Below are 288358 nucleotides of genomic sequence, written 5' to 3' on the forward strand. Positions count from 1 at the left end.
CACCTGCTCCACCCTGTGCTCCAATGATATAATCAAGATAACAATTTTTTTCTGAACAACCTCAATAAATTAGTTGTCATACACGATTAAAAGTGATAAAGATGAGTTTGAGAGAAAAATGGACGTAAAATCAAATATTATTATTATTATGATGATGATGATGATGATGATGATGATGATATTCGGTTTCACGTCCATTTTACATGCTGGTATGTGTTGGATGTTTTTAAGAAATTGACTTCCAAACTAAGCTAACTCTGGCTAAATCTTTATTTATCCATCTTTCACTTTATTTTTATCACTTCTGCCTATTTTCCATTATTTTGTCTTTTAATTCTCACATTCCACAAGTGATGTTTCTGACAAAGGGGGAAGAATTGCTGTTTTTATTGTTGGATAATTTTTGATCTTGAAGTACTTTTTTTTTAGCGCCTGACATCAAGTGGCTTCGTGCATTGCCTGGGAGGATTTCCATTTAAGAAAATAAAATAAAAATCCCCCAAATCAATTCTTTGAATTTGGCCATGCCAACAAAGTCTACTGTTCTGAACAGATCTTTCTGTACTGTACAGATTTAATTTTTCTCTGAAGTCTCCAAGACTCACATGATACATCCATCGTATCATTTTCATATCTTTTCCCTACATGCAACACATATCCTCAACCCTGTCTGGCCAGGTTTCAGGTCCATACATCATTACAGTGTGTACACATGCCTGATAGACTCTTTCCTCAGTCGAAAGAGATAACGCACTGTCTAGGAAAAATAACACAATCATTTTATTGGTCACCCGACAAAAGGAGAGTGGACCTGTAAATTCACCCTTGTCCATTCGTCTGTTCATCTGTCATAACTACACCTTGGAATTTTTAAAATTTGGCACAAAAATTAAACAGGATATGAGTAAAAAAGTAACAGGACAAATTTTCCGGGGAAACTCCAATTGTACCCCCTAGACATGCCTTTCGGATTAAAATGGCTAAAATTGACACTTTTGTGCTTATTAAAAAAAATTGATGCCTGAAATTTTTAGAAAACTTTCTGAAAAGTTGTAACTAACTGATTTCTATATAATTTTGTTTGTCTATACTTCACGATAACTCTTGGGTGTGCCCCAGGGGCTCTTTTAGGGCTCATAAAAACACTTCATTTTTGGGACTATTTTACCATATTTGTCAAAATTTTCTGTATATGTCTATTTAGCAGTTTTGCATGGTGCTGAACTCAAATTTAAATATGTTAAGCCCTTGTGGAACCCTCTACCTGCTGACTGTTTTCCTCCTACTTACAGCCTTGTTTTTTTTTTGTAACTAAGGTCAATAGGCATCTGCTGTCTTTGTGATAATAATCTTTCACTAGCTGGAAATTCCACAGGGGACACATTCAGATGTAATATATTGATGTTGGCATTTTCCCTTATATTAAAAGGACTTTTGGGGGCTAAATGGGGGAGGGCAAATGCTGAACCTCGTTCACTGTGAACTCACGGGGGACTATGCATGATTCACTTGTTTTTTTTTTTTTAGATTTATTGATCAAACTTGAATCAGTTTGTCTTTATGACTTGTTCTGTCGATGTCACTTGATGAAAGTTGTTAGTCTCAGTCTCTTTTATAAATATTATTATGTCATATGTTCTTCAGAATTATCTGATCTATTCCCTGCTTTCGTTATTCGATTCATTGGTCTAATGATCTCCATTAACTCACTGTTTGTGAGCTTTCCTATCCCAGTAGCTTCTTTACAAGAACTGCAATCTTGTGGAACTCTCTACCTGCTGACTGTTTTCCTCCTACCTACAGCCTTGCGTTTTTTTTTTTTTTTAAACTAAAGTCAATAGGCATCTGCTGTCTTTGTGATAATAATCTTTCACTAGCAGGGCCTGTGGAAATTCCACAGGTGTCTCATTCATATGTAATATATTGATGATGGCATTCTGTAGATGTTCAGTGTAAATGGAAACGCTCTGATATTATTGTAGATTTTTTTGTTAAAACTGCAAAAGTATTTCTCTAAGCTAGCATGAATGCCTGGCAAAGCTCGGCTGTAAAGTACATTAAATATGATATTTTAATTCTTGCAGATTTCTTATATATTATTTTAGAGTTAATGTTCTATCGATTTTCATATATTATAAAGTTGTAATTTCAATATATATATATATATATATATATATATATATATATATATATATATATACTTGGGTGCATTAGCTTGAATCGAAACTGAAGTAAAAACTTATGAAAATAAAAAATATATATATTTATATATAACTTGAGTTCCTTCAGGCATAATTGAAACCAGCATTTATGAAGAATTCTTGATAAAATTATAAAAAAAAAAAGTAGATGACTTCATGGCCATCAGCTATAATTGAAACCGACACCAAAACTTATGAAGAATTCTTGGTAAAATTATTTATGACAAGAAATGGAAGTACATAACAATTAAACGACCCCAATGTAGCATTACACAGAAACTAACACACACGTTATCGTATTAATATATAGATTATTAGCTCCTTACATGAAGTGGCTTTATGCCTTGTCTTGAGTAATTTCCATAAAAAAGGAAGACTTGCATTTGGTTTTGATAACACCCTTGAGGTAGCCTCAAAATTGACCACGGCCTTTGTTAATCCTCAGCTCATCCTTTGTATTGCGGCTGAATCTGTGGATATCTAGTTCCACCATGCCCTACGCAAAGAAGTCAAGGAAGTTGTAGTCAAGAAGGCACTGGGAGACTTGATGTCCGGTAAAGTGTAGTCAACAAATTTATGTGACAGCCGAGGAGTGATGGTTGTCAAGTCTTTTATGACACAGACTCATAACCTGGGTGTTCAAAGTTCGAATACAATTCGTTCCACAAAAATCACTAACACTTAGGATGTTGACACACTGTTATGGAATAGGTAGAACAGAATAAGTTATCTATCTATCGATCTAGATATGTGTCCATCTATCTAACTGGAGACAAGAGATGGATATGATCTTTTCATAAAACCTGTCAAAATATAACAAAGCTAGATCATAGACAAGTTTACTGGAAGATCTTATCTTGAAACAAAAAATATTTCTCCTTATCTCTCTGCTCCACGTTCTACATGAACTGCCTTTACAAAGAAAAACATTTAATTTCTCTTCGAATTTTACACAAAAAAAAAAAATTTACTCAGTCAATAAGGATTTATTCGTTTTCAAATGGACACTAAAAAAACATGAGTGTAACACAAAGAAATGGTAAATAAATTTACACTTCCTTTAATGTGCCAAGTCTGAATATTTATTTTTATTAATTTTTCTAAAAAATTATTTTAAGGGAGCTGTCTGTCGTTTTGTCTGGCGAGCAGCTCACTTCAAGTAATCCAATTTACCAAATTCCCACGACTAACAATTACTACGACATGCTCCTCTTGACCACTGTACACTCATTAACCCTTATCCTTGAGTGGCCTACAAGCAGTGGCGATTCCTTTGTAAAAAAAAAAGTTTGACATCTTATTTGTTCTTCTGGCATGGATAAAAAGAAGAAAACTGTATCTTTCCCATAAATATGGAAGTTCAAATGGTCCATAATTATTCTGCAATAAAATGAATGGAAATGTAGTCTTTGTTTTTGAGAAAACAAGACTGATAATGTAAGGTTTAAAAAAAAAAAAAAAAAGAATGCTTAAAATTAGCAATGAAAATTGTGAACAAATATCGTCCACACCCTGTCTGCATCTATTCAGGGGAGACAATTCTACCTAAGAGAGAATACAACAGGTTAAACATAAACAAAACCACCAAGATGCGAATTACATTTTAAATTATTTAAATAATGTAAATAAACATAATAAATAAAATGTTTTTTCATGGAAACAACCGCAGGCATAAATTATTTACTGAAGATATGTATATTGAATCTTAATGATAAAAATACATCAAATATAATCATTGCAGCTTGCAGGATGCATCCATCCTTGAGCATAAAGCCACCATTATTTTTCTCTGTTGACTGAGGTTATTGTCTTGTGCCCTGCAGAATTCTAGAAAGTCCACTCTCCCAGGCCTTGCCTTTCCACACTTTGAAAAGGAGTTAGTTTATTGCTAATCATCTGAGGCGCCCCTACCAAAGAATACAGATGGGGCACTCCAGGTATTTTTTTTTTTTTGCAAGCCAGAATGCTCTTTATTAAGGGCATTGGCATTTCAAATTCAACTTTCCTAACCTTGTGTCACATTTTCCTAGCGTTGGAGGAAAATACACCTCATGTTCAAGGATGTAAATTATATATATATATATATATATATATATATATATATTACAAAATATTAATTAATTTTGACATATGCATTTATAATCTATGACATCTTCACAATAGTATATTGCCTGCTAGTATATTAGGTTTAGAAGACTACTATAGATACAAACGTGCATGAACACTGTTCTCCTTCAACAAGCCTGTCTAATCTTTAATCTATGTCCCTACACAAACTATTAACGACTAACCTGTTTCTCTCCTTCATTCTTACTAACAAAGAAAACCAATAAAGTTGCTTTTAAATTGTTAGAATGAGACTTCTTTTCTTGTCATCCTTTCTAACTAAAAGTTGTATAATTTAAACTCTTTCTGGCGTAACTCAAACGGTAGGGAATATGGCTAGAGCACTAAATGTTTTGGTTTCGATTCTAACTGATGGCACCAAAGTCATTTTTTTTTTTTAATCTTTTGAAATCACTAATATATATTAGGTATAATATAATATTCAATAGAGAATTGGCTTTGTAATAATTAGGGCTATGACAACAGCATATTCTTTTGTTTTTACTCTTGAGTATATATCTGACACAGAATCAACCGAACCACATCACTATATAAAAGCATATAAGATATCAATGGATGCACACTCAAGCACCAAACAATGAAAAGAATATGCTGTTGTCCTAGCCCTAGTAATAAACATAAAATCTGCATGAATTAAAATATATTTAGTCATATTTTATGACTAAGCAAGGCTGGGTGTCATCTGCTAGTTTAAAAATAAAACTACTTGCTCAATTTATACGATATATATTGGAATATGTTCTATATATATTATTATATAGTTTTTTGTTTCGTCACGTCTATCTGCATCATACAGATTTTTATTTTTGTTTTTTAATATAAGGGAGAATTCTGGAAAAGAACTAATTGTTTTATTTTTATAGAAATACACTGAGATTACAAGGGTTTATGACTACTGGCATACCCATGCTCCAAATTGAACTATTTAGAAAATGATAAGCATTGTAGCATTACTTACCCTTCTCAATACATTTACACATACTCACCAGAGGGTATTTCAAATCTGAATTAACTCCCATTTGGTGATATAAAAGGCATCACACAAGAAACTCCCTCTCTTTCTTCCAAGTTTAAGTTTCAATGAACAAACCTCACCAGATTTACTCCCTGATCCAGTCTGGCATTGGATTAGAAACTCACACATACAACATAGGACATGTTTGGTGAAAGAACAACGTAAGTGCCAAAAGTTGAAATTTTGAGATTTTGGTCGCAAAATTTGTAAGATATCAAGAAGAATCTAATCACACAAAAAAAAAAATAAATAAATAAAAAAAAATCGTTGAATTTAAAGTATTTATGTGAAAATAAGAGTTTGAATATTTGATATACATCTGTTGAAATGTCGGTACTTAAAAACCATAGACTTTCTTTAAATTCTCTACCTAATTATGTTTTATTTGTTTTGATTTTTCCAGACTTGCAAATCAATGAGCACTAACATCATTGTTGTTCATTAAAGTTGAACATCTAAAAAATTTAATTTTGTAAGCCCCTTCCGATATGACTGGAAGAAAGAGGACATGAAAGATTGACCCGTAGGAAAACTAACCAGCAAAACAGTGAAGAACAATAGTTCTTCAAAATGACTTGAAAGAAACACAGGCTTGGAAAAGCATGTTCTTGCAAGAAAAGATGTTTTGTACAAATAGGTTGCCCGGAAAAATTTGCATTAATTTTCAAATCATTCTAGAAAATAGGAAATTAAAAAGAACAAAATCATTACAAACACTTAACCTTTTTTTTTTGTGAAAAGTATCAAGTGGTGCTTACGTCGTTCTTCCACCAAATGCGTCATACACACACACACACACTATATATATGATACATTACAAACTCACACATGCATATATATCATTTACAGACTTGATTACACACATTCGGCACTTCTACACTATTGGAACGAAATTTCAGAAATCGTAAAACTGAATTTCACATGAAAATGGTATCTACATATTCCTTGTATTTCTAAGATGATTATATCCAAAAATTACGAAAATCGATAAGGTAGAAAATTATTTATTAAAGAAAATAAAAAATAGAATTTGATGAAAACGATTGTAAGACACAGGAGTGTTTAAAAGTAGGGCAATTTTCTGCTGGATTTAAACAAGATTGCGGCAATTTTTCACTTGCTAACACGCTTAAAGATTTTTTTTGTTTTTTTTAAATAATTCAGTAATATTCAGGTAATTCCAACTGCATAATTTGGAAGCTACCATTGTAACTTATTAGAATTGATAAAAAAAATTAGTTAAAACCATTTTCTTTTTTTATCTGAAAACTCCATTTACCAACTACAAAATCTTGTCCGAATTCTGTAGAAGCACCACACATTCTCATGAGCACAATTTCAGAGTGAGCCTATCATGTTCGCAAAGAATAAATGTTGACTTGCATACTTCATGGTTCTGAAATTGTTATTGTTTTCATTGATAAAAGCTTATATTTGAACATGTGTATGTGAGATGCAGTGCTGTAAAGTGTTCCTATAATTTCCTCTGACTTGTATTTCATGGTAGGGGTGACTCTAAAGAAATGCCATAAATTCTGATGCCAATGAATTGGAATTCAAAGAAATTCATCCCGAATGAGAACTTAGAATCAATTGTAAGTTGAAGATGAAACCAGTAATCATGTTGATCTTTTTCAAATTGAAAGCAATAAAAAAAAAAAAAAGAAAAAAGTTTGTCACATTTCATATGCAGACAATATCAGAAATGTGGGTGATTTTTTTTTATGATGTTGGGTTGAAAAATATCTCCAGCACCAAATATTAATTTACATTTTTTATTTGTCACAATGTTTTAAATATATCCTTTTTTGTTGTTGTTGTTGTTTGATAGAATATGCATTTTAAAATGTGCGTGTATGAAATAAGTCTTTATGTTTTGTAGAAAGTGTGTTTTTCAAAATGTAGGCTTTAAAATATGCAATTTACTTTCAATAAATCTTTCCTTAATTTATTTACATGTTTCAAATAGTTTCCCCACATCTTAATTATATTTAATCTCACATTTCACTTATTGTACTCTTCGGTTTTCTTCAGGTGCCTTTTGTCATAGCAATTTTGAACTGACCTCTTTATTTAATTTATTGGAGTAGACGGTTCTCATTTTGTATGACATGCTTTTTAGCTATCTCCTATCATCTATTTTTCTTTCCTTTACCAAGAACTGAGCTGAACTGACAATTTCTTAACCAATGCCTATATCCACGTGGCTATGTATCAAGCAAGACACATAAGCAGTTTATTTTTATTTAATTTTAGAAAAAATTCACTGATACAAGATATCTGAAAAGTACAAAATGTTCGGTAAGAAAAATCTACCTAAATGAATTAAACAAATGGTTCACTATGAGCATACCAATATAAAACATATTGTGAACATTCTGCTATCCAGTTCAGAGCTATTCTCCTTATAAATCTAACCTTATCATAGCCACTCATGCTTCAGTGACAATATACCATGTCTTTGGATGAACAAAAGTAAAAAAAAAAAAAAAAAAAATTTAAAATAATGAAAATCCCAGAATGTTATGACAAAAAAAAAAAAAAAAAAACACTTGAAGGCTGGAGAGTAAAGCAGCCGAAAACGATCCAAAACATGTAAATAATAATGCATCACCTCAGAAATATAATTAAAAATTTTTTTTTTTTTTTTTTTGCAGAATATGCATTTTAGAATGAGTTGCCACTAAAAATTATAGTTGAAACATGGGTTATCTCCCCTGGATAAAAAGATGCCAAGGTAAAACAGGTTTAAGAATCCTGTAAAAGGTTTGATCTGGATGACGTGCAACATTTTTACAACGAGTATCCTAAGATCGAGTACTGGTAAAATTTACATGAAAATCTGATCACTTGTTTATCACATAAGCAAATAAATAAAACAATCGTTGCTTAAAACAATCTTTGATAAATATGCACTTTAGGGCAATCTTAAAGCATGCAGTTTTAAGAGGCGTTTTTTTTTTTTTTTTTTTTTTTTAATTTGAGCAAACTATTATCATATTCGGTTTTACATGCTGACATATGTTTTATGGCTTAAGAAATTTGACTTCCAAACTAAACTACCTCTGGTCAGGTCTTTATCCCCCCATCTTTTCATAGACCATCCCTTGTGATCTGTCCCAACTACCTCTATGTCTACTAACTCAAGAACTCATTCATTCAACTTGGCCATACTATCAAAGTCTCCTATTCATCACATATCTCCTTATCCTGACCAGATTTCATTTTCTTTTAAATTCATCAGAACCAAGTCTGTTTTTAAACTTCACATTACACATTTATTATATTCTCATATCATTTATCGCCATGCAATAAAAATTTAGTCATTAAAATGTAAAATCTTACTCTCAAACAAATAAAAATAAAGAATTCGTTTTGAGATTTCTTCATTCTGAAAGATCAGTTCCTCATTTTAGCATTTTCATACAAGTAATAACCTGGACAAGGAAAGACAACTGCAAAACTTTTAGCTTGAAAGAATGTTTGACTAACCTTATTTATAAGAAGCATTAATTTTCCCTTACTGTAGCAATATTTAGATGAAGGTGTGTAAAAAAATGTTAAAATGGTATCTTCCACATAATGTTAAAATTAATTGAAGAATGGACAATTCAATCAGAAGTTGAAAATTAAGTCAAGTTTGTAATATGTGTCAGGATATGACATCACAGACAGGAAGTCTAAAATGAAACATGACAAAGACAATCACAAAGGCTTGTTTACCGGTGTATTGAGAGAAGCCTATCACCTATTTTGGAGCTCTGTCTTTGAACAAGAGTAGATAGTCTGGAGGGGCATAGGCCATCTACAAGTTTGTAGATACTTTTGTAGTGACGAGTTCTTTTTTCAGGGTGAGGGTGCTGGCTCCACGCCCAACCTGCCCAGAAGGTACGTACAGTGCCTAGCCTTCCTAAATGGTCACTCATTTGATACTGCCCAGGCTCAACATTGCTTAACTCCAGTGATCTAGCAAAAATCAGCATGTCAACGTGATTGTGCCATACAGAGAATGGATAATGGGAATATATAATTTTTACACTATTGTAAAAAAATAAAACACTGCAGAGGATGTCACCATTGAACAGGAATATTGTTAGCATTTTTTTTTTTTTTTTTTAAATCGTTATTCATTATTACAAATACACAGGCAAAAGAGGACTACGGATGCTGCTGTCATCACAGCCACAGAAGAGGAAAACAAACAATTTTCTGCTGGAAAAACAACACAGCAACGACAGTATTACCACAACTCAGAAACGTCACAATCAACTGAGAAATTTATGACATGTTCACCAGTTGCGTACTACAAAATATTGGTCAGAGATATTTTGTGACTAGCAAAGCAAATGGGAATGCGTCTGCTACTATTGTGACAGCCAGAGACAGGGAAAGTGAACAACTCGTTTCTATTAAAGCACCATGGCAGAGGTATTGAAAATTCCATTAAAAGCTAAAACTTGAGAGTTATAGCTATATATTAGAATATGATGTCACAGGCAAGAAGACTGAAAGAAAACGTGGTGAAAAGGAGAGAAAGGTCTCTCTACTTTGTTTTTTTAAGCTTTATTCACTACTCACATCTTTCTGGAATTGGGCAAAAAGAAGAAGCCCACATAATATGTAAAAAAATAAAACATCAAAAACAATGAGATCATTGAGAAAAGATGCTGTCAGTGTTTCTATTCTATTAGATTATTGAAGCTGCAAGGAGGAAGGAAGACACAGAAACATCAGCTGCGACATCACCACTACAGAAACGAACTGTTATTTCTGTTCATGAATTCAGAAGAGCACATGCTATTAAAGTACTTGTAAAAGGGCACAAAATGACATACATGCTTCCAACTGCCCGAGAAACAACATCCCCCTCCTTCACTGTTGAGGTTCCTAGATGTGTGAATGCCCTTGACTCTAATAAACTTAAACTGCTAGACTTTGGAATTCCCTGTTTCTTGCTTCCCTGGCTGAACTAACCAGCAGAAGTTTAAATGCAATGCGAACATCTTGTTTTTCAACTCTCCACAGTCCCCTCTTAAACATGATTCCAATAGGCTTTGTTTTGGATTAAAAATAAAAATCAAATATTTTTTTCTGCCATTGAAATGAGATTTTATCTTTTTATGACTGGATAAATGTCCAAAGAAATAAATTGGCTATTAAAAATGCATCACAAAAATGTAGTTTTACTGAACCTTTTTGGCAAAGAGAACACCCAAATTTAAAGAGATGAAAAGTTAATATTTGATAAAAAAAAAAAATAAATAAAAAATCTGTTTTTGTCCAGAATTCTCCCTATATTAAAAAACAAAAAGAAAAATCTGTACTTGCGACAAAAGGTAAATATCATATTAAAAAAAAATCACATAAATTGATCAAGTAGTTTTATTTTTATAAAGAAAATAATTTTTCAGCGATTAATGGGAATTCTTAGGTATTAGAATATAAATTTCACAAGTTTGAATTGTTGAGTTTTTTCCCTTTGTTTCTTGAATTGTCATTTTCAAAATGACGAGCAAGACAGTCACTCCTCAATTATTCATAAAATTTTATTTTCTTATTTAACAAGCCGAGCATGCGGTGTCCCCCTCCACAAGTGAATAAGTCTGGAAAGATAATTTCGAGAGAGTGACCAAGATATAGAAGAAGACTGCTATGAAGGTGAAACATACCTTGTGCGAAGCATGTTATGTTAAGAGACTGTTTGTTTTCCTTGGTGCACATTACCATGATATGCTGAATAACGAATTTGAGAATAAGTTATTGAGAAAAGTGTGAATAAACGAAAAGACAAACGATTTGGGGGCAATTTTACCCTTATAAATGCAACCAGAATTATCCCAGAAAATCCGTTCTGGCAAAAATTTACTTTCACCATGACTAATGTTTGTGCAAAATTCCAAAAAATCCAAAGTGTGGATTGAGAAAAGTGTGAACAGATGAACGGAAGTGAATTACTAGGTCCAATCCCTCAATTGTCGAGGGGCCAAAAATAAACTACTGGATCAATTTACGTAATTTTTGGAATGTGATATTTTTGTTTTATCATGTGTTTATATATATATATATATATATGTGTGTGTGTGTATATATATATCTTTCTCAATCATAATTTTTTCTTTATTTTTGCTTTATCTATATACATAAAAGGCAAATGCGGTGCACGCATTTTTGTATGTCCCAAAAAAAACTTTTTGCCGGGTTTCTCAGGGGTGGTTACTAAGTCTGACAACTGTTTATATTCCCCCTAGATCATAATATGTACGATTTGCGAACGCGTGTCATGTCTAGATTTATTTACGTCGATTTTTACAAAATTCTTGCTATTTCAGCCCCTCTTGTGTTCATTCAGTTTTTTCGTATAAAAGCAAAACTAATTTGAAGCTAAGGCATTGTTCCTGCCAATCATGCCAGGAATATCCAGAAAGCAATCAGTTTTTGATCAATGCGGGGGAAACCCCTTACATCAGTCAATTGCTATTCAATTTAGACAATCCTCTTTTTATGGGAAACAAACCAGCCAAAGTTGGGGAAACAAACCCCAAAAAGATTGCCTTGCAGTAAAAATTAACTGCGGTATTTCTATTCGACCTCATTAAAATCGCGCACCTGTCAATTCAATTCTGTTTTTAATACTTAAATAAATTCAAATGTGTTTCAGTTACTCTTCCTTGCTGGCTGAGCGAGTGACGTGTCAGGTTTTTTTCACACTTTATTTTCCATCCTCGCCTCAAGGCTTTGGGTTCGATCCTACCTACCAAAACTTTTTTAAGCCCCCCCCCCCCCGCCTCCCAACACACACACCCCTACAAACACCTGGGCAGCGATTTTTTAAAGTTTTAACATTGTTTTTTTTTATATAATATTTAAACAGGATTATTACTTCGCTTATGCTTTTGTTTTGATTCTCCCCCTCCCCCAACACACACATCACTAAACACCTGAGCAATGCCGAGTACCTCCACTAGTTTAATATAAAAGGAATTATACAAAAGAACAAAAAAACTTTAAATTGTTTTAATTTTTTAAATTTCTTTTTAAAAACTAAAAACAAACAAAAAGAAAAACAAAACATTTCAATATAAATGAAATAAATAAGAATTCAAATGAATGTATTTATCTGAGACTTAATATTCCATGTCTTTCATTTGGACAAAGAGTTTTAGAATTTTTGGAAGTGGCAAAAGTTCCAGACCATTTTCTAATTTCCCAGAATAGTAGAGTTGTACCTCCTCTCTCACTACTTTTCGACACTGTTGTTTCAAAGTTGGTACGACCGGATTCTTTGAGTATATGGAATGCTTTAAATATTCGTAGGATAATGATAGTTTATTTCTTCTATTCAATGGTTCAATGTTTGGAAAAGTGTACATGAAGTTCTGAATTGTCTCGAAGATTTTCCATGGCGTTAACAGACACAACTCGCACACCATTTTGACCAACTGTAAAAAGGAAAGAAACATAGAAATTATGTTAATTTTGTTTGAATTATTTCAAGTACACAGTATAAATATTTGCATATTCTATTAGAAGATTAGACATTTCAGGTCTAGGTAGTATTGCTTTATTGCAGGTCAATATTTTTTTAATTTTGAAATTGCTATGAAATGCAGAGAAGTGAAATTTGGTAGACTAGAAGAGCATAACAAGGTACCTTATTTCCCTGATTTTTGTGGAATTTGAACAAATATTTTGAAAATTATGCTAATTATATATTAAATTCTAATATATAATATCTTTATCTCTACTGGGCTAATCTTTATGAAATTTCACACAAAGATACTCTATGTACCTGGCAGTGTTATTAGATAGGTTTAATATTCAAACAACTTCAATAAGTATCGATAATTGGAATAATCTAATGAAAGAAGAAACAGGCGATTTTGACCAAAGTTAACTTACACAGCCTAATATCACAAGTGCATTTGAGAAGTTTTATTACCACACAAGCTGAAAAGCCCATCATATAAAATCAACAGTAGGTTCTTTGATATTACAGGGATATGTTCGAAATGAATGTTTCCGTTTAAAGAACAATTGCACTATGATACTTGATGTTTTCATTTTTAATTTAAATTCAAGCCATAATCACTGCGGAAGCAGTAAGGCCAGGGATATAAAATCAACAGCAGGTTCTTTGATATGACAGGGGCACATTTAAAATGAATGTTTCTGTTTAAAGCACATGTGAAGCATGATATTTGACTATTGCATTTTAAACTTTAATGCAAGCCATTATGTATAAAAAATAATTTATGGATTTATAGGCATACACACAATGAGATTTTCCCCGGTACTCTTGATGGGTATAGCTTTCATTGATTTTTGTACAGCTTTCTAACCAAAAGCTACATATAAATGTTTGTTTCATGTGTGTTTTTAGAAACCCAAAATTAAATTTCATTCGCATTCATCAATTTTTATATCAAATCTGATCAATCATTGTGTGATATGAGTGTTTATGTAAGATGATTATATCGCTGCGTTTGTCTGCTAGAGTGAGAATAATGTTAACATGGGGTGAATCCAATTTCTATAGTTTTGACTATATTGTGAGAAGAACTCCCATTCCTAAATAGGATGACTTACTTGTTTTGTTTTATGGCATATCAACCCTTTTGGGGTTATTTAAGGCCAAATCCAGTTGTTTTGGAAATAGTATTCATGTTGCATTCAGTTATTTCTTCAAGCTCTTTGTATTTTCAACCGCTAGTTTCTAGTGTTTGGTTTGGTTGTTTTATAGTGGATTTTATTGTTTTTTTTCCTGCCCTGCAGAACATGAATAAGTTTTGCAATGGGAGGGGGACAAAAGGTTACAGTATTAATATTTGGTACATTTCAAATTAGTCAACCAGTCAGGAAGCAGAGGAGATAGAATTGGGAAATGAGGAGACGGGGGGAAAGGTAGGTTGTTTTTGTTTTTGCAGAACATAATTAAGTTTTGCAAAAGGAAGTAGAAAAACAAAGAGCACCAATGTTAGGTGCATTTCATCTCAGGAAACCAATATCTTTAGACAGCCTGATCTGGTAGCACCAGCCTAAATAGTATGAGAGGGAGGTGATATACCAGATGTGCACTGATGGGGTGGAGTGGGGTTTGATGAGTGTTGCCCACCGTTTGTAGTTTCTGGTAAGGTTTCGATTTATGGTTTTTATAGCTTGTAGGCTTCATAAGTGGTGCAAAGGTGACTATGTCATCAGTTGTGTTTGCTGGAGTGATAATGATGTTTAGATTAACACTGGATAAAATAAAATCACTAAGGTAATTATGAAGACAAATAATGACTTTTGTCCAACTTCTAAGTTTAGTAAATAATCTTATGTGGCGTTAAGCATCAAAAGAATCGTTTGTTTCGTTTTTATAAAGTGTCTTATACAGGAAGCCAAACAGAAGAGACGTTGCGAACCTGTCTTTGTTTTATCGTTATTTTCATGGCAGGTGCTCGTCTGAGCTCCAATCTCTCGTCCCCCCTCGCCAATCTTTCAAGAGAAACACCCGTCTGGCTGAAACTACTGTCAATAATTTTCCCCACTCTTTATCTGTGCCTAAATCCAAACGCAGATTCCATGAGCAAAGCTTCTTTCTTAGAACTGCACACCAGTGAACTCTCTGCCGCTTGTCTGTTTCCCACCTGACTACAACTTGGACGTCTTCAAGTCCAACATAAACAAACTCCTGATAAACCGCCCCCTTAAGTAAGACACTATCAAAACCCCCAATACTAATGATTACTACAATACTATCTCATTGATTACTGTACACGCAATAACCCTTATCCCTGAATGGCCTTCGTGCCTTGATAAGTGGTGACCCCCATGTAAAAAAAAAAAAGGAGAAAAGATACATGTTCATAATTGTAAGTTCTTGTAGGTCTTAGATTAAGATATAACAGTGAAAACGAGGTGGATATGAGCAGATGAGAAAGATTTGTGATAGCATTTTGTCAATTTAGTCTTAGTGTTGCCACAACAAAAGTTCTGCCCAAATTTTAGATCCTTGTTGAGACCTTATTGTGCTACAAATGATTTTTTATTTTCTCACATTCTTAAGATTTCTCTATTCGATGAAATTGATATTTTATGACTATGGTTTTATATAAAATCCTTATTTAAAAAGCCATTCTTAAACTGGGGAAAGGGGAGGAGCATTTCAGATTAAAATAGCATGTTGAAAGCCATTTTTAGTCCCCCAGTTTATCGGAGAGGGACCTATGTTTTCAGTGATGTCCGTGCATCTGTGCCTGCATCCGTTAGTCTGTACGATTGCCAGATAACCGTCCATTAGTTTTTCCTGAAATTTTGCCACAAATTGTATTCCATTAAATAGACGTACATAGTAAAAAAAATTTTTTTTTGTGAAAATACCCATTGCATTCCCAGGGACTCAAAAGAGGTCAAAAATGCCCCAAAATGACATGTTTTACCCCATAACTTTTGATACATCCATTAGATTTTTCTGAAACTTGGCCAAAATGTGGAGCCCATTGTTCTTAATATAAATCCAGTATGGGTGACTTATGTTTTTGACTCCTAATGGGGGGTATGACACCAATGATTTTGACGATCGTTTTTATAACCACAAGTTATAATAACCAACCAATGAAAAGTTTCCAACTTTACTATAAAAATTGTTGAATTTTGGATTCAATCAGTTCGCCGTTGTCTACGTCATAAACCTGCATTTGATTCTTCGCTGCCATCTTTGTTACTGGCAATTACTTAACACTCAGGATCGGAACTGCATTTGATTCTTCGCCACCATCTTTGTTGAACATATTGTCTTAACACTTAAACTTCTGGTTCGCATCCATCTGAGACTTTTTTGGAGCTCTTTTTTTTTATATTACTCCAAAACTCGATATTTATGTCTATATAGTGATTTTCCATGGTGCTGAATTCAAATATATGTCTTAAGGCATGAAACGGCACCGTTTGTCCATTTTCACTGGGATTTGGTGTTCCCAGGCACTCAAAAGGGGTCACAAATGCCCCAAAATTGCAAAAAAAATGACACTTTTTACCCCATAACTTTTGCTCCATATATTAGATTTTTCTGAAACTTGGGAAAAATGTGAAGGCAACGTTGACCCTTCACACTTCTCACATTCATTATTTCTTCGCTATTTTTTGTGGTATCATCTCACATGCAGCACCAGAGGGGGACCACGCACTCACGCATGTGCGACTTGTTTTATTTAAAAGTTTTGGATTCAATGAATTTCACACTTTTATTGAACTTTGTCTTTTTCTGACAAGCTGTTTAGATAATCGCTTTAGCATCTCCTAACTGCTTAAATAACTTGTCGGAAGATGCTGATGCAAAGTTGCTGGAGATTGGGTTGTAAATTGGACAAGTACACTAAAATCATAGACACAAAACAACCAAATTTTTATATGTATCCAATCTTTATACGTTTATTTATTGCAGACTATTATCCTCATTTTCTAATCATTGTTTGATGCGGTGAAACAATAACGAAAAGATGAGGATAAAAGTCCACATTAAATAAATGGATAAATGATACAAATTTCTCATCTTAATAAGAATTCCAATTAATTAAATAATATACCATTTGGTACGGACTCGACAATGGAAGATCACATAACACATAAATGTGGTTTTATTATAAGACCAAAAAAATCCAACCTTGATCGCCCTTCGGTGCGGTGGATAGAGATGTTGAATCTCTACAGTTCCAGGTGAGCATTGTCTGAAGATAGCGATTTCAATCTTACCCAAAGCCGCCAGAGGTTTAATTGGCGAGACGACAACAACTATGAAGGCCAGAGGAATAGTTGACCGAAATGTCTCAGTGCAACAACAACGAGAAGATGAAGATAATCATCCGTAATAAATAAATAATACAAATTACTTATCTCAATAAGAATTCTAATTAATTAAATAATAGTATCCAATCATCTCTATAATCTTTTCACTCATAGACATAAAATATCAATTTCATCATTAAAAATGCAAATCAAATAGAGAAATCTTAATGTGAGTAAGAAAATGAAAAATCATTTATCGCAAAATAAGGTCTCAAAAATGATCTAAAATTTGAACGCGGCAACACTAAAACACTAAATTAAAAAAAATGCTATCACAAGAGCACAAATCTTTCTCATCTGCTCATATCCACCTCATTTTCACTATTATCATATCTTAATCTAACACCTACAAGAACCTCCAATTATGAACATGTACCTTCTCACTATTGCAAATGGCTGCCTGACATGCACCAGATAAGATAAAATAAAGCATATTAATTTCATGTCATTTCCAGTCTCACATCCTCTCCCATTTTTGGATAACCTTTGCTGTATATAAGGTTTTGTTTTCTTTTCAATAAAGCCTCTCTATATTAAATGATTAGGACGGTCTGAATTGACCTTAATAACTTAATAATAATATACATTATTTTAATGTGTTCTGTCCTTATTTTTACTAGTCTGTTGCCATGCTTATTCACTATTCAGTGTGTGTGTATATATATAATCATTTATTCATCTTTAATATTAAGATTGAGTTATTTAAAAATAAATCCAGTATCAATTTACTAAATTCCTGTCTTATTCTGAGACTTAATACATTGCTGTGTGAACCTCTTCTCTCACTCCTATTTTATATGGCATCTATCACTCTTGCTTCTGTAATTCTCTCTTTCTGTTTATTAACAGTTGGTCATAGATAAAAAAAAAAAATAGGGAAAAAATAAGATTATAATAGTCCATCTATTAAATAAAGGCCAGTTGTGTGTGTTCTTGATCAGCGTTTCCCTGAATGAATAGCTTCTAAAATTTGGAAAAAAAATTATTTATCCTTTGATTTTAAACTGGTGCATATTTTATTCTGGGTTGTGGGTGGGGTCATTTTTCAACTAATTTAATGTACTAAATGAAAGTAACTGATTTTTTATCAACGAGTTTCTTCCCTTATGCCGACTCATTTATCAAGGAATCTAGTATGTAAAGGAGTTATCTGTGTATATGTCTAGAGAGAGGAATGGGCTGGGCAAACGAGATGGAGGGGAAAATGGGGGAGGCAGAAAAAGAGAAAGATAGAGATATGGATACACAGAGATAGAAAGAAAATATGCCGGATAGCCTTGCTAGTTATAAATAAAAGGGGATATCACCACCAACAATATTATTTATTACTGGTGGAGAAAGAAAGAGAGAGGGATGTATAACAAATAGAAAGAGACCAATTTGGGATTTTGTCTTCATTTTTTCATATTTAACTCAATACTTTTTCCTGATTCAAGCAGTCTAACCAGAGTTCAATGGGTGACTCATCATGTCCAGTTTCGCCAAGTATAATACATACCATTTATTACTATTGAGAAAGAAATTAATAAGAGTATACAATTACAAAAAATGTGAGAAGCTACAAACCTTTCCGTCAGTTTTATGTAATAACAATGTAAAGATGGAACGTTTGCAGTTAGATCCATTAACACTGCTGCCATTACGAAGTAGAGTTTCAATGATATCAAGAGGAGGTTCTCTCGCTCGTACACAGACCATCAGAGGAGTGACCCCATTGTCGTCTGCAATGTCAACATCTGCACCATAACTGAAACAGATAAAAAATGATTGGAAATATTAATTGCAAGATTAAAAGGATAAAATTATGATAGTAAATGATATATAATTAGCTGAAATAACCTTAGTTAAATATGTAACTCAATTAATCAAAAGTTCAAACACAAATACAAAAAAAATTTCTTATTCCATGAAGTTTTAAAAAGTTTTTTTTTCTTCAGAGGAAATAACTAGCAAAATGAAAGTATAAAATTGCTAATTATTTCTTCTGATGAAAAAAGCCTTTTTTGTTTTAACTTTTCAACATTTTATTTTGTCACGCACACACACACACATATATATATATATAAAATGAATAAATGACAAAAGTCTATATTCCAAATTCTATGATGTTGACCATCTTACAAGTTATTCCTTTAATTCAGTTGACACTTACAATTCTTGACAGTATAACATTGAGCTTCTTAAATAAGGATTGGTATATATAAAAAGGAAATATTAGTGAATAAAGAATATTTCCACAGAAATGTGTGTGTGTGTGTATTACTAGAATAGGACACAAAAATTGTTTTGTTTATGGAGTTTTATCCGACTTGGGACGGATATTCTAGTGTATATATATATATATATATATATATATATATATATATATATATATATAAGCCACCTCAATAAAAGGAAAGCATTTTGATTGGGGAAAAATAATTGCATTGCCTTGGCAGTAACGCTGTAATTCTCTACTTTAGGTTGAACACTTTAGATCTAATTATCGGTATGAATTTGTATTAAAATCCTATTTACATGTCTCGGTCGCACTGCTGACCTGCTAGTTAAGGAGTTAATGATGTTGTGTTATAAGTCCCGGGGTTATAAGTTCAAACCTTTTGGTAGGTAGGCCTGTTTGAATCTATATTGATGAGTCTTTAAAAAAAAAAGAAAAAAAAAGCTTTTCTATAGATGGATAAATAACATTAAATCTATATATCTATAAAAATAAGAATGTGTGTGTGTGTATGTATGTGTGAGGACAACTCTCAACCTATATACTCAATTTTTGATCTGCAGACTTGAAATCAGTTGACATTTACAGTTGTTTTCAGGTTTTGATTTCGGTCTCAGCAGTAGTATTTTTTTTTCTTTTTTACTTACAAGTGAACTGTTTAGAAAAAAAACGATCCTCACATGTACATGTCTGTTTCCATTTTTTTTTTTTTTTTTTTTTTTTTTTACTTCATTTCTTAAAAGGAATTTAAGATTACGTTTAATACTGGGCAACTCTGAGTACCTCTACTAGTTAGTATATATAATTTTTTATATTATTTTACTACACATTTGAAGACATGTTTCGATCAGAGCTATAAATAGCCAGATCTCTTTAATTAGTAAGTTATTTTTGTTTTACAGTATATCAACCATTTGAGGGGATTTAATGCCACATCCAATAATTTTGAAAAAGATTTTAGACTTCAAGTATTTTATATCTTCAAATATTTATTCATGATGTTTGGTTTGATTGTTTTATGCCATATCAACCCTGTTTGGGTTATTTAATGTCCAGTAATTTGGAAAATGTTTAAAATTGTTTATATCCTCAAATATTTATTCATGGTGTTTGGTTTATTTGTTTTATAGAAGAAATTTGTTGTTTTTGGAGAACATGACTTTGTTCAGGAAGCCAGTATCTTCATACAGTCTGATTTTGTAGCACCATATGATCTAACATGTATTACCACTCCGGATCTAGTGAGCAATGGTAACAAAAGGGCAACTCTACATCCTCCACAGCCCCCCAATGGGGTCTGACCTCTGAATGTCTTTTAATGTCATACTCAGGAAAAAGATATTTTGGGGCAAAAAATCTTTCAGTACAGCTGCAGAGAATAGAATGAAACAATATTTCTTTCTGTAATTGGACAAGGAAAAATAGGAACACATTTTTTCACTAAAAAAATGAAAAAAAAAAACAAAACAAAAAACGGTCTTGATAGAGTTTTGAAATAGACGTATTATGGGTTTTCTTTGCTTTTTAATTTGAAAAAATATTTCTATTAAAACTGCTCAGTATTGTCAATTATCACGATTATAACATAACCAATGACAATATTTTATTAATTATTTATTTTCATGCAGTTTGACTCACTCTGCCGTGTTATAAAATTCAGTTCATTGTAAAATCAACTATTACTCAAATCTTTAACATGTAGAAAATTGAGGCACTTAAAAATAAGTTATTTAAGAACACACACGCTATCGTATTAATATATAGATTATACGAAAAGTGAGTTAATGGATTTGGTGAGTGTTTAATGAGATTCCAGGCATAATATTCTTTCTTTTTCAGTAGGGGGCGATGATAGTCTGACGTGTTTACTTCCGGTGATGACGTCATTATCATCTGTTAAAAAAGATGCATATAATATATTTATTATTTACTACATTGACATAAGATGCCATATTTCAAAACTCACATGGATGAACTACTGATTCAAAAATAAAAATCAGGTAAATAGATCAGTGCACACTAACTTGGCTTACTTGTAACATTCCAAAAATCACGTAAATATATCAAGTAATCCTTTTCGTCCTTAATGTCCTCATGGCAGTAATTGCAAAAACTCTTTAAGGAGGGGGGGGATTAAAGTCACTGGAATGCCGAGACTGCTAGTACACTCAGAAATTCATACAGTAATGGTTGCCTAATCTCTAACCGTGATAATGTTTTTATGTGTTAATTTCGAAAAGCTGCTAAAACAGTTTATGATTTAAACATTACTTTATTTCATGTATATTTTGAACAGTGGCGTAGGGAATATGAAATCAGTCCCAGAAATGGCTAAAACCATTTACGCATTAAACATTACTTTGTTTCATGTATATTTTTAACAGTGGGATGAGGATATGAAGTCAGTCCCGGAAATGGCTGCAACCATTTACATTTTAGATATTACTTTATTTCATGTATATTTTTAACAGTGGAGTGGCAGACATGAAGTCAGTCCCGGGATTGGATAAGATAAGCGCAAATATATACTAGCAGAATACCTAGTGTCACCAAGGATTGAATGAAATAGGTGGAAAACATAGCAAAATACCCAGCATCGCCCAGGATCAAATGAGATAGGTGGAAGATATGTGCAGAATATGCAGCATCACCCGGGATTGGATAAGATAGGTGGAATACTCAGAATTGATTGATGTGTTTGTAATGAAATAATCAGCCCAAGGAATATATCAAAGTTATTATTTTAGTAAGGTGGGGGGCAATAATGTGGGTTAAAATTATGAAAAATAATTGTCGAAATTAGTAACATATCCAAGAATTATGAAAAATGATGAAATGTGAGTTGATTGAAGGTGTGTTTGTTAGGAAATAATCAGCTCAGACAATACATCAAAGTTATTTTAGTAAGGGAGGCGATAATGTGGGTTAAAACTATAAATGATTGTCGAAATTAGTAACATATCCAAGAATTATGAAAAATTATGAAATGCAAGTTAATTGATTGGTGTGTTTGCAATGAAAATCAGCACAGACAATATATCAAAGCTCTTATTTTAGTAATGTAGGGGGGGGCGATTATCTGGATTTAAATTATGAAAAATGATGGTCGAAATTAGTAAAATATCCAAGAATTATGAAAAATTATGAAATGTGAGTTAATTGATTGGTGTATTTGTAATAAAATAATCAGCCCAGGCAATATATCAAAGTTATTATTTTAGTAAGGAGGGGGGCGATACAGTTTTAACAAAAGGGCTAGAATAATATGATGGTGTCTTTATTCGCCCACAGAATGCCTAGCAGCAATACATTACATATGAAAGATGCTGCTGTGGAATTTCCACAGGTCTCGCTAGTATTATAATAAATATGAAATCTGCATTAATCAAAATATCATATTTAAGTGTATTATACAACCGGACAATACCAGGCGGCCTGTTAGTTTGAAATAAAGTTCACCTTATAAATAAACACTGTCTTTATTTGAACTATATATTAATACGATAGTGTCTATGTTATTTTCTGTGTCACACTTACATCCGGGTCGTTTAATTGTTATGTACCTCCATTTATTGTCATAAATACTTTTACCAAGAATTCTTCATAAGTTTTGGTTTCGGTTTCGATTATAGCTGATGACACTTAAGTCATCTATGTTTTTTATAAATAATTTTATCAAGAATTCTTCATAAGCTTTGGTTTCGGTTATGGCTGAAGGAACTCCAGTTATATATACATATATTTTTTTTCTTAAGTTTTTATTTCGATTTCGATTCAAGCTAACACACCCAAGTCTTATGGATATACAGTGCCATGCAAAAGTATTGGATACATTACATTTTTCTTCATAATTTTAATTAGAGTTCAAGATTTTACCTAAAATTTGGTCAGTATATTCCTATTACTATTCTAAATTATATTTGGAATAGTAACTACAAAATTTATATTTAAGGAAAATTATTACAGAGTTTATATTTAAGGAATTAATTACAAAGTTTATATTTAAGGAAAAATATGAATTACCAAACACAAAAGTATTGGATACACTTTTAAAAAATTCTTTTTCTGAAATAAATTTAAATGACTTTTGCTTAATGTGTTGCAATAATGCAAACGGTTTATCACTGACCAATAAGAGAGCTTTCTCTTAAAATAATTTTATAAAATTCTTTCAGTTTGGGCTCACTCCTTCAAAGTCAACCAGTTCATTGATAAAAATGCCTAAAACTAAAGAGTTGTCAATAGGCATTCGTCCAAAAATCATTGATAAGCACAAAGAAGGAAAAGGGTATCGAATAATATCAAGGGAACTTAATCTACAACTTAGTACAGTTGGAAACGTTATTAGAAAGTTTAAAACCCCTGGTGAAGCTGTTGCAAATCTTCCAAGATGTGGTCGGGCAAAGAAATTAAAAAAAAAAAAAAAAAAAAAAAAAAAACTTTTCTTACTCATGGTGAAATTCAAACCGACCTCAGAGAAGCTGGGATTAATGTGAGCAAAGATACAATCAGTAGACTTCTAAATCGTGCAGGTTTTGTATCAAGGATAGTTCCGTTATTGAATCTCAGATCACATTTGAATTATGTTAAACCATATGGGAATTTTGGAACAAAGTAATCTGGTCAGATGAAACGAAAATCGAAATCTTTGAAAGAAACACAGCAACACATGTATGGCATAAAAATGGCACCACCTATAACAAAAAGAATACCATTCCTACGGTAAAGTTTGGTGGTGGTTCAATTATATGGGGGTGTTTTTCATCCAAAGGTACTGGTGAACTAGAAATTATCAATGGTAGAATGAATGGACGTATGTACAGGGAGATTTTGGAGAAAAATCTCCAGAAATCTGCTGATTTGTTGGAACATAATAGCAATTTTGTGTTTCAGCAGGACAATGATTCCAAGCATACTGCCAAACTAACCAAAGAATGGCTTAGAAATAAAGGAATTTGGCCCAGTCAGTCTCCAGACCTCAACCCAATTGAAAATTTGTGGAAATATTGAAGATCAATGTTCACAAGAGGAATCCACAAAATATTCAACAACTAGAACAGTTCTGCAAAGAAGAATGGGGCAAAATACCTGCATATCTTTGCAAAAACATGTGTGCAACTAAAGAAAGCGATTAGAAGCTGTTGAACGCAATAAAGGCTATGCAACCAAATATTAAATCAATGTATCCAATACTTTTGCGTTAGTTGATTTATATTTTTCCTTTAATATAAACTTTCTAAACTTTAATTTTGTAATTACTACCCCAAATATTATTTAGAATAGTAATAGGAATATACTAACCAAATTTTAGGTAAAATCTTGAACCCTAATTAAAGTTATGAAGAAAAATGTAATGTATCCAATACTTTTGTGTGGTACTGAATATATTTTTGAAATCGCAACTTTATAATATATAAAAATCGATAGAACATTAACTATAATAATATATTTGAAACCTGCAAGAATTGAAATATCATATTTAAGCCTACTTTACGACCGGGCTTTGCTGAGCATTCATGCTAGCTTAGATAAATACTTTTGCAGTTTTAACAAAAGAGCTACAATAATATCAGAGCGTCTCCATTTACACTGAACATCTACAGAATGCCAACATCAATGTATTACATATGAATGACTCCCCTGTGGAATTTCCACAGGTCCTGCTAGTTTAAATGAATATAATATTTGAATAATCTTGTAGAGAAATATTGTATTATTTTAATTTTTAAAAGTTTATCAATTTGGACACATCTATTCCCCTGTTTGTAATTTGTTTAATATAGAGAATCTACATGTCACTTGGAAGCTGGTCAGTCTACTACTATGTGTATATATATATATATATATATATATATATATATATGTCAGGTCATGTCATATGCTACTGGTACCATATAACCCAGTACTACCTGCCTTATGGTTGGGTCACCAGCGACTAAACTGGTTCCCCCCACCAGACTTGTTTGGTGAGGAGGGCGGCTAATCTCCCTGAAGGATTAAAAACAAGACCTTCTAAAGGGCGAATGAACTCTTTTTCTGGGTCAACGGCCAACTAGCACCGTGTATATTTGTGTGTGTATATGTGTATTGGGGTGGAGAGGGCTCCCGTCGTGGTGAAGGTAACCTTTCTAGGAGAAGCAAATCTCTGATTTCAAAAACCATAAAGCGGAAGACCAGTACCCGCATTAAGCTGGTCTGCAGTTTAATTTATTGCTGGCTATCTTGCTCTTGCTTGTTGTTGGATATCAACATTTTGAACCGAGAGAGAGACTTAGCTGTCGTACAAAGCTAAGACTCTGTAACATCATCTTTGTATAGATACTCCCTCAGGTATTTGGGCTCATGGATTTAAAATGTCTGAGGGAGTGGCACTCGTCTGACAAGATGTTGCAATCATATATATATATATATATTTCTTATTATTGTTTCCTATATATAAGTGGAAAATGAAGTCAGAAAAACTATATATTGGTAAATATGGAATGGTTCATTTATTTAATAAGGGTATACAAACATTTAGTAGGGGGATAGAGGGGACTCTTTATACCAATGCTTCTCATCAGAAGAGTAAAGATGCTAGGTAATATAATGGATATGCGATGTCTACCCTGGGATTCATCAGGAATGAAATAAATCAATAAAATTATTGATGTTGTTAGAGGGAATTATATCGAATTCTAAGATAAATGAGGAGCATATTATATAAAGTGTACTGTAAAAAGGTGTATAGGGTTTCTATAAGTCTTAAATAATGTAGGTAGTTTGTTTTAAGGCTCAAGGGGAGGTATAGGAATGGATGAGTGGTAGTTCTATTTTATCCGTATGTAAGATGTATATTCCATATACATATATACACACACACACACACACACACACAGAACAATCATGTTGACAAACCAGTTCCTGTCAGATCACCAAAGTTAAACAATGTTGAGTCTGGTCATAACTAAAATGGGTGACCAATTTAGGAATTCCAGGCGCTGTATGTAGGAGGGCGTAGAAACCTCCCTGGAAGAGGAGCAAATACCTTACGTCCTCTTCTTTCCTAATGGGGATATACATGCGACAGGGGAACCACTTGTGAATTTCATAATCCCATGGAACTTTCTCCTTGAGAGGAAGCCGGTTAAACCCAAATAGTGTAAGTGCTGTTTCTCACACACACGCACACACACATATATATAAAAAAAAGTGAAATGATTTCAGATTACAGATTTTACATTACTGTAAAGTTAAAGACCATATAAATATTAGTATCGCTATTTATAAGACAATCCCAACCAGCTAAAAAAGGACAATATATGAAATAGAGCAATAATAAAAGTAAAAATTTGGAATTAGATTCTGTAAATTTAAAACTTGCAAATTTATTATTTAACAAGGATACAATAAAAAATCTTTAAATCTTTGTATTCCTTGTCAATTATAAATTTGTTGTAAATTTTTAATTTACAAAATCTAATTCCAAATTTTTACTTATATACATAGAAATTTATTTTTAGTTAAAACTAGCTTAGCTTCCCAGCGTTGCCCGGGTGTTTGAAGGTGTGTGTTGAGCAAAGAAAAGTGGTAGTAGGCAGGCAGGCTCGAACCTGTGACGCAACGGCGGAAAAGAAAGTAAAAGAAAATCTGACGTCTTACCCCTACTCCATGGCACGACCAAAAGTTCGAAACATTGAAATTAGTAAAGTCATTCCAACTGATACGATGACTTGCAAAAATGGTAACGCAAAAAAAAAAAAAAAAAAAAAAAAAAAGACCCTGCCGAAAACTAATTTTTCGATATTTGTCGTCCAAAGGGGCGAGCTTCAAACCGATACTGATCACGTAAAAATCAGTTGCCTCTGTCGAAAGTTTTAGGCAGACATACAAACATACATACATACATTTAAACAGATAGGTGGGATTTATATTATAGACTAGTGGGGGGTACCCGGCGTTGCTCAGGTGTTTGGAGGGGTGTTGTTGGGGGGAGGGGGGTACATCAAAACATGGCCGGGTGTTTGGAGGTGTAAAAGAAAAAAAGTTTTAGTAGAAAGGTAGGCTTGAACCCCGAAGCCTTGACGCGAAGGTGGAAACAAAAGGGGGGGAAAAAGCCAGACACCTAACCATCTCGACCACAAGGGGAGAGGAATTGATAAGCTTGTTAAGTTAAGGTTTATAAAGTGAAATGAAATTGACAGGTGCAAGGAAGTTAAGCCACGTGATGTTTAACCTTGAAACATGACGTAAGCAGGCTGTTCAGCAGTTAAGATTTTGTGCGGGACAGCTTTTACTGAACTTTGGGGAACGAAAAGCAGCTCCCCCGTTTATTAGGGGAGTATCTCGAAATGAAAGCAACTGTCTGATATGACAAGCTGACATGGACCAAACATTTACATCGCTTTCTGGAGACCACCGGCCATAGGCCAGGGAGGTGTCTATTCGAATTGCTTTTTTTATACCAAAAAGTAAAAGCAACACGCGGCGATCCAAAAATGTGGAATATTTAGCTTTTCAAAGTCGGGCAAATTAAATAGACAGGCGACCTCTGTTGTTAACTCGTAGATATTATCATTTAAACGTAATATAAAAAGTTTTAAGAAGGAGTGAGCCGACCGAGAAGGCAGACGAAAAAAGCCTTTTGCAGACATACAGAAAAATACACACAAACATGCACATTTTCGCTTTTATATCTATAGAAGAAGATGAGATTAATGATTAAAATAAAGGCTATTCACAGAAGACGGCATGAATAATGATGGATAGCATTACAGTGTTTTTCTATTTATTCTTGTGTTCAGACAAACTATCTATAATAGCAATTTACAAACTCGTCAGTCCTTTAAGAACCATGCAAAGGTGACCTCAGTTATTTTTATTTCGAAAATAGTAGGACCAAACAACTAAATAAAAGATTTGTTATATTTTATGTAAAATGTGAATACATTACAAGAGAAAAGCAAAAAGAATATATCTTTAACAAAGAAAACTTATCAAAATAGCGAGAACTCAACACTTAAGAGGAGCAATTAAAGCAGCAAAATTCCACTCCTTTACTCTTGAAAGTCCCTAGATGCTGGAAAGTCTATTACTCTAATAGTTACATCCCTCGGACTGCTAGACTTTGAAATTCCCTCCCCTGTTTCCTGCTTCTCTGAATGTACTAACCCTCAGAAGTTTAAATGTAATGTGAACTGACATCTCTCTGTTCAACTTCCCATAGTCGCCTGTTAGACATGATCCCAAATAGTAGCCCCTTTACGTTCCAAATGACAACATGCCTTGTTTGAGTTGAAAAAGAATTACTGTATATTTTGGCGTATAAGACGACCATTAAAGTTAAAAAATCATCTTTAAAAACCAATATTTCACAAGTGAAGCATGCATGCCCCTCCCCCATGAGTACACAGTAAATGAGGCATAAAAAAATGATTAAGTTCAGCATTTGTTCCCACCTGCCATTTAGCCCAAAAAGTCCCCAGGCCTTAACATATTTAAATTTGAATTCAGCACCATGCAAAACTGCTAAATAGACATACACAGAAAATTTTGGACAAATATGGTAAAAAGGGTCCCAAAAGTTATTGCAAAGTATAGACAAACAAAATTATATAGAAATCAGTTAGTTACTTTTCAGAAAGTTTTATAAAAATCCAAGGCATCAATTTTTTTTTAATAAGCACAAAAGTGTCAATTTTAGGCATTTTAACCAGAAAGGCACCCCTAGGGAGGCAACCGAAATTTCCCTGGAAAATCTGTTCTGTTACTTTTTTACTCATATCATGTTTAATGTTTGTGCAAAATTTTTTAAAATTCCAAGCGTAGTTATTGAGAAAAGTGCGGACAGACGAAAGGACAAAAGTGAATTTACAGATCCACCTTCCTTTTGTTGAGGGACCAATAAGATACTGGGTGTTGCAATCTCTAGCCTAGGCTAAACAAACATATGCCGAAATATACGGTAAAAAAAAAACAAAAAAAAAAAAACTTTTACTTACTCGAGTAACAATTCCACCATAGTTAATCTTTTGACATTGCAGGCAGTCCAAAGAGCCGTTCTCCGGACAGAATCAATTGCATCTACCCGAGCCCCACCATCCAGCATCTTTCTCACCCCATTAACATAGTTCATCCGAGCTGCCGTCACCAGAAGGGGTTCATGTCTTTTTATCGCAAAGTAATGAATAGCTGAATCAAGGTCTAAAATATGGCTGAATTGCTTGTGAAAGCTCATCATTATATCAAATATGGAAAACTGTCGACTATAAAGCGATACAGCCAATACCTGCATCGCTTTATCTCGTCTCTGAGGATCGGAAGAGAATCTCTCACTGTACAAAATCTCCCGCAACATTTCGCTATCGCCACATGATGCAGCCTGAACCAACTCATAGACAGAGATCCTTGATGTCTTATTGTCAAGTTGCTCCTGCTGATGATAGTGATGGTGATGATAACGTGTAGTTGCCAACGTAGAACTCTTGTCATAAGCATGTTGCTGTTGTTGTGTCGGTGTACGCGTGGACAACAGTTGTCTTTTTCGTGGACAGTTTCTTGAGTAGAGTCTTGCTCTCGGATAGATATGAGAGCACCAAGAACATTTTTGCGGTTGTGGAGTGGTGGTAGTCATACAGCAAGCCATTAGATTTGCTATAGCTGGTTAGAAAGAAGAAAAACTTTATTACATAAATGTTAAACATGTGTTGCTCTTATTAAGTAGACTACAAAGAAGATCCAGCATTAGCAGATATTAAAGAAATATAACACATAACACCTTTTTTATTCTTATTTCTTTTCAGTCTAATATTCTTATTTCTTAACTTTTTATAATACTAGCAGTTCAGCCCGGCTTTGCTTGGGCCCTATGTACTTTTCATAACTTTATGTGCATAGGTATATATTCAAAAGTGTGCATATGTACGGTAATGTCTTTCTATATAATAGGCTTTCTTAACAACAATAGAGAAAAGTTGGTAGAGACCGCAGAGGTCAAATTTTTTTTTAAATTTGACCCCCTTAACATTTGTTTTGGGCTCAAATAAATTCAAATGTTTTACTCATGTTCAGGTAACCTACATCTAAAATTTCAAGTGGTCAGACCCAAAATTGGCGGTGGAGGTTAGTAGAGTCTGCAAAGGTCAATTCTGTCAACTTGGACCTCTTGGAAGCCAAATTTTCGCCCAAAACTGATTAAAAAGCTTGCTGCATGTCTGATTACCCTTTATGTAAAATTTCAAATGTTTAGACCCAAAATTGGCTTAATAGTTTGCTAGAGACTGCAAAGGTCAAATCTTGAACTTTGACCCCTTGGAAGCCAAATTTTCAGCAAATAAAAACGATTAAAAAGCTTGCCCTATGTCTGAATACACTTTATGTAAAATTTCAAATGTTTAGACCAAAAATTGGCTGACTAATTTGGTAGAGACTGCAGAGGTCAAATTTTTTTAACTTTGACCCCAATTTTGACTCCTTAGCATTTATTGTTTTAAGCTCAACTCAAATTATAAAGTTAGATCCATGTCCAAGTAACCTATATCTAAAATTTCAAGTTTTTAGACTCAAAATTGGCGGAGGAGTTTGGTAGGGTTCTTAAAGGTCAAATTGTTGAACGTTGACCCCTTACCAGCCAAATTTCTGGCCGAAAACCCGATTAAAAAGACTTTCCCAAATCTTAATACTCCTTATGTAAAATCTCAAGTCCGTAGACTGAAAATTAAATAAGTAGTTTGGTAGGGAATTGTACACATAGACATGCACACACAATTTCACTTTTATAGGTATATTTTTTAAGTGAGGTCAAGCAATGTATTTATTGTTATTGGTCGTAGGGTAATTAGTGATATTTATTGAAATAATTTTAGGTAAATTTATAGTCTTTAACCACCTCTAGGCACACCCGGCATTTCCCAGGAATAAATAAAGATCTCTGAACACCTTATTTCTATTTCTTTTCTTAATCACTTTGATAAAGTTTTTGTTAATAAAATAAATGAAATATTAGTCAAACGTTTTCGAGTTGAATTTATATTCTATATTTTGCAAATATCCCTTTATATTTGTTTTTCTATGCACACATGTACATATTATACTAAACCTGAGCTAATCAACGTATGTCTCTAAGGTTTTTATCTATATACCTATAAAGTTGAGTTTTTTCCTAGCTCTGACATTGATATTAAAAGTCTACTTTTTCTATTAAAAAATTATTAAAACGAACTTCTTAATATACTCAGTTTTGGATAGGTGAGCGACTTCATGAAGGTTAACTAATTTGCATATTTCTTTGAAAAACGAGCTCTCATTAATTTATTATTTTTGATGGTTTCTTATTAGACGATTTATTTCATCTAACTATTAAGCTTAATTCTTTTTATGCCTAGTTTCTACATAGTGCATAATTGTGTAGAATTTAGAATGAAAACGTTCTAACACATGGACATTTATATATGTACATAAAAGTGACCTTGTGCAAGAAACGTCTCTACCAAACTCCTCTTTGAATATTTGGTCTACAGACTTAAAAGTTGATATATAGGGTATTTGAACCATTGTTTTTAGCTTGTAAAAATAGCTGCTAAGTAGTAAAAATAAAAAAAATAAAAAAAACAGTTAACCATGGCAGCACTAACTTCTGAGCATGTGTACATGTACATTTTTAGCTTGAAGGCGCTTAATTTTTAGCTTTTTTATCCATCTGGCGATAGCTCAAACAGTAACAACAAAAGCTGAACTGCTAAATAACGACTAAGGCTAAATATTTTGGTTTCGATCCTAACTGATGAAACTGAAGTCGTCATTTGTAAAACTTGAAATCATTTCTATATATTTTAAGTACAACATTATAAATAATATAGAGAATTTGTGATAAAATTTTACGACGTGCCTCAGTGTATTATAAACACCTCAACCTCCGCCATGTTAAGAACGGCTTTTGGAATAAACACCCCCCCCCCAACCCATAAAGCCGTTTATAAGATGGGGGGGTTGGGGGGTTATTCTGAAAGCTGTTCTTAACATGGGGTGGTTGGGGGTGGTTATACTACACTGGGGCAGGCCTTAAAATTTACCGAATTTGCTCTATAATAATAAATATGAAATCTGCATAATTTAAAATATATTTAAGCGTATTGTACAACTGGACAATGCCGGGCAGCCTGCTAATATATATTTTTATGGCACAATATGCTAAAATATTATTTCGTTTTAAGATTGAGTTAGGTTTGAAAATAATCCACTTCCATTGTTCTAGTTCATCATAATTAATTCACCAAGTGACCTATATATTATTAAGTATTCAGCATTGAAAATAGCAAAGAAAAATACAAACATCACAAAGAACGTGACAGGAAGTCACATTAACATTTCCATAAAAAAAGCATTTTGTATGAACTATCATAAATAAAAAAAAAACAAACACAAACAAATGAAAAATACTGGAGGTACATAAAACTTTACATATTGAAGTTTTTCAAAATGAAAGGGGCAGTAAAAACTTAATCCAAATTTTATTAAGGCCTCAAAAAGTAAATATTATTAATTAAAAGTTAAAAACAATAAGACAGACTTTTCAGTTTATTCCAAAGTAAAAGCGTTTTTTTATCAGTCGAATAAAACCAGTGAGTATTTAGATTATGAATGAAGTTCTTGTTTTCATAAGCAACATCGTGGAACTTTAACTCAAGGAAGAAAACAGCAATGACACTGGTTTAAGGGATGCTAATAGCAAAGGGAGATAACCACAATCGGTTCAAACCATAAATGTCTATGTGATTGCAGGCGATTTTTCACCAGATACAAAAACTTAAGCTATACTGTAATAGGTGCCAGCAGTCTCTTCAAAATAGACAGTTCATCAGGTTAACAACATTAGTTGAAACCCCTGGGACAATATCACCCCTTGCTAGATGGATTATTACAAGCAAGGCCCTAGGTGAGGTTTATTGATCCTTAATTACTTGTGGCAGAGTCTACCCATGCAAGTAATCAAATGTTTTATTAAATTCTCGCGATTAATATATCAGAAAATGGCAATAAAACATTTTTCTTGCAGTTCAAAAGAAAAAATTTCGCTCTGAACAATGAATCCTCCAAGAAAAAGTCTATTGAAACTGTTTGATATTGAGCCTTCCAAATCAGACCAGAAACATGACGTTCGGGTAGAAAAATAAAAATAAAATCACCGAGCCAATTTCTACGGCTATGTACTTAGAAAACAGGGGCTATTAAACCTGGCATAGTTATGAGACAAGAAGAAACAACCTTAGAAGTTAGTGACCCCAACGATGTTGGGTTAAAAAGAACTGAGAGGGGAAAAAATAGCAAAATACCAAAGTCTTATGTATAAAATGGAAAAAAAACCAACTGGAATCTGAAGATCTCCATCGTTCCAGTAATTATAAGAGCAACCGGACTGATGACAAAGAATTAAAAAAAAACTATGTGGCAAATATACTCTGTGAACCAAGTGCAACAGGTATTCAAAAACCTGCACTTCAAGGCATTGTTAGAATCTTAAAGATCTCTCGGTTGGAATGTATGAGATAGCAGGTGAATGTCTGACATCCAATAGGATTCCCATCTCCAGCTAGAACAAAATAAAATAAATAAAAAAAGATACATTTGCTATGAAGGATTTCATAACCTCTCATCACTTTTAAAACTCAAACCTTTGCATTCATAAATATACCTTTCCATTCATTTTGTTGCTTGTAATCTATCAACACAGCATAATGACGTTGACTCACCGGTTTTTATTAGATCAACAAAGTTAAGCAACGTTGAATCTGGTCGGTCATTTGAGAATACTAGGCACTGTATATAAGAGAACATCGATACCTCTCTGCAAGAACCTCAAAAACCTAACATTGTCATCTCCCTTGATCGAGATATACATGCAACTGGGTAATGCTTGTGAATTTAATATTCCCTTGACACTTCCTCCTATGGAGGAAGCCTATTCTACTTATCTAGGGTGAATGCAGTGTCTGCCTGTCTTTCTTTCAGCCTCCAGTTTACATTTATTTGTTATACATTTTATATATATTTTTTTAAATAAAATTAAAATTTATTTGTAATAATTTTACATTCTTGTTTATGATAAGTGCTTGACCATATTGTAGCTTCTTCATGAGAACAAGATGCCAGTTTTAGTGTCTATACATATGTAATGGGGGGGGGTTCAGTGCTTTAAAAATGCAGTTTTCATAAATAGCCTGGAAATTCCCTGCCATTATTGCACAAGTGAGAGCGCCTCAGACAAGACAAGGAACCAATATTTCTAATCTTGTAGCAACTGCTTAGCAATGAAATGTTATTTGAAAATAAAGCCTCACAGAAAAAAAATAAAATCTCTCATGGAAATGCAAAGATATACCTAAAAAAAAAAAATAAATAAAAAATAAAAAATACAAGATTCTGAAGAAAATATTTATAAAGAAATTTTGATTCTGTACTTACCATTACATTGGGTTGCATTTAATCAGTTCAATGATTCTGAAAAAAAACGAAAAACTTCATAATTATGATTTCTTAGGTTTTTAGTACAAGGTAACCTTTTCCTTCCAAGAAGAAAAAAAACACCTACAGAATAGTTAATAAAATTCACAATTCGCAATCATTGGATTGCGAATTGTGAATTTTATTAACTATTTATTATTTATTGCATCATCTTGGGAGAAACAACATTACCACACATAGTTGGTAGAAATAAACTTCAGTCTATGTCTGACTCGTCCACCAAGTTCTCGTCACAAATGGCCAACAGTTTTTGTTTTATAAATTATATGCTCTAAATGTGCACGTCTGCATTTCTAGCACGTCTGGTGTGGGGGTGGGATTTTGCAGCCTGTCGGGTCTGTTGAGGGTGTTCACGTCGTGGGGGCACAAGTGCTTGCAGTTCGTCAGAGCATTCACCATTATAATACTTGTAGAACAGGCAGAGGGATGCAACGTTTCGTCAATGGGACAGAGGCTGAAGCTTAGATGCCAGTTCAGGACCTATCAGATTAGCGACTCTTTTGAACCTTGTCAAGGAGCGAGAGACTAGTAGCCAATGCACCAGCCCAAATATGACAGTAATAATCCATACATGGGCGAATGGTTGCCTTATAAAGGTACAGGATACTTTCGGGTGTTAGTAGTTTTCTAGCACGGTAGAGAGAGCCCACCTTCCTTGCAGCGGCCCTGGCAATGCCCTCGATGTAATTGCTCCAACTCATGTTTCCTATGAACGTTAGGCCAAGGAGCTTGAAAGACGTACTCTCAGATAAAGAGTTGTTGGCCATTGGTATAGGTGGTAGAAAAGGTTTCTTGTAATTATTGAATGAAACTAGTTTACTCTTGGCGGCATTGAACGTGACCATCCATTTTTGTCCCCATTCCACTACAGATTGGAAGTCATCTTCCAGTGTTTCTGCCATTTCTTTAGATATGTGTTCATTTGTTTTCCTGTCGTGTCTGTTATAGAGTGTGGTGTCATCAGCATATATACCCATATCAGAGGAAATTTTGTCGGGGAGGTCATTTATGAATATCAGGAACAGTAGAGGTCCAAGGATAGACCCCCAGGGCACTCCCGCATTTATATCATATTGTTTAGATGTACGACCGTCGAGGACAACCTGGATTTTTCTCTTATCTAAGAGGGATTTAATTATGTTAAGTATTCTACCAGTGATACCATATGATCTAATCTTCCTGAGGAGACCCTCATGCCATACCCTGTCAAAAGCCTTAGATATATCTAGAGCTACCGCTCTGCCCTCCCCCACTTTGTCCAGTGAATGGTATATACGTTCAGAGATTACAGTTAGGATGTCTGCTGTAGAACGGGCTTGTCTAAATCCATATTGTTTATCAGTCAGAAGCTTAGCATCTGTAAGGTGACGGACTAGAGCATGGTTAATTAAGGTCTCAAATATTTTGGCAAAAAGTGGGAGGAGGCTAATGGGGCGATAATTTAATGGGTCAGTTCTTTCGCCAGAATTCTTGAATACTGGTACCACAGAAGCAGTTTTCCAACAGCCCGGAGAGCAAGATTCATTAAGGCATTTGTTGTAGAGTTTGGAGAGAACTGGAGCTACTTCAGCTGAGCAATTTTTAATAGCACAGCTGGGATGAGATCGGGTCCACATGCTTTAAAGTGTCAAGGTTTTTATGATAGCATGTACTTGAGCAGGGGTGATTTGTAGATCGTCTAGCGTGGCGTCTGTCCGCATAGGAAATTGAGGTAGGGGGTGGTTGGAAGGGTCCAGTGTGGAGTTTGAGGCAAATCGACTGGCAAGCAGGTTAGCCTTTTCAGTTTCTGAGCAAACAACCTCGTGATTGTTGGTTAGTGGGGGAATTGTTGATTGCCCATTATTTACTACACTGTTGTAGATTTTCCAGAAGTCACGAGTTCCTAGTTTTTGTACTTGAATGCATTTTTTAGTGGTTTCCATAAATTCTCTCTTAGCTGTCGCTATTTCTTTCTTAACGTTACTTCTAGCTTCTATGTACTTCTGTCTGTTTGAACTGGACTTATGGCGGTTAAATCTGCGGAATGCATGCTGCCTTTGAGCAATGGCAGTTGCGCAAGTCGAAGTAAACCATTGAGGAGAGTGGGGCTTGCTATAAAATTTCCGCATGGGAACATGCGCTTCGATTGCAGTTTTGGACCATTCAGTGGTCTCGTTTGCACACTGTTCAGCAGGAAGAGAAAAAATATTTCCCCATGGGGCATCTCTGATGGCTTCCCAGTCAGCCTTTTTATAATATCTCATTGTTTTGAGCACTGGCTCTTCAGTTTTGGCTCTAGAGTTTAGGGCGATTTCAACCATTATTACTGCATGATCAGCGTTCCCAAGTGGGCTATCGGCATTCGTTATACAATCATTAGGAACTGTGGTCAAAAACAGATCTAAAAGTGATGCGTGTTGTTCTTCTTGGTCAGGGAAACGGGTTGGAAAAAAACAAATTTGTGATAGGGAGTGAGATATAGAGAAGCTATGAGTTGTGCTGCCTGCTGCATCTGTGTAAGTAGAGAATCCAAGTCAGTTTTTGTGATGGACATTAAAGTCACCAAATACATGTACTTCGGCGCTAGTGTTGATGGAGAGTGCTGTGTCTATGCTGTCAGAGACTTTGTTTATTATGGTGCAGTCTTGGGTCGACGGAGAGCGGTAGAGAAAGTAAAAGTAGCTAATGTTGTGTTGCATGATTAGTCTAAAGCACATAAAGGCTTGATCATCCGATTCTAGGTTTGTTTCTCTAGTCAAGGGAAGGGTATTACGAATGTAAACTCCAAGTCCGTGCATGTGTCTGTCAGAGTCCTTACGGCAGAGTGGGAGATATCCAGGCATGTTAAAGTAGTTAGAGGGGATGGAGGAGTGTAGGTTAGTCTCACTTAGTGCTAAGATATCCGGGGTATTTGTTAGGAGAAATGCTTCAACATCAGCTAAATTAGTTCTAGGCCCACGGATATTTGTGAATGCAAGCCTCAAGGGAGGAGGCATGTTGGATTTGTTTGACCCTTAGCCTGGTTTAAGCTTATTTTTAGATTGTACTTTCATATTTTTTTACGAGTTTTAGTTAGGTAAGGGAGAGCTGAACAGGAGGTTATGCAGAATATCACACATGCATCACAAGTAGACCATCAGCTAACCCTTCTTCAATTAGGACTGTGGCCTCAGGAAAGCCCACCAGGGATGAGTGCAGGGTCCCTTTCCATGCACGACATGGCACTACAAACATCTCGATATTATACAACTGTTGATGGAGCAGCTGCTCTAAGCGCTACCTAAGAGCTAGGGCCCCTGTACTTACAGTCGGAAACAGCAGCCAGTAACTGTCAATCCGGTACCCTCAACCCATCAGAGGAAGGTCAACCCAATCTAATTGCTCAGGCATATGTGGTACTCAAACACTCAAGTGCCCAGTTTTAGGGGTGGGGTGTGTCGGGAGTTGGGAAACGGCGTTCATTGCCCTAGACAAGAAACAAGATCTACCACTAGGTTTTTCTGTCGAATCACTGTGATAGTGTCTCTGCGCCTGACTAATAGGCAAAGAAGGAGTATGGAAGCAAATTAGGTTTGCAGACCGGTAATTTGTTTGAGTCACCAGCTCTAGGAAGGTTGTCATCCGAGACTGAAGAGGCCTCCCTCCCCTTTGGTTTAGTTTCAGAGTTTTCCTTCTCCTAGACGGATGATCTGGGAAGATCTACTGGGTCCGTCAGCACTGAGAGGGGTTGCTCCGTGCCTGGGTTCTAATCCAGGTATTTCTGTGACCCCGCGTGGTTAGTTAATGTTACTGGGTTAGTTTGTAGAGGTTATATATCTGCTGAATAGTTACACTCCTCAAAGTGAATTAGGGGCATTGCTATTTCATTGTTACTGGATGGGGGGGGGGTGAGTAGAGTCTTGCAGTGTAAGCAACTATGATTGTAAGAAGGCTTGTTAGAAAGGAGATAATGTGGTTTGAGGCTTTCCTTTTATATATTTTTTATTTTATCTATGTTGGCTTGGGTCTAGGATAATATTAAAGTGTGAGTAGGTGTTAAGAATTGAACTACGAGTTATGTCCAAACTATATTTTAGATGTAAGGAGGGCTTGAGATGCGAGGGCTTGAGATGCGAGTACGGATACAACTAAGTTTTGAGTCATGTGTAATTAGGTAAATAGATATATGGGCAAGTTTTTAGTAGATGCGAATAAAGTTGAAGGTACAAAGTGTGTTTCTATTGAGGGAAGATAATTTCAGCTTTCAAGTAGGAGTTATGGCCATTTAGCGTAACAAGGAGTATTGGATTCAGTTTTGTATAAATCGTTGCAAAGCTATCTAGGAGACAGTTATGTAATGCAGTGCGCTTTGCTTCCGAGTACATACTTTGGCTGTTAAGTACCTTACTGGAATAGGAATGAACTCCAATGCTTGTCTAAGAGGTAGCATTGTATAGATGTTTAGTGATGACTAAGCAGTTAGCATGTGAGGGTAAAGTGGCTGGGTTAAAGATTCCACTACAAACGCTGTGCAATGTAGGAGTTAAGTGGCGGTTTGGTGGGAGGGAGCAGATTGTTAGCATTCAAGAGACAGGGGTTATTAACTTACAAATAACAGATCTCCATTAGGATTTAGAGTTTCAGGTAAGGTTTTTTTGCGCATGCAGGTTAGACAGAGGTAGTCGTCTTGGAGGTAAAATGTATATTGGGATTTCGTAGCTAGCCGTTAGGTGTTTTTTCCCATTTACAAGAACTAGTTCATGTCGATTCGGAATTCGTATTCTGTATATATAGGCAGAAGGTAAGGCATCCACTCAGGGAAAATAGTCCTAGTATTACAGCTAAGATACTGCATATTTCAGTTACGAATATAGTGAAAATTAAATTGGGGGCACTTATTTTTAATTTTCTAAATTTTAAAATGTTTTATTTATTTATATATATATATATATATATACATATATATATATATACACACATTTTTTTTTTTTTTTGCATCTCACCATGTTAGTTAATTTTAAGTATCGTACTTAATAAAGTTCTTCTGTCATCTAAATAAGCTAATAGGGATCCCTCCCCACTACTACCTCGACATGGTAAAAAGAAAGAAAAGAAATTAGTCAGGAAATTCTTTTAAAATAAGTGAATTAAGAATGGTTAAGATGTGTGAGAAATAAAAATAAAATAAAACTACATAGAATGATATGAGCACAAACGAAAAAAAGAGGGCTAGATTTGATTGAGTAATTGTCTGTATTTTTGAGATGAGGTTTTTTCATTGATTGAGATTGTCGGACTGACTTCCTCATCTTGGTTGTTATTGTCACAACGTTTCGGCCGTTTTGCCCTTCGGCCTTCGTCAGGTGAACCGTTTGTCAGGAGTCTCGAACCCAACCCTTTATTATTATTACGGGGGTACCGTGTTCAGAGTCAAGCTAGGCTTTGATTCTTTGTTTTCAATGTTACTTTTTCACTGCCTTCGTTCAGAATTGAACTCAGCACCTTTGGGTAACTGTAAACTGTGATACAACGTCTAGGACCACTCGGCCATATGTCACTAGGACAATTCTTAGTTGGTTTTTGTTAATGTTAAACCTATGTTGTTATTCAAGGTTTTCTCTCTCTATCAGGTGTCCAAATTGCATTCAGCTCTATGCTTGGTTTGCTCAGTAGGTTGTTATGTCCGAGCATGTGAGCTGTTTCTTTAAGTTTTCTCACTTTCCAGTGGGTCTCTCTATTTATTATTTTTACCTCCTCCATCCAGACATGGTTGGCTATACCCGATTTTTCCGTCTCCCCTTCAGTTACCGCTTTTCGGTGTTCTTCCACCCTTACTTTAAGGGGGCGGCATATTTCACCCTTGTAAACCTTTCTGCAACTGCATGGGATGGAGTATATGCAGCTTTTGGTCATGTTCTCATCCCTGCAAGGCTTCACTCGTACCAGGTGTCGTCTGAGTGTTGACTCGCTTTTGAATACCGTCCTGATGTTGTAGGGGGCACATATTCTCTGAATCTTTTCGGAGATGCCTCGTATGTATGGTAGGCAGACCGTTGGAGGTTTTTGGGTTTCATTCTCCTCTCTTATACTATTAACACGTCTGGTGGATAGTATGCTATCGGGGTAGTTGTTACGACGGAGGGTATTCTTCAACCTGACCATTTCTTGGTGGTATGTAATGGTGTCGCTACTTATTGTCTCTGCTCGATGTTGTAAGCAGCGTGCGATTCCATGTTTGATACTGTATGGGTGATGGGAGTTGAAGTTTAGGTATTGTCCGGTGAAGGTACGCTTGCGATATACGGATGTCTTAAACCCATGCTCTGTGCGTGATATGAGTATATCAAGGAAGGCCAGTTGGTTATCTTTTTCTTTCTCCATTGTGAACTATATCGATGGTCTTATTGAGTTCACATGGTCTACGAGAGCCTGGATGTCTTCCTGATGGGGCCAGAGTATGAAAGTGTCATCAACGTATCTTAGCCACATGGTGGGCATTAAGGGGCTGTTGAATTTCATTATAATAACATAAAACCGTTTTTTTTTTTTAATATCTTATAATAAAAATATAATTTTCATGTAAACTTTAGGCAATGTTTCAATATAAAGAATAAAAAAATGTTTTTATGATTAGATATTGAAAAAAAAAAAAAGCATTTAAAAATTGAAATTTATTTGTATGTAAACTTTTGAAATATATTTCTATTATATAAAACCATTCTGGAAAAAAAAACAATGTAAAAACCAAAAGATATTTGGATTATAACATTTTATTAAAAATCAAACCATTTCAAAGGAAAGACTAGCTGTTTATGTAGTTTTAAAATTAAACTGTATTACAGAATTACATAATTATTAATCAGATGAAACTTTTTCTCAGTATACATCGGAAAGGCTTGGAAAAACTTCCACTAAACAGAAAGCAGAAGTTAAAAAGAACCGACGTAATTTAACATAACCACACTTAGTCTTTATTCCCTTTTTTCTTTTTCGATAATTGGCTTTACAAACTCATTTTTCTCAGGTTTAAACAATTCAACCAATGGTAGTTTCTAGTAGGGCTATGACAAGAGAATATTTGTATCATTGTTTTGACTCTCGAGTATATATCCGACACAGTTAATCAATCGAGAACCACATCACTATCTAAAAACATAAGATATTAACGGATATATACTCGAGAGTCAAAATAATGTAAAGAATATTCTCTTGTTAAAGTCCTAATAATCATACACACAAGTTTGTATAGAACATTTAATTGAATTATTTTTAATGAGAATCTTCTGTTTTCTCAGAGACCTCATAGGATTATTGTGTTTGTAAATCTGACATGTTACAAAAAACACAGAATGTTGAAGTGACCCCCCCCCCTCTGCCCTGCAAAAACAAAAATGCATTTTATTTTTAACGGGTTTCAGTTTGTAAAATAAAGACAAGAAACAAAAAAATGTCACATTTGCTAACCAAACGAGTTAAACCTGTAGTACTAGTTTATTAACGCTAACAGTACAAACACTATTGTTTAAATACTATTATAGGATACCAAGAAATCGATAAGATCAAAGATATACCAAGATTTTAGAGTTCAATGTTATATTAGGTTTAATGTTAATTTTACATGCGTTAGATGGCTTTACGAAATTAACTTACAAACAAACCTATCTCTGGCCAGGTCTTTATTTATCCCACTTCCTCTGAAGTAGATTCTTTCTCCCATATTTCCTTTGCATTTCTGTGACTGAACCTGTTATCTTAACTCTTAAGGGGAATACAAAATAGGATTTGGGTTTACTTTTGACAGCTTTATAACTCTTCCTTATTTTGTATTTTAGTCCTCACATTCCAAGAGTAATATTTCTAAGAAAGGGAGAAGAATTACTATTTTATGGACTGGAGTCTACCCATCTCACACTTATTGTTAACTGGGTTTTGTCATTAAAGTATTATCTTTTTTTTTAAGCTCCTTACATCAAATGGCTTTATGACTGTCTGGAGTGATTCACCTACCTCAAAAAAAAAAAAAAAAAAATGAACTTTCGTCCATTCTTTTAATATGGTCATTCGGTCAAAGTTTGTTTTGTGCACCTCTCTTTATACTGTCCAAATTTAATCTTCCTCTGAGATAAAAAATAAACCTGTGTTTAGGACTCGCATTATACCTCCACTGAATCATTTCTCTCCAGCCAATAAATGTTCTCAGCCCTCACTGGCCAGATTTCACTTCCATGCATCATCACTCTGCATCCATATGCCATAGGTTGACAGTGATAACACTCTGCTGGTTAGTAATAACGCTAGTCTCTCAATTAATAATAATAAAAAAAAATATTGTAACAAACAGAAATGTCTTTTGTGACAAGTAAATTTTCAGCAATTTTCTAAAGGCCAAGAGGAAATTTCGAACCTGAACTATCAAAATGCTTGTATAGCTGTTCGTGTACATCTTTTGCCTTACTGTCACTCTATCTCACCTTTTAGAATGGGTTTTTGTCTAGGCATGCAAATTACTGAGAGTCAAGTGAAGTTGCATCTAAGGACCACCAGTTTACATACTATTTCAAGACTTTCTCGAGAAAGTACAGTGTTGAGACCCTCAACATTCTACCACCAGGTATTTTTTTTTTCTACAACACAATTTCACTCATTACAGAAGCCATGATCAGGATAACTCACTTGCCTCCTGCTAGGGTGTAACCACCACTGACCGATGGTCTGGCTCATCTGCCAACTGCAGGTACTATTTTTTACCATGCTAGTTTGTGCATCCAGAGTGTTGTCCTTCCACATACAGTGGTTGATAGTTCTAAATGGCCACCCATCTGGTATTGACTACATTCAATGTTACTTAACTTCAATGATCTTATAAGAACTGGTGTGACAACATGATTATGCTTATTACAACACCTACAAAAACTCATTCACTGAGCATACGCTTTTGAGCTCTTGCAAATGGATACGCAGCAAGTAACGTATTACAGGCATTTTGGATTAGGTAAAAGGTGAGAATTCATCACGGGCTCACTTTATTGTGTTATTTACATTTACGTTGGATTTTATCAAGATTGTTCTTGTTTACTTCTAATAGAGTAATATAGTAGTAGTGTAGACTATTGGATAAATTCAGAAACAATGGTAAAATATATTTTTGAGTATCTGATGAAATACTGAGAATGGCAAAAATCACTTCACTTATGACGTGCTTTTTATTTTCTTTCACTTTTCACAATGTTTCAATCACTTCTTTTCTTATTCAATTTGGAGAATTGTAGTCGATAGTTTGTAATTTTTATAGGAGTTCAGTCTGTTAGACTTATGTCAACACTGACCAGCATTGGATTTTTTTTTTTAAATGTTACTATATAGAAGGATTGTTAAACTTAGCGTCTCTTGAGTTTGAATTTATGTTATCATGACAATGGTCAACCGACAACAAAATTTGACAGACAATGTACAGTTATTTACAGGTTTGAACGACAATAAAAATTTGACAGACGATATATTGTTATTTAACGGTTTAATTGACAACAGAATTTGACAGATGATTCATTGTTATTCACATGCTTCAAACTGCTAACATAGGCATGGCCAAAACGGAAGGAGGGAGTAAAAGAAAAAAAAATACAGATACTACTACTACTACTACTAATTATTATTATAGCAGCAGCAAATATATCAATTCCTTTAATTAAATCACTTCCCCAAAATGGGATTCTACATTTTTAAATGATTATGTGGTGAAAAGAAATAAAACAATTATTTTCAAATTTCGCATAGGGAAACTGTTTTGCACTTTTAATTATTTTAATTAACGTAAAATAATACTCATTTCCGGTCCATTCTTGTTTAATCGCTCCATAATCGAAAATTGAACAAAATACTCATACAGCATAACATTTTCGATCGATTGTTAACATTTATTTATGTGTTTCTAACAGCGTTTGTTTAATTTTCAATTCTGAGCGGTTATCAATGGTCCTTCTGTTGTTGGGCAGCCATTTTTAAAATTTTAACTCAAAGAGGAGACACTAAGTTTGTTTTGAACGAAAAACATACTTTAAAAGAAGTTTAAACACAAATTTATTCAGGTATGTAGAAGAGTTTTGCCTTTGGTAACATTTATTTGTTGTATATTTGTTTATCATTTCTTTTCTTTTAATTACAGTAATAAATATCCCAATCCCATTCTTCTTTTTGGGGTACATGTATAAGTTTAAATGTAGATATAATTTCCTTTTTAATTAAGAAAATCTTCAGAATGTTTTCGCTTTATGTATCTTATCCAAAATTTTGATAAACTCATTGGAGATTTTCATTTATATTTTTCACTTGCGTCCAAAGAGAAGTGCCATAAAATTTTAATCATTTCGGAAGCAGATGACAGATACCGCCAATGTACGGTTAGTGCCAAGGAAATTTAAAACCCCCAACTAGAGCATTAAAGACCGTTTAATAATCAAGTGAACTCCCTCGGATGGGGGCATATAAACATTTAGCAAATAGATGCGAACAGTTTACAAAGGCAACTGGCAATCTCTCAATAAATGACGAATACATAAAAAAAATTAAACTCCGTGAATCAATGTTAAATCTGTAAATGAGATTTCTGACCCATTCTGCGGCCCTTTTCAGTCTTATATTGTAAATGAACAACTTCCAATAAAAAATAATTTGTGCTAGTTTCATTTTTTTATTGTCCAAAAAACTAAAATAATCGGCTTGGAATCAGAAATTAGGCTATAATTTTTCCAATACCGATTCCAATACCCCCAAAAGTTCTGATTTTTACGATTCCCCGATTCCGATTAATTGTTCCAACACACACACACACATATATATATATATATATATATATATATATATATATATATATATATACACATAGCCCCCACAGTTGTATGCAGTGTCCGTTCACAATAGGGACCTACATTTTGTGTCCTGTCTACACGTATATCGAGTTGACGTGTGCAAAATATAGAATAAACGCCACTGTGGAATGTATCATGTCTGCATCAGTTTAGGCAGAGGAAGAAATATAAAGAAAACGATATTTTATTTCAATATTCTATGGCATGGATGGATTACAATCTCGTGAATAATAAAAACATTTTGGTTAATTTCATTTTATTACAATTTGGATTTTGTCTTTTTTTTTTTGAGGGCAGGGGTTGATAGAGCTTTTCTACAAAAGATTCTCATTTTTTTTATACAAAAATAAATTTAATGCCGACTGAGGTTCGATCACTTTCCAGCCATGTAAAGTCTCATCCCTTTTTTTGAGTGAACTGAATTCACTCACTTATAAATCGACTCTAGGTTACATAAATACAGGAATAACAGGAATTAAAGAATCAAATTTGAGATTTAAATCCCACAAACAAACAGGGTTGCGGAGTCAGAGTCGGAAGGAGTCGGAGGTTTTAGCTGGAGTTGAAGTCGGAGTCGAATTTCTAAAAGTACAAGGAGTCGGAAATTTATCAGACTCCGACTCCTCAAGTCCAATGAATTTATTTTTTTACATGTTTTCCTGTTTGGTTTTTCCATTTTTTTTAATTACATTTTCTAACAAAACAAGGCACATTGCCACTTTGATGTAGGGGGCTGCTATCAGGGATCTAAGTTTCAGGGCTACTATGTAGGGAGTTTAGCAGCAAGATGTCTGTTTACATTACACTTGAACTTCTGCATGTCAGTACAGTTGGGGAAGCAGGAAACCGGGAGAGAATTCCAAAGTCTAGCAGTTCTGGGGAAGAAGCTATTAAAGTAGAAGGCTAGGGATCTCTACTATGTATAGGTGGTACTTTGCTGCTTGTTGGGGGTATTTTCATCGAGGAGGTACAAGAGCTTGTAGTTCGTCAGAGCATCCACCATTAAAATACTTGTAAAACAAGCAGAGGGATGCAAAATTTCATCAATAGAACAGAGGTTGAAGTTTAGATGACACTTTAGGACATATCAGGTTGGCAACTCTCTTTAGAACACTATCCAGAAGCAAGAGACTAGTAGCAGATGCACCAGCCGAAATGTGCAGCAGTACTCGATACATGGGCGAATGGTGGCTTTGTGGAGGTACAGGATACTTTCAGGCGTAAATAACTTTCAAGCACGATAGAGAGAGCCCATTTTCTTCGCAGCAGCCCTGACAATGATCTCAATGTATTTATTTCAACTCATGTTCCCTGTGAACGTTAAGTCAAGGAGTTTGAACGAAGTACTTTCAGGTAATGTATCTTTAGCCATAACTATTGGTGGTTGGTAAGGTTTCATGTAATTATTAAAGGAAACGAGCTTTGTCTTGGCAGCTTTGAACGTTACCATCCATTTCTGACCCCATTCCACTACAGAGTGAAGGTCTTCCTCTAGGGTTTCCGCCATTGCCTTAGATGTGTGCTCATTAGTTTTCCCCACATGCCTGCTATAGAGCGTGATGTCACCAGCAAATATACCCATGTCAGAGACAATTTTATCCAGTAAGGATCGATCCCTGAGGTACACCGGCATTTATATCATATTGTTTGGATGTACGCCCATCGAGGACAACCTGAAGTCTTCTCTCATTTCAGAAGGATTTAATTATGTTAATCATTTGTCCAGTAATATAGATTTTATTTTCATGAGAAGACCATCGTGCCATACCCTGTCAAAAGCCTTAGATATATATAGGACTACTGCCCTCCCCTCCCCTGCCTTATTCAGTGCTTGGTATATAAGTTCAGAGATTGCAGTTAGAATATCTGCAGTAGAACGGGCTTGTCTAAATCCATATTGATGGTCAAATAGAAGTTTAGCAGCTGCAAGGTGGTGGACTAGAGCTTGATTAATTAAAGACTCAAATATTTTTGCGAAAAGCGGGAAGAGATTAATTGGGCAATAATTTAATGGGTCAGTTCGTTCGCCAGAGATTTTGTAAACTGGTACCACAGAAGCAATATTCCAGCTGTCAGGAAAGCAAGATTCAGTAAGACATTTGTTAAAGAGTTTAGAGAGAACTGGAGTAACCTTAGCGGAGCATTTTTTTTTAATAGCACAGCCGGGATGAGATCAGGTCCACATGCTTTTGAGGTGTCTCTGTTTTTATGATATCATGTACTTGAGAAGGGGTGATTTTCAGATCTGGTGTGGTTTCTGTCCACAGAGGAAAATCAGGGAGGGAATGGTTTGCTGGGTCCAAGGTAGAGTTTGAGGGAAAATAACGGGCAAACATGTTAGCTTTCTCAGTTGCTGTGCAAACAACCTCATGATTATTGGATAGTGGGAAAATTATTGATTGCCCATTATTTACTACACTATTGTAGATTTTCCAGAAATCATGAGTTCCTAATTTCTGCGCTTCAATGCATTTCCTAGTGGTTTCAGTATATTCACTCTTAGCTGTTGCTATTTCTTTCTTACAATTACTTCTAGCTTCTATATACTTTGTTTGTACAGGACTTATGCTAGATAAATCTACGGTATGCATGTTGCCTCCGAGCAATGGCAGCTGTGCAAGTAGAAGTAAATCTGTAGGGTGGGGTTTGCTATAGAACTTCCGTGTAGGAACATATGCTTCAATTGCTGCTTTGAACCATTCAGTAGTCTCATTTGCGCACTATTCTGCAGAAAGAGAAAAGATATTTCCCCATGCAATCACTAATGGCATCCCAGTCAGCCTTATTTTAGTACGTCATCGTTTTGAGCAATGGCTCTTCAACTTGGGGTCAAGAGTTTAGTGTGATTCTATCATTATCACAGCATGATCAGCATTCCTAAGTGGGCAATCAGCATTTATTACACAATCCTCAGGATCTCTTGTCAGAAATAGATTCACAAGTGAGGCTTGCTGGTCCTGGCGATCTGGGAGACGGGTTGGGAATGTTACTGTGTCAAGGAATAGGATATAGCAAAGTTATGGATGATGCTACTAGCTGTTTCAGTGAAATAGAAGCCAAGCAAATTTCTGTGGCGGGCGTTAGAGTCACTAAATACATGTATTTTGGCACTAGTGTCAAGGGAGAGTGCTACATCTATGCTGTAAGAGACCTGATTGATTATAGTACAGTCCTGGCTGGAGAGCAATAAAGAAAATACAAGTAGCTAACGCTATGTTGTAAATTTAGTTTAAAGCACATGAAGGCCTGGTCACCCGATTCTAGTTTAGATTCCATAGACATGGGGAGGGTGTTACAAATATAGACTCCAAGTCTGTTCCTGTTAAAGTCCTTACGACAAAGTGTAAGATAACCAGACATGTTAAAGGTTAAAGATGTTAGAGGAGATAGAGAAGTGCAAGTTAAGTTCACTTAGTGCTAAGATATCCGGGGAGTTTGCTAGGAGAAATTATTCTACATCCTCTAAGATAGTTCTAAGTCCTCGGATATGTGTAAATGCAAGCCTCAAGGGACTAGGCGTGAGTGTGTGTCTGGTTTGAATATCTTTTTGGATTGAGCTATCATTTCATTCTATTTAGTAGTTTCAGATCTAGATTGAGGTGCTAGGCAAAACGCATGTGCATAGGCACCATCATGCAACACAAGTTGACCATCAGCTGGCTCATCACCCACAAGAATGTAGTCTCGGGAACGCCCACCAGAGATGAGTGCAGGGTGCCTTTCCATGCGTGACATGGCACTACAAATATCCCGATATTACTCAACTGATGATAACACAGCAGCTCTAAGCGCTATCAAAGGGCTTCTGTACTGTCAGTTGGAAACAGCAACCAGCAACTGTCAAACAAGTACCCTCAAACTTGTCCGACAGGAGTGGCCCAGTCCAATCATGTTAGCATATATGGTAAATAAGCACCCCCAAGATGCCCAGATATAGGAGAAGGGAATAAGGCAAATGTAAGGGATGGCATTCATTGCCCTAGTTAGGAAACAAGGCTAAGCACTGGGCGTCTCTAATGAGTCCTTGTGGCCGCATCTCTGCTCCTGGCTAATAGGCAAAGAAGGAATATGGAGTATAGATAGGCAGAGCCTATCTACTCCTTAAGCAGTTTAGGTTTGCAAACCGGTGATTTGATTAAGTCACCAGCTCTAGGGAGATTGTCGTCCAGGAATGGGGAGGCCTCCCTTCCCTGTTTGGTGCCAAGGCATATGAGGTCAGTGGCACAGGTTTACAAATCGGAGTTTTCCTTATCCTAGATGGATGACCTAACCAGATCTACTGGTCCATCAGCACTGAGAGGGTTTTTCCTGCACCTGGTTGCATGGATAGTGAGGATTGATAGAGTTAGTATCAAAGAATTAGTATCTGCTTTGAAGTTATACTCCTCAGAATAGGATTAAGATTGGTTACGTTTTTAAAGGAGGTATGTATGAGTGTGGGGTGTAGATTAAAGGTGAATATCTATTAGGGTTAAGAAAAGATCAAATGTGGTTTGTGGATTAGTGACTAATTGGAAAATTATAGTATAAGGGTTAGGGTGCATTTCGAAATGTGCTTTAGGTGTTAGTTTTCAAGTAAAAATAATCACCAGTACTTTATCACATCTAATGAAAGAAATATATAGTTCCTAGTTAATATTTGTTATCTATTTTATAGATATTCTTCAGAGTATAAATAAGCTAATGCATCCCTTAGCAATAGAAATCTATAGATGTTTAGTATTTATCGATTTTGAAAAGGTCAGCCTACTAAAGTTTAGGACCGGAAGCTAAATCCTCCTCCCAAGGTACATGCAAAGTATGTGATTTTATATCAGCTTGGAGAGAACAGCAATTGGTTTTTTGTCCAGTTGAAACAGGAGAGATGATATACTTACAAGAATACAGCATTAATATACAATATAGATATACAGGGATTTGGGAGGATTTAAGAGTATAAGGATTTTTAATGTTGCCTTAAGGAGAAGTGCTTCCCAACACCCTGGAAAACCTCATCAGTATGTCCTGTATTTAAGGATTCAGGTGATAAGTTATCTCCCTCTCAGTACAGACCAATAAGTCTCCTGTGTGTCATGAGTAACCTGCTGGAATCCATATTAAATAGAGAAGTAGTCAACCACCTCAGCAAAAATAACCTTCTTAGTGACATGCAATATGGTTTCCGTTCTACTAGATCTACAGCAGATGTACTAACGGTTATATCTCATAGAATTAGTGAATCTCTTGACAAAGGCTTCCTTTCTAGGGCAATTGCTAGACATATCAAAGGCCTTCGATAAGGTATGGCATAAAGGCTTACTTCACAAGATTTCCAGCTACTGCATAACTGGAAATGTTTTCTCAATTATTAAATCATTTCTCTCTGATAGGCTCAACTACTTTAACATTATAGGATACCTCCCTCTTTACCGTAAGGACTCGGATAGATGTATACGCGCACTTAGAGTCCATATTTGTAGCACCCTCCCTTAAACTAGAGAGAAAAATCTTGATGACCAGGCTTTATGTGCTTTCGACTAACATTTCATCACTGCGTTAGTTACTTATATTTTCTCTGTTGTTTTTTCATCAAGTCAGGATTGTACCTTAATCGATCATGTCTTTGATAGTATAGATGCAGCACTCTCCTTGGATAGTAATTCCCAAATACATGCGTTTGGTGACTTTAATGTTCACCATAAAAATTGACTTGGTTTCTCAAGTTACACAGATGCAGCTGGACGCTCCACTAATAGCTTCTCTATAGCCCATTTCCTCACATATTAATGTTTCCAACTGGCCTACCAGATCGTGAACCTCAGCAGGTTTCACTTCTAGACCTATTCCTCACCATAGTACCTGAGGATTGGGTGACTAATGCCCACAGTCCACTTGGAAACGCAGACCACCTCATGGTATCAGTTGACATAACACTTAAATCCCAACTTCAAGGTGAGGAATCATTGCTCAAAACCAAAAGGTACTACAACAGGGCTTACTGAGAAACCAAAAGGTACTACAACAGGGCTTACTGAGAAACCATTAGAGAACACATCTGAGATGTCCCATGGGCCGATATCTTCTCTCTTGAACAGCATGCCAATGAGACAACTGAATAGTGCAAAGCGGAAATAGAAGCACATTTCCACACGGAAGTATTATAGCAAGCCCCACTCACCCCAATGGTTCACTACAGATTGTGCAGCTGCTATGGCACAAAGACAGCATGCATTCCGCCAGTTTGTACGTCATAAGTCAAATACAAATAGGCAAAATTTGTAGATGCTAGAAATCATTGTAAGAGAGAAATAGTGACAGTCAAAAGAAAGAATGCCAAAATAATCAGGGAATGCATAGAATCGCCAAATTTTGTAAAAATCTATACTAGTGTAGTGAATAAAGGACAATCAGTAATTCCTCCACTGAGCAACAACCAGATGGTTGCATGCACGGTAACAGAAAAGGTGGAACTGCTGTCCTGGCAATTGCCTCTAACTCCACCTTAGAGCCAACAAACAACTCCCTCCCAAATTTCCCTATGAGGACTAAAGCCACATTAGATGATGTAAAAATCACCTCTTCTCATGTTTGCGATACATGATACATCCAAGTCCTTTGACAAAGTTTGGCACAGAGGGCTGCTAATGAAAATTAAATCGTACATTATAACTGGACGTATACTAAATATAATTAGATCCATCTTAGACAATAAAAGCACACAGGTTGTCATTGATGGACATACATCCAAGCAGCATAATGTGGGAGTGTCTCAGGGGTCGATCCTTGGACCATTATTATTCCTGATATTCAAAAACGACCACCCTGATAATATTGTGTCCGAGATGGGTATATTTGCTGATGATACAATGCTCTATAACATGCATTAGGGAAGAAAAGATGTAAATAAATCTAAGACAATGGAAAAATCATTAGAAAATGACCTCCAGACCATGGGTGAATGGGGACGCAAACGGATGGTAATATTTAATGCTAGGAAAACTAAGCTGCTCTCCTTTAACAATTACAAGACACCTCTCAAACCACTTATATCGATGAAAAAAAAAAACACCCTACCTGAGAATTCTACCTTCAAACTCCTTTTTACCATATTTTACTTTGTGAGCAATATGAACTGGAACAAATACATAGAGGACATTGCAAAGACTGCTGCAAAGATGGTGGGTTCCCTCTATTGAGCTAAAAGACTACTCACACCTGAAGGTATCCCGTACCTCTACAAGGCCACCATTCTCTCATGCATGGAGTGTTGTTGCCACATCTGCACTGGTGCATCTACCACTAGCCTCTCCATCTTGGCTAGGTTTCAAAAAGAATTGTCAATCTAATCTGTCCCACTTTATCAACTAAGCTCCACTATTGTCCTAGTGTCACAATGTTGCATCTCTGTGCATGTTTTAATGGAATGTGTTCTGATGAACTCCTTGCACTTGTACCCCGTACATATCCCCGACAAACCCGTTCAGCAATAAGATCTCACCCTTTCACTGTTGATGTCCCTAGATGCCAAAAAGCTTTCTATTCTAATAGTTTCTTCCCTTGAACAGCTGGACTTTGGAATTCCCTGTTCCTGGTTGTACTAATATGCAGAAGTTTAAATGTAACATAAACCGACATCTTGCTAATCTTTCCTAGACATGGTCTCAAAAAGTAGCCTTTTTCGTCCAAGTGATGATATGCCTTGTTAGAAGTTAACATTAAATAAATCGAGCTGGTAGAGTATGTATGTGAGTATATTTATCATACAAGTGAATGTTGGACATAAAAAATGATATACATGAAAAGTAATTATAAAATGCTGAATAGGTGTGTGAGGTTGGTATATGGATCTGCAGAATAGATTTCCACAGTTGTCAAGGAGTCGGGAGTCGGAGTCTAAGATATCAAAGGAGTCGGAGTCGGCATTTTAGAAATTCAAGGAGTCGGAGTTGGACTTTCACCATCCGACTCCTCAACCTTGCAAACAAGTCTATAACTATGCAACTTGCATTCGCTCGCCTTATTATGACGAAACTCGTTTTTGTTGTGTAGCATACAACCAGTTGAGGTTAACTTTACGATTACTGTTTCCACTTCAATTCCGGTTGGCCCTGCCCATGTTAAGAATTTTTTTTTTTTTTTTTTTTTTGTTTCTAAATAATAACGTCATTATTTAGAAAAGTCCTTCCCAACATGGAAGTGGGAGGGGTTCCTTTACCTATTCTGTACTTTCACCTAACAAATCAATGAACAAAAGATATTGTAGAAAGTCAATTAAAAACGAAGAAGCAACCGGAGTGAAGTGGAAACAGTAATCATAAAGATAATCCCAATTGAATGTTTATCAATTTTGTTAATAATAATTAACGGGGGGGGGGGTAACATTGACTTTTAACAGTCCCGTGAGAAATTACAATGGCTAAGTAGCTAACAACACTGACAACCTGGATGATTTTATGCAATAAGGCGCTTTGAAATAGTGCCGATTGCTAATATTTTATATTGATCTAAACTTTAAACATTTAGACCATATTCGTTGGCCTTTCGGCTGGGAACAAAGTATATTAGATGTTCTGATGCTACACTTAGTCTATTCTATCCTCGATTAATGAAGGAGAAGTCCTAGACTGAGGCAATATTTATGTTCCAATCTAGATTGTCCATTTTTTGAAGAGCTAGATTTTCCCCTGCATTAAAAATCGATTTGTACCCTCTTGATGTAAAGACAGACCCGACAAGCAGCTAAATCCCACCCTTTCACAGTAGAAATCCCTACATGTAAGAGAGCCTTCTACTCCAGTAGTTTCTTCCCCAGAACTGCTTTTTTCCGGGTTCCTGCTTCCCCAACTGTACTGACATGCAGAAGTTCAAGTGTAACGTGAACCGACATCTTGCTACCCAACTTCTCACATCTGTAGACCTGTAGATTATATCCCTGATAGTAGCCCCCTACATCAAAGTGGCGATGTGCCTTGTTTGGGGTGAAAATGTTATAAAAATAAAAACAAAATTAAAAAAACTTTACCTTTGTGGGAAAGCAAATAATTGAGGACATGTTAACTCAATAGCTGTTTCTTTCTGAAAGCACATGGACGTGGCCGGCTGGGAACGACCTGACTAAGATGTAATTTACATGAAACAGTAGATCTATGTGCGTGTTTATGAAAATATCTAACGGGCAAACTCTTAAACTATTGGTCACATGACACTGAAATTAACAGGGAATAGTAAACGATGGTTTATAACGAGTAAAATCTTTGTTTGGATGGATGAATAATGCGTACAGAAATATTGGCAAGTTGAAATGCAAAATGTTCATTTCTACTTGCAGACATATTTCTATTACCTTTGTGCTTGTGCAAATTCACACATAGCTTAAAGTGACTTAATTTAAAATCTTTCTTATGTATCTGTCGATGTAGGGAACATGGCTGGAGTGCTGTTTTGGTTTGATTCTAACTGATGACACCCAAGTCATTTTTTAAAAATCTTTTGAAAGCAGTACTATATGTTAGGTACAATATAATATTTGATAGAGAATTAGCTGTAATAATAACTGTAACATTGTGCGTATGAGTGTGCAGGAAAATATCAGGATGGCTGTCTTGTAGAAGTAACCGAAAAATGCATATATGCAAATTAGGAAGCGTGTGCTAGAAGAAAAAGGAAAAAAAAAAAGGAGAAAAATGCACCACGTAATCAGAGAAATAAAGTGCTGGTTGAAGAAAACAGACATGTAAAGTCGAGGACAAGAATGGGAAGGAGAAAACCAGACTAGATGGACATGTGGCAGCAAGAGACTTTTTAAGTGGTGTCGAAGCAGGAAATAAATAAAAACTTTTGTAAAAAAAAAAAAAAAAAATGCCGACCCGGATTTTAATTTATTTATTCCCATTTGTTTGTTTGTAACTGCAAGGTTACATAAATACAAAATCTGCATGCATTTAAATATATTGCAGTGTATATTACGACCGGGCAATGGTCGGGCGACCTCCACCCCCACCGCTAGATAAAGTTACTGTTATACGCTAATGCTTCTTTCTAAAGTCTGTACAACACGTAGTCCGATCATATAGCAGAAAGCACTTTCTACTTACAGTAGAACCCTGGGATATGGCATTAACAATTAGTAACAAAATACAGTACCGTATATAATACATGTGTATATAATCAAATAACATTATAAATAACACCGTAAGGCGGGACAAATACCGTAACCTGAAAAAGAAAAGTAGCATAGAACCATCGTACCCCGGGGTTCTATTGCACTTACTTGAAAAACTTCAAAAACATTTTTTAATTTCTGACGGCCACAAGAAAACACTTCCGATATAACCATTTTGTTTGTTTGTTTTTTCAATATAACTGGTTATAACTACCTGGCGTTTCTCGGGACAGAGTGAAATACTTGAAGAAAAATATAGTTACGTTTACATATTTTTTTAAATAGAAGTTTAAAAAAATCATTTTTATTTTCCCTTATGTTATTTTTTATTTCAATAAATAGTCGATTCACAAAAAGAAAAAAATATTCTGTTCATCTCGAATATAGGTTGATGTGGAGCAAAGTGCAATATCTGTTCTGATACTGTTAGAGCGCACCCTTTTGAAGAGCATGTTTCCTCTACCCCTTAAAAACTAACCTTGTAGCTAACTTTGCCCTTATAGGGAGGTAAGAAAATAGCGATTAAAAGTAGACAAAACTTTCTTTGTAACTAAAATATATAGTTTATTGCTAATCACCTGAGGTGGCCCTACCGGGGAATACTGAAGGAATGCTTAGATATTTTTTGTAGGCCTGGGTCCACTTTCTCTAGTGCACCAACTTTGTGGTGACTTCACTTTCCTCATTCTTCAAAGCCAGAAAATTTTGCCATGGACGTGTGAACTCAAAATAATTTCAACCAATGGAAATCTTTCTGAACTTAAAGTAACACCTATTCACGAATGTAGTAAGTCAATACGAACTTAGAAATTCCTAAGAAAATCAGTTGGATAAAAATCCCACGATCTGATGAAAAAGAAAAGGAATAAAAAAAAAAAAATTAAAAAATCTACTCGACACTCCACCCTAGGCAGAGATGGGCAAGACGAAAGGATCCAGTGACTCATATATCAACTGCAACTGGTGCATATCTATATGCACGAACACACACACACACACACACAAAGAACAAAGGTAAATGCTGCCAAATACTCAAATATGCACATATTCACACAATGAACATTTTGATTTGTAGCTATTATTAACTCAACTTATCAAGAGTGTAGGCAGCTGTGTTTTCCGTGCTTTTTTTCCCCGTAATTTAAAGCACCAGTAGGACAGCCAAAGATATTCAGGCAGGCATTTGCCTTTTTGTAAATAATTTGGCTGCTTATGAGGGAATTATTTACTGCTTGCAAATCGATTTTGTCTGCCATTTCACAATAACGCCTCAACGTTTACCTACCTTTAGAGGAATTTTGCAGGGTTGGTGTCATTTCGTTTCGTTCAAAATATTTATTAATTTTTCATTTTTGTATGAAAACGAAATGAAATTTTCGATAGCGTTTCGTTCATTTTGCATCGTACATTTACAAGTATTTAATTACAATCAGAATGTGGCAAAAGGTACCAAGGCTTAACAAAAAAAAAAATAAAAATAAAAGAAAACAAACAAAAAAAACTATGAAACATGAAAAGTTATAATAAAAGTTGCATTTATTAATCAGGTTGAATAATTTAACAAAGTAATTATAAAAAATTTCATAAATCAGTCAAACTATAAATTTTACGTTATAAGAACATTTAATGAGCATTAATTGCAGTTTTTAGGTTGTCCTAATTATGATAAAAAAATGAATGAAACAAAACTTTATTGAAACGAATGAAACACATTCTGTAAAAAGTTTGCTACAAAAAAAACCCTTTTTTTATCTAAACATGTGTAGTTTTAGGAATATCTACATATTTATACGATAAATCTATATATTACTATGATATTACTATGATAATGCTTACATCTTTTTCTTCCGAGTGACTGTCGTTTAATTGTTATGACCTTTCATTTCTTGTAATAAATAATTTTACCAAGAATTCTTCATTAGTTTGGGTTTCGATTAAAGCTGATACACCTAAGTCATATATGGATATATTTTTTTATTTTTGAAACCACAACTTTATAATATATAAAAAATCGATAGAACATTAACTCTATAATAATATACACAAAATCTGCATAAATTAAAACATCATATTTAAGCATACTTTACAACGGGGCTAAGCCGGGCGTCCCTGCTAGCTTAGATAAATATTTTTGCAGTTTTAATAAAAGAGTTACAATAATATCAGGGCGTCGCCATTTATGCTGAACATCCACAGAATGCCAACATATATTGATATTACATATGAAAGAGTCTGCTGTGGAATTTCCACAGGTTCCACTAGTTTTTATTACTGAAAGATAACATTCTTTTCCTGGTATAAAACTGTTTTGTTATAAAATTTCGTATTTCCCAAACTTCTTTTACAAAACTCTGTTCGTGTTTTAGGTAGCACTTGTTGCCTGGTGACTTATTTCAATATTTCATTTATTTTCCATTTGATGCATGTTTCATATATGTCATTAAATTTCGTCTTTAGCTAAAATGCAACTTTAATACCCCAATTTATATTGAATGTTGGTGTGGCTATACACAAAGATGCTCCAAAATGGCCTCTAGCAAGACCAGGGAATTCGTACCACAACTTTTCAAAACCCCACTTGACACTGTGGCTAACCTCTTGGCACAGAGGTAAATAAAAATACCTTAATCTTTAGCAATCAAAGTAAAATTGTTTAACATTCTCAAAAATGGGGATTTTGTTAAAAGAGAAAGATGATAAATTGGCTGGGTTTTATACAACATAATTGTCATTGGGCCATTGTATGCTGAAACTACATATGTTTTGGGAATATATAGAAAATTTCCACTCTGTTATAACCGCTAACTTGGACATTTAGCTCTGTATTAATAAAAAAAAAAAAAATCTTCAATATATTATTATGACACTTGGACATTATTTTGTACAAGCAGGATTCGGGGGAATTCCATTTTTTTTTTCTACATGGAGGTCACCACTTACCAAGGCCCGAAAGCCACTCAGAGATAAGGGTTATTGCGTGTACAGTAATCAATGGGATAGTATCGTAGTAATCGTTAGTATTGGAGATTTGATAAAGTGTCTTACTTAAGGGGGCGGTTTGTCAGGAATTTGTTTATGTTGGACTTGAAGACATCCAAGTTGTATTCAGGTGGGAAACAGGCAAACGGAAGAGAGTTCCACAGCTGTTCACTTCTAAGAAAGAAACTCTGCTCATGGAATCTACATTTGGATTTAGGTACAGATAAAGAGTGGGGAAAATTAATCACAGTGGTTTCAGCCAGACGGGTGTTTTTCATGAAAGATTGGCGAGAGGGGATCAGAGATTGGAGCTCAGATTGTGAGCTTCTTGATTTGGCGTCCTTTGACCTTCTCATATTCTTCTCTGTACGCTCAAAGCTCAAAGACCAGAGGATTGTAACATCAAAACACCGCTCACCTGTGAAAGCGGTCATCAACCTCAGCAGCCGCCAACTGAGTCACTCAGAGGAAGCAGTACTAAATAAAGGTCTCAACTTCGCAACAACAACCAAACGCGTTCCATTCTTAGATATCATAACACACATGGAAGATATAGCCATGAGAATCCCATCAACCCAAGGTGATGAAATAAGATGGAAAGTGAGACAAGTACTCGAGAAAGCCAAGCCTCCTAAATCAAACATCTCTCGGGAAGATAGGCTGGCTATAAGAAACCTACAGGGTGACAGCAGTATAATAATTCTGCCAGCAGACAAAGGCAATGCTACTGTGGTGATGGACATGTCGGAATACTCTGAAAAAATGGCAGGCCTAATCGCAGATGGTAGCTACGGTAAAATAAAGAAGGACCCAACTTTGAAAACTGAAAGAAAGCTGTTACAAATCCTTACGAAAAACAAGGAACACATCGCTCCGATGAGATATAGACAGCTGGTCCAGCATTACAGTAAGCTACCACATATGTACGGTCTCCCCAAGATACACAAAGACGGTATTCCACTCAGACCCATAGTGAGCTGCCGAGGCTCAGCATGCCACCCACTGAGCAGGTACCTTTTGGATATAATAAACCCATTAGCAGGCAAGTCAGCAACACATGTAAAGAATTCTGCCCACTTCACGGAACTGATCAAGGGAGCACCCATCAGTACAAACCAAATGGTAAGCCTAGACGTGGTTAGCCTGTTCACTAAAGTCCCAACTAGTGAAGCACTAGCAGTAATTCAAGACAAACTAGCTGCGGACCTCTCCATAGAAGAGCGCACATGTGTACCATTGTCAAACTTAATGGAAATGCTGACATTCTGCATAGAAACAACCTACTTCAGAATGGGTACTGACCTATATCGACAAGAGGAGGGACTAGCTATGGGCTCGCCATTATCACCAGTGATGGCGAACATATACATGGAATACTTCGAAGACATGGCCTTAGGTTCAGCTCCCTTAAAGCCCACCATGTGGCTAAGATACGTTGATGACACCTTCATACTCTGGCCCCATCAGGAAGACATCCAGGCTCTCCTAGATCATGTGAACTCAATAAGACCATCGATACAGTTCACAATGGAGAAAGAAAAAGATAACCAACTGGCCTTCCTTGATATACTCATATCACGCACAGAGCATGGGTTTAAGACATCCGTATATCGCAAGCCTACCTTCACCGGACAATACCTAAACTTCAACTCCCATCACCCATACAGTATCAAACATGGAATCGCACGCTGCTTACAACATCGAGCAGAGACAATAAGTAGCGACACCATTACATACCACCAAGAAATGGTCAGGTTGAAGAATACCCTCCATCGTAACAACTACCCCGATAGCATACTATCCACCAGACGTGTTAATAGTATAAGAGAGGAGAATGAAACCCAAAAACCTCCAACGGTCTGCCTACCATACATACGAGGCATCTCCGAAAAGATTCAGAGAATATGTGCCCCCTACAACATCAGGACGGTATTCAAAAGCGAGTCAACACTCAGACGACACCTGGTACGAGTGAAGCCCCGCATGGATGAGAACATAACCAAAAACTGCATATACTCCATCCCATGCAGTTGCAGAAAGGTTTACAAGGGTGAAACATGCCGCCCCCTTAAAGTAAGGGTGGAAGAACACCGAAAAGCGGTAACTAAAGGGGAGACGGAAAAATCGGGTATAGCCAACCATGTCTGGATGGAGAGGGGGGATCATCGCCCCCTATGGGATGAAGTAAAAATAATAAACAGAGAAACCCACTGGAAAGTGAGAAAACTTAAAGAAACAGCTCACATGCTCGGACATAACAACCTACTGAGCAAACCAAGCATAGAGCTGAATGCAATTTGGACACCTCTGATAAAGAGAGAAAACCTTGAATAACAACATAGGTTTAACATTAACAAAAACCAACTAAGAATTGTCCTAGTGACATATGGCCGAGCGGTCCTAGACGTTGTATCAAAGTTTACAGTTACCCAAAGGTGCTGAGTTCAATCCTGAACGAAGGCAGTGAAAAAGTAACATTGAAAAAACAGAGAATCAGCAACTATGTCCCAAAGCCTAGCTGGAGTCCGAACACGGTACCCCCGTAATAATAATAAAGGGTTGGGTTCGAGACTCCTAACAAACCGTTCACCTGACGAAGGCCGGAGGGCAAAACGGCCGAAACGTTGTGATAAACAACCAAGATGAGGAAGTCAGTCCGACAATCTCAATCAATGAAAACAACTCATCTCAAAAATACAGACAATTACCAAAAGGACAGGATATTTTTTTTTTTTTTGACAAATATACTATTAACTTTTTTCTTATATTTAAAACGAAAAAAAAAAAAAGTCACCCATGAAAACGCGCATTTTCTAAAGTAAAACTCCTTGAATGAGAAATATATTTAATCAACAAATATATTTTGAGCAAGCTGATATATTTCTGGATACCACAAAAAATTAGTGTTTTGTTCAGAAAAGAAAAGAATATGTAGCAAAAATGAGTTTTCTATTAAAATAGTGTTCATCGTATTTTAAATATAAAACTGGCCCAAAAGAGATTAATTAAGAAGTACTAATGAATAATCAGAAATATTGTGCTACATAGTTCAATACAAATAATAACACATTGTAAAAAACAATTTTTAATTTACTGCATCAGTCGGTCACCTCTTGACAAACAATGTTCTTTTCTTTGTTTTGACCCATTTCTTTCAAATATTCCTTTTTATGTAACATTTTGCCGACTTCTTTCTTTGATCAAGAACTAATACATATCAAAATTACTACAAGTTCCTTTCTTTCTCACACCATAACAACAATGATCGTATATCATTAGAATGATATTCGAAAACGAGGCTACATCAAAAGGAGGCCACTCTCATTCTTGTCTAGAGTTGCCAGATTGGATTTTTTAAGTCAAATTTCGTGAATTTGTCTTTTTTGCAGCAGCAGCTGGACCATCAAAAATTGTATTTGATCTTTTTCAAAGCATAACGTACGGACTAACTAAGGAAAGAACAAGCAGAAGATTATAAAGATTGGATGCATAATTTCTATGATGCTTAATTTGTAAGATTATATAAAGTTATATAAAGTGTGGATTTGTAAAATATTTAAATTTTGTAAAGAAAAATTTTCATTTCTAAAAACAGTCTGAATTTATGTTGAAATAGGTGTGATTGTTTCTCTAACTACCGTATGTATAACGACTTCATTGTTTTTTTTTTTTTTTTTTTTTTTTTTTTTTGTAGCGATTATTTCAGCATATGTAAACGTTTCAAACATAATACCAAATAGATTTCAACTTAAAATGGTTTCTCATTTACTAATCTATAATCTATAAGTGAAAATAGATCTGTGTGTGTCTGTACATTTCCCTACTAAATAACTGTCAATTTTCAGTCTAGAGACTCGAGATTTGACAAAGAGTATTGAGATTTGTGAAAATCTTTTTAATTTGTTTTCGGCCAGAAATTTGGATGTCAAGGGGGTCAAAATTCAACGATTTGACCTTTGAGAACTCTACCAAACTCCTCCGACAATTTTAGGTCTAAACACTTGAAATGTTAAATTTAACTTGGATATGGATCAAACTTTTGAATTTGATTTGAGCCAAAAAAATAAATGTTAAGATGTCAAAATTGGGGTCAAAGTTAAAAAAAATTTTGACGTTTGCGGTCTCTACCAAATTACTCAATTTTACATAAAGGGTATTCAGAGTTAGGGCAAGCTTTTTAATCGGTTTGGGTCGGAAATTTGAGCTGTCGAGGGGTCAAAGTTCAAAAGATTTGACCTTTGCGGTGTCTAGCAAACTATTCAGCCAACTTTGGGTCTAAACGTTTGAAATTTATACATAATTGGTATTCAGACATGCGACAAGCATTTTAATCAGTTTTGGGGCGAAAATTTGGCTGCCAAAAGGTCAAAGTTGAAAGATTACACCTTTGTAGATTCTACTAAATTCCTCTGCCAATTTTGAGTCTAAAGACTTGAAATTTTAAATGTAGGTACCTTGAACATGGATAAAATTTTGTATTATAATTTGAGACCAAAATAATAAATGTTAAGGGGATCAAAATTGGGGTGCAAGTTAAAAAAAAAAAATTGACCTCTGCAGTCTAAGAAATTACTCGAGCAAATTTTGGTCTAAACATTTGAAATCTCACAAAGTGTATTCACACGTCGTGCAAGTTATGAACAGAACATAGGGCCCGAGCAAAGCCGGGGTGAACTGCTAGTAATTAACAAAAACAAGATAAAACAATATTTATTGCCTGTACATAATTTTTCATCGCATTGTGTTCAGGCCACTAAACTGTGGTTTTACCCACTCCAGGCTAGAGTTGGTCAGGGAGTAATGTTAACTAAAGAGTGACTCTACACTTCTTGAAGCTCCCAAATTAAAATCCTTGTATTTATAGTGTCTGGTCACTTGTGAAACACGTGCGGTCGCACTTTTTTTCTTTTTTTTTTTTTTTTAAATAATCCTATTTTGTCAGTCATTGCACAAAGCTAATACTTAGTAGAGATTAGCATAAATTCGATCTATCTACTCTATTGAATACATCATCGACAGCATTGCGTCAGGTTTAGAGATAAAGAAATAACTTGCCTGACCTGCACAGATTCTTGTGTGCTTATTATCACAGTTAAGCATGGTTCTGCCACGACCTTTACTCTTTTCAAAGGCCTCGAAGATAGATTCGAATATAAATGTCCATTCCCTATTTTATCGCGCATTGTGAGACTTTAATCGCGTCACTTCATTGGTTGATTTGAATTAACACATTGTTTTAATTACAGGCTTTCTCATTGGTTGATTTGAATTTTAACCTGCATGAGCAAGTTGAAACTGAAATTATTCAGTCCGAGCAAATGCGTGACGAACTTATTTCTATCTCCTTATTAATTTAAGGGCCTTTTGTCACCCAATTGTCATGGTACTTTAAGACAGTTTAACCTACTAAGGTAGGAGTTTCTTTCTTGGTATAATATTGTCTTTCTAATCGACAGAGAATGTTGATTTATCCAGCCTTTTCTCTTGGAATGTTGATTAAATAGATCCAACTACTTAAAATCTTCACAGAAGATTTCTTACCTACCACTTCTTACGAAGTACCAACTACCAGGTTTGGATGAATAGCAAAATGATGCAACATAATTTTGCAATTGAGAAGTGACTACCAGCTTTAATCAACAAGTATGCTTTTCATAGTAGTGGCTATTTTTCGCTCAGCCAGAGTTCTAAACTATGTGAGAATAAAATTCTCACAGCATTTATGGATATACGAGTATTAAAAACCGATCTTGTGTCTAATTCTACCCTCATGAGCCCTCAGGCTTGTATAAGAGTGGAGTATCTGTTCTGTTCGCTCTTGGGAAATGGGAATCCTCCTGAATACACTTCTCCTTTGATGATATTAGTTTATTTTTGGTCATGACCTGAGGCCCTTTCATCAAGCAATGCGGATAGAAGTTCGATCACTTTCCAGCCATATAAAGCCCTTCCCCTTTCTTGAGTGAACTGAATTCATTCACTTATAAATCGACATACATAAACACAGGAATAACTTGGCCTTGAATTAAAGAATCAAATTTGAGATTTAAATCCAACAAGCAAGTTTATAGCTATGCAACTCGCATTCGCTTGCCTCATTATGACGAAATTCGTTTTTTGTTGTGTAGCCTACAACCAGTCGAGGTTAACTTTACGATTACTGTTTCCATTTCAATTCCGGTTGTCCCTCCCCATGTAAGGAATTTTTTTTTGTTTTATTTTGTTTCTAAATAGTGTCATTATTTAGAAAAATCCTTCTCAACATGGAAGTGGGAGGGGGTGCTTTACCTATTCTGTACTTTCACCTAACAAATCAAACAAAATATATTGTAAAAAATCAATTAAAAACAAAGAAGCAACCGGAAGTGGAAACGGTAATCATAAAGATAATCTCAGTCGAATGCTTACCAATTTAGCTAATAATTAAAAACAGTCCCGTGAGAAATTACAATGGCTAAATGGCTAAGAACACTGATAACCTGGATGTGCCAAGTTCGAATCTAGTTTGTTCCACATAAATACTTTCACTTACGATGTTGGCAACCCTTATGTGGTCCCTGCTGTAAGTACCAGATTTCTTTCTAGAAAAGACTTCAATGCCAGCAACAGAATCATCCAATTCATACAAAATGATAGAACGGCCCTGTTACACCCACTAAACCTGCATAATTTCCATTATTTTATGTATTTTTTAAAACTCACATTCACCCCAAACAAGGCATATCATCGACACGTGGACATAAGGAGCTGCTATTTGGAACCATGCTTAAGGAAGATGAACAAAATGTTGGTTTATGTTACATTTAAACTTCTGCATATTAGTGGAGTTAGGGAAGCAGGTAGGGTTGGTTGGTTGTTTTTGTTTTACAGCATATCAACCCTTTTCGGGTTATTTAATGCTGAATCCAAAGATTTTGAAGAAAAAATTTTTAATAGAATATATTTGTTGTTTTCAAGTCGGTTTCTATTTAACCCATAGTTGGAACCCTAACAGGTACTACCACTCCGGGTTAGAGTGGACCTAGGAGCAATAGTAATTAAAGGGTGGCTCCACACTCCCCAAAGCCCGCAAGCTGGGGCCTCACCACTGGATATAGCTTAAGGTCATATCCAGGATCAGAAGCAGGTAGGGAATTCCAAAGTCCAGCTGTTCAAGGGCAGAAACTATTACAGTAGAAAGCTTTCTGGTATTTAGGGACCTCAACAGTGAAGGGGTGTAATTTTGTTGCTAAACGGATTTGTCAGAGATATGTATGTCGCAGGGGCATTACATTCTCCAGATGGCCCGAAGCCTTACCCATCACTGACATCTCTGCCAAGATGGTCGCTAAAACACTCGTTTCACAATGGATATAAAGATTTGGTGTGCCATAAATGATTACCACCGACAGGAGTAAACAGTTTGATTCCTATCTTTTCGTTGAACTTTCATGTCTTCTTGGATGCAAGCATATACAGACCACACCTTATCATTCATCCTCAAACAGCTTGGTCGAATGCTTCCATTGCTTCTTTAAAGGCACATTCTGATCGTAATAATTGGATGGGATTTCTTTCTCTCATACTCCTCGGTATCAGATATTCTATTAAAATGGACATTGGACTGCCTAGATCGTGTATGGAACACCTCTGACCTTACAAGGACAAATGATTGCACCGACCACCAGTAGAAGCACATTAGACCCGACTAGTTATACATCTCGCTTGAAAAAGTACATGTTGAGACCCGGTTATGTCGAACCAAGGTCCCAAAAAACGATTCATCTTCAGGATTTGCACACATGGACATACGTTTTTGTAAGAAATGATGGAGTGCCTGCAGCCGCCCTACTTCAATCCTTACAAGGTTCTTAAAGAATATCTGAAACAGTTCGTGATAGATAAGAATGGCAGACATAACTTGATCAGCTTTGATGGATTGAAGGCATTTTTCGACAATACAGACTGTAGTACCACAGTGGTACAGACGCAAATCTCGGGAGATTCGTTAACTACAGCCACGCCTAATGATATAGTGCTACCTACTGCTGCAACTTCCAAATTCGGCATAAAGCGTCTACTGTTTTGCTAATTACGCCCAGTGAAATACTTGCAGTATTTGTATTCTTTCATCTTAGATCTACTTCTCATCTATGAAGGAAGTCTTGTAACAACCTCAATGCCCTGGCAGGAACATTTCATAGCAATCACCACTTCAATGCATATGAAGAATGTGTAAGAATACAACATTGTGATGCGACCACCACACACTTCAAATAAAAGGAACTATCTTACACTTCCTCGTGTAGAAATACAGTAAACAGGCTGGAACGTTCGAGAAGGCTTGTATATAAAAATTTGCCCGCAAAAAAAAATCAAATCAGTTTTTCTCTTGATTTCTCAAGAACAGCACATGTTTAGAATAACTCCGTCACTGGAAGACGTTAAAATCCCCGTCCTAAATTTATGTGCCATGCACATGAACTTTAATTCCCATCATGGAAAGTTACATCAAACGAGAATTTAAATCTTCCTTTAAACAATTTTATCTTGATCTTCTGTTCTTATATGAACACACACACACGTTCGCTTACATGATTTACAGACTGTTTTTCTCAGAAAATAGCCACATTAATTTTAAGCCCATGTGTGACACTAATCATAAAAAAAAAAAATAATTTCAAACCTCGTGCTATTCTCACAAAAAACTTCACTTCATTAATCCTTCATCATGAACATTTCACGCCAGAAAACATTTATGTTGGAACAATTTTAACTAATATTCTTAACGCGTAAATAGATGTTTATTTCATGTTAATACTATGATTTCTTGTTCTTTGTCGAGTGTTGTTATTTTCCGAGGTTTATCTTAATTTTTTTATGTCAAGATGTGGATTGGTGAAACCTTTCTATTAATCGGTTAGCCCATTAAATTTACCTTTAATGGTCCTGCGGATACACTCCTACTCTCGACTTCAATAGATTGTGACACATGCAACCACAGTCCTGAGAATTTATAAATCGTGATTATGAATTGGTTATCCTACTGAACCACATTCTTACAAGTGTTCCCACATGTTTTTACATAAACTCTTAATATTTTCCGATCTTACAATATTTCTGTTTTGATGTATTTATTTTAATTTTTAAAATAGAATTAACATTAAAGTGTAATATATGTTTAGATACTATACTTTTTCTGTCCCTGGTCAGTGAATGCTTCTTGATTGCAGCAATTTTTATTTTTTGTCTCAATCTATACAAAGAAAAGAAATAACCTTGTATCTAACTTTGCCCTCGATTAAAATATTTGTCGATTTTACAATATTTTTTTAGTTTCTTTTTCTTTTTTCCTAATAAAAATAGAATTAACAAACGTTAATACTTTATCTCATCAGTCCTCAGTGAAGAGATATCTTTCTAGACTGTGGCAATTTTTATTTTTAAAGATTCTATTTTGAAAAGCAAAAAAAATTTTTTTTTTTTTTTTTTTTTAAATCAAATGATTTTCACTAATGATTTGAGTCACATGAAACAAATCCTTGTGATTAATGGCGAGCAGTAGTGTGCATAAAAGTGATTTTTATTTTTAACAAGGCCCGGAAGCCACTCAGGGATAAGGGTTATTGCATGTACAGTACGTTAGTGTGGAGATTTAATAAAGTGTTTACTTAAGGGGCCGATTCATCACGAATTTGTTTACGTTGGACTTGAAGGCATCCAGGTTGTAGTCAGGTGGGAAGCAGGCAGATGGAACAGAGTTCCACATGCGTGCAGTTCTAAGAAAGAAGCTTTGTTCATGGAATCTACATTTTGTTTTAGGCACAGATAAAGAGTGGGGAAAATTTTTGATAGTGGTTTCAGGAGACGGGTGTTTTTCGTAAAAGATTGGAGAGGGGGGGACCAGAGATTGGAGCTCAGACGAGCAGCTGCCATGGAAATAACGATAAAACAAAGATAGGCTCGCAACGTCTATTCTGTGGGAGAGAGGTTGCAGGGAAGAGAAAAGAGCATCCCCCACTATTTTGTACTCTGTCAAGACAGGATAGGCTGTTTTTAGCAGCTCCTGCCCAGATATGGCAGCAGTATTCCATCCTTGGCTTTTATACAGATAGAGAATTGCATCAGTAGTGAGATATCTTCTGGAGCGGTAGAAGGATCCCATCATCCTCCCAGCGACCTTGGCAACAGACCTTAAGTACGTGTTCCACTTCAGATCAGGAGTAAATGTCAAACCCAAAAGCTTGTCAAAACATGGAGCCTCCTAAAGACAAGAACCATCCATTTCAATTGATGCCAGATGGGGATCAGAGCGTTGATGATGTAAAGATAGGAGCTTGGTTTTAGATGCATTAAAGGTAACCAGCCACGTCTTCTCCCACTAAATCACGCGCTCGAGATCAGAGGAGAGAGAACCAGAGAGAACTTTGTCATTTACAATGTGTTGCCGTAGATGGTCGTGTCATCAGCATAGATGTCAACGAATGATTTAAGTATGTGTTTAGGGAGATCATTGATGTAGATCAGGAAGAGAGTTGGGCCCAAGATGGACCCCTAATGGACTCCAGCATACTCGGTTGCAATTCATATTCGAATAAAGTAAAATAATAAGGTCAATGTGTACTGGCAGTTGTATCGGAATTTTTGACACCCCTTACACGAAACTGCGAATAAAATATAAAAAAACTCGTAATTTCTCTTTTAAAAGTGGGTTGTTTATTTTCTTTATGGATTATACTTCCAAAATAAACTATTAAAGTTGTTTTAAAAGTAATAGAAATTTTTTTTTTTTTTTAAAAAACAGTAATGAATTTTACGAACTCAATATTTTTCAATTTTTAAACTTTAAAAATCTATCAAAATTTTTCTATTGATTCTATTTTTACGATATTTTCAGGGTCAATGTGAAATTTTATGCTCTTTCCAATAAACCGAATATAATATTTTAGACAAACGTTTTTTTTTTTAATTCACGCTCCCCCCCCCCATTTTCAAGTGTCTATTAAAAAGTAGATAATTTACTCAAAGTTTTATATATTACAAATTGAAGAGATAAGGTCAATAAGTAATATATTCAAATTTAAAACAAAAAAAGTAGTGTTTTTTAGAAATTTACCTCTAAAGTTCAAAGTTTAAAACCCTTTTTTTTTTAAACCACGTTCGTTTTTTCTTGTTTTTTTTTTAATGAAACCTTGGTCCTTGCTCCTTTAATTGAAAATAAATTAGGGCTTGAATTACATTTTTTTAGTAGTTATAAGCTTGGAAAGACAGGGTGTCGAATAATTCACGCCTCCCATTTTGAAATGTCTATTAAAAAAAAGTAAATAATTAATTTACTCACCAAAGTGTTATATATCACAAATTGAAGAGAAAAGGTCAATAAATAATATATTCAAATTTAAAACAAAAAAAAAGTAGTGTTTTTTTTAGAAATTTACCTGTAAAGTCCGAAGTTTAAAACCTTTAAAAAAACAAAACAAAAAAAAAAACACTTTTGTTTTTATGCTTTTTTTTATTTTTATTTATTTTTTTTAAATGAAGCCTTGGTCCTTGCTCCTTTAATTGAAAAAAAAAAAGTTAGGGCTTGAATTACATTTTTCGAGGAGTTATAAGCTTGGAAAGACGGGGTGGAATTATTCACTATTTTTCACGAAATTTCTGACACACCTAGTGCAGTGCACTTGCACTGGTTGTCCAACTTCCAAAGGTGTTTATTCCGAAAGCCTTCTTAACATAGGGGGGTTTGGGGGGTTTATTCCGAAGGGCATTTTCTTATTTTCAACCTCCCCGTAATCAACTTCTTAAAGTTTCCCCAGTGTACTTTCACCAATAATAATAATAATACTTATGCAGAAATGGTGCCGTGCTTTTGGGTAAATTTTTACTATAATTGCAACTCAACATTCACCTTTAAATTGACGACTTTTTTTGAAGGTTTTCTAGTTTGCTGAAAACGAATATCACATTCAAATTTAGGGTAGACAAGTAGTTTTTGGATATTAAGACATTTTGTTCCCAATGTATCATTTCATGAATTTCAGTGGTTGTCGCCATTCTTAACCTCGAGAAGTACTCGTTCAGTTGGGGAAAAACATGTTCGCTAGTGAAAAAATAAGGGATTACAGTGGATAATAAAGGTCTTAGTGTCCAAAAAATTGCTAGTCTGCCCTAAATTTAAATGCGATATTCGTTTTCAGCATGCCCCAAAACCTTTGTCATCAATTTAATGATAAATGTTGAGTCTCAGTTAAAGTAAAAAAAATTTTTTTTTTAATTTAGAAACCCATTCTTAACAGAGAGAAGGTTGTTTTAAACGGTTCTGTACTTTCGCTTAACAATTTAATAAACAAAATATCGTAAATTTTAATTTCACTTGAACCTGCTGCTATGGTACCTTCTCTGCATACCAAAATAATAATTCAACGTGTACCATAGTAAGACAAGAAACACACACGGAAACGCGAGATTCTGTCTGATAGTTTTATTGATACAGAGGTTTTGTTTTATTTTAAAGAAAAAAAAAAAAAAGGAGGATAACTTAATTCGTAACCGATGATTTGTTAATTTAATAATGAAACAATTGTTATCTTGAACTTTTCAACTTAAGGGTGGTTTGTTTGGTTGCCATTTAAAAAAATTGAACCAGGTTCATTAATTAACAATTTGTAATTTAGTTAAAATAATGTTGCTTCAATAGCAGTCATCTTAAAGCTGAAAAGTTCAAGATAATCGAAGCAGTTTTGCCAATGTGAAAGTTTGGTTAGCTTTCTTATAAAAATAAATAAATAGAGATCCTATTCTGAACAATAGCTAACCCGTTATATTCATAATATAGGCAATTTTTTTCTTTGTTTTGTTTTTAAAGGATTTTTTTTTCCAAGTTTTAAGGATTAATTCAAATTTTAGGTAAATTTTTAAGAACGGCTTTCGGAATAAACACCCTCCAACCTCGAAAGCCGTTCTTAACGTGGGATGTTGGGAGGGGGGTTATTCCGAAAGCCGTTCTTAATATGGGTGGTTGTGGGGGTGTTTATACTATGCTGGGGCAGGTCGTAAAAAAATACCAAAATTTTGAAGTTACTTGTACAGTGTTTGAACCGACTTTTTTATTTATGCTCTACCATCTACCGTAAACTCACCCTAAGTTTTACGCTTTTAGTTTAACAAAAGTCGGTTTTATTCTAAGAAGCACCGAAGTTTCTTAAACTATAAAATAAAATATTAGTTGTTTTGTTTTTTTTTATTGATGTTTGTGTGTGCGTTTTTCGTCTATACGTAACTTTCATTAAAAAGGAAAAAAAAAAAAAAACACTGAAATAGGTTTTGTTGTTTTACTGAAATCAAAAATAAAATAAAGGAAAAACTAAAACATGGCTATATTTTCATGTAGTTTGCTTTTAAACTACACCAAAACATAGCCATTTACCGGGCAACACCGGAAAAAGACAGCTGGCGTTAAAAATAAATAAGCACGAATTGTTTTCTTTGTCATTTCACTTACAAAAGAAAAAAATAGTCTGTATGCTTTTTTTTTACAGCACGCACTTGTAAAAAAAATTCTCTTGATCAATGAAATGACTGATTAATACATCAAGAAAAAATAAAGAAATAAAGTACATTTACTCTATTTCATTCCTTATTTAAGTAAATAACGAAATAAAACACATATTTACTTACGTTTAAAAAACAACAAAATATCAGGAATATATCCTTGGTGTTCCCGTTTGTTGAGTATTGACAGGTGGTTAGGGGAAGAAGGCCAGGTAAACGGAAACGTCCAGCTGGTTGGTTGGTGCGTGTCATGTGAGAAAAGTCATCGAATACCCAACACAACCTCTGACCTTAGCTACAAGTACGAACACGTTTTTTTTTCTTTCTTGCATTGTTTCAGAAATGCTCGTCTGCGCAGGTGAAAGGTCTCTTTTTTTTAAATAAATGAATAAAAATAAATAAAACAATACAGCTGCCCCCCTCTTTACCTGCCTCCTCACGAGGGCAGAGTTAGTCATAAGGTCTTTTTAAATGTGGGAACGAAAACACATCTCGTAGATTAAAACGAAACTGAATGTTCACAAAAGCTCCCAGATAAGGTAGCGTGTCTGTGTGTTTCTCGCTTAAATACACAACGATTTTTTAAAAAATTTATTATTATTATTATTATTATTATTATTATTATTATTCAATCAAATTTGATAAAAAATTTTGCGAAAGTGTAATATAGTTAATAACGAAAAAAAGAAGGGGGCCAAACATAATTAACAAAAAAGGGGGGGGGACAAATATAGAACAACAAAATTGTTACCAAACGATAAAAAAATAAATTTTTTATCGACCTGCATTGTTGTAAACTTTTGAAACTAAGTTTTATTTCAAAATTGGGCATTTCTAACAATAACCAACAAAATAAAATTGAGGGTAAAAATACATACATTATATATATATATATATATATATATACACAACAAATAAATGGTCATATTTACTTGCCTCCACACGAGGGCAGAGTAAGACACAAGGTCGATTTTTAATGTAGGGAAAATCCAACTCCCCAAAAAGAGGCACTCTGGATAGGAATAAAAATAAAAAATGGTCTCAGTAATGAAGAATTTCTCCTCCACTGACCGAGAACAGAAAAGGTGTAGCAGCATCAAAACAGATACTGTTATCAAAGGCAATATGTTACTCGTTTGATAAGTTTTCTTTTTTTGTTTTAAATTATTTTAAAGCGATTTTTAACTTGAAAACGAAAGTAGTGTCAAGTTTGTTGACTTCAAACGAATAAAAGATGGTGGTTTCCTTACAGCCATGTCGAGCCTCGGTAATCACTCAAAAATCAAAAATTAAACAAATGTAAAAACAGAATGAAGGAAGAAAGCGACCACGTGTCTGTGCGTGTTGTCTTACCTGCTGGGAGGATCACAGGGAGGGCAGAAATTAAAAATGGCGGCTGTGGTTTTTGTAAGATTATTGAGCGATGACGTCAGACCTCACGTGACAGTTTTTCTGGCCGCCGATTGGCTGATGACGAACGTTTGGACAATAAAAGTTCAGAAGATCGATGACAGTGTGTATCAGCTATTTTGGCGAAATGGGGGAAAAAATTGCGGTGTATCAATAGCTCAGCCATGAGGGCAAACAGGACTACGATTGGGGCGCTATTGGAGATGAACGGGTCTGTGATTGAGGACGCATGCTGGTTGCGATCAATGGATGATGCTGCTCACATCAACCTGGCAGAGTTGGATGCGGTAATAAAAGGAATAAACTTGGCACTCCAGTGGAAAGTCAAAGAATTATGCATGCGCACAGATTTCCTGTGCGTATACCACTGGATAGTTGACACACTAACAGGCAAAACGAGAGTGCGCACCAAAGCGGCTACCGAAATGCTAATCAGACGAAGGTTGGAGACAATAAGGAAGTTGGTGGAAGAGTACGACCTATCGGTGAATGCGGTGCTTGTCACTTCAACCTGCAATCTTGCTGATAGACTTACCCGTGTGCCCCAGAGATGGTTCGACGCAATGAAGAAAGGAGCCAAACCAGGGTCTTTATGTGCTGCCTCTGTTGAGGAGACGGATAAAATCAAGAAGGTACACCATGACAGTGGACACCCCGGAGTGAAACGAACATATTATTTCGTACACTTAACCAACCCGTCAGTGTCCAAAAGCAAAGTAGAAGCAGTGGTCAAGGAATGCCAAATATGCCAGTCAATCGATCCTGCTCCCACCAAATGGCAGAAAGGTCAGCTGGAAGTCGACGAGAATTGGAGCCGACTGGGCATGGACATAATCCATTATGGTGGTCAGCACTTCCTCACACTGATCGATTGCGGACCAACGAGGTTTGTGATCTGGCGACTATTAACAAGACAGGACTCGGCTAGTGTCATCCATCAATTAGAGTCCATATTTTATGAGCGGGGGCCACCTGAAGAGATTCTCACTGACAACGACACAGCCTTTTGCAGCGGAGAATTCAGGCGTTTCGTAGACGAGTGGGGGATCTGGCTTAGACACAGATGTGCGTATGTACCGAGTGGCAACGGTATAGCGGAGCGGTGCCACCGATGTGTGAAGAGGATAGCAGCAAGGAAGCAATGTATGATTGCAGAGGCAGCATATAGGTACAATGCAACACCAAAGGATGACGTGACTGCTGAAAGAGCACCTGCTAATGCGATACATTGCTATCGGGTGCGTGTTAAGGGCATTGACGCCTGCCTGCCTAATCAGAAGAGGACGCAAAGACGGTACAAGTTAGGGGACACCATCTGGGTAAGGCCTCCCAATAACCGATGTACGACCAGTTTCAGAAGAGGACAGATCACCGGCATAATTAGTGAACAGGCTGTGCTGGTTGATGGTACTCCACGGCATGTGAGGGATGTCTGGCCCGCCCTTGATACAAACCAAATGGCGAACAGCGAAAGTGATGAATCATCCAATGATGAAATGTGGATCCTACCTATGCCCCATTGCTGTGATGACATGGCTGAGAACCTCAGCACAGATGGCAATACTTCCAGCGCCACTTCTGAGAGCCCCAATGACGATGGAGCCCAGCTTGATGGAAGGACTGCTGGCAACGTTAATGACGACAGGTCTGTTACCCCTTCTGAGAGATCGGATGAAGATGGAGCGCAGCCGGATAGTAGGACTGTGAACACTGATCCAAGTAGCTCTGATGAAGATGAAGAAGTCAGCTAATCCCCCTCCGTAGGAGTGCCTGTAACAAACGACCGCGGCCGCAATGCCGTATGTGTGATCTTGAGACCCGGGGGGGGGGTAAAGTCGAACAGAATGAAGGAAGAAAGTGACCACGTGTCTGCGCGTGTTGTCTTACCTGCTGGGAGGATCACAGGGAGGGCAGAAATTAAAAATGGCGGCTGTGGTTTTTTGTAAGATTATTGAGCAATAACGTCAGGCCTCACGTGACTGTTTTTCTGGCCGCCGATTGGCTGATGACGAATGCTTGGACAATAAAAGGAGTATGTTCAGAAGATCGATGACAGTATGTATCAACTGCATCAGTGTGATTAGAAGTTCGACGTGTGTGTTAATCAACTGCCGTAGTTGCGAAACGAATTCAATACTTGTATAACATTACATTTTCACATGATTACCAACATTTATTGGATGTGTTTCTACAAGTATCTTGTTTAATTTTCGATGTTTGAACAAATATCACGGCTCGACATTGCCATTTTTTTCTTGTTCTAACGCAAGACTTGACACTACTTCAAACAAGCGCTTTAAAATAAGTTAAAACTCAAAAAAAAAAAAAAAGTTTATCCAGCTAAGAAGAACAATTTATCTTGTCCTTGATAACATTTATTTGTTGTGTATTTATTTTTTTCATTCCTTCTTTTGTTTTGTTGGCTATTGTTAAAAATGGCCCCAAATTTGTTTTATTACTTTTTAAGTAACTTTTTTATTTTGAAAATATATGCTTACAGTACCATTAGGCCAAAGTTCAGGGGCGATTTCTAGTCAGATTTCTGTAAGATTTTTTTTTTTATCTTTTAAGTCTGAAATTAACGACTACCTCAAAAAAACAAAAAAAAAAAAAAAACGCTATCTTTTGCTGAAGAAATTGATTAAATAAGAGTAATGAAACAAATTTTGAAATGACAAAACTTACAAAGTTTCAGAAGTTTAAAACTATGTTCAGAGAGCTAGCTTCAGATGCCTCCCCTTCCCATCTCTGAGATTCTGTTCTTTCTCAGTGGCCACCATTCGACACTCAGAAGCTCACACTAGACATTAGATGGCTAGAAAGTATTCACTCAAGAGGACTATCTGAAGACCATCTAGGAACATTGCTTTCTTCAAGTAGGTTGCTCTCAGCATGATTCCTCCATTTAAAAAGACATTTCTTTTATTTGGAATAAAAGAATTTTTGTGCTGCCCAACTCACAATCAAAGATACGTTCAATTTCTTTTGTGTCTCCACTGCCATTTTTTCGTTGGTCTATTTGTAAAGTCTGTCATTTGCAGTGCAATGTATGTTTACAACATATTTTTTTTTTTTCATTGATCATGATCAATTATCCAGGGAGAGGACCTTGTTATGGTTTCTATCAACCCTTCCTATGCCTTACAAACATGACAAATTCAAACGCACATTCTTCAAAACTGTGCATATGCCATGCCCCCAAAACACTGGAAAAATACATGACTACTGCTATTTTTACCCCCTCAGAGAAAAATACAAGATCCATTGTTTTTTCTGACAGTTACCAACACCTACACATAATAGCTTCACAGCATTTTTTCTTTCATTAAAGCAACATACCAGGCTAAGATCTGGCTGAAAATGATCTAAACATGGTTAGCTAACATGCCAGTTATTTTTAACCATAAGTTCAGCTTGTAATTTACCTTCGTTTTAGTTATAGTTTTATTTAGTGGAGATCATCACATGTAATATCCTATCTTACAAATACAGTAGAACCCCGGGAAACGGCATTAAAAATTAGTAACAAAATACAGTACAGTATATAATACACATGTATATAATCAAATAACATTATAAATAACACCGTAAGGCAAGGCAAATACCATAATCAGGGGCTGGAAAAACATTGCATTGCACATCGTAATCTGAAAAAAACGTACCCTAGTGCCACCGTATCCCAGGGTTCAACTGTATGTTCAACCGATTTTCATTAATATTAGCTGAGGTATGGTCCTATGCAGTTTTAGGAGGTCAACCATCCCAGGCTTTATCTTCTTACCCTTTGAGAAGAGGTTTATTGCTAATTGCCTGACACGCTTCTACTAGGGAATTTCACTATTGAAATCCGCTGGCGAGGCAATTTTTACAGACCGGAGTGCTTTTCCTCTAAGCTGCTGGCTTTTCAAAACCCACTTTCCTGACCTTGTGTCACATCTTTACACTGTGGGAGGAAAATAAAAATATCTACCAGCAAGTGGATTGGAAGGTTCCCACCAGCATCTGACTGTGATCAGTTGTTGAGCTCAGTAGAAAACTGCTCTTTTCATGGAAAAACACAGAAACTGACTCGAGTCTGCTTCTCCAGTTAAGTGGATTCTACTCCAGCTCCTTTTGCGGCCCCAGCTCTTCCCAGCAGCTCCTTCTCCAGACAGTACTTGCCCCAACTTCTTTGTTGTTTCTGCTCCATCTCTTTCCACCAGCTTAAAGTCCTGCCCTTTCTGCTTCTTATAGATGTCCTTACTTACCTGTTCCTGTCGATCCAACTTTTGGCCAGATCCACACGTACCAGACCTATCTTAAGCATCTCTTTACATCTCAAGTATATCCACGTCACACCTGTTGTGATGTCACTCCATGCTGTCAAGGTTCCAATGGTGTTCTTCATGTTGATCCACCTTTTCCTGCGAATTTAGAATTCAGTTTTGCCTTTCTTATCACTCCAACTTTACTGCTATCCAGGTTCCAGATATGTTATTCCTGCCCTACCAACCTTTTCTACTTCCAAAGATGTTATTTGTGTCCTTCCAACCTTGCTGCTTCTAGAGATGTCAATCCTATTCCTCCAGTTTTTTCTGCCATTTTCCTTTGTACTAAATACAATCTCTGTTTTACAATTGTTCATCTGCATTCATCCTGTCTTTGTTGCTGTCGCTGTATTTTTGTCTGCGTCTACTTTCATAGTTGTAAGACCAATCAGCCACGTGATTTAGACTCTGCAACAATTTTAACCAAATTATAGTTTTCTGACAATTTGGTCCAATTAATAATTTAATGACTGAACAATACTGTAAAAATTTAATTCAATTTTTAAAATCCTAGTAAAAGAGGACTAGTCCAAGGAAAAAAGGCTTGAGAGTCCATAATATGTAGAATTAATGTCATCTTTGTAGGGAACAGAGAAGAATTATTGGTTAGAAGCAAGCCTGTGTGTCAAATGGAATTGGAAGAAGGTCTAGGTAGCTTGGTCGCTATTTTGGACAGTATAGTCGTTTTGTTTATGCTGATAACTTTTGGCTAACAGTAAGTTTGTTTTGTGTCCCAAGAGAGGAGTTTATTAATTGCACCAAGCAACTTGAGTAAGTTAGGCAGCTGTGCCTTTTCATGGCTAAAAAAAGACAAAAAAACAATGGCGATCCACTCCCTTATCCATTGGGAACCAGCGCTCGGCTAAGATAAGAGATTGTTTCTGATTGGATAAATCAAAATCAAATGTTTGCTCCAATCAGTGCAATGCTCACAAGTCAAGAAGATATTTTAAACATTGTCAATGATAGCTGCTGCTGCTGCTTGTTGACATTGTATGTAATAAGGACTATTGCTACTGCAAATCTGTTCTCAATAGAAAAAAAATTTGTTAAATTCCAATGATCTTTTTTTCATCACTTTGCACATTGCAAGAAAAAAATATCATTTAGTGTTGTTCGTCATGCAATGACATTTTGTACCAAATCATTGTTAGTAATTTTTTTTTTCTCTTTTCCCTGTTTTCCTATTTTTAAAAGACACATTGCCTGTCAATATTGGTCAATTATAAACATCTTTGTGTTTTCCTTTAAATGCAAAATTTAATTTTTAAAAAATCAGAACAAACAAAACTTCCAGTATGTTCAAATTTATTTTAACAAAAAACATTATGATAAAATTCATACGCACAAACTGTGTACTTCGATTTCTGACGATTGTGTAGTAAATATACTTAACAAGAAAAAAGGGTTCATTTCACTACTGTTCTCATTTTCACAACGTTTCGGTCAATGTAAGCTCTGGCCTTCCTCAGGTATATCCTTTCTGGAATGTTTCTGTTGAACTCAGGAATATATACAGAATATAAACTATATACATATAGTAATAATAATTAGTAATAAATAATAATATTTACAATTAGAAATAAAATAGTTTAAGGCTCCCAAAATTCGTACTAGAACTGTCCGCAAGGACCCTGGGTGCAGTGGTTAGAGTATTTGGAAAAATCAATATTCTTCCTGAAGGTTGAAGGTTTAATTCTCAGTGTGGGCGACCAAAAGATACAAATGTAAATTATTTAGGACCTTTATCCAGTCATGGTTAATGGAACAAGAGCATAGTACCCCATGAAATAAATTAAGGGTTCCATTTGAAATTCCATGTAAATTCCCGAGTTCAACAGAAATATTCCTGAATTCAACAAGATACATCTGAAGAAGGTCAGAGTTTACACTGACTGAAAAGTTGTGGAAATGACACTCAAAATGAGAACAGTAGTCTAATGAATCCAAATAATACAAATCACTAATCCTCATCTCAAAAAATTCATAAAAAGAAAAAAGGGTTGAAACAAAAGAACTGTTACTAAATGTAAGAAAATTTACTTTTCTAATTAAGTATATAATTTTAATGTATGTTCATTGATTGTAAGTTTTATTATCTATGCATTTGTTATCGTCACTTTTACTTAGCCAAGCCAATGTGGTTTGTCATGACCACCAATTTTGTGGAAACTTGGTTGCAAATATAAAGCTTAAAAAATAGTAAAATCTTTTTTTAAAAGGGGATTAGTGAAATCATACACCTAAGTCCGAGGGTTCTTGCCAATTGGATTAGTGTAAACTTTTTTATTATTATGTTTTACGCCTGAAATTTAGAGCCAAGTTTCACAAAAATTGACAGCCATGATAAAAAGCATGCTGGCTTGGATAAATATTACAGTTAAGTAGAAAAGTAAATGTTCTTGCACTTAGTAACAGTTATTTGTTTATTTTTTTTCACCTCTTCTTTCTTGTTAACTATACTGCAGAATCACCCAATTCCTTAATTTAAATAAGAACAGAAGGGAATGGTTAATCTAATCTCATAGCAAAGTCACCCTTACAAATTAAATCAATAAAATCTCAAAAGCAAACATTTTCATCATACTAACGCTCAGTTAATCAACTTGTGTTTACATATGCATGTTTTTAGTGGTGCTTCTACACTATTGGGACGAGATTTTGGAAATCGTAATATTAAATTTCATATGAAAACAACAGTATCTACATATTCGGCATATTTTTAAGAAATTACGAAAATTGATAAGGTAGAAAATTTTTTATTAAAGAGAATAGAATTTGAAGAACATGTTCGTGTATGCTTATGTAAGACAGAGGAGTCACAAGGGAGGCAATTCAACAGTTGCAAAAAACTTATATATATGTTATTTTTACGTTATTTAATTTTTAGGAGGACAGTTTTAAACAATTATGAAAACTTAAATCTTAAATGAAAACCAGACTCAGAAACACTTATGTTTATTTTGTTATTTGTTTTGCATTAGTCACATTAAAAATTTAATTACTTCCCTTGTTTATGGTTTCGTTTCGCTTCCTTGTATAAACACAAGAATGCGGCAATTTTTCATCTTCTAACAAGATTAAAGTTGTTTTTTTTTTTTTAATAATTCATTAATATTCAGGTAATTTCGACTGCATAATTTGGAAGCTAACATTGTAACTTATTAGAATTGACAAAAAAATCAATTGAAACCATTGTTTTTTATCTGAAAACTCTATTTATCGACTACAAAATCTTGTCCTAATTCTGATGAAGCACCTTTTTATTTTATATTTAATCACTCATAGAAATTACATATTAAAATATTCCTCTTTTGAGATTGAGTTCTGTTTGAAAAATGTTCCATTTTAATTGTTCTAATCTTGTATATAATAAGAGATGCAATTTTCCCCCTCTGGATCAAACTACCATAGGTTGACAACAACAGATTGGCGCATAAAAAATTATGTTTACACCATTAACCATTATGTTATCTACCTATAGAACGCAATTACATACACATTACTATGTAATATTAAAACATTACATTTATTCCAAGGACTGCCATGATCATCATCGTCCTAACTTACAGAGGAAGTAGCTCAAATTTCACCCACACATTACCAAGTCCTCTTACGACACCATTCTACACCGAGTATTTATACTTTCTTCTACTTTCCTGGGTGTTAGTTGTCATTAACTGACAACAGATTTCCTACATATTCTTAACCCTTACATCCTACACAAATAATGATTTCTCCCACCCATAAATCCGGCCTAGATGATTAGCTGAGAAGTATGCATTCTACAATTCCGCTATTCAGTTATTCCACAACTAAACAAACAGTTATCAATTATAAAACAGGCCGCCATTTTTGTATGTACACAATATTCTTACGTTTTATTTATATGCTTCATGGAATTATTCTGCTTAGAAACTCTTACCTTTTATTGATTATTTCTTAAAATATTACATCCCCCCCACCGCCAAATTTCATTGACGATGCTGTTACATTCATTCTACATTAACATACACCCAAAATCATAAACAGCTATGCAAAACTACCACTGGTTTCAGTTACTCAGAGAGAGAGAGATAAATAAGCCATGTTACAGTATTATTTAGGTCAATGGTGCATTTTAAGTGTTAATTCCAAACTGATTAAAGCGATTATTTCTCATGGCCTATTCAGTATGGTTGTTTAATTTAAATTCGCCCCCTTTACCACTAACCGATCCATGTTCAAACCTTAGTACTGCCAGTAACTTTTTTTTTTTTTTTAACAATTTTTGTTATTTTTTTAGTTTGCTCACCACGGTCCTAGATGCTATTTGCACTTTTTCATAGGGGGGTTGCTTACTTTTTTCACTATTTTTTTGTAAACAATAGTTCTTTCAGAATTATCCAACCATACTATATACTTATGTTTTCTAACATCTGTATATATTGTTTAACATAAAAAACAATGTTTATTATAGAACGAAAATGTCCTGCTTCGGTGTGAGCATATTTTTGGGTAACACCTATGGCCACCCCTTTTGACATAAAAAAATTATATTGGTTAATATTCAAAATACTACGTATTTGCGGAAATTTTTTAAGTGATATTCGTTTCCCCCAGAAAATGTTCAGGTGAAAACCAAATAAAAAATTAGTTTTAAATTATAAAAAAGTTTTTTTAACGTGCTTAAATAACATTATTTTATAAGCAATTCATAACATGAGGAGTGTGTCTTGTAACTATTCTGTGCTTCCACCTCACTATTTAATAAAAAAAGAAAGGTGCTTATGCACTTCAAATCAAATATAACCAAAGGTTTCTATTGTTTAAAATTATACAAAGTCCTATTTATATTGTTTCACAATGTATATATTGTTTAAAATAAATAAATGAGACGTTCTTTGTTTTCCACCTAAACTCCAGTATTGCTGATTTAAACCCATTGGGATATATTGCAGAGAAGTACAAAACAAAAAACAATGCAAAAAAAAAAAATTAATTAATTAATAAATAAAGATTACCAATACTAATGAAGTTTGCTCTTCTATCGACATGACTCATTATTTATATAGAAATATATACACAACAATTTAACTTAATTCATTGTGAATTTATTCAAACGCTCCTTTCGAAAAGAAATATGTAAAGTAAAGTGGTGCTTATGCACTAACGTTACCATGCTAATTTTTTAAATAGTTTTTTACAGGTTAATTTCAAGTTTTACAATAAATAAAATCGCTTGGTGAAAGTACAGAATAGTTACGAAACACCTGGCAGTTCGGTAACATAAGTGCACACAACTTTCCTTACAATTTTAAATCATTGTGAATTTATTTAAACGGTCCTTTATCTCACTAAGTCAATTCACTACCTCCAAAAAATATAATAAAATGATTATATATATTTTTGTAGGGGGGAAAGGAAATTCACAATGATTAAAATTTAATAATGAGAACAAAAATATTTACAGTTGTGTTGTAACTATTCTGTACTTTCACCTAACAATTCAGTAAACACAAATAAATTGTAAAACTTGAATTATTTGTTGTTAAAACTGCACAAATTTATTTACTTATTAAACTCTTTGGGATATGTTGCATAGTAGTCAAAAATAAAAATAAAAAAACAAATAGATGATATATTTTTGTTTATTAAATTGTGAGGTGACAGTACAAATTAGTTACTGCCTGTTTGATAACATAAGTACACACCACTAAAAAGAACATTATCTTTTTTTTTTTAATTACAATGACATTGGCGATTGGTCACCACCACCAACAACAACAACTATATTAATTTTTTCAAGGAGGGGGCATGCTTCTACCGGGCAACGCCGGTTAATGGGTCCTGCTAGTTAACCATAATTTACAATTAACTCACCAAGCGACCAATTCCTTACTATCATTCTCACCCTCTCTCGCTATATTAGTTAAGTTTACCCCCCCCCCTGTTTCGCTCTTATTTTATGTAGTATCTCTTTCTCTTTCATTATTAGCAATAACAGGAAAAATAATAAGATTGAAATAGTCCATCATAAACAAAAGAAAATATCACTTGAGTAGTAATACTATTTAACCCATACCTGTAAAGGGAAAGAGAAAAAAAGGGAGATATACCTAAAAGAAAGATACTAATTTTGTATTTTGCATGACTTTTAGCCTTGGTTAGTAGAGAATCATTAGTAAAAAAATATTTTTATTAAAAATTGCATCCATATTGGCAGACATTGCAATCATATAATGTAAAATATATTTACAAAGAAAAACCAAGAAAAATCTTTTGATTCTTCATTTTTTTTTACAACAATAAAAAATTCATCAAAAGATTAATTTTTCAGTTAAGACTTTTTTTTTAATCATTTTTCTTCATTTGGAGATTCTTCTGTGGGTTTTGATAACTTTTCTGAAACAGAAAATAAAATGAAAAACTTTAGAAGTTTTTATGAATTAAAAATAAAGATGCATAAATTATGTGTCATCTCAGGGAGATTATGAATCTGGCCACACAGTGTAACAATAAGCATCATTATGTTCTGTTTATTTAAATTTTCTTTTTTTAATTAAATTTTACATTTTTGTAATATGTGGGTTTAACTAATAATTAAATGACTGTATGCTATGGGTTTAACTAATAACTACATTACTGTATGTCATGGGTTGATCTAATAATTAAATTACTGTATGTTATGGGTTTAACTAATAATTAAATTACTGTATGTTATGGGTTTAACTAATAATTAAATTACTGTATGTTATGGGTTTACCTAATAATTAAATTACTGTATGTTATGAGTTTAACTAATAATTAAATTCCTGTATGCTATGAGTTTAACTAATAATTTAATTACTGTATGTTGTGGGTTTAACTAATAATTAAATTACTGCATGTTATTGGTTTAACTAATAATTTAATTACTGTATGTTATTGGTTTAACTAATAATTAAATTCCTGTATGTTATGGGTTTAACTAATAATTTAATTACTGTATGTTATGGGTTTAACTAATAATTTAATTACTGTATGTTATGAGTTTAACTAATAATTAAATTACTGTATGTGATGGGTTTAACTAATAATTTAATTACTGTATGTTATGGGTTTAACTAATAATTTAATTACTGTATGTTATGGGTTTAACTAATAATTAAATTCCTGTATGCTATGGTTTTAACTAATAATTTAATTACTGTATGTTATGGGTTTAACTAATAATTAAATTCCTGTATGTTATGGGTTTAACTAATAATTAAATTACTGCATGTTATTGGTTTAACTAATAATTAAATTCCTGTATGTTATGGGTTTAACTAATAATTAAATTACTGTATGTTATTGGTTTAACTAATAATTAAATTACTGTATGTTATTGGTTTAACTAATAATTAAATTACTGTATGTTATTGGTTTAACTAATAATTAAATTACTGTATGTTATTGGTTTAACTAATAATTAAATTACTGTATGTTATTGGTTTAACTAATAATTAAATTACTGCATGTTATTGGTTTAACTAATAATTTAATTACTGTATGTTATGGGTTTAACTAATAATTTAATTACTGTATGTTATAGGTTTAACTAATAATTTAATTACTGTATGCGACTGTGTTATGTTGTGTATATGAATATGATTATGTTCCAAAACGATGCACATGCTGAATAGTGGGGTTTATATTTTATCTGTATATTCATGTATGTGTAAATGCGTGTATGTATATATGTCGTATCATTTAGTTGATCGTCTAGTGTGTATATTTTAACATTTATGCAACAGTTTTAACAAGAAACGATCGACGTGGACGTATCGAAACAGTTGTATACAACAGTTCTTTTAACAGGTGTAAATAAAGACAACACATACCTGGAAATTCACAAACATTTATTTTCATGATTTCGGCTGGCATCTTCAGAGATTACAATGTCTTCACATCTTGAGTGCCTGAGAAAACGCCGCTCCCTGCATCATGGAGAGACCAACTCCCTTTGAGTCATCGGTTCTTTCTGATGTTCAGCTAATGACTCACTAGACTCTCCCCAAATATACATCTCATCATGTATCTAAGACCCCAACCACTAACGTAACATAAATCTGATTATTTGTTTATCCAAACCAAAAATTATGTTTTCCTGTATTTTCTAAAATCACATTCTTATTGTAGTTGTTTATTTTTCCATTTGTTAATCACGTTTTCCCAATCTAATTGTTTATTTTTCTCATCATAATAATCGATTCAATGACCCGCCGTCGCTCAAATCAATTAATGATAATAATAATAATGCTTTGACCCTTGGCTCTACCTGTCACAATTAACACATATACTATGCTATGATCACAGCCAAAGGATCACAACATTACAATGCAATGATTCAATTTAACTTTCAAAATCCTATTAAAAAAGTATGATAATAATTTGGCAGATAAATTATATAACCAATCCTCATCTGAACTTTTCAGATGAGGATTGGTTATTCATCTTATTTGGATTCATCAGAGTACTGTTCTAATTGTGATTGTGATTTTCACAACATTTTTGTGTTTCGGTCGATGTAACCTCCGATTTGAATGGAATTTTAAACAGAACGCTTTATTTACTTCACAGAGATAGCATGCTCTTGTTTCATCAGCCATGACTAGATAGAGGTCCTAAGTAATTCACAATTGTATTTTTCTGTTGTCCTCACTGAGAGAATTAAACCTTCAGGAGATTATCGCTTTTCAATTGATTTTTCAAAGCACTGCATCATGGGTCCTTGCATTAGGAAAATCACACTCAAGATAAGAACAGTAGTCTGATGAATCCAAATAATACGGATAAATTACATTTTGAAAAAAATTAAATCAGAATACATTTTTTTGTTGTTAAGAACATGAACTAATGTTCTCCAAAAATTTGCAAATCAGAATCAAATATTCATTTTGTAATGTCCGAGTTTAGAAAAGAGGGTGCTGTTAATTTCTATCATTTTCACATGAGAAAACTGATCCAACATGGTTTTTGAATGGCTAATTTTATTGAGTTTATCAAAAATTTTGTTGGTTTCATTTTGTTGTTTTCACATGTTTATTCATGCTTGAACATACACACTCTATCATAAGTGTGGGGTAGGTATAAAGCTTGTGTCACGGGGGGAATAACTTAAGTGCACAACTTTCATCTCTTATATATTAACTAGTCTGGGTATCCAGCGTTGCCTGGGTGTTTGGAGGTGTGTGTTGGGGAAAAAAAAAAAAAAAAAAGTGCTAGTAGGCAGGTAGGCTCAAACCCGTGATGTGAAGGCGGAAAAGAAAGTGAAAGAAAACCTGACGTCTTACCGCTACTCCATGACGTGACTGGAAGTTCGGAAGTCATTCCAACCGATACAATGACTTGCAAAAATGGCGCGCAAAAAAAACGACCTACCTTCTAAAAAACTGCCCAGATGAGGGTAAAAGAATTAATGTTTTTATGATATTTGTCGTCTGAAGGGTGAAGCTTAAAAGTGATACCGATCTCGTGAAAATTTGTCGCCGCTGTCGAAAGTTTTAGGCAGACATGGCTTCCTTCAGTCTTAACAGACTATGGATACCCACTGTAAGAGTGCCTGCATGTGAAATTTTTGTGGCAAGAGTTGCGTAATCTCCAACCACATCTCTCCTGAGTTGACACAGGACAACTGGAAACAATGCCAAGATAAGCGGAAAGCATATACAGCACCTAGAATTCCTAAATGGTCACCCATCTGGTACTAGCCAGGCTCAACGTTGCTTAACTTCAGTGATCTGATGAGAAACATTATGTCAATGTGATTATGCCGTATATAGGCAGACATGCAAACATACATACATTTAAACAGACAGATGAGATTTATATAATAGATTCCTGTTGCATCGTGGGTAACCTAGTCAAAAATCAATAAATATTCGCCATCAGCAGTCATTTCATGTAATTCAACACACCTCAGAGTAAATCTAAACTACTGTTCTCATCTTGGATGCTATTCTTACAAAGTTTTGACTTATGTAACCTCCAACCTTCTGCAGGAAAGCCTCGTGGAACTCAGAAACATTTAGATTCAATTCAGGAATTCTGTAGCAATTCAATATGGAAATCCCAAGTTCAACATAAAGATTCTCAAGTTTGCAAAATGCACCTGGTGCGTCTTGTTGAACTCGGAAATTCATACAGAATTCACAAATTCAGCATAAAAAAGATTCCTGGGTTTGATAAGATACACCTGAAGAAAGTCAGAGGTTACATTAGCTGAAACGTTGTGAGAACAACATCCAAGACAAGAACAATAGTCTAAATAATAAATTCACATTTTTTAAAAAATCTTAAGCATCACAATCCCGATATTTAATTAAAAAGTAACACACAAAATTATTTAATTGTTAAATATGCACCTGTAATTTAAAAGAAATAGTTTTCATTTTTATTCCCAACTACGAAAATATTTCTTAATATATTGCGTTTTTGCTTTTTTAAATTATTTTTTTATTATTGCTATTTCTTAATGTATCAGACAACAGCATGTGAATACTTAACAGAAAAAATATTTTTATTGCAAGTAACAAGTTTAAGTTTTCAGCCGATGCTTATGCCTATCTGAATATATTTATGAAACCGGTTGCTATGCTTGAACCAAGGGAAACAATTCATATTATATTTTCGGTGACAAATTTTCAAACCTTAGTTACCTTAGCATATATGTCACCAATGCAGAACATTTCAAGAAAAATATGGGTGCTTATTCAAATTGCCACTTATGGTGGCAATTAAAAATAGAGAAAATACAGAAAAGCCTATATGTCATATTCCAAAAAATACGTAAATTGATCAAGTATTTTTTTTAAACAAAAAAAAATAAAATTTATGATTTTTAGTGATTTTACTACTAAACTGTATTAAACATAAGGCTAATTTTTTACCTTGACACTTTGATTTGAGTTATTTCCCCTTCATTTATTTCATCAGATTTCATCATGCTCAACGAAAATACCACGGCTCGTTTAATCGTAAAATTTGATTTTCTTGAATAAAAAAAGCTATTTGATTAAATTATATAATTTTTGGAATATGACATCTTCGTTCTGTAATAACTATGTACATAATACAGACTTTTTTTCTTTATTTTCTTTACTTTTAATTTTCACCATAAGTGTCAATTTGAATAAGCACCCAAAATATTATTCCTATTTATTTGCCTTCTGACAAGGACAGAACGAGACACAAGATTGGTTTTTAATGTGCTTAAAATCATCTCACCAAATAGAGGCATTCTGGAGTTGAACAAAAATTGAAATTGCTTTAGTCCAGAAGGATTTCTCCTTTACTGATGGAGGACAGAAAAAATATTGTTTTATGAAAATGGCATGAGTTTTTTTTTTTTAAATTAGTAATCGTTGTTTTAGTAAAGCACTACTTTTTGGAAATGTGTGTATGAAGACAGTGAATAGGATACTGCAATGGTGAATTTAATATGAAAATGAGTTAAAAGCGCCTGACATAAATAAACGTCAATTTTAGCAAATGGGACAGTTTAAAATTCAGTTCATTAGAATGCGACAGAGGATTGTGCAACAAAGGAAAGATGAAAAGACTTTTTTGCCTGCCAACTAGTGACAGAAAAGAGACTTAGACTTTGACGACCATTACAGTGTAAGTGTTACATTTAATAGAATATCAATCCAAAGAAAAACATTCATATCTTACAAATATTACATGTTGTGATTATCCAAAAGGCAAAGGAAATTTGTTATGTTCAAGAAAATTATGTTAAGGCCAATTATATATATATATATATATATATATATATATATATATAACTCTTTGTGACTCGTTGAGACAGTATTTGATATAAAATATTTATGAAAATGTTAAATGCAAGTTAATCAATGTTTGCTTTCCTATATACATTAACTAGCCTTGGTGCCCGGCGTTACCCGGGTGTTTAGAGGTGTGTGTTAAGCAAAAAAAAAAAAAAAGTGGTAGTAGGCAGGCAGGCTCGGAAAAGAAAGTGAAAGAAAATCTGACATCTTATCCGATGTCTCCATGACGCGACCATAAGTCAAAAGCGTTGAAATTAACCAAAGTCAATCCAACGGTGACGATGACTTGCTAAAATGTTGGGAAAAAAATCGAGACCTCCTTGTAGAAAATGGCTGAGTTTAGGATGAAGGAATTAATGTTTTTTGGCCAATTTTTCAATATTTGTCGTCCAAGAAATCAAGCTTCAAAATGATACCAATCTTGTCAGAATCTGTCACCTCTGTCGAAAGTTTTTGTGAGACATACAAACAACATACATTTAAACAGACGGGTGAGATTTATATTATAGACTAGCGAGGGGTACCCGGCGTTGCCCGGGTGTTTGGAGGTGTGTGTGGAAACTCCGGGGGTGGGGTGGGGGGTTAAAAAAAAAAGTAAGTATGAGGATCGAACCCGAACCCTTGAGGCAAAGTTGTAAATTAAAGTGTGAAAAAAAAAAAACGTGCGACGTTAACCATTGCCCCACCGCGACATGCTAACGGAAACACGTTTGAATTTATTTAATTACTTGGATTTAGCAGGTGCCCGTTTTAATGAGTTAATGAGGTCAAGTTTGACTGCGGGATTTCATTTACTGCTGAACGCTTCCCCCCCCCCAAGATATTATAGGAAAAAGACTAACCCACATGTGGCGAGTGACAAATGTTGAATATTTATCTTCTCGAAATTGAGCAAATTAAATAGACAGGCGAGCTTCGTTGTTAACTGTGAGATATTACGATTTATATGTGATATAAAAAGTTTTTAAAAGTAGTGAAGCGAGCGACCGCTTCTCTGAAAGAAGCCTTTTGTAGACACACAGAAAAAGTGAACACACATACATACATACATACATACATACATACATACATTTTCACTTTTATATTTATAGATAACACAAAATACATGCCAAAATATATACTTTAGTTTTGGGATTGAGCTATGTTTGAAGAGCAAACATGTTTTAATTACTCTGATTTATAATTAACTGGACAAGTCACTCATCTCTCTGTTTCACAGCTATGTAGTTTTCTTGCCACTGCTTATTCTTTTGTTGATTTAACCACTTATGTCTTGGTGAACATTTGGGGAAAGAGTGACTCTTTTTTTCAACATCATAATCTCTCTCTCTTCTTTACTTATTCATACATAATCTCATTCTTATCACAAAGACTCACAAAATAACAGATAAAGTACAAAGTAATATTCACATCTAAGTGACACTTTATTTAGAGGTTGAAGATTCAATCCAATACTAAAAATACAATTGCTAATTACTCAGAGCTACTGTAACAGAGGGTGGACACACATATGGCAGCTGTATGCAAGTAACTAAGCCACATGCAAGTAGCACAGCAAGGAAAAAGATTATAAAAAGAAGAACGTGCGCAAACCAAAGGTCACATTAGAGACACGTGAGTGACGTCACAGCCGAAATGAGAAGTTACCTGTGACCGGATAAAGAGGAATAAAGGTCTTTTGTTAAAACCTGAAACAACAAGTTGAATTTCTTTCCTCTTCCTTTCTTATATTCCTTGCGATGAAGTCTACGTGTTGGGTCCCTACATATTAACAACTACATTACACTACTACCTGATCATGACTGACATAATGATAGCATGTTACCCCTATGGATTAAATAAAGGGTTCCATTCAAAATTCTATACAAATACCCAAGTTCAACAGAAAGGTTCCCGAGTTTGACAAGATACAGCTGAAAAAGGTTGGAAGTTACATTGACCGAAATGTTGCAGAGAATAACGCTCAAGATGAGAACAGTAGTCCAAATAATACAAATAGACCAATGTTCAACAAAATAAAATAGCTATTCAAAATTATTTATTGATTTTGTAGGAAAGAATGTATCGATGATAAAAATCGAGAATCTAACTAAATTTACTTTATTTTATAGATGAAAGAAAAGATAGAAAATCTTACCTGATGCTGGAGTAATAGCTGTGTGTTTCTCCTCCAATGCCAACCACATATGTTGACAAATTCTTGTGTTGTGCTGTGTTACGTGGTATGCAGACAGGGAACCAATTAAAATTGGTGCCAATAAAAATGCCTTCCTTCCAAATGGTAATTTAGATTTCATCAATTCCTGAGCTATATAGGTTCCAGATGCCACTAAAAGCAAAAATAATCATTTCTACATTAAAACAGTACTAACAACTTTTGCAAGAAGCAATGATTCATTTTGGTTGCATGAACAGAACATAGTGTTTAAACTCACTAAATTTTTTTTAAGTCAATGTCAGTTTAGTAGACTAACTGAAAATTTAATGTATTTCGAGAACAGAAGTTTCAAAAAACGAATTTTTACTTTAGAACAGAATTGGTAAAGTCAGTGTCAGGAATCAACAATTTTTTTGTAGGAGCCAAAGGTTTTTAGCCGACTCCCCATGAACAACTGAAAATTGTAGCTGCACATAATAAAGCATTGAAGGAGTTAATGCTTGGAAGGAAGATATCATGATCTTCTGCTTTTAATAGAAATAATAGTATATTTTTGCATTCAGACAGGTAATGTCTAAAAGGAGGATATCATGATACTCTCCTCCCAGGTTGTTCGGATGATGCACATTTTTGTCACTTCAAAATACACGAGTGCCAAGTGTGTCACAAACGTGGCCACAAAGAAAACTTTTGTCACCCTCCTAATTCTCCTTAGGAAAAGTCACTTGCTAAGCAAAAGTACAAAAAGAAAAACCAGCAACAGAGATCAAACACAGTCTCTGCCTCCATTAAAATTGACTTTAAATCTCACAGGAGATATATCAGTGTCGGATTAAACGAGAGTCCAGTTCAGTTCCGATTCGACACAGCATCAGATATCACTCTCATCTCACAGAAAACATGGACAAAAATTGGCAAACCAAACTTAATAAAAACCAACCATATTGCCAAAAGTGCATCTGGGAATGATATCAAACTGACTGGGGAACTGAGTGCTCTGTTTCCTTCCGAAACAAAGTTTTTACTGGAACTTGCTACGTGACAGACACTGATCTAAACCTGATCGGTTTGGACTGGATTGAGGAACTCGATCTCTTCACTGTTCCATTGGAATATGTTTCAACTCATTTTCCCTGAAGTCAACACAGGACACTGAAAAACATTTTACTCAATACTCAGTGATGTTTTTCAGGAGGATTTGGGATGTTGTACGAAAACGAAAGCCACTCTCAACTTGAAGACGGATAGCAAGCCAGTATTTATGCCTAAACGCCCTGTTTCCTACGCAGCTCTCAACATAGTTGAAAACGAACTGGATCGTCTCCAAAAAGTTGGAGTACTAGAACCGACAAACTATTCCAGATGGGCAGCTCCTATTGTTGTGGTCCGAAAAGCAAACAACAAAGTTCGCATATGTGCAGATTATTCCACAGTTCTGAACAATGCACTGGACTCACACCAATATCCCCTGCCAATACCTGAAGATCTTTTCACCAAGCTCAATGGTGGGATGTGTTTCACAAAAATTGACCTATCGGATGCGTTCTTACAAATTGAAGTTGATGAGGACTCCAAGGAGTTCCTCACAATCAACACTCACAAAAGATTATTCCGGTACAACCGTCTTCCGTTCGGGGTCAAAACTGCTCCATCTATATTCCAGCAGACCATGGATGCGATGCTGACAGGCATAACAGGAGCTACAGCATTTATCGATGACATTATCATCTCTAGCACATCCCAGGATGAACTTCTTCAACGGCTGATTGCAGTACTTGACAGGATCCAACAATACGGTTTCCATATACGAGCTGAAAAATGCCAATTCTACCGGACATCAATAAAGTATCTGGGTTTCATCTTTGACAAAACAGGTCAACGACGCAATCCAGAGAATATTTCAGCCATAAAAAACATGCCAGCTCCAACAGACATCAAAACCCTTTGTTCCTTCCTTGGGTTGGTGAGCTGTTACAGCTCATTTTTGCCGGAGTTACACCACATCCGAACTCCTCTAAATAACCTTCTGAAGAAAGACCTTGCATGGAACTGGTCACCAGAATGCAAGGCTGCCTTTGCCAAAATCAAGGCTTCACTCTCTTCAGAGCTTCTGACTCATTTTAATCCATCCTTGGACATTATTGTGGTTTCTGATGGTTCTGACTACGGTGTTGGAGCCGTGATCTCTCACATTTTTCCTGATGGCAGTCAGAAAGCTATAGCCATGCATCCAGGTCACTGACACCTGCAGAAAGGAATTACGGCAAAATCGAAAAAGAAGCTTTTGCAATAATTTTTGCTGTGAAGAAATTTCATAAAATGATTTATGGGTGTCACTTCACCTTGGTCACAGACCATAAACCTTTGGTGAGCATTTTTGGTTCCAAGAAGTGTGTCGCAGTGTATACTGCTAATCGACTTCAGCGATGGGCTACCACATTACTGAACTACAACTTCTCTATAAAGTACCTCTCTACTAATTCGATCGGACATGCAGATGCCCTGTCAAGACTTATTAGTACACACCAGAGGCTACCGGAAAACTCTGTTTTGCAGCGATATCACTGGAGCCAGAAATCTCCTCAACACTCACAGTTACAATACGAGAACTACCGGTCACTGCTGATATGATTAAAGAAGCCAGAGCTTCTGACACTTTACTTCAAGAAGTCATCCACTATCACCGTACCAAGTGGCCAAAAGTATCCCCGAACAACCTGTTACTACCTTTCTTCCAACGGAAATCTTCCATATCTGAAGTTGGTGGTATACTTCTCCTCGCTGAACGGGTCATCATTCCCTCATCACTGCAAAACAGGGTCTTAAAGCAATACCATTTCAGATACCAAGGTACCAGTTGAATGAAAGTGTTAGCATGCAGATACGTTTATTGGCCAAAAATGGATAAGCAGCTGGAAGATCTTGCACGCACTTGCAGTAGATGTCAGCTAGCAGCTAAATCTCCTCAGAAGTCTGTACTTTCTTCATGGCCTGTTCCAGATTCTCCTTGGTCATGCCTCCACATAGATTTTGCAGGACCCACCGATGGACAATTTTTTCTTCTTATTGTAGACGCCTACAGCAAATGGCCCGAAATATTTCAAATGAACCGCATCACTTCTGAGGAAACAATTTCCAAACTTCAGAAAATTTTCAGCAGGTCCGGCATTCCCGAGATTTTGGTCCCTGACAACAGCACCACTTTTAGCTCAGCCAAGTTCTCCACCTTCTGTGAACAAAATGGTATCAACCACATTCGCACAGCACCTTTCCACCCACAATCGAATGGCCAAGTCGAACGATTTGTGGATACCTTTAAAAGAGCCCTTTTAAAACTCAGGGGAGAAAGGTCAACATCGGAAATTCTGGAAACGTTCTTGACAAGCTATACGGACACACCAAACCCTAACACACCAAACAGTACCTCACCAGCCAAATGCTTGATGAATCAGAAAATCTGATTACACATTGATGTACTACATCCAAAACCACATCATCCCATCAAGAGAAATACAAAAATGGAACGGCAGTACAACCGCCATCATGGTTTTGTCCAAAGAACATTCTCTTCAGGTCAACAAGTCCTAGCAAAGGATTACCGCAACAACAAGGACTCATGGACTCAAGGTTACATTATACAAAGAACTGAAAATGTAATGTACAAGGTAAAAGTCCAAGATTCAATTTGGGTTTGACATGCTAACCAACTGCGCCCATCACATCTTCCAGACAAAGTACAACAAGATCCTTCTATTCCTCTAAAAATCTTGTTGGACACCTTCAACTTGCCTTAACAACCACCAGAAGCTTCTCAGAGCACTGAAGCTGGGATGCAGGACCCAAACATCCGGAAGTCAGCTCGCACCCGTTATCCAACACAACACTTACAGGGGATTCCCCAACTTAAGTCGTATAAGCGACATAATTAAAAGGGAAGATGTTCGGACGACAAATTAGAACAAATCTAAGAATCCAATCTAAGGAAATAACTTCTAGATTTCCAGAGAAGAGTTGTTTCCCATAACCGTGAAGTGGACCCTGGGATTCTCGTATGTAAACACATGAATGAGAACAGGACGAGAAGCGGCGAGTCTGGACTGGAACAATGGCGGAACGAACATCGTTCTTCGTAGCAGAGACATTCCTAATTCAATCTGTTCCCATATGTATATATACGTTTCTGTAATCGTTATGTTAACAATCAATAAACATTGTTAACCGTTAACTATTGTTTTGTCTCTCCATCGATGTGATTTATTACCATGTTTTTTACTGTTATGAAGGATTACATTTACCCACGTCATAACACAGGTATTACCTCCTTTTCAGTAATAATAATACTTCATTAGCGGGACCTGTGGAAATTCCATAGGAGACTCATTCATATATAATATATTGATATTATGGGGGGGAGGTATAAGGGAATTTACGGGAAAGCAAAATCCAAGTATTTTATCGCACATATGACACGGGTAAAGAAAAACAAAGGAGATACGAAAACCGAACACGACAAAGACACAAGAAAGAACGAAGTAACAAACATTTTCCAAATAATACAAAAATAGGTTTATTGAAGGTAAAAAAAAGAAAAGTTTAACGAAGGAAAAAGAAATGTATTCAAAGTTATGGAATTTAAGATGAACTGAGTGAAAGTCTTTGGGAAGGGGTCTAACAGCGTAATTAGGATTTACGCAATACCACGAGTGAAAATTAAATTGTCAGCTTGGGAAAAAAGGGGAACCAAAGTTTTTTATACTCACGGGTCTTTTTATTTTTCCTTTATTTTTCTTTTTTGTTTCTTTTTCTTGTATGTTTCACAACTCGCTAACGACGCAGTTAGTTCGAAGTATTCCTTTTGGTGGGGAAAAAGTCCAAATAGCAAATTTGCAGGTTCTCCTTTCTTATCATCCACGTTTCATACATCTGTCTCTTTCATGAGGGGAGAAGAAGTCACATTCTCTCGCATGAGGGAAAATAGTTGCATCATCCATGTTTCATATACCCGTATCTCTCCTTCGGATGAGGTGAAGAAAACTACTTACGCCTGACAGTATCCTCTACCTCTATAAGGTCACCATTCGCCCATGTATGGAGTACTGTTGTCACATCTGGGCTGGTGCATCTCCTGCTTGTCTCTTGCTCCTGGACAGGGTTCAAAAGAGAGTCGCCAACCTGATAGGTCCTGAACTGTCATCTAGGTTTCAGCCTCTGTCCCATGGACGAGATGTTGCATCCCTCTGCCTGTTCTACAAATACTTTAATGGTGAATGCTCTGACGAACTGCAAACACTTGTACCTCCCTGACGTAACTACCCCCGACAAACCCGACAAGCTACTTAGTCTCATCCCTTTACAGTAGAGATCCCCAGGTGCAAGAAAGCCTTTTACTCCAATAGTTTCTTCCCCAGAACTGCAGGTCTTTGGAACTCCCTTCCGGGATTCTGCTTTCCCAGCTGCAAGGATATGCAGAAGTTCAAGTGTAATGTTAACAAGCATCTTTCTACTCATCTCCCTTCATAATGACCCCGCTAATTAAGTCCCTAATAGTAGCCCCCTGCTTCAAAGTGGCACTGTGCTTTGTTTGGGGTGAAAATTGAATTTAAAAAAAAAAAAAAAGTTGTCATCTCTTTCATGAGGAAGTAGTCGCATTCTCTCGCATGAGGGGAAGAAGTCGCCCCCACCCTCCTCTCACAAGGAGAGGGACCTCTTAACTCGTCGGCGTCCTAGCTGAAAAAGACAGACTTCCGCTAGTATCCAGTTAAAGAAAGATGGGAAGGGGAAGCGGGATCACTTCCGGGCCCCCTGTCCTCTCGGTTTCACATTCCAGTCTAAAAATAGACTTGATGAAATATATTTTAAGTTTTAAAGGAAGGACAGATTAGTGGACTTTCACTCAGTTCAAAACAACTACTATTGTTTAGCCTCTCTTTTGGAAACTATGTTCATTTTGCCTCGGCAACAAAATGTAAAAACAACAAAAAAACAACACATCTCTCGTCAGCCTAAAATTAAATATTTAAATTTTCATTTAAATACATAATCCAATTTAAGGATTATATCACTCTCTCTCTCTCTCTCTCTATATATATATATATATAACTTGAGTTCCTTCAGCCCTAATCGTAACCGAAACCAAAACTTATGAAGAATTCTTGGTAAAATTATTTATAAAAAAAAATAGATTACTTGAGTGCCATAAGTTGAAACCAAAACCAAAATTTATGAAGAATTCTTGGTAAAATTATTTATGACAAGAAATAGAATTACATAACAATTATACGACCCGGATGTAAGTGTGACACAGAAAATAACACACCCGCTATCATATTAATATATAGATTGTGTGTTGCTAAAATTTACTAATGGAAATTTGGAATCTTAAAGTAAAACTGTACTATTACTTTTATTAATGTACTATTATACTATCTTTCAATGATCAGTTCAGGTGGAAAGCAGAGTGTATAGTGCCTGTTCTGTTGTCATTAGACGGTCTTCCCAGCCATTACCTACATATTTTGGGGATAGCATAATATCTTTTTTGTTGTCATTGTATCATCATATTACCTCATGATAAACATTTGCTATATACACACATTATGGAATTTTTATTCTTTTAAATTAATTGCATCCTTAAAATTGCATCAGTATTGGGTTAAATCCTATTTTAGTCACCTAAATTATTCAGAGTGAAATATTTAATGGTAAAATATGAGTATTTTTTCCTTTGCACCTGTATTTACTCTTTAAAAAACAAATGACTTATTGTCCTTTCAAACTGCACTATTATGAACTTACAAAAACTTATCCAGGTAGAAGAGCAACTTAGCTTGCTTTTGGTAACATATATTAGTTGATATTCATTTTTTCACCCTTTTTGCTTTTGCTTTGTTGGATATTCTGGACAATCACCATGAGTTATCGCCCTTGAACATGTTTATAAAGATGGCGACTATACTTTTCTAAAATAGTTTTCAATTAAAATATAAAGTTTGTTTAATTTTCAATTTTTGAGTGATTATCGAGTCTCAAATAGGTCTCAAAGGATACCGCCATTCATTCTAACTCGTCAGACTTTACAATCCTTTTTTTTTTTAAGTAAAAACACACTTTAAAATAAGTTAAAACATAAAAAGACTTATCTAGGTAGATAACTCAGCTTGCCTTTGGTAACATTTATTTGTTGTGTATTTAATTTTTCACTCCTTTATTGCTTTTGTTGACTGTTATGGAATATTACGCTGAGATATCGTCCTTGAACTTGTTTACAAAGATGGCAACTATATTTTTCTGAACGAGTTTTCAATTAAAATAAAAGATGCATTTTTTTTTTAAATTTTGGAATCTATATGAAATTTTGAAAAGAACCTTTTATTTTCATTTTCATATCACAACAAACTTGACATAACCATGAACGACCCAACGCCATAGGTAATTTTGTACCTTTTCTTTTTTACCTACATTCGCAAAATCTCATTCATATCATCACTACCTTTAACGTAACATACTCCTCATTTTCATATTGCAATAAAGTTAAAGTTACTCCAAGAAACTTAGCACTATGTATGTAAGTAATTTTGTCCTTTTCTTTTATTTGTCTAGAATTAAAGTTTACAGGTTTTTAAAGTCTAGTATTATGGTTCATTTATGCTCTTTAAACGAAAGCTAAGCAATACTATTTCTTGGCGGAGTCGCTATTCTAGAAAAGAAAAAATTGTTCAGTTCATCAGAAAGGAAAAATAATCAACATCATCTTGTAGGATAGGACCCTCTAAAAATAATGTTTGCTATTAACGATAATCATCAGCAGATTTGGTTAAACGTTTTACATACTGGCATATGTTGGATGGCTTTTAGAAATTGACCTTCAAACTAATCTAACCCAAGACAGCTCTTTGTTTATCCCTCTTTCTTTCAATCCATCCTTCTCACTTTCTCCCACGTTTTGCTTGGCATTCTTCTGTCAACACACCCTGCTAGCTCAACTGTTCTACATCTAAAAATCCATCATTCTTATCTTTTCTTTCAATGTCATCAAACCAATCTCCTGTTCTGAATACATCATCCAGATTTAATCTTTCTCTGGGATCACCTAATCTAAACCTGTCCTGCATCAATCGTATTATTCTCATATGTCATTCCTCTCCATGCACTTTTCCAACTCTCATTGGCCAGATTTTACTCTGGTGCTACCAAATCAGGTTGTCTGAAGATAATGGCTTCCTTAGATGAAATGCATCTAACATTGATGCTTTTTGTTTTTCTACTTCCTTTTGCAAAACTTAATTATGTTCTGCAAAACCAAAAACAAAAACAACAGCCCACCTTTTCCCGCTTTTCCTTCTTCCCATTTTCCCTTTCTCTTTCTATCTCCCCCACTGCAGTTCTAAGAAAGAAGCTTTATTCATGGAATCTACATTTAGGTTTAGGTACAGATAAAGAGTGTGGGAAATTATTGATAGTGGTTTTGGCTAGACGAGTGTTTTTTGTGGAAGTTTGGCGAGTGGGGGACCATAGATTGAAGCTTAGCTGAGCACTTGCCATGAAAATTACGATAAAGCAGAGACAGGCTCGCAACGTCTCTACTGTGTGAGGTTGCAGGGAAGACTTTTTACTTAGCCTATATTGTCATCAATGAAGTTTTATATTTTAAATAACCTTGACCTCTCAAAGTTCATCCAAGATCGAAATTTGAACAAAATTTCGATTTTCCAATTTTTTCAAATTTGATCTGTTGATCTGATGATAACGGTAATCAATATAATTTCGGCATGATCAAATGAAAGAATTTTTGAGCTATTACCATTTCCATCATATTACTTTGGGAATGCTTCGCACAATATGGCTGGTGCTACCAGATCAGGCTGTCTGAAGATATTGACTTCCTGAGACGAAATGACCTAACATTGATGCTTTTTGTTTTTCTACTTTTGCAAAACTTAATTATGTTCTGCAAAACCAAAAAACAAAAACAACAACCCATCTTTTTCTTCTTCTCCTTCTTCCCATTTCCCCTTTCTCTTTCTATCTCCCCCCACTTCCTGAGTGGTTTCCTAACTTAAAATACACCAAACATTAATACTGTAATCTTTTTCCCTCTCCCATTACAAAAATTATTCATATTCTGCAGGGCAGAGAACAAAAACGATAAAACCCACTATAAAACAACCAAACCAAACACTATAAACTAGCGATTGAAGATGCAAAGAGCTTGAGGAATAAAGACCTTTTACTAAAAAACTGGATGCAACATGAATACTATTTCTAAAATAACTGGATTCGGCATTAAATAACTTAAAAAAAGGGTTGCTATACTATAAAACAAAACAACCAAACCAAACCAGATTTTTTGTGACTTTAGCAGTGTGTGTAGGGGCATTATCGTGTTGAAAAATAATGTTCTGGGATATTTCCAGCTTCTGAATACTTGGTAACAGTCCTGTTTCTAATATTCGAATGTATTCCTTTGCATTGATTGACTTTTCACATCTAATAAGTTCCCCAACTCCTGCTGCAGTAAAAGTTCTCCATACCATTATCTCTCCATTCCCATGTATAACTGTCGTTTTTATGCAACTTGGTGAAAATCTTTCTCCAGTTCTTTGATTGCACCATTCGGGAACATCGAGAGCATCAATAATAAGACAAAATCTTGATTCATCTGACCAGAAAACATCCCTGAACCAGTCTGTATCTTTCTTGCCATAACATGTAAAAAATCTCTTTCTATCATTGATGTTCTTCTTAGATAAAAATGGCTTCTTTGCACACCTTTTAGAAAATCCCATTTCTTTCATTCGTCTAGATATTGTATATCTAGAAAGAGAATTTCCAGCTCTTGTTTTGCTATAGTCAACATAAGTTTCCTTTCAATCCTTCAAAACAGTTAATTTATGCCTGTGGTCGTCCTTCAAAGTGAATGCTCTAGGGCGACCAGATCCAGATTTCTCTTTTACCAAGCATTCGACTTTGAACCTTTGACAAATTCGCTTCACTACAGAAAAAGATGTTTTCACATTTTCTTTTCTTAAAATATCAAAAATCTGCTTGTAAATCATTTTGGACTGCCTTAATCCTACAATTCGGTTTTTTATATCCTCACCAAGATGCGGTCTTACCATTTTTAGGATTAATTTTTCCACTTATTATTATATGCTATAATAATAATGATTTGCAAAATAGAAATTTTCAGTTAAAATTAACAAAAATTCATGGAAAAATATTGAAAAATCGATTTCTTCCTTCTTTCACTCTTGGCCCATTTTTTTTTTTTGCTCATGAGTGTACGTGCTTGGTCAACAGTGCTAATGCTCTATTAGTAATGACAGCACTCTCTTATCTATTTCATCCTGTCATGTAGATTTATTTAGAGTCAAGTTTTATTTTTACAGACAGAACATTTTTTTTTTCTTATTCTGACTTCAATCACTGAAAATTTTCTCCTGATTCAATAACTGCTTCCAATTCCAATTCAAAGACATTGTTTAAAAAAAAAAAAAGAAAAAAAAAGAAACTTATGAAGCCAACCTTCTCTTTAACATTCGAAATTAAGCTGACCGCATAGTCGGGCAAGTTTATTATGTCAATCAGCATGAGAAAAAATGGGATGGAAAAAACAATAAAGATAGAAATGATAACTTACTTGAAAGAAATGTAAAAGATCCAAATAGCAAAGCTTTGTTTTGACACTGAGCATAAGTACGAAAGTGCTGTAAAAAAAAAAATTTTTAAATAAAATAAAATTAAATTAAAACAATCAAAGTATTAAAGTGCTATAAAAAATAAAATTAAATTAAATTATAACAATCAAAGTATGAAAGTGAGGTAAAAAAAAATTAAACAATAAAAGTATGAAAATGCTATATAAAAAAAAATAAAAAAATTAAAACAATAAAAGTATGAAAATGCTATATAAAAAAATTAAATAAAATTAAAACAATTAAAGTATGAAAGTGCTGTATAAAAAAAAATTAAATTAAAACAAGCAAAGTGCGAAAGTGCTGTAAAAAAAAACAAACAAAAAAAAACAGAAACAATGAGATAAGATCAATTTTTTTTTTTATTCAATGCAGAGTTCAAGGGTTCACATAGAAAAGTAATATCTTTCTGAGATGGTCTTCTATGGTGTCCTTGGCTGGTCTCCATACACCCAGCACCATGTAATGCATAAAATAACCCATTTTGAAGTTATAGTTTGCAACAGTTTCTCTATAGTTAATGACTGTCCATGTGTGGCAAAGAATCACACTCTTCAAGAGATAACCCTGTTAATATACATCAGCATAGACAGAACATGGTGGATCTAGAGGAGTAAACCTCAATAAACAATCCTGTTATTCCGATGGGTAGCAGTAGTTACTGTGACATCCAGTGAAAGTGTTATAGCAGGTCAGAGAATAGCGTGGTTGTGTGGAAGATCATATTCTTGACAACAGACAAACACAATGTTGAATGAAGAATTATGGTGTGATGGTATCTTGGCAAAATACTTGTCCCTATAGATGGGTTTCTTTCTAATGACAATTCACCAATGGATAGATGATATGGCCACTGATGTATGCTATCAAGTTTGCTCTGAAATCAAGCAAAACACGCTCCAAGCTAGCTTACAATTAGACGAGTCAGCAGACATCACTCTGGAAAGCCAGCTGATCACGTTTGCTCACTAAGACAAAGACAGAAAGATGAAGGAAGAACTTTTGTTTTGCGATGCCGTGCCAACCACAATGACAGCAATAGATGTCAAAACCATTGTAGTTTCTTTTTTTTTTTTTTTTAAAGTTAATGGATTTAGCTGGAAGAATTTCAAGTACATCTGTACTGATGGTGCTTCAGTGATTGTTGGCATCAGAGGAAGGTTCATCAAGCTTGTTAATTTGAATGGCCACATGTGACATTTTCCAATTTGAATGGCCACATGTGACATTTTCCAATTTGAATGGCCACATGTGACATTTTCCAACCACATTCGTTGAAAGCAATGGATGTCACGGTTAAAGTGATCAACTTCTTTCATGTGAAGGCCAAAGATCATTGGTTCTTCCAACTTCTAGCAAACAAAATGGAAATTCTGTTCTATACCAAAGTTTGTTATCAAGGGTGAAATTCCTTTCTCCACTCTATGAACTCTGCATGGATGCAGAAATCTGTCTACGAGAGAACAAAAACAAACTCAACGTGCATTTTGACAATAAAAGGTGTGTTATGATGCTTACTTACATGGCCAATATTTTTATCCGATTCAATGAAATTAATCAATCCTTACATGTGATAGTCAATAACGTTCAAGATAAACTTGCAGGATTGTCTGCTCAAATTGAAGTCTGGAAGGCATGAATCAAGCCCACATCCAGAGCCTTATTTCATTTCCTGGACAAGCATATGCAAATGCAGAGGATTGAGCTTCATATAATCAGAAGTTGTATCAGTAGACATTTTGAAATTCTTTCCGTTGAGTTCAATCTTATTTTGACAAAGCACCACCAAATGCTCCACCAAATGCACAGAGACAGAGACAGCACCACTGAATTTGAAGATGAAGATGGCAGAGTTCAATATTTCAAAACCAATGAAGCTAACATTTAGTAACAATAAGTGAAGCATGCATGGTCTCCCATGAGTTCACAGTGAACGAAGCATAAAAAAAAATTAAATTACCAAGTTCAGCATTGTCCCCCTCCCCCCATTTAGCCCCAAAAGTCTCAATGGGATGTCAAATCCTGATGAAAATGAACAAACGGTGCAGTTTTAGGCCTTAACATATGTAAATTTGAGTTCTGCACCATGCAAAAAAGAAATGACTAAGTCCATCATTTATCCCCCCCCCATTTAGCCCCAAAAGTCCCCAAGGCCTTAACACATTTAAATTTGAGTTCAGCACCATGCAAAACTGCTGAATAGACATACAAAGCAGAAAATTTTGGACAAATATGGTAAAATAGTTCCAAAAATGGAGTGTTTTTATTAGCCCTAAAAGAGCCCCTGGGGTACACCCAAGAGTTATCGCGAAGTATAGACAAATAATATTATATAGAAATCAGTTAGTTACAACTTTTCAGAAAGTTTTATAAAAATCCAAGGCATCAAATTTTTTTAATAAGCACAAAAGTGTTAATTTTAGCCATTTTAACTCAAAAGGCACCCCTAGGTGGTGGGCAATCGGAGTTTTCCCAGAAAATCCATACTATTACTTTTTACTCATATCATGTTTAATGTTTGTGCAAAATTTCAAAAAATTCCAAGGCGTAGTTATTGAGAAAAGTGTGGACAAACAGACAAACGGACGAGGGTGAATTTACAGGTCCACCCTCCTTTTGTTGGGGGACCAATAAAAAGGAATTTTCCATTGGAGAATTAGGTTAGAAGTTCGGATGACGTGTGCAAGAAATTGCATTGTTGAAGGAAATATATTGCAGAGAAGCAAAGTTACTTCTGCTTATTACACATTCGGCAACAAAGCAAACGGATGAAAGTTTACAAGGCTTCTCAACCAGAGAATATGAAACGCAGATTAAAACACAAAGATTTTATGTAAGCTGAAATAAACAAAATTAAAATATAAACTTAGAAGCAAATAGAAAAGTCTTCTGTTTAGAATTCCTTGCGATGCTAAATTATGTTGAATGTGATGAATGTGAATGTGGGTGCAGTGAATATTCAGGCACAAATAAAATATAGACGATGCTCATATGTTTGGAATATTTTATGAATAAGATTAACTATTAAAGTATAAAAAAATGGAGAAAATGGTTGTTTGAAATGAAACAAGCCGCGCGTTCGTAATCCGCCTCTAGTGCTGCATGTGAGATGACATCACAAAAAATAATGAAGAAATGATGAATGTGAGAAGTGTGAAGGGCCAACGTTGCCTTCACATTTTTGCCAAGTTTCATAAAAATCTAATGGCTGGGACAAAAGTTATGGGATAAAAACTGTAATTTTCTGCAATTTGGGGGCATTTGTGACCCGTTTTGAGCTCTTGGCAAAGCCGAATCCCAGTGAAAATGGACAAATTTTGGCCAAGTTTCAGGAAAATCTGATCGAGGGATCAAATGCTATGGGGCAAAAAGTGTCATTTTTGGCCATTTTAAGACATTTTTGACCTCTTTTGAGCCCCTGGGGATGCCAAATCCCAGTTGAAATGGATAACGGTGCAGTTTCAGGCCTTAACACATGTATATTTGAGTTGACCACCATGAAAAATCACTATATAGTCAGATAGATCAAGTTTTGTTGAGAAATATGAAAAAAGAGCCACAAAAAGAGGCGTTTTTTGCACTAAATGTCCCCGGGGACACAAACCAGAATTTTTCCAGGGTCACCCATACTGGGTTTATATTAAGAACAATGGGTTCCACATTTTGGCCAAGTTTCAGAAAAATCTAATTGATGAATCAAAAGTTATGGGGCAAAACGTGTCATTTTTTGGCCATTTTGGGACATTTTTGACCTCTTTTGAGCCCCTGGTGACACAACGGGAACCCCCCCCCCTCCCCCAATTTTTTACTGTGCACATCTATTTAATGAAATACAATTTGTGGAAAAATTTCATGAAAAACTAATGGACGATTATCTGACAATCGTCCGGAATAACAGACGCATGGACGGACAGGCAGATGCACACACAGACGCCACTAAAAACATAGGTACCTCTCCGATAAATCGGGGGACCAAAAATGAAAACATGGTTAGAAAATATTTCTGAATTTTTTAAATGAGGCTTAGTAATTTGCATTATTTGAACTATTTGATCTGCTGTTCTCATCTTGAGTGTTATTCTCACAACTTTTCAACTGATATAATTATTAAGAACTATTGTCAAGATACACCCGAAAAAGGTTGGAGGATACATGAGCTGAAACGTTGTGAGAATAACAACCAAGATGAGAACAGTAGTCCAAACAATTCAACTAATACATAGTTAGATAATACAATATCATTCTCTTTTTATATATATATATATATATATATATATATCCCTATATATAATGAAGGAGGTGCAGATTTTCCACTTTTGACTAAAATACTGTAGGTTTACAACAGATGGCACATACAAATTTATTATGTTTACACTATTAGCCATTACCTTAATTAACTATACAACACATTATAGACACATTAATTCGTAATATTAATACATTACATTTATTCCTAGGAGCGACCATCATCATCATCATAACCTACAGTCTTCTTACCACCCCACTCTTCACTGCATGAATTTATCCTTTTTCCTACTTTCCTGTGTCTAAGCCATCATTAACTGGCCACTGAATTCATACACATCGCATACTCTTACCACTTTTCATCTACAACAAATAATAATGTCTCCCTTCTGTATACACTGGTTTTCGATTAGCATTCCTATATTCTAGATTAATGGTATCAGCCTCAAAACCGAACGCTCACTTGCATTTCAATGTGGCTTCTTCCGATTACATACATATGAAAGAGAAACCTTCTGCCTTATTACTTATCGCATTAAACACATTGACAATGCTTTACACATGCATTTACACATTAAAAAAAACATGTTGCTGTGTGGTGTGCCATTAAATTAATAGGCTGCATAAACTTCCGCACATGTGTGCTTATGTTTACACACATACACATGCATTTGTGTGTATGCTTGTTTTTGTTTGCTTGCATGCGGGTGTGTTTGTGTGTGTACCATAAAACTATTAAGCTGCATTAACTTGGACATGCGTGTGTTGGTGTTTATACACATACATATGCGTTTGCTTTTTTTAATTTTTGTTGCAGGTGTGTGTTTGCTTTGAGTTCGTGTTTGTGTGTGTGTGCGTGTCTTCTTTGTACATATGTATTCGTTATGTTAACATGAACGCGCAGCATCAGAACAGATACTACACTTATAGCTTTGGCCCAAAAACCAACTTATTATTATATTTACTGTTTCGAAGATAGTAGTAAATAAAATCTATAATATAAATCTCACCTATCTGTTTGAATGTATGTATGTTTGCATGCCTACCTAAAACTTTTATCAGCGGCATCAAATCAGGTCAAAACCATTACCATCTAAAAGGGCGATGTCTCAGTCAAATAATATGTGAGAATTAGAAAAAAACGGTCAATTATTTCCTATAGAAATACATGTTCACAATAAGGGAGGGTAGCAAAAAATCGTTCCTTCATGACAATTTAGCCAAACATGCATGCACGAAAAACGTTCTTTCTTGAATTTGTTTAAATAAAAAAAAAATGACGTTACTTCACACCATTGTGGAGCAATGGTTAACATGACAGCATCGTTATCTTAAGATTGCATGTTCGTGCTGCCATAAATGACATTTTCTTTACCGATTTTTGAAGTTTTAACATTTAAACAGGGTTATGTATGCCATTTTTTCGTTTGCTTAATCTTTATTTTTCCTTTTTTTTATTTTTCCATCACATTTGTTGTTTTTTTTTGTTTTTGTTTTTCCGATTTTTTAAAGAAGTTTTAACATTTTTAACATTTTTTTCATTCACTTATTCTTTATTTTCCCTTTTATTATTGTTTTGATTTCCCTCTCCCCCACATCACCACACCCGGGCAACGCCGGGTACCCCCGCTAGTATATGAATAAAAAGGGAAAACTTGAAACTGAACATTTTGCCAGACTGTGACTGGAAAATATACTTGCTATGAATTGCTGTAAAAAGTAAACCAAATTGCCAATGAAACAAAGAAATTTTTTTTCATACGCTAACAAATCACCCCTTATCAAAGTTCACTCAAGAATAAGGTTAAAAAAGAAGTAAATTAAGTCACTATGCGACATGAAGGCCAGTGACAAAACAATCTGGCATAAAGAATAATACAACAAGCCAATTATTAATCATAAGAAACAATTAATACTTTCATTAGAAACAATACTTTCATCTGTTTGCTTTGTTGATGGCAAGTCTTAAATAATAGTGGAAGGCGTGCCGACTCTTGGTACATGGTAACAATCACACAGGTGCATGAATAAGGAAAACAATGATAAAAGTCAAGAATATAAAGCAGTGGCTTCTAACCTTTTTTCAAGCGACTCCAAGCATGCACCTCAATACATAGGTACGTGCAAAATGAATGCCAATGCTCAAAATGTATAAACATTTTGACCCCTCCCTTTACTTAAAAATTCACCAAAAATTAGGAAATTAACCAATTTTAATGAAATTTTCAGTATTTATCAAATAATGATTATGAAATATATTGAACCCATTATTTTTATTTAAATCTTAGTGAAAATGTATTATTTTGTTTGAAAAAAAAAATACCATTACCCAAATTATGGTTTTCAGTAGTAAAAATAAAATTGAATTTATTTTGCTTTTTTTATGAAAATAAAGCATCGTAAAATGTAACAATTAAAAAAGATTATTTACTTTTTACAGGAACATTATGATAAAAGCACTTGAAGTTTGTATTAATGAATTTGATATAACTTGAAGAAAAATGAATTTCTCGAACTACAAATATTATTGTTGAATTAAGCATTGTTTATTTAATATTTTCACACAAAAAAATTATAATAGCAAAAATACTTCTACATTTTTTTTTAATTTACAGGTTTCATATAATTTTTATATGCAAGATTTTAATATTTTCCTTGCTTGAATGAATGTGAAACTTTTGGCAAAACATAATTTTTATTATAATATTGAACAATAATTCAAAAAATTTAATTTTAAAATATAGAAAAATAATTAAATTAAAAAATGGTAAAACTTATACTAACGTTCAGGATAGGGATGTACGGATGCACGTCTGGGGGGGGGAAAAAAAAGAAAACTAGCCCCCCCTCCTCCTTTTTAATTACATGACATCATTTTCACAGTCTTTCGACTGACTGAAATTTTGGCCTTCCGTATATTCCGTGTTTACAAAACTTTCATTTGTTGTGCTAGTGCTAACAGCAGAATCACTCGGTTCTGGGGCTAATTAAGCTATTTTTTGTACAAGCAAGGTATATTTTTTTTTGATTTAATTCAATATCTTAGGACTTTACTAATTATCTTTGAAATAGACCCAGAAAACTAATATTTATCTTTTAAAGGATTTTTACAATGAATTTATTTAACTTCCAAATTCTGCTGAATTGGTTAGCTTGCCGTGAACACATTTTACATAAGTTTTTTTTTTCACGTGTACAAATATATTTTTCCCTTTGAAAATTAAGTTTAGTCCTTAATCTTTCAAATACAATCAAAAGGTAGTGTTATGGTGAAGCAAGGTGCGAATGGACTCAAAATCCGGGTCAACAAAAATGTAACCCGGGAATTGTGATGAACTGGTCCTATGACGCAAATTGTTTTATGGGTCAGGCCGTTTTATGGAGCAAGGTGTGAATGAACTCATGTCCAGGCTGACAAAAATGTAACCTAATGTAAATTGTGATGACCTGGAGATGACGTAATTCGGTCGGGGGTCAGACAAAAAGCAAACGCCAGGCTGTTCAAAATATGGATCAATGACGTCAATTGGTTTATGGGTTACCAGGTCGAAAGTCCATAAAAGTGAGATGGTAAACAAAAACAAGGCAGAGAAATGCGGAGACGGGGAACGAGAGACAGACGGACGAGGAACTACCTGTCACGTTCGCAACCTACACCTCTTCTACCACCACCTCCACCGCCATATTGTGTATATATGAATGTTTGTTAAATAAACCAAGTTTGTTTATAACAAAGTGTCTCGTTATTCATTGATAAATGAACAGCGGTCATTCCAATCACTAGACGATTTACAACAAACATATATGTATAAATGTCAAACACACTATCTCTCAGTCTATCTATCAAGATATTCAAAAATCCCTTATAGTTGAATTAGAGGTGGTGCTCATGTAGTAGAATGTACCCTGTCTCTCGATGAAACACTAAGACTCTTCCTAAGACGAACAACAACAACAATACAGAATATACATCATCTTCATACCACCAGTATATAACAGTAGTTGGAAACATACAAAAAAATTATGATAAATCTGCTTTCAAAACTAGGTCCCCCATCTTTATTCGTCCATTTTTGCCCGTATGTATTAATACATAACTGCAACTCTATAGTAGTCATAAACACTGACATTTCTTTTCTCTTGCAGAGAGCAACCTCTGTCAGGGGATTAGGTCGCATGACGACTACTCCATCTTCAAGGCATAGTCATTATAACTAAACCTTTCAAGGACTATATCCACACACTTTAGAATTCACACAACAGTCACAGGAAGTTTCTAGGTACCAACAAAGAAAGATATCTTCTTGCTCACTTTGGTCAACTTGACCCCAAGCAAAGCTACTGTACACTGGAAGATATACTGTCCATAGGCTTTCAGCAGCAAAACTTTATTACTTATTATTACTTCCTTCACTGTGACACTGTTTTAAATTTTGGAAACTTACACCCAACGGTGTAGGTTACTCAAATAAATTATATATTATCTAAAGAAGATTTTACTTTCCTTTTGTTTGACAGATCTTTTGTGACACTTGTGCAGTTTAGATTGCCACTGATTATTGTTTCCAGTTTTTTACAAAATATCATAGGGGTTGGTCTAACAGTCCACTCAAATATAAACTCATAAAACCTCACTTTTAAATATAGATATAATTTCTTTTTTAATTTAATAAACTTTTCTAATGTTATACCTTTATGTATTATTATGTATCCTAGATTTTGATAAAAATTATTAGATTTTCATCTACATTTTTCCCATGTGCCATTTTTTTTTATATTTTGAGTGAAATGTAAATGGGACCATTTCTCGGATGAGCCACTATTCTAGAAAAGAACAAAATTTGTGTAATTGGGAAAATTAAAAAAACAGTAAACATATGTGCCATTTTTCCTATTTATACATATGTGCCATTTTTTCCTATTTATACATATGTACCATTTTTACTTTTTTTTTTTTTTACATGGGGGTCACCACTTATCATCAAGGCCTGGAGGCCACTCAGGGATAAGGGTTATTGCGTGTACAGTAATCAATGAGATAGTATTGTAGTAATCATTAGTATTGGAGATTTAATAGAGTGTCTTACTTAAGGGGGCAGTTTGTCAGGAATTTGTTTATGTTCGATTTGAAGACATCCAAGTTGTAGTCAGGTGGGAAACAGGCAAATGGAAGAGAGTTCCACAGTCGTGAACTTCTGAGAAAGAAGCTCTGCTCATGGAATCTACGTTTGGATTTAGGCACAGATAAAGAGTGGGGAAAATTATTGACAGTAGTTTCAGTCAGACGGGTGTTTCTCGTGAAAGGTTGGCAAGGGGGGATGAGAGATTGGAGCTCAGACGAGCACTTGCCATGGAAATAACGATAAAACAAAGACAGGCTCGCAACGTCTCTTCTGTGGGAGAGAGGCTGCAGGGAAGAGAAAAGGGCATCCCCACTAAACCACAAAGTCTATTTTGTACTCTGTCAAGGCAGGATAGGCTGTTTTTAGCAACTCCTGCTCAGATATGGCAGCAGTACTCCATCCGTGGACGTACTTGGCTTTTATACAGATAGAGAATTGCATCAGTAGTGAGATATCTTCTGGAGCGGTAGAAGGATCCCACCATTTTCCCAGCGTCCTTGGCAACAGACCTGATGCACGTGTTCCATTTCAGATCAGGAGTAAAGGTCAAACACAGAAGCTTGTCAAAACATGGAGCCTCCTCAAGACGAGAGCCATCCATTTCAATGGATGCCAGATAAGGATCAGAGCGTTGATGATGTAAAGATAGAAGCTTGGTTTTGGATGTATTAAAAGTGACCATCCACCTCTTCCCCATTGTACCACTTGCTCAAGATTAGAGGAGAGAAAATTAGAGAGAACTTTGTCATTTACGGTCTTTGATGTGTTGCCATAGATGGCCGTGTCATCAGCATAGATGTCAACGAATGATTTAAGTATGTGTTTTGGGAGATCATTGATGTAGATCAGGAAGAGGGTTGGGCCCAGGATGGACCCCTGGGGGACTCCAGCATTAATACTGTGGGCCTCTGATTTCTGCCCATCAACCACTACTCTTATGAACCTATCAGAGAGAAATGATTTAATGATTGAGAAAATATTTCCAGTAATACCGTAGCTGGAAATCTTGTGAAGTAGGCCCTTATGCCATAACTTATCGAAGGCCTTCGATATGTCAAGAGCAATTGCCCTGGAAAGGAAACCTTTGTGAAGGGATTCACTAATCCTATGTGTTATAACCGTTAGCACATCTGCTGTAGATCTTGCAGAGCGGAAACCATATTGCATGTCACTAAGAAGGTTGTTTCTGTTGAGGTGGTTGACTACTTCTCTATTTAATATGGATTCCAACAACTTACTCATGACACGCAGGAGACTTATTGGTCTGTACTGAGAGGGAGATGACTTTTCACCTGAATTCTTAAATACAAGGCATACTGATGAGGTTTTCCAGGGTGTTGGAAAGCACTTCTTAAGGCAACGCTTAAACAGTTTTGTAAGTATGGGGCAAGTTCTGGTTGGAGCTTTTTCAGCACTATAACTGGAATGCCGTCAGGGCCAGTTGCTTTACTGGAATCAAGGTTCTTGATTAGATTGGCGACCTCACACACAGATATTTGTATATTGCATAGCGTGTTGTCTGTTATAGGAGGAAATACGGGGAGTTGATGGCCTTTGTCGCATAGGGTAGAATTAGCTGCAAAGTTCTTGGCAAATAGTCTGGCCTTGTCTGATGCTGACGAGATGACCTCAGGTCCATTGATGATAGTTGGGATAGAACACATGCTTCTGTTCAAGATCCTGTTTGCTATTTGCCAAAACTGGTGGGAACCAAGCCGCTGCTCAGCTACTTTGGATTAAACGGACTGAGCATATAGCTCTCTTGCATTTTTTATTACTCTTTTACAGTGGTTGCTGGCAGTCCTGAAAGCAGCTTTAGTCTCAGTACATCTATTACGTTGGTAGCTATGGAAAAAGTGATTTCTGTGCATGATGGCAGCAGCACATTCAGGGGAGAACCATGGCTGGCTGTTAAGTTTTTGTTGGAATTTTTTGGATGGTATGAATCGGTCTATGCCTACAATTAACCATTCGGTCAGGTCTGATACTATAGAGGACACATACTTTTTAAACATGGAATGCAGAGGTAGGTCAGATATGAATGTACGGAAGCTATCCCAGTCAGGCATAGAGTATCGATATACAGTACGGTGGAGAGGTACGTCTGAAGACTTATTACATTTAATTTTTATCTTGACTACTACAACAGAATGGTCGGAGGATCCCAGAGGAGATAGAAGGGAACATGAACATAGTTCAGGGGAAGTTGTGAGGAAAAGGTCTAGAAGGCTTGCATACTGACCAGTAGTATCGGGCACACGGGTGGGTTCGTGAACAATCTGAGTGAGGTCATAGGCAGTGGCAAAATCATGACAGAACCTCCCCTCGTCATCGATTTTATTTGAGTGGGTCAGCCATTCCACATTATGGACATTGAAGTCACCGCAAATGTGAATGTTAGCCGAAGGATGAGCAGACAGGATATGCTCAATTTTCTCAGATATGCTCTTAAAGATAATAACCCCACTGTTGTGGGGGCAATAGAGGGCAAATATAAATGCAGTGGTGTAAGCTAGTGCAACCTGGAAGCACATATAAGGTAAATTAGGGTCTTCTCTGGAGATATCCCTACTATATGGAAAGCCATCTTTGATGTAGGCACATATTCCATACCCATGGCGGTCTTGGGGGTCAGATTTAGATGTAAAGTTAGAGTATCCTTTAATTATGAATTCGTCTAGGGAAGTGGTTGGCCCTGTCATCCAGCCATCCTCACCTTCAATTCTAGGGTGGTATAGGCCTCATTTTCAGATTGCAACGAGGTTGACATAACCCCAACAAACCTTGCACTATTTACAATCGTAATTTCATCTTTTTCTGCGTCGTTGTCTGTAATTAAAGTCACAGGATTTTAAGCCTAGTAATATCATTTTTTAAACCAAAGGTAAATGGAACCATTTCTCGCAGGAGCCACTATTCTAAAAAAGAACAATATTTGTGTAACTGGGAAAATTAAAAAAACAATAAACATAAACAAGAAATAAAACTAGGTTGAGTCACCTTAATTATTTAGAATGAAATAGGTGTTGGAATTATTATAAACGGTAAATGTTACCTTATGCTACAACAGAACCCCGACCACTGTAATTTGGTTTTTTAAAGGTATTCGAGGTCGCTAATAATGAATCTGATAATCCAACCCGTCGCAAATTTACCATTTGCATGGTATAAACCCTTGGACTCGGGGACTATTTTGTGCCATTACACCGCCTTCAGTAGAGTTTTCTTATAGTGAAGTGACTTATCACATTGTGGAGGAATCTTTAGCAGACATTTGAAATAACAAGAAAGTTTTCAAAGAAAAAAAAAGGTGGTTCATTTTTTTTTTTTAGTGTTACATAGTTTTTAATGCTTTTTAATTGATCTAAAAAAAATGAAGTTTTCACGAGCGGTTTACTATGTTTTTGCTTTTTTGTTTGGGGGGGAGTATTCTATTATAGAACTTGTGTAATTTTACAGGTGCTTCTGCAGTTTAATTAACCGTTTTTCCGTAAGTAATGAATGCGCTGACATTTATCGAGTTTAACATTTCACAAAAATTCTGTTTACATTGGGCGGTGGAGGGGCGTTAACCGGTGGTACCTCAAAATAGTCCCAGGGTCCAGGGGTTCATACCATGCAAACGGTAGGTGTGTCAGAAATTTCATGAAAAATAGTGAATAATTCCACCTCGTCTTTCCAAGCTTATAACTCCTCGAAAAATGTAATTCAAGCCCTAATTTTTTTTTTTTTCAATTAAAGGAGAAGAACCAACGTTTCATTAAAAAAAAAACAAAAAAAAAACAATGTGTTTTTTTTTAAAAAAGGTTTTAAACTTCGGATTTACATGTAAATTTCTAAAAAACACTACTTTTTTTTTGTTTTAAATTTGAATATATCATTTATTGACCTTTTCTCTTCAATTTGTGATATATAACACTTTGGTGAGTAAATTAATTATTTACTTTTTAATAGACATTCCAAAATGCGAGGCGTGAATTATTCGACCCCCTGTCTTTCCAAGCTTATAACTACTTGAAAAATTTAATTCAAGCCCTAATTTTTTTTTTTCAATTAAAGGAGCAAGGACCAAGGTTTCATTAAAAAAAAAGAAGAAAAAACAAGCAACGTGGTTTAAAAAATAAAGGGTTTAAACTTCGAACTTTACAGGTAAATTTCTAAAAAACACCACTTTTTTTTTGTTTTAAATTTGAATATATTATTTATTGACCTTTTCTCTTCAATTTGTGATATATAAAACTTTGGTGAGTAAATTAATTATTTACTTTTTAATAGACACTTGAAAATGGGGGGATGGGCGTGAATTAAAAAAAAAAAAAACGTTTGTCTAAAATATTATATTCGGTTTATTGGAAAGGGCATAAAATTTCACATTGACCCTGAAAATATCGTAAAAATAGAATCAATAAAAAAATTTTGATAGATTTTTAAAGTTTAAAAATTGAAAAATATTGAGTTCGTAAAATTCATTACTGCTTTTTAAAAAATAAAAAAAATATTTCTATTACTTTTAAAACAACTTTAATAGTTTATTTTGGAAGCATAATCCATAAAGAAAATAAACAACCCACTTTTAAAAGAGAAATTACGAGTTTTTTTATATTTTATTCGCAGTTTCGTATTAGGGGTGTCAAAAATTCCTACAAAAATTCTGATACACCTATGCAAACGGTAAATTTGGTTTGATTATCCGATTCGTTGTCAGCGACCTCAAATACCCCTAAAAAAACAAATTAGTGGTCGGCGTTCCCGTTGTAGCGCAAGGGGGTTTGTATTACTGTACACATAGATTCGAAAAAGTTGTCAAAAAACAAATATATAACAAATAAATGTTATCAAAGGCAAGATAAGTTACTTTTCTACCAAACTGGATATAATTCACATGTTTTTATTCAATTTAACATGTTTCTTCAGCTCGAAAAACATGCAGTGTTTACCGATGTATTGGAAAATTCAAAATAGCGGCCGACTCTCTCTCTCTTAAACACAGTAAGTTCGGGAAAAGGTGTTATAAATAATAAACTAGACAAAAAATACTGTTAGAAATTCGCTCAATATATATTACCGTAACATAGCTTGACATATATTCGGTGTTTTTTTAATAGTATTTTATCTAGTTTATTATTTATAACACCTTTTCCCGAACTTACCGTGTTTAAGAGAGAGAGTCGGCCGCCATTTTGAATTTCCAATACATCGGTAAACACTGCATGTTTTTCGAGCTGAATAAACATGTTAAATTGAATAAAAACACGTGAATTATATCCAGTTTGGTAGAAAAGTAACTTATCTTGCCTTTGATAACATTTATTTGTTATATATTTGTTTTTTGACAACTTTTTCGAATCTATGTGTACAGTAATACAAACCCCATAAAACTTTAATTAAACTTGGAAATACGATTTAAAAAATAGCGCGGATCAGCATCCACTTTTGTAAACAAGTTCAAGGACGATAACTCAAGTTCATAATTTTGTCATTTAAAGGACAGAGAATCGTTTGTTTTTTCGTTTTTTTTTTTTTTAAGAGCAAAGAAAAACAAATACTATTTTATCATTATCCATTTCACTCTAAATAATCTGAGTGACTAAAATAAGATTTAACCCAGCATGCAATTAATAAAAGAATAATAAAAATTCCATACAGGGAATATTTCTGATGCTTCTTCAATGATAATTTCTTTTCCTCTCAGGCGATGTGGTCCTGCCATGATACTTAATAGGTCGTGTTTTCCTTCTCTTCAATGTGTTGTCACGTGAAATTGCATTGATAAAAACTGATTCGAAAGCACTTGTGATGGAATTGAAACAATCCAAACGCACATGTTTGCTATTAAAAGGAAAAAATTATTGGCTTCTTTTTTTTTTTTTTTAATTTAATTAGTTCGGTGTTGCAAAAAAAAATCTAATAAACATGCATTCAGGCTGGAATGAATGCATGTTTTATGGAAAAATAAGTTTCTTTTTCAAACGAATCTAGTCTTTTGTGTAATTGTTAATTATTTGAAATTGGTGCGTAAAACAATAAAATCGAAATTGTAAATATAGATTTCATAATACACCGTCATGTAAGATAAATTTTACATGACGGTGTATTATGAAATTTTGTCCCTTCTAAATTAATTAGTAGTCTTTAAGCTCTCTCACTACGAGTTTTTTGTTGTTTTCTTTTTTTTTTTTTTCAGTGCTTTTCTAACCCTCACCCGCAATCCCGCATTGTAAAAAAAGGTTTTATTTTATTTCATTTTAATAAAAATGCCTAATTTTAGCACTAGTCATAGCTTAGTAGAACATATTTACAAAGTTTATTTGCAACAAGCATATTTTTGGCGCTGATGGTGCTCTGGTGGTGGTGTGTTCAGAATTTGGGGGGGGGGAGTGAAACCCTTAACACAAACCTGCGAATAAAATATACACAACTTGCAATTTCTCTTTTTAAAGTGGTTTGTTTAATTTCTTTATGGAATATACTTCCAAAATAAAATATTAAAGTTTTGGCGGAGGTTAACAATCCGGTAAAACTATACAAACACCGTGACAGCGAATTAACCCTAACCCTAACCCCAACCCTAACCCTAACCCTAAACCTAACCCTAAACCCTAACCCTAACCCTAACCCTAACCCTAATCCTAACCCTAACCCTAACGCTGTCACGGTGTTTGTATAATAATACCAACAATCCTGCCACTTTTCAAAAATCGCTAAAAAAAACATGCCACTGAAAATAATTAACGCTCCCTCTGACACGTGACCGGAAGTTAGGGGGCATATGTAGATTTGTTTTGATTTTACATATGTGAATGGAAAACTAATTGTTTGTGGTGCGGAAAGAAAAACCAAAACATTTTTATTCTATTTATCTACTTACTTTAATAAAAAGAAACGCTGGTCCTTTCTTAAACATGACAAATAAATTAGAACAAAAACATAACGTTTTGGTACTTGCGTAGTTTTGCCATGAGTATACGACGAACCATTCTTTCACCTAACAATTTAATAATAATAATAATAATATATATATATATATATATATATATATATATATATATATATATATATATATATATATATATATATATATATATATATATATATATTCAGTTTAAAGTAAATTTCTTGCGTTGGCGAAACTGCACTAGTACCAAATGTCTTTTTAGTTAAGAATAAAAGTACGGTGAAAAAATGTAAACAAATTCCAGTTACGTGGCAGAGGGAGCGTTAATTACTTTCAGTGTCATGCGTAGGTCGTCCGCCATGTATTTTTAGCGATTTTTAAAAAAATGGCAGGATTGTTAACCTCCGCCAAAGTTTTTTGAAAAATAATAGATATATTATTTTTTATTTAAAAAAAAAAAAAAGTGTTTACAAAGTGCAGGCGCGGGATCATACAGACATTTTTTTTACGTAATAAAATGAATTGAATTTTACGAGTTAAATTTTTTTCAATTTAAAAATCTATCAAAATTTTTCTATTGGTTCAATTTTTACAATATTTGCAGGTTTAATGTGAAATTTTATGCTCTTTCCATTAAACCGAATTGTAGTGGAGTGGCAAAGTAGGGAAAATGAATTGAATTGAGAAAGAGACGAAGTACATGTTAAATTGAATTAAACAAACTAGAATTTATTTCGTGAAGAAACACATGAAAGAAAAAGGGTACAACACGTGTTCATGTCCGCGTTCGTCTCTCGCTGTTTACTGGTGAGAAGGAAAGTCTATTGTGTAGAAAAAATGTGTAAGGAAAGTCCTTTAAACAAAAAAAAAATTACTGCGCCCTCTGTAGATGTATAAGGAAAAATTCAAGATGGCGCCCGACTCTCTCTTTAACACGGTAAGTTCAGGAAAAGGTGTTATAAATGTTGCAGCAATTCAATAACCAGTATACACCGGTTCTGCACGGTTAGCAAGGTGCCTAGACGGACGCGAACGGTTACTCAGACCGGACTCAACAACTGTAAGATATCCTCACACGGCACGAGAAGCAACAGCCACACGATTCCCCAACCAACTCAATCGTCGCTCTCTCCACGTCTCTTTCATCACCCGCTTTTATGGTCGTTGTAGGCCGGCTAAATTTGCATATTGCGAGAATTTGTGTGACTTTGCGAGATATCATCCTTTACAAAAGACGGCGGCTGCCATCTTGATCTTTCTTTATCTATTTTCGGTCGGTGACGCTGAGCCGGTCTCGAGGTAAGTCTTTCCTTTTCGTCCGTCTCTCTTACGCACCCACACACCACGCAAACACGCGGGCGCTTATCTCCTGGATGCACATTACACTCCCCCCTGATCTGATGATCATATAGAGAGCACTGGGGGGGGGGGGCTTTTAGTGCGTGTGCTTCTGCCAAGAGGTACATTCACTGTTTCAGATTCGGGCTCTGGATCTGGTTCCGCCTCATCAGATGAAGTATCGCTATCAGTCTCTGGAGGGGGCTCACTGAATCCATGCATCGGCAGCTCATCGCTAGACGCTTCACTGCTTTCTTCTGTAGTTGTGTGACACACCTCGCTAGCTGGGCGAAGATCTCGCACATGTCGTGGGGTTCCATTGACCAAAACAGACTGCTGGCTAATCACTCCAGATATTTGTCCTCGCTTAAACTTGTCAGTGCACCGATTTCCTGGGGGCCGCACCCACACTGGATCTCCCACTTCATATCTGTTATATGTTCCCTTGTCGGCTGGCTGCGTATTGTTGATTCCCTTAACTCCGACTCGGTACGTGTAAATAGCATTCGCAGGTGCGGTTGAAGGGAACGTCCCGTCCTTTGGCGTAATGTTGTACCAATATGTGGCTTCCGTAATAGTACATCGCTTCCTGGCAGCAATTCTCTTGATGCTGCGATGGCTTCTTTCAGCAATGCCATTTCCTGACAGCACATGCGCACATCGCAACCATAGTCGGACGCCCCACTCATCTAACAACTGCTGGACTTGCTGGCTACAAAACGCTGCATCATTGTCAGTCAGGAGCTCTTCCGGTGCACCTCGCTCAAAAAAAATGGATGATAGGTGGCGAACAACATTTGCTGAATCCTGTCTGGTCATCTGCCGCCACACCGCAAATCTCGTAGGCCAACAATCAATGAGAGTTAGAAAGGGCTTGCCACTGTAATGGGTAATATCCATGGCCAGCCACTGCCACACACTCTCAACTTCCAATCGACCCTTCTGCCATCGCTCTGGTGCAGGATCAATAGACTGGCAAGCCTCACAATTTCTGATGATCTGTCTGACATCCATCTTGGTCACTGCTGGGTATACGCGCCCCACAAAATAAAGGGTCCTCTTGATACCCGGATGGCCGCTCTGTGCATGAATTTTTTGTATTTGACATGGGTCGATTGCAACTGCACAAGATCGAGCAGTAATCTCCATTCCCATCTTCGCGGCTTCATGCCATTTGTGAGGTACTCGGGTCAGTTGGTCAGCACGATTACAATGTGATGGCACCAGAGTGACGCTCAGTGATAGCCCATACTCAGATACCAGGTTTTTTAGCGTGTCTAGCCTTCTCCGTATTAACATTTCGCTTGCTGCCTTGGTACGGATTCGTGTCCATCCTGAAAGTGTGTCAGACACCCAGTGGTAGACACAGAGAGAATCTGTGTGCAAGGTCAACTTCTTAGACTGCCACTGCAGGGCCAGATTTACCCCCTTTACAACAGCATCCAGCTCTGCCAGGTTGATATGCTGAGAATCTGTTACGGGCCGCAGCCAACATGCATCCTCGAACACGTTTCCTCCTTGCTCCAACGATACTCCCAACGCCAAAGAACTGGCATCAACCCACACACCTACGTTGTCTCCGTTAACACACCACCGCCCACAGGCAGGGTCCTTCTTGTTCACTCTCTCCAGTGTCTCTTTAATCATCAGAGTTAGTAGGACATCATCGGATATGTCATCCCAACCCGTGGTTGTTAAATTTGCTCTGCGTTTAATTACACCAACAGCTGCGCGGAGCAAGCCACAGACCGGTAAGTGACCAACAAGTTTTCCACACCAAGAAAAAACGGTCCGCCTTGTAATGATGTTGGGGATGCTTGGAATTTCACTGCCACGCCTCCATTGTAGGGTGCCATCTTCTTCATAAACATCCAATCCCAATACACGTGCTCCTTCCCTTAAACGTTCGGGATTCTTGCATTCCAGACCAAACTGAGCCAACTTTTCTTTGACACACGACGCAGACTGTACATCTTCATTGACGTATACGTCATCAATGTAAGCTGACGTTGAGTCCCTCATGGGCTTTTCTTGGGACAATACTGTGTTGACAATAGTCTTCATGATCTGTGGTGCCACATTTAGGCCAAAGCCGAGGCGTATAAGGCAGTACCTCTGCCCCTGGAACCAAACTGTCTGGAACGGCCACAACGTCTCATCAACTCGCACCTGTAAATAGGCTTTTCGCAAATCCAATATCGAGACATTAGTGCCTTTCTGACGCCATTCCCTCAACTTGCTGGTGCATACGTCAGCATCGGCAGTGTAAGCTTCAATATGCTTGTTAAGCTCCCTATAGTCCAGCACGGGCCGTACTTTCGACTTGTTATGCTGGACTACTGCCATCAAGGGTATTAGACCCTTGGGAGGCCCAAGCTTGTCCTCAGGGTAGGGGATTAACCAGCCATCTTTGATCCACGCCTTTAGTTCCCTTTTGTATTCTGCTCGGGCCTCACTGGGTATAGGGTACTCTGCAACCCCATTCTTGAGTTTAGTCGGTGCCATTCCCTTGGTCCACTTCCAAGATGCAATCCAGGCCCTCTTGCGAGAGTCGTAGTCCACTGTAAAATCCGGCCGATCGATGTGGAGCGCTGCACACGCTGGGGCCTCCAAGAATCGCACCTTTCCATCCCGATGAATTGCGACTCCCCCCAGCGCCTTGATGGCATCGTATCCGAGCAACAGGTCAAACCCCAGGAGATTTCCTTGGGTCACGAGCACATTGATCTTAGTGGCTGCACTGGTGTCCGTGTAGATCTCGACAGTTCCAGCTCCACAGCATGTCTGGGTCTCGCCTCCTATCGTGGTGACTTTGATCTTTCTCTTAGTCCAACTTGGACACAGCCTGCCGCTCACTATAGTATGCGAACAGCCTGAGTCGAGAAGTGCTGAGCAGGGTATCCTGTTTACGTAGACGGTCATCACTGGTTGCGCCTTGTTCAAATTTTGCTCGGGGAGCAGGGCGGCGGCGGCGCTGACGTCCTCTCCCCTGATACGTTTCCCGCACAGTTTTGGGCTAGATGCCCCAAACCGCCACAATTAAAACAGCGCACACGCCCCCTGTTGGTGCAATTCCTTGCAAAATGTCCGCGTCGGCCACAGCGAAAACATTTCCCATTGCTTGCAGGGTTCTGATTCGGAATCTCCCGAGCGCCAATCTGGCCTGTCTGTGTCGCCATCACAACTGGTTCCCCCAGGTCCTCCTCATCTTTGATGATGGCTCGAGCACGTTCCATCAAGTGTTCCATGGTCATTGTTGAAACGCTGGTTGAGGCTCTCAGTAGCTGCTTCACCCGAGTTGGAAGGCCCGCCACAAACGCGTCCACGAGCGTCCGCTCTGACACCCCTCCACCGAACAGGACTGCGAGTTTCTTTAACTCCGCGAAGAAAACGTCCACGCTTTCCTCCGGTAGAAGTTTTCGGGAAGCAAATTTTTCATAGGCCGTACAAGGATCCATGGCGAATGCCTTGTACAGCGCAGCTTTAATTGCGGTGACATCTCCCTTTTCGACAGCACTGAGTTGCTGATATACACTCAAGGCACCCCCAGCCAATCTCAGGGGAATCACAGTGTGTACCCTTTTCACCTCACAAAGGTCGCACGTCAGCTCAACCCTTTCAACCCAGTCGACAATGGACGTGGACCCGTCAAACTCGGGTATGAGCTTTAAGTCGAATTTCAACTCGGTCATAGTCTTAGAGGCCAAATTGCCGAGATAGCTTGTAGAAAAAATGTGTAAGGAAAGTCCTTTAAACAAAAAAAAAATTACTGCACCCTCTGTAGATGTATAAGGAAAAATTCAAGATGGCGCCCGACTCTCTCTTTAACACGGTAAGTTCAGGAAAAGATGTTATAAATGTTGCAGCAATTCAATAACCAGTATTGCATGATTAGCAAGGTGCCTAGACGGACGCGAATGGTTACTCAGACCGGACTCAACAACTGTAAGATATCCTCACACGGCACGAGAAGCAACAGCCACACGATTCCCCAACCAACTCAATCGTCGCTCTCTCCATGTCTCTTTCATCACCCGCTTTTATGGTCGTTGTAGGCCGGCTAAATTTGCATATTGCGAGAATTTGTGTGACTTTGCGAGATATCATCCTTTACAAAAGACGGCGGCTGCCATCTTGATCTTTCTTTATCTATTTTCGGTCGGTGACGCTGAGCCGGTCTCGAGGTAAGTCTTTCCTTTTCGTCCGTCTCTCTTACGCACCCACACACCATGCAAACACGTGGGCGCTTATCTCCTGGATGCACATTACATATTGTCGTAGAGAGAGAAAGAGAGAAAATGAGAAAAAGTCAATCCAGGCCATGGAGATAGATAACGTGTAAGGTGTACATACTGTCTGTTAACTCTTGCCCCACACATACAGTAGCAGGGGATGTGACGTGCGCGGGCGCGCGCCTCTCGAAAGGGAGGCGGCTGGTTCGTTGAACCGTTCAGCTCGCAAACTGGTCCGGAAAGGGCTGGAAACAGCTTCTCTCTTGTTTTTACAGTTGTTTCCGGTGGTCTTTTGCGCATGTGTGGATTTCCTTTGAAAGGGGAAGTGACGTTGTCCATGTGTGCATACGTGTGCGTGTATGTGAGTACATGTGTGTACGTTAGCGTGTGTGTGTGTATACACGTGAATGTCAGTGTATATAAGCGAACGTGAATATATGTATGTGTGTGGACGTGCGCGCATATGTTTGTGTGCGCGTATGTATATGACAATATAGCTTGAGATGTGAATGCGTGTTTTTGTGTGAGACTAGAAAAGGGTCCCACAGAATATAATATTCTAGACAAACGTTTTTTTTTTTAATTCACTCCCCCCCCACCCACATTTTGAAATGTCTATTAAAATGGAAATAATTAATTTTCTCACCTGTGGTTTATATATCACAAATTGAAGATAAAAGATCAATAAATAAAATAATCTAATTTAAAACAAAAACAAAACAATAGTTATGTGCAAATTTACCTGTAAAGTCAAAAGTTTCAAACTTTTTTATTAAAAAAAAACATGTTGATTTTTTTTTAAGTGAAAGCTCATATTTTGAAAATATTGTTCAGTAAAAACACGTACCCCAATTTTTTTCTGTTTCATTCAATGTTGTTGTTTTTTTTTTCTAGATTTTTGAAAAAAAAAATTCGTTGCATAATGAAGAAATAAAATAATTTAAATCAAAAACTCATGTAATTCTTTAAGAGAATAAAAAAAAAATGGAAAAATTGTTGGCTGGTTTGTGTTTAAATGGCAACTTACTTATTCAACTGATGAGTGAAATGTGATCATTTTTCAAATACGGTGATCCATACTGACTAACTTTGTTGTTGACACCAAACACATGTAGCACTTCAAAGGAAAGACAACTAAAAATAAATTAACTTTTTTCACACACCAGGGCCTTTGTATTTTTCAGTCAAAGGAAAGATAGAGATCTCCGTTCTGAACATCTAATATTACAATTTAAAATCGCGGTCTTTTTGAATCTTCGCTTAAAAAATTCTTTTATTTAAAAAGTACAAAGAATATAAAATATAAATATGGACAAATTCTTAAAAATGAACAATGGAAGTACCCATTGATTATTATTTTTTTATAGGTAAGTGATTTTTCAGAATTTATATATATTTTTATATTCAAAGTAAGTTAAAATTCATTGAACTTCTTGAAATCTTTTTTAAAGAAAACCGACCGTGAAGATTGCAGAAACGGTACATAACTCAGAAAGTATATTTTGGATTAAATCGTAATGGCGTTCAACTTTTTTTTTTTTACTAAAAACACAGTGCTCAGTAAAAATGGCACTGTAAAAATAGCATGGTAAAAATGGCAAAAGTGAATAAATAGATAAAAATGGCACTTTGACATACAAAAGCAGAACCGTTTGAGATGTGCGAGCTAAGCTCCTTTTCCCTAGTTTAAAATAAGACTAAGCTCCCTTAGCTTTAGTTTGGGAAAAGTCGGTTTAGTTAGGTTCAAATTTTGTAGAAACACCAAAAAAATTATAACGTTTTATTTAATAATTATTTTATCATAAATATGTATGTATAATAATCAGAAAAAAAAGTCTAAATAAAATTTTACCGTTGTCATATTTACATAAATTCAATTTATTTTTTAAGTCTTGAAAGTGGAAACTTAATTCAAAGATTTAATCACTGGCGGCTACTGTTTTTAAATTTTTTACACACACCAAAACAATTTTTACTTATTAAAAAAGATGTTATTATACAGAAAATTGGCAAAATTGAATTACAAATTTACATTTACGAATAATAAAACTTTTTTTATAATAGGAATGTTGGGTTTGTTTTACATTAGATTTTAAAACGTTTATTCAGTTCAAAAAACAAGCAGTGTTGAGCGTTACGTGAGAATAAGAAAAAATGACTGCCACGATAGGATGATATCTTTTGAGTCTCGATAATGACTTAAAAATAAATAATAAGCAAATTACTGGCAGAAATCCAGCCAATAAAATTTATTGCCTGTGCTGAAATAAGAACATTACTATTTAGAAAGCCACTCTTAACATAAAGAGGAAGGTTCTTTCACCTAACAATTTAATAAATAAAAAAACTTGGAAAATTGAAACTCTTGCCGGAAGTTATATTAGTGATGAAGTTTAATATCAGGAAAAGGATCTGACCAAACACCGATCTGTTCTGGTTTGCCAATATTTATAAAATTATCATTGCTTTTGTTTTGTTTTTATTTGTTTATGTTTTTCCCAATTTGCAATTATAACTTTTTGTTGTGAAAGAAAATTAGCTATTACTAGCAGAGACCTGACATTGCCTGGGATTGAGTGATGTTCGACGAATGTTTTACACTCCCATATTTTATTGTCATTGAAATCGGTGAAATCGTTGATTTTTCAATCAAATCGATTGATTGCCTGCTCTAGTTGGAGACCCATCGCGGTGCACCGGGAGGAAGCTTCACATGCCTCTTTGCCTTAACTTAGTCCACAACACATTGTAGTCTACATTGCAAAGTAGAGAACCTAATGTTGATTTTATAAAATTATTTTTCTATAATGGCTTGAATTAAAGTTTAAAACACAAAAGTCAAGTGTCATCGTTCAATTATGCTCTAAACAGAAGATTCAGACGCGCCTCCATCATATCAAAGAACCTACTATTGATTTTATATGCCTTTCCCCTGGTGGTTTGATAATGGCTTTGCTAGGGTTATAAAATATGATGAACAGTCAAACGAATTCGACTACAGTCAATTTGCGCCAAAAAACACAATCTTCCTACGGATTGACATTCTTGTAGCCAGCACATTGGAAAACCCGCCAACCAACAGGATTTTACCTACATCATTGCCAGCAGTGCATTGCCTATTTAATGCTGAATCTTCCATGAAACTTGTGATAAAATGCAGACAAATACTATCGTGCCAAACCACAGTCATGCCGAGTACAGCGAAGATACCGCCATTTCCACACGTGCAGAAATTAATAACGTTGCCCCCTCCCCAGGCCAACCATGCTTGACGCCTTCAGAACGAGTTTATTACAAGTACATCAGATTCTTAAGCAACCCCAATACATTTACAGACATGTATAAGAGAGCTTCTTACAAGTACAGCGCATTTTTATGCAATGCAGATACACCATACACATGTGCATGGGTGCCATTCAGCCATCAATAACACTGATCTCCACCAGATCATAGCCGAACCAGAAGAATGACGAGGAATTATCACCTACGACATTCTGCCTTCAATCAACTCCATGGTATACTCAAAATGGATTCGAACGCCCATAATGTACCTCACAAATACATGTAGCTCATTTCTTTCGAAATTACACAATTCATCATACCCAGGCGCTCAACTGAAAAATTGATGACGTCACTTTTTTCTCAGACTGCCATCAACTTGCAATAATTTTATTCCTTCTTCTTATATCGACTTTTCGTCTAGGAGGAGAGTCCTGTAGCAAATGTTATATATGGCCGGAACAAATCTTTGCCAGAGACATTTCATAGCAATCACTGTTGCCAACACACACACGTTTGAAGTATGCACAAAGACGCAACGTCGTAATTTGCCCATTTGCACACATGCAAAAAAGGAACTGCATTTCACGCGTAGTGATACAACAAATAGTCTGGAACATTCTAGAACATGAGTATACAAGCTTTTGCACGCATAAATTTGTGACTATCATCACTGAGAAAAATATTGCGACTCTCCCACGTGACTGGTGATTATTCCCATTTAAAAAAGGGGTTAGAGTAAATTTTTACTTTCTTTCCAACTCGATGACGATTTTTAAAGGTTTTCGAGTATGCTGTAAATGAATATCACAGCAATGTCCTATTTTAGCGTCGGAAAAAAAGTTTTGCAAACGGTCCATTTTTGGGGTGGCCATTTTCTTATAGTTAGGATTCTTTCAAGCGAGACGACGACTCAGATGAAATAGATAAAGAGAGAGAGATGGGGGGGGGGTAAGAAAGTTCCCTTCCTAGCCCCTTTTTCGACAGGAATAATCACCGGTCACGTGAAAGAGTCGCAATATTTTTCTCAGTGATGGTCACAAAGTACGTGTTCAATTTAGTAGAACGTTATAATTGAAAACTGATCCCCGACGATAAAAGTCATTTTTTTTTCTTCTTAATCTGAACGTTAAATTTGTAATGAGATATATTTTGTGATAAGATTATCGTGAAAATTTATTTTTTAAGTGTAAAATGTGGAATTTACAGGTAGGGATCAATTTCCTAAACGTCCGCCAAAAACTAGTATCTCATTTTCGGAAGAGGTAAATTTTTTAAATGCTACAGTTTTACAAAAAAGCATCATATGCGTTCGTAGAATTTTATTTAATTAAAGCAACGGCTTATGGTCTGTGATGATGGAAAAAGCGTTTCTATAGAGATACGTGTGGTATCGTTGAATATTTTTTTTATGGCTCAGGAAAAGGAATTATTTCCCCTGTTGTTTTTACTTAACAGTAACACCGCCAACCGGTGTCGCTCTAAGAAATTCATTCTTTTTTACTTAAGTTCATCAACGTGATGAAAGTATCGGCAGTAAGGTTTGTCCGTCTCATAAAATCCTTACTGGCCAGTTGAACAATTAAAAAATGACGTGTCAGATCATTTGAACTTATTGTTATTAACAAATAATAATTTTCTGAAGTGTCAACATTAAAAAGGAAGAGCTACACACGTAAGGAAATTACAGTTCCCAAATCTCGTTAAAATCCCGTAACGAATTAGTAATTCGTCGAATTACTAATTACAAAAATCGATAAAAAGGGTACTTGTATAGTTTAACCAAGACATTAAAAAAAAAAGAAAATATCAAAAAAAAAGTTATATTGTACGTATTTGTTATGGAATGAATTTCTCCGAAAAAATTTCACTTAATTTGATCAAGTATTTTTTTTTTTTCAGTGAAAAAAAAAAAAACAATTTGTAATGATACCGATCAAAAGGTAGCCATGTTTCGATTTTTAGGAACAAAAGATATGATTTAATATGGGGAGGAGGTTGTTGACACTTTAGACTGAGTTATCTCCCGTGGCGTGTTCTGAAAATTCAAACATGGCTAACCTTGAGCGCCCTGTTATAAAAATGTGTTTTTCCACTTTAAAAAAAATTAAAAAAACAAACAAAACTACTCGATCAAATTAAGTGATTTTTGTTTCGGAGAATTTCAGTCCAAAGCAAATACGTACAATATAACCTTTTTTTTTTTTTTTTTCGATATTTTTATTTTTTAAATGTCTTGATTAAACTGTACAAGTACCCCAAAATCGATAAAAAGTAACGATTTACAAAAAGATATAAAATGCAACTGTGGAAAAAAATCAGTATTTTTTTTTTCTTTTTGCATTTTTCTGTAACCTATTTTTCATTTTGAGTCGTTTACTACTGTGATTTATTGAAGTGATGGTTGTTCGTATTTAATTAGTTGAACGATAGAGCGAGCGTGATAGCAACTTTATTTAGGGAGGCACGTCGCGACTGGCTGATAGGGGTTAAATCAGGTCCCACGCAATCCCATTTAGTTGTATATATATTTTTGTTGTCTGCTTTGTCTTTGATTTATAGCGTGTGATGGTGTTATGATCAAGATCAGTCTTTGTACCGAGAGGGTGTTAGTTTGAAGTGGGCTATATATTTTTTGTTCTAGTGCAGTTATGGTGATGTTGGAGGTGGTGATTTGATTTCCAACATCAATTTCTCTTGGTCTTACCGTATCCTGTATGGTGTCAGGTTTAGGTATATCAAGATGAACCTTTTTTTCAGCGGAAGTGGTATGGGGCACTAGTGGGTACAAATTGCAACAGAGTCTAGTTCTGTTGGGCTACTCTACTATGTAGCTTCTAGACCCATTGTCATTCTTGATGATGGTTCCAGGGTGCCATGTGTCGTCGAATTTATTTAGTATCCATACACACTGATCAGTAATTCACAATTGTATTTTCAGAAAAATGTCACTTTTACAAGTGAATTTTTCCAAGTACTCTAATGACTGCACCACATATCCTTGTGGACAATTCTATTATGAATTTTAAGAGCCCTAAACCTATTTTATTTCTAGATGTAAGTATCACTATTTATTATTACTATATATATATATATATATATATATATATATATATAATGTATACAGTACTGTTTCGTTGTATCACAATTCATCAGTGCGGCTAGACATACACCTTTCCCCAGCCATGGATCGAAACTCCAGCTATCGCATTGACAGTCGGCAGCTCTCACCATCAAACCATGAATCAGTGCTATAAATATTTCTCCTCGAGTATGTATTAAATCCACACCCGCCCATCGCAACAGTGCTCTAACCATCAGCTTGTTTACAAACAAATTAATAGTGGGCTTATATATATAATTACTACCTACTTATTACTATATATATTATCTATTATTTATAATCAACAGTTCCCATGTTGTGTTAAATTCTATACTAAGTCTACTTAGTAATTGACCGTCACTCAACATATGTGCTTCTTTTATGAGTCGTCTTACTCTCCACCGTACTCTGTCTATAATTTTTACTTTGTCCCATAAGAGTAGATGGTTTCCCTTTTCCCTCCATATATGGTCAGCCATACCCGACCTTTCAATCTCTCCAATGGCTTTTTAATGTTCTTATAACACTACCTTTAATGGACGACATGCCTTACCTTTGTATACTTTTCCACATTTACATGGAATCTCGTGTATACAGTTCTTAGTCATGACTTTTCTGTAGGGGCGTTTGACTTACAGGAGATGTTTCTGGAGAATCGAATTGCTCCTGATGTCATATGGATTATATATTCCGTTAAGTTTTCCAACAAGTCCTTCATTTCTGGTATACAAACCGTGCTGAGTTCTCAGGTGGTGTCTGGTTCAGATTTCTTGGAACTGATGTCATGCTCTCTGGATAGTTGTTTTGGTGGAAGGTTTCTCTAAAATTGTCTATCTCCTCTTGATATGCATTGCTGTTACTACATATTGCTTTTGCTCTGTGTTTTAAACAACGGACGATTCCTTTCTTTACATTATATGGGTGGTGGGAGTTGGAGTGTATATACTGTCCAGTGAAAGTTGGCTTTTGGTATATAGATGATGGGTAAAATTAATTCCCTAAACAACTGTTTTAGATCACATTTTTATCTTCTTACAAAAATTTGCATCAATATATAATACTACTAAACCTTATGTCTAGAATCCTTATCCCAATTTTGATCAAAATCCATTACATGATTTTGATTCTAGAAAATGACATAAAATTTAAGGTTTCGGCTTAAAGGGTTTTGAAAAGAAATTAAAATTCAGGGAAACTTTCTTTATTGGTGTCTAATGACTATGGATCCAAATTAATGCAAATCTGAAATATTTAAATTTTCAAATGGTAGGTTGTGTCCATGTTATGAACTCTAAAAACCTTTCAAAATACTCCAAAGAAACTGAAATTTTGGCTATATTTATTAATTGATGTCTATTGTTAAAGTTTTGCAAAATCAGTGGTATCTGAATTTTCATGAAATGTTCCCTCCCCCCTCCTGTTTGCATTAAACTAAATTAATCTAAATGTAATTCACATTATGATTCCTTTACACCTAGCAGCTGTGGTTCAAAATTTATAATAACCATTTCATTAGTTTAGGAGTGAATCTTGTACAGATAAACGTATACACATACCTAACTTGATATTGAAATAAATCTTTTCTTTATTTTATTGTTTTTTTTTTATATTTGCAGACAAACCATGACTGAGTCTGATGCTTCAACCGTTAACTCTGGTTATCCTCAGCAAAGACAGGCACCAAAACTGGAAAAATTGTTTCATATCGAACAGTGCCTCGTGAAGTTAACAGAATTCCTGAATCCTTATCTTCCTCTCGCAAATGCTAATGTTACAGAATTTATTACTGATGACCAGTGGACATGTTATTTACCAACTAACATACAGCAAGAACTGTTGCAGTTAACTGAAGACCAGTTGCAAAGGCTACCACTGTTGAATGAGGATACACATTTTTCAGAAGGTTACTCATCAGAAACAGGTTAGTGATTTGATGATTCCACCTCTTGTATTCATGTTCCCACCCAGAATGCATCTTTTTGGTAGAGTTGGATTTTCCCACACATTAAAAGAGACCATGATCTTATGCAATCAACTTATAGAACAACTCATATATAAAGTAAGTTATAAAATATATATGGCGATTAAGCTACACTGAATATTCCGCGTTTCATCCACTCTAGGACTTTTCAGGCTTATGCGCCTGTCCTAGATGGATGAAACGCGGAATATTCTGTGTAGCTTAAATCGCCATATATATTTTAATAAATAATTTCTATATATTTTCCAACTTTTTTTTTTTCGAAAAATCAAGAAAAATTGTATAAATCGGTAATGATTGTGACCTACAATTAAATATATTTTATTTCATCAGTCCAGTATATTTTAACATGTAAAAAAACTAAGATGGCAATCTCTCCCCTTGCAGCTTCTGATAAGATGACGTTGGGGAGGGGGGGGTGTACAAGATTTTTTCTTTTATATATTATTTTATTTCAGTTTATATATAGTTCTATTTTTTTAAAAGTAAGTCTGTAAAAATTAACGAAATTGATCAATTATTTGATTTTTATAGAGAATTTTAAGAATCGTATTGTTTTCATTGTTTGCGTCAAAATTTGTAGAAATAACATTGGCTTCCATTTTTCCTGTTTTTAACTTTTTGGGGAATTTTTTTAAAATTCACCATTATAAAAGATGGAGAGTAAAAAAAATATGAGATTTTTTTATAACCTTTCTTCTTGAGAATACAGCAAAAGTTATGATGAATCAATTTTATTTTACAAGTTTTTACTGTTATTATTTGTTATGGGGGTCAAAAATTTCCACCTTTATTAGTGTCATACTTAATGTATGTATGCATATACATACATACATTATTTTTTATACATTAATTTTTATGTTATATTTTATGTAGAATTCACTGCATGCACACACACACACATATGTACTTGCGTCATTTCTTCTCTGTAGCCCCCTTTTACACAGAAGAGATGTTGACGAAACTTCCATGAGTAAAGTTTCTTTCCTGGAATATTTCATTTGTGGGACAAAATGCCATGAATCTGCTTCCCAGCTGGCTTTTTGAGTCTAATCTAAACAAATATTTGTTGAGCCATCCTCTTGGTTAAGAAATCTTCTGCCCATTCCACAGAATGATTCCAATCCTTTCATGACAGTATTCATCGTCTGACAATCTATTTAAGACTTGTCCTTCAGTGGGTGTCTCATCAGTAAAACACATTATATATATAAACATTGTTAAAAATAACGGAAAGCTTCTGTTGAATTTTTAAAATCTTTTAAAAATTTTTTCAACTTTTCTTACAATCTTTTTATGTTATATTTTATGTACATTTGATACACTGAGTATGTACAGTTGCATAACTTCATGTTATTAATAGGACAATTTGGTAAAATGCAGGGTAATCATTGCTGGTTAGTTTTCTAGTTCTCGATAAGTGTTGTCCTTTTACCATTTCTTGTTTCCTTCCTTCTACCTCCTACCATCTAATATACAAATAAGCATGCAAAGGTTTTAATAGATTTTTAAAGTATTGCACCGATCAACATTAATTTATATTATTTTTTTCTTCTTTAACAGAATGTCCAAAAAGGGTAAAACTTCTTGGGAATTCTTGCTCATGGAATCATGAATCACTCTTTGACTTCCTGCAAGAAGCCCACTCCTGTTCTCTTGAGTTAATGGACATTTTAACTCCTATCGCTGAGCTGAAAAAAAGGCTTCACTTAAACCTTGAAATGAATTTATTTCTTCCGCCCACATTCATGTCAGAAAAAAAGTCCCATGAAGTAATGGTTATGTCAAAAGTCTGTGATGCCCTCTGCAAACAATTTGGAATTGAAACGGTAAGAAAGCAATTGATGATGTTTCTCAGCATAGTAGTATTTAAGGTACTTGTGCAGAATTTTAACCAAACATAACTGGCCGCTCGGTTTTGCTCGGAACATGCCGTCAACCACCGGCTTTCGCCGAGCGTTTCCAATTATCAAAGTGTAACAATGTTACTCAAGGAAAATACTGAAGAAAACATTTAAATATAATAAAATCACAAGGAAAAAATATATATAATGAAAATAAAAAAAGAAACAACGACCTGAGTAACAATTTGTTTTTTTTTGTAACAAATTTTTAAAGTGAAAATTAAACAAAGTGATTTTTTTTCTTTATTTTTGTAACTAATGTAAAGTAAACTTTTTTTTCAACAATTTTTTTTTTGTTAAACAAAATTTACAAAATTAATAAGATAACCAATTTTTTGTGTTTTTCATATTTTTTTGACAAAAGTTTAAATATACTGTTTTTGTGTTTTTCGTGTATTTTATTTTTTACATTTTTTCTTGGTTTTATAAATAAAAACAAATAAAAGATTATAATTATCATACTATTTCTAAACATTAGTTTCATTTTATACACTCATCAAAATATATAATTATATATATATACATATATATATATATAATATATGTATAATTATATATTATTATTATAAATTATATATTATATATAAGGTAATATATTATACATATTATAATTATATATTATTAATATGATATATTATAAAATATATCTAATGAATATATTTTATATATTATTATTATTATCATCATCATTATTAAATAAATGTTGAAAAATTCTTAATTTTCAATAATTAAAAATATACATTAATCTTCTAGTGGAAACACTATATCATAGATTGGAAAGCATATTTAGTGCCATTGTAATGATTATTATAAGTGAAATTGTGTGTGTGTGTGTGTGGGTGTGTGTGACTAATATAAAGTATTTTTTTTTTTATTTTTCTTTTCATGAAAAATTTTTTCCTGTATCGTGGAGCTAGGCAACCGTTTTTTTTTTTTTTTCTTTAATTAAATTAAATTAAGACAACCAGAATATTCCCTTAGGTTTTCGTCCTGGTACATCACTTAATTAATTGACTTTTTTTCCCAATATTTCTTTGGGTGATCAGTGTCTTACGTTAGATTACAGTCAAACCCGATCATATGTCATGTTCCGAGCAAAGGCATGCCAATGGTTAGTTACGTCTGGTTCAAATTCTGCACAAGTACCATATTTAAATGTGAATGTGTGAAAATAATGTAAAGGTTAGTTTAACTAAGTAAATTTTATATTGTGGTGAATGGAAAAAAGCTTGATTTTACTTTATTTAAGTAGAGTTTTTAAGTAAGAAAATAATGTTATGGATAGATTAAATAAGTAGAGTTAAGTAAGTAGATTACTAAATTAAGTAAAGAAATAATGTTAATTATAGATTAAGTAAATAGAGTTTAATAAGATTAGATTTATGTAAGTATAAACAATGCGTGATGAGGTGAACGTCATGCAAGAAATGGCACTGCATGTGCACAACTGGACTTGAAGTGAGGACGATATTCATTTGAATATGTGTAAGCCTTGTATAGCATTAAAGACTGTGAATTTTCTTGTGTGGCCAGTATTTTGTTTCAGAATCAGAGACATTGTCATGTATTGTTGTTTCAGAAGGAGGAGAGAGTGAAGAAGTAGAAGACGGTTAAATAAAAAACTCAGACACAGATTAAGTAAAATAATGTTAAAGATAGATTAAGTAGAGTTAAGTAATTAAATTACTGAAGTAGATTAAATAAGAAAATAATGTTAAAGATAGATTAAGGTAGATTAACTAAATAAATTTAAGTAGATTATTGATGTAAAATAATAAAATAATGTTAAGAATAAAATAAAAATATGTTATGATGCAGCATTTGGTGCAGAAATAATGTTAAAAACGGTGTTCCTATAAAGGATAAATTAAAATTGGTATTTCTCATAAAGGATAAATTAAAAACAGTATTTACCATAAAGGATAAATTAAAAATGGTATTTCCTATAAAGGATAAATTGAAAACAGTATTTCCCACAAGAGATAAATTAAAAATGGTATTCCCCATAAAGGATAAATTGAAAACAGTATTTACCATAAAGGATAAATTAAAAATGGTATATCCAATAAAGGATAAATTGAAAACAGTATTTCCCATAAGAGATAAATTAAAATTGGTATTTCTCATAAAGGATAAATTAAAAACAGTATTTCCCATAAGAGATAAGTTAAAACGGTATTTCCCAGAAAGGATAAATTTAAAAAAAAAAAAAAAATCCCATAAAGGATATTTAAGTAAGAAAGTGGAAAATTCCATGAAAAGTTTCAAATTTACAATTAGGACAATGTGGCAGGATGTTACGTCACAGACAGGAAGTTGCTAGTAATATATAGCAAATAAGCTGATCAAATCTTCCACTATTTTGTCTGGACCATGAGAGAGAGAGAGAGAGAGAGAGAGAGAGAGAGAGAGAGAGAGAGAGACTGCTCTATCTCTTTTAAGTGCTAAGTGGGGATGATATATATTGTATATTTGAGGACAATAAAACCTTTGTAAGCTTTTCTTATTTTGTACTGGCATTTTTTTAATAACTTTGATGACCACTGTCCGAAGTGTGGTGTCTGTTCTGATGCTGTACTTCATTTTTTTTTGTCCTCATTCAAGAAAAGAAGGATTTTTCTAAACTGAGCAAATTTTAAGTTTTATCCCAATCTAAAGTACTTTTTTTAAGGAGATTTTTCTTCACATAAAAATTCAATCTAGTGTCTAACTCTGCCGTTGTGGGGAAGCAATTAGAGACTATTTATATTTTATTTACCTCCTAAGAGCTTAGACACAAGATCAGGTGTGGATTTGAGAATAGTGTTTCTATAGAATGAACTGGATTTGATTCTAGCACACTCAGGTTTTCAGTTTGTGTCATCAACCACTTAGCCACCATCATATTATTATTATGAAGAAAAAAAAAGATTGATGAGGGCGTCATCTATACAAAAAGATTTCAACTGATTACATGTAAAACCACCATCCAGACAATCTGCTGAGATCCAAGAATCAGTTCCCCTGGTTTATATCTGTCATTTTATGTAAAACCAGGGGAACTGATTCTTGGATCTCAGCAGATTGTCTGGATGGCGGTTTTACATGTAATCAGTTGAAATCTTATGATAAAATACACAATTTGTTGCTATCACTGATCTTTTATATCTTGATTTTGTGAAAATAATATATGAATGCTCGATTATAAAAACTGGTAATTTTGAAGCTTACAAATTAAGCCATCTTATTCTGACTTAAACTTTATTGGTATATGAACATTTAGCAAATTTTGATTTATCTGAACATATAAAAATTCTAGGTTAAAAATATTAACAAGATATATATATATATATATATATATATATATATATATATATATATATATATATATATATATATATATATATATATATATATATACTAAAAGAATAACCATCCCAGGACGATTACAATGAATTTCTAGAACAGAACATTTTTGCACTGCAGTTAATGTTCCGTTATGAAAATTAAAATCAAGATATAATAATACTAAAACCTTATGTCTAGAACCTTTATTCCAATTTTGGTTAAAATCCATTACATGATTTGGATTCTAGAAAATGTCTCAAATTTAAGCCTTCCATTTTGCAGGGTCTTAAGAAGAAATTGAAATTCAGCAACTTTTGCTTCATTGGTATCTAATGATAAAATACAACGGAAGTCTGAAATATTTGAATTTCAAACAGAAGGTTATGCCTATAGTATGCCCTCTAAAACCCCTTTAAAATATTTCAAGTAAGCTGAAATTTAGATAATATTTATTAATTGGTGTTTAATACTTATTGTAAAAGTTTTACAAAAAATCGGAGATATCTGAATTTTCACAAAGGGCTTCCACTCATTCTTTATCTCTTTTTGTTTAAAACTAAATTAAATTAAATATAGCTCACACTATGACCCTTTATTCTAAGCAGCTGTGTTCCCAAATAAGGAATAAAGCTTGTACATACAAATACATAAATATGTACACATACCTAACTTTATATCAATAAATTTGCACTACTTGTTTAACTGTAATCGTTTCAAATCCCTATGTTTATTTTGCTAATTCTTTGTACTAATTTCTCTTCTAGGTTGTTGACTTGGGAAGTGGAAAAGGCTACCTGGGAGTCCATTTGGCTGACAATCATGGCCTTCAAGTTATTGGAATTGATGCATCGGCTATTCATACGTTAGGAGCCAAAAAACGTGCCTCGATACTGAAGAAACATCAACCAAAAATGACGAAGAACAGCCAACAAAAACTATCAAATACACAACTGCCCATTGTTAACGGACAGGATTTCCATAAAAATGATGATGCTCTCGATAAGCGGAAACTGTCAAAGAAAAATGGCAAACCTTCTGACAATGTAACAGACAAACTGGCAAACAGTGTTTCAAACAAATCTAACTCAAAAAATGGTTTCTATTTGCCAACAGCTGCTTTTGTAGATAATGATACGAATATCATGCAATTATTATCAAAAGAAATTGATGTGAGTAACTTAAACGGAAAGTTGCAGGTGTTAGTAACGGGCCTTCATACCTGTGGTAATTTATGTCCGACCATTCTTCGGTTCTTCTCGGGGAATCCAGCTGCTTCAGTGTTATGTAATGTTGCTTGCTGTTATCACCTTTTGGAAGAAGAAGAAGAAGAAGAAGAAGAAAACGTTGATACAGGTATGTCAGAACATGTTGAATTGGTATGTAATATTGTGGTATTTTTTTCAAAAAAAAAAATTTTTTTATAGAAATCGCTCGAGACAAAGCATGAAGCTACTTGATGTAAGGAGCTAAAAAATAAATACCATATCAAAGTTAAAAACTAGGAAACAATAAGTGTTAGATCGATTCCTACCCCAAAACAGTAATTCTCCCCTCTTTGTCAGAAACATTGTTTATGGAATGTGAGGACTAAAGGACAAAATAAGGAAAGCAAGAAAGCAAGGCTTCTGAAAGTAATCGCAAAATCCATTTAATTGGATACATTCATTTTTTTTTTTTAGATTAATGATAATGTCAGTTGGTGATGAATAACACCTTGAGGGGATTGAAAACAATAAGCAAAAGGATGAGAAATTGATTATTTAAGTGGATGCTAGGTAGCAGTGCTAGTAACTTAATCTATATATAAAAAGAGTATGACAGAGAGAGAGAGAGAGAGAGAGAGGGAGGGAGGAGTAGGAGTATGGAGCTAGATAGAAGGGGGAAAGAGGATGACACAGGAGAGGAGAGAGAGGGAGAAGAAAGAGGAGGAGGAGAGACGGGAAGGAGAGAGAAAGGTGATAAAGAGAGCTAGAGAGGGAGAAGGTTAAATAGATATTACACTCCACACACACTTTTAAATTGTTCTAGTTTGTTGTCTTTGGACAACGCCAGGTAGCCATGCTAGTAATTGAATAAAAGCGAATCAAATAAAGAAAAGATGAAAGTGGATTTAGATAAAGAAAGAAGAAAAGAACGAAACGGTTAATGTGGTATAAAAACATGAAATGATTAAAAATAGCGAACATGAAAAATCTATCAAAGAAAAATGAACACGACTGAAAGCATAGGAACAAGAATAAAGACAGAAAAGAAAAGAATTAAACAATAAAATATGACATTCAAATAAAAGAGAAGAGTGATTAAATAAATAAATAAATAAATTACTTATTAAGGCCCAAAATAAAATAAAAAATAACACAATTAGTCTTTTTTGATAGTCATCTGCGACGGAAAATCAAAGCCAACTATTTTGGGAATATTATGTATTGGATATGTTTTTGTGATGTTTGAAATTTTGTTATTCTGATTTTAATAATTTTATTTTTATACTTTCATAAACATATATTTATTATATAAATTCAAATAAAAAACTTATTTTTTAAATTAAAAAAAAGATATTTATTTTTATAATTTCAAAAACATATATTTCTTATAAATTTCAAATAAACAAAAAACTTTTATTTTTTAAATTTTGTTTTTAAGAGTGCAAATAACAATTAATTGTGTTATTTTTATCTGTATAATTTTAATTTTTAAATACAATCTGTTCAGTTATTTGACAAGAATATTATCATTTATCCCTCTCTCCATTAACATTTCAGATACCTCCTCCAGATGTGGTTTCCCCATGAGTTCATTTTTGAGAAAAAGAAAATTTCAATTGGGCCGTGGAGCAAGAAACTTAGCATCCCAATCAATATTTCGGAATATGTCCTCTGATCAGGTAACAATTCAGTTTTTAATCGATCTTATAAATATTCTGTCTCTCTCCGATTGCTCTGTTAGTTGGAACAGTAGAATACACCAATTGCACTTTTATAGAAGGTCACCTGTTTTCTATAGATGGCGATCTCTGATGCCTGAAAATGATGTAGAATTACTAGCTTAAGGTCTCCAACTAGCATCCTGTTGACAGGCAAACTTGTTTGAATGAAGCAATATTTATACACTCAAATGATTATCTATCATTTTTTGTGAACGAACAATGAAAGTAATAAAGAATGCAAGAGAGTTATATGCTCAATCTGTTAAGTCCAAAGTAGCTGAGCAGCGGCTTGGTTCCCACCAGTTTTGGCAAATAGCAAACAGAATCCTGAACAGAAGCGTGTGCTCCATCCCAACTATTATCAATGGACCTGAGGTAATCTCGTCAGCATCAGACAAAGCCAAACTCTTTGTCAAGAACTTTGCAGCTAATTCTACCCTTTGTGATCAAGGCTGCCAACCCCCAATATTTCCTCCTGTATCAGAAAACACGCTATGTGATATACGTATATCTGTACGTGATGTTGCCAAGCTAATCAAAAACTTTGATTCCAGTAAAGCAACTGGCCCTGACGGTATTCCAATTATAGTACTCAAAAAACTTCAACCTGAACTAGCGCCCATACTTACAAAACTGTTTAAACGTTGTCTTAAGGAGAATAGTTTCCCATCTCCCTGGAAAATCTCATCAGTATGCCCTGTATTTAAGAATTCAGGTGATCGCTCATCCCCCTCTCAGTACAGGCCAATAAGTCTCCTGTGCGTCATGAGTAAGTTGCTGGAATCTGTGTTAAATACAGAAGTAATCAACCATCTCAACAAAAATAACCTTCTTAGTGACACTCAATATGGTTTCCGTTCTGCTAGATCTACAGCAGATGTGTTTACAGTTATATCTCATAGGATTAGCAAATCTCTCGACGGAGGCAACCTTTCTAGGGCAATTGCTCTTGACATATCTAAGGCCTTTGATAGGGTATGGCATAAAGGTTTACTTCATAAGATCTCTAGCTATGGTATTGCTGGAAATGTCTTCTCAATTATTAAATCATTTCTTTCTGATAGGTTCATAAGAGTAGTAGTTGAGGGGCAAAAATCAGAAGCTCACAGTATTAATGCCGGTGTCCCTCAGGGATCCATCCTGGGCCCAACTCTTTTCCTGATCTATATTAATGATCTTCCAAATCACATCCTTACATCATTTGTAGACATCTATGCTGACGACACTACCATTTATGGTAGCACATCTAAGACAGTAAACAACCAAGTTCTCTCCAATTCTCTCTCCTTAAAATAAAAACATTCAGAATAATTTTTTCATGCGCTTGTAATATAAATATAATTTGTGGTAAATTTTTTTCAGGAATGTAAACTGACTGACAAGATAGAATTTTTTTTCTCCTGTTTTTTCATTTTTCTTGTATTTTGTATTCCTTCATCAGTTGCAAGGCAATGCATTTTTCCAAAGAGCCTTACTTCAAAAGATCATCCAAGACACAGTCGACCCAAAATTTCACAGATCAACAGAAGTTTCTTCCAAACTGAGAAAACTTGGAAGTAAATGTTCATCATTCTTAGAATATGTCACAAAAGCATTTGGAAAACTTGGTTTTTCTTGTGAGCATGTAAGTTTATATTTTTATAAAAAAAACCTTATTTTTGCATCTAATATTTAATTATGTTAATAAGACTTGCTTTTAATTTTTAACTAATCTTAAAGTTTTTGAAATTAACTGTAAAAGTATTTGAGCATAGTTAAACTGCAGATTCATCCAGGGTGAACCAAATGCTCAACTCCAACTCTCAAAATTTGAAATGCTTGGATCTGACCCCAGTTCTTAGAGTTTTAAAAAAAATTACGGCTCCCGAAATTAGAAAAAAAGTTTGACTCCAGCTCCTTAAAAAAAAAAAAATGAAAGTTTGGCCACAGCTCCTAAAATTAAAAACAGAAGAAAAAGTTTAGTTACAGTTCCTAAAATTTAAAAAGTTTGACACCTCATGTCAGTTGATTGGGTTAGGGTTATTTTTGGGGTTTTGGTATAGGTTTTGTACTTTAGATACTTTTCTTATAGAATATAAGGCTTGTAATACTTACGGACAGCAGTTGAGGAGTATTAAAATAATGCCAATGTGAACATTCATAAAAGAAAATGATTCAATGCTAACTCCTAATATTTTTTTTTTTTTTTTTTTTTTTTAGATCTGTGACCAGCTACTTTCTGATTTTCTTACAAAATATGAAGATGAAAAGAGAAAACTTGCTGCCTTTTTTCAACTGAAAACAGTGTTGGCACCAAGTCTTGAAGCCATTATTATTCTTGATCAACTTTATTTTCTTTTTGAACAAGTAAGTGATTTTTATAATTTATTTAAATGAGAAATTATCTATAGGATTTCTTATTGGGTTTTCTGGAAAGTTTGGAGTCCTAAATATAAAGCTCTGTTTGATCATCATAATCAATCATTGAGCTGATGTTAATAACTGCAGTTATTTGGAGTATTTCAATGTCTGTATTTTTACTTTATTTGTATTCATTGTAGGTGAGTTATTTGATTGTACATTTATACTCTACTTAAGTCTAATTATTTTAATTATGAATTTTAATTATATATATATATATATATATATATATATATATATATAAAGAAATCCAATTGAGTGCTCTATTATCTAATAATAAAACATAATATTTATCTACATTATTTTAGTTTTATTTCTAACCTGCTTTCTTGTTTTCATCAGCCATCTATTGATCTGTGGGGATGTTTATTGAAGAAGTTTGTGGTTTTCTGAGAAATATTTGCTTTTCTTTTTAAATATTTTTATTATTTTTCTTTTTTGGTAAAAAAAATTGGGGGGAGGGGGGTCTTCTTGAAAAAAATCACAAAGGACACCCTAGAAAATATAATTTAAAAAATTAGGAGTGTCTTCCTTAATCAAATTCAAACATACTGTCGATTGTATGCTGAGAGATTTTATTTTTGTTCTTAAAAATATTTTTATTATTAATCCAGTTTTCTCACTTTTTATTTTTTCAGTAAATATTAGGTTTCCAAAGAAAAAAAGAAAAAAAAAAACAGAATACATAATCATTGTATCTGATTTAAACTATCAATTTTAGGATGTTTTTATTATTTTTACTCTACAGTGAAGGAGAATTTACTCCAAAAAGACTTTCTAATAAAGAAGAAGCACCGAAACTTATTTTATAAAAAAAAACAAATTTTTCAAAGGGCCTTTGAAAAATTTGTTTTTTTTTATAAAATAAGTTTCGGTGCTTCTTCTCTATTAGAGTAAAATTCGAAAATCGAAATCTTGAATTTCAAGTAAAACCAATGATATCTACTTAATTGTCATGTCACAGAAATGAACATGCCCAAAAAAATTTACACACAAAAAAATCGAGTTTTGCTAAAAAAGAAACCAGAGTTTGACTTGTAACAAGGGAAGTAATTATTTTCTGAAAATCTGATGCCAATTTAGCAAAACTCAATTTTCGTTAATTATCTTCGAAAACTGTTTTCATTAATAATTAATTTTCTACCTTATCATTTTGCATAATTTTTAGATATGTTCATTACTGTGATGTGATAATTAAGTATGCACCAAGGTACTTGTGCAGTTTAATCAAGATATTAAAAATAAAAATATTGAAAAAGTTTATATTGTACGTATCCGTTATGGAATGAAGTTCTCCCAAAAAAATTTCACTTAATTTGATCAAGTAGTTTTTTTGTTTTTTTTACAGCGAAAAAACAATTTGTTATGATATCGAGCAAAAGGTTTGATTTTTAGGAAGAAAACTAGCATTAAAGATGGGGAGGGAGTGTCGGCACTTTAAATTGAGTTATCTCCCCATGGTGTGTTCAAAAAATTCAAAGATGTCTACCTTTAACATGCTGTCATAAAAACGTGTTTTCCAGAGTAAAAAAAAAACAAAACTACTCGATCAAATTAAGGGAACTTTTTTTTTTGAGATCTTCAGTCCAAAATGGATACCTACAATATAACCTTTTTTTTTTTTTATATTTTCATTTTTTTATGTCTTGATTAAACTGTACAAGTACTGGTACCATTGCTTTTAATTGAAATTCAATATTTCAAATTTTGTTCCAATAATAGAGAAGCACTTGGGTTTCAACGATGATTATAGCTCAGTCCAAATCTTAATTCGTTTGTTTGTACAAATTTTATATTTAGCTCATCTGGAAGAAGATTGTATGCTCGTATCTACTATAAATTAAGTACTTTATTAATGCCAATTATTTCATGGCTTGGAATTCTATACATAAGAGATTCTGTATATATTTATTTTAAAATATAATTTAAATTATTTTAAGTGTTTTTTAAAATTGATTTCCTAAAAGGAACCCTTTTCTAAAAACATTTTCCTGGTAGGGCTTTCAAAATATTTTTATTTTATTTTAATTTATTCATTTATTCATTTTATTCTAATTCTTTATGCTTGGATTTATAATATTTGTATAAAGGTGTCAAAACTTATTCCTAATGCACTCAACATTAGCATTAACCCAACTTGGTCATATGTGAATGATGGTGGGGTTATATATGAAAAAAAACTTTTCCAAAGAACTTCTAAAAATACTCCCTCGAAAAAATTTCCAAGAAATTCTCTTATATTTTTTTTTCCAAAAACCTTTTGCAAAAAAAATTTAGTATAAAAAAACTCCCCCGCCCAGAAAAATTTCTCACAAACTTTTAAAACTCCTCTGGAAAGAATCTTTTAATAAAATAAACTCCAAATAAATTTCCGATTATTTTTTTTATTTATTTGTTCTTTAAATAATTTTTCTAAATTGTTTTTTAAAAAACACTTTGTGGTAAAAGCTTTTTCAAAATATATTTTGCACTCATATAACTAATAATTATGATGCTAGATATGGAGATACTCTGTGAGATGGTATCCCAGAAAAACCAATCAAACTTTTAAAAACAAACCATGTGAAATTATAAAATCACAAAAACCTTTAAAATAAAATGTAAAAAAAATAAAAAAAATTAAATCACTTTTCCTCTATATTTTATAGCTACAAAAGAACTATCATCTTGTGTAACAGAATGAGGCATAGGACATAGACTAGAATCTAGGATGACAACAGATTTGTTCAGAGCTGCATTTGGAAAATAATAATGGTAAACATATAATGACAAGAAAATAAAGAATTTGCTAGAGAAATGGAAAAGCAGAAACATTTCTTTTACTCATGACGTTAATAAATCGAAAACAATGGACAAAAGTATAAAATATTGTTTGATAAGAAATGTGGATGGCAAAATGAATTGAATGAAAATAACAAATAATTCGTTTATTTTGTTTGTTTCTTGCTGTAGGACGAGTTATTTCCCTTGCCAGAAACAACTAGCTTTGTTTCATTAAAAAGAAAGGCAATTTTATGTAACCTATGCAATCAGTATAATTATTATTTAAGAAAATTCACGATGAGTTCAAGGGAAAGCAAAAATGTCTGGTAAGCTATTTGGGAGGTTAGAAGTAATGTGAAGATCCGGGGACTAATTTGTTTATTTGTGCATGCAATATGCAAAAAAATAAAATTGCCTTTCTTTTTAATAAAACAAAACCAGTTGTTTTTATCAAGGGAAATAACTCGTGCTTCCAGCAAGAAAAAAAAAAAAAAAAAAAAGATTACATCGGCAACTTAGGATTCATCCAACAACAATAACAAAAATGAAATGGGTTTTAGTCATGTAGCATTTGTACGTTTTTCTGGCTCTCCTGAGCAGTAACCCAGTTTAATTATACCAAGCCACCAGTAACAATCACACATAAGTATATATTATCAATGTCCTGTCCTGTCCTAGTCTTTGTTTATTAGCCCCCTTGTCACATTGTTTTTCTCTTCTTTCCTTTTCTGCTGCTGGCTTTGTTTCAAAATGTAATATTTTTGTTGTTCTTTTTTGTTTTCTTGATGTCACTTGTTGAAATCTATATTTTATATTCGATGCCTATACTTCCATTGTCACTGCTGGTTTAGTATTATTATCAAAAAGTACATTTTCTAGAGGCATCAACAAAGATCATTAATGATGTACTGCCTACATCGCTGATTTTGGAAGCGTTCACATTATATCAGCTCAAGACATTATTCTGATCTGAAACCAGCAGATTCAAGTTGCCTCTTTGAGACCTTATTATTTGGATTATTGGGACTACTGTTTTCATCTTGAGTGTTATTTTCATAACATTCCGGTCGATGTAACTTTTAACCTTCTGTTCTATATTTTGTTGAACTCAAGAATTTTTATGATGAAATTGTGAATCTACATGGAATTTTGTGTAGATTCCCAAGAACAACAGAAGGATTTCTGAGTTCCACAAGACACACCTGAAGAAGGTTTGGAGGTTACATCAACAGAAACATTGTGCAAATAACACTCAAGATGAGAATTGTAGTCTGAATAATACGAATTATCAATCATCATCTAAAGAATTCAGAAACATGTTAAACCTTAGCATCACATTTCGAATGCAAAAAGAATTATTTTATCTGAAATCATCTTATATTAACTCAACCTCAATCAATCAAAATACTCCATTTATAACTGTGTGCTTTATGCCCACACAATTAGTTTCCATTCATAAGGAAAAAGTAAAGAAAAATCATTAGAATAAATAACTAAATGATTCTTTGTTTTTTATAAAAAAGACCTGATAAAGAAGTGACTAAAATTGTTTCTTATTATTTCCTACATAACAATAATATTTGTTTATTTCTATTTCAGGCAACTGTTTCTGATGCCTACATTTGCCAACTATTTGACCCCTTAATATCTCCTCGATGCTATGGAATTATTGCTTATAAATAAAAAGATTGTACACAATTTATTGAACTTAAATCTGTGTTTGTTCGCATTTTTTACTTGCTTCCCCACAAAGGCAGAGTTTGATGAGAGGTTGGTTTTTAAATGTGGAGAAAATTCACTCCCCAAAAAGAGGCACTCTGGATCGGAGCAAAAATTAAAATTGCCTCAGTCTAGAAGGACATCTCTGACTGAAGTGAAGAAGTGCAGAATGAGAGCAGAGACTACATGATACTTCTAGCCAAAATACCCTTGCTTGTTAATAAAGTGATTTGGATTTCTTTAAATGTAAAAGGTAAAATGATAAACTATCAAGTTGACAAGAAAGTTCTTGCAGTTTTAAACTTTTGAATTCAGATGAAAAAAATATTTATTGATCCAAAAAAGCACCATCAGAATCAATACACTTTTGCCAATGCAAAACAAGTGTATTTATACCAGTAACATAAAAATCTTGTGTTATGCTGGTGATGAAGTCGCTGAAGGCGTTTTAATACCGCTTAGGTTTTTGAAGCATTTCTCACACAGAAAGTTATTGAGATGCTTGAAAAAGTGGTAGTCAGTAGATGAGAGGTCTGGAGAGTACGGCTGATGAGGCAGAGTTTTATAGCCCAATTTGTTCAACATCTGCAGGGTCAGTTTAGCAACGTGCGGTTAGGCATTGTTGTTGAGGAGAATTGGGGTTTTTCTGTTGACTAATGCTGGGTGATGTTGTCAAAATTTCTGATGCATTTCATCCATTTGTTGACTACTTTTCCATCATAATGGTTTCGCCTGCATTCAAAATACTTTAATGAATGAGACTGGTCACAGACCACCAAACAGTCAAACCCACTTTTCATCTCAAGTCACAACCTAATTGAGAAACGGGTCATTCTTGTTTCATTAAAGAGGGGAAAATGACACATTTTTTGGTTGTCGTTCAATTCATGAGACACCCATTTATCAAGGTTGTTTTGTCTTTGCAATCTCTCTCAAGTGGTTGGAAATCATCATATATGTTATGTCTAATTCAGTGGTAAGTTCTCAAACAGTTGTGTGCGGATTAACTTCAAACTCTTTGTTGATATCGTAAGCTGTTTTAGCAGCTTTTTGGCCTAACTTTCATTGAAATAAGAAAATTGTGCAAATTTGCTTTTTTTCCATCTTGTATTCAAAGTTTTGAAAAGAAGACATAATTGTTTTAAAACGATTGCAATTTAAATGATTAGATAAAGCGAAAAATGTTCTTTATATGTAAAGTAAAGGTATTATAACAAAAAAGTATTTGAAAATATATTCAAAATCAAAATTAAAAATTTCGCAACAACTTTCTTCTTAACTTACATGATCATTAAACATTAACAAGCTGTGAAAAACAAATGTTTATTTAACACTAATAATTTTTCTTCTTGAAGAAGAAGGAGAAAAAGAAAACAACTTTATATTTAAAAAATTTTTTTTTGCATTTTCACCCTCAAACAAGGCACGGTGCCACTTTGATGTAGGGGTCTACTATCTGGGACATAATTGCAACAATACTATGTAGGGAGATGAGTAGCAAGATGTCTGTTCACATTACACATAAACTTCTGCGTGTCAGTACAGTCAGGGAAGCAGGAATGCGGTAGGAGATTCCAAAGTCTAGCAGTTCTGAGGAAGAAACTATTCAAGAGTAGAAAGTTTTCTGGTATCTGGGGATTTGTACTGTGTAGAGGTGGGATTTTGCTGCTGGCCAGATTTGTCGGGAGTATTTACATCAAGGGGGTAAAGGGCTTGTAGTTCATTAGAGCATCTACCATTAAAATACTTTCAAAACAGGCAGAGGCATGCAATATTTCATCGATGGGAGAGAGGCTGAAGCCTAGCTGACAGTTCAGGAGTTATCAGATTGGCGACTCTCTTTTGAACCCTATCCAGGATCGAAGCAGATGCACCAGTCCAAATGTGACAACAATACTCCATACATGGGCGAATGGTGGCCTTGTAGAGGTACAGGATACTTTCACATGTAAATAACTTTCTAGCACAGTAGAGAGAGCCCACCTTCTTTGCAGCAGCTATGGTAATGCTCTTAATGTATCTGTTCCAACTCATGTTCCCTATAAATGTTAAGCCGATATAATATATAGCTAGTACAGTTAAATATTTAGGTTATGCATACCAAGAAATCATTTTGATAAAACATGCACCTGGCAACAAATACTGTTATGTTAGGCTTTTAGCTATGATCACAGTATAGTATCTGTGTTATGATGTGGCAGGCAATGCGAAATGTTTGAATGAATATTATTATTATTTTGTTAACTTTTTTTTGTTAACATGTAGAAAAAGGTATGCAGATATGTTTTGAAAGAAAGGAATGTTTAGTTAAAATATTTATGTGAAAATCTAATGGAGAATGAATTTTAACTTAGATTTATGAACAAATATGTTTTAATAGAAAAGAATGTGGTGGACATAAACAATAGGTTTTCAAACATAGATAAAAACAATGAAATTGGGCCAGAGAAAACATGACTGATTAGTCACCTGTTTAGGTTTTTGTGTAGTTGAATGACATAAGCATAAAGGATTTTTTTGATTACATTTTCACTGCAAACAAAGCTTAGTGCCACCTTGATGTAGGGGGCTACTATCAGGGAAATAAGTTGCAGAGATACTATGTAGAGAGTTGAGCAGCTAGAAAGATGTCTGTTCACACTACACTTGAAATTTCTGCATGTTAATACAGTTGGGGAAGCAGGAAACCAGAAGGGAATTTCAAAGTCTAGCAGCTCTGGGGAAGAAACTATTAGAGTAGAAGGCTTTCTTACATCTAGGGATCTCTACTGTGTATGGGGTAGAATTTTGCTGCTTGTTGGGTTTGTCGGGGGTATTTACAATGAGTGGATACAAGGGTTTGTAGTTCGTTGGAGCATCCAACATTAAAATACTTGTAAAACAGGCAGAGGGATGCAACATTTCATCAATGGAACAGCGGTTGAAGCTTAGATAACAGTTCAGGACCTATCAGGTTTGCGTCTCTCTTTTGAACCCTACCCAGGAGTGAGAGACTAGTAGCAGATATACCAGCCCAAATGTGACAACAATACTCTATACATGGGCGATTGGTGGCCTTGTAGAGGTACACGATACTTTCAGACATTTAGTTTGAATATATACAAGCAGAGTTAGGAGTTATAAAAAAAACGGAGAGAAGTCAAGAGTTGGAATAAGAGACACAACAGACAAGTTATCAATTGGTTGAGAACCATTCAGCTGTGGAAGCTATTGGTACAGAGAAATAGCAAGAAGGTAGAATAATAATCTACATGCAACTCCAAAGATGAGGAACATCAGAAAATAAAAGTAGCATGAAAATATAACCAGAGTGTTGAATGTCATTCTTTAGGTTGAATCTTCCTTGCAGCTTTTATAGACTCGTCAATCAGGATCAGCCGATGGGCTAGGTGTATTCTTCTTTTTGTCCTGAATAATTCACTAGAAAGATGTTTATTTACCCCATAAGGACTGTTTGTAATTTGTTGTTCGTCTATGTTTGTAGAACTGTATCTATACGTTATACATACGTATGAACATGAAAATACAAACAAATATAGACACATACATCATATACCCCGTAATATATAACCCCACTATTCAAAAATACAAAAAACAACAAAATAATTATCAAATATACCAAAAGGTCATTTAAATAAAAATTGTAAACTTGACACCAGGCACTTGCATGGGAAGAAACAACAAGCTTGATCAATTGTCAAAAAAAAAAAAAAAGATGTTAAATATATGATATTTTAAAGGTCATTTCTGGTAGAAGATTACACAGGTGTAATCAAGTCACACCTGAGTTAAGTCAGTTCAGTAAAATAACAATGGATGAATAAAACACCCTTGGAGTGTAGCTACAGCGACTGTCCTAAGAGAGTGTTTCATGTGGTCACGAATAGTTATATAATAACAACCAAAAAGGATATCGTTGTTGGTTGACAATTTGGGCCCAATAAGAATCAACTTGTCAAATTACCATGCATGCATCCCCCTCCCAACAACCAACCATTCATAACTGTCACTAATAATAAAGACATATTGTTATATTTTCATATATCAGTGTGTTGTCATCTTTTTGAACACAGCAGTAATGCAACAGCGCAATCTTTAGAGAAAAAAAAAGAATTATCAGTGTTTTAAATTTTTGCGCAACACTGATAATATTTTTTTCTAGGAATTGTTCTAACTCATCATTTTGTGCATTTTGAACAAGTTGCTTTTTAAAGTTGAAAGATGTGTTTCGTTAATTGATTCCTATTTCAGTCACATGAATTATTTAATCGGAAGAACACACAGAATGCCAGCTCATAGTATTAACCCAAAGAACTGAACTATTTTCTTCCTTTTCTTCTTTTCACTAACAATAGGAAAGACGTTTGCTCTTAATATCAGTAACAGTAGTAGTTCTTTCTTCTCCTTACCGACAACAGTGATGTTTGCTCTTAGCGGTATTTCTTTCTTCTTTTCACTATGTTCATTAGAATACACCGACTGCCCCCCTGCAGAGGGTAAAAGTCCCTCAATGGGGGTCCTGGATATGACCATAAACTATATCCAGTGGTGAGGCCCCAGCTTGCGGGCTTTGAGGAGTGTGGAGCCACCGTTTAATTACCATTGCTCCCAGGTCCACTCTGACCCGGAGTGGTAGTACCTGTTAGGGTTCCAACTATGGGTTAAATAGAAATCGACTTGAAAACAACAAATATATTCTATTAAAAATTTTTTTCTTCAAAATCTTTGGATTCGGCATTAAATAACTCGAAAAGGATTGATATGCCGTAAAACAAAAACAACCAACCAACCAATACTAACGATTACTACGATACTATCCCATTGATTACTGTACACACAATAACCCTTATCCCCGAGTGGCTTCCGGGCCTTGATAATGGTGACTACCTTGTAAAAAAAAACACAAAAAAAACGCAATTTAAATAACACAAGATAAACTGACACCCATTCAAAACATGTGAACAATATGGCATCCAAAAACTTCTTTTATTTACCAATATTTTGATATCATAAACCTCATTCTACGTGCAGCCACTGTTTCCATGCAGCAGGCACATGCTAATTGTGGCTGCTTATCACTCTATCTCTCCACACTATCACCACAAAAATTTATCAAATTGAACTTTTGCATCTAAAAGATTATCTGTTGCAACCAATTTTTTTTTTTTTCGATCAAAATGGTTTTAAAGTTTATTTTGTAACTGAAAGCAGTGCTTTTTTGTCACTAATTCAATTTTTAAATCATATGCATGCCAATTTTTAAAAAAAAGATAATAAATATTTATCTTAATTAAAATGAAATAAAATCTTATAAATTTTAATCTATCAGACGACTTGTAAAAGCATTTCATAATTAATTTTAATCATTGTAACTACCTGAGTTGCCTGGGGAGTTTTATTGAATTCTTAAAATTACATCCCTTTTAAAAAATTTTAATTACCTAAGCAGTCAACTGTTGACTGCTTTTAGTTTTAATTTCAATCAGCCTGTTAGTCATCAGGTTGTAACATATGAGACCATATTTATAAGTGGGCCAAGGACACATTTATTCTTACAGAAATGATTTGTTACAGATGTCAAATTCATTTATTCATTTAAATACATCACGGCCCACTCATAATTCGGGATCAAATGGGCATTTATATCATATAATGTTATCAGGATGTACATTCATCTTTTAAGGTTTTTATGTGAAGGGAAGTAACTGATTTTTTCACAGTTTCCTTATGCTGAGTCAAGTTATGTGTGTGTACAGAGAGAAGGATAGTTTGAATAAAGTTTACACGTCGGTGAAATTCAGATATTTCACACACACACACACACACACACACACACATTTTCACCCTCAAACAAGGCACGGTGCCACTTTGATGTAGGGGGCTACTATCTGGGACATAATTGCAACAATACTATGTAGGGAGATGAGTAGCAAGATGTCTGTTCACATTACACATAAACTTCTGCGTGTCAGTACAGTCAGGGAAGCAGGAATGCGGTAGGAGATTCCAAAGTCTAGCAGTTCTGAGGAAGAAACTATTCAAGAGTAGAAAGTTTTCTGGTATCTGGGGATCTGTACTGTGTAGAGGTGGGATTTTGCTGCTGGCCAGATTTGTCGGGAGTATTTACATCAAGGGGGTAAAGGGCTTGTAGTTCATTAGAGCATCTACCATTAAAATACTTTCAAAACAGGCAGAGGCATGCAATATTTCATCGATGGGAGAGAGGCTGAAGCCTAGCTGACAGTTCAGGAGTTATCAGATTGGCGACTCTCTTTTGAACCCTATCCAGGATCGAAGCAGATGCACCAGTCCAAATGTGACAACAATACTCCATACATGGGCGAATGGTGACCTTGTAGAGGTACAGGATACTTTCACGTGTAAATAACTTTCTAGCACAGTAGAGAGAGCCCACCTTCTTTGCAGCAGCTATGGTAATGCTCTTAATGTATCTGTTCCAACTCATGTTCCCTATAAATGTTAAGCCGATATAATATATAGCTAGTACAGTTAAATATTTAGGTTATGCATACCAAGAAATCATTTTGATAAAACATGCACCTGGCAACAAATACTGTTATGTTAGGCTTTTAGCTATGATCACAGTATAGTATCTGTGTTATGATGTGGCAGGCAATGCGAAATGTCTGAATGAATATTATTATTATTTTGTTAACTTTTTTTTGTTAACATGTAGAAAAAGGTATGCAGATATGTTTTGAAAGAAAGGAATGTTTAATTAAAATATTTATGTTAAAATCTAATGGAGAATGAATTTTAACTTAGATTTATGAACAAATATGTTTTAATAGAAAAGAATGTGGTGGACATAAACAATAGGTTTTCAAACATAGATAAAAACAACGAAATTGGGCCAGAGAAAACATGACTGATTAGTCACCTGTTTAGGTTTTTGTGTAGTTGAATGACATAAGCATAAAGGATTTTTTTAATTACATTTTCACTGCAAACAAAGCTTAGTGCCACTTTGATGTAGGGGGCTACTATCAGGGAAATAAGTTGCAGAGATACTATGTAGGGAGTTGAGCAGCTAGAAAGATGTCTGTTCACACTACACTTGAAATTTCTGCATGTTAATACAGTTGGGGAAGCAGGAAACCAGAAGGGAATTTCAAAGTCTAGCAGCTCTGGGGAAGAAACTATTAGAGTAGAAGGATTTCTTACATCTAGGGATTTCTACTGTGTAGGGGTGGGATTTTGCTGCTTGTTGGGTTTGTCGGGGGTATTTACAACGAGTGGATACAAGGGTTTGTAGTTCGTTGGAGCATCCAACATTAAAATACTTGTAAAACAGGCAGAGGGATGCAACATTTCATCAATGGAACAGCAGTTGAAGCTTAGATAACAGTTCAGGACCTATCAGGTTGGCGTCTCTCTTTTGAACCCTGCCCAGGAGTGAGAGACTAGTAGCAGATGCACCAGCCCAAATGTGACAACAATACTCCATACATGGGCGATTGGTGGCCTTGTAGAGGTACAGGATACTTTCAGACATTTAGTTTGAATATATACAAGCAGAGTTAGGAGTTATAAAAAAAACGGAGAGAAGTCAAGAGTTGGAATAAGAGACACAACAAACCAGTTGGAATAAGAGACGCAACAGACCAGTTGTCAGTTGGTTGAGAACCATTCAGTTGTGGAAGCTATTGGTACAGAGAAATAGCAAGAAGGTAGAATAATAATCTACATGCAACTCCAAAGATGAGGAACATCAGAAAATAAAAGTAGCATGAAAATATGACCAGAGTGTTGAATGTCATTCTTTAGGTTGAATCTTCCTTACAGCTTTTATAGACTCGTCAATCAGGATCAGCCGATGGGCTAGGTGTATTCTTCTTTTTGTCCTGAATAATTCACTAGAAAGATGTTTATTTACCCCATAAGGACTGTTTGTAATTTGTTGTTCGTCTATGTTTGTAGAACTGTATCTATACGTTATACATACGTATGAACATGAAAATACAAACAAATATAGACACATACATCATATACCCCATAATATATAACCCCACTATTCAAAAATACAAAAAACAACAAAATAATTATCAAATATACCAAAAGGTCATTTAAATAAAAATTGTAAACTTGACACCAGGCACCTGCATGGGAAGAAACAACAAGCTTGATCAATTGTCAAAAAAAAAAAAGAAGATGTTAAATATATGATATTTGAAAGGTTATTTCTGGTAGAAGATTACACAGGTGTAATCAAGTCACACCAAAGTTAAGTCAGTTCAGTAAAATAACAATGGATGAATAAAACACCCTTGGAGTGTAGCTACAGTGACTGTCCTAAGAGAGTGTTTCATGTGGTCACGAATAGTTATATAATAACAACCAAAAAGGATATCGTTGTTGGTTGACAATTTGGGCCCAATAAGAATCAACTTGTCAAATTCCCATGCATGCATCCCCCTCCCAACAACCAACCATTCATAACTGTCACTAATGATAAAGATATATTGTTATATTTTCATATATCAGTGTGTTGTCATCTTTTTGAACACAGCAGTAATGCAACAGCGCAATCTTTAGAGAGAAAAAAAGAATTATCAGTGTTTTAAATTTTTGCGCAACACTGATAATATTTTTTTCTAGGAATTGTTCTAACTCATCATTTTGTGCATTTTGAACAAGTTGCTTTTTAAAGTTGAAAGATGTGTTTCGTTAATTGATTCCTATTTCAGTCACATGAATTATTTAATCGGAAGAACACACAGAATGCCAGCTCATAGTATTAACCCAAAGAACCGAACTATTTTCTTCCTTTTCTTCTTTTCACTAACAATAGGAAAGACGTTTGCTCTTAATATCAGTAACAGTAGTAGTTCTTTCTTCTCCTTACCGACAACAGTGATGTTTGCTCTTAGTATTAGCAGTATTTCTTTCTTCTTTTCACTATGTTCATTAGAATACACCGACTGCCCCCCTGCAGAGGGTAAAAGTCCCTCAATGGGGGTCCTGGATATGACCATAAACTATATCCAGTGGTGAGGCCCCAGCTTGCGGGCTTTGAGGAGTGTGGAGCCACCGTTTAATTACCATTGCTCGCAGGTCCACTCTGACCCGGAGTGGTAGTACCTGTTAGGGTTCCAACTATGGGTTAAATAGAAATCGACTTGAAAACAACAAATATATTCTATTAAAAATTTTTTTCTTCAAAATCTTTGGATTCAGCATTAAATAACCCGGAAAGGGTTGATATGCCATAAAACAAAAACAACCAACCAACCAATACTAACGATTACTACGACACTATCCCATTGATTACTGTACACACAATAACCCTTATCCCCGAGTGGCTTCCGGGCCTTGATAATGGTGACTACCTTGTAAAAAAAAAAAAAAAAAAAATGCAATTTAAATAACACAAGATAAACTGACACCCATTCAAAACATGTGAACAATATGGCATCCAAAAACTTCTTTTATTTACCAATATTTTGATATCATAAACCTCATTCTACGTGCGGCCACTGTTTCCATGCAGCAGGCACATGCTAATTGTGGCTGCTTATCAATCTATCTCTCCACACTATCACCACAAAAATTTATCAAATTGAACTTTTGCATCCAAAAGATTATCTGTTGCAACCAATTTTTTTTTTTCGATCAAAATGGTTTTAAAGTTTATTTTGTAACTGAAAACAGTGCTTTTTTGTCACTAATTCAATTTTTAAATCATATGCATGGCAATTTTTAAAAAAAAAGATAATAAATATTTATCTTAATTAAAATGAAATGAAATCTCATAAATTTTAATCTATCAGACGACTTGTAGTAGTTGTTGTAGTAGACAAATTAAGTTTAATCATTGTAACTACCTGAGTTGCCTGGGGAGTTTTATTGAATTCTTAAAATTACATCCCTTTTAAAACTTTTTAATTACCTTAGCAGTCAAACTGTTGACTGCTTTTAGCTTTAATTTCAATCGGCCTGTTAGTCATCAGCTTGTAACATATGAGACCATATTTATAAGTGGGCCAAGGACACATTTATTCTCACAGAAATGATTTGTTACAGATGTCAAATTCATTTTATTTATTTTTTTTTTTATTTTTATTACATTTTCACCCCAAACAAGGCAAATTGCCACTTTGGTGTAGGGGGCTACTATCAGGGGCAACAACTACTGGGGTACTATGTAGGGATTTGGGCAGCAAGATGTCGGTTCACGTTACACTTGAACTTCTGCACGTCAGTACTGTTGGGGAAGCAGGGACCTGGAATGAAATTCCAGAGTCTAGCGGTTCTGGGGAAGAAACTATTGGAGTAAAAAGATCTTTTACATCTAGGGATCTCTACAGTGTGGGGGTGGGATTTAGCAGCCTGTCGGGTTTGTCGAGGGTGCTCACGTCATGGGGATTCATTTAAATACATCACGGCCCACTCATAATTCGGGATCAAATGGGCATTTATATCATATAATGTTATCAGGATGTACATTCATCTTTTAAGGTTATTATGTAAAGGGAAGTAACTGATTTTTTCACAGTTTCCTTATGCTGAGTCAAGTTATGTGTGTGTGTCCAGAGAGAAGAATAGTTTGAATAAAGTTTACACGTTGGTGAAATTCAGATATTTCACACACACACATGCATGGACACTAATTAATGAAGCCACTAGATCAGCAAATTAATGGAAACCACTAGACCAGCAAGTCAAATGAGCTGGAACAAAAGAAGCAGCAAATAAGTCAGTTCTTTGTATTGCTCTAAACACTGCTGCAAAGAAGGTGGAGCCTCTTTACCATGCTAGAAAGTTACTTACGCCTGAAAGTATCCTGTTACTCTACAAGGCACCCATGCGACCATGTATGAGGTATTGTTGTCACATTTGGGCTGGTGCACCTGCTACTAGTCTCTCACTCCTGGATAGGGTTCTAAGGAGAGTCGCTAGCCTAATTGATCGTAGAATGTCAGTTAGGCTTCAGCCTCTGTCCCATCAATGAAATGTTGCACCCCTCTGCCTGTTTTACAAGTATTTTAATGGTAGATGCTCTGACAAGCTACAAGCCCTTGTACCCCCTCGACAGAAATACCCCCCAACAAACTCAACAAGCAGCTAAGTTCCACCTCTACACAGTAGAGATCCCCAGATGCTGGAAAACCTTCTACACTAACAGTTTCTTTCCCAGAACTGCTAGACTTTGGAATTCACTTCTGGGTTCCTGTTTCCCCGACTGTACTAACATGCAGAAGCTCAAGTGTAATGTAAACAGTCATCTTGCTGCTCAACTCCCTAAATAGTATCGCTGCAATTATGTCCCCGTTAGTAGCCCCCGACATCAAAGTGACACTGTGCCGTGTTTGAGATGAAAAATGCAATAAAAAGAACATTTTTAAAGATAGAGATTCGGTAGTTTTGAACTTTCTTGATTGGATCAATTTCGTTTTGATTATTTGACTTTTTATTATCCATTTCTACAACATTAAATTGTTTTTTATACCTTAAGAAATAAAGTAGGATGATACTTTTTATTTAACTTTTACTCTGAACTAACCTGCATGCCCGGCGTTGCCAGGTGTGTGTTAAGCAAAAAAAAAAATAAATAAAAAATGTGGTGGTAGGCAGGCAGGCTCAAACTTGTGATGCAAAGGCGGAAAAGAAAGTAAAAGAAAATCTAACATCTTACCGCTACTCCATGATGCAACATGAAGTTTGGAACGTTAAAATAGGCAAAAATCAATCCAACCAATATGATGACATGATAAAATGGCTTGAAGAAAATCAACTCCTCCTTATAGAAAGGTGCCCAGTTGACGGTGAATGAATTAATGTTTTAGGCCAATTTTTCAATATTTGTCATCCAAAATGTCGAGCTTCAAAATGATACTGATCTTGTGAAAATCCGTCGCCTCTGTCAAAAGTTTTAGGCAGACATACATACATACATACATACATTTAAACAGACAGATGAGATTTATATCATAAATGCTACTATTTCGTTTTGCAAACGTCTTTAGTTGATTTAATCAATTTAAGACGGATTTATTTGGAGGTACCCTGTGTGTTGAACATACCTATCAATAAGAAACAATACCTTTTTTGCAAAGCAAAAATTAAAATTGAAGCAGATCATAATATTTCTGTGTTCGTGGTCTCACAAAAATGCCAATTAGGGTTAGAGAGCTTCCTCCAAAGAAATCATGACCTGTAGAGGTTATGTCAAGTAAAAATAATACTATATTTACTGAAAATATTGGAGAATAATCCAAATATTTTATATTTTAGTCAGAGTAGCTAATTATTTAAAGGTGTTATTATCCACATAGTAAATGAATAAAGAAGGAAAAAATAAGGTATATGTCTTTGTATATTTAACACCTGCAGATCAGAAATTTTAATTTCTTTACTAAAGAAAATGAGAAATAATATATATATATATATATATATATATATATATATATATATATATATATATATATATATATATATATATATATATATATATTTCTTAACCAGGGATGAAAGTTGACCTGTTAGTTTTTCTGTCTATTTTTCTCTCTTCTATTCAACTGAAGATTGACCTTGCTATCTTTGGATTATACTGACTGAATGAACAATTTTTATCAATTTGAGTTGATTTTATCAATTTTTTCCTACTGGATTATATTACCACTGGATTGTAAATTCTGACTGTAAGACTCTTTTTAAAAAATTCCTTTTTGCATTTAGGACTACCATTGAAAGAGTCTTCAAATAAGAAGGAATTTTATTCCCGGTTGGTTTTTGTTCTTTTCCACATTTTCTACATTCTTTTTTCACATTTCTTGACACGTTTCTTAACAGGCATGAATATTTTGCAATTTATGGCTATCATAAATTGTAGTTTCATCTAATGCCTCAACCAACAAATTCTAGCCTAACTACAATTATAATTTGCTTTTTGTTCTCTTTTGAGGAGAATAGCAAGAACAGTATTCTTTAAAACTCCATGGAATAAGGACTTTGAATATTGTTTGCAGGAGTATTCTGCCGAATAATAAATTTAATTGTATATTTTAATTCACAGTTTTAATTTCTTTTCTCTTATATATATATATATATATATATATATATATATATATATATATATATATATATATATATATATATATATATATAATTTAAACATGGTAGTGTTGGAATATATAGTTAAGTGGCAGCTTTAGTCATTTAGAACTGCTTTAAAGCTACACCGCTCACTCATTTTTTAAACAAATTTCAAACAATTATTACAGTTTATAGATCACCTTCTCAGCTATATTGTGAAAAAATTTTTTTTCAATTTTTGTTCAATAAAGCAAAATTTATGAATTTACTGATAAAAAAATGTAAGGAGATAAGCAACGTTTTTTATGACTGGTTTCCATAGCAACCACGTCGCTTCAGCAATTATTGTTGCTACCAATTTACCGCTCTTGCGAAAAGAGAAGTAACAAGTGAAACAGAGAGAATAAAAGAATGAAAGGCAGAAAATTGGGGGGATTTTATTGAAAGCAGACGAGTGTCATACATTGTTATTACATATGTACATGTTATGTTTATGGGGGCAAAAAAATAAGACTGAAATTAAACAAAAATAAAAGGGAATTTACTGGAAGCCCTGAAAAATCATGGATTACAATAGAAAAATGTGAGCATAAAAAGTAATATGGCTAAGCTTAAACATGGAAAGTAAAGGACAAGATATTCTAGTAAAAAATACAATAAATTTATAATTTAAAATATTGCAGCATTAAGAATTTTTAAAAAAATCAATTTATCTATCTATAAATATAAAAGCGAAAATGTATGTATGTATGTATGTATGTATGTGTGTGCGCTTTTTCTGTGTGTTACAAAAGGCTTCTTTCAGAGAAGCGGTCGGTTGGTTCACAGCTTTTTAAAACTTTTTATATCACATCGAAATCGTAATATCTCACAGTTAACAACGAAGCTCGCCTGTCTATTTAATTTGCTCGATTTCGGGAAGATAAATATTCAATATTTATCACTCGCCGCATGTGGGTTAGTCTTTTTCCTATAACATCTTGGGGGTGGGAAAAAAAAGCGTTCAGCAGTAAATGAATACTATCCCGTAGTCAAACTTGACCTCATTAACTCATTAAAATGGGCACCTGCTAAATCCAACTAATTAAATAAATTCAAACGTGTTTCCGTTAGCATCTCGCGGTGGGGCAATGGTTAACATCGCACGATTTTTTTTTTTTTTTTCACACTTTAAGTTACAACTTTGCCTCAACTGTTCGGGTTCGATCCTCATACTTACCTTTTTTTTTAACCCCCCCCCCCCAAACACCCGGGTACCCCTCGCTAGTAACATTATATAATCAATTCTTAATGCTCCAATATCAATAATCAAATTACACCATTAATTATTACTACACTACAACCTTACATTCATTAACCCTTATGCTCGAGTGGCCTTCGGGCCTTGATAAATGGTGACTCCCATGTAAAAAAACAAAACAAAAACAAAAAAAAAACAAAAAAAACAACCAAACAAAAAGAAAGTAGAAATACTACCGACTAGCAAGCCACCCGGCATTGCTTAGTAGTAAAATATGCTTAAATACGATATTTTAATTTATGCAGATTTATCGTAGCCTTACGGTCGTCACGGCAAATGACAGCGAGATCTACTCAAACAGAATAATGGCGCGCAGCCTGTGTGTGCTCTCCAACTGTAAAACCCACTTGCGTGCGGATGTGTAAAGATCATTTCAGCTACGCACACATTTCCTTTCCACACCCACGCAAATTCTGTGGGCATAAAAACTAAAACTCTGCCTTTTTACGCGGACGTTTTCCAAACCCCTTACATCACAAAGATGTTGTTTTTTTTTCATCCAATCGGATTACGAAGAAAGCAAATTCGAAAAAGTTGTCAAAAAACAAATATATAACAAATGGGTTTGTATTACTGTACACATAGATTTGAAAAAGTTGTCAAAAAACAAATATATAACAAATGGGTTTGTATTACTGTACACATAGATTCGAAAAAGTTGTCAAAAAACAAATATATAACAAATGGGTTTGTATTACTGTACACATAGATTCGAAAAAGTTGTCAAAAAACAAATATATAACAAATGGGTTTGTATTACTGTACACATAGATTTGAAAAAGTTGTCAAAAAACAAATATATAACAAATGGGTTTGTATTACTGTACACATAGATTTGAAAAAGTTGTCAAAAAACAAATATATAACAAATGGGTTTGTATTACTGTACACATAGATTCGAAAAAGTTGCCAAAAAAACAAATATATAACAAATGGGTTTGTATTACTGTACACATAGATTCGAAAAAGTTGTCAAAAAACAAATATATAACAAATGGGTTTGTATTACTGTACACATAGATTTGAAAAAGTTGTCAAAAAACAAATATATAACAAATGGGTTTGTATTACTGTACACATAGATTAGAAAAAGTTGTCAAAAAACAAATATATAACAAATGGGTTTGTATTACTGTACACATAGATTTGAAGAAGTTGTCAAAAAACAAATATATAACAAATGGGTTTGTATTACTGTACACATAGATTCGAAAAAGTTGTCAAAAAACAAATATATAACAAATGGGTTTGTATTACTGTACACATAGATTTGAAAAAGTTGTCAAAAAACAAATATATAACAAATGGGTTTGTATTACTGTACACATAGATTCGAAAAAGTTGTCAAAAAACAAATATATAACAAATGGGTTTGTATTACTGTATACATAGATTCGAAAAAGTTGTCAAAAAACAAATATATAACAAATGGGTTTGTATTACTGTACACATAGATTTGAAAAAGTTGTCAAAAAACAAATATATAACAAATAAATGTTATCAAAGGCAAGATAATTTACTTTTCTACCTAACTGGATATATTTTTCGTGTTTTTATTCAATGTAACATGTTTATTCAGCTCGAAAACCATACAGTGTTTACCGATGTATTGGAACATTCAAGATGGCGTCTTATTCTCTCTTTAACACGGTAAGTGTGGGAAAAGATGTTATTAATAAAAAAAACGGATAAAATACTGTTAAAAACTCGCTCAATATATGTTACCGTGACATAGGTTGACATATATTTGGCAGGTTTTTAATAGTATTTTATAACATCTTTTTCCATACTTACGGTGTTAAAGAGGGTGTGAGACGCCATCTTGAATTTTCGAATACATCGGTAAACACTATGTTTTTCGAGCTGAATAAATATGTTACATTGAATAAAAACACAAAAAATATATCCAGTTTGGTAGAAAAGTAAGTATCTTGCCTTTAATAACATTTATTTGTTATATATTTGTTTTTTGACAACTTTTTCGAATCTATGTGTACAGTAATACAAACCCTTTTCATCCAATTGGATTACGAAGAAAGCAAATTTAAAAATATTTTTTTCAGCAGCTTCCATGGAGCTGGTTTGAAATCTATAAAAAGGGCATTTTGCTTCAAAACCAGTCAGTTGACGCCAGCACAGCACGCCATAAAAAAATAGCTTGACTCCATCATCGGTGACGTTAAACTCGTGTGCATCCATCATTTGATTCTTGACATGGTGATGGACTTGTGGGAGCCTTTCCTAGTCTCACACAAAAACATGCGTTCACATCTCAAGCCATATTTCTTGTCATATACATATGCGCACACAAACATACGTACACATGTACACACACGTACATATATTCACATTCGCATATATACACTCAAATTCACGTGTATACACACACATGCTAACGTACACATATGTACTCACATACGCACACACGTACGCACACATGGACAACGTCACTTCCCCTTTCAAAGGAAATCCACACATGCGCAAAAGACCACCGGAAACAATTATAAAAGCAAGAGCAATAAGCAGCATCTTCCTTTTTTCGGACCAGCTTCTGAGGTGAGTGGTCGGCGCACCAGCCGCCGCTGTTTCGGCAGGCGCGCGCACACACGTGCCTCACGCCACTTGCTACCATGTGGGGCAAAAAGCTAACAAACAGTACCTACACTTTATACGTTTTCTATCTCCATGGCCTGGATTGACTTTTTCTAATTTTCTCTCTCTCTCCATACTACAATAGACCGTCCTTCTCACCAGTAAACAGTGAGAGACGAACGTGGACATAAACACGTGTTGTACCCTTTTCTTTCATGTGTTTCTTCACGAAATAAATTCTAGTTCGTTTACTTCAAATAAATGCGTTGTTCGTTCCTCCTCAAAGCAATTCATTTTTCCTTCCTCAATGCAATTCATTATTCCTAATTTGCACCACCTCAACAAATTGGTGACCCGATGTGAGATGAACACGTATTCCCTTCTATACCCTAGACCGCTACAGACTTTTTATCCCTTTTCTGATTCTTGGCTGAAGTAAGCGATGGACTTTTATGTTGTTTAATTATTCCTAAAAAGGACTGGATGAAGTAAAGAATAGATACCCCGTAGCAGACGACGCCGCCTGGCGGTGCCAGGCGCACAATTCAACTAACACCGGTGATTCGACCTTGACATTGGCACAAGCACATGGCGTCGGTTGTTTTTAAACACGTCAAATAGCAAACATGCTCGAATATTCGCCAGCATTTTTTAAAAAATATATTTACAAAACCTTTGAAGATTTAAAAGAAAAAGTATATATTTACAAAACATTTTTTTTAAAATAAGTAACAAAACGAACGTATTTAAATAAAAGATATTTCAATAAACGGGTGTCTCTTTCTGTTTCGGATTTTTGCGACCAAGATTGATTTTTATGTGCCGTGTTTTGGGGGGTTCTGTGTGCGTTTTTAAGACAATTCAATATTTATTCTTTAAAACATTAACTTCAGCGACAATTAATATATTTTCAAAATAATACTTTTAAATATTACATTTTTACGAATATTCGCGAGCAAGATTTAAAAAAAAAAGACGATTTTTTTTTTTTTCAATTTAATTATAAACTTTATTTGAACTTTCAACAAACTTTTACAGACATAAAAATAGACTTTATAGATATTTTATAATAATTTTTTAAAATATATTTAACGGAAAGTTTTTTTCTTTATCATTTCATTGGTGAATAAAATTTCAAAGTAATAAATGGTGAAAAAAAATATCTCGAAAAGAAAAAACACCTCGTCTTTTTTTTTTTTTTTAAATAAAACTTTAATTTTAAAATTTCGATGTTTGAAAAACAGTCCATAATATATATTTTATTATAAAAGTTCTATTTTTGTTTGATAAAAAGAATAAAACAGTTAATAAAAAAAAAACAGTCCATTAAGTTCAAATAAAGACTGTTTGAATAAAACTTATAAAAAAAAGATATGAATAAAATAATATATTTTTTAATCTCGATTGTTTATACTTGTGATTTTATTATGCATAAAAAATTGCCTCGGCCTAAAAGGATTTCTCCTTCACTGACCACCGACATACATCGCACTGTAAATAAATATTGAATTGTATCAAAAACGCACAAAAAAGAAATGGCCAAAACCGTATAGAATGAACCTTTTTTTATAAGTTTTATTCAAACAGTCTTTATTTGAACTTTTTTTTTTAATCTTGCTCGCGAATATTCGTAAAAATGTAATATTTAAAAATATTATTTTGAAAATATATTAATTGTCGCTGAAGTTAATGTTTTAAAGAATAAATATTGAATTGTCTTAAAAACGCACACAGAACCCCCCAAAACACGGCACATAAAAATCAATCTTGGTCGCAAAAATCCGAAACAGAAAGAGACACCCGTTTATTGAAATATCTTTTATTTAAATACGTTCGTTTTGTTACTTATTTTAAAAAAATGTTTTGTAAATATATACTTTTTCTTTTAAATCTTCAAAGGTTTTGTAAATATATTTTTTTAAAAATGCTGGTGAATATTCGAGCATGTTTGCAATTTGACGTGTTTAAAAACAACCGACGCCATGTGCTTGTGTCAAGGTCGAATCACCGGTGTTAGTTGAATTGTGCGCCTGGCACCGCCAGGCGTCGTCGTCTGCTACGGGGTATCTATTCTTTACTTCATCCCTTTTTTTTTACTTCATAATTACCTCAGTCGCTGGAAGAGACTCATTAAGAAGAAGCTTTCTGGTCTTCTCTTTTCACTTATTTACGATTTTGAGAAAATAAATTTATTCTCCGCCTCGGTCATCTTTGTTTGATTGTTCAACTCCATTTTATGCATTATTTTAATTTTTTAAATTGTTTTTTTTTTTTTTTTTGAGTTTGCAGGAGTGACTAACATCGACACCCGTAGTCCCGCAACAGATTTCGTATTTATTATTATAGAGCCAATTAATTCTCTATTGATCATTATATAGTACCCAATAAATAGTAGTACCATCCCGGCGTTGCCCGGTTGTACAGTCCACTTAAATATTATATTTTAATTTATGCAGAGTTTATATTTATAATTTTTGGGCTGAGGATAAAATTCCTAAGAATAATGTTTCAGCACCGTCCGTAAACTACACAAGTATTTTTCTTTACTGCATTACACTTTTATTGTATTTATTACAATAGTAAATACTAAAAATACAATACAAGTCACATAGAGGTGAAAAACAATTGTCAAAAACAAACAAACGCAAAAGTGTTAACAATTTTATTAATATACACCTCACAACAAGGATAAAAATAACAAAATCTAAATACCTAAAAAGTTTTTTGAAAATTCGAACATGAAAACTTTTTAACCAATGAATGAAACGAAATGAAAAGCAACTGAAAACGAGGCTAAAACATTCACTTCCGGTTAAACGGCGGCTTGTTTTTCTGTTTCGAAACCGTTTCTTTAATTTTTTTGTTATTCAATCTATTTCTTTTAACGTCATTTATCTTCCTGGTATATATTCTAACCACTACAATCCAAGGTATGCTTTATTTAATTACTATTTATCAATTTTTGTATCTTTATTTGATATGATCTGTTTATAAAGTAAATAAGAACAGAAATAACCCACACAAACCGTAAAAAGTTCATAGTGGGGAAGATGGGCCAAAGATTGTTTCAGCCATCTGCCAGATGGCTGAAACAATCTTTCACTTGGTGCTTGTATCACTAAGTGAAAGATTCTTATGGAATATTGAGATTACCTGCCCCACTACAGAAAAAAAAATGTAACGAATTTAACTTAAATTGCCTGAAATTATTCGGACTACTATTCTCATCTTAGTTATGTTTAAACTACGTTTTAGATGTAGCCTTCGATACGGAATTTACCGGAATGATTTAATCCATGTTCTCATTCCGCTTTGGCCATGTGTGGATAGAAGTATCAATTTTTATTTTGTACTTTAATTTAGTTATTGTCCTAAGTAAGGATTGAACCAGAATCTCCAGAACACCTAGAACACCCGTTACCGTTGCGTTTACACCATATGCTAAGTTCGAAAATACATCCAGGTTTTTCAGTTTGACAATAATGCAAATAAAGCTTTGAAAAGATGCACATAAAGAAGATCGGAGGTTGCAGCGGTCGAAACGTTGTGAACACACCAACCACGATGAGAATAGCAGTCCGAATAACAAAAATTTTCATTGAAAAATTCTGAAATTTGAGTATAACGTAATTTACTTCGGTGCTTTTGTGCAAAATATGGACCATACTGAATATAACATTATTAATTAGGAATTTGGGGGTTTGTATTACAATACACAGAGGTACGAAAAAATTGTTAAACAAATATATAACAAATAAATGTTATCAAAGGTAAGATAATTTATTACTTTTCTACCTAACTGGATAAGTTTTTAGTGTTTTTATTTCATGTAAAATATTTATTCGGTTCTAAAAACGAGTAATGTTGAATGCTGCCGGAGAACAAGAAAGATGGCTGCGATGTCTTTGAAGACTCGATAATCATTTATTGGATGAGTTTCTACCACCATTTTGTTTTGTTTGTTATTTTAAAGATATTATCGAGTCTTCAAAGACATCGCAACCATCCTTTGTTCTACGGCAGCAGTAGGTATGTGAAAATGCCAAGGCTTTTGCGAGGGTTAAGTGGCACTGGTAAACTTGAGTAAGCCGTAATTCTGTGCACTGAGGTATGTGTCATAGATTTGCCCTTAGCACCTATATCCGGGGGGTTAACTACACCGCAGGGTCCCTGCGGTGTAGTTAACCCCCCCCCCCCGGCGCAGGGATACTGATGAGGTAGCACACATGTTTCGCTACATGCAGGTATTTGAACTATTTCCATACGTTCAGTAGAAGTGTAAAAATTTTTGAAGTGAAGTTTTGTGTCATTTAAATCATCATTATTAGACCTGAAGGTAAGTTGTAATAGTTTTGAAACTATATATATTCGTTAATATAGATATTAAACCTTATTTGTGCGAAATATGAAGCCTATATAACTTTACCTTCATTGGTTTTGAGTTTACCTAAAATGTGAAGCCGTTACGAAAATTTTCAAAATTTCACTAACGTCATATCGTTTCGTTAACCTACGCACTTTGTTTACAAATATTTTCCAACAACGGCAATGACGTCAGACTGCGGCTGGCTAAAAGTATAAAATTTCTTTTAAATTATTAAAATTTATTTCGGCATAATGAACTTTCAGGATTTAAATTATTTTACTTTCTTTAAACCGAAAACGGCAAAATGTATTTTTTTCTATTTTATCATTTCGAGCTGCTTTTTTTTTTCCTTCCATTTTGTTACTTTGCTTTTTTTTCTATAATAAACTAATAAACAAATTTACAATTAAAAAAAAATACAAGAGTTATTTTTAAAATTAAAAATATTTTTTATTATGCACATTTATCAAACTTTAAATTCTAAAAGTTTTAATAATTTAAAAGAAATTTTGGGTTTGTATTACTGTACACATTCGAAAAAGGTGTCAAAAAACAAATATATAACAAATATTATCAAAGGCAAGATAAGTTACTTTTCTACCAAACTGGATATATTTTTTGTTTTTATTCAATGTAACATGTTTATTCAGCTCGAAAAACATGCAGTGTTTATCGATGTATTGGAAAATTCAAAATGGCGGCCACTCTCTTAAACACGGTATGTTTGGGAAAAGGTGTTATAAATAATAAACTAGACAAAATACTATTAAAAAACCACCGAATATATGCCAACTTATGTCACGGTAACATATAATGAGCGAATTTCTAACAGTATTTTGTCTAGTTTATTATTTATAACATATTTTCCTGAACTTACCGTCCATTTTCTCCGTCAGATGGCAGCATGTGACGTCATTTTACGGAGAAATCCGAGCGAGTGATAAGCCACGCCCAGGCCAGCTCAAAATTATATTTATGGGTGTTTGCATGATGAGAAATAAAAAAAAAACGGTGCTTCTGCAGTTTATTCATGACATTAAAAAAATGGAAATACTAAAAAAAAATATACATCGTACGACCGTACGTACTCGTCATGGGATAAAGTATTCATACAGAAAAAATCATTTAATTTAATCAGTTAGGTTTTTTTTTTTACAGGCGAAAACAAAACAATAAAAAAATTTAATGACATAGAATCTCTGTAAAATAAGTGGGAAAGGACTGAAATATTTATCTAGGTATTCTTTTTTTTCACATTTAAAAAAAATATGAAGGCTTGTTTACATTCTTTGTTAACATTTGAAATAAAGTCTATAAAATGGATTATTTTTGGTTTAAGGATTAATATTTTGTTGATTTTGTATTCAAAGTTGCATTATTGTTGAATGAAAGATGCCACCAAAGAAGCAGCAACAGGCTTTGCGAGAGAAAGTGGGCAAGATGCGGCAGTATCTAGCTGATAATTTTGCTGCTTTGCCCGACGACATGGACAACTTAAAGAATGGACACCTGCTCTTCATTCACACCGTCAATGGTAGATCAATTAAAAAGACTATTGACACTGTCATCGAAAAGTTTCCTTGCTTGATTACATACGCTCAAGTTCAGTCCCTATTGAATAGAGCCAAGAAAATAAAAGATGTCAGTTCCGATAAAGGCATGAACAAGTATTCAAACCTGTGCAGTGAAGCCTATACTTTAGTCAAGCCCCAGCCCATGGAGGCAGTGTCATCCACACCTGTTTCATCAAGCAGTATCTGTAAGTAGTGTTTTTAAAAGTCTCTCGATTTATTAACTTTATAAATGAAATATGTCAAGGTCCAGTCAAAGTCATTGAAGATTCCTATTTCTATTTCAGGTCAAGAGCACCTCCATCTCAACAATGAAGTTTCAACTGAAGAACCAGTCAGTAGGCCTTTAGACGTTTCCACTGAAGAGCCAGCACCTGCTACCCCTGACAAGAAAACTCCTACGATCCGCTCATCTCTTCGGATAAAACACAACCTCACCCCACGTCGCCTGAAGAAGAGGCTGGATTATCTTTCGTTATCGCACTCCGCTATGAAAGAAACTCATCGAAAGAAACTCAGTGAAATGAAATCCAAAATTGACTTTCCGTGGATCAACAAAGTAAAGTACCTCAATCAGGATATCAATCGCCTCAAACTGGAGCTTACCATGAAAGACAATAAGATTCGCGATATCAAAGCCAAATTCAGACAGGATTCTTTGGTACAAGAATTGGAAAAAACAAAGGAGAAGTTAAATAAAATGCGGCGCAATGTACAACGTCTTAAGGCATCTTCCTGCAGTGGATGTGTGTCGAGTGCAAAGGAAATAAAAATGCTGAGGGATGAACTCACTGAAAAAAATGAAACGATCCAGAGTATGGAGAACGAAAAGTTTATCCTTGAGGAAGCGGTAGATGCGTTGAAAGCTGGTGAAATGGACACTAGTTTGTTGAAAGAAGGGCGATCATACTCCATGGACATTGAGGATGTTTGTATATGATTCTATAGTGAATCATGTCCCTATGAATAACATCCCCATTCTCATTAAGCAATATGCGAAGAGATCTGGAGTTTTAGTAGAAAGGATTCCACACAGCAGACTTCATATGCGGGGATGTAATATTGCCTTAGTAATTGACTGTATCTTCCGCCCCAGCATCCCCCTTTACCTCTTAATCTTGTAAATAATTCATTAATAAACTTTCAAAATATATTTTTCTTGTTCTCCATTTAATAAGCTCTCCAGTGATATTTGTCTTTTTGAAATCGGACAAGAAATAAGAAAGTTAGGACAAAATAACTGTGAAAAATCTTGATATCGGTCACAACTTTAAGGAAATCCATTGATTCTATTGTCAAAGATTAGCCTCAAATTTCAGCTTAAGAATTGTTGTAACTTATTATTTGTCCTACAGAGGTGGTTCAAATATCATTAGAATGGTCTCTGCATACTCTTTCTGCTGAGCTGTTCCATTTTGAGATATGTTAACTTTGAAATTTTCTTTCACGTACCTAGCAGCAGTGTTGACCATTACTCGTTTTTCTAACCGAATACCCATTTTACATTGAATAAAAACTTATCCAGTTAGGTAGAAAATTAACTTATCTTGCCTTTGATAATGTTTAAACTTTATTATCTATTTGTTTTTTGACAACTTTTTCGTACTTCTGTGTATAGTAATACAAACCTGGAATTTCTTAACATGAGGGGGAGGGTGTTTGGCACTTCTGTATGACAATTACATATTAGCATCAGAGACGAGTTATCTACCCCTGTTCTTAGAAAGAGAACCGCCATCTAGTGGAACCTCAAATATAAACAAGTGTTTACGATAACGCAAAAATATATAACGAAATAACACAAAAGTATGAAAATCGAAACATTTATTATATAAAAATATATCAAAATTTAATTTTAATGTATTAAGATAATTTTTTTTCCAATGAGTAAGTCAACATCTTGCTGCCCAACTCCCTACACAGTACCCCTGATGCTTATGTCCCTGATAGTACATCAAAGTGGCAATGTGCCTTGTTTGGGGTGAAAATGTAATAAAAAAAAAACAAAAACCCCAAAAAACTGAAAATAAAATAAATTGGATAAAAACGTGAAACCTTTATAGATTGTTTTTAGAATTTTTTTTTTTTTTTTTTCGGTAAGGTTGTATAAAAATGTAGCAAAAATAAAAAATATGAAACATTTATAGAGGTTTAAGAGTTTTGTTTTGTACAGAAAGACTATATAAAAATATAATTTTGGTTTGCACTAACTTACAAAATTCAAGAGTTATCGACTCCTGACAAGCGACATCTATCGGTAGTTCTTGAAACTAAAATACAAACATTCGCATCATAACTCTCATACAGAAGTGGCAGGTGTTTTGTAAATATTCTGTACTTTCACCTAACAATTTAATAAGCAAAAGATACAGTGAAACTTGAAAATCCTATTTAAAAAAAATAACGAAATCCGTATTTAGCACAAGTACCATTATTTTAATAAAAAAAAAAAAAAAAAAAAAAAATGAAAATATCGAAAAAAATTATATTGCACATATCTGTTATGGAATGAAGTTCCCCGAAAAAATTTTGTACTAAATTTAATTCAGTAGTTTCTTTTCTTTGCTGTTTTTTTTTTTTTTTTTTACAGTGACAAAACAATTTATGATACTGATCAAAAGGTAGCCATGTTTTAGCAGTGTCAGATGTCGCCATTAAAAATGAGTGATAAAAATTTGAATAATTACTTGTTGTATTTTGAAGCTTAGAACTACTTGAAAAATGTAATTTAAACCCTATTTTTTTTTTTTTTCAATAAGAGGAGCTAAGACCAAATTTTAAAATAATAAAAGGTTTAATAGAAAAATATGCAATATTTTTTTTTAAATCGGTTTTCTTTAAAAAAAGATTTCAAGAGAATCAATGGATTTTAACTTACTTCGAATATAAAAATATATATAAATTCCAAAAAATCACTTACCTATAAAAATAATAATCAATGGGTGCTTCCATTCTTCATTGTTAAGAATTTATCCATATTTATATTTTATATTCCATGTACTTTTTAAATAAAAGAATTTTTTAAGCAAGGATTCAAAAATACCGCGATTTTAAATTGTCATATGAGAGGTTCACAATCGGTTCTGTCTCTCTTTCTTCCAGTGGAGAAATACGGAGGCCGAAAACCGCCATACTTAATTATTTCAAAAACGTAAAACAACATATTAGACTAAATATATTTCCCGGTAGTAACTATATAAAGAAACAGACATTTGAAGTGCTGATATGTGTCTTATCTCCCCTTTGAATTTCTGACATGTGTTTGCTGCCAACAATCAAGTTAGTTAATAATGTGTCACTGTATTTGAAAAATGATTACATTTCACTCTCAGTTGAATAATTAAATTTACTTTAAAAAAAAAAAACGCTGACAAATTTTCCATTTTTTTTTTTTTTCATTCTCTTAAATTACATGAGTTTTTCATTTAAAATATTTTATTTCTTTATGCAATGAATTTTTTTTTTTTTTTTTTTTTTTTTTCAAAAATCTAAAAGAAAACAACATTGAATGAAATAGAAAAAATTGATGTAGGTGTCCAATTTTTACAGGACAATATTTTCAAAATAAAAAAAAATCTTTTTTTTTTTTTTTTTTTTTTTTTTTTTAAGGTTTTAAACTTTTGACTTTACAGGTAAATTTGCACATAACTATTCTTTTGTTTTAAATTAGATTATTTTATTTATTGACCTTTTATCTCCAATTTGTGATATATAAATCTTAGGTGAGAAAATTATTTTCTTTTTAATAGACATTTCAAAATGAAGGGGGGGGTGAATTTAAAAAAACAACGTTTGTCTAGATAGAATATTATATTCAGTTTATTGGAAAGAGCATAAAATTTCACATTAAACCTGAAAATATCTTAAAAATTGAACCAATAGAAAGATTTTGATAGATTTTTACATTGAAAAAGTTGAAACTCGTAAAATTCAATTCATTTCATTATGTAGAAAAAATGGTTGCGTAAGCATCCGCATGCACTTTGTAAAGACTTTTTTTCTTTTTTTTAAATAAAAAATATTTCTATTTTTGAAAAACTTTAATAGTTTATTTTGGAAGTATATTCCTTAAAGAAATTAAACAACCCATTTTAAGAAAAGAAATTACGAGTTTTGTATATTTTATTAGCAGTTTTGTGTTAAGGGTGTCAAAAATTCCCCAAAGATTCTGACGCACCTAGCCATGTTTTGATTTTTAGGAAGAAAAGCTAGTATTTAAAATGGAGAGGATTGTGTCGGTGCGCTAGACTGAGTTATCTCCCCGTGGTGTGTTCTAAAAATCCAAACATGGCTGCCTCCAGCGCGCTGTCATAGAAACGTGTTTTCCGCTGTAAAAAAAAACTTATCGATCAAATTAAGTGAATTTTTTTTTTTTTTTTTCCGGAGAACTTCAATTCAAAACAGATACGTACAATGTAACTTTTTTTTTTTCTTTTCTTTTTTTTTTTTTTTTTTTTTTTGATATTTTAATTTTTTAATGTCTTGATTAAACTGTACAAGTACCGAAATAGTTTAACTACCGGTTATTTTCAACTTTCTTCACCCTGTGTTGACAAAAGCTTATTGTACGAAACTGTCAGCTGCAAAATGAACCAAGATTCTTTTTTTTTTTTTTTTTTTCAATGTTTGGTCAAATTGTATTGTTTTCTTTGTTTTTGTTTTTTTTGTTTCCTTATTAAAAAAAAAAAAAACAAAAAAAAAATAACCCAATTTTTTGTTCGTTTCCTTATTTAAAAAAAATACAATTTGACCCCCAAAAATCTGTTCATTTTGCAGCTGCTAGTTTCGTACAAAAAAGCCTTTGTTAACACAGGATGAAGAAAGTTGAAGGTCACCAGAAATACCTTTTTAAAAAACTTATTCTAAAAATTAGATGAACCAGTTTTAGAAGTCTGAGTGTTTAAGATAGTCGACAGATTGATTTTTTTTTTTTTTTTTTTTTTAAATGTGTGGTTGTAAACAAACATGACAATACTTGTCATGTCGAAAATAGTAAGGTTTCAAAAAATTACGAAAATTCATTGAGTAGAACAACTGCTATTGTGTTTTTAGTTAAAAAAAGAAAAAAGTGTCGCTATCGGCTAAAACAAAAGATCAACCATTAAGTCGTGGAAAAAAAAAAAAAAAGAAAAAATATGTCCCCTGTATTTGCAATCTTCAAGGTGTTCACATCTAAGAAAAATGCCAGTTCCCCCATTTTCTATATTTCTGGAACAAGTAGCTGGATGCCAGAGGGCACTGGAACAGGTTACCTGGACGCCAGTGGCCACTGGAATCTAGTAGCCACTGGAAACCGCTGGGGGACTGGAGTTTGCTGGTTGTAAAAAGTGGTTTCAGTAATTTGTATGCAGATAGTTTGTGGTAGTTAACTCTGAAAAGGGCAGTTTGATTTGCAATAAGTTGTAGTTGGCTCTGAAAAAAGGCTGTTTGAACTACTGCTGCTGAGACCATTTGGATGCTGGACTTGAACAACTTGACTGGGTATGTCATAGTCACTATTTGGGAGGCTTCCTGCTCGCTAACAGGATTGAGAAAATTTGCAGAGAAACTGCTCTTTATGAAAAAATGCTGAAGTCACAGGAATGGTGCCGATAAACAAACAAACAACTAAATTTACTTTCCAACTAAACTTTTCACAATCAAGAATTTCAGGTATTTATTGACTGGGTCTGTATTAATTTCAGTTCAAAATTAAATGGCAACTGTTTCTGTTTAGTTGTGAAAAGTTTTATGTTTCTGTTCTCTCGATTGTGATTAAAGCAAAAGGAAGTTAAATCGCATGCTCTGTCGAGCATAGACTATCCATAAAATTTCTAACATAATTTAAGTTAGACACAAAATGATGACATTGCAGGTAAAATGTTGGCAATTTTACACAAGAATTTGGAGATGCCTAATAAATAGCAAATCTATACTGGCAAAAACCCATGCAATAAATGTCACGGTAACATTTATTGGGCGGGTTTCTATCAGTATGTTGGTTAATTTTCGATTTTTGAGCGATTATCTAAATTCCTCACATGACCATCTCATGTTGATCATTTTTTTTCTTGTTCTAACTTAAAAATTGGCACTACTTGTCTTTCAAACTAGATACACACATGCATGCAAAAAAAGTAACTATCCAGGTAGGTAGAAGAGTAACTTTTCTTGCCTTTAGTAACATTTGTTATATACAATACACTTTCGTTTTGTTGTCTATATTACAAAAAGCGCCTCACTTCTTTGAACATTTAAAATAGAATATAGACATTTTATTATACCCCCCCCCTTCAGAAAAATGTCAAATAACATACTTGATTATTTTTGTAAAAGGAATTAATAAAAATTTATATTTTCCCAAAATAATTTAAACCATGCATTTGATTGCATATTTTTGTTAAAAGAAATTATTTAAAATTAAAAAAAATTTTTTTTAATATTTTCCTAAAATTAAAAGTTACATCTATTTGTGTAAATATCATTTCAGTTCAGCAAGTATATATATTGGGGGAAGAAATAAAATTGCACACTTGTAAGAAATCAATCGGTTTCTGTTGCTTTATTGTAAAAATAAATAAATTCTTCAAAATTGAGGTTACTTACATCTATTTTCAGATAACTTAAGTGATTGTTTTCCTTTGCTGCAGATTGAACTCTACTAAAATGAAAACAATTTGTCGGATGTTAAACTGCACGGGCGCTCAATTTTATATCACTTTCTTAACCTGCTTCTAATTTCAATGTTAGCCAAATCTATTTGGTCACTATTTACCTGTATGAATCTTCAAAATTAATAAATATTTAACCTTTGAATTAAGAAGCAAATTTGGTAAACATGAAGTTCAAGTTTTTGCAAAGGCGATGTGCACTAGGTCAAAAAAAAGTTTTTTTCTTTTAAAGATTGACATGCTGAATATATTGGAATTGAAATTGTGTTAAATAAGTATTTGTGCTTCCCCCTTGAAAGCAAATTAGACACAAGGTTGTTTTTAAAGTGGCGGAAACCAGCTCCCTCCCCAAAAAGGGGACACTCTGGCAGTATCCAAATAAATAGTAATTGTCTCAGTATGAAGGGTTTCCCCTACATTGACCTAGGACCAATTAACTTATTTTAAGTGATCCTGGCCCGAAGACCAAGAACAATACCTGTGCCAGGTAAGACCTAAAAACTTTAAAATAGATATGCTAGTACCAATTTATTTTCAAAATGGCGGCATGCTTCATTGGATAATCAGGAGTCACTAAAAATAGGAATCGAAACTTAAGTTCAATGAAAAGTAGCTTTTTAGTGAATGATATGAATATAATTTATTTAAAAAATATTTATAAAAATATTTCCAAATATAATTTTTGTGTTATGCAATACAAGTTTTCTAAAAAAATAAATAAAATAATGAAAACATTTTAAGTGTTTGTGGCAAGCTGATTCCACCCCAACCTCTTTTTTTATTGATCATGCTGATTTGCTTTCTATTTCTACTGAAATACTCATCTTAACATCAATATCAGCAGCCAACAAATCAAATAAGTTACAAAGTTTGTTTACCTTCGGCACAAGCTGTCTTCATCTAACGACAGGCAACCTGCTGTAAATCACAGAATCTGCTTAGGTTGGACAGCTTCCACAAGAAATAAAACTGTCCTAACTTCTGAGTGCATACCATACAAAATCAGAAAATCTATTGAACATATATTCTTCCTGTAGTCTTATACAGACTTGAATGTGTTAACTGGACCATAAAATTATCAAAAAGTAGAAACTTTCCAAAACCACATAATGTGCTTCATTATTGTATAAATATATGGATTCTCTTGATTGGATAAAAATCTTATTTCGACTAATCAAAAGCATGGAAATCATACACCTCAACAATTCAGTTATATGATTTCAATTGACTAGAGAGACCAAATTGCCACAAACTTACTGAAGGCAAGCAACTGGAAATAAACTATCTGATCACAGCAGTATCACAAAATTGTGAAAACTCACTAGCATCCCATGTATATTTTCCGTCTTCAAATGTAAATTCTTGAGATTGTTTGGTCACATTCAGCATTGAAGTGAAGAACTTTGCAAAATCTACATTGAAAGCATAATACAAGGATGTGGCTTGAAATCTCGTCAAAAAAAAGACAGACAATAATTCTGAATGGATGAACATAAACCAAGCAAACACATTGGCTGAAGATTGTAGGACTTGGAGGACACTCAGCCGTGTTTGTGCATATTAGCTAGCAAATCCTAATAAAGCTCAACAGATATGTTTGTGCTTTATTTTTTATACCGTGCATTAAAACATTGCTATGTAGTAAGGAGTAAGTTGGAGTCTTGTGAAATCTAAGAAGAAAAACAAACTCGTGCATTCTGATCATAACTGTCCTTTCTCTTATTTTATTATTTGATAACCTTTCGTGACAAGCTAGTTGTAATCATGATTTCCAGTTGCCTTCAGTCGGGTATGTGGCAGCTGTCTTGTCTGTCTAGCAATTTGTCCGAGGGAACATAGTTGTGTGCATCCTTTTAGACAGTCCTGTCTGGCTGAACAGGAACGAGAATGATTTTTGGAGCTGAGACATTTGTTTAAATATGATTTCAATTGACTTCCAGCAAATTAGCATGTATAATTGAGATGGAAATCATATACCTCAAGGTATATGATTTACATGCTTTTGATTGGTCAAAATAAAATTTTTATATTTAGATTTTTATCCAATCAAGCATCAATATTTTTAGTCAATATTTGTTTGTCACACCCACCCTCTCCTTTTTGTATATCTGTCAACTGTGTTGTATAAACTTCACATATTTTTGCTGGTGGCCATGGAAGGGTGATTATTAATTTTCTCCTTGTGTTTGTCATTCTAAAAAATTTTTACTTCTCTACAAATTTTGTACTATTTAATAAAACATTAAATTTTAAAACTTTTTTATTTTAAGCAAAATGATGACCCCAGGTGCATCTACCCCAAATGTTCACACTCCACCAAGTCAATATTTGCCTGGATATCTCTTGGGGGATATTACACCACATGGCAGAACAGTAAGTACTAGAGATTAAAAAAAAATTTTTTTTTTTTTTTTTTTTGAAATTAAAAAAAAATTAGCTTATTGAATTTTCCATTTTATTCATCTATTTTATTTTGTTTTATTTTGCAGCAAAGTCCACTCCGCTGGTCATCTAGTCATGTGCCACCGTCACCTCTGACTGTGCCTCAACCAACGAAAGTTTCCCCTCCAAACATGGTCACTCCTCCTCCTCAGAGGTAAGTAAATGTTATGAATGCTGTTGGAGACGAATATTAATCTTAGTAAATTAAATGTACTTGTATAGTTAGAACTTCCTGTTATGAAAGGAGTAGAGCAGATGGCTTAACTTGTGTCATTTGCAGAATCCCCTCCAGTGACATGAACAAATTAGTATGTTGTTGAAAACATCTTTACTTTATTTTTTTTTAAACGAGGGATGTGCCTCTTATTTTTTTATTCCACACGAATTGCATTGGTATGATGACTGGACTTATGCATTCATGACCTGAAAGTTTCATCTCTTTGTTGTAGATATTGACAATGTTAGACTCTCTAAGAAAGAAACCCCTGTCATGGACATGTGTCAGAAGCAGAGATGTGTCCTTGAATTCCTGCATGCAGAAAAAATTGAACCGATTAACATTCACTGGTGCCTATTAAATGTTTATAAAGTTAATGCAGTTGATGTCAACACAGATGAGTTTGTTGATCTCAGAGTGACAAAGCATACTTCAGATGCCAAAACACCACCACCACCTCATCGCTAACAAAAGTGCATTGAAAATAGCGGTAGTGACTAGAAAAATACCTTTTGAAGTACAAAAGGTACCACTCCCATCTTCATAACTCTTCAATATTTTTTTTTAAGCTCAGAAATAGGATGAATTACTTTTGGAACGACCCTTATATATTAGAATAATACCTGTCCCTAGATAAACAAAATTGTTTTCACCTGCTTCCCTTAACAGAAGTCTTCCACTTTTATATATGACCATACGATGTGTTGGATATATACTCGAGAGTCAAAACAATGAAAAGAATATTCTGTTATCATAGCGCTAGTGATGAGGTGGCCAACTCAAGGCATGGCTCGTGACGGTAAAGGCAGACATGAAACTCATATCCGGTCTTTAGTTTTTTGGTGTCTAATGCTGGGATTGCGAATGGCTGGATCATGTCACTGACTCTGCAGCTGATCATCGAGAGTGGCCGGTATTGACGCGTGGTACAGTTAACACCATTAAAGCCAGCTCAATCCACCTCGAGTGACCACTGCTAGAAGTGAAGTCTCTCTCTATCTAGGTCTTCATGAAGAAAGAGATAGTTCAGTTGAAGCTGCGACACCATCACAGCCGAGTCGCAAAAAGTTGGAATCTTTACTTTGTCGAGAATATGTTTCAAGTTAAAAATGCTCCTCAATAGCTAAAATAGATAAAAATTTATTTTTATAAAAAAGATGCCTTGTTCACTATTTCATACAGTGTTCAATTTCAGCACAGCTCTCCGGCCAGTAATGATGCTGGCAAAGAACTCAAAGAGATGACCCACCCAAAGGCATAGCCAATGACATATCAACCCCTTGGTCTAAAGGGTATTTGCCTATTGTTTCATCGTGTCTAACACCCGGGATTGCCATGCTCAGGACGTGACAACTTCCAGAAACATCCCCATGACATTGACACACCAAGAAGCTCCTTCGCAAACAATAGTCTTACATAAATAGGTTAAAAAAATGTTTAGGTAGATTCTATTGTTAGTTTGTATCTATTCTTTTTAGGATATAATACAACACCCGTAGTAAAAACAGTGCTATCAAATGGAAAAATCTCTAACCTGACATGCAGAGTTGTCAGTCCACTTCACCAGCACCACCTACATATTAAAATAAAAATATACAAAATGACAGTAGCAAAAAGTAGACCCATCTTAATTTGGCATCTAGATAGTGAAAAAAGTTATGGTTAGTTAGAAGCATTGTTGAAATATGAATTATCTATGTTTTAGAAAGTCACACAGAATAAGATTCCCTTAGCATAGCCACATACTGGCTCATATGAGGAATGCTGCACTTTCTCCCAGTGATGTTACCTTTAGTGACAACACTTAACTGGGTACTCTACCAGACCAGATGAATTCTTGTCTTGGAATTCTGTAAGACCAAGAGACCAGTTGGAAAAAGAAAATTAGTGTCTTCACTTCTTCAATGTTTGCTTGGTATAGGAGAACATCATATAAAGTGTTAGCCTAAGGAAAGGGCCTCTTAATATCTGAGAACTTACATTGAAGGAAAAAAAATAAACACGAACAAAAGGTTAGAAGGGCATTAAATTTTTTAAATTTTATTTTATAAACAATATTTTGAAATTGGTTTGCTATTCTAACATAATAGCTTATTAATGGTGTCTAAATTATTAATTTCCGGATTAATAACATTGTCTGACCACTTGTGTGTCTACTTCATATTCTTATAGCATTGGCTGTATTTTCGTGAACATCGGCAATATTACATACCTAATGTGCTTCAAAAAAGTCATATCTTTTTTATTTGTTGGTCAATTTTTAAAAGATTTACATTGATGCAAAGAGAATAAAATAAGCATTCCAATGAAAATTTATTTTTCTTTTATGCGTTCAATGTTTTTATGCTCCAAGTTAAAAATGAAAAATAAATGGTAAAAAAATGACAAAATGTGAAACAGTTTTTCAATGTTTACATTTTATACGTTATGTTGGGATACATATGCGTGGGGTTAAATTTGATTGGATATGCCTGAAATTTTACAGGCTATATAAACATAGAAGTCCATCTCTACTGGTGTTTGATTTGTTTTTTTTTTTTGTTTTTTTTTTACAACCACAGGAAGCAAAGTTACGACTGAGCAAAGTTGAAGAATATTTCAAAATTGATAAGATAAATCAGCATATATCATCCATTTTCATATAGATAATAGTTTCAGAATTAAATGTTAAATGAACTTTGGAATAAGTTTATCAAAAAAAGAAATTAATTATGATATTAAATCCACCATAATTCATTTCCATTTCTTCTAAAGCAATTCAACCATTTTAATCTTTTGTTGATAAGTGGCAGAAATAAACAAACTAATTTTCTGAATAAATTCAACCAACATTCTTCCTCTTACAGCAAGTGAAGTTTACAAATTCAGAACCCATGATCAGCAAATTGTTCCCTGAAAAAAGCTTTGCCCGGTCGTAAAATATGCTTAAATATGATATTGTGTATACTCTGACACTAAAAACAATATGAGCCTAAGGATTGCACAGTCATGCAGTGCATTTTATTCATTGCAGAAAGTTTAGAAGTCTCCAATCAGGAAGAAACCAAAACAAACAACATTGCCATAACAAAATTACAATAATTTAATGATCAAACAATGTTATATTTAAATTTCAAGTACCTACTCACCCCCCCAAAATTTTTGGTAAAAAAATTAAAAAATGCATACTTCAAAATTTAAGTACAGTTGTCGTGACAACACTGGCTAAGTAAAATATATTCTTTTTCTCTTAAAGCAAGTTCTTATTTCATGTTTCCTGTTTTTATCTTTCCAGGAGTGAAATACTTAGGAATAAAGACCGTAGTGCAGCTCCTCCAGTTCAAAGCCTTTTTGAAAATTCAGTATCTTCACCTGCGATAGATACTTCTACACGACAGGTATCGTTGCCTTTATCATTTTGTTTTCTACCACTCCACCTCTCGTTACAGAGTTCAATTTATATTCTACTAACTAAAAAATCCATCTATGGCAGGTTTCTAAATTTTTCCTGAACATAAAACATTGCAACTCCTATAATTATATTATATATATTATAAAAATACTGAGAAAAGCATCAGGCAGAATATTGATGATTATCGATAACGAAATTCCATAAAGCTTAATTTCTCTGTACAAAAAACATGCAGGCAGTTACTGTGTCTCCATTATTACACAAAACAAGCATTTGTGTAGCAAAACAAATGAAGAATTAACACGTTCTGTATCAAAAGAGGATTTTTGTGGAACTTCATTTAATCATAAATTTTGTTTTAGCTTTGATCTCGTCATTGTCATCCTAGCGGCTTCCATGAGAGACACTAACAACAAAACACACAAAAAGAAACGCTATTTAAAAGTTATTTTTCTTTCAAGTTTGTACACTGTTATGATGATGATTCACTTAGCAAACTTGCAGCCACCTAGTATGTGCTTGTAGTGGGTTTGCAATGGTTGTTTAAAAGTGTATGTTACTTATCTCAATCATAATAAAACTGGAACTTATGCATCCTTTGAACAAGACGTAACTCAGCTTTCCCTGAAACACGACATGAACAGTTCGGGTTTGGCTTCTGTCTGACATAACATGGTGATCAGTCAATCACAACGCCGCACGCTGAGTTTCAACTCTATGCACGGGTGCGTTTGCCCAAGCGGTAGATGAGAATTTGGATACCAATTGGAAGAGGAAAAAAAAAAAAATCCATTTCTTACATGCACATCAGGAAGAGTAGAGAAGATCTAAAAAAAAAAAAAATGCCGTCCTTGCCCAACAGTTCCAGACACTGGACGCTATAGTTGACTTTTTTTGTCAACAGCAGAAACTAATAACGGCAAAATTGATAAAATGTGCAACCTGCGGCCACAAGTGAGGGAGCATTACCAACGGCTATGGCTGAAGATGTGGCAGTGCTAAATGTTGACAGTGGACAGCAATCTGGACTGGGACCTTCGCAAAAATCATGGATGAAAATCGCGTGCATTATCGAACTGATAAACCTGTGGGCGTTCCAAGTTGGTAACGAGTAAAAACCTCAAGCGTGAATGTGGGTTGGGATCAGCGCACACTATAGTCGATTGGAAGAATTTCCTGGGAGACATTTGCCAGGATTATTTTGTCAGGAATCCCTGGCAGATAGAAGGTCCAGGCCATATGGTGGAAATAGGGCAAGACTGTAGTTTAGGTGAAAAAATAATCTCGAACCGTTTATCACATAAAAGGAACTAATTTCCCTAATCACCGGTACGTTACTATGCCAATAATATAGGTATTTCAGAAGTTGTTTTCAAAAACAACTTAAAGAAGCCCAACTTTTTACTTATCTATTTTAAACCATTTCACGATCTTTTTTCTCTCATTTTTTACTTCTTTATTTTAAACAACATTTTTTAATTTTAAACAGAACGTTTCACGATATCTTAAGCACCTTTTTTTAGCACGGTAACAAAAATACATAAGTACCAAATGCTTTATAATTAATAAATTTAAATTTGAAATAGAGAAATAATAAATTGCAAGAGATTACGCGTGTTTAATATTAATTTGTATCGTTTATAACTACTCACGTAATTTAATAATAATAATCACGTGATTCAATTTTTAATTAAAAATTAAAAAAAAATATTGTTTAAACTTAAACTTTTAAAAGTCTGATAATTTATTATTTCTATTTATGTATTGTTTATCATTAAGGTACTAGTGCAGAGAGTGATCCGGACGTAAATAATAACGTTATTATTTAAAAAGCAATTCTTAACATGGGAAGGGGAGGGTGTTTTGTACCTATTCTATACTTCAACCTTACAATTGAATAAAAAAAAATATCATAAAACTTTGATTAAACTTGGAAATACGATTTAAAAAATAGCGCAGATCACTCTCTGCACTAGCACCTTCATTAAAAAAGGTATTCATTGTGTACAAAAAAAAAAAAAAACACTGAACATATAAGACATTTAAATATGAATAGAACTTTTCATAATTGTAACCTACGAAAACCTTTTTTATTTTAATTAAAAGCAATATAAATAGAAGTTTTTTGTAAGTTGTTTTCAAAAACAACTTCTGAAATACCTATATTATTGTTTATATATTATTGACATGGTAACATACCGGTGATTAGGGAAATTAGTTTCTTTTATGCGATAAAGGGTTCAAGATTATTTTTCCACCTAAACTACAATCTTGCCGGAAATAGACAAGTCTGTTTTCAACCAACGCAAACATAACATCGGCAAACTACTCACACCGGTCTGGGTTTTCAGTGGATATGACCTTGCTGATAATGAGGGTTTCTTGATGAGTAGTTTGAATCTTTTTTTTTTTCCAATGCCAGGAACATTTTCTTAGAAAAATGTTTATTCCTCAGACTTTTGAAGGGCATCAGATGACGGCAAATGTAAGGACATGTAAGGAAGCTCTTCAATAACAGGGTAGCATGCAGAAATCCTCCTTCCACTAATAAAAAAAATATATTCTGCTGGGGACCACGGTCGTATCAGACTGTTGGAAGGTATATAGCAAAGTGGGAGGAGAGGGATATTACCATTTAACGGTGAACCACAGCCTTCACATCATAGATCCTGAAACGCAGGCAACTACGAATAGTGTGGAGTGTATGTGGAAGGAAGGCAAACAGTGCAATAAACAAAAAAAGCTTTTGCACACATAACTTTTAGAGTTTATGTGGAGGCAAAAATTTGGTAGCAATCCATTTATCTCCATATTATCTCCCATCACTGAAAGCTACCCTGTTATTGAAGAGCTTCCTTACATGTCCTTACATTTCCCGTCATCTGATGCCCTTCAAAAGTCTGAGGAATAAACATTTTTCTAAGAAAATGTTCCTGGCATTGGAAAAAAAAAAAGATTCGAACTACTCCCAGTTAAATCAGCAAAAACAAAAAAAAAAAAAAAAACAATCCACCCACTTGTTAGTAATTATTGGACAAAAAAATCATTTGCTAACACTTATTTATTTGAAAAAAAAAAAAAAAAAAATTGCTTAAAAATTATTTATTTCACAAAAAAAAAAAATTTTTTTTACACAGTTAATAAAAATTAAAAAAATTACATTTTTTTTTCTATTGATGTTTCTACATTTAAAATTTTGCTCTTTTCTTCTACGTAGTGTTGCTATGATTTCATCGGCAACACTCGGCATAATCCAGTTGTTGATCTCATGCTCTGGAGAAAGCCGAGCGAACGCTGAGTTATGTTTTGGTTCAAAAGATGCACAAGTACCATAAAACTCTCCCCCTCCCCTTTGTATCTTTATGCATTTCTTCTCATATAATTTTATGTTTTTTGTTTTTAGCAAATTATTTTTCATCGTGCATTATCAGCACGTTCTCAAATTAGTATTTTGTTTCAATTCTTTAAATATGTATCAACATTAAATTTTGTTTTCTTTTCACAAAATTTTGCTCTAACCTAATTATTTCAATGATCAAATTTTGTTCAGCATCTGATTTCTATTTACAGTTAAATTCCTTAATTCTAAAATTATTTGCATCATAATTTTATTTTCAAATGTGTAATTTTAAATATGTATTTTTCTTATTAGCACACTTGCATTTGATACAGTTATCCTCATTTTTATTGTTTGTGCTGCCTTATAATGTAACACTTGTTCCATTCATATGTTAATTCTTTCAATAGCAAATAGTTTAATAAAGTAAAAAAATACACATTACAAAATGGAGATCAGTTAAAATATCTTGATGGCAAGCAAAGAAAAAGTTTCATGCTCTAACAACGACTCTTTAAAACATTTTAAAATTTGATGAAAAAATAAGGGAAGTTATATTTTTGTTCCGCAAAACGTTGGATATTTTTCTCTCTTTAAGCTCACATCTGTTTTGTTAGAAGTTTTACATTATTTTTCAGTAAAAATGTTTTTCAAAGCAAAAGATACAGCAATGAAATTTGCCATATAAATGTATTTTTGTGCAAGGAATCAGAATATATTACTAAAAATGTCCAGAAATTAGCATTTTCCAAAGAATCTGCAGTAAATGTGCATAATATGTTGCAATACCATGGATGCATTAAAAAATCAAAATAACTCGTACTTGAATTATAATGCACTTTTTGTACAAAAAACTGAAATCTAATATTAGGACTACCTTCAAATAAATACATTGCAAAATTTCTCAAATATTTTGCATAAATTTTTTATGCAAAATATTTATCTTGCATGATTCTACTTTGCAAGATTTCTGAAGAAAAAGCTTAACTTTTGTAATTATTGTCTGATTTTGAAAATATTAAGACTTAAATGTTGAACATTGAATTTCTTTTACATATGCAAACATAAGTAAATGAGAAGGTTGGGATGGAACTACTTTTAGTGGAGCTTTCATATTTTACTCAGATTGACATTTTTTTCATTTTCATTATTGCTCACTTCAATAAATTAACTTGGTAAAATAATTTCAATTAACAACACCTCATAGTAAAAAAATTCCAGGATCATTTTATAAAAATATTTTTTTATGGTAGATTAACATATCCAAAATATTAAATTTTACCTTTTTTAAGCAATTATGTGTGAACACCTTGAAAAACTTCCAGAAAAAAGTCATTTTACAATTTAGAGTGATAGATCAGTTTGCATAAAAATTTAATGTAAAATAATGTCTTTTCTCCGGGCCATTTTAGAACAGTTAACGTTTTTTCCCCATGAGAATTAAATCCTATGTGTTTTTTGTGGGGAGGTGTCGTTTTTTTTGTTTTTTTTTTCATTTTTTACTTCTTTGAGAAAATATTGGCGAATCATCTGATTTTCTAATAGTTAAAAACTTTTCTAAAAGAAAAACTTTATTTAGCAAAGCAGACAAACGTTGGGTTCGGTCAAAACTATTGCAAAAGGACAATGACTTTGTAGAAGTGACTTGCATTCTTTTCAAGCTTTGCACACCCTTTCTCCCAAGTCTACTCTTTTTGATAACTAAAGTTGATTAAAACTTGTAATTTTCAGACTTCATTTTCCTCCTTCTCTCAGCAACATCCAACTTCAGTTGCACGAACGTCTCCTGATACAGAGCTAATGCAATTAGGTAAGTGATATTTTAACGGTCAGTATTTTTGAGAATGCAGATTTGTTTGGTTTTATGATTATTTTGCTTCATTCATAAATTTCAATCACTAAAGTTTACAAAACAAAAAGTAAAAAAAGAAACCTATGCAACAAGATATTTGAACATCGATTTAATAGTTTTGTGATTTGCTTTTAAAATTACATTGGAGATTAACATGCTTCAAATCAATTCTTTAAGATTCTGTTTTCATTTTCAATTTAAATAAGATATTTTTTTATTTAATATATTAGTTTGATATTAAAATCAAAAACTTTTAGCTAAAATTAATTTAATTAAAAATTTTAATTCAATGTTACCAATAGGAGTTATTGCCCTTGCTTTTAGAGACTATAAGGAGCATTTGAGTGGGTGGTCATTTTGAGTAATAAAGTTCTGATATATTTTAAAAGTAAACTTGAATTTTTGTTAGTTTTTGGTCATTAAATTATGTTAGCTGCAGTCTGTACATAACCTTTCTATAGTGAATGCCCGACTTGTTTAGGCAGCGATGAAAATATGTCCCGGTGGATTTAATTCTGTAATTGTTTTTAAAAATAGGATTTTGAAAATTTAGTTTAATTTTAATCTATAGCATTTTTATTTTTGATTGATAGTAAATAAAACTAATTCAATACATATTTATCAAAGTTATGCAAGAAATTATATCCACTTTTTTGTTTTATTTTACTTCAGTCGAAGTTCTCAGAAATCAAGGGGCCCACAACCTGGGGCTAACACTTGAAGTCTATATGAGATACATAGATATTCGAATGTTCCACTTAAGGTCCCTATTTCTCAAACACTGAATTAATAAAGAAGTTGAGTACATAATTTTCCTCTCCCCAATTAGCCATTTTCATATATTGTATTATATTCTTTATTTTAGTCTCTTGGTCTTACTGAATTCCAGGACAAGAATTTATCTAGTCTGGTGGAGTATCCAGTTTCGTGCTGTTACTTGAGGTAACATCACTTGGAGAAGGTGCACCATTCCTCGTAAAAGCTAACATGGGTTAGTCATAGCGAGGAGATCTTATTTGGGCAGCGAATACAAAATGTGATTTTGAATATTTGGTCAGGGTTTACTTCTGTGGAAAAAGTATCCTCATGCCAGATTGTTCTGATAAACCCTTGTACAGAGAGACCTTAGACACTCGAGGACAGCGTCTAGTAAACAAGTAGAGCATTTTAATCTTTGGTTGATAATTGGGAAAAAAAATAGAAATTAATTTGACTTTACAAAATTTGTAAAGAATTTGGGTGCATTTAGAATAGTGAATAGGAAAGTATTTCTGAAAAAATTCTTTAGCAAATCTTCAATTTGAAAATTCAAGTTTAGAGATTAAAATAACATTACATAACACATTTAGTTTTTATTTTTTCACTTAGTAATTTAATAACTAAACTATATCATAATATTTAAAAAGAAAAAATTTTTGTACCAACATCAACAGTTTAAAAAACAACAAAAGAAACAAAAACACAAGTGCAAGTAAAAACTCCTGGGCAACACCGCAACACACCACAGCTGGTAGTAAATATCGATAAGCAATGTTGTATGATAAAATTGGATTTGTCTGTAGCAACCAAATAATGATATAAATATATATATATATATATATATACACACTAGAAGAATACTTATCCTCAATCGATTGATGCATCCATTCAGTCTCTGTAAGGGTAGCTGTGCATGTAGTTGTGAAGCAAGGGTTGCGCAATCTCCAACCATACCTCTCTTGAATCGGCACTGCTTGAGTCCGGTGGCAAGAAGAGGTTCAGGATGACTGGAAATAATGCAGAGATAAGCAGAGACAACACATATAGCACCTGAAATTTCCAAACAGTCACCCATTTTAGTACTGACCAGGCTCAACATTGCCTAACTTTGGTGATCTAACTAGAACAGGTGTGTCAATGTGATTATGCCGTATATATACTCATCCTATGACAGGTAAAATTCCACAAATAGAACAATTTTTTTGTTCTCTTATGAAGACTAAAATCAAGATATTATGATACTAAGCTTTGTGTCTAGAATCCTTATCTCAGTTTTGATCAAAATCCATGACATGATTTTGAGTCTAGAAAATGTCTAAAATTTAAGCTTTAGAGATTTTAAGAAGAAATTAAAATTCAGGGGATCTTGCTTAATTGATGTCTGATAATGAAATCAATTTCAATATAAATTTGAAATATTTGAATTTTCACATAGGTGGAGTATGCTCATATTATGCTCCTCTAAAACTCTTTAAAATACTTAAAAGAAACTGAAATTTTGGAAATATTTATTAATTGATGTCTAATACTTATTCTAATTTCACAAAAATCAGTGGTAAAATTGCCATCAATAAATTTCCAGACTTTTTTGTATGGGCATTTTTATTGATAGTACATACATGAAACTCTAGTTCCCTTCAAAGTAATCTTCTCTGGCTGTAATGCACTTGTACGGTTTTAACAACTTCTGGAAGACCCCATGGAAGTCCTCTTCTGTGAGCATGTCAATGATCCTTGTCACAGCCTCTTTCATTTCCTCATTTGTCTCATAATGACAGCCTCTAAGGTTTTTCTTGAGATTAGGGAATACCCAAAAGTCACAAGGAACAAGGTGTGGACTATAGGGAGAGTGAAGAACTGTCTTGATGCCTATCTTGGTCAAATAGTTTGTGGCAAGGATGAAGTTGTGGACTGGTGTATTGTCCAAGTGGAAATGCCATTGACCTGATTTGAAGAGTGATGGCCTCTTTCACCAGAATCTCTTTCTGAACTCCCTTAAAACCTCTATAGTATTTCTTGTTGACTGTCTATCCAGTGGGAACTCAGTGCATGTGTTTGGGATGTATTTGTCGTAATGCTAGTTCATGGGACTAAATATATAATACCACCCTGGGTGGGTTCTCATCGTGTATGCATGCAAGAAAATATGCACAGACCCTAAGTCCCTGTGGCAACTTTTATCTTCGTCTTGTGATGGACCCTTCAAAATGTAACTTACTTGTCACTGGAACTACTGCGTTGATGTTCAGGGCACGCAAAATGTGCATGACATTATGTCTGTGGAACAATATCTTTTTTGCACTTTGGCTGGCCGTTTATCGTCAGATGCTGCGGTTTGGAGTTCCTCCTGCAGATGCCCTGGTGAATAGCTGGTCTATTGCTTCCTTCGGTGCAATCTATGCTGGTTGTGGTGTCACTGCTGTAATAAACTGGGTTTTCAAATCAAACAATTCCAAAATAACTTGGAGTTAATTTTTTTTTTATAATCGAATAATTATTCAAAAGATCTTCAGGGTACACTTTGTGCAAAGGAACATTAATTCTTTGGATTCTTAACGGTCTCATAATGCAGGTGCATTCAGACAGCTTCTTAGTCTGGAGCAAGAACTTTTCAACTTAGCTTTTCTGGGGAGGTTTCGATGCCAGCAACCAAATCTTCCAATTTCTCAAAACATGTTTTTGTACTGAACCCTGATTCCGACCATCTTTATGGGATCACTATTTCCTCTTCTATTGTTTGGAGATTACCCTTTTCCTTCGCTAGCGTTTTCCTTTCTCTTTTCTTCTGAATCGCTGTTTTCTTCTTTCTCTATCCTAAACCATATTCCTCTTTCTCTTTTCCTTTTTCTTTCTTTCTCTCCAACTTATTTTTCTCTTAAAGAAACTCTATTATCAGCTCTGCCCTTCCATCTTTCAGTTTAATTCCCATCACCGATACTTAAAATAAAACAAATGGCCCAATAACAATTTCTTATTAGATATCATAGCAGACCTCATCACCTATGTCAACTTCACTTTGCTGAGAAATTTATCTGTCTACCATATTGGCAAAAAAACTTATTCCAGAGGTTTGGAGAAAAGAATGAATTTCTTAAACCTCATGTCAAACACCCCACCTAACCCTTAGCCTGTAAGTGGGATGAAATGGTGTTACCCGGGTATACAATATTGTTACACATGTAGATCATGCTGCCAAAAAAAGGGATCATCATAAGTTTCTGAATGGATTTGCTCTGTCTTGCCTTCTTGGGTCTTGGAGAGCCAGCATGCTTCCACTGGGAACTATGTCCCTTGGTCTCTGGGTCATAGCAGTAGATCCAGCTTTCATCACAGGTCATCAGAGCATCAAGAACTGCAGAATCTGAATCGATCAGCTTGATTATTTCCTTGCTTTCATGACGATGTCTTTCTTTCTGATCTTCTCTGAACACCCTTAGGAAAACTTAACACAAATCTTCTACATCTTCAGTACCTCACGAATAATTGTGTGTACAGTTCCCACACTGACATCAAACTGTGCACTTATTGTCTCTCTAGACACACAATGGTCCTTATCCATGAAATTCTTTATATGACCAATCAACTCTGGTGTTCTGACTTCCATACTTCTCCCATACTTCTCATCATCCCTCACAGACTCCCTGCCTTCCTTGAATCTCTTATGTCACTTGAAAACTGATGGTCAATTGATGCAAGATGGTCCAAAAGCAGTCTGAAGCATTCCATATGTTTCTGTTTTTCCAAGTTTAAAATAGAATTTTATTGCATATCGTTCTTCTAAAGTGCCCTCATGTCCCAATTACATTTTTGAATACACCAGCTGTGACAATCGGGCTTTAGTAGGCTTTATTCCAGTTCCTGCTGTAGCTGTTCATTTGAACTAACCTGAAATCATAAAAAATTGGTCAGTCATCTCGTAAGACGTATAGCAATAACATATTTAATTTTCAAGAGTCTTTAACAATTTTAAATACCTGTACAAATCAAATCTGAAAACTTATTTAAGGTACTTTGTATCTTAATTTTCACCTCAATTTCTTTGGATAAAACTAAATATTGTACACATTTGAACTCCTAATGTCTAGCAGCTGTATTCCAAAATTTGTGATGAACTGATTAGTTTAGGAGTGTATAGAAATATATAAACATATATTTAAAGAAATATGTGTATGTTGTAAAAGAAAATGAAATAAACAAAGCTTTTTCTCATTTCACAATAAGTTTTTACACCACACTTTTTGAAAAAGTTTTATTTGGTTAATTACACACACAAAAAAAAAAACTTGCTGAAAATCAATAAAAAAAACATTTTAAAATTATAAGTGCTTTTCATGTTTGTTTAGGAAGCCCTCATCAAACTTCATGTAATGTCAGTCAGCTGAACACTTCCACTGCAAATCAAAGTTTCCAGCACTTGTCTAAAATAGCCACATCTCCTACTCAACTTGATCCTTTCTATACTCAAGGGTAAGTTAGAATTCTTTGATCTAAAAGGAATTCATTTTCTTTTAATTTTTTTAGTTTTTATATAGCAATTAGAAAAAAGATGATTAGGACACCCATTAAGCCCCAGTTATCAATTTATATGATTTTGGGATGTACAACATCTTTTCTGTCATGTATATGCATATAATTTTGGACAAGCATCCAATGTTTAAATCTGGAAAGAGCGAGTTTATAAAGCCAATTTCAAAACAGAAAATATTCAAAATTATTTTCTTCTCACCCTCTCTGTCTTTTAAGATTAAATAGTATTACTACCTTGGGCAATATTTCTTGGTTGATGTAAATAATGGGCTGTTCCTATGTTATGTTTCATAACTTGTTAATAAACAGACTGACAATAGTGGACGTGACAGACGCTATATAAAATAGGAAAGTATGATCAAATAACACAGTGAGAGATGATAGACAGAAAATTAGCAAGACATAGGTCACTTGATGAATTGTAAATCATGGCTAATTAGAACAAAACAGAATCTTTTTTTTTCTATTTCAAGCATAATTCTGTCTAAATGTAAGAAATTTTTTAGCACATGGTGTTACAGTTTTTCCTTAGTCTAGGGGTATTGGAACACTGCAAACATATCAATAAAAAATAAGAGTAAAAAAGATAATTTGAAAAGAAAAATAAATTTTTATTAACCAAGATAAAGAAAAGCAAAATTAAAAATAGTAAAGAAAATGAATTTCAATTAGGTGTTTATAATCTATAGTGTAAGGCAGATAACTCTGTTTTCTGGTTATTTCCCTTTTGATAAAGGAAAAGGTTTTTAAGTGATGTTTGTTTTTTGATCTTTTAGACATACATGCTCTTGGTCAATTATAATTCACAAAAATCTATATTTACCAGTTTGTTGAGGAAAGAGATTTCTTCTCTGTATCTGGTTCATTGGTTATTTTAACGACTCAAGTTTTCTTATAATAGATTGGTCGCGTCTCGTTTGTGTCCTAACGTCGTGTTATAACTGAGGTAAAAATAACGATCATTCGCTATTTATACTTAGACGGTTCTAGAAAGGACAAAAAAAGAATTTTTTGTTCTATCTTTTGAAAATCTCCAGAGATGCTAATGAAAAAACGTTTTTCATTCAAATTCTTAAGTAAAACCTTTTATATTATTTTATATAATTTTTTATTGTTATTTCCTTTTAATTAAGTAATTCATTTTTATTATTATTATTATTATTATTATTATTATTATATAATATGTTAAGTATTTTTATTTTGTTATAATTAATAATAATATTTATATTTTATTTTTATTATATGTTATTATTTGGATAATTAATATTATCTTTCTTCATATCAAAAGGGGAAAATATATTATCCCATGACACATGATAAGGTTAAAAATTGACAAAGGCATTGCGACTTCATTGGGACTGCGAAGGGCCTCACAAAACAAAATAATGCCTAAAACTTTGAATAAAGATCTTTTAAAATTTCATCAGAATATTTAGAGGAAAAATCTCTATTTAAAGAAAAGCAGCCTCTCTTAGCTGGCAGCAGACACAAATAACTGAAGCGTTTTTACCTGAAACTTAAACACCTGTCCACCATAAAAGCACTTCTAACTTCACAGTATTAAGTCCATCAAAATGATCATTGAAACGGTTCATTATTTCATCTTTTTTATTGAACGTAAAAAAGAAATAAAACACAATCTTTCAAAGAACTCTACTTTCTGCCAGGAATCTTTTCTGATCACTGCTTATGCAAAACAAATCATTAACATAACCCAACATGTTGCACCTTCACTGTTCCAGATGTTTAAAATAGAGACATTATGAATCATGCCTTGACTGATGTTAGAATCTGTTCAAATCGTTTTGTTTCTTTTATGAGACCATTCGCACATGTTTATGACATATCTATTTTGTGTTAAAATATATCGAACAAAAGACTTAGAGAAACAAACGTTGATTCACTCGACCTAAGTATAATAATAGAAAACTATGTGATCCCCCGACTGATGCCTTTGTCATGTTTTTTTTTTATGGGACTGGAAAGATTCATGTGGTTAACTAATTACTAGTGATGGGATGATTCCAATATTTTCCCTGATTCTGATACAATTACCGATTCCGTGCTAAATTCCTGATTCGATACAATTTCCGATTCTTTATAAGTCTCTAATTATTTAACTATAAGATTGTTATTTTCCCCGATTTTCGTAAAAACACATGTTAAATATGCAGATATTTTCCTGAATGTCAAAATACACTTATGGAGGATGATCTATCGATTTTAGCTTTAGATAATTTAAAATCAATAAATATTTATTATTTTATCATTACTACCAGCAATGGAAGATTTTGATTTAAACAAAATCAAATAAAACAAAAAAGATAATTAAAAGAATCGTTTTGGCATTGGAAAATAGGCATCAATTTTTCCAATACTCCAAATCTTCCAATTCTCAATTCCGATTAATCATCGCGACACTATTATCTCAAGCGAACACTTTCTCACAAGGATATGGAACATCCAGCTGTTCTTGTTACAGCTTGCACTGGTACTGCAGCCAGTAAAATAAATGCCACCACACTTCACACAGCTTTTCATCTTTTGATTTTTCATGGCAGATCAAGAAAAACCTTTTATCATAAAAATCTAAATGATCTACGTACAAAGCACAAAAAGTTTTAGGTTTTTATCACTGACGAAATCTTCATGACTGCCTATGCTGAGAGTTTAACATTCACAATTAACAAACATGAATTCGAATAAATACACAGTCAATTCGAATTGTAAAACAAATCTGAATTAACATGTTCTTATTTACTTGCCTCTCTATGAGGGTATAGTTAGATAATGGTTGGATTCTCATGTATAGAAAGCACTTTTAAAAAAAGTTGCCTGCTTACTAGTTTGTGGCGTTATATTGTAAACCAATCGCATATATTAAATTTTAATCTACGAATATATAATCAATATTTGTCAAATCTAGTCTACGAGAGTTGCTTCCCTTGTACTCTTAGCCCCAATCAGTTGTAGAACTGTTACCTATTTTGACCATTTTAAACCCCTGGCCTGATGTAAAATATTGGACTAAAACAGCCAAATGACATAGTTTCATGACAAACTATGCCATAATTTTTATAAATTTGGTGCCATTTAAAACCCCCATTTAGACACCTGTATGAATTTTAAGAGAAAAATAAAAATTAACCCCCAAAAGGTGTTTTTCACCCCTAAAACACCCTGGGGCTCAAGCCTCAGAATTTTCCCAGGGTCAAATATTATGGTTCCAGATGTATATCCATGTGATCTTACTTTTGGATAATTTTCAGCAAAATCTGATGGTCGGAAAAGATTCTATGTCCGGAAAAGTGCTATTTTTGCCCATTTTGACCCACTGGAGACGCAAGCAGAATTTTTATAAAAAAATCCAAGAATGTTACATTTCCTTCCTTGGGTAGTTGTAACTTCATGCTAAATTTCAGAAAAATGTAATGAGTAGTTATTGAGAATTTTGGGAACGAATGGACGAACAAACGAGGGTGAATTTTAAGGTCGAAATCTGACTAAGTTAGTGGACCAATATTAGAAAATGTATGATAATGATTGGTCTTTAATATTGACTTCATAGAGAGAAAAAACTATTTAAAAAGGTTTGTTTTTGTGTTAATTTATATTTCTTTGTACAGACATCACCAATATTTAAGCTATGTTCACTGATTGTTTGATTTTATGCGGGATGATACCTCTTGGCACGAAATAACCCTAGATGAGTTGATATGCTGTTAAACCAAAATAAAATTTGATAAAATATTAAAAAGCAAAATCTACAATGATTATTGGTAAAATATTTTTTATACATGTAGCTGGGGAACTCCTGTGAAGTTAATATTACCTTGATACTTTCTCCTTCAGAGGAAACAGGGTCAACCCGCCCAGCATGAATGTCATATTACAAAGCAAAATGTTTTGTAATAGTAAAAATGTAATACTTTTTATAATGGTAACAAAAAAAGAAATAATAGTTTGATGTTAGTTATCTCCCCTTCAACGACGGGAAAGTGTGGCACAAGATTGAGAAGAGTGGAATTTGAAAAGGAAGAGCGCTTTGGCTGAACAGCCCCATTAGCATCCCTGGTAGGTGATTAGCAATAAACTAACTTCTCATCAAAGGGCTCAAAAGCAAAGCCTGCGAAGGTGGTCTTCCTAAAACTGCGCAGGACTGTACCTCATGCTGACAGAACAAACCATCCTCAAAAAATAGCTCACTGCTGGTCTGGTTTTGACATGAACTAACCGTTAAGCATTGGGTAGTAATCGCAAAATAATGATTAATACCTAAACTAGATGTGGTATAAGCCTCCCAAAATTTTTATTAGGTTGATTCACATGAAGGTTAAAATCTTCTTGAGTTTGAAGGCTGAATCCTTGCAAAACATGGTAATAACTAAGAATAATCTAAAATTTAACACTTTTACTATGTTATGGCTGATGGAATAAAAACAATTGATGCTGATGGATTAAATAAAAGGTTCAGATTGAACAACCAAGATGAGAATATTAGAATACAAATAATCGAGCATTATCTAAAAAAAAAAAAAAAAAAAAAAATTGAGACAAAATAAAGTACTTTTCTCTCACAATGTTTAGAAATCCTCATTTTATTTTGTTATAAACTTTTATTGTTTGTTGTTTCCAGGGAATCTCTCTTAGTTGATGATCAGCTGGATGATACTTGGGTCACAGTGTTTGGGTGAGTACCACCACTCTTTTTTTTTTTTTTTTTTTTTTTTTTTTTCCAAGTCTGCCCTATATTTTTGACTAGCAGGGGTACCCGGCATTGCTTGGGTGTGGTGAGGCGTGTGTGTGTGGATGGGAGGGGGGGTAATATAGCAGTAGGAAGTCCGGGTGGAGTGAGGTGTTTGGGGGAAAAAAAAAAAAAAAAAGTGGTAGTAGGCAGACAGGCTTGAACATGTGACGCGAAAGCGGAAAAGAAAGTGAAAAAAATCTGATGTCTTACCAATGCTCCATGATGTGACCGGAAGTTTGGAATGTTGAAATTAAGTAAAGTCAGTCCAATCTATATGATGCCTTACAAAAATTGGCTCACAAAAAATCGAACACTCCTTGTACAAAACTGGCCAGTTTAGGGTGAAGGAATTAATGGTTTTGGCCAATTTTTCGATATTTGCCGTCCGAGATGTTGAGCTTCAAAATGATACCAATCTTGTCAGGACCCGTTGTCTCTGTTAAGTTTTTGCGAGACATACAAACATACATACTACATACATTTAAACAGACAGGTTAGATTATATTATAGACTAGCGGGGGTACCCAGCGTTGTGTTGGGGGGGGGGTAGATCAAAACCTAAAATAACATAAAAAAACAACGTTGGCCGGGTGTGTGGAGGTGTAAAGAAAAAAAAAAGACATCTAACTCGCTCGGCCAGGAGGAGAGAGGAAGTGAAAACTGTCTTAATTTAATGTTTATGAAGTGAAATTGACAGGTGTGAGAATTTAATAAGGCCAAGCCAGTTTCTGCATATTTGTTTGTTTTCCCCGCCAAATGAATAGCGGTTGTCTGATATAACAGGTTTTCTTCCCCAGCACGGCTCGACATATAGGGCCCGAGAATACAAATTCGTTTTCAGTTTCACTTTTTTTATACTGAAGAGCCAAAGACACGCGTGGGCCAATAAATTTGGTGAAAATCGCGCATAAAAGTTGCCCAAATTAAAGATACATGCCGAGTCGTTTCGTAAATCTTAAATATTATCATCCTGGTAGCATATGAAAAGTAGTTCTCGGGTTGGTCGCTCATTCTATGTCCAGAAAAATAAGAATGAGCGACCAACCCGAGAACCACCCCGAAAAAAGCCTTTGCCAGGCATACACACACTAACACACATTTTGCCTTTTATATATATATATATATATATATATATAGAAGACCATGTGAATTTTGTGTTTCTTTATCTTGTTAATGAACTAAATCTAAAGATTTAAAAAAAAAAAATCACCCAATAAAAAAATATCCAACATAAAAATCCCAAATTTTTTGTCATTACTACATTACTATTTAATACTGATACAAAGATTTTATTCCTGTTTCATCATACATCCCTATATTGCTCAGTTATTTTTTTTTAACTCGATACTTCTGTTTATATATGCTGTAAGTCATGATTTTCTCTTTTAATTGTTTAAATTGTGTTTGAAATTTAATTTTTTAATTGATCAAATTTTTTCCAGGTTTACTGCAGTTGCTGCCTCTTACATTCTTGATCAGTTCTCTCAATATGGAAATATCCTCCAACATGTGGTGAGTTTCAATCTCTTTCAATTTTTAATAAGAAGTCGTTCTATTGGAAATTTTACACATGCGCAAGGGAAAAATGATCAGAGGGGTTCAGCTAATGTACTTCCTAACTTCTGCTGTGTCTGCTGCCGAAAGCGGTCGCAAGGCAAATCAGTTCCTTCACTTTTATTGTTCTTCAGTATTTCGATTGTGAAACGATTTATTGAAATAAAATATAAGAAAAGGGCATTATTGAAAAAGATACAATAAAAATTAACAAAATTATACAGATAAAAATAGCACAATTAGTCTTTAGTTGCACTTTTCTTAATTAAAATTTTTGAACATGTTTTCAATAATTCTTAAAAAATAAAAAAAACAAAAAAGAGCGCAAAAAATGTTTTCAATAATTAAAAAAAAATAATTTCAATAATTCTTAATTAAAATATGACTGAAAAACTTTTCAATGATTATTATATAAAAAAGAACAATTGGAAAAACGTAATAAAAAAAAAAAAAGTACATGCACAGGGGAGATATAGATGTGAAAGATAAAAAGCGAAGGACTGATTTGCCTTCTTATCGCTTCCAATAGCGGACACACCAGAAGTTAGGAAGTACATTAGCTATCAGAGGCAATGACCTTGTCAAGCGGATGCAACTGCAAAAATAAATAAATAAAACAATGAGATTAACATTTTAAAACCAGTTCCTTGGCCTCTATGGCTATGATCAAAATGAGTATCTGTTCTGACCTCGATCATTGGAGGGGAAATCCTTCTAGATTAAGGCAATTTTTATTTTTGTTGCTTTCCAGAAGCCCCTTTTTGGGAGGGCTGGATTTTCCCCACATTAAAAACCGACTTTGTGTCTAACTCTGCCCTCATGGGGAGGCAAATAAACAGGAACATTTTAAAAACCAGATATAAACATAAAAGTCACAAAGTACCAACCCATGGTGCAGGTCCTCTGGAAATTGAAACCACAACACTTAATTTTTAACTGTGCATTCTTCTACTATACAACAGCAAACATGATATTTCCTCACAGACAATAGCTGTAAAAATTGTTTAGAGTTGACATTCGCAGTTCTCTAATATCTCTCAGAAATCCAATTGTTCTTGAACTGAGAACTCTCAACAAACTGATTGGAAAAAGCTTTCTAGGGCTGCATGTCTAGAAAGTCGTTTTTCTTTCATCAGGTCTATTGAAAGCAAATCTTAACTTGAGATGTTTAAATTTTCATTTTGTCAGATTTTTTTTATATATATATTTAATTTTTTTTTTTTTTTTTTTTTTGGATTTATTAGTGATTTTAAATAAATGCCTTTCCATTAAGTTTATTTATTTTGACTTTAAAATGTTATTTCTCTTTTGTCATCTCTTCAGATTTCACCTGAAGGAAACTGGATGCACATTCATTACCAATCCAAACTGCAGGCGAAAAAAGCTCTGAGCAAAAATGGGAAAATATTTGGGGAAAGCATTATGTTGGGAGTAACACCTTGTATAGACAAGGTAAGTAACATTTCTAACAAGTTGTATTTATCCAAATATTACTTGGTGGTATCTTTACTTGCATTTCCATTTTTTTTTAATTATATGTATTTATATATTTATTTTCCAAATGTTTTATTACAAAGGGAAGTAACTCTGTATTGATGAATGCAATTATACCCTTCCTTTTTCTTTTTAATGACATTATGAAAATAATTTGGATCTGGTTATTTACTGGAAGGCTTTAAATCAAATTATATTTTTTATTATTCTTAATTTGCTGCAACAATCCACCAGAATAACTAGAATCAAATGTTGATTTTGTAGAAAACTATTGATGACAAAACTTGAGAGAGGGACTAACTTTACTTTATATATTAGATATAAAATGTGTGTTTATATTACACGATGGACTATGAAATTGTTCATGTCTGTTTCAAATTCTATCTGAGCAATTCTGGTGGTTTACATGCTTGTATTGTCTAGAACGATATGAATGGGCAATTTCTTCCGGCTATGGTGAAATAATTTGGTAGCGAAAAAATCTCATTGTTTGCTGAACATTGGAAAGGTGCTGGAATAAAATGTACACAAGATGGTGATGCATATTTTTTCGGTCAGGATCAAACTTTGAGTAGTGGTAACAAAACAACAACACCTTCTTTTGAGCAACATTCCATGGCCTGGCTTTTAAGCTTCTTGTTTTCTTATTTCTTGTTGCCAAAATTTGATGAGGATAAGGGGATAGGACCTCTGGTTTCAAGGCCTGATGACTTGGCTTCTATCATGGCTGGAGTATAATTTTCAGAGACCAGAAGGTTTACACCATTGCTTCTTATGTAGTGTTTAAACTGGTTAAGGAGCCCTTTTTATCCTGGGTGCCGGCCTGCCAGTATGTGTTTTAATTTTTCTTCATATTTTTATATATGATTGTCTGTGGCTTTTTTATTTATTATTCAAAGCTATCATGAATTAATGAAGGAGGTATGTTTTATGTTAAATATGTATTAATTATGATGCAAGACATGTCTTTGCAAAACTAAATGTGTTTGAAGCTTCAGTAAAAGATCAACTTATTGTGAAAATGTGTTTCTTTAATGTCTGAACTGAACAGCTCCTTGAATATGTCCAATTCCAGTAAAGGCTAATTCAAGCATCCGTCTTAATTTTGCAAAGACAGCATTCAAAAGGGGACTAAGGAAGGCTTTTTGCTTTCATTTCAAGATTAAGTGCCTGATGATTGGGCAAGAGAATTGTAGGTGTTTGTCCAGAATTTCCCCTTCATTAAAAAAACGAAATTTTATGATGTAGATATCCATAACTGAACAAAAAGATAAAAACTCACATGAATTGATCATGTAGTTTTACTTTGATAAAGAAAATAATTTTTAAACGATTAATGGGAAATCATAGACATTACAAGGCTGGTCTTGCAAGTTTGAATTATTGTAGAGTTATCTGCACTTGTCCTTCAAGATGGCTTACTCCTAAAATTTGATTTTCTTTGTTAAAAATAAAACTTCCTGATCAATTTACATGATTTTGGGAATATGCCGTATTTGTTTCGTCATGGGGGAACTTCGGACAAGAACCAGATTTTCTTGTCCAATCAGATAAGGCTGGTTTTGAATACGAGAGGCAAAGTGAGATGATCCATCTTAAGAGGCAAAAGGAAGTAACTTTTTTATAATGGATAAAAATAACTTGTGCTCAATCAGATGCTATGAATTGTTTACGGCAATTAATACATACTATTAAACAAATGCCATTCTTGATTTCTTGGTTTTTTACTTACAATGTAGGAATGATTTGGAGCTTGTTAAAAATAAGGGAACATTTTAATATTTATGCTAAACCTTTGCCCACAAAATAAAACCATATTCTGAAACAGAATTATTTATATATAAATATAATAGTGTGTGTGTTATTTTGTGTGTCACGCTTATATCTTTTTTCTTCCGAGTGACTGTCGTTAAATTGTTATGACATTCCATTTCATGTAATAAATAATTTTACCAAGAATTTTTCAGAAATTTTGGTTTCGGTTTCCATTATAACTGAAAGAACTCAAGTTATATATATGTATATGTTTATTTTCTTCACAAGTTTTGGTTTCGGTTTCAATTCAAGCTGATGCACTCAAGTCGTATGGATATATTTTTTATTTTTGAAATCAAAGTACATAAGAATACGTATAATATATAAGAATCGATAGAAAATTGACTATAATAATATATACGGAATCTGCATAAATTAGAATATCATATTTAAGCATATTTTATGATCGGGCTATGCTAGGCATTCCTGCTAGTATATTATTAAAATCAAAACTATCACGGAATTAAAAAACAAACAATAACAAAAAACAATTAAGTGTGCTTTTTTTAAAAGTACTATGCAAAATAACCTTATGATTTAAATCCCATGTAGATGAGCAGTAGATAAAGGAAATTGAGCACTGTTATCACAAATATGATGTAACTTGAAATAAGACCCTTTGACCTTTTCACGTTATTTCATTTTCACATCTATTCATTCAGATGAGTAAATATAAGTAATAACTAAAAAAGATGTTTTTTTTACTCCAAAATACTAAATCTTTCTCCATATTCTATTTTTTGTTCCTTTCAGGTTATCATGGATGGCAACAAAGAAAATTTAAACACCAGCTGTGCTGTGTCAAGTTCTAGAAATTTATTCCATTCTACTCCAATTGTATCTAAAACACTTTCTCATTCTTTGGCCAGAAATACTCCGGGCACTCCAATTGGCAGTCCAAATGTAAAAACCATTGGTACTCCCAGAGCTTTACACCAGAAATCAATAAATCAGAATGAGGTAAAAAAAAAAATATATATATATATATATATATTTTTTTTTATTTCTTTCTTTATTTTTTTGTCCATAATTCTTATGAGTTCCTAGAACTCTTTAAAATTGAATGTTTTTGGTAAAATCATATGGAGGAAGCGAGTGCTATGTTCAACAGTGACGGAAGTTTGAAAATACAAACGAAAGAATTATATTTGCTACTGAAACAGTAGCAGAAACTCCCTATGAAGTAAGCATCAACCAAAGATATTCTTTAGAAGAAACAGCTTACTTTGTAGGCCTCTATATAATCATGTTTATCGGCCGTTTTCACTTGTGGTGTATTTAATTTCAGTCTGAACGTTTTTTTTTTGCGAAGTGCCCTCCCCCCTGATATAAAGCCTCATTATCTGAATTACATTTATATCAAATGAACTGTTCCATATAATCAAAATTATATGATTAACGGCTTAGCATTTCCTATGCTGTACACAAGTTTAGCATTTTTCGTGTCGTGTAACGTCTGAGTGTTTCACATTTTCATTGAATGAAAAAGAAATATATAAAATAAAAAATAAATAAAATTAAAAAGAATAAACAAAAATAAATATTTTTCTTGCACAAGTCTCTCATCTTCCTTATCTGTTTTTCTTGGTTGATGTTTTAGTCGATCTCTTTTTCACCATACCATACAAATCTGGTATATAACATGACCACATCCTCAATGCATCATCAACGCTCTGATCCTCATCTGGCATTAATAAAAATGGATGGCTCTTGTCTCGGGGAAGCTCCAGGTTTTGATAAGCTTCTGGGCTTGACCTTCACTCCTGACCTGAAATGGAACACGTACATCAAGTCTGTTGCCAAGGTCACTGGAAAAATGGTAGGATCCTTCTACCACTCCAGAAGATATCTCACTGCTGATGCAATTCTCTATCTATATAAAAGCCAAGTACGTCCAAGGATGGAGTACTGCTGCCACATCTGGGCAGGAGCTGCTAAAAACAGCCTATTCTGTCTTGACAGAGTACAAAATAGACTTCGTGGGGGATGCCCTTTTCTCTTCCCTGAAACCTCTCTCTCACAGAAGAGACATTGCGAGCCTGTCTTTGTTTTATCATCTGAGCTTCAATCCCTGGTCCCCCCCTTGCCAATCTTTCACGAAAAACACCCGTCTAGCTGAAACCACTGTCAAAAATTTTCCCCACTCTTTATCTGTGACAAAACCAAAGCGTAGATTCCATGAACAAAGCTTCTTTCTTAGAAGTGCACGCCTGTGGAACTCTGTTCCGTTTGTCTGTTTCCCACCTGACTACAACCTGGATGTCTTCAAGTCCAACATAAACAAATTCCTGATGAATCGCCCCCTTAAGTAAGACACTTTATCAAATCTCAATACTAACGTAATAACCCTTATCCCCAAGTGGCTTCCAGGCCTTGATAAGTGGTGACCACCTTGTAAAAATAACTAAAAAAAAACTTTCTTCCAACCATTGATCTGTTTGCCGGTGGAAATTCAATTCTGGGTAGTTTTATCTTACTCACTGCTTGGGTAGTCTTGACACCGTGGTGTGTGTGTCTGGGTCTTAGTTTTTCCATGTCTTATATGGTAGTAATATGATACCGGCCGGCATCAGGAAGAAGAGCATCCAACCCATGAAACTTTTGACTTCCTTAATTATGAAAAGACAGGGCTCTACATTGCGAGTGAAACAGTTTCATGTGTGAGTGATTTTTCAAAGTGGCGACTAGAAATAATGAAATGTTTATCTTTTGGCGATTGTATTTCTTTCACCGACAATCTTCCAAAGCTCATTACTGAATAAAAAATATCTTTTTATAAAATGAGCAAAGTCAAATTATTTTAAAAAAATAAAAAGTTTAACAAAACAATATACTTTTTTTTTTTCTTTTCTTTTTTTCTTTTTTTTTTTTTTTAGCAAAAGCTGTTTAAAAAAACATCTGAGGAAATTCGAATGTTTATACGTTCAAGTATCAACATAAAATTCAGTGTATATTTAGAATTATATTTATTAAAAAATACAAAAAATCTTTGATGTACATACTCGTCATATAACGTCAAAAATCATTTGGGTTCGGCTAGTAAACGAAAATATTTAGTTATCAAAGGTCAACTGAAGATAAATTTGTCCGTAGAGCCCTGAAAGATAAAAAATCACATGAATTTAGGTAATTCTTTGAATTACCTGTGTTGGTGAATTTTAAAAACAGACTTAGATCTGAAATCACAAAATAGATTGAATCTGAATTGTGTAGGGATATATGTACGGAATACTTCAATTATATAGCCATATTGAAAGAAGTAATGAATGCTTGTATTAGTAGATGTAGGACAGTTGAAATAGCATGGTTGGCAAAGGGAGTTATAAATATGAATTTTAGAGAAAGAAAGATATTTGAAAATAGGTTAGTTTGGAATCTAAAATCTGTCAAACATATGCTAGTACATAAAACTAACCTGAAAACTGAATATGATGATGAGTGAAATACAGTTATTTTAAAAAATGAAACTGGTTTGCAACAACTATGTCTATAATGTTACATGTGGGTGATTGTTGAGTTCACATAAATTCAGTCTTTTTTTTTTTTTTTTCCTGTGGATTTGTAATACAGTAGAGCCCCGGGATACAGCATTAAAAATTAGTAACAAAATACAGTACAGTATATAATACACATATCTATAATCAAATAACATTATAAATAACACTGTAAGGTGGGGCAAATACTGTAACTAGGGGCCGGAAAAACATTGTATTCCACATTGTAACCGGAAAAAACGTATCCTAGGGCTACTGTATCCCAGGGTTCTACTCTGTGTTTTAATGATGGTTAATTCTGAATTCCCTGGTGCCCAGTTTGGAAGCAGTTCTGCATTGCAACTATATATGGTGATATAGACATATTGAATAAAGTTCTGGATATACCTACACCTCAGTGGGAGGTAACAAAGGAAAAAGCAGGCCGAAGAAGACATGTAGTGGCTTTGTTAAAAATGAGCCTCATCAAAACCAACATGATGGAAATCACGTTGTATTACCATGGCCAACATGCAACGAACATCTGATGTAGAAAAGACATACTAAACAAAGAGCTGACTCCTAAATTCAAGACCTTTTAGCAACTTACTAGGTTTTTCTGCAGTAAAGCTTATCAACTTGTAAATTCAATCCTTTCTTTTTAAAAAAAGGAAGCAAAAAACATGGAGGGAGAATATGTTAAAACTGTCTTTATTTACCCCACCCCCATCCCCCAAGAACATTCAAAGTCAGTTTTTAAAGTAGGGAAAATTCAGTTCCCTTAAAAATAGAAGCAATCTGGATTTGAACAAAAATAAAAATTGCCTCAGTCTAGAAGGACCGTTCATTTCATTGCCTGAAGACTGAAAATATAAAGTGCAGCATCTGAACAGATACTGCACTTTGCTCCAAGCCAAACAGACAACTTCTGTAGCACATCTGTCTTCCCTGCAAGTATAAGTAAATCACTAAACAGATCTGTTTTTTACTTGCCAGATGGTGAACTCTTATTCATCTCAACCAAGATCTGTTCAACAGCAATATGTGCTATTTGACTACAGATAAGGAAAATAACTCAAAATATTAAGTTTGTGTCATACTCCTGAATTGAGTATGCTTACAGTGCACTGCAGACAAAAATTGCTTTGCCATGTGGCATAGCAAAGACAACCATAAATGATACTCGTATAGCAAAGGATACCGTAATGAGCTGGTCACAATATTAGCTGAGTCATTTTTCTAACCTCTGTTATTACGATAATTTGAACTTCCTGGACAATCTTTGTAAAAATTCATCGAGCAAAACTTAGTAAACATAATAACCAAGATAAGAATAGTAGTCTGAATAATTTGAAAAATTTTCTAAACTTTCAAATTAAACTTAAAAAATGTTTTCAAAGATGTGACCAAATTTCTCTATTCAAAATTTGCACTAACCATGCAGCACACAGACTTTATAACAACTATCAATAACATTGCACATATACCTTTTTTTTCTCCACAAGAGGCTGACTCCTCGGGTTAATACCACCATTAAAATAAGAAAAAAAAAAAAAGAACATTGTTTACCTGTATGAATGTTGTCTTAATAGTGAAAGTCTAAAAAAAAAAAAAATGATTTTAATCAATAAAAAGTTATATAACATTCTCAAAAATATAACCAAGTTTATCTATTCAAAAGTCAAATATGTTTATTGAAAACAAACTGACCTTTTTTTTTTTTTTTTTTTTTTTTTTTTTTTTTTTTTTTTGTATATATCTAATTAAATTTTATTTTATCTTCAGGTTTTCCAGACTGCAAGAATTCCACAAAAAAGCAATGATTTCTTGTCTAAAGCCATGGAATATGTATTTGGCTGGTAACAACGGATTCTCTTAGCATAATAAAACTTTTGCTATGGATTTTGATATGCCCATCTTCTACCTACTTCACATACCTATATATGTAACAAATTATATAGATATTAAGTTACTTTTTTGTTGATGCTATTGTTTTCATGGATAATATTACAAAACAAGAAACAAAATACAAAGTGAAAAATAACTCAGGCTGTCTAATGTGTGTGTTTTTGTTTCCATCTCTGCAAACTAAATATTGTGTGTTTTGCAATATCATCTATCCCGGTTCTTGTCCAGAATTCACCCTATATTAAACAAAAATAAAGAAAAAAGAAAAAAAGAAAGATGCACACACCTGTAATGAAACAAAAATATATTCTAAAAATTATGAAGGAAATCCTTTTTAAGTGATTAATGGGAATTCGTAGGCTTAATGATAACATAAATCTAGTAATTATGAATTATTGTTGAGTTATCTCCCATTGTTTGTATAGATTTTTTTTTTTTCCAAAATGGTGGGGGAGACTGTCATTCCTCGCCTAGAATACTTATAACATTTGATTTTTTCGTTTAAAAATAAAACCATTTTATCAATTTACATAATTTTTGGAATATAACATTTTTCGTTTTGTCACATCATGCAGATTTTTCTTTATTTTTGTTTTTTTTTATGTAAAAGGAATTTTGGGCAAGAACCTGTATGCAAATAACAACAATAATGAAAAAGTAGCTTAATACTTAACATTCGGTATACTGTCGGAAATAAATTTCCAATATTATATACATACATATACGCACACATGTACATACGTACACAATGTGTATTAAAAAATTGATAGTACTTGAGATGTAAATATCACAAACTCCACTCAAACCAAATGAAAGTAAACAAGCTTATTATTGAACATAAGACTCATCCCTCTAAAATTTAAGTGAAAAAATCCAAGTTATGTGAACTTAATGATTTCATAAAGTTTCAATATGTTCACTGCATGAAAACCATGTTGTTTGTACATATCCTCTTGTTCCTGCGCAGACTACATTTAAATCTTTTTTTTTTTTCTTTTCAAATTTGCCGTTGGTGACTTTTTAGAACTCTTCTCTCACAAATGTGTGCTGTACAGTCTCCTTTGCTTCTGTGCGAGCATACTTCAAGTCACCAAGGGCCATTTTTAAAGCATGCTCACAGACGGTCAAACAATATGCCACTTCTATACCTGTAAAGAGACATCAAGCATTAACAAAATAAACATTTTCAGTTGGTTAAACAAATGCAATTCAAATTTGAAGTTGTTTGAAAGGAGATTGACAGTTATTAGATTATAAAATGATGTTGTTTTTTCTTTTTTGTTTTTTTTAAACATCCTGTATGTATGTATATATATTACACATTTGACATTTTTGAATAATTTAGCTGTTAAAACTCAATCCACTTTAACTTCTTTTGTGTTCAGAATGACAGGCTCACTTCATAGAATGCAGAGTTGAATGTGATATGGAAGTTTGCTAACCTTTTGAATAACCTTTTTGTTTATTATTTTACATGAATACGACACATTCTGCTGATTGAAATGTACATTTTATGAACGGAAAATTCTTTTATTAAAGATTCAAGGAAATTTTTTTTGAATTCTGTTTTCATTTTTAATGGCTAAACATTGAATAAAACTTTTCGATATGTCTGAGCTAGGAACAGTATACTAAAAAAAAGTTCACTGCATTGATTAATAAATATTCATATACATGTAGCCACTACAAAAAAATAAGTACTTATGCAGTGTAAGGACTGTACGATCGTCAGGGTAGCTCACAGAAAATGCGGGAAGATGCTAAAATGCTGAGTACCTTAACACTAATACAAAAAAATCATAAAAAATACATTTGCGATCATTAGTTTATTTTATATAAAAACTATTTATCTTAATTTGAACAAAAAATAAAAAAAACCCCGAAAAATCATAAATTTAAAAAAATTTTTTTACTATCTATTGTTTATTAAAACAAAAATTATTTCTGAAACTTACAATTAAATGTTTGTAAAAATTTACCAATAAGTTTTCATTGAATTAGATTTTTACTGAAAGAAATATTTTTGGTCTCTCAACAAAGGAGGGATTGGAGCTAGTAATTCACTCCCGTTTGTCTGTTTGCACTTTTCTCAATTACCACACATTGTTTTTTTTTTAATTTTTAAAAAATTTTACACAAATGGTCAAAGTAAATTTTTGCGAGAATGGATTTTCTGGGATAACTCTGCCCCCCCCCTCCCAGGGGCCATTACAGGGATAAAATTGCCCCCAAATTGTTTCGGGGTTCGTTTATTTGCACTTTTTCATTAACCCTTCCTTGAATTTTTAAATTTTGTACAAACATTAGTCATGGTGAAAGTAAATTTTTCACTCGTGGAGGGATACCCCGCATGCTCAGCTTGTTCATTGAAAAAAAATGACCAGTGTTTACACAAAAAGAAAGTCACAGGACTTTTTTTTCGGCACTTTCTGGTGTTTTCTGTAAACCGGCCAGATGATAGCACAGTACCAAAAAATATTAGAAACTCCGAAATATAAAGAAGCAATCTTTCTCTCTCTCTCATATGTATATATATATATATATATATATATATATATATATAATTGTAAATGACCTTGTAACAGGTGTTGTAACTCAACATCCTATTTACGAATCTGGTTGCGCATGCGTACATAAACAAATAATCAATGCAACAATAAAATGTATTGGCTTACTGTGTACGTTTTTAGTGTCCCAATTGTTTGTTTTTTTGTTTTTTTTTTCACATTTAAATTATCCAAATAAACAATTGCTAGTACTTTCTGCATTTTATTTTTACATCGTTCATTTCCGTATTACGTTTAAGTTATTTTAACGCAATTTTCTTACAAATAAATCTACTTTAACCCGTTGACAACCATAAGAGTATTTTACTGCGATTTACCCACCGCCTTCTTTTTTTTTTTTTTTTTAATTTATTCTTCATTTTTTAATAGACCTTTCTTAAAAAACATTCATACATTTTCTTCTACACTACATAACCCCGAAAATATATTTTTTTAATTTGCGTTACAAATAATCAATGCGACGATAAAACATTGTTTTACTGTGTACGTTTTCAGCGTCCCAATTGTTTTTTTTTTGTGTTTAAATTAACATATATCAAAATTTGAATTTAACTTTAAGTATTATGGTATCTGTTCAGTGCACATTTACCTATAAGTATGGCAAACCATTATTCAATGGCTGTAAGTTTTTCTTTTTTCAAAAATAAACAATTATAAACAGAATGACTCATAGAAATCTATCTATATTCTTTTTTCATTTTAATATACTTTCATAGAAATGTTTCTGTTATGTCACAAAAAAACTATTTTCTTTACGTCACAAGTGTCACACTCATACATTAATTCCATAGCTAATCTAACATACTGACCCAACGGGTCACGGGTAGTCTAGTGTGTGTGTATATATATATACATATATATAAATTAAAGGATATTTATTTATATCTACAAACACTCGTGTTTCATGCTTATGCAATCATCAGTATAGGGTAAAAATTCCTACCAAAACTCAGCCACAAAGCCACTTTTTGCTCCGTTTGCTGAACCTCTACCTCAGGACCACTGAACAATAGGGCAGGTCGATTTGCAACGTTTTTCAGAAAATCAACATGGCACTGGTGATGATAGCTGGGATTTAATGTGATAAGAACATATACCAAAAATTAGATTCCTATCTTGAACAGAAAATTGAGCATTTAATTTTTAAAATCGTGTAGAAAAATGCTAAAAAATCCTTTATTTTCATAGCATTTTTCACAACACGGACTTTGAAATTTCACTATTTTTATAAAATATTCAATTAAAACTGATATATTTATATGAAATACATTGAAAGAAAAGTATATACATGAATTATAATTTTAATTATGAATCACACCTAGCAAAATATCTCAACTTTTACTGCATTAATTAAACAAAATTGTAAAAAAAAAGCTAATTAGCAACTAAGTCTTTTAAATTTCACATTTGTATGGACTATATTTTTGTTGTTTTGATATAAAACTGGAGTATTACCATATTTTAATAAAAATTTCAAATAGAATTTGATGTGAAATATTAGGTTGGTGCAAAAATAATGCTTTTAACGTTCATTTGAACGTCAAAAAATGACATTGTTTTTGTGTCAACCTAATAGAAAAACAAATTAAAAAAGATAAAACAAACGTTTAAATTCACTGCAGACACATGAAATATAATAATATATATTTTAAGTCTTTTTCGTTTTTCCTTTCGAAATAATTAAGCCTAAATCGCAATGTTTTCAAATTAAGTAATAAACAAACATTAATTTTTAATATCAATAACGAGCGTGTTTTGCGGCGGTGAAATCTAAAATGTTTCCACCCCAAAAATGTTCCTGAAATGAAAAAGCGAACTTTGGTCGTTATTATTTAAAATACATAATTTTGCCTTTACACTTAATATTTATTAATGCATTATCCTCACTCATTTTATTTAAAAATGTAGTTTAAAAATTATTCTAAATAATGATTCTATTTTCTTAACAGTACGGATTGTTTTGATGACTGGACGTTCTTAACAATTCACTGAAAAACTTTTAATCACTTGAATTTTTCAACTTTAAAGTCATTTCCTCAAGCAAAGATAACGATTTTGAAAAAAATATTTCATGTGGGTTTTTTCTATGTCAAACCCCAACTATCATCACCATTGCCTCACTGGGGTTCCAAAATCGACCTGCCCTACTGAACAATTGCCGTGGGAATGAAGGGAATTAAGAACTATTAAACACCAAATTCAGGCAAATACAATGACAATATAGAGTTTTTGAATGAGAGAAGTTATGAACATTGCATAGACGCTAGTTAACTTCCTTAGTTCTAAATCTGAGGACAGTGTGTGTATGTATATATATATATATATATATATATATATATATGAAACGCTTGGTTTGTTCAGCCTAAATAAACTAGAAAACTATGGGCCTGCTTTCCGTCATATTTTGCAATAGTGATTGTATCTAATCCAAGCATGTTTTTTATATATCTATTAGTAAAATATATTACCATATTAAAAAAAAACAACTTTTTTTTCAACATCGTTTCTTTTCGGTCGACTATTTTTAAACAATGAAAAATAACAATTCTGACTACATGTGCGTATAAAACAAACTTTTTTTTACAAATCGTTAAGAGTAAAACAGAAATTCAAGAAATAAAGCATAACTAAAAATAAAATTATTTGGCACTTATGCACCAGATGTAACTCAGCGTTTGGCTCGGATTTCTCCGAACAAGACATCTACAGCTCGGGTTTAGCTGCTGCTTGACGTAACATGGTGGTGAGCCAATCACAATGTCGCACGCTGAGTTTCAATTCTACGCGCGCACCAAACATCAGACGAGAATTCTGATAGCAATTGGAAGAGATAGAAAAAAAAAAAGAAACAAACAATTCAATCCGTGGGTACGACCACGATGCTGAAACCCTCTTTCCACTAAAATACATCCTTCCGAGAAAAATGTTCCTTCCTGGCATAACAAAACAAAACAAACAAACAAAAACTACTCGCAGGGATTTGGCAAAAGAACAATTTAAAAAAAAATTTTTGTTGTTGTTTACATAAATACTTGCAAAAAATACAGAAAAGTTTGTTTCACTTTTTCTAAACTATAAAAAAATACTTTAAAAAGAAAGTTGCTATTATTTATTGCAAAAATTGCTTAAAATTTATTTGACAAAAAAAATGTCATTTTCTGCAAACATTTAATAAGAAATACAAATGAACGGTAGGTTTTTTGCTGTTTTGTTTTTTTTGTGTGTTTTTTCTGTTGATGTTTCTACATTAAAAATTTTACTTTTTCTTTCACATAGTGTTGCTATTATTTCATTGGCAACGCTCGACTTTATCTGGTTGTTGACGTCATGTGCTGGAGAAAGCCGAGCCGAATGCTGAGAAAATAATTACACAATACTTAAAATTTAAATCATTGTGGATTTATTCAAATAGTCCTTTGAAAATAAATATTTGAAATAAAGTGGCGCTTATGCACTTATGTTACTGTACTATTTTTTAAAATAGTATTTTCACGTTAAATTCAAGTTTTACAATATCTTTTTGTTTATTAAATTGTTAGGTGAAAATACTGATAACCCGGTCAGTTTCTTATGTGTGGAAAATCTAGCTCCAAAAAAAAAAAAGAAGGGCACTCTGGATAGTAACAAAAAATAAAAATTGCCTCAGTCTAAAAGGATTTCTCCTCTACTGATTGAGGAAAAAAACGTTAAAGTGTAGTTCACCCTCTGTTTCTCTCCCCATCTCTCTCTCTTCCTCTCTTAACATCTCTCTCCATCCATCTCTCTCTCAATCTATCTTTCTCTCTATACCACCCTTCCCATCTCTCTTTGAGCCCCTTTCTCTCTCTATCTCTCTCTCCCCCTCTTTATTTTCTTCTGTCCCGCTACCTCTAACTGTCCCCCTCTCTCTCTGTCTATCTCTCAATCCCTCTATCTCTATCTCCCCTTTCTCTATTTCCCTCTCACTTTCTCTTTTCTATCTCTATCTGTCTCTCTCTATCTATCCATCTCTAATCTCTCATCCTATTTTAGTCTCCTGAATTAATTACAATGAATAAGGCATTGTCAAAACATGGATAAATCCTATTTTAGTCACCTAATTTACTTACTGTGATAATAGAAGTTATTTGGAAATAACTACTACCTTGAACAGCACCAGGAGTAACTGGTAAAACCTTTCTAATTGAATTGAATTTTCAGCCATTCGGTAACAAAATGACATAGTCTTAGCCCTTGCTGCATGGAGAATACCTGCAACCTTGCTACCAAGTAAAACTACTCATTCTACTTTAAAACTACTATTAAACATTCAATTTGTCAAAAATCTCATGTTTAACATCTCTAAACCATCCAGTATGGGGGGAAAATATTGCAGAAATGCAAAATTATTGTTTGGGATGAATGCACAATGTCGTGCAAAAATCACTTGAGGCTCTTGGTCGATACTTGCAAGATTTGCGGGGCAGTGTCAGACTATTTAGGAATGCAGTAATATTGCTTGCAGGAGATTTCAGACAAATGTTACCTGTAATTCCTCAATCAACACCAGCAGATGAAATAAATGCTTGCCTCAAATACTCTACTTTTTGGTGCCATATGAAGGCATTAAACCTAACTCAAAATATGCGTGTCCAGTTGCAGACTGCTCAATCCGCACAGAAATTTTTGCATCACTTGTGGGAAATTGGGTATGGAAAAGTGCCGGCTGATATGAGTTAAGGGCAAAATTCTTTGACTCTTATCAAGAAGAGTTGGTAAAATAGGTTTTTCCAGATATTCAAATTAATTATACAAATTTCACTTGACTGTGTGAACGAGCTATTCTTGCAGCTCAATACAAAGACGTCCATGAACTTAACGCTCAACATAAAATTCCAAGTGAGGTAGTCAAATACAAATCCATCAACACTGTTGTGGAAGCAGATAAAATGGTTAATTATCCAACAGCTAGATTTGCCAGGGATGCCACCACATGTACTGCAACTGAAAATTGGTGCACTAATTATCATGTGAAATATAAACCAATCAAAGCTTTGCAATGGCACATGTGTGGCAGCCTCCCGTGCTCAGGTCAGCAACTGACCTCTAACCTCATCGAAAACTGTGGCTCGTGATCGTCAACCGGGACAGCTTCACAATGTTCTCTGTGTTGATTTCTGCTGAAAAGCAAAAGCAAAGCATGCACGCTGAGAAAGAAGACAGACACTCAGGGTTTTCTAGCTGCAAAAAGTTAATTTCACAAAAGTTACAGATTTTTTTTACGTATGTACATCATTCAGTTCACCAAAAACATTTTAAGTCTCACAAATCTATTCTCCGTCCACTGGATGGCGGTCACGATGAAAGGGGGAGCGGTGTTTGGAAGCGTGTTTCTTTCTCGAAAATCAGCTTTTCCGACCCAAGTATGCGCTCTTATACTAAGGTCATGGGTTAAGGTCCAGTGATTTGCTGAACCAATCAAAATTCAACACGTTAAAAGGGGAATTCCCAGCCATTTTGCATGTGTGCAATTCAGCAAATCGTCTACAGTTCTGAAAATCTGAGACCAACAATGAAATCTTTTCACACGACCCCAATGGGTCAAACCCGTCATTCAGCAAGCCATAGTCTGAACAGGATTTCTGCAGGCCAACAAGTACAAATCTCGTTTCTACATTATCTGACAATTCCTGCTAATTTCCTGTTATTAGATTTTTTTTTTAACCAATAAAATTTGTCTGTTTTTCTCAAGTCACTTTTGATAGGTCAACTGCCGCTGTCCGAGATTCAATTAACGTTCAACAGACAATCTCAGCATATTTACCTGGTCTCCCTCAGGGCTTAGGGGGGGTCTCAACCTCCCCAATGGGGAGCAACATCGCTCCCTCAAGATGGTGACGTCACACATGGCTTGCAGTAAAAAAATTACTAAAAAACAATATCATAGAAGCAACAATCTTAACAACTTTTCACAGGTGAATATATCTTCATTTCATACATTCCTATAATTCCACCGGATACACCATTACACTTTAGGAAATTGCACTTTCCAATTTTATTGTCGTTTGCAATAACCATCAACAATGCTCAGGGAACAGTCTTTACAATTGTGTGGCCTACATCTACACACTAACTGTTTTTTCACATGGACAATTTATGTTACGTGCTCAAGAGTCACCAAATCAGAAAATCTCTATATCAGCTAAGAAAATGAAACAACAAAAACTATGTACCCATATGAAATGGGAAATTAAACCTATAAGAAACATGCATTTTCCCATTTTGGAACTTCTTCCATTGTGCCAATTTGAGCCGCAGCAACGCGTGGCAGGGTACAACTAGTATATATATATATATATATATATATATATATATATATATATATATATATATATATATATATATATGGCTTTCTCACTACCATTTACAGGAAGCCAACTTTTACCGGCCTGTATGTGAACTGGGCTTCTTTTGTGCCTAAATTGTGAAAAATCGGCTTAATTTATACATTAGTACATAGATCCCTTATAATTTGTTCACCAAGTAAACTAGACACCAAACTGGATAAGATCAAGGAAATTTTCATTAATAACGGTTATCCAGAAGACCTTATTAGCGAAAATGTTACAAATTTTAAATCCCCGAAAATATTTGAACCTTCTAAATGCCCCATTTATTTAAAATTACTATGGATATGGGATAATGGTGTGAAATGTTGTGCATTTCTTTCCTAATAATTACTTAAATAAACACAAGGCCAAACGACATTGCTTTTAACAAAACAATAATAAAAGGTTTATTTAGAAAAGGCGAGATTGTATCTCAGACTGAAGAGAAAGAAAGAAAGTGTAAATGTCTGTTTGAAGGTGTTGTCTGCCATCAGACTGCAGTTGTCAACATATAGCAGTGGGAGGGGTGAGTGAGAGAGGTCTGTATATGTCGGTTGCTGGTGTCCCTCTGGCGATTGCAACTGAGATCCCAAAGGGCTAAAAGTAGTACTTAAGGGGACAGCTCAAATCAATGCGCCCTGCCAACTGATTGGTCAGTGTGGCTGAATCACTTTGGCACCGGGCATTGATCCGCTTATAGTAAATAGTTTGTTAACTGCTATATCACGCCTTGTTTAGGCAAAAAGCCGATGAAGAAAAATAAAAAGGTAGCAGTCTTTAGAAAAATACAGAACACAAGGCAATGTAATGTCTGGAAGTTTATGTTGCCAAAGAAAGAATATATAAAGGGGTAATGAGAATAGATGTGATACTATAAAGTGGCCCTGGGGTGTATTTGAGCCACTAAGTGCTAAGAGGGGAAGGATAGACAAAGGAAGAGGAAATAGCTTAGAATAAACAAAGAAATCAGAAATATCCTATGATTAACAATAGAGAGGAAATAGCTTAGAATAAACAAAGAAATCGGAAATATCTTACAATCAACCATAACAATAGAAACCTACTGATAAAACAGGGAAGGGCAGCTTCCGGTAGCCAGGGTGAGGTGGGCGACCTGTGATACCAATGTAGAGGGGACAGTCAGTAGACATCTAGATGCCCGTCGCAGCGGATGGAAGTTGGACAGTGACAGTTGAACAGTTATAGAGTTGACTATGAAATAGAGTCGTGGACAATTTTTAGAGTTGACTATGAAACAGAGATAGACGAATGTAACATCAATAGAATGGGGAGAAGACACACGCACACTCACAAGTCCAGCAGTCAATTTATATGTGAACATTGGCGTTTGTGTTTTTCCTTTCTTTGTTCATATTTCTATTTTGTGAACCGCATGTGTTCTCATCAACAGTCGCCAACAGGAAAAGGACGATCCAGCCATAAGAAGAACAGTCGAATGAAAAATCCATGGTACACGACGTTGGGAGTTCGGCGATCTGATGTCGAGGAGCCACACACGTGGAGTTACATAGAAAGTTCCAGCTAAAATTTCTTTTTTTTTTCTTTTTTTTAAAAATAAACCGAATTTACAGGGGTTTAAATATACAAAGTTTTACATAATTTTTTGGGCCAATGTACATGTACATGTAGTAGTGACATAGTTGTCATTTTCAGTATTCACTTCAGGTGTTTTTATGCTGTGTGAATGCAGGTTGGATATGTGTGTCTTGTGTTTCTGAGTCAAGAAAAGCTCTTTTCACTCTGTCAACAGATACTGTTTCTTTTTTGCCCCTAATATCCAGGGTGAAAAGTTTAGAAGTGTGTGATAACACGCGATAAGGGTCAGTATAAGGCGGTCTTAAGGGGCTTTCACACAGTCTTTTCTTAGAAACACGTGTGTCCATGAAGAAATGTCTTTGGGGACCGAAGATTTTATGGTTTGCTCCCTAGGTTTCATGGGTGGGAGCTTACTAAAGTAAGCTTGCAGTCTGTTTATAAACAGAGCTGGATCTGACAATCCTAGTTCTATCGAGATCAGCATCTGGCCTGGCAGCGATAGAGGTACTCCATAGACAAGTTCGGCTGGAGAGTATCCCAGGTCCTCTTTGATAGTTGCATGACAGCCAAGAAGGACAACAGGTATGCATTCGCTTCATCGCTGTTGGTCAGGGTAAACGCGTAAGGCAGCTTTCAATTGTCGATGGAAGCATTCTATCATCCCGTTCGAAGCTGGGTGATAGCTTGTTGTTCGAATACGTTTGATCCCTAAAATCCTGGGAAGTTCTTGGAACAGGTGGGATTCAAACTGTGGGGGCTCCATAGTGCGCTATCCAGCCCGATATAAGGGCTCGCGCTACAGATTCAACCGAAATGTCCTTAAGGGGAATAACTTCAGGCCACCGTGTGAAACGGTCTATGCAGGTCAGGAGATAAGTAAATCCCTGGCTGACTGGCCATGGTCCAACCAGATCGATGTGAACATGGCTGAACCGAGCATCTGGGGTGCTGAATGTTCCCAGGGGTGCATGGATGCACCTTTGACTTCGGACAGGAAACGCAGGAACGTGTCCAGGTAGTGATGTCACACCTCATATTAGGCCAGAAAAATCTAGCTGTAATCAGCTTCACTGTGGCTTTGTGTCCGGGGTGTGCTAGATTGTGTAGTGTGTCAAAAACAGCTCTACGATGAATCATGGGAACAAACGGTCTAGGTGAATCTGTTGAATTGTCACATATGATCTGCGTGTCTGAAGTAGGCATGGGCAGATATGTGAATTCAGGTGACGATAGATCCAGCATGTCCAGACTTTACTGGTCTAAGGCCATTTGTTGTAAATCGATATCCAAAGGTGAGGACAGAGAATTAATAGGGAAACGAGATAAAGCGTCTGCCGCAGTGTTCTGTCCCCCAGAGATATGTAGGATATCGCTGGTAAATTGCGAAACAAAATCCAAGTGACGAGCTTCGCGAGGTGAATATTTGTCTGGCTTAGCACGCAGTGCGAATGTAAGTGGACGGTGATCAGTGTAGATCACAAATTGTCGACCCTCGAGTGAATGCCAAAAGTGTTTCACTGCGAGGTACATAGCCAGGAGTTTGAGCCAAATGTGCTGTAACGTAGTTCTGCCGGTTTCAGCTGCCTCAAAAAATATGTGAGGGGTTGTAGTTGTTGTTGGTGCTGTTGTTGCAACACTGCACCTACAGCTGTGCCCAATGCATCCACAACCAGTGAAAACTAGGCATCAGGCACAGGATGTGCAAGTAATGTGTTGCTAGTTTTTCTTTCACTTCTTTAAAGGCTTTCAGCTGAATATCATTCATCGAAATCTGCTCATTTTTCTTCTTCCTGTTACGTAACAAGTCAGAAAGAGGAGACAAAAGATCCACACAGTGTGGGATGAAGTGCCTGTAGTAATTTAGCAGGCCGAGGAAGTGCCTTAGTTGGCGAAGTGAAGTGGGTGGTTTAAGGTCTTGTAGAGCCTTAACCTTTTCAGGTAAGGGAGATATACCCTCTGGGCTGATGATGTGGCCCAAGAAAACTAGCTCTGAAGCACCAAAAACACATTTACCAGGGTTAATTCTAACCTGGTACTGTTGAAACCATTCGAACAGTAGGCAAAGGTGAGTGACATGTTCCTCAGGTGAGGCACTTGCCACTAGAATGTCGTCTATGTAGTTATAGACAAAGTCTAAATCACGCACTACCTTGATCATGAAGCGTTGAAAGGTACTAGCTGCGTTTCTCAAACCAAAAGGCATAGTTAAGAATTCAAATGCTCCAAATGGAGTTGTTACAGCAGTTTTTGAGATGTCGGCTGGATTCACTGGAATCTGATGGTATGCCTTAACCAAATCTAGTTTGGAGAAGGTCTTACAACCGTGCAGTGAAGAAGCGAAGTCCTGTATGTGTGGGATTGGGTAACGATCGGGTACCGTAGTGGCATTCAATCGTTGGTAGTCCCCAGTCAGACGCCAATCTCCGGAACGTTTCGGGATCATATGCAAAGGGGAAGCCCATGGACTGGATGATTCCCAGTTGCAGCATATGGTTGAACTCTGCCTTCACTGCTTTAAGTTTGTCAGCAGGGAGGCGTCGAAGTTGTGAGAATACAAGAGCACTTATGGTCTCAATATGGTGAGCTGTTCCTATTTACAATGCCTCCCCATGGGACAGAGTTAGACACCAGTGTCGGTTTTTTAATGTGGAGAAAAGGAACAAAAATAAAAATTGTCTCAGTCGTGAAGGATTTCTCCTCCGCTGACAGAGAACAAGAAATTGAGGTGTAGATCTGAAGAACAGTGAGGTGGTTCACTCACAACAAAATTCAAGTTAGTTAACTCCGGGTAGGACTTTAATAATGTATGATATGGATCATTGGCAGAAGCGATGAAAAATACAGGGCCGATAGATGTGAAGTTCGATTTTGAACCCGTGACGGAAAGTTCCATATTAGCATCTATCAGCTGTTGTCTGCATATGTCAACTAATAGGTTGAAGTGATGCAGAAAGTCTGCGTCTATAATGGGATAGGGCAAATCAGCTATCGTAAAAACCCACGTAAAGTCTCTACGTAATTCCAAGTCAAGAGAATGAGAAATTTGACCATACAAATAGACGAGTGATTTACCGCTTGCAGTGTGATGGGTGAAACTGGCGGCTTCTCGGTGAGGAGTTTCAGTGGCCAAATCCTGCAAGCTGCTGCTGTATCACCCAAGCAACGCACTTGGGATAAGGAGTCAGTGATAAAATAGGCACGGTTGTGGAAGGTCTGTGGTGAATTTGCCGTGCTCAGTTCTCCAGACGATCGTTTCCCTGGTTCAAATACGAACAGGGCATTGTACAGCACCATGCGTCCTTGCCAAAACGACTATGATGAAAGCATAGTCCTGGATTGCTAGAGTGACGGTGGTGATGTGGGGATGGCAAACAGCTCTTGTAGCAGCGTCTGGGTGATTGTGATCTGGCCACACTCAGCTTCCTCACCTCTCTGGTAAGCTGCTTGAGAGCGTCAAGTATAGCCAAGGAAGTGGCTTCTTGACTTGTGTCCCTAACTTTGGCTAAGAGCGTAGAGACTTCAGCCGAAATCTGAGGGATAGCTGCGGTGGTAGGACCCTTATAACTTTATCTGCCGATGCTGCTACAATGTCGAGAGTATTTATTTCTAACATAGGAGCTAAAATGGCTTTCACCTGTGTCAGCAGCCTCAAAAAGAAAAGCTGTTTTATAAGAGTTAGCTGAAGACGTCAGCGGGGACGTCTTCAGCTAACTCTCTCATTCGCCGGTGTAGCTTAATAGGCAAACGTGTCAGAATTTATTTTAGACTATTTCTTTCTTCTTCTTTTCTTTCCTTCTTCTTCCCAGCCCCTTTCTTCTATGATGTTGGCAGTGCTGCTGCTGACATGTGACTGTTTTTCTGTGCGTCCATTGGCCGAGGGATTTTTCCGCCAAAAAAGGTTGCAAATCAAACCAAATTAATTCAGTTGCAGCTGAGATTTCAAGGGGTCCAGACCTATGCTGTTGAGCTGAACTCGGACAAATAAGTCCTAAAAATCAAGTGAAAACAAGAAAAGAGGACCGTGTGAGTCCTTAAAGGATAAATGTGCACAGAGACAGAAAGTCTACAAATCAAGAGAATATTGTGAGAAGTTTAAACACAAGGAAAAAACTTCTAACGTTCGAAATAAAAAACTGTTAAGTCAACGAACTAGAACGAAGCGTTTTCTACAAGCTTAGTATGCTAAGAAAACAGAATACTGTTACTGTTCTTCTATATGAGAAGTACACCAAGGAGTCAGGAAGCAGTCCCGAGTCCCTGTTTGCAACAAAATCCAACCCCTAACGAGGAGCCGAAAAAAAAAAGAAAAAAAAAAGAAAATATATATGCGTTGTGTGTAAAAAAAAGAAAAAGAAAGAAATACGGTCCAAGGGAGACAATTCAGCAGTAAACCGAAAAAGAACAAAAACCATGTAAAGGTTGCCAACATCCCTAAGTGAAAGTATTTCTGTGGAATGAATGGGATTTGAACTTGACATTCCTAAGTTGTCAGTCCGTGTTGCTAACCATTTAGCCACTGTCACCTCTCTGGAGCTAGTGGTGAGATGCGAAAAAGGTCAATTTTTTAATTCTAGTGATCTTTTATTGGCTTTATTTTATTAATTTTATTTTAATGAAATAAAATGGTCACAGTTTCTGATTTGAATATTCAAATTGCTAAGTTTTCTATCTGATTTTTAGGCAAAATGTTGTAAAAACATGTTGTAAAAACAAGGATTTTTCAAAGTACTTATTATACAGACGATCTTTGATATGTGTAGTTTCTTTAGTCTCCTGATATGCATGAGAGAACTAATAATTATTCGTATTATTTTGATTCTTCGGACTGTTGTTCTTGTCTTGTGTGTCGTTTTCACAATGTTTTGGTCAATTCTTGCAAGGACTTATGACACAGTGGATGTTTCAGTCGGTGTAACCTCCGACCTTCTTCAGTAGCACAGTGGTTAGAGTACTTGGAAAAGATCAATTGTAAAGTGATTAATCTCCTGAACATTGAAGGTTCAATCCTTAGTGTGGGCAACCGAAAAATACAATTGCGAATTACTTAGCACCTCTATCCAGTCATGACTGACAGAACAAGCGCATGCTACCCCTGTGAAGTAAATGGGTTTTGTTCAAAATTCTGTCCAGATTCCTGAGTTTGATAGAAACATTCCCTGAGTTCAACAAGATACACCAGAAGAAGGTCGGAGTTTACACATTGACTGAAACATTGTGAAAGTGACACTCAGGATGGGAGCGGTAGTCTGGGGAGTCCAAATAATACGAATAATCAATCCTCATCTCAAAAATTCACAAATGCTTGAATTATGTTTAGAATAATTTTATTCACATACATATGTAGGTGTGAAAACTGCAATAAAAATAAATAAAAAGTGATGGCCATAAATACAATAGAAATGTACAAAAAACATATAGTATTTTACAAAAATAAAATACAGATAAAATAATACAAAGAAAACGGGTAAGAGATAAATATGACAATGAAACCAGACACATGCGATACAAAAAAAAGGTTTCCTTCAAAATGATCATGTGGAATGAGGAAATGCTGAAAATGTAAAAGTAAAGAAATATTGAATATATTCTTATTAAAAAACAAGGCTATATGCTATCTCATGCTAGTTAAAGTTCAGAATAAAATCACGCTTTCTCTTAACGGTTAATTTAAAAAAAAAAAAAAAAAATCTTCTGAACGCTATTAAAAGTTAAATTCTTCACTAGTTTGGAGACGGAATGCGTTGTTGTGATAAGTGATTTTTTTCTCTACTAATTCGCACTTTTTATTTTAAGATTCAAATATTAATAACTACATTTTATTTCAGTATTTAATTTATGTATTTCTGTTGTATTAAATGCTAGCTTCTTTTATTTATTTATTTATTTTTTTTTTTTCTCGTCCATAAATGTTTATCTACCAAGTTGATCTTAAATATTGTATAATCAATCCATTATATTATCATTTTCAGTCCCCCACCCCTAATTTCTGGCTCCCATCTTATCTCGCAATTCCTTATAACGTCACCAACTAACTTCGGAAGACCCCCTCCCCATCCGATTTTGTTTTATATCATAAGTTGCTTAAAACGTGATTAGTTAAAGTTCAGAATAAAATCACGCTTTCTCTTAACGGTTAATTTAAAAAAAAAAAAAAAAAAATCTTCTGAACGCTATTAAAAGTTAAATTCTTCACTAGTTTGGAGACGGAATGCGTTGTTGTGATGAGTGATTTTTTTCTCTACTAATTCGCACTTTTTATTTTAAGATTCAAATATTAATAACTACATTTTATTTCAGTATTTAATTTATGTATTTCTGTTGTATTAAATGCTAGCTTCTTTTTTTTTTTTTTTTTTTTTTTTTTTTCTCGTCCATAAATGTTTATCTACCAAGTTGATCTTAAATATTGTATAATCAATCCATTATATTATCATTTTCAGTCCCCCACCCCTAATTTCTGGCTCCCATCTTATCTCGCAATTACTTATAACGTCACCAACTAACTTCGGAAGAACCCCCCCCCCCCCATCCGATTTTGTTTTATATCATAAGTTGCTTAAAACGTGATTAGTTAAAGTTCAGAATAAAATCACGCTTTCTCTTAACGGTTAATTTAAAAAAAAAAAAAAAAAAAATCTTCTGAACGCTATTAAAAGTTAAATTCTTCACTAGTTTGGAGACGGAATGCGTTGTTGTGATAAGTGATTTTTTTCTCTACTAATTCGCACTTTTTATTTTAAGATTCAAATATTAATAACTACATTTTATTTCAGTATTTAATTTATGTATTTCTGTTGTATTAAATGCTAGCTTCTTTTTTTTTTTTTTTTTTTTTTTTCTCGTCCATAAATGTTTATCTACCAAGTTGATCTTAAATATTGTATTATCAATCCATTATATTATCATTTTCAGTCCCCCACCCCTAATTTCTGGCTCCCATCTTATCTCGCAATTACTTATAACGTCACCAACTAACTTCGGAAGAACCCCCCCCCCCCATCCGATTTTGTTTTATATCATAAGTTGCTTAAAACGTGATTAGTTAAAGTTCAGAATAAAATCACGCTTTCTCTTAACGGTTAATTTAAAAAAAAAAAAAAAAAAAAATCTTCTGAACGCTATTAAAAGTTAAATTCTTCACTAGTTTGGAGACGGAATGCGTTGTTGTGATAAGTGATTTTTTTCTCTACTAATTCGCACTTTTTATTTTAAGATTCAAATATTAATAACTACATTTTATTTCAGTATTTAATTTATGTATTTCTGTTGTATTAAATGCTAGCTTCTTTTTTTTTTTTTTTTTTTTTCTCTCGTCCATAAATGTTTATTTATCTACCGAGTTGATTGCAAAAATAGATTACCTAATTGTACTCATTTTTAGTTCGTGGGAGGGGAATCTATCACCATACTTTCCCTTAAACAGGTCCGTTGGACTTTTATTAAGTACAATACTTAATAGTTATTTTTTATTTTTTATTTATTTTTTTATTTTTTATTTTTTTTTTTAATGGAGAGTAGAAAACGCATTGTGGATGCGTTATCGGCAGCTCCTGTTACTCTCGCTTCTTCTTATTTGTCCCTCAGTCCTCATTTTTTAAATGAGTGATTTTTCTGACAAAGGGAGAAGAAAAAGCTGTTTTCTAGGTTGGCAGTATTTTTGCGCGAACAGTTGGCAGAGTTGGTGGAAATTTTCTGTTTCTATGTCTATCCTTGTAGCCATGTCACTAGTAAGGGTGCTGGAGGTAAACGTTTTGTCTGGGCTGACGTTATCCGCCTGATAGTCAGGGACCCGAACCTTGGATTAACCACTAAGGAGGCTGTCCTATCAGCAGGTGCAAAGTACTGGGGCTGCTGTATTGCCATTTGGTGAATGGAATCTGGACCATGCAGTAGCTTCTGGTGGGGCCTCTCGATGCCATACTAGTGGGTAATTGTTACGGCTTTACCTTATCATGTGGTACAAAAAAAAAAAAAAAAAATTCTTCGTTTCTTTTTCTCTCTTAGTTTCCCCTCTCTGTCCTGCTCTAAGTAAATCTGTCGACCTAGTCCACAAATTCCAAAATTTCATCATGACAAGTTTCAAGAAAAAATACACGATTAAACCCGGTTCTCCAACTTCCAACGTAGACCCCTACTACCATGTCTCCTTCTCCAACATCAGGGGTCTACGTTCTAACCTTCCAGAGGTTGAAACCCAATTACAGGAGACTAAACCAGACCTTTTATTTTTAAGTGAAACTGGCATTGGACAGGCTATTTCCCTAGATGAGTTTGCAATTACAGGATACTCTAACTTAACTTCTAAATCTGACCCCCAAGATCGCCATGGGCATGGAATATGTGCCTATATTAAAGATAGCTTTCCATGTGGGAGGGACATCTCCAGGGAAGATCCTAACTTACCCTATATGTGCTTCCGGGTTGCTTTAGCTCACACTACTGCATTTATATTTACTCTCTATCGCCCCCACAACAGCGGAGTTACTATCTTTCAAAGCATATCTGAGAAAATTGACCAAGTCCTTTCTACTTATCCTTCAGCTAACATTCACGTATGTGGAGACTTCAATGTTCACAACGTCGAATGGTTGACCCACTCAAACAAGACCGATGATGAGGGGAGGTTCTGTCATGATTTCTCCATTGCCTATGACCTCACTCAGATTGTTCAGGAACCTACCCGTGTGCCCGATAATGACGGCCAGTATGCGAGCCTACTAGACCTTTTTCTCACAACTTGCCCTGAACTATGTTCAGTTTCTGTTCTGTCGCCTCTTGGATCTTCCGACCACTCTGTTGTATCAATTAAGATAAAAATGAAATGTAATAAGTCCCCAGACATACCACTTCATCGTACAGTATATCGATACACTAAGGCTGACTGGGATAGCTTCCGTACATTTATATCTGATCTACCTCTGCATTCCATGTTTAAAAAGGATGTGTCCTCTATAGTATTAGACCTAACTGAATGGTTAATTGTAGGTATTGACCATTTCATACCCTCTAAAAAGTTTCAGCAAAAACCTAACAGCCAGCCATGGTTCTCTCCAGAATGTGCTGCTGCCATTGCGCACAGAAATCACTTTTTCCACTGCTTCAAACGTAATAGATGTATGGAAACTAAAGCCGTTTTCAGGACTGCCAGCAACCATTGTAAGAAAGTAATAAGGAACGCAAGAGAGTTGTATGCTCAATCTGTTAAGTCCAAAGTAGCTGAGCAGCGGCTTGGTTCCCACCAGTTTTGGCAAATAGCAAACAGAATCCTGAACAGAAGCGTGTGCTCCATCCCAACTATTATCAATGGACCTGAGGTAATCTCGTCAGCATCAGACAAAGCCAAACTCTTTGTCAAGAACTTTGCAGCTAATTCTACCCTTTGCGACCAAGACCGCCAACCCCCAATATTTCCTCCTGTATCAGAAAACACGCTATGTGATATACGTATATCTGTACGTGATGTTGCCAAGCTAATCAAAAACCTTGATTCCAGTAAAGCAACTGGCCCTGATGGTATTCCAATTATAGTACTCAAAAAACTTCAACCTGAACTAGCGCCCATACTTACAAAACTGTTTAAACGTTGTCTTAAGGAGAATAGTTTCCCATCTCCCTGGAAAATCTCATCAGTATGCCCTGTATTTAAGAATTCAGGTGATCGCTCATCCCCCTCTCAGTACAGGCCAATAAGTCTCTTGTGCGTCATGAGTAAGTTGCTAGAATCTGTGTTAAATACAGAAGTAATCAAACATCTCAACAAAAATAACCTTCTTAGTGACACTCAATATGGTTTCCGTTCTGCTAGATCTACAGCAGATGTCCTTACAGTTATATCGCATAGGATTAGCAAATCTCTCGACGGTGGCAATCTTTCTAGGGCAATTGCTCTTGACATATCTAAAGCCTTTGATAGGGTATGGCATAAAGGTTTACTTCATAAGATCGCTAGCTATGGTATAGCTGGAAAAGTCTTCTCAATTATTAAATCATTTCTTTCTGATAGGTTCATAAGAGTAGTAGTTGAGGGGCAAAAATCAGAAGCTCACAGTATTAATGCCGGTGTCCCTCAGGGATCCATCCTGGGCCCAACTCTTTTCCTGATCTACATTAATGATCTTCCTAATCATATCCTTACATCATTTGTAGACATTTATGCTGACGACACTACCATTTATGGTACCACATCTAAGACAGTAAACGAGCAAGTACTCTCCAATTCTCTCTCCTCTGATCTTGAGCATGTAGTACAATGGGGAAAGGAGTGGCTGGTTACTTTTAATGCATCTAAAACCAAGCTTCTCTCTTTACATCATCAACATTTTAATCCACATTTGTCATCAATTGAAATGAATGGCTCTCGTCTTCAGGAGGCCTCAAGTTTTGACAAGCTTCTGGGCTTGACCATTACTCCTGATCTTAAATGGAACACGTATATCAAATCTGTTGCCAAGGCCGCTGGAAAAATGGTGGGATCTTTCTATCGATCCAGTAGATATCTCACTGCTGATGCTATTCTCTATCTATATAAGAGCCAGGTACGTCCAAGGATGGAATACTGTTGCCACATCTGGGCAGGAGCTGCTAGAAAGGACTTGTCCTGCCTTGATAGAGTTCAAAATAGACTTCGTAGCCTCGTAGGAGATGTCCTTTTCTCCTCCTTACAATCTCTATCTCACAGAAGAGATGTTGCGAGTTTGTCTCTGATGTATCGTTATTTTCATGGAAAGTGTTCAACTGAGCTTCAATCTATGGTCCCCCCCTCGCCAAACTTTCACAAGAAACACTCGTCTAGCTGTAAACACTATCAATAATTTCCCCCACTCTTTATCTGTGCCTAAACCTAAACATAGATTCCATGAACAAAGCTTCTTTCTTAGAACTGCACGCCTGTGGAATTGTCTTCCGTTTTCCTGCTTTCCGGCTGACTACAATATGGTTGTGTTCAAGTCTAAGGTAAATAAGTTCTTGATGAGCCGTTCCATATAAGTTATTAAATTTACCAAATTTTCATTACTAATGATTACTATATTGACCAACTTCTACTGTACACTCTTTAACCCTTATCCTTGAGTGGCCTCTGGGCCTTGATAATGTGGTGATGCCTGTGTAAAAAAAAAAAAAAAAAAAAAAAAGAACATTTATATAATTTCTCTCTGTTCTTTAAATTATCAAAATATCTTTTTTTTTTTATTCTCTATTTTTTTCTATTCTGACTTATACTCTTCCGACAAAGTTAATCCTGCCTTTGGGCTAACAAGATAGGACTATATTTTGCAGCAAATTTATGTGTGTCTTAAGCTCACATGAACAGTCTATGTTATCAAGTGAACTTGAACTTTAAATTCCAATCTTTTCCTTTTTCTTTTCTTTTTTTTTTCTTCAATAAAATTGTAAGTATTTTTCTTTAAATTGCATTTTTATTTTTTATCCCTCGTTAAGCTGAGTTAAAGGGAAAAGTTTTACGTACGTCGTGGACTTCCGTTGATACTGGACCTCCTGTGTTATCGAGTTGTAATTGGAGTTAGGAGGGGTGTCAGTAATCAAGTCTTTGACCACTGGCGTCAACGACACAGGGAATGCACTAAATAATATCGGCAATTGCCGATGTTCTTTAACGGCGTTTGCTGAAAAATACGACCCGAACGGAGCGAACCAAACTCGGACGTCACCCGCATAAGCAGGCAAGGTGCTAGACATTAGATTAATAAGTAAAATGAAGAGACCAAAAAATAAAAAGTCGAAAAGTGAAAGAAAAAAAAACCTTCTTCAAAGAGACATGAATGAGAGATAGAAAAAGCGAAGGAAAATAAGTCAGAAGAATTACAAGTAAGATAAAAATAAATAATAGCAATAGTATGGATTGGGAAAGGAAAGATTTAAGAATTGTGTGTGTGTGTGTGTGTTTGTGTGTGTGTGTGTGTGTGTGTGTGTGTGTGAAAAATGAAGTGAATACTGTACTTACAGTGTAGCTGGCCGTTAAAAAATAAATAAATAAATATTTTTGGAACAAAGTTCTTCAGTTTTTTTTTTGTTTTTTTGTTATATATATAAATATATATATATATTTATATATATAGTTTGAGTTTGTTGCGTTTATGGCCTAGGTATTTATAAAAATGGGATTAGGGGTGGGAAAAGGATGCCATAGAGGCCACAACCAAGAATACATGAAATGAATAACGTTGGAAGTGTGTAGATTCTGACTCCATATAATTAAAGACAGATGAATATTGAAGGTTGAGAACCGATTTTATTTACTACCAACAATTTGTATTAGGAGAGGCAAAGCGTTCGTAGGATGGAATGTGATTTAACAAAGGAGATGAATGTTCGTAAAATGTTTGTAGGTATATATGAATTGACAAGGAATGAATGTTCGTAAACTGTTTGTAGGTATGTATGAATTGACAAGGAATGAATGTTCGTAAAATGTAACTTATCTTTTGGACGATGGAGAAGGTTAGGGTAGGCCGGTCATCCTGCTGTCAGTGATGCGTGTCCTGGCTTGTAATTGGAAAGCGAGTGACTTCTTTCATCAGCGCTAGCAGCCCGGCGTCTTCATCTTCTTTCTCCTCCTCTCTTCTTTGGTTTGTGTGAATTAGGCATTGTTTAGAATTGAAGGCATTTGGCCCATAACATGAGAGCGTAGTCGGCTTCAGTTCACTGGTGCTTTATTTCTTTTTCTTCTTCATCTCTTTAGGTTGGGTGGAAGAATCCGTCCGTGCGTTCACTGATGCAGCAGGGCGAATCTCGGCTTCCCTCCTTTTGGTCCTCTCATTTTATAGTGGCAAACCAGCTCCCAGCGACTGTGATATTTGAAGTGTTTATTTTAGGCGCGGAGCTCTGCCATTGGTTGATAATTATTTTGTGGTTATCTTATTTTTTTCTTCCCAAGCGGAAGCGATGCGTGGAGCCATGTGCAAAAGACGATTTTTCATTTTGTCTCTCATGGTGGATGCGTTAACATCCGGTTTGCTGCTAATTCTCATCATGTTCCCACACGTTGAAGGATGTAGTAGCTGGTTTCTTCAGTTAAGAAAATGGAAGGCGAAATGTCGTCTGTCCGTGGTTGATGAGTGCGTAAAGAAAAACAAACTATTCGTAAAAAAAATGTTTTTCGTTTTCTGTTTTTTTTTTGTTTATTTTGTTTGTTTTTCTTGTTTGTTTTCCGGGTTTTTTTAAACAAAATACTTCAGTATTTTTTCTTCTTTTTTTTATTAGTTTTCTTTTTTTTTTTTTTGCCTTTCCTTCTTTTTGCGAGGATAGTGTGCCTTACATCCACAACAGTAATATTATTTACCAATTTAAAGATAACAAATTCTGATTGTGTATATGACGTCACTAATTAGTGACGTCATTACCAATCATAATGCATTTTCATTATTTTGTTGATTTTCGTAAATTCTCTATTAGAAATACTTAAATTTTTACCTGATGTACTCGCCTAGCATTGCTCGAGAGTTTTTTTTTTTAATCTTATTTTCATTTTTGTTTCCCTTTCTTTCTTTTTTTTTAAAATAATTTTTATATTTCTTTTTTTTTTATATTTCTATTTCTATTTTTCATTTTTATATTTCTTTTCTTTTTTAAATAATTTTTATTAAAAAAAAAATCTTTTTTCGTGGTTCTAATTTTTGAGGAAGATTTTAGAGGAGAGCCGATTTTAGGGAGACATTTTCAGTTAAAACTGTTTTTAGGTTTATACTGAAATGTGAGAGAGTGATAAAAATGTTATATGATAAACACTAGGCACCTCCAACGCGTGCCACAGTTTTAACACCACCCCTTATATGTAACACGATGTACCCTGCCACGTGTTGCTGTCACTTAAATGGTGTAAATCGAATAAAAAATGGATGTGTCTAATATGTTTAATTTTCCAATACTTGTTGATACACAATATTCTTGGTGGTTCCTGATTCAGTGCAAATGAAGAGATTGTCTGGTTTGCCGACTCTAGAACATGCAACATATAATTGCCCATGTGAGAAGCAATCAGTGTGTAAATATAAGCAAAACAATTTAAAGATTGTCCCTGCGCTTTGTTGATCATGATAGCAAATGCCAGTCTAATTAAGAATTGCAATATCTTCAATTGAAATCATAAGAATGTGTGGAATCAGGACATCCTCACCTTTGAAAGGCTCCGTCAAAATTGTAGCTTCTATTAGGCTAGTCATTAATTTTTTGGATCAAGTAAAGATTAGATACCCCGTAGCAGATGACAAAAATAGGCGAACAATTCAAGGGGCGCCGGTTGTTCGACCTTGACATTGCCGTTAGTTGTTTCTAAACTTGTAAACAGGTCCAATAGCAGACATATTCGAATGTTCGCGAGCAAGATTTTTTAAAAATATATTTACAAAACTTTTAAAGATTTAAAAGAAAAATTATATATTTACAAAACATTTTCTTTAATATTAAATATTTACAAAACTTTTAAGGATTAAAAAAAAAACTTTTTTCTATTTACACAAAACTTTTTAATGTAAGTAATAAAACAAACGTATTTAAACAAAATATATTTAACTAAATCGGTGTTTTTCTGAGTACGTTCTTTTTATATATTTACAGAACTTTTAATAAAACTAAAATCCTTTGGGACATGGACACACAGACGGAAAAACCCATCCAAGCAAGAAGACCAGATGTCGTAATAATTAACAAGACAGAAAACTCCTGTCAAATCGTAGACTTTGCTGTCTCAGCTGACCACAGGGTGAGTATGAAAGAAAAGGAGAAATGAAGCAAATACACAGAGCTAGCCAGAGAGTTAAAAGGGATTTGGATGATGAAGAAAATCAAAATAGTACCGATAATAATAGGAGCACTAGGAACAATTCCAAAAAACTTCGAAAAAAGAATGGCAGAAATTGGAATCAGAGGAATAACTGCAAAAATACAATGTCTAACGATAAAGAAAACGGCTGAAATATTAAGGAAAACCATAGAATGTGGGAAATAACACAAGACAATATAACAAAGAAGCGTTACAGGGAATGAAGAACGCCAAAGCTGCATATCAACAAGTTCTACACCACCATCATGCATCCCCCGATTGTCTCATCACCGTCCCCCCCCCAATAGAAAAGTGATACCAAAGAGCCGAGAAGGATCAAGGAGGATGGAAAGACCGAGGAGAGAGCGCTGGCCAGACCTCCGCTGGATAAGCGCGAAGAGAACTGGGATTGTGGGGAGGCTTAGTGCCACTCAAATTTCAGTACAAACCAATGGCCACTACCAGCGACAAATCAATGGTATGAGGCTGTTGCGATGACGCAGATTTATTTGCAAATGCTATCGAAGGAGGTGGAGAGAACTGGACATCTGGGGAGACTTGTTGTCACTCAGCTTCCAGAGAACACCACAGGTCTCCAAACCGATCGTTTGTTGACTTGTGTGAAAGCTACATGTGAGCCAATAATAATAATAATAATAAATGAAATTTTTACGACGTGCCCCAGCATATTATAAACACTCCAACCTCCCTATGTTAAGAACGGCTTTTGGAATAAACACCCCCAGCCGTTCTTAACATGGGGAGATTGGGAGGTGCTTATTCCGAAATAATATTCTTAAAAAAATTATAATCATCACTCCTACACTTTTTTTAATAATGACATCGAATTTCTTTATAGAAAGATCTGTTTCATTCTGACAAGACAATTTCCGGTCACAGTAATACGAGCTTTCACGTTTTTTTCTCCTCCCCCCTCCCCCGCTTGAAATCGCTTTTTCTTTTTAAGCCGATGATGAAGGTTCTCATTTTGGATTTCTCTCTTCTTACTATTAGGTCCCATTTGACTAGGGACAGATTTCTCTTTGGACTACGGCACTGCCCGGAAAAAAACAATTTTCATTATTTCAGCTGTTTTGTAAACTTTTCAACCGGATTTTTGAAAACTTTCCAATCGGATTATATGCATCATCACGCTGGATTTATTTTGGAATACATTCTTTCTAAAGAACTATTTTGCATTTTGGATCAACTCTAGAGGAGTTTCATTCAAGCTGAAATATTATGCGTGGTTTGTTTTTATATTAGTTTTTTACATATTCAATATTTAAAAAAAATTTTATTTTTTTTATTTGGCAATTTATAACTACAATAAATTGCGGTTTCACTTAATGCCTTAACTAGCAAATTCTAGCATTGCTACAAATATAATTTGCTGATTTCTTTATGTCCTCTGATGAAAAGAATAATAAAAATAGGATTCTTTGAAACTCCGTGGAATAAGGACTTTGTAAATTGTTTTTTGGAGTATTCAGTTGAACAATAAATTTTGATTGTAAAGTTCAACTTACAGTTTTAATTTTCTTTCTCTTATATATATATATATATATATATATATATATATATATATATATATATATATATATATATATATATATAAAATCCCGTTATTTATTTCTCTTACCTTTAAGTTGTAAACAAAATTAGACATAAAATCAATATTATTATGTTAAAAAAAATATCAACATTTTTTTTCTTGATAATTTTTTACTCAGTAATATAAATATTTGAATTACAACAAAAAAGCAGATTTCTAAAACATAATTATTTTTAAAAAGCTTTAAATGATATTAAATTCCAATATTCTGCAATATGAAGTTTAAATAAAGATTTTTTTTATAACAGGTTTCCAATATTAAAAAAATATATTTTCATTTAATAGAATAAATGACTCTTGATATAATAAAAATCCAAAATCCAAAATCGATCCCAAAAAATTCGTTTTGATTTGATTATTTGAATTGATAGAATGTGAACTTTATTTTTTGCGCCTTTTTCCAAAAAAGTCCAAAGGCATTTAAGCAACATTATCTTTATATACATAAGTGCCAAGAGAAGACATTAAAATTAATTTTATTTTATTAACTCTCATCTGTGTAGTTCGTAAAAAAAATCTATTTATTTTACAATATAAATATGAAAATCCGATCGCAAAAAAAAAAAAGTTATGTCCATTAACCATTATAGTGCCAATGCCCAGCCATAGAAATTGACACATAAAACAGTAAACACACGAAATGATGACCTTGCTGTTATTGTGTAAAATGCTGACGTTTTACACGAAGCTTTGAAGGTGCCTAATAAACACAAGTAAAATAATGAATTCAAAAAGAGAAATTTACAAAAGAGATATTCTGTACATGTTTAAAATGGACATTTAAATAGATAGGAAAACATAGAATGTTTGTTAGTATTTTTAGAGTCCTTGTAGAACAAGAGGAATTCATTAGCTGAGATATCAAAGAATTCTGAGTCCCTAATTTAAGAGCCGTGAACTATCCACGTATCAGAAAAATCCTAATCCAAATTTCCTCACTCGTTTATATAAATTACGTTTGATTGGAAGTTATTAATAAGAGTCAATGTTCATTTGTTTTTATTGTAGAAAGCTCAGTGAAAAAGAGAACCTTCAAAATCTCTAGTTATAAAATTGTTAAATGTAAATAGTTTAAGAAATTCTGCAGAAATAAGCAGGCTCCTCATTGGTCGGTTTGTCTACCCATTTTTTGTTGAACCTATCAGATTGCTTGTTATTACTAATTGCCGAGGGTACTCTTAGCGCCAAATTTATCTTTTCAGATCACCAGTTTCGACATTGACTCAGGTTGAAATGGACGTTCGAAATTCACTTGAGGCTTGTAGCCTCAAAATCATTTTGTCTCAGTGAGACGTTTTAATGTCCTAATGTGAGGCGAAATGTTGTAATCATTTACAAACATGAATGCTCTTATGTTGGGCAAATTATTATATTACCGCACACGGTTGTGCTCTGTGAATCAATTGACTTTCATCATTACAATATAATGTCTATCAGAGACAAAATTAAGGTCTACAGTTTGACCTGCCATTTGACTACCATTCGGAGGGCTATCTACAGTGAACTCCATGAGGCTACCGGACTAGCAGTATCCATCTTGGAAGGCATCACTCAACTCTTCAACCTGTTGCAGCGTTCTATGTCAGCGGATTTTTGTATTCAGCATATCTTGAAGATGAACTATTACCAGCCCATTACGGCAGATAGCTGAAAACGTCACATCTTTTGCAACTTGAATCTTTTTGCTTTAATAAAATTTACATTGAAGTTTAAAAGGTGAGCCTGTTGAAATTTCTGATTGGTTTTCTTTCATTCTCCCAGGGGCAAAACCAATGTGAGAGAATTTCTTACAATAACTTCTAAAACTTCCAATACATGAGGGGATGCTAAAACGTCAGAAATGACCTTCTATATAACAGTTTAAATGCTTCCAAATTACTTTCAATTTTATAACAGACATAAAGTATTCTATCGTTTTTCATACAAGAAATTTTGGTAAAACTTGCGGAGAATGCTCTGTTTTACGGTTGTTGTAAAAATGGAACAGAAAGTTAAATTTCGTTCTGTTTTAAATTCAGTACATTTTTACATTACGTCCAACTAGTAGGAGATGTCCTTTTCTCTTCCTTGCAACCTCTATCTCACAGAAGAGATGTTGCGAGTTTGTCTCTGATGTATCGTTATTTTCATGGAAAGTGTTCGACTGAGCTTCAATCTATGGTCCCCCCTCGCAAAACTTTCACAAGAAACACTCGTCTAGCTGTAAACACTATCAATAATTCCCCCCACTCTTTATCTGTGCCTAAACCTAAACGTAGATTCCATGAACAAAGCTTTTTTATTAGAACTGCACGCCTGTGGAATTGTCTTCCGTTTTCCTGCTTTCCGGCTGACTACAATATGGTTGTCTTCAAGTCTAACGTAAATAAGTTCTTGATGAGCCGTTCCATATAAGTTATCAAATTTAACAAATTTTCATTACTAATGATTATTATATTGTCCAATTTCTACTGTACACTCTTTAACCCTTATCCTTGAGTTGCCTCTTTGACCTTGATAATGAGTTGATACCTATGAAAAAAAAAAAAAAAAAGAAAAAGTCCAATGTGAACAAGTTCTAATTGAATCGTCCCCCTAAGTAATCCAAGTTTCAAAATTCCCACTGTTTACTATGCTAAAATCACAATGACTAATGTATACCTATTAACCCTTATCCTTGAGTGGCCTCTGGGCCTTGATAAGTGGTGACACCCTTGTAAAAAAAAAAAAAAAAACAAAAACTCATTGTTCACATTTGACATGTCAACTTTTATAGGTTTTCGAGTATGCTGACAAGGTTGAGAGTATCTATTCTGAAAGCCGTTCTTAACATGGGGAGGTTGAGGGTGGCTATTCCGAAAGCCGGGGAGGTTGGGGTGTTTATTCATTATAAGCATACCCGAAAAAACCTATAAAAGTCAACATTTCCAATGTGAACGGTGAGTTGGACTTATGTAAAAAAAAAGTACCAAAAAAATTTATACCAAATTGACTTTTTTAGTTTAAAAATTAAATTATTTCATTTTTGTTAATAAAATTTTATTTTTATTGAAAAAATCTTTCGTTTTTTTTTTAATATATAAAAAGTACGATTGTTGAATGTTATTCTTTTGATGACTTTCGTTTTTTTTTTGTTGAGGGGGCGAACAACAACAACAACAACAACAACAACAACTTTATATAAAAATATTCAAAGGTGATTGGTACAACTCTTAAGACTTTTATTTTATTTGTCCTTGACAAAAGGAGGGTGGACCTGTAAATTCACCACTTTTCTCAATAACTACCCCTTGGAATTTTTTTGAAATTTTGCACAAACATAAAACATGATATGAGTAAAAATGTAACAGAACGGATTTTCCAGGAAAACTCTGATTGCCTCTCCCCCCCCCCCACCATAGGGGTGCCTTTTGGGTTAAAATGGCTAAAATTGACACTTTTGTGCTTATTAAAAAAAAAAAAATTAATGCCTTGGATTTTCATAAAACTTTCTGAAAAGTTGTAATTAATTGATTTCTATATAATTTTGTTTGTCTACACTTCACGATAACTCTTGGGTGTGCCCCAGGGGTTCTTTTGGGGCTAATAGAAACACTCCATTTTTGGGACTAGTTTACCATATTTGTCCAAAATTTACTGTGTATGTCTATTTAGCCGTTTTGTATGGTGCTGAACTCAAATTTAAATATGATAAGACCTTGGGGACTTTTGGGGTTAAATGAGGTGGGGTAGGAGGCGAATGATGGACTTAGTCATTTCTTTTTTTGCATGGTGCAGAATTCAAATTTACATATGTTAAGGCCTAAAACTGCACCGTTTGTTCATTTTCACCAGGATTTGATGTCCTCTGAGGACTTTGAGGGCTAAATGGAGGGGGGGGGGGCAAATGCTGAACTTAGTCATTTTTTTATACCTTGTTCACTGAGCACTCACGGGGGACCATGCATGCTTCACTTGTTTTATTAATTAAATTTATCTACGTCATCAAAAAAAAAAAAAGAAAAGAAAATGACGTTAGGGTTTGAGTTCCTTGATAGAAGCGCTGGTTGAGTTTTAATAAAATAAAATACGTATTAGATACGTTTGAAGGCAAAAAATAAAATGAGTTCTATAAAAATACATTCCGTACATCTATGATATTCTGATTGTTCTTTCCTTAGTTAGTCCGTAAGTTATGTTTTGAAAAAGGACCAAATACAATGTTTGATGGTCAAACTGCTTCAAAACAGAAATTGACTTTAAAAAAGAAAATCCGGCAACCCTGGACAAGAATATGACTGTGAATATGACCCTTTGATGTAGCCTCGTTTTTGAATATCATTATAATAACAGTATATGATCATTGTTGTAATGGTGTAAGGAAGGAGTTTGCAGTAATTTTCACATGCAGTGTTTCTTCACTGAAAAAAGAAGCTAGCAAAACGTTACGTGAAAAAGGGTAACATTAGAAAGAAACAGGGCAAAAAAGAAGAACATTGTTTTCCAAGAGATGCTGAACTGAAGGAGTAAATTAAAAATTGTTGCTTATTTTATTATTTGTAGCGATTTTATTATTTATATTGAACTATGTTTCACAATATCAATTTGAGTATTTATTAGTATTTATTAATTTATCTGATTTGTTCAATAATCATTTTAATTTCACTTCTTTGTTTTGCTTTTTTTTTGTTTAATTTTTTTTGTTTAATTTTTGTTTAATTTTTGTTTAATTTTTTGTTTAATTTTTGTTTAATTTTAATTTTTGTTTAATTTTTGTTTTTTTGTTTAATTTTTGTTTAATTTTTTTGTTTAATTTTTTTTTGTTTATTATTTTTTGTTTAATTTCACTTCTTTGTTTTGCTTTTCTTAAATATAGGTTATTTAAGAATTAAAAAAAACAATTTAAATAATATTTTGTTCGATAGTTTAAAGATTTGCTATTTTCTTTCAAATTTCGAATAGTCATAAAGTAATTTATTTTTTAAAGCATATTAACAAAATATTAAAATGGCTGACTTCTTTACAAAGAAACCGACATGCATTAAAATGGATTTAATCTGTTAATAGCATTTTAATTTACCTTTTTAATTGGAAAAGATAACAATAACTATGTTCTTAGAACAAACACTCAAAAAATCGATTTTATTCGTGTTTTAACAATTTTTGTCTTGGTTTCAAATAAACTGGGTGTCCAGTGTTCAGTTAAAACGAAAACAAAATAGCATATGGCTGCAAAAGAAAGCATTAAATAGATAGGAAATCACTTAAGAATCGTAAATTAAACAAAATACTGGCAAAACTATATTTTCGTACGATTGATGAGATATATTGGATGTGTTTTTACCAGAATTAGGTTTGATTTTCGATTTTTGAGCGATTATCTAAGGGTCTCATGTAATGTTTATAGCAGCCATATTTTTTTTTTGTTTCGTTCTAACTGAACAAAATGGACACTCTGTTTTGCACCAAAAACGCTTTAAGATATTTTCAACACAAATACACTTATAAAGCTTGATATAAGAGAAACTTATCTTGCCTTTGGTAACATTAATTCGTTACATTTTTTTTTTTTTTTTTAAACTTCATTTTTGCTCTGTTAACTACAGTTAAACATACCCAATCATGACAAATTAGGTATATTACCAATACACTTCGGGAGTTGTAGTGGAGGAAGGGAGTCGGGCTAGTCTATAATCTTTTCTTAAACTAGACACTTTAACCATAGATTTAACTATTTAAAATGTCTCCAGCGTTTACTGTATTTTATTTACAAGATAATATGTGTAAATGATAGAGAGCTCCCCCCCAAGCAAATAAAGCAACGAAATAAAATATGATAAAGGGTAGGTTTGTGAAGTCTTTCTACTCTTGCTAATTTTAAAGCCTCAACTGTTTTCCGGTTTCTTTTACAGCGAAAAACAAAACAAAACAAACAAACAAACAAACAAACAAACAAACAAACAAATAGGTAGATCGGTTAAATGTGTCTTCCCCTTCCTCTGAAAGGGTAACTTTCTGGATGGTTATAAAAGTAAATATCCTTGATCAGATCCGTCGGCATTCCCAGGCCAGGCATCTCCGGGCGAACCATAAAAAAAGAAAGAAACAAAAAACAAAAAAACAAACACGAAGAGAAAAAGTAATACCCCGACGGATATCACTCTCAAACTGAACACAACGATTCTGAACTCGAGTATAAGTGCCAGGTAAGTATTGTTGTATCAATTTATTTACTAGTAAATTATTTCGTTTGTTTTTTAAGACGCGTGTTGCTAAGCAACAAAAGCTTTCGAAGTTTCGTTTCGCAAAAATGGAAAACTTCAAGGTAAGTTTGTAAAAAGTTTTTAAAATGCAGCAAAGATAGAATAATTAATGGGACAACGTCACATTTAAAAAATATGTACTCCAATTAGATCGACAAGCTTCAAAATACAACAATTATTAGATATTTATGAAAGATTTATTCGATTTGTAACATCGTCAAATAAGTATGGTTTTATTAGAAAAAAGTTTGCGTCAAGGGAGATAACTCGTGCATTTTGATACTTTTTTTATGTGAATTGATTGATAGTCGGACTATTGTTCTCATCTTAAGTGTTATTATAATTATGTTTTAGCCAATGTAACCTCCGAACATTTTTAGGTGTATTTTGTCGAACTATGGAATCTGTTCTCGTTTTGTCAGCCATGACCGAGTAGAAGCCGTAAGTAATTCCGAATGGTATTCTTAATATCGCCGCAGCCGCACCCGCACCGACCGCACGCAGTATGAGGATTGAACCTTCAACTCCCAGAAAACTAAGCATCACTTAGAACCACTTAGTACTCTATCCGTTACGCTAAAGATCTTGACTAGAGATGTTATTCATTTATTTATTTTTTTTCTGCAAAACTATTTTTTTTTGACTAATGGGTCATTGGGTCAATGGGTCAGTGGGTACTGGGTCACCACTTATCAAAGACGAAGGCCACTCGATGTGAAAATTTTAAATGTTTGATTATATGGTAGACATTTCGTTGAAAGATTCATTAAAAAATATCTATAAACCGATTCAATATTGAAACAATGAAATTTATTTTAAAATGAAATTAAAAAAATATTGAGTAAATGTGACAAGGGAAATAATTTGACAAGGGAAATAATTCCTTTGTAACTATAAAATAATTAATACTAATTACCTCCCTTAGTTTTCAATTTTTATAATCCGTAATGACGTTTTGCTTCTCGAAGTTGCCATTCCTTTCACTTCTTTTTTTTTTTTTTTACATACTTGACCTTTTGCTAGGAACAAAGTGTAGTATCTGTTCTGATACTACACTTCACCTTTTCTATCCTCAGTCAGTGGAGGAGAAACCCTTCATGACTGGGACAATTTTTATTTTTGTTCCTATTCAGAGTGCCCCGTTTTGGGGAGCTGGATTTTTTCCAGATTAAAAATCAACATTGTATCTAACTCTGCCTTCGTAGGGAGGCGAGTAAATAAGATCACTTTGGGTCAGTTTGTTCTATATAGTTCAGAAAACTAATATATAAAAAACACTTTTCACTTTAAGGTGGTAAAATAGAGAAGATGACTTATTTTAGATTTTGTTTTAATACTTGATTAAAATAAGATAAAAACAAAATGTAATAAGTCCTCCGACATATCTCTCCGTCATATGGCTGACTGGGATAGCTTTCATACATTTATATCAGATCTACCTCTTGGTTCCATGTTTAAAAAATGTGTTCTCCATAGTATCAGACCTGACGGAATGGTTAATTGTAGGTATAGACCGCTTCAAAACCGCCAAAACATTCCAGCAAAAACCCAACAGCTAGCCATGTTTCTCTCCAGAATGTACTGCTGTCATTGCGTGCAGAAATCACTTTTTCCATTGCTTCCAACATAATAGATGTACTGAGACTAAAACCGCCTTCAGAACTGCCAGCAACCACTGTAAAAGAGTAATAAAAAACGCGAGAGAGTTGTATGCTCAGTCCATCAAGTCCAAAGTAGCTGAGCAGCAGCTTAGTTCCCACTAATTTTGGCAAATAACGAACAACGTCCTGAATAGAAGTGTGTGCTTTATCCCAAACATCATCAATGGACATGAGGTAATCTTGTCAGCATCGGACAAAGCCAAACTCTTCGCCAAAATAATTGCAACTAATTCTACCCTATGAAATCAGGGCTGCCAAACCCCCATATTTCCTCCTGTGTCTGAAAACATACTATGTGATTTACAAATATCTGTGTGTGATGTTGCCAAGTTTATCAAAAACCTTGATTCCAGTAAAGCAACTAGTCCTGACGGCATTCCTATTATAGTGCTGAAAAAGCTTGAACCAGAACTAGCTCCCATACTTACAAAGTTATTTAAACATTGTCTTAAGGAGAAATGCTTCCCACCACCCTGGAAAATCTCATGAGTGTATCTTGTATTAAAAATTCAGGTGAGTGGTTATTTCTCTCTCGGTACAGACCAATTACTGCGTCATGAGTAAGTTGCTAGAATCTGGGTTAAATAGAAAAGTAGTCAACCACCTCAGCAAAAAAACCTCTCCAGTGACATGCAATATGGTTTCCATTCTGCTAGATCTACAGCGGATGTGTTAACAGTTATATCTCATAGGATTAGCGAATCTCTTGACAGAGGCTTCATTTCTAGGGCAATTGTCTCTGATATATCAAAGGCGTTTGATAAGGTATGGCATAAAGGTCTACTCCACAAAATCTCCAGCTACGGTATAGTTGGAAATGTCTTTTCAATTATTAAATTATTTCTCTCTGATAGGTTTATAAGAATAGTGGCTGATGGGCAGAAATCAGAAGTTCACAGTATTAATGCTGGAGTCCCTCAGGGTCCATCTTGGTTCTAACTCTCTTTCTGATCTACATAAATGATCTCTCACATCACATCCTCTGTAGACATTTATGCTGACGACTCTACCATCTTTGGCAACACTTCAAAAGCTGTAAATAACAAAGTTCTCTCTGATTCTTTCTCCTCTGATCTTGATCATGTGTTGCAATGGGGAAATAGGTGGCTGGTTAATTTTAATACATCTATCTTTCCATCATCAACGCTCAGATCCCTGACTGGAATCAATTTAAATGAATAGCTCTTGTCTTTGGGAGGCTCCATGTTTTGACAAACTTCTATGTTTGACCTTTATTCCTTATTTGAGATGGAACACGTACATCAAATCCGTTGCCAGGGCTGCTGGGAAAATGGTGGGGTCATTCTACTGCTCCAGTAGATATCTACCTGCTGATGCAATTCTCTACCTGTATAAGAGCCAAGTACATCCAAGGATGGAGTACTGTTGCCACATCTGGGCAGGAGCTGCTAGAAGCAGCTTACCCTGCCTTGACAGAGTTCAAAATAGATTTTGTAGCCTAGTGGGGTATGCCCTTTTCTCTTCCCTACAACCTCTTTCCCACAGAAGAGACGTTACGAGCCTGTCTCTGCTTTATTGTTATTTGCATGGCAAGTGCTCATTTGAGTTCCAATCTATGGTTCGCCTTGTCCTGAATTTCATGGAAAACACTCATCTAACTGAAACCACTATCAATAATTTCTCCCACTCTTTATCTGTGCCTAAACCTAAACGTAGATTCCATGAACAAAGCTTCTTTCTTAGAACTGCATGTCTGTGGAACTGTGTTCTGTTTTCCTGCTTTCCAACTGACTACAATATGGTTGTCTTCAAGTCCAACATGAACAAATTCTTGATGAACCATTCCATTAAGTAATCCAATTTACCAAATTTCTACTAGTAACGATTACTACGACATATTCCCTTTGACCACTGTACACTCATTAACCCTTATCCTCGAGTGGTACCCAGGCCTTGATAAGTGGTTATTCCTTTTTTAAAAATAAAAAGACTTATGTTTTTGAATTTTTGAGATCAGGATTGATAAATTGTATTATTTGGACTACTGTTCTCATTTTAAGTGTTATTTTCACAATGTTTCTTCTGATGTAATCTCTGATCTTGTCAAATTCGGGAATCTGTACAGAATTTCGAATCTTTTATTTTCCCCAATGAAAAGGGTTACATTGCAGATTCCCGAGTTTGACAAGATACACTTAAGAAAGAAGGTCAGATGTTACATCAGTTGAAACATTGTGAAAATAATGAGACCAGTCATCCAAATAATCTAAATAGCACTCATCTAAGACTTTTTTTCAAAAGAACCAAATAAATTGGCTCTAATTTCTAAAAGTAACTGATATTTTTTCATATATAATTTAGCGATATGAAAATTCTAGCTGAATATTACTAACAGGGAAGAATTTAAATATGAAAGAAATTTCTAGTGTTCTTATTTAATTGTAACCTCATGAGGATAATATCATCCTTATCTATATATATAAAAGCGAAAATGTGTGTGATCATTTTATGTATGTCTCACAGAGGCTTTTTTTGCCACGATTCTCGAGGGGTTTACTATGTCTTAAAACTTTTTATATACCGTCTAAATCATAATATCGAGGATTTGCAAACGCACGTTGCGTCTAGATTTATTTACATTGATTTTATAAAAATCACGCTATTTCGTCATGTCGCCTGTTTGTTCAACTTTTTAGTATAAATAAAGTGAAACTAATTGAAGTGTTGTATGTTCTCGGCTTCCACGGCGGAACGTCCAGAAAGCAATCAGCTTTTGATCAATGTGAAGTTTCTCCTTATATCAGACAATTGCTATTCAATTTGGACAATCCCCTTTAAATGGGGACCTGGTTCCCCCCCACCCCTTCATCATCTTGGGGAAGCAAAAATTGCCCCACATTGAAACAAAGTAAACAAACCCCAAAAAGCTGTCCCGCAGTAAATAAAATACTGCCACGTCATCGTAACGCTCCTGCGATGACCTCATTAAGTGGCTACTTCTCAATCAAACCTCTTTGACTCACTTTATAACCCTTAACTTAACACGCTAACCAATTTCGCTCACCTCAGCCGAGATGGTTAAGTGCTTGGCTTTTGTTTTCACCTCCGAGTCAAGGCTTTGGGGTTCAATCCTACTAAAACTTTTTTTTTTTAACACACACACCTCTAAACACCCGGGCAACGCCGGGTACCCCCTGCTAGCATATAATAAAAACGTCACAGTTTTCCCCTCTGGACCCAAATACCGTAGGTTTACAACAACTGATGCCACATACAAATTTATTATGTCTACACTATTAGTCACTATCTTTTATAACTTTAGAGCGACATTATATACACATTTAGGCATTATAATAAAAACTTATGTTAGTTCTGAGGAGCGCCCCAATCACAATCTTACCATCTTTTAACGAAAGTAGTTCCTATTTTTCTCTCTATCTATTCTGTGCTTTCACTGCTCCCACTAGACCCTGGCACTATTTCTACATATCCCTACTCTGCTTGGTCATAACCGCTCTTAATTGATTATTAGGCACATACATATTCTATAACTTTTACATATTTCTATTTATAGATAATAATTTCTCCCTTCCGAAATCCGACACAGCTGATTGGCTGCTCAGTAGACATTCTCATATTCTGATATTCACATCTTCCGCCATTAAACGAACAGTTGGACACTTATAAACACACCGCCAATTTTTTTTTACATATCCATTCGTTTCCTTATAAAAATTTTACTCTATATCTATTATTTTTATTATTTGCTACATTAACTTTGCATTTCTGGACTTTTCCGATATTAAATTAAATCATTGATAATGTTGTTATATTTATTCATCCACAGACACTCGAGACATGGCACAGCTACACGAAACTGCTTCTTCTTATACTCACTCCCATCTCCATTATTTCTACATATTTCTATTTATGTATGTATTTATTTATTTAGTTAGAACGTAAAACACAACAATGGTATTTTTCCTTATCCTTTATTTCTTAATTATAATATTTTGTTTACTACATTGCCTTACATCGCCGCAATGTTGCATCCCTGTGACTGTTTTACAAGTATTTTAATGGAATGTACTCTGATAAACTTGTAGCACTTGTTCCCCCTTGTTGTAAACACTCCTGACTTAACTTTAAAGCAACTATTATGACTGCTATATCAGGTTTGCATGTGGCGTAAATACATAAACACAAAATAAGCCACGCACGTGCAGCACACAAAAATAACATCGATCTGACATTTTGACATCAAAGTTGCGCGAGCCTTTTCTAGTCTCACACAAAAACACGCGTTCACATCTCAAGCTATATTACTTGTCATATACATACGCGCACACAAACATATGCGTGCATGTCCACACACGTACACATATTCACGTTTGCATATATACACTCACATTCATGTGTATACGCACACACGCTAACGTACACACATGTACTCACATACGCGTACACGTACGCGCACATGGACAACGTCACTTCCCCTTTCAAAGGAAATCCGCACATGCGCAAAAGACCACCGGAAACAATTATAAAAGCAAGAGCAATGAGCAGCATCTTCCTTTTCAGACCAGCTTCAGAGGTGAGTGGCCTATGGACCAGCCGCTGCCGTTTCAGCAGGCGTGCCTCACGACACTTGCTACTATGCGGGACAAAAAAGCTAACAGACCGTACGTACACTTTATACACTTTCTCTCTCCATGAACTGGATTGACATTCTCACTCTTTCTCTCTATATATATACAACTTGTCCCTGAGAATACCTTTGCATAGCTGACTGCTAACATGGCACGCAGTTTAACTGATGTCAATTCACTATCTTTGTCTTTGTCTACACGCTGGACTATCATTCCAATTTCCACTACATTACTCACTCTTCTCACGCGCGAACAAACGATAGTGACCCAAACATGAGATGAACACACATTTCCTTTTCTTTCTATACCACCAGTCCCGCAATGGTTACACTCGAACGCGAACATGAACACGTGTTATACCTAAAACATTCATTTTTCAACTAAATAAACGACACGTTGATTTTATCCAGCAATTGAGTTTTTGTTTCCTTCATTCCATTCGTTTCATTATTTTCTTTTGTAACGGGATTAGGATTTATATATCCTAGTCCTCTACAAAGTCACTTCCTTTTGACCTTGCTGATGTTGCTAGTCTCAGTCTTTTCTACAAATACTATTATGGCATATCTTCCTCAGAATTGTCTGATCTATTCCCTAATTCTTTTGTTCGAACTCGTTTCATGCATTAGTCTAGTGGTCTCTATTAATTTGCTGTTTTGATATCTCATTGTAATACAGCTTTCTATTCCAGTAGTCACTTATCAAGAATTGTAGGCTTTTGATACAGTCTTCCTGCTGACTGTTTTCCTCCTACCTACAAGTCTTAGTCTTTTTAAGACTAAGGTCAATAGTTATATCCTATCTTTGCAATAACCAGATTTCGATTTTGTTAGCTCCTTACATGAAGTGGCTTCATGCCTTGTCTTAAGGGATTTTTTTTTTTTACATGGAAGTCACCACTTATCAAGGCCCGGACGCCACTTGGGCATAAGAGCTATTGCGTGTATAGTAATCAATGGGATAATATCGTAGTAATCGTTAGTATTGGGGATTTGATAAAGTGTCTTACTTAAGGGGGCGGTTCATCAGGAACTTGTTTATGTTGGACTTGAAGACATCCAAGTTGTAGTCAGGTAGGTAACAGGCAAATGGAAGAAAGTTCCACATCTTTGTTCATGGAATCTACATTTTGATTTAGGCACAGATAAAGAGTGTTGAAAATTACTGACAGTGGTTTCAGCTAGACGGGTGTTTTTTGTGAAAGATTGGTGAGGTAGGACCAGGGATTGGAGCTCAGACGACCACTTCCCATGGAAATAATGATAAAACAAAGGGGAGAGAGGTTGCAGAGAAGAGAAAAGGGCACCTCCCCACTAGGATACAAAGTCTATTTTGTACTCTGTCAAGGCAGGATAGGCTGTTTTTATCAGCTCTTGCCCAGATATGGCAATAGTACTCCATCCTTGGACGTACTTAGCTTTTATATAGATAGAGAATTTCATCAGTAGTGAGATATCTACTGGAGTGGTAGAAGGATCCCACCATTTTTCTAGCGACCTTGCCAACAAATTTGATGTACGTGTTCCATTTCAGATCAGGAGTAAAGGTCAAGTCCAGAAGCTTGTCAAAACATGGAGCCTCCCCAAGACGAAAGCCATCCATTTCAATTGATGCCAGATGAAGATCAGAACATTGATGATGCAAAGACAGAAGCTTAGTTTTTGATGAATTAAAAGTAACCAGCCACCTCTTCCTCCATTGTACCATGTGCTCAAGATCAGAGGAGAGAAAATCAAAGAGAACTTTGATGTGTTGCCATAGATGGTCGTGTCATCAGCATAGATGTCAACGGATGATTTAAGTATGTGTTTTTTGGGAGATCATTGATCTAGATCAGGAAGAGAGTTGGGCCCAGGATGGACCCTTGAGAGACACCAGCATTAATAGTGTGGGCCTCTGATTTCTGCCCATCAACCACTACTCTTATGAGCCTATCAGAGAGAAATGATTTAATAATTGAGAAAACATTTCCAGTTATACCGTAGCTGGAAATCTTGTGAAGTAGACCTTTATGCCATACCTTATTGAAGGCCTTTGATATGTCAAGAGCAATTGCCCTAGAAATGAAGCCTTTGTTGAGAGATTCACTAATCCTATGAGATATAACTGTTAGCACATCTGCTGTAGATCTAGCAAAATGGAAACCATATTACATGCCACTAAGAAGGTTATTTCTGCTGAGGTGGTTGACTACTTCTTTATTTAATATGGATTCCAGCAACTTACTCATGACATACAGGAGACTTATTGGTCTGTACTGAGAGGGAGATGACCTCTCACCTGAATTCTTAAATATAGGGCATACTTATGAGGTTTTCCAGGGTGTTGGGAAGCAATTCTCCTTAAAACAATGCTTAAACAATTTTGTAAGTATGGGGGCAAGTTCTGGTTGAAGCTTTTTCAACACTATAATTGGAATGCCGTCAGAGCCAGTTGCTTTACTGGAATCAAGGTTCTTGATAAGCTTGGCAACATCATGCACAGATATTTGTATGTTGCATAGCGTGTTGTGTGTTATAGGAGGAAATACGGGGAGTTGATGGCCTTGGTTGTATAGGGTAGAATTAGCTGCAAAGTTCTTGGCTTTGTCTAATGCTGACTAAATGACCTCAGGTCCATTGATGATGGTTGGGATAGAACGCACGCTTCTGTGCAGGATCCTGTTTGCTATTTGCCAAAACTGATGGGAACCAAGCTGCTGCTCAGCTACTTTGGATTTAACAGACTGAGCATATAGCTCTCTTGCATTTTTTATTACTCTTTTACAGTGGTTGCTGGCGTTCCTGAAAGCAGCTTTAGTCTCAGTGTATCTGTTACGTTGTATGGATGATGTCACAAAACGATGATGTCATCCAGTGTACGTTGGGATAAGACAAGAAAAAGGGTCCACAGAGTTTTGGTAGTACATTAGACCTCCAGGGGTCACAATTCGTCTTGACCATTTAGCTCAGAGCAAAGTATAATATCTTTCCTGATACGACATTTATTTTTGCTTCAATCCACAATGCCTTTTTCTGGGGAGCTGCCCCCCCCCCACATTAAAAACAAACCTTGTGTCTAACTCAGCCCTCATGGAAAAGCAAGTAAATAAAAATCGGCGAATGAAAGGATCATGGTTCGTTTATATTCTCTGTTTTAATAAATGACGTCATCCGTTTGAGTCACCATAAAGAATTTTTCCAATGTCTTTCACTTTTGTTTTACTGGATCACGTCATTACGTCATCATCACTTTGTGACGTCATCAAGTATGCACGGGGATATTTTTATTTTTTCTTACAAGTTTTTTTTCTATTTCTCGAATCAGTTCGGTGTGTAGAAATAGTGAATAAATGAAATTACAAATTTTTTAGGCGTTGATATTTGTTGGTCCTTGGTCAGTGGAGGGGAAACCCTTTTTACTGAGACAATTATTATTTTTGGTTCCTACCAGACTGCCCCTTTTTGCCCTTCTTTTGAAAAGCTGGTTTTCCCCCATATTAAAAACGACCTTGTATCACATTTTGCTTTCGTGGGGAAACAAATAAATACCAATATTTATTTATATTTAAGTTTGCATATCATTAAGCAGTCAGTCATTAAATGAAAGAGAGAGAGAGAGAGAGAGAGAGAGAGAGAGAGAGAGAGAGAGAGAGAGAGAGAGAATTTATGACGTTTTATCCTAACCTTCAAGTCATGAATCATTTAGAGCAGACGTTATCAACCAGGGGTAAATTTACTCCTAAGGGGTGCTATATTCGCATATCCCTCTATATTTACATGATAAACCAGAAAAGCAGCAGCAGCTGTGACAGTCAATAATGGCGACGCTAAGACAAAGATGTTCGTCGAGTCAATACAAATGAACTCAATAAATACACACAACAATTTCAAAACCCATTCTCTCACATACACACATCAATAGAATAGCTCGCACATCGCTTCAACCAAGAAAACCACCAGATAAGGCTGCACAACAGAAGAGAAAACCAAAATGTAAAACACAAGCATCGAAGTAAACGCAAATTAGACAGCATATTAATGCAAATAACTATTACACAAAACATTGCAACAATTCAACACCGACTAGGTTACATTCAACACTTTTTCAGCTTTAAATCAATATAACACATGCATACATACACCAAACAGACGATTCCCTACAACGCATTAAGACACAATAAACAAACACAATTAAAATAGCAAAATATAAGCTAATTATCAATTTGCCCTTTGTCTTCAACTACGTCCGCCACACCACTATATAAACACTAGCCGTCGCGACAAAAGGTTAGTCGCCCAGAGTCAGAGCAAGTCGACCAGCATGGGATAATTATCGGCTCCGTCGGATTCTCCCACCCCCGACATTAAACCCGCTTTCACGCACATCATCCATCAATTTCTCTACGTGGAAACACCAACAGCGAGAATTAACATTTTCACTTCTTATTTCATCACAATTTCATGTTAGCGCCCGACTTTTCTCTCCTAAGAAACACAAACATTAACCTTACGATAAAAATCTTCTTTCCTGAACATTCTCACACCCTTACGAACTTTAAACACTTTGTTTTGCTTTCTTGTTGAGTTTGTTTTTATAAATAAACGATTGAGAAATCAATCATTTTAAAATTTAAACACATATTGTTTGTTTGGTTCCTTCTCGTCACCATACGCTTATTCATAATATAACAGGGTAAAAATTTATATAGTCGAGAGTAAAACTTTGATAATTTAAAATAACTGATAATTAAAAAATAATTTCTTTTCAGATTGTGTCATATCTAAGAAACGTACACACATGGATTCATATGTCTAACATGACTTTGACTTTGTTGTTGTGTTGTGTATAAAATTATTTTATATAAAAAAAAGTCTTAAACAATAAAAAAGTTTTTTTTTTTATCTTCTTGTTTTTCTATCACTTTATGATGGCTATGAATTTTTTTGTATGAGGGTAGGGGGTGAATGGAGAAATACATAAAACCAAGGGGTCAATGGTGGAGGAAAGGTTGAGAATGGCTGCTCCAAATGGTAGTGGGGCTTAAGTGGAAAGAAATGAAATAGGCGTGCGATATCTGCAGTCTGATTTTAACCCAAAAGCAAGATTATATGCGTTCTTCTGAAAATGAAAAACTCTTCTCCTCAGTTATTGTCTGTCATATTTGTTGAATTAAGTCAGCGTTATATAAAAAAAAACAACTAAAGTCTTAAATAATAAAAAGGTTGTTTTTGACCTTCTTGTTTTTCTGTCACTTTATGATGGCTATAATTTTTTATATGGGTGTAGAGGGCCAATGGAGAAATACATAAAGCCGAGAGGTCAATAATGGAGGAAACATTGAAAATGGCTGGTCTAGAGCCCTGGGAATCTAGTATGCTATTAAAACAAATCTACTATTAGACCATGCATAGACTATTGTTGTCATATTTGGGTTGATGAATCTCTATCCCATTTGAAGGTTTTTGATGAGGTGCAGAAACATATCTGTAATTTGATTGGCCCTCCCCCTTTCTTCTTTTCTGAAACCTTTCTCTTTCAGAGACGTGATGTGTCTAGTTTAGTCTTTCCTATAAGTACTATTATAGCATATGTTCTTCAGAATTGTCTGATTTATTGCCGGTTTCCTTTGTTCCAAAATTTTTGGACTCGTTTATCTAGTGATCTCTATCAATTTGCTGTTATGGTATCCTGTTGTAATGCAACTTCCCGTTTGAACAGCTTCTCTCAAATCCTGTGGGCTGTGTGTGTGTGTGTGTGTGTGTGTGGGTAAGAGAGAGGGTGCAGAAGCTTTATTATGCGAATAGTTTTTAATAAGAATTTGTTTTTATTTTATGCTCATATAAAATCAAATTCATCGCTTCTGCATATCTAAAAAGACAATATGAAATAATCTTTGTTGTTTTTTGCTTGAGTAATAAAATATGCCTAAGTTCATGCATAGTAATATTTCTTTAACACCAGAAGGATAAGAAGAACGTCAACTCAATAAATACAAAAGAACTCACTTTAAAGATGACAACTCCCCCTCCAAATCCTCACATAGCGTTGGATGATCCTCAAACTGTCATTATAGATATAACAAAGCAAGACAGAGATCACCTTTTTTTTTTTTTTTTTTTTTTTTTAAATCCAAACTCAAACCGACATAAATTTAAAATAAATACATTTCAAAAAGTGACAATTATTTTTTTGATTTGAAAAATTATTACCTGACAATTATTTTTATGACACTAGCAGGGAAACCTGACGTTGCCCAGGATTCAAGGCAGATCAACGAATGTTCCATACTCCCAATATTTTTATTGCCGTTGAATCAATGAACTCAACTATTCATTAATCAAATTGATTGATTGCCTGCTCTAGTTGGGAACCCACCATGGTGCACCGGGAGGAAGCTTACATGCCTCCCTGCAGTGACTTAGTCCACAATACATTTTAGTTTACATTGCACTGTAGAGAACTTACAGTTAATTATTTTTATATAGTGACTGAAATTAAAGTTTAAAATGCAAAAGTCACGTATCATGGTTCGATTGTGCTCTAAACAGAAACATTCGTTTCAAACGCGTTTCTGCCTTATCAAAAAAACTATTGTTGATTTTATGTGCAAATGATAAAACTTCTCAAATGCACTTGTGATGTTAAGCTGTATAAAGGTGTTAACTTTGATCAAAATGGACTGGTATTTCTTTAATTGGATTTTTTCGATTATCGCTTTTCTGTTATATAGCACAGTGCGTGTCTGTTTGATTATCCTTAGCAGACATAAAAACAAACTGCCTGATAACGACTGGGAGAATTCAGTCAAAAGTTCTTGGGGGAAAAACACCTGACACCTACGGATTTTATATACAACAATTTAATAGAAACACAAGAAGGATCATACAAAAAGTAGAAAAAAAATTAAAAAAAAAAAAAAGGAAAAATTAAACAGACACATTTCGTACATATAATAACGTTTGCTTGAATAAAAAGATGCTACCTAAATACACACGATATATATATATATATATATATATATATATATATATATATATATATATCGTGTGTATTATATATATATATATATATATATATATATATATATATATATATATATATATATATATACTAGCAGGGGTACCCGGCGTTGCCCGAGTGTTTGTTTCCGGGAGGGGGGGGGAGTTTTAAAAAATGTTATGGTAGGTAAGTAGGAAGGATCAAACCCGGAGTCATGAGTAAAAGTAGGAAAATAAAGTGAAAAAAAAAAAAAAAACCATCTGCAACGTTAGCAGTTCGGCCACCAAGAAAAGTCCATTCCAGTTGTTTAGGAAAAAAAAAACAAAAAAAAAACGACTACGGTAGGTCGGCGCGAACGTGAAAATATAATGTGAATTGTCCAGCACGCTAACCACTACGCCACAGAGCACTGCAGCTTAGTTTAGTGATTTTAAATAACTTCACATGAAAGAACTACGAAGCCAAACCGGTGTTCTCTTCTCAACTGTTCCTTGTGAACGATCCCCAAACGGTGTTAAGTGGTGGCAGGGGGAGGAGGAATTTATTAGAGAGAAAATATTTTACCACTTCCATTGATCTTAACCGATTTTGGCCGTGACTTCTCAGCAGAAGAAGTATAGAAATCTAAGATTATCGAGGAATTTGAGAAATAATAAGCCTATAACACACCTCAGATATTGTTCTGCCGTTTGTGCATATTATATTTGCATGAAATATCTTGATTTTTAATCCTATTAAGGTCAAAATCCGACGGGAAAAAATGAGTTCATTTTATTTATATATATATAGAGAGAATAGAAGATAGAGAAGAGATATATATATATATATCGTGTGTATTATATACATATATATATATATATCGCGTGTATTATATATATATATATATATATATATATATATATATATATATATATATATCGTGGGTATTATATACATATATATGATGAAAATAATGGAAATAGTATTCCGACAAAATAGAGAAATAAAAAGGAACAAACCGTATTATGTGTTCACCAACGTTTCGTCTTTATTTCATCCAGAGGAAGTCTCGAAATAAATACGAAACGTTGACGAACACATTTTGTTGCTTTTTATTTCTCTCTCTCTTTCTCTCTCTCTGCATATATATTGCATATATATATATATATATATATATATATATATATCCAGGAAAAATGCAGAGAACAATGTAGACCTCTCCATATCGCATTTGTGGATTTCACGAAAGCTTTTGACATGGTCAGTAGAGATGGTCTGTTTGCCATCCTACAAAAGTTGGACTGTCCACCAACTCTTCTTAGTTTGATAAGATCGCTCCATGACAACATGACAGCCACAGTCTTCTTTGAGAGAGAAATGTCTGACAACTTCCCCGTGTGCAGTGGAGTCAAGTAAGGTTGTGTTGGTTCCCACACTATTTGGCATCTTCTTCTCAGTTCTTCTGCACCATGCTTTTGGAAATCACGAGGACGAAGACAGTGTGTTCCTTCATACTGGCTCTGATCGAGAACTTTTTAACTTGGCTCGCCTACGCGCCAAAACCAACATTCAAATAGTCCTAATACTTGAGCTGCTGTTTGCAGACGATGCTGCATTGGTCTTGCACTCCGCAAGTGGACTCCAGCGGCTGTTTGACAAATTGAGCGCTGCTTGTGCGGAGTTCGCACTAATAATCAGTGTGAAGAAGACAGTCGTGATGCACCAGGGTGACGCATCACCAATCACAATCAATGGCCACGAACTAGAGACTGGAGAACTTTGCGTATCTTGGATCCAACATCAACAAGGGAGTATCCATTGAACAGGAGCTACAAACGCGCATAGGTAGAGCAGCATCTACTTTCAACCAACTACATGAAAGAGCATGGTTCAATAAATACCTCACTTCTCACACAAAATGACGCATGTACGAATGCTGTGTTCTGAGTACCCTACTGTATGGAGTAGAGACTTGGACCATGTATGCTCGTCACAAGAAAAGACTGAACGTCTACCATCTCCGATGCTTGCGACATATCATGGGCACCAAATGGTGGGATAGAATCACCAATATAGAGGTGCTAATATGTGCCGGCAGGCGCTCCTAGTTCCAGACACTCAAAATCCGATGATCGAGTTGGCTTGGACACCTGTGCAGAATGCCCAATGGCAGTCTCACTAAGGATATCCTCTACAGCGAACTGGCAAATCGAACAAGAAGCAGCGGTTGCCTGGTGCTGCGCTTTAAAGACATGGCCAAACAGGATTTGATCGCTCTTGGCATCGATGTGAATGTGTGGGAGGAGCTAGCCGAAGATAGACCAGCATGGAGGTGTGCCTTGAGTAAGGGTGGCGAAGGACTTGAGAACCTTTGGTTCGAGAGGTTGGCGCAGAGAAGACAAAACTAGTGACTACGTTTACTGTTGCTTGCATTAATCTTTCGTAGATTGCTTGCCATTATTATTATATATATATGCGAGGGGTGTTCCAAAAGTAATTCCCCTTATTTTTTTTTATTCTGCCTGAATGGATCAAAGGGGATTAAAAATTGCATTGTTATGATGACTAAACTTATGCATATATGACCTGAAAGTTTCATCTCTCTGTTGCAGCTTATGACGGTGTGAGATTCTAAGAAAGCAATTTTTGTCATGGACATGCATTAGAAGCAGAGATGTGTCATTGAATTCCTGGTAAAAGTGAATTAAGAGTGGTGGTGACTATGTAGAAAAATAATTTCTGGAGCACAAAAGGTCGCTCACTATACCGTCTTTGTAGTTCTTCAACTTTTTGAGTTAACAAATAGGAGGCTTTACTTCTGGAACGACCCTCGCATGCATGCATACATACATGATGATTGCAACGTCTTGTCAGACGAGTGCCACTCCCTCAGATACTTAAAGTCCATGAGCCCAAATGCCTGAGGGAGTATCTATACAAAGATGATGTTACAGAGTCTTAGTTTTGTACGACAGCTAAGTCTCTCTCTCGGTTCAAAATGTTGAGATCCAGCAACAAGCAAGAGCAAGATAGCCAGCAACAAATTAAACTGCAGACCAGCTTAATGCGGGTACTGGTCTTCCGCTTTATGGTTTTTTAAATCAGAGATTTGCTTCTCCTAGAAAGGTTGCCTTCACCACGGCTTACGGGAGCCCCCTCTACCGCAAATACATACATACATACATACATACATGCATACATACATACATACATACATACATACATACATACATATATATGTATAATTTTGAGGTTGTTATTGTTCAGAGGTAAGGTAACCAATGAAGTATAATACGGTTAATATTAGAGTGCTCAATGCCGAAGTAGAGCAAGGTATATTTTTATTTGTTTTTACATAAGCAGTCATATGTTATTACACAGTCATAAGCATATTTCTGTCAGCTAGATTTTAGAAACTAGAGACCTCTTTCGGCGGTCTTGCCTATAAGCCACCTGAGAGGTCTCTAGTTTCTAAAATCTAGCTGACCGAAACGTGCTCATGACTGTGTAGCAATATATTAGTGCTTACGTAAAAACAAATATATATATATATATATATATATATATATATATATATATATATTGTTTTTATTATTCAATTTTCACCCCAAACAAGGCACAGTGCCACTTTGAAGTAGGAGGCTACTATCGGGAACATAAGTTGAAGGGGTATTAAGAAGGGAGATGAGAAGCAAGATGTCTGTTAACATTACACTTGAACTTCTGCATGTCAGTACAGTTGGGAAAGCAAAATCCTGGAAGCGAGTTCCAAAGTTTAGCAGTTCTGGGAAAGAAACTATTGGAGTAGAAGGCTTTCTTACACCTAGAGATCTCCACCGTGAAGAGGTGGGATTTAGTTGCTTCTCGGGTTTGTCGGGGGTGTTTACGTCGAGGGGGTACAGGTGCTTGTAGTTCGTCAGAACATTCACCATTAAAGTACTTATAGAACAGGCAGAGGGATGCAACAGTTCGTCGATGGGACAGAGGTTGAAGCCTAGATGACAGTTCAGGACCTATATATATATATATATATATATATATATATATATATATATATATATATATATATATATATATATATAGGTCCTGAACTGTCATCTAGGCTTCAATTTATATAAATATATATATATATATATATATATATATATATATATATATATATATATATATATATAAAATAAAACTATCCACTTATCTCGTATTTCCTTTTCAGATTAAATGTTTTTAACTCATTTCAAAGTGTTTTTTTAACATGTTTTATTAACTGTTTGCTCGTATATATATATATATATATATATATATATATATATATATATATATATATATATATATATATATATTGCGTATGCATATACATCCGTTTAATGTGTATTATATTGTTTTGAGCACAATTTTCACCTTATTAGATTCACCCGGGAATACGTTTTTACTTCTTAATGTATTCAAATATATTTTCAGACACATTACTGTTTGTTAAAGTGTTGCGGCCAAGAGACATTCTTGGCAAGCCATATCACTAATGGTACCAGAGAAAAGAATATTTTAAAAAAGGTAAGTGTAATCATTTTATTACTTTGATACACCCTCCTTTACACACAAACGAGATGTTATCAACCTTTTAGCCGTACGCGCCTTTATTCACGAATAACATTTTCAAAATGGTTCAATGCTAAACGATAAGCTGATTGCATTGGTTTTATTTTTCATATGATTACATATACCGGGTGTAATAAAAAATAAAAGAGAAATGTCAGAGCCAGAAATAACGCCAGATAAAATAAGATCAAAGCTGGCACGAGCTTCAAATCACAAGAAACCTGGCATCGACAACATATCTAACTTCTGGTTAAAACAGCTAACATCATTGCATGATAATTATAGCAGATGTTTCACCAGAATGTTGAACGCTTATGAAGCGACACCATCATGGCTATTAAAAGGCGATACAAGCTTAATAGTTAAAAGCACAGAAACCAAAAACCCTAGCAAATATCGCCCAATATGCTGCCTAACCACGACTTACAAGCTGTTCACTGGATTAATAGCTGACAGCATATATGACCATCTTTCATCCGGTGATTATCTTGAGGAGGAACAAACAAGATGTAGGAAAAACTGCCTGGGCACCAAAGATCAATTGCTCATTAATAAGACCATTTTGGAAGATTGCAGGAAAAGAAAAAGAAATCTAAATATGGCATGGATAGATTATCAGAAAGCATTTGATAGTGTACCCCATTCGTGGATACTAAAATGCCTTGAATTATATAAAATCCACCCGACCATACGAGAAATTTTAGCTGCCCAAATGAAGGAGTGGCAAACATCCATTACCTTAAACCATAACGGGGGAAGGATATCCATCCCAAATATAAGAATAAAAAAAGGAATCTTCCAAGGAGACAGTTTATCTCCTCTACTATTTTGCCTGGCAATTGATCCTCTAAGTAAGCTTCTAAAGAACTACCAAGGTGCTTATAATCTAAGCTACAGCCGCCAAAGAGAATCCTCCAAGTTAATAAACCATCTATTTTTCATGGATGATCTTAAGCTTTATGCTAGCTCGGATAAGGATTTAGATAATCTACTGAAAATTGTCCACACTTTTTCTAATGACATCAAAATGAAGCTCGGACTGGATAAGTGTGCTATGTGTACTCTGAAAGCTGGCAAGAAGATATCTACTGAAAATATATAGCACGATGAAAATAGTGTAATCAGAGAACTGGATGAACAGGAAACATACAAATACCTCGGCATTGATGAAAATGAGTCCATCCAGCATTCAAAGATGAGAGAGAAACTAAGCCAAGAATATTTACGCCGGGTAAGAAAAATCTGCAAAACTGAAATCACAAACAAGAACAAAATTACGGCAATTAACCAACTTGCCATGCCAGTACTAACATATAGTTTTGGCATTATTGACTGGCCTCAGAAAGACATAAATTGGCTTGACACAAAGACAAGGAAAATGCTAACCTTGTACCGAGTTATTTATCGAAATCAGTGCATGCCTCGTTTGTACTTACCCAGGCGAGAAGGAGGTATGAGACTCTCGGAAGTCAATCATCAACACAGAGCCACAATCGTCAGCATAGGTCAGTACATAATAAGTTCCTGTAACCCCAAGCTTATGAAAATTAAAGACCATTATCAGAATCGAGCAAGTAGTACAACATCTATAACACAACTTGCCACTCATTTGGGAAAAGATTGCCTTACAAATGATACTGAGAACCCAAACAAGCCTGCCACTGACATAGCCCAGAAAAGTCGGAAAAAATACACTAGCCAGTTCCATAGTGTTAAAACAGAAGAATGGACCAACCATAAACGGGCAAAATACCTACCGACTGAACTATCCCAAGAATATATTGATAGGGATGGTTCCCTGGACTGGCTCAAAAGAGGATCCCTTCATTACGACCAAGAGAGGTTGATATTGGCTGCACAAGACCAGGGCCTCATGACAAACGCCTTCAAAAAGATGTGTGGTCTAAGCAACAATAATAAATGCAGGTTCTGTAGCACTGAGGTTGAGAGTGTGGGCCACCTGATTTCTGGTTGCAAAGTCCTACTTGGAGACGGTTATTATACAGATCGCCATAATGGAGTTTGCAAATACCTTCACTGGAAGATATGTAAGAAACTCAACATTCAGTGTAGTAAAAACTCCTGGGAACATATACCCGAACGAACAGTTGGGAATGACAACTACACTATTCACTATGACTACATAATCCCTACTGCTACATATCTTGAAAACGCAGCTGTTAAACAAGATATAGTGATTTGGGACAGAGCAAACAAAAAAGCGACCGTAATAGAGGTCAGTGTACCCAATGATACAGGGCTTAACAGAGTTGAGAGGGAAAAGATAACAAAGTATCAAGGACTTATGTATGATATGAAACGAAATTGGAAATTAAAAGACGTTTCAATTATACCAGTCATCATAGGAGCAACTGGGCTTATGAAAAAGAACTTTAAAAAGTACATAGCAAGCATACCCGGTGAACCAAGTGCAAGTGAAATACAAACGATTGCACTGAAAGGGACGGCTAGAATCCTGAAAAGATCTCTTGGTTGGACTCACTAAAATAGGGGTAAATGTCAGACATCTGGTTAGATGTCCCATCCCCTAGAAGAAAAAGTTTAAGAAAAATGAAAAAAAAAAAGGTGTAATTATCGATTAGTTTTTAAAAAATATTTTTCATGAGTCCAGTTGCTCTTGCTCCTATAATATAATAATTCCAGTAATTATAGGAGCACCTAGACTCATGAAAAAGAATTTAAAAAACTATTTAGCAGATATACGCGGTAAACCAAGTGCAAGAGAAATTAAAACAATTGCATTTAAAGGGCTAATCAGAATCTTAAAAATATCTCTCGGTCGATGGTGAATGTTTGGCATCTGGTAGGATGCCACACTCCCAGCTTAAACAAAAATAATAAAATTGAAAAACAAAAAGGTGTTAGTAAATCTTTGTAAGTCTGAGTAATTTATTCGTCTGACAACGTAAGGATGGGATAAATCTTATTTGTATATTACTCATCTATTTTATATGAAGTACAGTGGAACCCCAGGATACGGTAGCCCTAGGATACGTTTTTTTCAGGTTACAATGTGGAATACGATGTTTTTCCAGCCCCTGGTTACGATATTTTCCCCCGACTTACGGTGTTATTTATAATGCTATTTGATTATACACATGTGTATTATATACTGTACTGTATTTTGTTTCTAATTTTAATGACGTATGCCGAGGTTCTACTGCATTTCCAAAGTTATGTCTTGGAAACGTTAATAGCAACTTATCTAATTTGGCTGAAGTTTTGCATGGTGCTTACCGTTATCAAAGAGCATCAGATCCACACATCAAATTTGGAAAAATCAGAAGTTAAAGTTCCATTAAAATTTCGACCATGATTGAACTTATGTAAGATGCAGAACTTCTAAAATATTTGTGCTTCAATTCTTACTTGCCGAAGTTGAAAAATGGTGAAAGGAAGAAATTACAGGAGACACACAAGACTGAGATAAGGATAATATATGTATTGAATATTATACAATATTAAACAATAATAAAGAAAAGTCCTTCAACTAATTATGTTTCTGGCTTTAGAAATCCAACTATAAAGTTCTTTTACGTCCAAGAAACGGACAGCCCTCAAAATATTCAAAGTTAGTTGGTTGCATTCAAATTAAAAAGGAAAGGTTTTCTTATTTGTTGAATGGACGGCTTCACATTCAAAAAGAGGATCATCATCATCATCATCATCATCATCATCATCATCATCATCATCATCATCATCATCATCATCATCATCATCATCATCATCATTATCATTATTATTATTATTATTGGCTAGGAGTTCTCACACAGGTTAACATCAGTGATTTCTCTCTAATAAGAATCGGCGGTGTTCTCTGGAGTGTGAGTGACAAGTCTCCCCAGATTTCCAGTACTTGCCACCTTTTACAAAAACCATTGCAAATGATTTTATGTTATCACAACAACTGCCTACCATTGATTTCTCACGAGAAACAACCATTCGTCTTCACTGAGATTTGAGTGGCAATAAGCCTCCTCAAGGTCGCAATATTCCAATGGAAGTGTGGTTAGTACTTTTCATCTTTCTTGACCCTTTATGACTATATCAGTCGAGGCTGGTGTCATCACTTTTTTGGAGGCGGGCTGGGATGGGGGGTTTAGCTTATGAAATTTCGTGCAGTTTCAGTTCCCTTGGTTTCATATGCTGTTCTTTTTCTATGTGTTTGTTTCATTTCTATTGCATGATTTAATGGAGATGGATGAGAACTCAGATGTTTATAACGTATATCTGGATGGCGAAGCTATTGAAGTTACCCAGAAGTGTTGTTACCTTGGTGATATTACTGGAGCATAGAATGGAGGAGATGCTAGTGTCATTGTAACTGTTATGACTAGATGTAGTAAGTTCAGGGAACTTCTGCCATATTTAACCATCAAAGCGTTACCACTCTTAACTAAGGGAACAATCTATGAAACAATGTGTAAGCAGTGTGATGATATATAGAAGTGAAACCATGCCAGTGAGTGTTGAGGACATGTGTTGCATGAAGAGGAATGATATGAGAATGAAGACGGTAGATGTGTAATATGAGTCTAAATCAGACCTCCATCTGATGACCTCATTGGAAGATTAAATCTGAATTTTATAGGGTGATGTGTACAGAACAGGATACTTTGATGGTATGGCCACGTTAAAAGAATGGATGACAGTTCTTGGATTTGTAGATGTAGAAAAACTAAGGTAGCAGATTCTGCTCAGAAGGGAAAGCCAAGGAAAACATGAGAGGAAATGATTGAAATGAACTTGAAGGAAATAGAGGAAAATAAAGACATGGCCAGAGATAGATTAGTTTTTAAAATTCTAAAAGTCGTCCAAGACATACCAGCATCCAAAAACGGAGTTTAAAACCACTATTATTATTATTATTATTATTATTATTATTATTATTATTATTATATTTTATATTAATACGATAGCGTGTGTGTTATTTTGTGCATCACGCTTATATCTTTTTTCTTCCGAGTGACTGTTGTTTAATTGTTATGATCTTTCATTTCTTGTAATAAATAATTTTACCAAGAATTCTTCTAAGTTTTGGTTTCGGTTTCAGCTGATGGCACTCAAGTTATATATATATATATATATATATATATATATATATATATATATATATATATATATAAAGTTTTTTTCTTTATAAGTTTTGGTTTCGGTTTTGATTCAAGCTGATGCACCCAAGTTATATGGATATATTTTTTTATTTTTGAAATCACAACTTTTTTTAATTTTGAAATCAAATATATAAGAATCGATAGAAAATTGACTCCATAATAATATATACGAAATCTGCCTAAATTAAAATATCATATTTAAACGTATTTTAAGATCGGGCTATGTCAGGCGTCGCTGCTAGCTTGGATAAATAATTTTTCAATTTTAACACGGCAGCTGCACTAATATTAGGGCGTCTCCATTTATGCTGAATATCCACAGAATGCCAACATCAATATATTACACATGAAAGAGTCCACTGTGGAATTTCCACAGGTCTCACGAATTATTATTATTAGTGTTACTATTATTACTATTAGTATTAGTATTAGTATTAGTAATAGTGGTAGAAAGAATTTGAAAAATAATCTAATTTTATGTTTTCTTTTTTTTTTGTAGATTGAATGTGCTGATGAGAACTTTGCTAACAAGGCATATCGAGAGGTATATTTATTTACTTATTTTTATTTATGTTCTACTTGAATATTTTATAGGCATATTTATTACATATGTACATATGCAGTATGTAACTATATATTTGTGTGTGTATATTTGACAACATTTACAACAATGAATGTAAAAGTTCAGTGAATGTCAACAAATGTAAAAGTTTGATGAAGACACACACACACACACACACACACACACACACACACACACACACACACACATATATATATTTCTGTAGAAATATACTTTATTTCCTTATAATATATACCAATCCTTATCCAAGAAGCTTAATATAATTACAGATCAATATAATAAATGAATGACAAACGTTATATTCCAAAGCTCATGATGTTAACCACCTTATAATTTATTCCTTTAATTCAGTTGACATTCACAATTCTTGACAGTATCTGCTTCGTAGCACAAAATCAATCACTTAATTATTATGTCAATCAGTGAATCTATTTTGCCCTTAACTCATCAGAAGAAATAGCAACAATCAATTCATCAAAACGATAAAGTGCGTTTTGACATGATTAAAAATCCAAAAATTGGAAGAGAAGCTGTAAAAACCTTATAATATGTTTACATTACGCCATTTTGAATCAAAATGGCGTAAAGGAAACATATTATAAGGTTTCTACTACTAACTTCTAGTAGACATCCATCATGGCTACGAACCATTACTTCACGTATCTATGGAACAATTTTCTCCTTCAACAGGCCTATATAATCATTAGGGCTATGACAACAGCATATTCTTTTCATTGTTTTGACTCTCAAGTATATATCCGACACGGTGAGACCAAGGCTACTGAGAGTAAAGGCCGATGAACATGACAGCGTGACGTCATGACCAGATCAACATGTAGGTATATGGTGCCTAAAATTTCTTGTGTTCAATCATGTGACCACGCTAATGCCATAAATATATTTTTTGTTGCCCCTTGTGGTAATTTTATGAAGGTAATTCAAACGTGCATGTATTTTTTTTTCTCTAAAGAGAAAGAACAATTCTCCATTTGGATAGTTATATAATTGCAATAATTGCACATTGGGATAATTTTAATCTAACAAATTATAAAAGTAAGTGAACCTGTTTTTGAAATTTTTTTACATGTCTATCGAAGAAAATCTAATATTTCATTTTATTTTTTTTAAACTGCAAAACAATTTTTACGAGAATATTTTTCAGTCCGTTCTTTTAATAATAAATAAAACTTTTCTTTGAGTATTTTCAAATATTTTAAAGTTAGAAGCATTTTTCACGACAGTCTTTTTTTTTTTTTTAACTAAAACGATCGATGAATTTAATATTTTAGCACCGGAAGTAATTTATTTATTTTTTTAAATACATTTAAAACTTAAAAATTTTGTTTGTTTTATAACATTTCAACTGTAAATAAATTACATGACTGAAATAGGAAATGAAATAGAAAATTCTATGTTCTATATCAAGATATACGAACAAAAATTCATCTTAAAAATTCATTAACTAATCAGTTTTAATTAAAGTTTTGATATGAACTAAAAATAAAGAGTACATTAAATTTTACTTGACATATTTTTTGTGTTTTATCTTATAAATAAATGGATACTTCACGGGAGAATGCGGACCCTGCGTAAACGATGTTTTTATTTAACGATTGCTCCCTGAAAGTGTTTTCTTTCACTTCCCTCGCATAATCTCAGACTTTTTTTTTAATCGTTTGTGTATTTATTTTTTGATTTTTTGTTTGTTTTTAGGGGGTAACTTTGATTCATACCTTTTATTACATGCTTGTTTTTATTTTATTTCATTTGAATTTTTTAATTATTTTCTCCAATAAAGATTTTTATTTTTTTGTCTAATTATTTTTTCATGCATATTCAAATAATGCCCCCCCCCCTTTTTGGCCTCAAATAGTACTCGCAAAGAAGTTTTCCTGATTAAATAAACCAAAGAAAAGCTTTTGCCGTGTGCTTACAGGGAGTAATCATTAAATAAAACCACCGTGAAGTATGAGTAAATGTTGTATGCACCCTGCTGAAATAATAACTAAATACTATCTAAAATATAGCATGGTGCGTACACTGCACAAGCACCATTATTATTATTATTATTATTATTATTATTATTATTATTATTATTATTATTATTATAAAAATGATAATAAAAAAAACTGGTGTAGATGACATCGAATAGCGCCACATCAATTAGTTGTGAAGGGTCAGGGAGGATGGAAAGATCGAGGTGGGAGAGTACTAACCAGATCTCCACTAGAAATGTGCAGTTCAAATCTGGTACCTGGGGGGGGGGAGGAATTTTGTCACGCAAACCCCAGGAAACACTAATGGCAGATGCCAATGAGAAATCAATGGCAAACGGCTGTTGCGATAACGTACAATCATCTGCACAAGTGTTCAAAAGGTGGAGAACACTTGTTGTCACTCGGTCTCCAAGAAACACCACAGGTTACTGCCAGTGAGCGATCACTGGTGATGGCCTGTGAGACAACTCGTAGTGAGTGAAATAATGATGATGATGATGATGATGATGATGAGGATGAGGATGATGATGGATGATGATGATGATGATGTCCCTTCTCCAATTCACCACCACCCTGATTTAATATCATAGATGTTTACTAAATTTTCTTAGTTTTTAACCAATGCTCATGTCATGGTAAGATTATTTCTATAATTATGTGAACTTCATTTTCATATTCATGTAGTCTGCACTGATATGAGAATGATAGGATTCCTAACCATGTAACTGATGAAAATGCACTGCACATTTTAATGAAAAACATGGGGGGAAAATGGACGTAGAAGAACAAAAAAAAACAAAACTTTAGATATAATTTCTGTATTATTTCAGCATATAATCTTGTGGGGAAAATTCCAGCTCCCCAATAAGGGGCACTCTGGATAGGAACAAAAATAAAAATTGTCTCAGTCATGAAGGATTTCTCCTCCACCGACCGAGAACTGAAAAGGTGAAATGCAGCATCAGAACAGATACCACACTGTGATCTTGTCCTGAAGTTTTTGTTTAATATGTTTCTAATTGTTTGTTCCCTAAATTCATAATTCAGTTTTATCAGTATTAGATTATATATTGCTTTAAAATTACATAATTTTACATAGATAATATTTATATTTTATATTGAATAAAGTTCAGTTTCATTATTAATCGAATTGGGTGCCTTTATTTTCTTTTTTAACATGTTTTAATGCTCTTTTTTAAAATGCCGTCATATAGTATCAACAGTAACAGTTCGACAAATCTTACCTACATTGCCTGCAGGCATTTTTCAGTAAACAGGCCTTCTATATATCGGTGGCCGTTGTTCAGGTCGAGGGAGGAGAGGGGACAGTGTGAGAAGGTACAAGATAATATTTATATTTTATATTGAATAAAGTTCAGTTTCATTATTAATCGAATTGGGTTCCTTTCTTTTCTTTTTACCATATTTTAATGCTCTTTTTAAAAATGCCCGACCAACCCGACAAGCAGCTAAATCCCACCCCTTCACAGTAGAGATCCCTAGATGTAAGAGAGCCTTCTACTCCATTAGCTTCTTCCCCAAAGCCGCTAGACTTTGGAATTACCTTCGGGTCCGCTTCCCCAACTGTACTGACATGCAGAAGTTCAAGTGTAACGTGAACTGACATCTTGCTGCCCAACCCCCTACATAGTACCCCTGATGCTTATGTCCCTAGTAGTAGCCCCCACATCAAAGTGGCAATGTGCCTTGTTTGGGGTGAAAATGTAATAAAAAAAAATAGTATCAACAGTAATAGTTTGACAAATCTTACCTACATTGCCTGCAGGCATTTTTTAGTTAACAGGCCTTCTTCTTCTCGGTGGCCTCGGTAAGACATAGTTAATCAACAGAGAACCACATCACTCTATATAAAATCATATAAGATATCAATGGATACACACTCGAGAGTCAAAACAATGAAAAGAATATGCTGTTGTCCTAGCCCTAATAATCACCCATGTCTCTATACAGAAACTCTTAACGACTAACCTGTTTCTCTCTATGCCTTACTAACGAAAATAACAAATAAAGCTGTTTATTAAATGTTAAAATGAGAACCTCATCTTGTTTTCCATTACTACATTTTGGTGACTCCCGACATAAAGATGAAAATGCAATCTTTGTCGACACCTTATTCTACAATGCTAAACTGGTCCCATGGTGAAGAACTTAAAACATTATCAGGTTAGTAGCCAGTATACTGGTGAACCAAATGCAAGAAAGATACAAACGATTGTATTTAAAGGAACAGTTCTGGAATAGCGGATTAATATCTGGCATCCAGCAGGATACTCCAATCCCAAGATGAAACCAAGAGAAAATAAAACTCCACTTGTCTAAAATATCCAAGAATATCTTCCTTTACATTTGAAAAAGAATGTCTTTTGATTTGAAATGCTGTCCCAAAATTTTTGATTCCTTAAAAGCTGATTCTTTTGGATTCACAGGTGATCCGTCAGAAAGAGGTATTAAAAGAAATTTTAGGAACGATTCCTGTCAAACAAGCTCAAATTTATTGGGAAACCAAGGTAAGTTTATTTATTTATCTTCAGTACATTCACCGTGATGGTTTTACCTTATGAAATGTTGTTGATTAGTTGTGTATTTGATGGTACCTAAGACCTTAATTTTGACGAACTGGTAAATTTGTTATTCATTTTTAACTTCAGAAACAATCTTTCATAATGTGATATTGAGACAAAATATCCGTTCCTCTCTGTTCACTTACATTCAACCCCCCCCCCCCAAAAAAACATAAAAAACAAAAACAAAACGGCATAAATATATTTAAAAAGATCTGTAAACTTATCCGGACGTGTCATTCAAAACGAGGCTAAATTATTCCATTTTCTCACAGAAGGAAAAAGGTTAGCTAGCATGGTTGTTGTAGGTAAGTATGAACTAGGGAAGTGGTCTGGTGACAAACATGTCAAAACATGGAATGTACAGGGAGAGAGATAGAGACTTATGGTGTTGAATGCATTGTAGCGACTGTCACAATATAAAGAGATGAAGAAGGAAAGAGACAGACTTAGACTTCTTCTGAAGACTAACAGACTCAAAGCTGGAGAGAAAGCTATATATATATATATATATATATATACGAACAAACAGTTAGTAAAACATGTTAAAAAACACTTTGAAAAAGAGTTAAAAACATATTTAATCTGAAAAGGAAATACTTGATAAGTGGATAGTCCTTAATCCGCGGAGTTTCGAAGAAATACTTTCCTTCTCATCAGAGGGTAGGAATTAGCAAAATGCAGGATCGGATTTTGCATGCAGAAGTATTTGATGAAACAACAAGTAAGTCAAAGATCTTACTTGATAACAAAAAAGTGAAGCAGAGGTAATATGGTGAAGAAAAAGGTGATTACACGTGAATGGGTAGTCTGGTGGAAGATAAATAATCCAGTGACGGTACAATTCAAATATATAACTTCAAGAAAGTTAATTGAATTTCCATTTGCACAAGTAAAATCCAAAGAAATCCCGTAATTGGAAGATGGGTTTTATTTTATATATATATATATATATATATAGTCTTGGAACTTTTTTAACCTTGAAAACTATATAAAAAAGAAAAAAAATAGTTTTTTATTCCTTCATTGGAAAATTATTTTAATCTCCTGCAATCACTGAATCTACTTGCTTTCTCGAATTCACAATAATCCTAAGTTTTCAAGGATCATCAGATGTTTACTATGAAACACTGTGTCGGGGATTTTAAAACAAAGAAGTATATTAAATCATGGGTCCCCAACAGTGTTGATCAAACATCACGCCTCTTAAAAAATGTTCCGGATATTGGATATAGTTTTCGCTCCAGATTAATTATATATATATATATATATATATATATATATATATATATATATATATATATATATATATATATATTTTGTATAAAAAAAAGAAAAGAAAAGCCGTCACTGAGTGTAAAAATACAATTTGTTTTTATCGCTTTTCAGAATTCTTCTATTCATATTTGTTTACTGCGAGATTTTTATGAAGAAAATTTGATGGCAGATTTGCAGCGAGCCAATGTTAATAAGAAAGTAATCAGAGAAATGGTAAGTAGGTATTTGTTATCTAAGATGAGCAGTTATAGGGATGAAGGGCAAATTTTATAAGATTTGTGTGTGTGTGTGTGTGTGTGTGAAGTAAGATATACTGGTACCGATTCTATTATCCCCAGTGTGACATCTCTGTCATAATTTACTTTTTTCTCCCAGTGATAGGGAACACGTATCGGCGTGTGGACTGCTGTTAGTGTCACATCTGGGAGGAATTTTATTTGTAAGGGTTTACCCTCCATTATCTATAGTGTTGAACGTGCTTGAGTTGAAGTGTTCTGTAGCCATTGTTCCAATTCCCCTGTTGGTTTCTGTTGGCTTGAATAGGATCGTCCCTGGTTTCTTCGGAACTGGTGTTCTGCACAGGCATCCCCAAGGGGCTGTTTCTTTTGTTTTCGCAGAGCGGGCCTAATTGAGCAAATCAGGGCTCCTGCATCTGCAAATGCTTGGCTGGAATGGGTGAGTGCATTTACGGATTTCTTTGGCATCCGTCCAAAGGTCGCATGATTTTTGGGCATCATAGTTATCTCTGCTGTAATTGAGAGGAGGGGAGTAATTCTGGGGCACACGCCTGAAATTGCTTCCCATCCCATTCGAGGTGAGGCACGTTCGTCAGCTGTCTCTTATCATGTCTGCGAGCAGAAAATTTATCCAAGGTACCATTCATAAACATAAATGACTCTCCCACTTCTTGACACTTCGCTTGTGGCTTCCATTCTGGATTCCTTAAATTTATTGCATACCTTTTTTAGGTACCCCACAACCCTGCAAAAACTTGAGTCTAATTGCTGGACAATCTTTTTGATTCATCGATCCCCCTGAGTGTAACGTCTTCCTGTAACCGTTGTAACATTTAGTGTATTGTGGAGTTTAGGAGCCTTTGTTTCCTGGTTGTGGTGTTCATGGGTCGACCTTTGTGCACCAGATAGCGCCAGAGGGTGTGTGGCATCGTTAAAATTAGGAGTTGACTTGTCTGTTGCCTCTAGGCAGACCAACCTTGAGAACTTCTGGTCTAACGTAGTAAGTGAAGCTACCTCCGACAGTACCCTTCTCTGGTGTTTGGTATTATGCAACCCTGCTATTATTTCAGCAACCATATCGTCTGAATAGTTAACTTGCTGCCGGCAAGTTGGTTCGTTCAGACACTGAATACGAAATTCACAAAATTTAGCTTGTTCTGGATTACGACTGGGTCTTCCAATCCGCATACCTGTTTGTATGGCGTCCAGGTGTCCAAGAATAGCGCCCATTCCCCGTCAGTTGTATCCAGTCCTATCGAAGCCCACCCTATTTTTTCGTTCACGATATGTTGGGACGACCGCGAAGCATTTCTTTTCTCAGTTCAATGTTCTCTTTCTGCAGCTCTCATAAAAGCACGTTTTCTTACTCCATGGTATTTTGACGGAAAATATATCCAATTGCCAATGCTGTTATACGAGTTTTCATAGCACCATGTAAGAGTTGAGTAAAGCAGGATATTGTATCCTTCTAGCTCGTGGTGAGCTCAATCCAAAATACAAATGTCTACGCCCGTGTTTACGGTATTTATAGAAATCAGGGGAGGTCACTCTGGTTCCTTCCTGTCCAGGGGAGATCACTCTGGTGGCCTCCTATTGTCAGGGACAGATAACTCTTGTACCTATACTACCAGGGTTTCCCCTCTGCATTGCAGGCAAAGTCCGACAGAAAAGCGAGCCAATATTATTGTAACCAGCACAGCTGCAAGAGTTGCTGGAAAGGTGTTGCAGTGCTTCATCATCCGCTTATCAGGAATCCAAACCAGATTGTTTTCAGGGTTTACCCCCTTACACCAAGAACGGAGATAATAGCTTGATTATAAAATTTACCATACCTTATTTTTGCTTGAGCAGATTTACATGAAACTTAAAGGGAAACCATAATATATTATGGTAACACCGCTGGGTTTGTTTACATTTTGCTGTGTCTCTTGATTGCCGATTTTTAAAATTTTTTCTATTTTTCAGGTGAACGACAATAATAGCTTCTTGTATATTCTGCTACGATGGGATATGAAAAAATTCTAACTAACAAGGCGAAAGAAATTATCATCAAAGAATTTGCTAAACGCACCTCTCCTGATATTATTGATGAGAAAATAAGACGCTATGTTGACATTTCTGAAGGACTCTTCAACACGAAAACAAACAAACAAAAACGATCAAATGCTGAGCGTTGAAAAAAAAAACGATCAAATGCTGAGTGTTATTATTAGAGATATGAGAAATGTGGTTCATCAGCTGCATAAAAATCCAGGACAAACAAGTAAATAAATTTTTACGGCAGCTTCCTGAAGTGCCTGAAACTACAAGAAATGTCAAGTGCCCTCTGAAATTGTCTCCTATGACCTCAAAACATAAGATTTTGAGAATGGAATGGCCAAAGAAATAGATGACGATCAACATAAACAATGTTATTTTCACCGATGAGACCCAGATAACCTTTGCTGGACCTGACATTTGGAGTAAGGGCTGGGTGCTTTTTGAAACTGACTGTTATCAATGTTTAAGGCATCAACAACAGGGAGAAAGTATTATGACATGGGCTGGTATCATAGGGGATAGGGTTGTAGGTCCTGTCAGAATACATAATGGTGTGAACATTACATCTGTATCATATTGTGACATTAATCCATGGCTGAACGACATACCTCTTTCCTTGTTGAAAAACTTGATTTTCATGCATGACAACGCACCTTCTCACTCTGCTCGCACTACCACAGCATCTTTTGACCTCTATAACATTCCACGGAGAGAAACTGATAGCATGGCCACTGTGCTCTTCAAATTTAAACCCTATTGAAAACTTTTGGGTCCATCGTCATGATGATGAGAAGATAAATTCTACTGCTGCGTACTGTTAATAACAGGATGAAAATCGGTTCAGATACGTATTAACTATAGTATCTGTTTTTCAAACCGTCTGATGAGACGCTAATCTGGAAACTTTTTTAACAACATAAAATTTAAAATTGTCCAAATGGTGTCGAAACAATTGTAACATTTTTGAAAAATATACAGTATGATACAAAATGTTTTTCCTTGTTATCTTGGTTTTGAAAACTTATATATATACAGGGTGACCCAAACAAAACAAAAGCTAAATGGAGGCTATCTTGAACATATGCTGTAGAACGGAGAAAAAAAGACCAAAGACCCTAGTGTTTTGATGTGATGCTTTGAATATAATAAACTAGTTATGACCAAAGTTTCATTTCATTCGGACAAAACACTAAGAAATGAGGCCTAGTTAGAGTTGGCCCCGTTTTTTGGGGGTCACCCTATATATATATATATATATATATATATATATATATATATATATATATATATATATATATATATGTGATTTTCAGTATGTGAGAGATTGTATATAATAAATTCCACAGCCAAACAACGTCGCAGCCCACAAGAGCCATGACAGTCAAAGAACCGGAAGTCCAAGACTCGAGTTTCGCCCCCATTTGGGCTCATCAGTTAGAGAAATCCGAACTCAGGATTCGAAACTCGAGCCTCTTGCATGCAAGGCAAGCACTCTACCAACTGAGCAAACGCCCTGCACACAAGAATTTCTATTAACCAACACAGATCAAGCAAACCGCACTGAAATCCAACTGTGAAATGAACCTACTTCATCTCAACAAGGGACGCGGTCATCCAATCAGCTAATAACCCCAAGCCGATGCCTCACAAGTAGGAGTTTTAACTCGAAAGGACGATGCCATCCAGCAATGCTAACCAAGCGAGCAACTTATGATAGGATTTTCAGAATGTGAGAGATTGTATATAATAAATTCTACAGCCAAACAACGTCGCAGCCCACAAGAGCCATGACAGTCAAAGAACCGGAAGTCCAAGACTCGAGTTTCGCCCTCATTTGGGCTCATCAGTTAGATATATATATATATGTGTGTGGGGGGGGGCGACTAAAATGTAAACAAAGAGTAGATAACTTCTCTCTTAAGAGCGCTCAGGGAGTGAGAAGAAAGAAGAAAAAATATCACAAAATCACCAATAAAACTAAATAAATAAACAATCATTCAGAATAAAGTAAATCCAGTGATTATTGGTCTTACAAAATATTATCGGCTGTAATATTTTATAAAAACAATCGCAGCTAAATAAAAATTGCTCAATATACCAGATAGAGCAAATAAATCAAAATTTAGTTATTTAAATTTTATGACCTGAAATGGCTAAATTTCAAATCTAGAACTTTTTATTATATGTAAAACAAAGAATACATTTCAATTAGTATATCTCCTTATACTAATTGAAATGTATTCTTCGTCTTACATATAATAAAAATTCCTCGATTTGAAATTTAACCATTTCACGTCATAAAATTTTAATTACTAAATTTTGATATATATATATATATATATATATATATATATATATATATATATATATATACAGAGAGAGAGAGAGAGAGAGAGAGATCTTATTTGTTTTTGCGATACTTGTTTTGAAATGAATTATACGAAATTGCATATTTACCTAAATGCGAGTTGGGAATAATTTTCCCTTTGACCAAAAATGGGGAGTGGTATATGCATTGTTTTTTTAAATATAATTATCCACTGACACGTGTTTCCTCGTCTACGACTCATTAGAGTGGCTGAATCTAGCGAAATTCGAAATCGGGGACCCAATGACAGAATCGTAAACCTCTACCATTAGGCTATCTCGCACAACTGATGGAATGTATAGCATAAGATTGTTGATATATGTGTATTATATTCAATTTAGATAAATAAAATTACCATATATATATATATACATACATATATATATATATATATATATATATATATATATATATATATATATATATATATATATAATATTTTTATGTGCGTATATATTATTTTTTATTTTTTATTTTTCATTCTGCCAGATGGCTGAAAACTATCTTAGCCAACTGATTTTAATTCTGGAAAAATGTCACAAGAAAAACGTCTTCCACAGGTGAGTGGAGGGATTTATTCTACAATCTATACCAATATGATGTCTGTTTTTCTTTTTGATAATTGCTAATTCTAATTGTAATAAAGTAACACGGAAACATGCGCAAAACACATTTATTCCTTACAAAACTGACAGGATTCGCTCTGAGATTGTGTCCATGAGAATGTGTACAACAAAGTCCGAGAAGGATGTGTAAAGCTATTATTTTCTATCTTCCGATCAGATACATGGAACAAAGAACGGAAACAAAGACGATACATTTTAAACAACATTTATTTACAATGAAACCAAACAGGTTCGCTCTCTGTTGGATTGCATGGATAAAAAGTTTGAAAAGAATTGCGTGGGTGTGTGTAAAGAAGTTGAGAGGATGTGTCTTACATACCTTTTATTTTGTGCGTACATTATGCACATACATTTCGGGCCTGGCAAGAGAGAAAGAAAAAAACTCTTTAAGTTTTAGTTCTATAGTCTAGATCCTAGCACCTCCTAGCTTGATGAAAAAGGAGATAATTAGTCTTGACCATCTTCTGGTGAAAGAATAGGTAATACTACACATATACTTTATATTATTATTACAAAGCTCTGCTACGTGTTGAGCACTATTGAAATGGATACTTATAAATATTATTGAAATATAATAAAACTTGGCAAAAGTTCTTAGAAGCATCTTTAAGAAGTTTGAAATTTTAAATAATGCTTTTTGAACTACGTTTAAGATGCAAATATTTTTTTATTAAATGTCGTTAGCTTTATTTTTTAATCTTGACTTTTTTTCTTATGAGTTACGAATAGTAAAATATCCAGCATCAGCTGAAGTGTTTAAAAAGTTAAAGTTTTACCTTAATTTGTTCTAGCGAGGGTACCCGGCGTTGCCCGGGTGTGAAGAGATTTTACAGTAAGGGTATTGAGCAACAGAGCCCTAAAAAATAAAAAAATAAAAAAATTACCCCTCCCCCTAAAAAAAATGAAAATAGCAGCGAGTACCCACACGAGCACAATAAATAATTAAATAAATAATTAGCTGCAGTAGCCAGGATCGAACCTGTGAATGAGGAAAAGATGGTGAAAAAAAGTGTGAATTGTTTAGCCCCCGTGCCTACCGCAATAAACAACGTTCGCAGATTTCGAAATAAGACTAGTCATTGAAAGGCATATGATGAAAAAACGGCCCAGTTGACGGTGAAAGAATGAATGTTTTTGGCCAATTTTTGGATACTTGTCTGCCGAGAATTTGAGCTTTCAAACGATACCAATTTTGTCATTGTTGGTCGCGTGTGTCGAAAGTTTTAAAGAAACATACATACATACATACATACGTACATGATGGCAGCAAACTCGTTCTCGAGTATTGCCATTACGTAATACATCTCTGGCTCAAATGACACAGACATGAGCGTCACCAGCAGCATGCACCGGACGGTCATTTCTATGAACCTTCTACAGTCCTGCACATCTGCTGATGATCGGTTCCAAGCTGTGGTGCCCTGACCACCTTCTGGTCCAGACCTTGGATGTTCCAGAGCCTTTATTTCCATTGATGCCCATATCCGCGTTGTGTGTCCGTTTACTGTTTTAGGCTACAGCCAGTCTTTTTGTTATTGAGATACACACTGATGGCAAAATGTGTATTCCATTAGATATCAAGTAATGCCTATGCTTGAAGCTTTTTATAGTGAGGAAAGACTTTGCACCGAGACGATCCCACTCTCTGAACAACTGCCTTATTGTACCAAAAAGAAGAGTGTTAACATCATTGGATGCAGCAGTCGCCGCAGGTTTTATATCAGGGGTTTCCTTCTTCTAGAGAGGTTGCCTTCACCACGGCTTATGGAGCTCTCTCCATCCATCATGCCATTATCATGCAAGTATCATGCGTTAGAATGAGTTGTGAATGCGTACTCAAGCCTAATTGCATAGATGTTATGATACACACGCAAAGAGTTAATACTCTATGACTGGGAATTAGGTACATACATACATAAATGCATACATACATACATACATACATACATACAGACGTTTGAGATTGATATTATAGATTTTGTAGTAATTAGAAATGTCCTTGCCTTGTGTTGTTGTTTGAGCGTAGATCAAATGTTATTAAACGATGTAATGAGGAGAACATCAAATTATATAACATTTTAGGCACGTGGACGTTGTAGTGTGATAAAAATTTGGCAAAATTTCTTGAAAACATCTTTTGAAAATTTGAAAATTTAAATAAACAGATAAAACGCCTTTATAATTACAATTTAAGGTGCAAATGTTGTTTTTTTTTATTAAAAAAAATCATTAGATTGTTTCATTGAAGTACGTTTGAATAAGATTTTTTTAATTAAAAAAAGTATGCAAATTCTATTTGGACATAACCGTATTCTCTTTTTTCTTTTCAGATCATTAAAGCCTTCTAATGTTGTTAAGAATCTCAAAACGAAGAATCTATTCTTAGTTGATTTTGAGGTTGAAGGAACCACTCAATACAATATTTATAAAGGTAATATATTTTAATTAATTATCTATACCAGTCTTTTTCAACTGGGGTTCTCTGGAACCCTAAATTTTTGCAAAAAGGTGCCCAAGTTCGTCACAAAACAAGTAAGATAAGCTAATGCTGCTATTCATAGGAAAGCAATTAATATATTGTTGCAGTTTTTACATATGTGAGAAGCAAGCATTTTCTCATTTAAAAAGTAGCAAAAGCAAAGGCAGAAATCGCCTCCTCTCAATTAAGAATTAAAACTTGTGAGTTTTTATCTAAAATTTGCCTTGAATCATGTATTTTTCGCCGTTGCATGGAGGACCTATTTTATGTGAATGTATGCACAGTATCATGCGTTAGAATGAGTTGTGAATGCGTACTCAAGCCTAATTGCATAGATGTTATGATACACCCGCAAAGAGTTAATACTAGTATGCATAAACGTATCTTAGCACCAAAAAATAACGGTTTAAAAACAGCTCCCGTTTTGATCTGGTCTTGATGGAATGTTATCCTATGCTCACCGTTTCACTACGAGCGACTGGCCGGAATGAAACACAAGGACATAAAATAAGGGACCAATTTTCCTACCTAGCAAAAGGGGGGGGGTCCGAGGACGAGTTTTCCGGGTATGAGTCTTCCTAAATTCTATTCGTTTATCACCAAAAGCCAGCTTACTGAACAATTCTTATTGTGTTCAAGTTTTCCCTTGAATAAAAGTTGAGATATTTTCCCTTGAATAAAAGTTGTGGAGATGTGACCTTATTTATGGAAGATGGTAATCCTATTTCCTGTTCAGTATTCTATTTCAGTCAGATGCGTCCAGATATAACGAACTCTACCAAGTTATGCTCTCCGTCCTGACTTTTTCCTAACCAACCGACCATATAACTTCTCCATCAAAAAATCTTAATATTTGTGTAGAAAAAGATATGCACAGGTTTGGTTTGGTTTATCTGTTTTTGTTTTACGGCATATCAACCCTTTTCGAGTTATTTAATACCAAATCCGCTAATTTTAGTAAAAGTTCTTTATACCTTCAAATATTTATTCATGGTGTTATAATTGTTCCCTTTGATATTACTTGAAAAGAACAAAATTCGATTACTCATGAGGATGGTTTATCACAAGTACTCGTTGGTATTAGATTTGAAAATGACCATGCTGTAGTCTGCAAGAAGTAGTCCTGTTGTACTGTGTTGAATAGGTGGGAAGTTGATGAAAAAAAAAACAAAAACGATTAAAATGATTAATAAAATTCCTAATTAGCATTTGCATGGTTTGTTTTAATGCCATCCTTTTTCTCTTCAGTTTGGCAACCGCCGGAGCTTGGCATGAGCCTGGAGGAACCACCGGACAAGGAAAAAATTGACGTTTGGGGTATTGGAGCTGTAATGCTATCTGTTGTTTCGTCCATAATTGTTGAAATTGGAACAGATTTTGAGAAGCTTCTACTTAAAATTAAAGACTCACAACCGTTAGATGAATTGTATGAAAACTTGCAAAGGGTATGTATTTTACCTACGCGACGTTGTCTGGTAATGATTTAATTTGCTAATTTATTTTAAAATTATGCAATTTCTATACTATACTACTTTTTCCCCCAGAATAAGTTTTTGTTCCCAACAAAGAGATTTAGCTTTGTATTCGTCAATACAGAGTTACATCCTTTTTTGTTAAGATGGCGTCCATACGAAAAATAACGGGGTTGCTGCTTTCTGACTTTGTAGGCATATGCACATACGTTAAACACATTAAGATCAAAACCGTGCTTCTGGTTGTTGTTGTTGTTGATGATGATTAATAATTTTGAAGATACTATTGTTAGTATTGTTTTTTTCGATATTTTTCTAGCCAGAATTCTTTTTACAAAAAAAAACAAAAAAAAAAACACACACACACACTTATGGGAGAGACCATGTGAAGGTGGTAAATATCCTAAGTGAAAGTGATTTTTTATGGAATGAACTGGATTCGAACTTGGAACGCCCAAGTCGTCAGTCCATGTCATTAACCACTTAACCACCATCATTTCCCATGTTGTGAGTCAAATAGAGGTTCCAACCTGATGGTGCGAATTCTAAGTGTGGTTGCATTTTTAAGTAGGTGACCAAAGAGCATATGACTAAGGTCTTGTTGAGTGTAACCGAAATATCTCTAGCCTTATCGACATATTGATATGTGGTGCTTTTCCATAATCATGCTCATATGAAATATTACATTTATAAATAAATTAATAGGATAATTTTATGAAATACTTACTTTCAAGTAAAAAAATAAAACCTACACTAAATATACCGAAAATTATCCCGTAGATGTTCAACAATATTAATTACAACAATATTAATGTTTTTCTGGTTGATGTTTGATGGCCTATTAGGTTGGTACAAAAACAATGTCGTTTTTTGATGTTCAAACTCATGTCAAAAAACATTATTTTGTACCAACCTAATATAAAGTGTTATTTAATACCAAATCCGCTAATTTTCGTAAAAGTTTTTATGCTTCAAGTTCTTTATATCATCAAATATTTATTCATGGTGTTATAATTGTTCTCGTTGATATTACTTGAAATGAACAAAATTCGATTACTCATGAGGACGGTTTATCACATTTTAAGGGGAGTTAAACAGTGACTAAATTCATTATGAGGAGGATAATAGCAACAAAATTCTCCACATTTTACACAATGAGCCGTTTTGGATCAGGACTTGATAAACTAAGAATAACTGCACTATTTTAATTGCACTCTTTTTTATTATACTTTTTTAACTGCACTTTTAATAACTAGTAATCATAAAAAAAATCATATTTTATTTTAATTTTAACCGATTTCATCATCGTCATCATCATCATCATCATCATCATCATCATCATCATCATCATCATCATCATCATCATCAGTTTAATGCCTGTTTTAGATCTAATTATTTGGTTTCTGAATTCTCATTGAGGCATTCACAATTGCATTTGTAGCATAGTCCCTGACCTTTTTGGGCATTTTCTGGACGACGTAGCATTTGTGGGTATTGTCAAGAACCACACCAACAACCAATATAAATTGTGGTATAAAAGTTATGCTATAACAAATGAAGAAAATTATATATATATATATATATATATATATATATATATATATATATATATATATATATATATATCAGAGCATGCAAATAAATAAAACCTTGAATGAATAGAAGGGTCCACAGGTAGCAACTGCTAACTAAAGCATAAACAGAGTTTTGTAAATGAAAAATTGATAAAAACAAAATTTTTTAACAAAACATTTTTATATCTACAATCTGATAAGCGTATAAAAGTTATTCTTTTGTTAGTAAAATGTTCATTCATGTGTTCGGCAAAGAAAGTTGAGTTAGTAGTCACAAGTCAAAAGGTTCATAGTGTGAATATACATATGTAAGTAATATACATATGTGGGTATTTGGCAGAGTAGCATTGTGTATGTGTGTGCGTTGGTTTACCTTGTTCTTATAGTAGTGCATGTATGGCCGTGAGAAGCAATTTGTTTCTGTTTGCTTAACTCTTGCTAGTTTATAAGAATGTGTGCATGAAATGAAGTAGGCTTGTATGGGAATCATTGAGCCCTTTTTAGCTCCCCAAATCTAAGTCACGAAGGTGGGGTGGTATTGAGGATAGATTTTTCGGTCTTGTTCAAGCTGTGGCCGGCTTGAGAATTCTGGGAAAAATCTCATTTGATCACTGTTCTTATAGAAATTACTGGGCTTATTACTTTGACATAAACTTTTTTACTTTTGGGGTTTGAAATGACTTTCATGGGTTGAAAATACTTTGAATTAACACGTTCTTGTGAAAATTTACTCACTTTTGGAACTGACAAAAAGGGCGAACCCAAACGAAGTGGAGCAAGAAAGAGAGTAGCAATTAGACCCATTTGCATTTTAGCATTCGCTTGAATCACGTCTCAGTCTTACTACACATTCACGGCCCTAGAAATTCGATTTCGGTTTTCTATGCATTAATTAATTAACTGTTACACGCAAAATACATCTATTACAATAGAAAAATGCAAGCATGAAAAGTAATATGGTTAAGCTTAAACATGGAAAAAGTAAAGGACTAGTTGTTAATACTGGAAAAGAAAAAGACAAGATATTCTAGTAAAAAATATAATAAATTTATAACTTAAAGTATTGCAGAATTCAGAATTGATTTTATAATGTTATAAATTGAATTTGAAAAAAATTCTTAATGCTGCAATATTTCAAGTTATAAATTTATTATATTTTTTACTAGAATACCCTGTCTTTTTCTTTTCCGGTTTTAACAACTAGTCCTTTACTTTTCCATGTTTAAGCTTAACCATATTACTTTTCATGCTCGCATTTTTCTATTGTAATCCATAATTTTTCCAGGCTTCAAATAAATTCACTTGTTCTTTGTTTAATTTCAGTCTTATTCTTTTGCCCCCATAAACACATATGTAATAACGATATACGGCACTCGTCTGCTTCAATAAAATCCCACCAATTATCTCCCTTTCATGCTTTCATTCTGTCTGTTTCACTTGTTACTTTTCTTTTCGAGACAGCAGTGAATTAGTAGCAACAGTAGTCGCTGAAGCGAGTGCTTGCTATGGAAACCAGTCATAAAAAGCACCGCTCATCTCCTTACACATTCTTACGATTTTGAACACCAGAAAATTCATAACTTTTGTTTCACTGAACGAAAATTGAGAATATTTTTCACAATATAGCTGAGAAGGTGATCTATAAACTGTAATAATTGTTTGAAATTTAGTCGAAAATTGAGTGAGCGGTGAAGCTTTAAAGCAGTTCTAAATGACTAAAGCTGCCAATTAACCATATATTCAATGATAAAGATAGACATAGCACGTCATAATAGATTTTGTTGTTAATATTTGTTATGTATAAGAATTGTAGCAGCAAACAAAATAATGATCCATTTTCTCTTGTGAATCAATCGCTGAGTGATTCGGCCACACACTGGCCAATCATCTGGTGGGGTGCATCGATTCATCTGTTCCCTAAGAAACTTCTTTAGCCCCCTTTGGGAACTACAGTTAGCTAGCAAAGAGAACTCAACTCTGTCGCCTGCCACCGTCCTCCGGATACAGCAACTCATCAGCCCTTGCCATAGAAACTGATGACCCATTGGGAGCTTCGGTATACCAGCCCTCGCTGAAAAAAATGGTCTACTTCTTATATTGAATGAACCTTTTCATTGTTTGTCTTAAAGAGGTGTTCTTTCTTTTTATAATTAGGAGGAAAACCATAGGTTTCCTTTCTTAAAAAATCTTTGAACATATTAAATTTATAAATTACGTCATTAACTTTAATTTTGTTATATAACCAACATGTTTAATGTTATATCATTTGTGAAATTGCATTTATGTGCGTTCACTGCACAGACTGCGATCATCTGCTTGTTGTCTTTGTTATTGAATTTGACACTAGCAATATTGTCAATCATGTGGTCTCGGCAACTTCTGTAACAAAGAGATTTTCCTACTAAACAAAATCAAAACTCAAGTTTCAAACAAGCAACAATGTCTGTTTCGAGAAGTTTAAAATGATACTTGGTTTTTCTACCGAATGAGAATCAGGACAATCATATCTTCCAACCAAACACAACGTTATTCGTATTATTTGGATTATTCAGACTACTGTTCTCATCTTGAGTGTTATTTTCACTACGTTTCAGTAAATGAAATCTTTGATCTTCCTCAAATGTATCTTATCGAACTCAGGAATCTTTCTGTTGAACTCAGGAATCTTTCTATTGAACTCAGGAATATTTCTGTTGAACTCAGGAATCTTTCTGTTGAACTCAGGAATCTTTCTGTTGAACTCGGGAATCTTTCTGTTGAACTCAGGAATCTTTCTGTTGAACTAAGGAATCTTTCTATTGAACTCGGGAATCTTTCTGTTGAACTCTGGAATCTTTCTGTTGAACTCAGGAATCTTTCTGTTGAACTCAGGAATCTTTCTGTTGAACTCAGGAATCTTTCTGTTGAAATCAAGAATATTTCTGTTGTACTCAAAAATCTTTCTGTTGAACTCAGGAATCTGCACTGAATTCTGAACGCAACTCCTTATTTAATCCATGAGGGTAGCATACTCTTATCACTCAGCCATGATTGGGTAGAAGTTCAAAGTAATTTGCAGTTGTATTTTCAGTGTCGCTATAGTGGATAAAGTATGTGGTAAAATTCAGTTGTAAAGTTATACTCTTCTAGTGATTGAAGGCTCAATCCTCAGTGCTGACAACATTAAAAATATAATTGCAAATTACTAAGAATTTCTATCTAGTAATGGGTGATTGAACGAGTGCATGCTACCTACATGGGTTAAGTAAAGAGTTCTTTGCAGATTCCCCAGTTCGACAAGAAACACCTGAAGGAGCTGGGAAATTACATCAACCGAAACGTGAAAATAACACTCAAGATTAGAACAGTAGTCTGAAGAATCCAAATAATACGAATTATTAATTTTCATTTCAAAAGATCCGCTTGAAGAATGCCAGAGGTTACATCGGCTAAAACGTTACGAAAATAACATTCAAGATTAGAACAGTAGTCTGAAGAATCCAAATAATACGAATTATCAATCCTCATTTCAAAAGATCCGCTTGAAGAAGGCCAGAGGTTACATCGGCTGAAACGTTACGAAAATAACATTCAAGATTAGAACAGTAGTCTGAAGAATCCAAATAATACGAATTATTAATTTTCATTTCAAAAGATCCGCTTGAAGAAGGCCAGAGGTTACATCGGCTAAAACGTTACGAAAATAACATTCAAGATTAGAACAGTAGTCTGAAGAATCCAAATAATACGAATTATTAATTTTCATTTCAAAAGATCCGCTTGAAGAAGGCCAGAGGTTACATCGGCTAAAACGTTACGAAAATAACATTCAAGATTAGAACAGTAGTCTGAAGAATCCAAATAATACGAATTATTAATTTTCATTTCAAAAGATCCGCTTGAAGAAGGCCAGAGGTTACATCGGCTAAAACGTTACGAAAATAACATTCAAGATTAGAACAGTAGTCTGAAGAATCCAAATAATACGAATTATTAATTTTCATTTCAAAAGATCCGCTTGAAGAAGGCCAGAGGTTACATCGGCTAAAACGTTACGAAAATAACATTCAAGATTAGAACAGTAGTCTGAAGAATCCAAATAATACGAATTATCAATCCTCATTTCAAAAGATCCGCTTGAAGAAGGCCAGAGGTTACATCGGCTGAAACGTTACGAAAATAACATTCAAGATTAGAACAGTAGTCTGAAGAATCCAAATAATACGAATTATCAATCCTCATTTCAAAAGATCCGCTTGAAGAAGGCCAGAGGTTACATCGGCTAAAACGTTACGAAAATAACATTCAAGATTAGAACAGTAGTCTGAAGAATCCAAATAATACGAATTATTAATTTTCATTTCAAAAGATCCGCTTGAAGAAGGCCAGAGGTTACATCGGCTAAAACGTTACGAAAATAACATTCAAGATTAGAACAGTAGTCTGAAGAATCCAAATAATACGAATTATTAATTTTCATTTCAAAAGATCCGCTTGAAGAAGGCCAGAGGTTACATCGGCTAAAACGTTACGAAAATAACATTCAAGATTAGAACAGTAGTCTGAAGAATCCAAATAATACGAATTATCAATCCTCATTTCAAAAGATCCGCTTGAAGAAGGCCAGAGGTTACATTGGCTAAAACGTTGCGAAAATAACATTCAAGATTAGAACAGTAGTCTGAAGAATCCAAATAATACGAATTATCAATCCTCATTTCAAAAGATCCGCTTGAAGAAGGCCAGAGGTTACATCGGCTAAAACGTTACGAAAATAACATTCAAGATTAGAACAGTAGTCTGAAGAATCCAAATAATACGAATTATCAATCCTCATTTCAAAAGATCCGCTTGAAGAAGGCCAGAGGTTACATCGGCTGAAACGTTACGAAAATAACATTCAAGATTAGAACAGTAGTCTGAAGAATCCAAATAATACGAATTATCAATCCTCATTTCAAAAGATCCGCTTGAAGAAGGCCAGAGGTTACATCGGCTAAAACGTTACGAAAATAACATTCAAGATTAGAACAGTAGTCTGAAGAATCCAAATAATACGAATTATCAATCCTCATTTCAAAAGATCCGCTTGAAGAAGGCCAGAGGTTACATCGGCTGAAACGTTACGAAAATAACATTCAAGATTAGAACAGTAGTCTGAAGAATCCAAATAATACGAATTATCAATCCTCATTTCAAAAGATCCGCTTGAAGAAGGCCAGAGGTTACATCGGCTAAAACGTTACGAAAATAACATTCAAGATTAGAACAGTAGTCTGAAGAATCCAAATAATACGAATTATTAATTTTCGTCTCAAAAGTCGTTTTTATGACGTTTTTATTTAATTTTTTTAACTTTGATTTTTATGAAAATTTTTCAATTATTTTGGTGACTTATTTTTTTAATGATTTTGTATTCATTGCTGTAACTTTTATTTTACTGATTTTGTGGATGTGACCTTTACATTGATTGTATCAGATGTTTGGAATAATTCATCTCTTGTGTCATTACATGCAAGTATGAAAAGATTTAAAAAAATAAATTATCTTTCATCGACTTAAGATTTGATTGAAAATTCTTTTTAATTTACTTATAGTTCAGTATTTTAAATTTTATTTCAGAAATATTCCAAAGAACTTATTGATATTATCAAAAATATGCTTCATTTAAATCCCAAGAAAAGACCAACGATAAAGTAAGTTATGTTAAAGTTTCATTTATTCTTTTGTTTCTTTTAAACCAGAAGTAGATCTTTTTTTTTTTTTTTTTTTTTTTTTTGTAAATTTAATTCCTCGGAAGATCAGCAATAAGCAGTTCCGAACTAACTGGTTTGGTGCTAGAAAAATAATTGCCATGAATAATTAAAGCATTGAATTAAAGTTTTTTTTTACTATTATTTATCCCAAACAAGGCACAGTGCCACTTAGACGCAAGGGACTATTAGTTGGGACCATATCTACAGGCAGACTATGTAGGGAGTTGAGCAACGAGATGTCTGTTCACATTAGATTTAAATTTCTGCATGCAAGTACAGTCAGGTAAGCAGGAGACTGGGAGGGAATTCCAAAGCAGTTCAAAGAAAGAAAGTAT

At 34.4% G+C, this 288358-nt stretch overlaps 5 protein-coding genes across 14 annotated transcripts in view; 3 read left to right on the forward strand and 2 right to left on the reverse strand.

Annotated features, from left to right (window-relative positions):
* Window positions 1-12342: 12342 nt before the first annotated feature.
* Window positions 12343-73780, reverse strand: LOC145239834 (uncharacterized). 2 transcript variants are annotated; one of them, XM_080103381.1, is made up of 5 exons: window positions 73712-73780; window positions 34826-34861; window positions 29368-30025; window positions 18736-18916; window positions 12343-12782 (listed from the first exon to the last, which is right to left on the reverse strand). In XM_080103381.1, exons 3-5 carry the CDS (start codon window positions 30009-30011, stop codon window positions 12468-12470), a joined length of 1140 nt encoding a protein of 379 aa, XP_079959507.1. In that variant the 5' UTR covers window positions 30012-30025; window positions 34826-34861; window positions 73712-73780; the 3' UTR covers window positions 12343-12467. The 2 variants fall into 2 exon arrangements, with proteins under 2 accessions (XP_079959507.1, XP_079959506.1); XM_080103380.1 differs by lacking the exon at window positions 73712-73780 and adding an exon at window positions 72485-72925.
* On the forward strand, window positions 44771-147948 carry LOC145239833 (putative methyltransferase-like protein 25). 8 transcript variants are annotated; one of them, XM_080103377.1, is made up of 8 exons: window positions 44771-44928; window positions 132551-132855; window positions 134479-134744; window positions 138911-139499; window positions 140909-141030; window positions 142514-142696; window positions 143272-143418; window positions 147835-147948. In XM_080103377.1, exons 2-8 carry the CDS (start codon window positions 132558-132560, stop codon window positions 147916-147918), a joined length of 1689 nt encoding a protein of 562 aa, XP_079959503.1. In that variant the 5' UTR covers window positions 44771-44928; window positions 132551-132557; the 3' UTR covers window positions 147919-147948. The 8 variants fall into 8 exon arrangements, with proteins under 8 accessions (XP_079959503.1, XP_079959498.1, XP_079959497.1 ...); XM_080103372.1 differs by lacking the exon at window positions 44771-44928 and adding an exon at window positions 128310-128463; XM_080103371.1 differs by lacking the exon at window positions 44771-44928 and adding an exon at window positions 128334-129096.
* Window positions 83688-118202, reverse strand: LOC145239831 (transmembrane protein 141-like). Its single transcript, XM_080103370.1, has 4 exons — window positions 117732-118202; window positions 102665-102731; window positions 92005-92196; window positions 83688-84459 (listed from the first exon to the last, which is right to left on the reverse strand). The coding sequence occupies exons 1-4, from the start codon at window positions 117795-117797 to the stop codon at window positions 84413-84415; spliced, it is 372 nt and encodes a 123-aa protein (XP_079959496.1). The 5' UTR covers window positions 117798-118202; the 3' UTR covers window positions 83688-84412.
* A 19699-nt stretch (window positions 147949-167647) lies between the features above and the next one.
* LOC145239835 (nucleoporin NUP35-like) lies at window positions 167648-210558 on the forward strand. Of its 2 annotated transcripts, XM_080103382.1 has the most exons (11): window positions 167648-167832; window positions 179760-179862; window positions 179979-180085; window positions 183423-183525; window positions 188608-188686; window positions 193831-193954; window positions 198651-198704; window positions 200204-200273; window positions 201639-201767; window positions 204378-204584; window positions 208883-210558. In XM_080103382.1, exons 1-11 carry the CDS (start codon window positions 167663-167665, stop codon window positions 208958-208960), a joined length of 1224 nt encoding a protein of 407 aa, XP_079959508.1. In that variant the 5' UTR covers window positions 167648-167662; the 3' UTR covers window positions 208961-210558. The 2 variants fall into 2 exon arrangements, with proteins under 2 accessions (XP_079959508.1, XP_079959509.1); XM_080103383.1 differs by lacking the exons at window positions 179760-179862; window positions 179979-180085; window positions 183423-183525; ... (5 more) ...; window positions 204378-204584; window positions 208883-210558 and adding exons at window positions 170639-171027; window positions 171127-171992 and having other exon boundaries at window positions 167720-167832.
* A 31510-nt stretch (window positions 210559-242068) lies between these two features.
* Window positions 242069-288358, forward strand: part of LOC145239836 (serine/threonine kinase-like domain-containing protein STKLD1) — a 91331-nt gene continuing 45041 nt past the window's right edge. Inside the window, exons 1-9 of the mRNA XM_080103384.1 lie at window positions 242069-242153; window positions 259781-259873; window positions 265553-265597; window positions 270081-270161; window positions 271605-271706; window positions 276627-276697; window positions 279094-279194; window positions 280491-280687; window positions 287890-287963. Of these exons, the coding sequence (XP_079959510.1) occupies window positions 242139-242153; window positions 259781-259873; window positions 265553-265597; window positions 270081-270161; window positions 271605-271706; window positions 276627-276697; window positions 279094-279194; window positions 280491-280687; window positions 287890-287963 (779 nt within the window). The 5' untranslated portion in view covers window positions 242069-242138. The remainder of the gene's footprint in view (window positions 242154-259780; window positions 259874-265552; window positions 265598-270080; window positions 270162-271604; window positions 271707-276626; window positions 276698-279093; window positions 279195-280490; window positions 280688-287889; window positions 287964-288358) is intronic.

This window comes from Euprymna scolopes, chromosome 19 (assembly GCF_053919585.1).
Source record: "Euprymna scolopes isolate OS-2025 chromosome 19, ASM5391958v1, whole genome shotgun sequence".
Lineage (NCBI taxonomy): Eukaryota > Metazoa > Mollusca > Cephalopoda > Sepiida > Sepiolidae > Euprymna > Euprymna scolopes.

Coding starts and splice junctions, on each gene's coding strand:
- LOC145239834 (XM_080103381.1), bottom strand. CDS start 30,011: ATGGCTTGCTGTATGACTACCACCACTCCACAACCGCAAAAATGTTCT. Junction 18,917..29,367: donor ATGGTGGAATTGTTACTCGA/GTAAGTAAAAGT, acceptor TATCTGTTTCAG/TTATGGTGCAGATGTTGACA. Junction 12,783..18,735: donor TACATAAAACTGACGGAAAG/GTTTGTAGCTTC, acceptor TCCTTTTTACAG/TTGGTCAAAATGGTGTGCGA.
- LOC145239831 (XM_080103370.1), bottom strand. CDS start 117,797: ATGGCAGGACCACATCGCCTGAGAGGAAAAGAAATTATCATTGAAGAA. Junction 102,732..117,731: donor AAGCATCAGAAATATTCCCT/GTATGGAATTTT, acceptor TTTTTTTTACAG/CACTTTCGTACTTATGCTCA. Junction 84,460..92,004: donor AGCTATTACTCCAGCATCAG/GTAAGATTTTCT, acceptor TTTCTGTTTCAG/AAAAGTTATCAAAACCCACA.
- LOC145239833 (XM_080103371.1), top strand. CDS start 129,026: ATGTGGAATTTACAGGTAGGGATCAATTTCCTAAACGTCCGCCAAAAA. Junction 141,031..142,513: donor GGAATATGTCCTCTGATCAG/GTAACAATTCAG, acceptor TTCCTTCATCAG/TTGCAAGGCAATGCATTTTT. Junction 143,419..147,834: donor TTTATTTTCTTTTTGAACAA/GTAAGTGATTTT, acceptor TTTCTATTTCAG/GCAACTGTTTCTGATGCCTA.
- LOC145239835 (XM_080103382.1), top strand. CDS start 167,663: ATGAAACGAAATGAAAAGCAACTGAAAACGAGGCTAAAACATTCACTT. Junction 188,687..193,830: donor TACAGAGCTAATGCAATTAG/GTAAGTGATATT, acceptor ATGTTTGTTTAG/GAAGCCCTCATCAAACTTCA. Junction 193,955..198,650: donor GATCCTTTCTATACTCAAGG/GTAAGTTAGAAT, acceptor TGTTGTTTCCAG/GGAATCTCTCTTAGTTGATG.